The following is a 288,358-nucleotide window of genomic DNA, read 5'->3' as shown; positions in this document are numbered from 1 at the left end:
CATTTGCAATATTTTGCTTTTGGTTAACTTCTGTCTCTTTTTTGGTCTATTTTCTCTGTTCCAAAAGTAAACTCTCATGTCTTTATGCTGGTGCTGGTCTGTTTTTGATCCTTTGCTATCACAGATGGTCTGGTGGAGATGCCTTTGGGGCTGAACGAGGGGAAGTAGAGATGAAGATAGCAGCGAGAAGGAGTAACAGGGATAAGATAGAGTGGAAGGTTGGAGAAGGGTATGGCAGAAAGCTATACTCACAGTGGGTCTTCAGGACCACTTCTTACTTTCAATTTCACTCAGTAGCCATGTGTCAGGCACCGGTACTTCATCCAGAGAACTCTCATCGAGCTCCGTCATCGGTTAGAGCCACAAGTGGAGCCACAAACCAAGACATGGACATCATAGTCTGTGGCTGTCAAGATCAAATTTAACCCAAAAGACCACTCCAAGCTACAGTAGTGATGTTGGTGACTGATCAGAATTTGCTGTATTTAGCTGCATCAGGTAGGTAACAAGGCTCTCTATGCCAGGAAGAACACTTACATTACATTCCTCTTTGATAGAATGAAGACAGATGAGAGTACAATTGGCTACACCTGACCAAAGCCTTTCCTCAACCTGCCATGGACTCCACCTACATTGTCATATGTGCTCCCCATCACCAGGCTGCCATTTTTCTCAATAGACAGGAATTCCACTTATTCAGTGTAAAACCTGCCTGTAATCACAGGTAGTGCATCGTGCAGTTCCGAGCCCAACTTCCTCAAAGCGCCAAAGGTTCATTCATTCTGTCGCCGTCCCCTGTGCTGCCTTTATGTGAAACAGACCTTTCGGTTCCAGGCTGGCTGGTGTTTGGTAGCCTTCCCTCTTGTAAGAAGGTGGCTTGTGTCGTGGCGGTCAACTCCATAAACCTCGCCTGGTGTGGCTCAAATGCCCCACTCTAGCATGGCAGGCCCCGCTGCAATTGCTGCAGAAAAAGACAGCAGGCTGAGAAGGTACAGGATTCGCTGGCCTTTGTTTTCCCTGGGCCCTCTTCTTGACCAGCTGAGCTTTCAATTTTGCCTTGTCTCTTCCAATGCCCCTCCAAACAATCAGCCTCCAGAGGTCACAGCCATTGGCAACTATCCCTTAGTTGGTTCTGTCAAACTAGCTACTTGGGGCCAAAAGTCAATCCTTCAGGATGTGGCTCATGAGTTCTGACAGGAATCCAGACATGACTGCATGGTTTACAACTAGAAATATGGACTGCTTCAGTATCTGAGGAGTCGCAAATGATGCTGAACATTGTGCAATAATCCGCAAACATCCCCACTTCTGACCTTACATTGGAGGGAAGGTCATTGATGATGCAGCTGGAGATGGTTGGGCCTAGGACTCTATCCTGAGGAACTCCTGCAGCAATGTCCCGGGACTGAGGTAATTGACATCCAACAACTACAACCATCTTCTTTTGTGCCAGGTATGGCTCCAATGAGTGGAGAGTTTTCTTCCTGATTCCCATTTACTTTAATTTCACTAGGGCTCATTGATTCCACAGTCACTCTCACTTCACCTCTTGAGTTCATCTCTTTTGCCTATTAGAGTAGACTGATGGGGCTGGTAATTAGCTTGGTTGAATTTGTCCTGTTTTTTTGTGGACAGGACATACCTGGGCAATTTTCCACATTTCCGGGTAGATATCAGTGGTTGTGGCTGTACTGGAACAGCTTGGGCTAGGCGTGCAATAAGTTCTGGAGCACAAGTCTTCAGTACTATTACCAGAATATTATCAGGGCCCATAGCCATTACACTATCCAATGCCTTCGGATGTTTCTTGATATCATGTGGAGTGAATCAAATTGGCAGAAGACTGGCATCTGTGATGCCGGGGATCTCAGGAGGAGGCCGTGATGGATCATCCACTCAGCACTTCTAGCTGAAGATAGTAGCAAATGCTTCAGCCTTATCTTATGCACTGATTGCTGGGCTCCCCCATCATTGAGGATAGGGATATTTGTGGAGCTTCCTCCTCCAGTGAGTTGCTACCACCATTCACAACTGGATGTGGCAATACTGCAGAGCTTAGATCTGGTCTGTTAGTTGTGGGATCACTTAGTTCTGTCTATCTCATTTTGCTCCTGCTGTTTGGCAGGCAGGTGGGTGGGAATTAGGTGGAGGGGTGGGTGCGGTACATGGTAACCAGCAGAAGGTTTCCTTGCCCATAATTGACTGATGCTATGAGACTTCATGGTGCCCAAAGTTGATGTTGAGGTCTTCCAGGACAACTCCTTCTCGACTATTTACCATTGCTCTGCCAACTCTGGTGGGTCTGTGCTGTCAGTGGGACAGGACATAGCCATAGTGATGGTGGTGTCTGGGTCATTGTCTGTAACATACGATTCACTGGGGAGAATTTTCTCCTTGTCTGGAGGGCCGGTCAGGAGCAGGCGTAGGCAGGCGTGGATCCAATCACCGCCCGTGATCAGCTCTGTGCCGCCATTTTAAGTGGTCAGGCCAATTAAGTTGGCCCAGTGTGACACACGCCCAGTGCAGGGGGTAAGACGGAGAGTTGGAGCCTGCGCTCTTTTGCGCACGCACATGTAAGAACGCAACAATCTGAGGCACGGAGCTGCCTCAGAGAGATTAAATTCAGATTGAAAGGTTTTAATAAAGACAGATAAAAATTATTTAGACATGTCCACTCGTGTGACAGTGTCACATGAGCTGGGACATTTTTATGAATTGTGGAAAAAATATTTATTTACTTATTAAAAGGTTTAGGAAACCTCATCCCGCTCATGGATCAGGTTTCCTAAAAAAGGCAAAGGCCGCTTGGGCTCTTCAACTGCCCGCCAACCTTAAGGTTGGATGGACAGTATTGATAATTGCTGTGATTGGTTTCTTAATGGCCTTAACAGGCCTTTGACAGCACCGCGGGCATGCAGCTGCCTCCGTGCACACAGCCATCTCCAATGCGTGCCCACCGCACAAAAGATCTGAATGATACACGGTGACGTCAGGCGTCATTTTACATACCCGCTCCTGCATGCCGACATGCAAATTCTCCCCATTGACTATGAGTATGTCTGTGGGACAACTCTCCCAATTTTGGCACAAGGCTCCATTTATTAGCAGGTGGTCCATCAGGCATCATTCATTTTAGACTTTGTAGCAGTGTTGATACAACTAAGTGGCTTGCTAGGCCACTTAAGAGTCAACCACATTGCTGTGGGTCTGGAGTCACATCTAGGCCAGACCAGGTAAGGAAGGCAGATCTTCTTGCCTAAAAGGGAATTAGTGAATGACAATCAGCAATGGTTTGTGTTCACCATTAACTCAGCTTTTAACTCCAGATTTATTAATCAATTTAAATTCCACCTGCTTCCATGGCAGGATTTGAACCCATGCCCCTAGATCATTAGGCTGGGTTATGGATTACTAGCCTAGCAACATTATCACTACACCACCATATCCTCATACCACCTAACAGCCTAAGCCTGAATATTGATCGGGTGGAACTGCTTATGGACATGGACTGAGGAATCGTGAATGGTGCTGAACATTGTGCAATCATCAGTGAACCCCACTTCAGACCTTACGATGGAGGGAAGGTCATTGATGAAGCAACTGAAGGTGAAAATGAAGATTACTTGACCAGAACTATTTACACCAATACCAATTCTTTACTCCAAAAACTCACCTCATTATTTGTTTAACAGTTAATTTGTTGAATTAATAATCACCTTTGTGAAAACCCTCAGCCCCTGTCTTGTGTGATCACTTCCTTATCCTAATCTCCCTATAAATGCCAGAATAGATTTGTGGTGCTTGTAGCTTTAAGACCACCCTGACTGATTAAGGGTCATGTGGTCAGAACAGCCAATCAACACAGAGCACAGGAATCCCAAAAGGGGGTGGAGTTTTCCTAGCCTGGGGTGTGTACTGTAGCCTTGCTAGATACAGGCAGCTAATCCACAGCTCTATAAATAAAGTTTGTTGTTCAACTAATTAAGGCTTTATTTAGTGTGTAATGTACCTTTAAGAATAATGCTTGTTAGGAAAGATTATATGCTCTGTCGTAACCAATAGGAGAGTAGTGCAGTCTACCTTAGCAGACAGTGTAGTGATAGAGTTGGGGTTGAAAGCACATGTGTAGTTGCTGCTGAGTATATTCTAAATAAACTTAATGGGCAGAATTTTCCCGTTGCCATGCAGGGGTCAGGCCCCGCACGCTGACGTGTAAAATGACACACGGTGACATTGGGCGAGCACCCCGATGTCACCGCGTGCCATCGCAATATTTCGGTGGGCGGGTGCACGATGATCTCTGATACGTGCCTGCCATTAATTAATGGGCCACTTAAGGTCCTTGAGGCACCAATCGATGGCATATTTTTGGCCCCCCCCCCACCCCGCAATCTTCGGGCCAGTGCATGGGTGCAACGATCAGGTGAGCCGGATGCATTTGTATACACCTCATCCACGGGTGGATTAAGAGAGCTCAGTGGGGTCGCGAATGTGCTCAGTCAGATGTTTATTTTTGAAAGTTACTGATACTTGCCTGTGTGAGCAGAAACACTTCAAAACTCATACCAGATGCTTAGACAGAACTCAACCTTCAGGTCAGCACTCGACAGTGAAGAAACTTTTTGGGGCCTGCAGCTTTCAGGAAGCCTTCCATTAGCCTGGGAATGGGAGTTGTGCTCTCCACTGGAGGCACCTCCTCTGATGAGGAAGGGAGGGCCAGAAGGGAGAGGAGGCCAGGAGTCCACATTCAGCGGAGCCACCTTTGGGAGGAGGGGCATAGGTACAAGGGACGTAGGGTCAACAGGAAGCCCAAGGCTGAAGGGGCCACAGAAGGCACCACTATCCTGCTGCCAGGCTATATGGGTGGCGAGGCAGCTACCTCAATAAATTTGAGGTGCAGTGCCGAAGGAGGCTCCATCTCTCAAGGGAGACAGTCAAATCTATCTGTCAGATGATAGGCCCCGAGACCTCCACTAACTGTGTGGGCGGACACCCCATGCCAGTGGCTTTAAAGGTCATAGCTGCCCTCATCTTCTATTCCTCTGGCTCTTTCCAGGGCTCAGTGAGTGATCTTTGTAGTGTCTCCCAATCAGCTGTCCACACTTGTGTCAAGCAGGTAACAGATGCTCTAGTCAAGTATGCATTGATGTTCATCCACTACTGCTGGGACCAGGCCAGCCAGAGAGAGCCAGAGGCTTTGCGGCCATTGCTGGCTTCCCCCGTGTCCAGGGTGCAATAGACTGTACACATGTGGCCATCAAGGCGCCAGCAGGTGAGCCCGATGCCTTCGTCAACAGGAAGAGCTTCCACTCCATGAACATGCAGATAGTGTGTGATCAGAGAATGCCAATTCTATAAGTCTGTGCAAGGTACCCAGCCAGCTCCCACGATGCCTACATCCTCAGACAGTCCCAGGTGCCAGGGGTCTTCAGTGCTCCAGCCTGGCTGGATGGATGGCTGCCTGATGAAAAGGGCTATTCCCTCAGAAGTTGGCTCATGATGCCTCTCCGCCATCCAAGAACAGGGCCTAAGCAGCAGTAGAATAGGAGCCATGCCTCCACAAGGGCTGTGGTGGAGAGAACCATCGGTCTTCTCAAGATGTGCTTCCGATTCCTGAACCGTTCAGAGGGAGTACTCCAATACCCCCCAGATTGTGTGTCGCTGATAGTAATTGCATGCTGCGCTCTCCACAATCTTTCGCTGGAAAGGGGTGATGCAGTGGATGAAGAAGACGTGGGCGCAGTTGCTCCGGCTGCACACGAATCCAGCGGTGAGTCTGAGGATGAGCACGCACAGAGAAATATTGAGGGGGTTGATGCTGACCTGGGCATACTCCAGAGAGGCAGGGACACCCGGGAGGCTTTAATACAATGAACCTTCAGCTAGCACACAGATGGACCTCCAACAAAAGCCTGTGCTGCAGGCTCCATACTTGATACCTGAGTGCTAAATCTGCCTGGATAGGAACATTAACTAAGGGCCTTGTGAATAAAGCTCAATGTGACACAATTCACTCATAACATCATGTTACCATCCATCTGCAGAGGAAAAGAGTCACTCTCAGCCATGAACATGTCTAAATTTAATGATATAACAAAATGAACTTAGGAAACAAAATGACAAAGGTGTTAAACAGCAAACCAACTAATCATGACCTCATTGCGGGGCAACACAAAAGCACCAGTGAGAAATCCATGGTGTGCCTAAGGTGCCTTAAATTTATGCCTTCGGGTGCTATGTCTAGGTGGTGCTGTCCCCTCGCTGGCACTGGCATCTGAGACAGCCTGATCACTGTGCTGTCCTGATAGCCTCAATGACCTTGGTGGCCTTCCTTTGGCCCATGGAGCCTGTGTTGGCCCTGCCTGGGAGGGAGCTGCCAGCTCCACAGCTGGCATCTCCCGAGTCATTGCAGCCTCATCGGTTGCAATGGTCACTGGCAAAGAGGCGGAGGAACTGCTGCCCTCATCTGGAGCGCCCTGAGAGGAGCCCACAGAGACATCAGGCAGCTGCTGCGCCGACATAAGGTCACTTCGGACCTCCATGCTCATTGAAGATGAATGGGCACCAAGCTGGGAAACTTGGTGCCCAGGCCATCTCCCACAGTGGCACTGACCAACTGATGTCAATGCCGATGTGAGGACTTGCTGGCCCGCGCACATCCCTTGGAAGCCCTGATTGGTCTCCTGGAGGAACTTCTCCACAAGAGTCGTCATTGTCTCCATGGGGAAAGCATGGCATTAGGCCATGAGGCTCATTGCATCGGCAATGGTCCGCATGGACTCCTCCACCACGGACACCAAGCATAGCATAGCCTCATGTATCTCCGCCAAATCCTCCCACACACCCTGCTGGACTTTCAGCATTTGCAGCCTCATGGACGACTCTAGAGGTACATCATCAGCCACTGACTGAGCACGTGCCTGTTCCCCTGCAGGCACCATGGGCACTCTCTGTCTTTGCCAATTCCTCCAGTGACTGTGAAGTGCCCTCACCGCTGTACCTTGCTGATTTTCTAATTCCCACCGAGGTGCTAGTATCTGTCATAGTGCCTGCCTGGAAGAGATGGTTTGACGCTGGTGGGTCAAAGACGTCAGGGCCCTCAGGTGTAAGAGGTGGGGCCCTCTGCTTCCTCCTACTGGCCCTGCTCCACTGATGCTGAAAGGAAAAAAAAGGACGTTTGATTAGTTACAGTGCAGACAATGTCAATGTGCACCCCTGTCCCCCGGATCATGATGCGCTTATCCTTCCATAATCAATGGTCAAGCCATGATGCACACTTCAACCAGTGAACATTCAGCAGTGCCATGGCTACTGGGACACTAATAGTGACCTCAGTGCTGAGCAAACATATTTGCCCATGGCACCCCAGCCTCACCGACACCAGTGGACCTGGGCTATGGCGCCTCTCCAGATCGAGGGCCTCCTGCTTGAACCTAGAAATAATGGCCAACAGGGCTGGCCCTCCACCAGTCCTCAACAACTCGGTGGCATTATGAGCATTCTTCATCTGGAAATAAAAGAAGAGCGTTGATTAGTGCAACCTCTACCTGGAATCTCTTCGACGACGTCCCACCCCAACCAGAGTGGGACATTGCAGGGCTCCAGCGCCTCCTCACCCCACAGCTGCCACACACTCTCACGAAGATGCCAGGCCTGTCCCCTCTTCTTGGCCAAATGCTGCCTATGTCACATTTGGCACCACATGGTCTAACCTTGCAAAGCAAGGGGGCACAAGCACGTGGAACGCAAAGGGAAACAGATGGGTTGGTGCCCTGCCACCTGGAAGCTCCCCTCCCAGCATGTCAGCACTCTGACTTTGACATGTTTTGGAGTTCCAGCACTGTGCCTAGGTGCAGATCCTTCAGGTTGGCCCTAAAACAATAATGTGGGTGTCATTGTATCACATGCTGTAGGTGCAGAACCCATCTCATCACCACGCTCTCAGGGTGACCTAGGCATGGGCAATATCTGCTGGCCCACCCAGCGAAGGACACATACTGTCAATTGTCAATGATTCAAAGCTGTCACTACATTCAGAGGTGGGGGGAGGGGCCAGAGGTTGTTGTCGGGGGTGCGGCCAGGGGGGAAAGCCTACCTGCTGGGTTCACTGAATAATGGCAACATGGTTCTCACCCTATCCAAAGTGTAAAAGGTTGTTAAATAGTTTGCAGCACTGGATCCAGGTACTCACTACCTCCGCCACCTCCTCCCAGGGAGGTTTGGTCATGTGGGGTGGGCCTCCTCCTCCCATCCCTCAGAACGAGGACCTCCCGTTGTGCTGCCACCTCCTTGAGGAGGGCAGCAGGGCAATCACCTGAGAAACGAGGGGCACACTGGCCTGCTCCCCTGCCCTACCATCCTACCTGGCCAGCTCACCAGCAGCGCTCTGGGGAGTCCTTCTGCTGACCATGTTTGACAGTCTTTGCAAGACTGCAGGATCACAGTTAAACATGCTGCCAGGTCGCCATTGGACCCAGTGGTCATAGTAGTCCCGCTGCCGCCCATCCACTCCCGCTGTCCTCAGGAGCAGCATTTCATGCTGGGCAGGCCTCTCTCACTCGGCCCACCCAACGGGCAGAAAATTCTGCCCAATGTTTCCACTTACAAAGTTGTCTGCAGATCTGTTACTAACAGTATGACTCAGCCACCCTTCATCAAACTGGCAGTGAGGATAAAACAGGATTAAACAAAAGAAATCAAGTTAAAAAGAAATCGGCACTGTACCTCGCCCAGTGATTGTAATTAGCAAGCTCTGTTAGGATTGAAGAAGTTAGCCCCTCTCAAATTGCCACAATTTGGGAAAATTGATCCCTTTGAACCAGCCATAGTTGATTGGTGTCCATAGATAGAATGCCTCATGTTCTTTTTTCAAGTAAATGAGAAGACAGGGTAAGAGAAGAGGTGAGCAGTCTTCTTGATTACTTTTGGGAGCAAAACCTATAGTTGATTTGAAGTTTGATGGCACCCACTGCCCCAGATTCAATGAATTTTGATGAAGTGGTGGACCTCTTGAAGGGGCATTTTCAACTGAAGCCCTCAGTCATAATGCAGACGTTCAGGTTTAATTCACGAACTGGAGCCCTGAGTAAGACAATTGCATGCTAAGTGGCAAATCTGAATCAGCTAATTGTGAGTTTGGTACAACTCTGAACCATATGCTCAGAGATCATTTAGTCTGTGGTGTGAAAGAGGACACTATTCAGAAAAGATTACAGTCTGAAGTGAATCTGGATTTCAAGAAGGCACTAGAGACAGTGTCTGCCATGGAAAGTGCAGTAAGAGATTCACAAGTAATACAGCGTGTGCAAAATGGCACTGTCCTCCACATCAGGCAGGAAAACCTCAGTGAAGGTGACACAAAAAAGTGAGAATCCGCCAAAAAGCAGGAAGCAGCTCCCGCTAGCTGAAGAATAAAGAAAAATAACTTAGCAGTGAAATCAAGGAATAATTTTAATAGAGGTGGAAACAATCAGTCTTTTAGTGATTGGCAGTTTAAAAAAATCAAATGATAATATTGTCACAGAAAAATACATATACTGAGGCAGCGCAAGGAAAGATTCAAGCTTGTAAACAAAAGAAGAAGCCCAAGGAAACCTACAATGTCAAAGGGCCCGAAACAATAAATTCTGACATTTACTCGTTGTTTAATCTGAAAGTTGGAAAGACTGAAGCAATATTTGTCACGGTGAAAGTAAATGGCAAACCTGTTAAAATGGAAGTCGAGAAGGGAGCTTCCACTACAGTAACTGGAGAACATACTTACAGATATTATGGTGAACATCAATTAAGTTTAGAACAAACAGCTGCCAAACTAAAAACGTATATGGGTGAAGACATTAAAGTAAAAGGCAGAAGCAGAGTAAGTGTCAATTATGAAAGCCAATTGGCACAGCCAACCCCTTGATGGTGGTAGCAGATAAAGGGCCAAGCCTCCTAGGGCAAAATTGGTTCAAGGAGATTAAGTTAGAATGGTCTGAAATTTTCCCGTTGAGAGCAAGTGGGCTGTCAGAGCTATTTAGAAAGTACATCACCATCTTCAAAGATGGACTGGGGAAAATTGAGGGCCTGCAGGCCAAGATTTATGTGGATCCAGAAACAGTGCCTCACTTCATGAAGGCGAGACTGGTGCCATATGACCTGAGAGAAAGAGTTGACACTGAACGGTATACAACCTGCTCAGTTCTTAGAATTGGCAGCACCCTTAGTCCCTGTTCTTAAACCCAACCAAAGCATCTGAATCTTTGAGGACTACAAACTGATGGTTAGTAAAGTAACCAAGCTGCATAGACACACCATTCCAAAATTGAAGACCTGCCAGGAGGAACAATGTAACTCATATCAAGTACAAACCCATTTCCATCTGTTTCAGATGAAGTTACATTGTTTCATAGTTTGTCATTGTGAGATTTGAACTCTTGATCTTGGGGTTACAAACCCAGTACCATAACCACTTGGCTATGTACACAAAGCTTGACATAAATCATGTTTATCAACAACTAGAATTAGATAATGCCTCCTGGGAATTTGTCACAATTAATACCCACAAAGGGTTGTACCAATAGACATGATTGCCTTTTGGTGTCTCCTCAGCTTGTGCCATCTTTCAGAGAACAATGGAAAGTTTACTGCAGGGACTATCCCAGGTTGTAGTCTATTTATTTGGCAAACTTAGAAGAAGTTCTTAAAACATTTCTTGCAAGCTGGAGTGCATCTAAAAATAGTAAAGTGCACGTTCCAAGCGAGGGACGTAATCTATTTGTGTCGCCGGGTAGATTCACAGGGACTCCACCTGTTGAGAAAATAAGAGCTACGCACCTGCACCAAGGAACGCCTCAGAGCTCAAACCATTCCTAGGAATGATCAATTATTATGGGTGGTTCTTACCCAATTTATCTACAGTGCTACCCCCCGCATCCCCCTGCATTCTCTACTCAAAAAGATTCAACGCTGGCCCTGAGAGGTGCCCCAGAAAGAAGCTTTCATAAAGGTGAAGCAATTGTTGCCCTTGTCCAATCTATAAGTGCATTATAGATGAAAGAATTGGTGCTGACATGTGACTCATCTCCCTATGGAGTGGGAGCAGTGCTCTCTCATTGGGCGGACTACGGCCTGGAATGATCAATAGGTTATGTATCAAGGACGCTCACCACAGTGGAAAAGGGATACCACAGACAGAAAAAGAAGGCCTGTCCATCATCTTTGGTGTCAGGAAATTTCACCAGTAGGTACATGGCCACCATTTTACAATCATTTCAGACCACAAAGCACTACTAGGTTTGTTTATTGAGGAAAAGGCTATACCACCCATAGCCTCAGCAAGAATTCAATGATGTCCTTAATTCTGGCAGTATATGAATACACTTTCGCACTTAGGCCTGGCATCCAGATTGCAAATTCCAACGCCTTTAGTTGTTTGCCTTTACAAGAAAATGATGAACATGTTCCAGGTCCACAGGAACTTGTTTTACTGTTAAATTTCTTGGATTCCTTACCGGTATGTGCTCGGCAGATCAGAGACTGCACAAGTCAGGACCCAGTCTTATCTCAAGTATGAGAACAAGTGACAGCTGCATTACACCCATGGGAGTGGCCAAGTATTCCCTGGGTGAAGTTACACATTGACTACGTTGGACCTTTCCTGGGAACAATGTTTCTGCTCATTATCGATGCCCATTCAAAATGGTTGGACGTATATGAGGTGAAGTCACCAATGCTGGCTGCTACAATTGAGAAACTATGTCAGAGTTTTGTCATTCATGGACTACCAGAAGTAGTCATTTCCAATAATGGCACGGCATTTACAAGTGCTGAGTTTCAACAGATATCAGCCTCAACGGTATCACCCAAAAAAAACTGCACCATAATACCCTTCCTCAAATGGACTGGCTGAAAAAACAGTTCAAATGTTCAAGACAGGCATGAAAAAGCTAACTGGTGATCCCTTGGCAACCAAGCCAGCACACTTTCTTTTTCATTACAGGACTACCCCTCATACAACAACAGGCCTGCGGAGTTATTGTTGAAACGCCGTCTCAGGACGGGATTGAGCTTAATAATGCCGAATTTAGAGAAAAAGGTGGAAAGGAATCAGGGAAGTCAGGAAACCAGACATGACTGGCATAGTCACAAGAGGAAAATTACCATAGGAGAGCCAATATAGGTGAAAAGATTCGGGGAAGAGCCAAAGTGGTTATTGTGTGAAATAAGTGCAATGACTGGGCCATTATCTTACCACTTGGAGGTGGAAGACTGGATCATCGTAAGCATGTCGACCATTTAATGAAGAGAGAGATAAGTCATCAAGATATGGTTCCACCAGTGACCATGACCGGATATACGTTTCCTGTTGAGGATGCTCATCCAGGACTGACCTGTCTGGTTCCTGTAACAGTTGAGGATACAGAACTGCAAGTGTCCACCAAAGCACCTGATGTTCAGGCAACTCTGGAAAAGGAGGTTCCTGACAAAGAATCTGAAGTTGTGGAGCTGTGATGTTCCACACGTACCAGGAAACCACCTGAAAGACTGAACTTGTAAATTCCTTATCCAGTGTGAATATTTTGTTGTCTTGAAAAGCATGTACTTGTAAATATAATATGTATAGCAGAGTTAAAGGGGGAGGAATGTAATAATTATGGTTTTATTTAGTGTGTAATGTACATTTAAGAATAATACTTGTTAGGAGAGGTCACCTGATCTGTAGTAACCAATAGGAGATTAGTGCAGGCTACCTCAGCAGGCAGTGTAGTGATAGAGTTGAAGTTGAAAGCACATGTGTAGTTGCTGTAAATAAACTTAATGTTTCCACTTAGAAAGTTGTCTGCAGATCAATTCTATTACTAACAGTACAACTCAGCCAGCCTACAACACAGATCAAGAAGGAAGGACTGTCAATAATCTTAGGAGTTAGAAAATTCCACCAGTACTTAGATGGCTGGCAATTTACTATCATCTCTGATCATAAACCGCTTTTGGGCCTTTTCAAAGAAGAAAAGGCTATCCCGCTGATAGCCTCAGCAAGAATTCAGCGATTGGTATTAATTCTGTCCATCTACGAATACACTTTCAAGCACCAACCTGGGATACACATGGCGAATGCAGATGCTCTTAGATGCCTACCCTTGCTAGAAAGCATCGTGTGTGTCCTGTACCCCAAGAACTCATCCTTGCATTGAATTTCTTAGACACATTGCCCATCTGCGCAAAGCAGACCAATCGAGATCCGCTTTTGTCCAAAGTGAGAGGCCAGATACTTACAGGATGGTGAAAAAAGCCAATGTCCAAGGAAATGAAACCATTTTTTACCCACAAACACTACGGTGTCAGGATGGCACCGTACTCTGGGGAACAAGAGCAGTCATTCCTGTTTCAGGCAGAGAATTGCCCCTAACCGAATTACACAACACTCATCCTGGCATTTCTAAGATGAAAATGCTCACCAGGAGTTACATGTGGTGGCCTGGTATAGATGCAGATATTGAGAAGCTAGGCAAGCACTGTCAACAGTGCCAACTGCAGCAAAAGTTGCCAGCCGCAGACCCACTACACCCTTGGGAATGGCCTGGCCGACCATGGGTGTGGATCCATATAGACTATGTGGGTCCATTCCTAAGCACAATGTCTTTGCTCTTAATCAACGCACACTCCAAATGGATGGAGATTTTTGAGGTGAAATCACCTACGGTGCACGCTGCCAATGAAAGGTTACACCATTCCTTTTCGACTCACGGATTGCCCAAAGTCATTGCATCAGACAATGGAGCCAGATTTACAAGTGCTGAATTTCAGAACTTCACCAATCTAAACAGCATGAAACACATCCAGACTGTGCCTTACCATCCAGCATCAAACAGACTCACCAAGGAGACGTCCAAACTTTGAAATCAGGACAAAAAAAATTGTTGGGAGGAACCTTGGAAACCAAAACCTCACGTTTCCTTCTTAGCTACCTCATGACTCCACGTGCAATAATGGGAGTTCCACCAGCAGAACTGCTTATGAAGAGCCTTCTCAGAATGAGATTGAACCTCGTATTTCCAAATATGCTAGCAAGGGTAGAGAAAAACCAAGTAATCAGAACACAAGCCACGATTTGCATAGTAGAGCCCAGAAATTTATAGTCGATGAAGCCGTTTGTATAAGAAACTTTGGTAGTGGTCCAAGTTGGATCCCTAGAATTATTGTCTGTGAGACCGGACCCCTTTCATACCAAGTAGACATGGAAGGGTGGATCATTCATCAACACGTGGATCACCCGAGGAGTAGGGAGACGCTTCCACAGTCAGTGTTGCCATCAAGGAATGTTATCAAACCTGTAAGCACCGAAGTACCTGATCGACCTGTTATAGACATAACTGATGTCTCCATTGAATCAAATAGTGATGAACTGCCTGTGCCAAAAGAAATACCCGATATCGCAGTTCCTGTTCATGTCAGTCCTATAGGAGACCCTCAGGCTATAGAATTATGCTGCTCTATCCGGAACAGAAAACCCTCTCAACGACTTCATTTGTAATTGCTGGGCCTATGTATATAAATGTATAATATGAATTCATGACAAAGTGCCAATGTGATTATTTATAAGATTTTTGATATTGTTTTCTATTCACCTGTATAAAGTAATTTGTGTAAGTAATGTAACACAAAGAATTATAGTGGGAGGGATGTGGTGATTGTTGCTTTAAGGTCAGCCTCACCAAGGGTCACGTGATCAGAACAGCCAATCAATACTGAGCACCGTGAATCTCATAAGGGGGTGGAGTTTTCCTAGCCTGGGATGTGTATTGTCACCTTGCTAGGAGCAGCCAGCAAATGCAGCAGCTCTGTAAGTAAAGTTTGCTGTTCAACTAAAGAAGCCTCTCAGTAGTACATCTCCACAAGCCCAGCTGGGCCAAATGGCCAGTTTCTGTGCTGTCAGCTCTGCATAATTCAATATAAGTCTCAGGAGTGAGACTTGAACCCACAATCTTATGACTCAGTGGTGAGGTCCCCACCACTAAGCATGGCTGATGCCTTATTGAAACTTGTTGCATATATTAAATAAAGCTCGACACAGTGAAAATAAACTGTAGCCATCAGCATGCATAATGGTAGTTAAACCACAACAGCTTTAAAATAGTTAAGCATAAGATTAGACTGTAAGGAATAAAAGTGGCACTGAGCAATTGAGAACTACAATGCAGACATAGTCTTCCCGTAAATTATATTAAAGTGTGACTCATTCTCATTAGTTCCAGTCTGCATTTCCAGCTGGCAAGTTGTTATTCCTAAAGCAATCATCTAGATCACTGAACGCAATATGCAGAATTCATCATTGACCTGCTGCAATGCGGTACACAGTCCAGCAGGGTCACTGAAGAGGAAAAGTGGATTGTTAGATCCTAAAGCCAGTTACCAGTAGTGTCAATTAATTGAAGTGGGGATTGAAACCCCTTAACGGAAGGCACAAAGGTAGATGTTAAGTTATTTGACAGTATAAAAAAAGCAAAGCAAAAAAAATAAAAACTGCCTGCAACCCATTCTGAATTCTTTTGAGAGCAGAAACTGAGCCCTTTAACTCTACTTCCAATGTGGCCCGATACAACAAGGCTAAACATCCATTTGATATGGTACTTCAGTGGCAATCAATATTCCCTCTAATTTTTCTACATTGTGTGCGGCCCATTTATTGTCCTGTGTGGGACATTCTGGATTAAGGCACAATCTTGCACCCATGCAGTTTACAGAGTACTTTGGCACTAATGCGGTGTTACTGATGGAAAATGGAGCATGTTATCACAAATGAAGACAATTTGTCCTCAATAAAAATGTTGGTTGGAGTCAGACTGAATGTTAACATTTTAAAAGCCTCAAACCCAATACAAACCTGCTTCCAGTCCGCCCACTTCCTTGTTTAATGATGGCTGGGTTGGGGGTGCTAGGTTTGTGGGCAAACAATCTGCTCCCAGGAGATTTTCTGGCCATTTAAATAGTTCAAGTAGGTCAAGCTTTGCCAAATGCTCCAGCAGCCTTGCTGCCATTTGTACCTTAAACCTATTCAAAATTTTTCTCTGCCTTGTCTTCCCTGTGATCAATGATGTGCACTGATGTATACATTGGTGACTAAATGTCTTCCAGTTTCCCCTGCAGCCAAAGCCAGAAGGTGAAGAATGATTGTGTCCCCTGAATATTAATCATCCCACTTGTCACTGATGTCTACTGAAGACGATGAAAATCAGATGCAGAAGAAGATAAATCACAAATTTACATTTTACCATTCTAGTTTGATGCATTTGTGAAAAACATTGGGTGTTTCTCATGATGAGCGATGCAATTAATAGAGCAATTATTAATCAGTTTTAAGGCCTCCCGAACCATGCCTTATTAGTGCAACCCTTCAGGAAGATTTCACAACTGTTTTTTTTTTCTTTTTGTGCTAGAGATTGTCATTTCTGCAAGCTTGAGAAAGAAGACCTAGGAGCAGAATGGTCACCAAGAGTGAGACCTGTGCAAAGGGTGAGGCTTTGAGTGGGGAAGTAAGTGAAGGTGAGGCCTGAGAATGAAGCAGTTATAGAGAGTGAAGTTGTGAGAAGACCAGCCATTGAGAGTTAGGGCTGGGAGCAGAGTGCTCACTGAGAGTGGAGCCTGCGAGCAGAGTGGCCACTGAGAATGAGGCCTGGGGGCAGAGAGGTCAGAGAGAATGAGGCCTGGGAGCAGAGTGGTCAGAGTGAGTCCTAACAACTGAGAGGTCACCGAGAGCGAGGCATGGGAGCAGAATGGTCAGAGAGAGTGAGGCCTGGGAGTAGAGAGGTCACTGAGAGTGAGGCCGGGGAGCTGAGAAGTCACTGAGAGTGAAGCCTAGGAGTAGAGCAGTCAGCAAGAGTGAGAAGTGAGAGCAGAGCAGTCACCGAGAGCGAGGCCTGGGAGCAGAGTTGTCACTGAGAGTGATGGCTGAGAGCAGAGCAGTCAGGGAGGGCGAGGATGTGAACAGAAAGGGCGAGACTGTGAATTGAGAGGACGAGACTGTGAATGGAGAGGGCGAGACTGTGGACGGAGAGGGCGAGGCTGTGAATGGAGAGGGTGAGACTGTGGACGGAGAGGGTGAGACTGTGGACGGAGAGGGCGAGACTGTGAATGGAGAGGGCGAGACTGTGAATGGAGAGGGCGAGGCTGTGAATGGAGAGGGCGAGGCTGTGAATGGAGAGGGCGAGGCTGTGAATGGAGAGGGTGAGATGGAATATAGAGGGTGAGACTGTGAATGGAGAGGGCGAGTCTGTGAACGGAGAGGGCGAGTCTGTGAACGGAGAGGGCGAGGCTGTGAACGGAGAGGGCGAGGCTGTGAACGGAGAGGGCGAGACTGTGGACGGAGAGGGTGAGACTGTGAACGGAGAGGGCGAGTCTGTGAACGGAGAGGGTGAGGCTGTGAACGGAGAGGGCGAGACTGTGGACGGAGAGGGCGAGACTGTGGACGGAGAGGGCGAGACTGTGGACGGAGAGGGCGAGACTGTGGACGGAGAGGGCGAGGCTGTGAACGGAGAGGGCGAGGCTGTGAACAGAGAGGGCGAGGCTGTGGACGGAGAGGGCGAGGCTGTGGACGGAGAGGGCGAGGCTGTGAACGGAGAGGGCGAGGCTGTGAACGGAGAGGGCGAGGCTGTGAACGGAGAGGGCGAGGCTGTGAACGGAGAGGGCGAGGCTGTGAACGGAGAGGGCGAGGCTGTGAACGGAGAGGGCGAGGCTGTGAACGGAGAGGGTGAGACTGAACAGAGAGGGCGAGGCTGTGAACGGAGAGGGCGAGACTGTGAACAGAGAGGGCGAGACTGAATGGAGACGGCGAGACTGTGAACAGAGAGAGCGGGAATGTGAACAGAGAGGGTGAGGCTGTGAACAGAGAGGGTGAGGGAGAGGGCGAGGCTGTGAACAGAGAGAGCGAGACTGAACAGAGAGGACGAGAATGTGAACGGAGAGGACGAGAATGTGAACGGAGAGGACGAGAATGTGAACAGAGAGGACGAGAATGTGAACAGAGAGGGTGAGGCTGTGAACAGAGAGGGTGAGGCTGTGAACAGAGAGGGTGAGGCTGTGAACAGAGAGGGCGAGGCTGTGAACAGAGAGAGCGAGACTGAACAGAGAGGGTGAGACTGTGAATGGAGAGGATGAGACCGTGAACAGAGAGGATGAGACCGTGAACAGAGAGGATGAGACCGTGAACAGAGAGGATGAGACCGTGAACAGAGAGGGTGAGACCGTGAACAGAGAGGGCGAGACCGTGAACAGAGAGGGCGTGACTGTGAACAGAGAGGGCGAGGCTTTGAACAGAGAGGGCGAGGGAGAGGGCGAGACTGTGAACAGAGAGGGCGAGACTGTGATCAGAAAGGGCGAGACTGTGAACAGAGAGGGCGAGACTGTGAACAGAGAGGGCGAGGCTTTGAACAGAGAGGGCGAGGCTTTGAACAGAGAGGGCGAGGGAGAGGGCGAGACTGTGAACGGAGAGGACGAGACTGTGAACGGAGAGGACGTGACTGTGAACGGAGAGGACGAGACTGTGAACGGAGAGGACGCGACTGTGAACGGGGAGGACGCGACTGTGAACGGGGAGGACGAGACTGTGAACGGAGAGGGCGAGACTGTGAACGGAGAGGGCGAGACTGTGAACGGAGAGGGCGAGACGGTGAACGGAGAGGGCGAGACTGTGAACGGAGAGGGCGAGACTGTGAACGGTGAGGGCGAGACTGTGAACGGAGAGGGTGAGACTGTGAACAGAGAGAGCGAGACTGTGAACAGAGAGGGCAAGGGAGAGGGCGAGACTGTGAACGGAGAGGACGAGACTGTGAACAGAGAGAGTCAGACTGTAAACAGAGAGGGCGAGACTGTGAACAAAGAGGGTGAGACTGTGAACAGAGAGAGTGAGACTGTGAACAGAGAGGGCAAGGGAGAGGGCGAGACTGTGAACGGAGAGGATGAGACTGTGAACAGAGAGAGCGAGACTGTGAACAGAGAGGGCAAGGGAGAGGGCGAGACTGTGAACAGAGAGGGCGAGACTGTGAACGGAGAGGACGAGACTGTGAACAGAGAGGACAAGACTGTGAACAAAGAGGGTGAGACTGTGAACAGAGAGAGCGAGACTGAACAGAGAGGGCAAGGGTGAGGGCTAGACTGTGAACGGAGAGGACGAGACTGTGAACAGAGAGAGTCAGACTGTAAACAGAGAGGGCGAGACTGTGAATGGAAAGGACAAGATTGTGAACAAAGAGGTTGAGACTGTGAACAGAGAGAGCGAGACTGTGAACAGAGAGGGCAAGGGAGAGGGCGAGACTGTGAACGGAGAGGACGAGACTGTGAATAGAGAGGACGAGACTGTGAATAGAGAGGACGAGACTGTGAATAGAGAGGGCGAGACTGTGAACAGAAAGGACAAGACTGTGAACAGAGAGGACAAGACTGTGAACAAAGAGCATGAGGCTGTGAATGGAAAGGGTGAGGCTGTGAATGGAGAGGGTGAGAGAGAGGAAGAGACTGTGACTAGAGAGGGTGAAGCTGTGAACAGAGTGAGGCTGTGAACAGAGAGGGTGAGACTGTGAACAGAGAGGACGAAGCTGTGAATGGAGAGGGCGAGACTCTGAGCAGAGCAGTTAGAGAGGGAGAGAGTGAGACTTGGGAGTGAAGTGATGTCACAGCACAAGGTAGGCATTTAATTTAAATTAATCAACTATAAAGTCAGACTAGATCTATTCATTAGCATAAAACTAAATCCAATATGATCATTTATCATTTAATTACAAGCAGTGTTCAATTAATTAATTAATCAGAACAAAAACAAAAATGCTTGGAAAAACTCAGCAGGTCTGGCAGCATCTGCGGAGAGGAACTCAGTTGACGTTTCAAGTCCGCATGACTCATCAACAGAACTAAGGAAAAATAGAAAAGGGGTGAAATATAAGCTGGTTTAAGGTGGGGAGGATGTGGGACAAGAACAGCTGGATAGAGGGCCAGTGATAGGTGGAGATAACCAAAAGATGTCACAGACAAAAGGACAAAGAGGTGTTGAAGGTGGTGATATTATCTAAAGGAATGTGCTTATTAAGGGTAGAAAGCAGGACAAGCAAGGTGTAGATAGCCCTAGTGGGGGTGGAGTGGGGTGAAGGAATCGAAAAAGGCTAAAAGGTAGAGATAAAACAATGGATGGAAATACATTTAAAAATAATGGAAATAGGTGGGAAAAGAAAAATCTATATAAATTATTGGAAAAAACAAAAAGGAGGGGGAAAATCAGAAAGGGGGTGGGGATGGAGGAGAGAGTTCATAATCTAAAATTGTTGAACTCAATATTCAGTCCAAAAGGCTGGAAAATGCCTAGTCAGAAGATGAGGTGCTGTTCCTCCAGTTTGCGCTGAGCAGAGAGAGTGAAGCCTCAAAGCAAACTGGAGCAACAGCACCTCATCTATTGACTAGGCACTTTACAGCCTTCCGGACTGAATATTGAGCTCAACAATTTTAGATCATGAACTCTCTCCTCCATCCCTACCCCCTTTCAGAATTTCCCCCTCCTTTTTGTTTTTTCCAATATATCACCACCTTCAACACCACTTTGTCCTTTTGTCTGTGACATCTTTTGGTTATCTCCACCTATCACTGGCCCTCTATCCAGCTGTTCTTGTCCCACCCCCACCCCCCACCCCCCCACCTTAAACCAGCTTATATTTCACCCCTTTTCTATTTTTCCTTAGTTCTGTTGAAGAGTCATCCAGACTCGAAATGTTAACTGTGTTCCTCTCCACAGATGCTGTCAGACCTGCTGAGTTTTTCCAAGTATTTTTGTTTTTGTTTTAGATTTCCAGTATCCGCAGTTTTTTGCTTTTAAATTAATTAATCAGACCTAGGAGTTAAAGTGAGAATTAAATAACAAGGGATAGTAACACTAATAGACTCAGAATTTTTAGTAAATCAAAATCTGAGGTATATAAATAATAAGAGTTAAGTAAAACATTTCAGGTGACACATTATAAGAGAATATGTGATCAGCAGAATGGAATCAGCTGATTGGTGAGTATGGTGAGTCTTAATTCATTAAAGTCTTAGTTTATTTCTATTAAGTCGGTAAATAGTCTAATGAAGAGCGTGACAGGGCAGCTCAATCTTGCTTGATGTACATCCTCTTCCACGTGGGAATTGTAGGACATTTCTCATGTCCTGGACAACCCACATGTGCAGGAAGTGATGTCAGCTGCAGTAACTCGAGCTCTAGGTTTCGGAACTTAATTAGCAGTTGGCATCACTGTGATAAATCAGTGAAGCAAAGAGCTTTGTGGATAGCAGGTCTATAGCTGTGGTCACCCCTCAGCTTAAGGTCATGCAGGCAGACAAGGAATGGGCAACCACCAGGCAGTCAAGGAGGACAAGGCAAGTAGTGCAGGAACTCCCAGTGTATATATTGCACCAGTATTTAGTTCGGAATACTGCTGAGTGTGGTGGTTCCTCTTGGGAGTGCAACCAGAGCCAAGTCCACAGCAGCACAGGTGACTCAATCAGAAAAAGGGTGGGGCGGGTTGGGGGTGTGGGGGAACGCAGGAGAAAGATTGGGAAAGCAATAGTAAAAAGAGGTTCAATAGTTAGAGGAACAGTTAAGCATTTCTGCTGCCGCAGATGGAAATCCAATATGTGGTGTTGCCAGGGTCAAAGAAGTCACTGAGCAGCTGCAGAGCACCCTGAGGAGGAAGGGTGAACAGCCAATGCTCATGGTCCATTTCAGTATCACTGATAGGTAGAAAGAGGGAGGAGGCCCTGCAGGCATATTTGAAGGAGCTATGAAGGGAACTTGCAAGCCGGATCTCAAAGGTATCAATTTCTTATTCCCAGTGACACGTGCTAGTGAGTATAGAAATAGGAGGGTAGTACAGGTGAATGTGTGGCTGAAGAGATGGTGCCAGAGGGAGAGCTTTAGATTTCTGGGACATATGAAATCGTTCTTGAGGAGAGGGACCTTTCTAGGCTGGGCGAATTGCATCTAAACAGAGCCAGGATTTCTTTCCTTGCAGACAGTTTGCCAGTGCTGTTGTGGAGGGTTTAAAATAAATTGCAGGGCTGTGAGAACCAGGGGGTAACATTAGAGAGGAAAAAAATGTACAAGAATTAGAAGAAACAGATAGCAGTAGAGTAAAAGAAAGATCAGTGTAGGAGGGAATGCAATAAGTTCTAAGTTACATTTACAGTGCAAATGTATGAGTGCATGGATTGTGATAAGGTGGGTGCGCTGCAGGAGCAGATAGTCAAATGGGGATATGATGCCATGGCAATAACAGAGACCTGGCCCAAAAAAAGGACAGGACTGGGTACTAAATATTCCTGGATACAAGATGTTTCGGAAAGATAGGGAAGAAAAGAAAGGAGGAAGGGTGGCAATATTGCTTAAGGAGAACATTGCAGTGCTGGAGAGAGAGAGGGCGTACTATAGGGGTAAAGGACACAATCTATTTGGTTGGAATTAAGGAACAATTGAGATGCCTTTACATTACTGGGTGTATTCTATAGGCCACCAACTCTTAGGAAAGATACAAAGGAACAAATCTATAAGGAAATTATAGAGAGGTGCTAAAACTATAAAGTAGTTATAATGGGGAATTTTAATTAACCTAACATGGACTGGGATAGTAACAGTGTAAAGGGAAGAGAGGGGGAAGAGTTTCTGAGGTGTGTTCAGGAGACTTTTCTAGCTCAGTATGTTTTTGGCCAAACAAGGCTGGAGCCTGGTTCTAGGGAATGAGGGGGTTAAATGGATCAAATGTCAGCAGAGGAACTGACATTTTTGGAGACAATGTTAAAAGCACCATAAGCTTTAGCTGGCTATGGAAAAGGATAAGGAACAATCCAGAGTAAAAGTACTTTAAGGAGAAACAAATTCAATGGGTGAGAACAGATCTGGCCTGTAAAGGTAAATGCGAGTCAAAGATTAGCAGGCAAAACTGTAACAGAATAATGGGCTGCTTTTAAAGAGGAGATAATCTGGGTACAGTCAAGGCACATTCCTATGGGGGAAAATCTGGGGGCCCTCTCTCTGGCCTGTTGCTCCATTTGAAATCAGATTTCTCCCCTCTGTCACGATTCCACCTGCTGCTATAGCATGAGTGCATCTCCGTTTAAGAGCAGAAGGTTGTCTTTAAGATGTACAGGCTAGCTATACATTGTGCTAGCCATGTGCCCTCCTGGGCCTTTCTGAGCATGCAGCCACTCAGCAGCGCATTTTGCACTGGGCTGAAATGAGCAAGCAGCATGAGGTTTATGTGCCAGCTGAACCAATTTAAACAGGTGCTGCGTAATAGTGTATCTTGATCCCTGTACCTGCTAATGGGTCTAATTGACTTTTTAGTCATAGGCTTTTATAGCACAGGCTTTTGATCACAGAAGTGAGGAGTGTAAGAGAAGAGATTGCCGCAATAAAAAGGCAATATGTTGCTACTGAACATTCATTAAATGTTTCTATAGAATAAAGTCCTGGCTAAGGAAAACCAATAATAAAATGTAACAGTATGGTATAAAAGACACGAGGCCCCACATCCTTATTTGGCAATCAGTTCAAAGAACTGGGGACAATAAAATACCCAGTAGTGCAGCATCCAACAGGAAATAGAAGTAGCATAAAAAAATTATAATATTTGTCTCAGTTGGAACTTTGCTTTGCTGACAAAATCAAGTATATGATTATGTTTGGAAAGCCATTCTTGCCATTTATCCTTGAACTTCCTGGCACACATGCATTTAGAAGTGGGGGCTAAAAGTGTGTTTCACTCTTGATAGCCAGTTGCTGAAGGAAAAAAACAAGGTCAGTCTTTACTAGGGTTAAATTTATTCACTGAAGGAAACATTACAGGTATATATATCCTGACCTCACTCTACTCCGTTGTCAGTATAAATATCTCTTCATATGTACTCAAGTAACCATCCAATCAATACCCCCCATCTTTATGTAACTTATTCTCATTTCAAAACGTTCATGATTTGACTTTTTATTCCATATACTATACATTGTCCATTCTATCTATTGAGGTTAAAAGAGTTAATTTTCAGACTGTCTTTACTGTCTTGAACTTTATGAATCTGTTAAAGGGTAAGGAAGGAAATATCCAACTGCATATACCTGAAAGCCAACGCTCAGTGATAACTGCACCCATCATTGAACTAGGTGGACTGTGCAATCATCAAAATTGCCTTGGAGTACAGCCAACTTGTTTGAGACAGATATTGCATTACTGGGTCCGGCATGAAAGGATGACTTGTTACAAACAAAAAATTGCCAAGAGTGTTATGCTTGAGGCATTTTGACAACAAAGAAACTTATTTGCCTCACGCCAAGGAGAACAGTTATGAATTCATTGCTGGGAAGCTAAAAGATAAGGGTTTTAGCCTTATTGTAATTTTTGATTAAGAGCATCAAGTGTAATTAAGTTAATTCAGAAGCTGGATACACTCGACCCAAACCTGAAGTGAGGGATTCTACAAGTTTTGGAAAAACATAATTTTTGCTCCTTCCAAGCCGAAAGTATCAAAGAGAGTAAGATAGGGGCAGGAAGTTGCAAAGTCAGGAGTTTCCATGTCTCTGGCCCTCTGAGGAATTCGATGCACCATTGCTGGTGATACAACTGTAAGATTAGGCGCACCAAGATGTCAAAGCGTGCATGAGGACTGGACATGAAAGTTGAGAGCAGATGGCCCTAAACGTGCCCATAGATGCCCAAGCACCTGCCACTGACAATTAGATCATGGAAAATCCCTCTGATCCCAGACCATACTGGAATCAGCAGTGGGGATTCCCAAAAGGCATGTACTTGACAATATTGCTGACAACACAAGCACAGAAATCTTAAAAAAACAAGAGGGAATTTTGACACACCAGGGCATGTGGGAGAGGGTGTTAAATTCTTCTAAGTTGGAAACCCACCAAAACCTAGCTATGAGCATCCTACTAAAACCTCTCTCTCTCTCTCTCCACCCCCCACACACACACCTTAAACCAGCTTATATTTCAACTCTTTCTTGGACTCGAACTCAAGTTCTGTCGAAGGGTCATGAGGACTCGAAACGTCAACTCTTTTCTTCTCCGCCGATGCTGCCAGACCTGCTGAGTTTTTCCAGGTAATTCTGTTTTTGTTTTTTATGAGCATCCTACTCCTAGTTTAACTGAGATGGATTGAGGTTCAGAGGCTAGTAACCCAGTCATAAGGTGGGTCAATAATTGCATTATTTAAGTAAGGCTGTGCACCTCACATTTTAGCCATTTGGATTTAATGGATGCGGCCGAGCTTCCCAGGACTCAGGAAATCCAACAGTTAAAATGAGGCAAGAAGTACCAGATCCTACACATAAGTGCCTTTCCAGCACTGCTAATCGGCCAGGAGGAGCAGGAGTTCTTCACTCCTATCCCTAGCTGCATTTTGTTTCCTTCTCCATGACACCATTAACCAAACACCTCCCCTGCAATCCAGTCAGTAAACTTGCCCTCCAATCAACGGACCTTTCCCTGCTCTCTGATCTCTTTGTTACAATCTGATGACTCCACCCAGCCCTGTGAACTCTCCGTCCCCCCACTGTGGTCCCAAGCTGTAACCCTGTACAGCTGTCATTTACACCCAGCATACTAATCTCTTAGTTTGGCTGGCTGGTTGTGCAGCAAAATGTAAAATAAATCAAATGAGATCTTGCCATTAAATTCAGCTGGACTGTCATCTTTTTCAGATTTCCAGGCTCCCTCACCATTGCCAATCACTTCCTATGCCTTCTTGCCTCCCTGTAAATTGTAGGGTTAAATGGGCCTATTCTGTTCAGTCAGGTACGTAACATTTGCAGCATACTGGAGTTGTGTTGCACCTGCTATAAGATCAGTGCTCCCAAATTTCCATGACCTGAGCACACTTTAGGCGCTAGTATCTGGGGCAGAGAGAAGAACTGACTGGCATCTGGGAAATTTGAGCATTCGCCAAGTCTAACAAGATTGAAAGTCATCCCTGAAAGCTACAGTAAAAGAATTTGGAAGGAAGTTCACAAGAGTTGTACTCAGGGATAGGAAGATATGAACTAATTGGTTTCCTGGATATTAATAACTTCCCTTTGTCCACTTCAGCTATATAAATAAACACCACAACTGCATACATAAATCTTTATGCGAACTATGAATGCCTTCAAATTCTCAGTGCAAAGAAATTAAGGCAAGTACTATAATTATCTCAGCATGTGGCCCGCAATCACTTTCTCAGAAATAAAAAAAATGGTACTTGTGTTTTCCTGTCTGAACCTACCTCAGAAAATGTTTAAAGTTCATGATCTAACTTGTTTTTGACAACATCTGAAATGAAACAAACTCATAATTATTGCTATAATAGGAATAAAGATAACACTGAGATCATAGTACCAGTGAAATTCAAAATTTCAGCTGGTGAGTAAAAAAGAATTGGTCGCCAGCTGGATTTTTGATTTTGTTGAACAATTTTATTGTTGAGTTTTCAAAAAATGTTGGCATCTTAAAATTCAAAGCTGCAGATTTCTATTTTGCTCTGTTTAACAAATAGGAAATTTAACAGGTTAGCTTAAATTTGCAAACAAGAATATGTGGCACTGAAGAGTGACACATGAACTGTGATAAATATGTATGTGTCTGTACTAATTTATTAAAATAATCAAAGGGTCATAGAGCCAGTTGCATGACAATAAGGCAAGCAGGACAAGTGAGTCTTTGTTTCAGAAGCTGATCCATTTTCCAGGAACTGTTCATCTACTGTTGAGAGTGGGAATTATGCACACGTACATTTCTGGGACAAAGTGCGTGATGGTCTAACTAGCTAAGAATAAATAAAAGATGATTTTTGCTCACACCTGGAATAGGCATTAGGACCTTTGCATATGCAAATAATGTCTATTTGATATCCCATTCTGTAAGATTAGTTTTCCCTCAAGCCGCAGCAGTTGCAATGTAAGAAGTGAAATTGATGGTTGAGATTTGCAAAAGCTATTGAACCCAGGGGGAGCTGAAATACAGAATGCTGCTTGCTGTAGGCACATGTCCAGAAACTGACTGAAGCTTACCACCATGCATTGTGAAGATCAAAGGCCTTTCAAACCAATGTAACCTGTTAAAAACTGTTTTCGTCACAGATGAACAAAGTCACTGGTCTGTGGTGGAAAATAACACTTTTGAGGCTGTGGAATGCTTAGCAAGAGGCCAGGGTTGTAAAATCAGGTTGAAACCAGTAAACAGGCATACTCTAAAACTGTGCTTTACTTTGATGTGAAGTTAGATCTTTGGTGAAATTCCAAGTACTCAAATAAATGGAGTCAAAATGCCTGTTTAGCTAACAAGTGTTTCAAAAGCTGCAGAAACTGACACAAAGTGGTATTAATCGGTGATGTCTTCTTTTGAAATGCAGAGAAACTAACTCCATAACAAACCATGGTTTTTATATATATATATATATAATATTTATATATATATACTTTATCAAATAAACTCGGGGTGGAACTTTCCATTCTGGTGACTAAGTGCTGTGGCAGGTGAGACAGTCGACATCATTCCCACGGGGCGGCAGAGAAGATTTTTGCGCTTGATTTTCCGTTTTTAAGCTCGTTAATTATGCATCAATGAGGAATTTATCGAATCTTGTGGCAGGGCGGGCAGGGATTCGGCCACCCTGCTGTTACTTCATGGGGCACAAGGCCCTGATGCCATATTTAAATGGCATGTGCACAGACATTCAACCACAGTAGGCCAGGTGAGAGCTGAAGCCTACATTACCATGTCTAACAGATACAGCAAACCCTTGGCTATGTTGTTAGGAACATAGGACTTAGGAGCAAGAGTGGGCCATTCAATCCTTTGAGCCTGCTCTGCCATTCAATAAGATCATGGCTGATCTGGTTGTGGCTCAACTTCACTTTGCCATCTGCCCCCCATAAGCCTTGACTCCCTTATCTATCAAAAATCTGTCTAATTCAACCTTGAATAAATTCAATGACCCAGCCTTCACTGCTTTCTAGCAAAGAGAATTCCACATGCTAATAACCCTTTGAGAGAAAAAAAATCACCTCATCTCCATCTTAAATGGTAGATCTCTTATTCTTAAACTGTGTCCCCTGATTCCAGTTTTTCCCACAAGTGGAAACATCCTCCCTAACAAATCTCCTCAGGATCTTTTATGTCTCACTGAGGTCACCTTTCATCCTTCTAAACTCCAATGGGTATAGGCCCAACTTGTTTAACCTTTCTCCATAAGGTAAGCCCCTCATCCCAGGAATGAGTCAAATGAACCTTCTTTGAACTGCTTCTAATGCAATTATATCTCTTTTCAAATAAGGAGACCAAAATTGTACACTGTATTCCAGATGTGGTCTCACAAGCTGCAATAAAACTTCCCTACTTTTATATTCCATTCCCCTTGCAATAAATGCCAACATTCCATTTGCCTTCCTAATCACTTGCTGTACCTGCAGTCAAGCTTCATGTGGTTCATGTACCAGAACACCCAGATGTCTCTGTACAACCAAGTTCTGCAATCTCTCTCCATTTAAATAGTAAAGAGGTTTTCTATTCTTCCTGCCAAAGTGGACAAGCTCCCATTACCCCATATTATACTCCATCTGCCAAATTTTTGCCCACTCACAAAACCTATCCATAGTCTTTGCAGATTCTCCACCTCCTCATGACAGGTTATTTTCCTACCTACCTATCTTGCTGTAGTCGGCAAATTTAGCTACCAAACATTCGGTCACTTCCTCCAAATCATTGATGTAGATTGTAAATAGTTGAGGCCCCAGCACTGACCCCAGTGGCCCTGTGATTCAGTGAGGCCTCCCAGGGGATTCTCCATTCAGGAAAGATGAGAGGCCCTCTTTCCAACGGATGAAAGGAGAAGATCCTCTCACCTGACCGTACTGGTCTAGGAGGAGGTTGCCAGCAAGGTCAGCACCCGTGGCACCGATAAAAGGACCGTCCTGCAGTGCAGGAAATGAATGAATGATACACTCTGCCAGGGTGAATGAAACTTCTGCTTACTCCAAACAGGGTCTCAAAAGGGCCAGCAGGTAGTCTAAGGATTAGAGTCCAGAGAGATGTCACACACTACCAACAGATGGATCATTAGCAGTGAATATCTACCAACCACTTTAAGCTCACCACCACATGTAAAATCATGCACAAATGGCACTTTACTCACTTGTCGGGGAAGGCTTAGCACATACAGCAGGCATACATGCTTCTGAAATGTTCTTTCATCTGTAATGCTCACCGTCAATCCATCTGTCTTTATGTAGTACAAGATTGCCCACAATTGCTGGGAGAGAGCCAAGACCAGAGAGGGGGACCCCAGAGCTTAGGACACTCTCCTCCCGTGAGGAGCAAGCAGCAGATCTGGCTGGAGAGGATAGAGTTCACTCCTGCGTGGAAGATGACATTGGCCTCCCCCCAGCAAGCCTATGATGGTCTGTCCAGTATACATCAGACACGTGGACAATGACTGTGATGATCTATACAGTTGGAGCTTGTCTAGTCAATCACTAATTACCTCTTCTCTCTATTCCAGCCACCATCAAGAAAAGGCAGAGGAAGAGTTCCAACAAACACCTCAGCCCCAGCCCCAGAGCATCTCAGATGAGGAGGCAGAGGAAGAATCTGATGAAGATCCATCACTGCATTTGCCTTCACCCTCCAATAGCACAGCAACTCACACCTCAACGGATCCTTGTTCTAGAGTAGGCTCGGGATCACAACCTGGTGATCACCTCATGGACTCATGATGACAGCAGGTGGAGGCAGTGACAGCTGAGGCCTCTGACACTCAGAGGACAGCTGGAGACCAGGCCCCTGCAGTGTCCGAGTCCAATGACAAGCCTCTGCATTTGGCCCTGAGATCAATGTTGGAGAGGCAAAGACAAGCAAGGGAACAAAAGGAGAGTTGTCAGAGGCTGTCACCAGACTGGATGAGTCTGCCCTTGTTCTGTCAGATGTCGTGGCTCTGGCATGTGACTGCATAGAAGTCTCCATGAGAAGGGTGACAGCCATCTTGGAGACCCAGGTCCAAAAGCTTCTGCCAGATTTGCACGCGGACCTGCACTCCATCGCTCTAGCCATGAGTGCATTCCAGCAGTGGCGAGGTGAGAAGGGGACAGGGCATCTTGACCTCCGTCCAGGTGCCCCTTTTTCTCAAGGAGTCAAGGAGCAGTCCATGGGAACCCAAAGGGAGGCAAAGGGCTAGCCAAACTTCCCAAGGGCATCCACCCAGGACACGTCAAAGGTGCACTGCCACTCCAAATCCCCTTTGCCTCTGACCCCATCAACCCCAGCAGGTCAAGCCAAGCAAGATGCACCTGCCCCGGAGAAGGAAACTCTTAGCAGGCCAGGGCCCTCAAGGCCTCAGTCCTCCAGAGGATGCCAATTAAAGTCATCTCTGGCAACAGGGCATAGCAGTCAGCAGAATATTTCCACCTCTGCTGCAGATGTTCGGCCTGCACCTAGACATAGCGGTAGAGTTAGAAAAATTAAGAAGTTTTGAATGCACAATGTTAGCATGGGTTCGTTCATTGTACACAATCAGCACTATTGTAAATATATTTCACATATATCCCTCTCCAAGTCTCATGTATTGAATGACTAATCAATGTGATGTAGGGTCCCACGTTTATTTAAGGGTACAAAATGAACCCCTCCCCAAATTATCTCCCATCTTGTTCCTCAGTTTCATTAAGTCTTACTGAAACTCATCACAGTGAATCGACTTTAGTTCCACATCAGCAACACAAGCAAAGGCATTTCCTGTATGAAAATGATGGACAGACAAGACTTGCATCTTAGCCAGACATTATGTGACCTCATGAGAATTGTTCATCAGGGTTAATGATTATCCTGATGAAGTTGCACTGAAGTCACTTATAAGTATTTGTTGCGACCAACATTGGAGGCCAGAATTTTCCCGTTTGCATGTGGGGGCAGGCGTTCCAATGTCACCGTGTGCCATCGCGATATTTAGATGGGACGGCGCGTGATGTTCTCGGATGTGTGTCTGCCATTAATTAATTAGTTATTTAAGAACCTTGAGGCAGCAATTGACTGCTATTTTTCGGGGCCCGTGCAATCTTCAGGTTGTCGCATGGGCGCAACAAGCAGGCGGGTAGGAGACATTTGTATAAACTTCATCCACAGGCGGGATGAGAGGGGTGAGTGGGATCACGAATGGTATCTATTAGATACTTAATTGTGAAAGTTACTATACTTACTTGTGTGAGCAGGAATACTTCAAAACTCATACCAGATGCTTGGGCAGGGGTAACAGCCTTCAGATCAGGACTCGACAATAAAGATCAATTTTGGGGCCTGCAGCTTTCAGGAAGCCTTCCCTTAGCCTGGGAATGGGAGTTGTGCTATCCACTGGAGGCACATCCTCTGAAGAGGAGAGGGCCAGAAGGGGGAGGAGGCCAGGAGTCCACATTCAGCCTCCAGGGGAGCCACCTTTGAGAGGAGAGGCATAGGCATAAGGGCCACAGGGCCAACAGGAAGTCCAAGGCAGAAGGGGCCACAGAAGACACCACTATGCTGCTGCCAGGGTATACAGGCGGTGAAGCAGCTACCTCAATATGTCTGAGGTGCAGTGCCAAAGGAGGCTCCGTCTCTCAAGGGAGACAGTCACCTCCATCTGTCAGATGATAGGCCCTGAGATCTGTGTCAACTGTGTGGGTGGACATCCCATGCCAATGGCGCTAAAGGTCACAGCTGCCCTCAACTTCTATGCCTCCTTCCCGTTCCAGCGCTTGGTGCGTGATCTCTGCGGAGCCTCCCAGTCAGCTGTTCACACTTGTGTCAAACAGGTTACAGATGCTCTCTTCAGGCATGCATTAACCTTCATCCACTACCGCTAGGACGAGGCCAGCCAGACACAGTGAGTCAGAGGCTTTGCGGCCATTGCTGACTTCCCTCGCGACCAGGGTGCAATAGACTGTACACATGTGGCCATCAAGGCGCCAGCAGGTGAGCCTGGTGCCTTTGTCAACAGGAAGGGCTTCCACTCCATGAATGTGCAGATAGTGTCTGATCACAGGATGCTGATTCTGCAAATCTGTGCAAGGTACCCAGGCAGCTCCCATGATGCTGACATCCTCAGATACTCCCAGGTGCCGGGGCTCATCAGTGCTCCAGCCCGGCTTGATGGATGGCTGCTGGGTGACAATGGCTATCCCCTCAGAAGGTGGCTCATGATGCCTCTCTGCCATCCAAGAACAGAAGCTGAGCAGCAGTTCAATAGGAGCCACGCCTCCACAAGGGCTGTGGTGGAGGGAACCATCAGTCACCTTAAGATGCACTTCCAATGCCTGGATTGTTCAGGGGTGCACTCCAGTACCCCTCAGATCGTGTGTAACTGATAGTGGTTGCATGCTGCGCTCTCCACTATCTGGCACTGGAAAGGGGAAACGCAGTGGAGGGAGAAGATGTAGACGCAGTTGCTCCAGATACACACGATAAATCCAGCAGTGAGTCCGAGCATGAGCCTGCACAGGGGAATGCTGAGGGGGTAGACGCTGACCCGGGCATACTCCAGGGAGGCAGGGACACCCGGGAGGCTTTAATCCAATGAAACGTCTGCTAGCCCACCACAGATGGACCTTCAAAACATGCCAGAGCTGCAGGTTCCGCAGTGAGTGCTAAATTTGCTTGGATAGGAACATTAATTAAGACCTTTGTCAATAAAGCTCAATGACAAACAACTCACTCATAACATTATGGGTTCCCATCCACCTGCAGAAGTAAGGAATCACCCTGAGACATTGTTACATATCAAGGTTTAATGAGATTACAAAAGTAACTTCAGAAACCAACAAAACAAGGTGTTGCACATCACACCAAGTCTTAAATGAATTAATATGGGACAACATAAAAGCACCAGTGAGAAATCTGCGGTGTGCCTAATGTGCCTTAAATTTATGCTTACGGGTGCTACGTTTAGGTGCTGTCCCCTCACTGGCACTGGATCTGAGACAGCCAGCTCACTGTGCTGTCCTGCTGGTCTTGATGACCTTGGTGGGCGTCCTCTGGCCCCTGGAGCCTATGCTGGCCCCACCTGGGAGGGAGTGGCCAGTTCCACAGCTGGCTTCTCCCCAGTTGTCACAGCCTCATGTCACTGGAAGAGGGGCGGATGGACTGCTGCCCTCATCCGGAGCGCCCTGAAAGGAGCCCGCAGAGACACCAGGCAGCTGCTGCGCCAACATGAGGTCGCTTCAGACCTCCCTGCTCACCGTAGATGGATGGGCACCAAGCTGGGAAACTTGGTGCCCAGGCCATCTCCCACACTGGCACTGACCAGCTGAGGTCAATGCCGCTGTGAGGGCTTGCAGGGCTGAGCACAACCACAGGAAGCCCTGATCTCCTGGAGGAGCCTTTCCAGGAGAGTTGCCACTCTCTCCATGAAGGAAGCATGGCGCTAGGCCATGAAGCTCACTGCATTGATGATGCTCCATGTGGACTCCTCCAGCACAGGCTCCATGCCATACAGAGCCGCATGTATCTCCGCCAGATCCTCCCGCATACCCTGCTGCACTCCCAGTATTTGCCGCCTCACCAACGACTCCAGAAGCACATCATCAGCCACTGACCAAGCATGTACCTGGTCCTCAGCAGTCTTCCGACTGCCGGCACCTTGGGCACTCTCTGACTCTGCCCGCACCTCAAATAAGTGTGAAGTGCCCTTACCGCCATGCCCCAAGACACTAGCTGAAGATCTAATTCCCACCGAGATTTTGGTACCTGCGCTAGTGCCTGCCAGGTGCCACCTGTATGGATGGTGTGACACTGGTGAGCCGATTTGTCCTGTCCCCTCAGGCATCAGAGGTGGCTCCTCTGCCTCCTCCTCCCGGTCCTGCTCTGCTGATGTTAAAAGGAAGAAAAAGGACATTTGATTAGGTAAAGTAGAGACAATGTCAATGTGCATGCCGCTCCCCCTGTTTATTTTGCGCTCATCCTTCCATAATCAATGGTCAACCCATGTTGCATACTTCAATCACTGAGCATTCAGCAGTGCCATGGCTGCTGGGATACACATGGTGACCTCAGTGCTCAGCAAACATACCTCCCCGTGGCATCCCAGCCTCACCGCCACCAGTGGAACTGCGTGCAAGGCGCCTCTCCAGATCCATGGCCAGCTGTTCAAAAGGAGTCAAGATGGCCAACTAGACCTAGCTTCCACCAGTCCACATCCGCTCAGTGGAATTGTGTGCAGTCTTCTCCTGGAAAGGAGAGAAGAGCATTGATTAGTCCAGCCTGTACCTGGATTCCCATCGCATCCCTGCCAACCCAGCCAGACTAGGACATTGCAGGACTCCAGTTATTCATCACCCCGCAGCTGCCGCACACTCACCCAAAGAAGCCAGGGCTGACCCACCACCTCCCCTCACCATTGCCCAAATGCTGCCTCCACCACATGTGGCACTACAAGGTGTTACCTTGCTAAGAAGGAGGCACAAGCGCGTGGAGCGCAAAAGCCAGCAGATGAATTGGTGCCCTGCCAACAGGAAGCTCCCCTTCCAGCATGCTGGCACCCTGACTTTGACATGCTTCCCAGTTCCAGCACAGCCTGGGTGCAGATCCTTGAGTTTCACCCCACTCTATACTCTGGGTGTCAGTGTCACACATGCTGTGGATGCAGAACCCATCTTAGCTCAATCCTCTCAGGGTGAATGAGGCATGGGTAATATCTGCTGGCCCACCTAGCGAGGGATACATAACATGAATGATTCAATGCTGTAACTGTGCTCAGAATTGCTGGGGATACGGGGCAGGGTGGTTGGGGGGAAGGGGTGATGGCTGCATTAAGTGACCTCAACCAACATGGTATTCATCCTTCCCGAGTGCAGGAGGTCATTGAATTTTTTTCGGCACGGGACCCATGTGCATCGCACCTCATCATGGCAGCTCACACTCTCGGCCACCTCCTCCCACGCACGTTTCATCAGGTAGGGAGGCCTCCGCCTCCTGTCCTTCGGAAGCAGGAGTTCCCACCATGCTGCCACCTCCTCCAGGAGCGCAGCTAGGCACTCATCTGAGAACTGAGGGACACACTGCCCCACTGCCCTACCTCTGGCCTGGTCTGCCCTACTGGCCTACCCTCTGGACGTACATGCTCAACAAAAGCCCTCTGGTGAGCCCTTCTACCGGCCATTGGAAGCAGCCTTGCAAAGGCTGCCAGGCCTTCACTTAATCAGGCCGTTGGGTCACCATTAGACCCGGTGGTCTGTGCATGCCTGCAGCCGCCTGCACACTCCTGCTATCCTCGGAAGTCGAGAAGTTCACGGCCCACCCGCGTAACATGGTGGCGCGGACCCGATTGCGGACAGCAGTTGGGTCCGTGCCCGCCTGCGCCTGCTCCCTCTCGGGCCGCCCGACATGGGGAAAATTCTCCCTGGAGTCTTTTCACCCAATTGCACATTGCAATGGTGTTATTTTTGTGACTGCGAGGTTTTGATTAAAGTTGTATTCATCACCGAGCACTTAGTCTTTCATGCTTCCCTGTAATGTAATTTTGTCTCCATGTTTAAGGCCGAATGCTGTTCCTTTATTAGTTCACACTCTCCCCATGTTTGACACTGAGTGATGGAAGTTGGTTCCACTCGGTGACATTTGAAATGTCTGCTAGAGGGGAATGAGTGTGTAATGTCAGAGGGGTGTGCTCCTCCTGATCCACTTAGCTGTGAGGATCATTGTTTGTGTCTTAGCAGCTGCCTATTGGTGCTTCGCAGAATCCCACTGAGGTCACAGAAGGCAAATCAATTTGTTAATCATGGCATGACTGTTCATTGATTGACTTAGGGTTCCTAGAAATGATTGGCCTTTGTGAGGTGAACAATGCCGAGATCTTTAACGGTATGGAAGTGATGCTCCAGCACATCTCCTGATTGGTGCTCGTCAGTGTCAATGAAGGGAGTAAGTTATGTTTGATCGCTGTGTCGAAACTGACTGGGCCACGTCTCTTCCAGGTTTTAAGGTGATGCAGGACATAAACTTAACGCGTTTCCGTCAAATATAGGATAATGAATGTTTGTCAATAATCACGTTGTTTCTGCTGAACCACTCTCTGTGAGGACAATACTAACATAACTCCCAGCTTTGGGTTCACGCTGTTGTGTTACAGATTAACTGGTCCTAATGTCTGAAGGCATAATGAGTCTCAGTATCAAGATGCAGACTCTGCATTAATCATGCGTGAGACCTGGTGCTTGGAGAGCTGGTGCTGTTTGGATGTACCTCCCTCCAGAAGACGCCCACAAAGTCAACAGGGCATAGCAGTCAGCAGACTGCCTCCATCTCTGATGTGGATGTCAGGTCTACACCTAGATGTAGAGATAGAGTTAAGAAAATTAAGAAGTTTTGAATGCACAATGGTGGCATGGTTGTTCATTCACTATATATAATCTGCACTGTTAGGAATATATTTCGTAGTTATCCATGTCCAAGTCTCAGGTGTTGAATGGCCAATCAATGTGATGGTTGTGAAACTCGAATACTTACTTTGGATTTCTGGAACTACAGTTCTCTGTGGGCCTTGGGAATTCTGCACATGCGCTGGCCGGGAACTAGCCGCACATGCTCAGTTTGAATCTTTTCCCATTTTCGTGTCTTCTGCCCATTCACTGGCCGCACATGCTCAGTTCATTGGTTTCATGCATGTGCCAGCTAGGAAAGGCATGTGTTGTTCATGGAATTCCTTGTCTTCAGGCTGGGAAACGGTCCTGCACACAAGCACAGAAGAAAAAGAAGCAGAAAAGCGTAACAGCGCAAAAACTGCATGTCAGGTGTCCTGAAGAGGAGCACCATTGCAGAGAAGGTGCCCCAGGGCGCAGGGAGGGGAGCAGGGAGACGGCCCCAAACCAAGAAGAAGGTCCCAAATAATGGAGTGAGACAGAGAAAGGTGCTGGAAGACAGTCCCAGGTAAGGGACAAGGACAGAGATCAGGAACAGATCCTGTTAAGTAAAGCTGAAAAAAAGGAACAGAGAAATAGACTCTGAATTAAAGACAGAGCCGCAGACCTGAAGCAAAGTGAGCTCGACAGACACTCAACAGACATCAACACACTTTATTTAACACTCAAGAAGATCGGGCGCGCGCCTGCCCACCAAACTAAAAATTCTACCGCAGGTTTATCTCTGGGATCTGACTTGTCCAGTATTAACATCATCTGGGATTGAAATGGCGATGCTAGGTCCCATGTTCATTGAAGGGTACAGAATTAAGTCTCACTCAATCTTATCACAGTGAATCGCATTTAGTTCCGGATACATGAACAAAGGTACCTCCTATATGAATTGATGACCGGACAATACACATGTAACGCTTGCATCGCAGGCACACATTATGTAATGGCATGAGAATAATTCATCGAGGTTAATGATTATCCTGATGATATCACACTGAAATCTGCAGTTTATGGATGTTATAAGTATTTGTTGTGACCAACATTGGACTTTTTTCACCCTAGTGCACTTTGCAATGGTGTTTATTTTATTACTGTGAGGTTTGGACAAAGGAGTATTTATTGTTGAGCACCATAGACTTTCATGCCTCCTTGCAGTGTTATTTTGTCTCTGCATTTAAGGCTGAATGTTATTCCTTTATTAGTTTGCACTTTCCCCATGCTTGACACTGAGCGATGGAAGTTGGTTCCACCCAGTGACATTTGAAATGTCTGCTAGGAGGGAAATGAGTGTGTGATGTCAGAGAAGTGTGCTCCTCCTGATCAACCTGTCCACGTAGCTGAGAGGATCTTACCTAGCTCTTGAGTGTCTGCCTAACATTGCTTCACATAATCCCTCTGTGAAGTTACAAATCACCAGTCCAAATGAATTCATTGCATGACTGTTCTCTCATTGATGTAGAGAAAAGATTGGACTTTGTGAGATGGATGATGTCAAAGACAGTAATGGTATAAATGCTAAACACCACCACATCTCCTGAGTGCTCAACAGTATCTTTGCAGGGAATAAATTATCATTGACTGTTGTGTCAAAACTGACTGGGCCACAATACAATGCAGTACCTAAACTTGGTATGCTTCTGAGGAATGCAGGATAATGTGTGTTTGTCAATAATCACATGATGGTCCTGCTGAACCACTCTCAGTGGGGACAATACTAACATAACTCCCAGCTTTGGATTCATGCTGTTGCATTACAGATTAATTGGTCCTAATGTCCAAAGGCACAGTATAGTATCAAGATGCAGCCTCTGCACTAATCATGCATGACAGCTGGCACTTGGAGAGATGGTGCTGCCTGAATGTCGCTCCCTCTTGAAATGTTCAAGTGCTAACCATAGACAAATGTTTTTCATCTTACAGCTGCCTTGCTAAACTGCTGTCATACTGGCATGAGCGCATCCATGTGTACATGGTGTTTCAGCCTCTTGAAGGCTGCCATGGCCACTGACTTATTGGTGCCAAGGTTGAAAGGATTGCACTATGTGCTGTTGTTTGAGGATGTGCACTTGTGGAGTGCTAAGCACGTTCCACTGTGGCCACATGGTTCCTAGGCTACTGCACCTTCCAAGGATGACTCCAACATTAGGGTTGAAGGTGACTTATACTTCATCTGTGTTAAATGAAATTGGTGACCTTTTGTGCCATGTTGAAGATAACAATGAAGGTCTTGTGGTGAACCCCTGCATCAAAACCTGAAGAGAACTGCTTGTCTTCAACTTATTCTTCCTGGGATCTTGTAGCTTTGAGGCTGTCACAGGCATGCCTGCTGCATCATGCCTATGCAATGGCATCTGCATGTGGCTCATCTGAATCCTCAGCCTCTTCAGATTCATTCCCTTCAACATTCCCTTGATCAAGGAGACATTTAGCTGCTCTATGTTCCCCTGTGGCAACACATCCCATCTTTGCAATGCTAGGCTGTGTAGGGCACAGCAAATAATGATGATTGGGACTTGCTCTGTGGTGACTATTGGAGAGTCCCACCTGGTCCAAATATCTGAATACATCTTGAAGAGACTATTTGTCTGTTCTATTTAGGACCTTGTGGCTGATGTGTAGCATTGTATCTCTCCTCAGATGCACTCTGTGGATGACAAATCATGTCTTCAGGGGGAACCCCTTATCATCGAGAAGCCAACCCTCTAAACGTGGAGCTCTTTCAAATATCCCTGGCACCTGTGAGTGACTTAAAATATAAGAGTTGTGAAAGCTCCCTTGGAACCTAGCACAAACATGCTGGGTCTGCTTTCTGTGATCACAAATTAGCTAAACTTTCAGAGAGTGATATACTTTTCTATTAAAAAATCTCAGAGGCTGCTGCCAGTGACCTCTCAAAGCCTCAAATGTACAGTCAATAGCACCCTGCACTAATGGAAAGCTTGCGATCACAGCGCGTCCCACAGCTCTGGCAACCTGGCTTGTTTCATCCATGTGGAACTGCACGTAATAGTGAGCTTTATTGAAAAAGGCATCTGTTACCTCCCTTATGCATTTATGTGTCACTGATTGTGAGATGCCGCAAAGGTCACCAGTGGAGCCGTGGAAGGACCAGTTGGCAAAAAAGTTGAGCGTGGCAATGACCTTCAGTGCAACCAGCATTGGATACCTTCCAAGTCTGCATGGCATCAGTTCCTTACAGAAACTGTGGCAAATATGAGCTACTACATCCTTAGACAAGTGAAGGCATCTGCAGCATTGTCTTTTGCTCATCCCCATGTATGAGCTGCGTCTTCTGTAGACTCTTGGTCATGCCAAATGCCTTTGTGGATTTGCTCCTTCCTCATCAGTATCTGCGTCTTCCTAGGGCCCCGCTGGCTCTTGTTCTCCAAAGCAATGGCATTCCCTGAGCTGTGCCAATTGATGATGGTGCCCCCTTCTCTTCATGCTAATCAAAGCTTTCAAGAAGGCAGCATTGCCTGCAGCCTACAGCCTCCACTCCGCCTTGTTTCTGTGAGTGAATACAATTGAGCAATTTATGTTAGTTCCTGTTGAATTGTCTCCCTCCATATATGAGGCAGGATTCCAGCCCTTGACTTTCCCTTAACCTGCACATCGCAGACCAAGGGCACCCCTTGCAAGATGACATCTTCCTGGAGGATAACACATGGCTGAGCTTTCCCCTCAGACATGACTGCGCATTAAAAATGAGGGTCTTCATTAGGGTCAAACAAAAGCCCCAAGTTTTAGGATACACAGTCAGCCTTGTGTTGCTGTCCTCCAGTGGCTTTGACAATGATTATGGATATCCAATCCTTGCACTCAGGTCCTCACTGCAAGCATGGTGTCTTGAATAGCATGACCAGTGCACTGGGAACACGGAGGCCATGAGCTTACAGATTGCGTTGGAGTGCAATTCTGCTGCTGCTGATGGCCCACAGAATCTCATGGATGCCCAATCTTGAGTTGTTAGATCTGTTCAAAATCTATCCCATCTAGCACGGTGGTAGTGCCACATAATACGACGGAAGGTATCCTCAAAGTGAAGGCGGGACTTCGCCTCCATAATAACTGTGCGGTGTTCACTCCTACTGATACTGTCATGAACAAATGCATCTGCAGCAGGCAGGTTGGTGAGGATGAGTTCAAGTATATTTTTCCCACTTGTTGGTTCCCTCACCATCTGCCGCAGACCCAGTCTAGCAGCTATGTCATTTAGGACTCAATGCCATGAGCCTTCATGGGGTCTGGAGTCAATGTTGAGGACTCCCAGAGCAACTCCTCCTGACTGTACACCACTGTACCTCCACCTCTGGGCCTGCCCAGTGGGACAGACATACCCAGGGATGGTGATGGTGGAGCCTGGGGCCGGTCTGTAAGGTATGATTCCGGGAGGATGACTATGTCAGGCTGTTGCTTAACTAGTCTATGAGACAGTTCTCCCAATTTTGGCAGTATCCCCCAGATGTAATAAGGAGGACTTTGTAGGGTTGACAGGGCTGCAATGGTCAGTGTCAGTGCCAGTATGCCAGGTGGTCCATCCAGCTTTATTCCTTTTTTGTGACTTTGTAGCAGTTTGTTACAACTGAGTGGCTTGTTAGGCCATTTCATATGGCATGTAAGAGTCAACCACATTACTCTGGATCTGGGGTCACATGTAGAACAGGCCAGTTAAGGATGACAGATTTCCTTCCCTAAACCAGATGAGTGAACAATCAGCAATGGTCATCATTAGACTTTAAATTCCAGATTTTTATTGAATTCAAATTTCACCATCTGCCATGACAGGATTTGAACCCACAACCCCAGAGCATTACCCTGGGTCTCTGGATTACTAGTCCAGTGACAATACCTCTACGCCATCACATCTCCACTTCAATATGCCCCTGACATGGTGGCCTCAGCCCCAGGACAGTCTCTTCAAAATGTGCCCAAAAGCATGACCTCAGCGTCCGGACAGTTGCTTCAATATGGCCCGGACATTGTAGCCTCAGCCCCAGTGCAACCTCTTCAATATGCCTCTGTAGCAACTGAACGTATAGACTCTCCTATTGTCTATCAGGGGTCGCATCATATTCTTGGTGGGTCTGACCAATGAGCCCTAAGTGCAGGTAACCTGGGGCCAGGGCTTCCTCTTTATGATCCTGCTCAAGCATGTAGCATCTCAAATGTTCTCTACAATAAAGTTTAAGTGCTTCTTGTTGAAACCTGTCCAGTGTGTCAAGTCATTACATTTGACAATGAGGGTAAAATAGCTCCAATGCTGCACCTCGCCTTGTTAACATGAGTACATTGAATTTTAAGAGAAAAGAAAAGAAACCAGCCATGCCACTCTTCGAATTATCTGTAAGGTATGATTCCGTGCCACAGGATCGATCCTTACGATGTGACTATGGAAGACTGCAGTCAGTATGTAGAGCACATTAGTTTTTTATTTCGTAATGAGCAAAATTACCTCAGAGGAAAAGCAGAAAGCCCTCCTTTTGAGTGAATGTGGTAGCAAGACAGCATGGCCTCAGCCTCCGTACAGCCTCTTCAATATGTCTCCGACAGTGAGGCCTCAGCTCCAGCACAGTGTCTTCAATATGCTTCTGTAGTAAGTGAAGGTATAGCCTCTCCTATTGTCTATCAGGGGTCACGTCATGTTCTTGGTGGTTCCAACCCTCAGCGAAGATAATCTGCAGCCTGACAGCCCCAAGTGCGTCAAATTCTAAATCCTTTAATGAATTAGAGAACCTTGTGAAAACACATTTCCAGCTGAAGCCATCCCTAATAATGCAGAGGTTTAAGTTTAATTCCAGAGTTAGGGCCCCAGGAGAGTTCATCACAACCAACATAGTGAAGTTGAAGCAGTTCTCAGAAAACTAAATGATATGCTGTGGGAGCAATTAGCTGTGGAGTTCACGACGACACCATTCAACGCTGTTTACACGCAGAAGTCGACTTCGATTTGAAGTACACCCTGGAAATAGCACTAGCCATGCAAAGTGCTGCGAGGGACTCGAAGGCTTTACAACACATAAACATGGCTCTGTTCTTCATGTGGAGCAGGAACCTTGTGTCAGGCATGGCACAAAAACCAGAGACACAGCAACGAAGTGAGAGGCAATGTCCACTGTTAGAAACACGAAAAGGCCAAATAGAAACACTTCAGCAGCGACTCCAAAGTTACTTTATTAAAGATGTGAGGGTGACCACATACTGGACACTTGTAGATTCAAGGAGCAGAATGCCATTACTGCCATAAGAGAGGCCAGGTAATAAGGCAATGCAGGGTGAAGTTGAAACAACCCATAAAGCAGCAAATCAACATGACTGATTTAAAGAATACAGCATAACCTGAAGCTGCCGACACCAATGTTTATTCCCTGTATAATGTCACCACTGTAAAAACTGAACCTATCACTGTCACAATCCAAGTGAGTGGGAAACCACTACTAATGGAGGTAGATATGAGAGCCTCAACCACAGTGGTGAGCGAGCACACATTTAAATACATAAATGAAGGTATCCAGCCACTGAATCTGGAGTGGACAACCACTAAATTGAAGACATACACTGGAGAATTTAGACAGGTAAAGGGCAATGCCACAGCACCAGTGCCTTATAGACAACATACAGCCCAGCTTCCAGTGATAATAGTGACAGGAGAAGGACCTAGTCCTCTGGGCTGAGTTTGGTTACAAAAAATCAAGCTTGGTCTGAAATATTTCACTTGAGAACAGAAGGAGTTCCTGAACTGTTAAGGAAATATGGCAGTGTATTTCGAGATGAATTAAGGAATTTAAAAGGCTTGCAAGCAAAAATATATGTGGATTCTCAGTCAACACTCCGTTTTTTAAAGCCAGGCCTGTGGCTTATGCATTAAAGGAGAAGGTGGATGCTGAACTGTGTCAGTTAGAAAAGCTGGGCATCATCCAACCTGTCCAATTCTAGGAATGGGCAGCACCCATAGTTCCAGTGGTTCACTCTGACCAAACTGCATGCATTTGTAGGGACTATAAATTGACCGTGAACAAGGCAGCCAAACGAGATAAGTATTCTTTTCTGAGGATAGATGACTTATACGCAAAGCTAGCTGGAAACAAATCATATACAAAACTGGACAAGAGGCAATTGCTGGATTGCATGTCTAGGGAATGTGTGACTATCAACACACACAAGGGTCTCTATCAGTATTCTCACCTACCATTTGGAGTATCGTCTGCATGTGCAATCTTCCAAAGGACAATGGAGAGTCTTTTGCAAGGACTTCCCTGAGTAGTAGTATACCTAGATGATGTTCTGATCACAGGGTCAACTGAGACCAAACACTTGGCCAATGTTGAAGAGGTGCTAAGAATATTCTTGGAAGTTAGTGTACGATTAAAGAAAGAGAAAAGTACATTCCAAGCATGAGAAGTTACTTACCTGGGTCACAGGGCGGATGCCATGGGTTTGCATCCAGTAGAAGAGAAAGTTAGGACAATCAAGGATATGCCCTCACCGTCCAATGTAACTGAACTTAAGTTTTTCTGGGTACAATCAACTATTATAGCCATTTCCTGCCAAACATATCAACTGTGTTAGCACTATTACACTTGTTAAAAAAGAATCACCATTGGTCGTGGAATTCACAACAACAAGAAGCCTTTGTGAAAATTAAGAAGCTATTACATTCATCATGTTTATTGGTACACTACGACCCATTGAAAGAATTGGTATTAACATGTGATGCTTCTCCTTATGGCATAGGAGCTGTGTTATCACACAGAATGGAAGATGGATCAAAAAGGCCAATTGTCTATGTCTCCAGAATCCTCTCTGCAGCTGAGAAGGGTTATTCCCAACTAGAGAAGGAAGGTTTATCGGTGGTATTCAGAATGAAGAAATTCCACCAGTATCTGCATGGCCGACATTTCACCATAGTGTCGGACCATAAACCATTAATGGGTTTATTCAGTGAGGATAAGGCCATTCCACCAATAGCATCAGCAAGAATTCAATGTTGAGCTCTGATATTAGCTGCATATGAGCATACTTTTATGCACTGTCCTGGCTTACATATAGCAAATGCGAACACACTCAGTCATCTCCCATTACCAGATAGCATTGTACATGCTCCAGTGCCACAAGAAGTTGTGTTTGTTCTGAATTTCTTGGATTCCTCACCTGTGTGTGTGAAGCAAATTAGAAATTGGATGAACAGAGATCCAATTTTGTTGAAAGTCAGAGACCTTGTTTTGCAAGGGTGGTGAAATTCACCTGTGCCTGAAGAGATGAGTGCATTCCATGCCCAAAAAACAAAATTGTCAAGATGGAATCTGGTTGTGAGGGTCAAGAGTTGTCATCCCTTCACAAGGAAGAGAACCACTCTTGACAGAGATTCACAGTGCACATCCAGGCATATCAGAGATGAAAATGCTTGTGCGAAGCTATGTCTGGTGCCCAGGCATAGGCAGTGACATTGAAAGCTTGGTCGAGTACCATCTCCATTTTCAGCAACAACAGAAGTTGCCTGTTTCAGCTCCATTGCATCGTTGGGAGTGGGCTGGTCGACTCTGGGTTAGACTACATGTTGATTTTGGGTGACCATTCTTGGGTACCATGTTTTTATTGATCGTCAATGCGCATTCTAAATGGATGGACGTGTACAAAGTCAGACCACCAATATTGAGTGTAACTATCGAAAAACTGTGTCATTGTTTTAGCATACATGGCCTACCAGAAATCATCATTTCTGATAATGGAACAGTCTTTACCAGTACAGAGTTTCAGAGATTCATGAATTTAAATGGAATCAGACATATTAAAACAGCCCCATACCATCCCTCATCAAATGGTTTAGCTGAGAGAGCTATGCAAACTTTCAAACCTGGAATGAAGAGGTTATCAGAAGATGCTCTGGTAACTCGACTTTCCCACTTTCTTCTCAATTATCGTACAATGCCTCATGCGCTGACGGGTTCAACACCGTCTGAATTATTGATGAAATGCTGCCTACGTACACGTACATGGTGTTTCCAAACTTAGAGGGCAAGGTAGAGAGGAATCAGGGTAATCAAAAATTGACTCACAATATTCATAGCAAAGCTTGCAGATTCACTGTAGGAGATACAACATTCATGCAGAATTTCGGAAGTGGACTTTGTTGGGTTCCTGGAACCATTATCTCAGCAACTGGTCCCTTATCCTTCCAGGTGGAAGTGGAAGACAGAATTGTTCTAAAACACATGGAACATCTTCAGGATAGAGAGACATTCCAAAAATCGACTATTCCGTCTGTGATTAACATCAAACCATTAATCCCTGAGGTGACAGATTGACCTAGAAGAGACATGCCTCTGTAGAGTTACCAAATCCTGAGCTGCCACTTTCTAATAATGTATCTTGTGCTGTAGTTCCTGATCATGTCGATCCTATGGAAGAACCTCAAGTAGTAGAGCTATGCTGCTCTAACCGAATAAGGAAAGTACCTCAGAGACTTAATGTTTAATCACTTGAAGTTGTATATATGTATATGTTGTTGGATATTCAAATGTTCTCTGCAACCAGAAACTGTATAAAACCAAAGGGGGAAGAAATGTCGTAACTGAAAGTATAGCCTCGCCTACTGTCTTCCAGAGGTTATGTTATGTTCTTGGAGGGTCCGATCAATAAGCCCTAAGAATGGGTTATACAGGGTTATTAATGGCTTCCTGTTGAAGATCCTGTTCAAGCATGTAGCTTCTGAAAATCTCTTTGTAATAAAGTTTATCTATTTCTTGTTGAAACCTGTCCAGTACATAAAGTCATTACAGCCTCCTATGCAAATGAATGAAAATGTGGTTCCAATATAGGCCAGTGGGAAACCCGACCCATCTTTAACCTGCCGTCAAAGTCAGGGACCAAAATTCCAAACTAATTCTCCACCAGCAGGAAACTGACTTTTTCAATCATACCAGATTTAGTGCCTCTGATGCCACAATTCCTGCCACTGGAGGGAGCAGAAAAATCTGCCCTCTGTCTTTAATTCTTCAAGCCACAACTTGTAAACAGCAATTCAGACATCTGCAGTATCCATAATTGATGGAAAATTAGTGAAGGAAGCTTTAAATAGATGTACAAAACAAGACAGTGTCTCTAACATCGGAGTTTGAACAAAGAATTAGACACCTCATTGGACAAATGTAGCTTAATGTGGTTTTTGATACAAACATTCTGCCACTTTGAAAAGAAAGATATAAAAATCATTACAGATTGATTTGGTGTTTTAGCCAGGCAATTTGATCAGCTGCTGAGGAGTATGATTGACAGGAAATGACCACCTGTTTGGTGATCATATGTATAATTCCTTGTAATGTATTTTTGACTAAAGCATGTATAGCTAACGGGTGTATTGTATTGTTTGATGGTATTCCACCAAACCTAGTAAAGATGTTCATGTTTATTTTGGGCTTTGAATGTTGTCTCATTATTTCTCATGTCCGAACAGCGGAATAACCTATCAGGGCTGGAAGATTACGTCTTACAGCATTCAGGAAAAACAAACCTTACGATCACTTGCAACAATAAGAAAACTAACTTGCCTCAACGTGGGGCAAGGAGCAGCAGAGAAGCACCCACTGAGCCAATATTAAAGGTGCTACTCCCAAACCTCCTCTCTTACCTCCACCCCCTCTGGCCTGACTCCAGATCCCTGGCCATGACTTTGCCTCTGCTGCCAACCTTACCCTGATCCAGAACTCCACAATCACTGGCAATGTCCTGAACACATGTAGCTTGTCATTCATCCAGTTTTGTACCAGAAAGTCTGGCTTTCAGGGCATCTGCTTCCATGCCAGCACTGGATGCCCCTATGTCCATTATTTTGAATAGATATACATTTTCTTTGTGCTTGTTGTTATCACTGACTGAAGGGTGTGTTGTACTTGGGACTACTGTATGTTTGAAAGTTTGGAGCGCTGAGGAGGGAGTAAGTTTTTAATGGTTTCCTGTTGGTTTAGACTTGGGACAGGATTTTCTGACCCTGCCAGCGGCAGGCATCATCATGGATGGGACGGGAAAATTTGGAGAGCAGCCAAAAACTTTTAGCCACTCTACAAACGTTCCTGCCCCATCCATGACAATGGCTTCCACTGGCAGAACCAGAAAATCCCTGCCTTAGATTTAGAAGACTGCCCATGTCTAGAAATGCATGAGACAGACATAGCACGTGCTTACGATCTGTTTCCCATAGCTTATTTTTCCTGGAACAGGTCACTAGCATGAAGCCAGAGGCGATAGCTCAAGGGACACCACAATGCATCAAGCATAGCTGACAAAGAGTCCTTCCCACTCTTACCACCTGCCACAGGTGTTTGTTGGAAGGATTTGTAGATTGATAATCAAGCTGTTCGGTTTCATTGTGGATGCACCTTCTGTGGCCATCAGGTCCTGGATTAGGACCCAAACCCGGAGCTTCTGGCTCAGAGGCAGAGATGTTTCCCACTGTGTCACAAGACCAGCCTATTTGTTTAGAGAGGCATTAATTTCCTGCAAGCTACTGCATAATGAAATTTGGATCATGAAATGTCCAGTTAGCTGGTGAATAACAACTTAAAACCATTAACCTGTTTAAACTTATGCTTTAAGGGATTTTGGAGCTCATGCTGGAAGGAGCTAAACTTGTTACATAAACTGCGACAATTTCTTACAAGCGTGGTCTCTTTGGGTGCTTTCAAAATGGTTCTACTTGTTGCAATGACCATTATCCTTCTCCTTTTGCATTGGATCTAAGGCTCATAGAACTGTCAAATTTCCTCCTAGACCAGCTCCTCTTCTAGTTATTGACAACATGCACATGTAAAATCAAAAAAAGCCAAACTCACCTTTGACGGAGGTAAGACGGAACGAGACTCATACAGCAAATCAGAGACCTGATTTCCTAGATGTCACCTCGGTTAAGTGTCTTGAAAAGATTGCATTAATTGGCTTTAAGCTTGTAACCATTTTGTGTGTGCATATGCATGGGGATTGGTGGCCGACTGGAGAGTGTCCGCTATTCTTAACCTCCGTCCATAGCTGCCCTAGACACATGTCTCCATCCCGATGCTGACACAGGTCCCAATTCCTGACCCCACCTAGGCCCTGACCACCAACCATGCCCCCATCCTAATTCTTGGCCAAAGTCTTGATTTGTGACACTGCTCTGATCCCCAACCCAGGCCCTTCTTCCTGATTATTGAATATCAGACCCTCAACCTGCAACACAATGCTCCCACCAACTAAGCCACTGGGCCCACTTACCTGAGGATGTTGTGTAGCTAGTAGCAGCCCGATTGTTCACTAGTATTCACTGCCAGGAGCTAATGCCACATTTGCTCCATTTTAATGTGGTCTGAAGCTCAATATCCGGGCAACTTCAGTTTTCAACATTCTGTCAAAGGTAATGGACTCAGTGTCCCTTGTGCGCAGCCCAAATTTCTGAGCTCATGGGCTGAAATTTTTGCTGAATGGGCGGGCTGGCGCCTGACCCTCTCGAGCGGAAAATGACACGCGATGACATCAGGCGAATGTCCCGACGTCATCGCGCACTCGTGTGATATTTCAGTCGGCAGGCGGGTGCCAGAGTCAGCAGTGCATCTGCTGACAATTAAAAGGCCTATTAAGGCCATTACCAATGTAATTACATGTTATTTTCCACTGCCCATCTACACTCACAGTTGAGGGCTTGGCCTAAATAGCCAATTGGTTATGGTACTGGGCTTGTAATCCCAAGATCAAGAGTTCAAATCTCACAATGGCAAACTATGAAACAATGTAACTTCATCTGAATAGGAACAGATGGAAATGTGTTTGTACTCAAAAGAGTTACACTCACAGTTGAGGGCTTGGCCTAAATAGCCAAGTGGTTATGGTACTGGGCTTGTAATCCCAAGATCAAGAGTTCAAATCTCACAATGGCAAACTATGAAACAATGTAACTTCATCTGAATAGGAACAGATGGAAATGTGTTTGTACTCAAAAGAGTTACACTCACAGTTGCGGGCTTGGCCTAAATAGCCAAGTGGTTATGGTACTGGGCTTGTAATCCCAAGATCAAGAGTTCAGATCTCACAATGGCAAACTATGAAACAATGTAACTTCATCTGAATAGGAACAGATGGAAATGTGTTTGTACTCAAAAGAGTTACACTCACAGTTGAGGGCTTGGCCTAAATAGCCAAGTGGTTATGGTACTGGGCTTGTAATCCCAAGATCAAGAGTTCAAATCTCAATGGCAAACTATGAAACAATGTAACTTCATCTGAAAAACAGATGGAAACATGTTTGTACTCAAAGGAGTTACACTCACAGTTGACGGGCAGGTGAAAAGGCCAAGCGGCCTTTGCATTTTTTACGAAACCTCATTCACAGCCAGGATGAGGTTTCCAACAGCAAATAAAAATAGAATTAAAATGTTAAAATTTACTTAATTACATGCCTTTGCTCATGAAGGGACATGTTTTATAACATTTTAGAAACCTTTATTTTTTATTTTGAAAAATGTTCATCTCCCTGAGTCAGCTCTGTGCCACAGGAAGATTTTCAAGTGTACACTCGCATGCAAGTGTGAAATTCGCTTTCGCCCCCCCCCCCCCCCCACGCCCCCCCACCCCCCCCCCCCCCCACCCCAAACAGGCAGCACTGAGCACTGCTGCTCATGTTTCACGCTGGGTCAACCTTAAATTGCCTGCCAGTGTGCAATCGTAGTCCAACCCTGATCACGGGCGGCAGTCGACTTCCAGACCACCTATGCCCGCCCCCACTGAGCCCCTTCGATGAGAGAAAGATCCTCCCCCATGTCTCAGTAATTTCCTTTCCTTGGTCCCAGTAACTATCACCATGAATATCACATCTGAAAAACAGTTAATAAAATGTTGTCTTGGACTTTAACACCTTTCCAAACTTGTTTACTTTGCTAATCTCTTTTAAAAATTTGTTTAAATTGCAATGGTTGATGGCATCATTAGAGAAGCCATTTGGGATATGCAATGGGTTTTGAGAGAATGAGATAACTAAATTAAATTACACACTTGAATGGTAAGTAGATAGCACGGTAGTCAGTTGTTTACGTGCTGTTCCCTTACACTGACTGGTTAATTAGCTCCTTGCAGTCACTTTTTGCAATAATAGAGTCCTTACTACTTAAAGTGTTATCAGCATTCAATTAAATATTCTAAGGAAATTGTTAAAGTCAGAATCAAAATTGCATTAAAATTTGTCAGAATTCTTATTATTCATTAAGCTAAGAGATACCGAAGGCCATCTAGCCTTATTTAGGGGCCATGTATAGTTTTGCACCAAGTGAGTTGCTATTTCAAACATGTCTCCAGAGGCAAGTGCCAAACAAAGACAATTGCTTCTCCACAGGGAGAAAGGAAATGTTGAAGCATCAGTTACTTGGGTTGTATCAACATTGGTCTGTGAACAGATCTCCAGTCCACTTTCTGCATCAGGGAAGAGATTTTACAAAAGAGCAAGGGGGAAATTATGGTATATATTTTACGGAAATAGGCAATTTATGCGTAACAAGATCCCACAGCAGAAATGTGGTAATGACCAGGTAATCTCTCTTTTTAGTAACATCAGCTGAGTGATAAATATTATCCAGGAAACTGGGGAAATCTTCTCTACCTTTTTCCAAATGGTGCCATGAGATCTGTGAAAAGCTTTTGTAAGCTTGAAAATCATCATAGAATAAAATAATAATACATTTGAAGCAGAAATTGGTGAACAGCAGTCTGGATTTAGACCTGGAGTAGGAACAAGAGAATGAATATTTAACCTAAGAATAATCTTCGATAAGTATCTAGAAGTAAGCAAGAGCATTTACATATGCCTCTTAAACTTTGAGAAAGCGTTTGACCGTGGCTATCATCAAAAGCTAATAGACATGTTGCGGTAATGTGACATTGACAGTGAAGATGTGAGATTTATCCAAAACCCATATTGGGACCAAATAGCAAACATCAGCTAGAAAAGGGACAATTAGACAAGAAAGGAATATGAGAATGCTGTGTACCATTGCCAAAATTATTCAATATGTGCACAGAAAAAATATTCAGGGTGTCAGTGGCACTTCCAGGGATACAAGCTTGAGGTAAAAATGTAAAAAACATGGGGTATGCTCAGGCCATAGCGCTACTTGTACAATTAGAAGAGGCCCTATATAATATAGTAGATCAGGTAAAATCTAGCTATCCCCTTGACATTTAATTGCATTACCATTGTTAAATTTCCCTCTATCAATATCCTGGGGGTTACCATTGACCAGAAACTGAACTGGACCAGCTATATAAATACTGTGGCTACAAGGGCAGGTCAGAGGCTGGGAATTCTGTGGTGAGTAACTCACCTCTTGACTCCTCAAATCTGTCCACCATCTACAAGGCACGAATCAGGAATGTGATGGAACACTCTGCACTTGACTGGATGAGTGCGGTCCAACAACACTAAAGATGCTCAGCACCATTCAGGACAAAGCAGCCTATTTAATCAGCACCCCATGCACCATCTTAAACAATTGCTCCTTCCACTGCTGATACAAAGTGGCAGCAGTGTTTACCATCTATAAGATGCACTGCAGCAACTCACCAAAGCTTTTTTGACAGTACCTCCCAATCCCAACTATAAGGACAAGGGCAGCGGATACGTGGGAACACCACCACCTGCAAGTTCCCCTCCAAGTCACTCACCATCCTGACTTGGAAATATATCACCATTCCTTCACTGTTGCAGGGTTAAATCCTGGAACTCCCTTCCTAACACCACATGGGCTGCAGCAGTTCAAGAAGGCAGCTCACCACCACCTTATCAAGGGCAATTAGGGATGGGAAACAAATCTTAGGCTGGCCAGTGATGCCCACATTCCACAAAACAATTTTAAAAATGTAATGCCAAAGCCAGAAGGAGGACTGAGACAGCCATATGTAATTCCATGAAGATAAAGGAAATGTTAACAACAAGAAAACTCAAGCTTGCAACAGGGAGAAAACTTCATATGAAGCTACCTTCTATCCACTTTCCTGTATGCCTCAGAAACCTGGACAATAAATAAAGATCTGTGGAAGAAAATAGAGGCCTTTGAAATGTGGATGCTAAGACATATGCTTAAAATTCCTTGTACAGAGCATAAGACACATGAAGAGGTGTTTGAATTGCAAGAGCCAGAGCTAAAAAGTGATATCCAGAAAAGAAAATATCAGTATTTTGGCCATTTCATCAGTGCTGAAAAGCTACAGGGATCTCTTCCAGCGAGCAAAGTGGAGGGCAGCAGACAGAGGACTCAACCTAAGTGCAGTTGGATGTCGGGCTTCACAGAGTGTTTTCAGAGGAGATGCATTGGATGTAGGAGGATGACACAAGACAGATGAGTATGACACCTTAACGGCAGATCTCCTTGTAGTAGCAGCGAGGACAGGAAAATCTTTTACAACCACTTGAGATGGCAGGTGGGGCCTTGGTTAACATTTCACCTGAAAGACAGTGCCTCAGTACTGCACTGAAGCGTCAGCCTGGATTTTGTGCTCAATCGAATTAATGGGTCTTATAGCCCACAAATCTCTGACTCAGAGGTGAGCCATTGCTGACTATATTCTCAGGGGCTTTGATCTCACATTAACCTATGCAAGTTGCCTAACACTGGTTTTAAGTGCTTGCCAGGGGCAGCTGAAAAATCAGCCTCTCCGCTATGAAGTCAGACCAAATTCCCTTGGTGCCTGAGGAACAGCACCATGAAAGTTGAGTTCCTTTATCTCTGAAGTTGTCTCTGAAAGGGAGTTTTAAGTACTAAGTTGTTTTATCTAGAGTGAGCAGATATTTTTTTTTGCTCAAAACATAGCCCATACTTTAAGAGGATTGTTATGTGGTGAGATGCTGCATGTGAACAATACTTCAATATTCAATTAAAGTCTAGCACATTCTTATTAGAAGCACATGGTAATAAATCAAAATGACAGTGATGTGTTGATACACTTCTGATTCGTGAACATGTTTAATTCAGGCATTATCTGGAGAGCCTAAAAAGCCTTAGACATTGCAATTCGAACAAAGTAAATCACCGGAGCTGTGAACATGGATAATTTATCTTCCTCCCTTTTGAAGCTGCTGTTATTTCAGAGGCGTTTGATTCCTTGAGCAATTTTGCAATGCTTTGGCAGTGTTAAGTTTGACTGCATCTTGGAATAATTATTACTCTTTAACGCTGAAATTTATCATTAAATTGTATCTCAATTGTTTTTTCCAAATTCTTAATTATAAAATGAGTGGGTTCATAAAAATTCTGGTCAGTAATTAAATGAATTCATGTTAAGAAAGCACTTCAGAGTTATTTAATGCAGATAATTGCTTAAAAATAATAAAATCCTACTCTTGTTGTGCAAGGCTTCAGGTATTGTCACTCCTGGTAGATTTAAACCTGACAATAATCAATTGTGTCATGATAAATCCATAGGTATTTGCAGAAGTAGACCATCCAGCCCATTCCCATTTTCTATCCTGTAGCATTTTAAGTGTCTGTTCAAGTACTTCTAAAATGCAATGAGAATTTATGGGCAGAATTTTATTCCTCCTGCCCCTCCTGCCAGTGGGATTCTGTATTCCTGCTGAAGTCAATGGACTTTTGAACGACTCGCTGCATTTTATGGCCCTACCCTGCTGCGACAAGGCCGAAGATTCGGCCCCATCCCTCACGCACCCTTTCAGGCAGCACCACCCTCCAGGTGAAACAAATTCTCCTCATCTCTTTTCTCATCGTTCCATCAATTACTTTAAATTCCTGATTATTGACCGCTCTGCTAAGGGAAACAGAATCGACAGGAAGGACCTATCTAACCCTCTCAAAATTTTGTGCACCTCAATTTAATCTCTCCTCGGCCTCCTCTAATCCAAAGAAAACAATCATAGTTTGTCCAGTCTTTCCTCATTGCTAAAATTCTCCATTCCTGGCAACATGCTTGCAAATCTCCTCTGTATCCTCTCCAGTGTGAACATAATGTAGTGGCCAGAAATGTGTGCAGTATTCCAGCTGTGATCTAACTAGTATCTTATACAGTTATGGCATAACCTCCCGAATCGTATATTCTATGCCTTAGCTAATAAAAGAAATTATTCTGCATGCTTTTTTAACCATCTTATCTACCTGTCCTGCTACCTTCAGGGATCTATGGACATGACCTTCAAGGTACCTCTTCTACACTTCCCAATATCCTGCCATCTACTGTGTATTTTTTGCCTTGTTTCTGAAGGTTACAAAATTCCCACATTTTTCATATCATCAACAAGGATATGACTTTTGGACTTCTATGGCAGAGGACTCAACTACTGAGTTAAGTGTGGAACCCTGCAAACAGGAGGCTAGGCCCATGAAGGCCTGGGACTGGACTAGCCCAAGCTTGTTGAGTGCAATGTGGATTGTTGCCTGAAATCAGACAAGAAGAGACAGAATATGCATTCTTCCTTTTAAAACAAGCAACCCAGAAAAAAACTTCATCTTCCACAAAACTAAAGCCCATCAAAATCTTGTATAAATAATCGCTACTAACTACTAAGGCAGGAAGGCAGCAATCAATGCACTTATGCGAACCTATCAATACTCCACATATACAATGGCTTTCAGTTCAAGACTAGTTATGGGGACAGGAAGACAACAATAAACATCATGTGAGCCCATTAAAACCAACAAGACAACAATCACCTGAAGAAGCCCACCAAAATCAGACAAACAGCTAACCTTGATTTAGCTACAGATAAGAAATTCAAAAAACAGTGTAACTGGGCCACCAGTTACGAAGGGGAGGAGGGTGAGCAGTTTTGGAACAGTTGAAGCAGAGTTTAAGCTGGAAGCTGAGCCAAGCGGAGGAAGGAGATCTGGAGATTTGCAGGCCCACATCACGGCGAGGGGCACGGGGTAGCAGGCTCAACCGAAGACAACAAGGCTGCAACCGTAGCCCTCCACGAAGATCAACCACCTACAACTGTGCCCTCCACCCAACTGAAGAACCTTTGCAGATTCCACAGACCAGGACCACGTGGGAACGGCAGGCCCCAGAGGACACAAAGAGCGTACCTCAAAACTGCAACCAGATTATCTGGCTGGATTTCGAACTGTCAAGGAGCCCTGGTTGGTGAGCATGATCCCTGACCTCTCCTAGTTCAACTTAGTTAGGTTTTGGGGGTGGGACAAGGGTAAGGGGATTAGTAGCGTGATTTTCCCTCATTATGCCATGTATTCTCCATTCTTAACTAAGTGTACTTTGTAGGTCTGTATAATCTCAGTGTAATCCTAATGTTATCAGCTCATTTGTGATTACAATAAACCAAGTTATTTTTTTCTTGCACCAAAACCAGTTATCTGTTGCACTTTGCCACAACCCCCAAATAATTCCAAGGTCTAGAACACAGGGAGTGGGAGTGATTTGAACCGCTCAAAAGTCAGAGGTGAAGCTGACACACACACCACCCCCTACAAAATGGTGCCCGCAGCAGGACCTTGGCAAAAGGAATGTGATGCAGTGGACATTGATTTGGAAGAGAGAACTGTAATGGAAGAGAGGATTTCAAATTATGTGTTCAGTAAGGTGAATATGGAAAAAAAAATGGGTCACTAACTTGTTAAAGACTGGGCACCCGGTAGATGCTACAACTAAGTGGACAGAAGGGAAGGATCATAATTCTGGTGGAATTCCTGGGCCTGACAATACGCGCTGGGGAAAGGGCCATAGGTAAAGCTAGACGGGAAGCAATACAGGAGTTACCAGTCCCCAACACAGTCACGGGAGTGAGATCACTTCTAGGGCTAACCGGGTACTGCAGAAGCTTCATTAAGGATTATGCGGCCACAGTAGCCCCTCTGCTTCAACTCCTGCATAAGGGGGTGGAGTGGGTTTGGGATGAGGAGTGCCAGGCAGCATTTGTCAGGCTCAAGAAAGATCTGCAGACCGCACCAGCTCTAGGGGCCATAGATGGAGGGAAAGAGTTCTTCCTGGAGGTAGCAGCCAGCGGAGACAGCGTGAGTGCTGTGCTGCTCCAAGAGCAGCATGGCAAGCTGAGACCGGTGGTCTACTCCTCCAGGATACTCACAGCTGTGGAGAAGTGCTACTCCAATTGTGAAAGGCACCTTTTGGCCACACATTGGGCTGTGAAAAGGTCGCTGATCTTCACAGGCACCTCTCCCATCACCCTCCTCACCCATCACATGGCCACCCAGATGCTCCTGGACGGGAGAATCAAGGATGGGACAGTGAGCAGTGCCCGCATTGCTCGCTGGACCCTGCTTCTCTCACAGATGGACATAAAAGTAAAAGGGCTATGCGAGCCAAAGCTCATAACAACCTGGTATATCCTGGAACAGCCCACCGGCGTTCCATAGAAGGGGCTTGGGAAGTAGATATAGGTTTATGGGCCGGGATACACCCCACAGGCCGTGAAATCTATGTGGATGGCTCCAGCACAGTATCTGCTGGTGAGCAAAGCACAGGGTGTGAAGTTTATGACCCAGCAGCAAACCTTGCCCTGGCAATTAAGCTCCCCAGCACCATGAGCGACCTGCAGGCTGAACTGTCCGCAGTAGTGTACGTGGTAACACATCCTGAGATCTTCCCTACCCCATACACGATTTGCTCAGACAGCATGTTCACATGCAATTCGTGTACAGAGTACCTGGCCATCTGATCCTGCTGCGGACACACCTCTGCTGACGGGAGACCTCTCACAGTGAAACCCTTGCTGGAGAAAATCTTAGCAGCAGTGGGGGAGGAAGGGGAGGTTTTCATCCATAAGGTGAAAGCCCATTCCTCCGCAGAACCCCTGAGTGAGGGCAACCGGCAAGCCCACGTGCTAGCTAAGGAGGGTGCCCGCATAGGCATCTTCTGGGACCCAAATGGGTCCCGTCCTATAGCAGCAGTCACGGGTAGGAATGGGACAGGGGGAGTGAAGGGGTAGCTTTAGCCACGGACCTTAAGACGGTCCAAACCCAAGACCCCGTCCTCAAGGCAATCCTCAGTGCAGTGGCAGAAGGGAAAAGGGTAGAGGGCCCTTACAGCACAGCAGCCCTCTCTGTAAAGGGAGGCATGCTGTTTAAGGGAGAGCAATGGGTAGTACCGCAGTAGCACAGGAGGGAATTCCTTCAGCTGGCCCATGAGGGTCCAGGAGCGGGGCATCCCGGGTCTGAGACCACCTGGCAGCGGGTGGAACAGGCAGGATGGTGGCCAGGACTCAGGGAAGATGTTCGCGAGTTCTGTGCCAGCTGTCTGGTGTGTGCTGCTAACAACCCTGACCCGCACAAAAAGAAGGTACCTATGGGACACATCAGGAGGGTAGAGGGACCATGGCAGTTGATCTAGGTTGACTACATCGGGCCCCTACCCACTGCCCAGGGGGGCTATAAGCACTGCCTATTCCTGGTGGATGTGTTCACAAAGTGGGTAGAAGCCTTCCCCTGCCGAACAGCCACAGCTCTGAGTACAGCCAAGATCCTGGTCAGGGAGGTGTTCTCACGATGGGGGCTACCACAGTACATGGAGTCCGACCAAGGGAGCCACTTTACCGGGCAGGTCATGCAGAATACCCTTATGGTACTAGGCATAGAGGGGAAATGGCACGATACACGCAACGCACAGTCCTCAGGAATTGTTGAGAGGATGAACAGAACCTTGAAAGAAAGGCTGAGGAAAGAGATGGTAGACTCACCTAGAAAGTGGGTAGAAGTCTTACCGTTGGTCCTAATGGGGATCTGAGCCAGCCAGTCAAAAAGCACGGTGTATTCCCCACATAAGCTCATGACTGGTAGGGTTATGCGGACCCCCACCCATGTGCCAGCCCCAGTGCTCATGGAGGGTCAGCTCAGAGAGGTGAACCAGGACAGCTTTGTCAGGAATCTGTTTGAACACCTTAAACAGGTTCAGTGGCAGGCTGCTAGCAACATGGAAAAACAGCATCGGAGTAACCGACTGCTGCTAGAACCCCATAAGCACCACGAGTGGGAGATAGGGGATCAGGTTATGGTTAGGAATTTTGCTCGGGTAGGCAGTCTAGAACCATCATACATGGGGCCCTACAGCATTGTAGATAAGGCAAGTCCCATGGTATACACCATAAAGCTGCCTTGACGCACCAAATGGTTCCACATTAACCAATGTAAGTTGTTTAAATCCGAGAGAAGGGAACAGCCAGTTGGGGCAAGGTGTGAGGATAAAAATCCTCAGCCTGCAGCAGGAGCAAACTCACAGACTGCACAAGCAGGTGCAGTGGCTTGTTTTAAGGGAAGGGCCATCCCACCCAGCGTTTGGGACACTTCCCCGCTCATCTGGGACTCAGACGAGATGGGACCTGAGGGCAGAGAGTTACCTGCCCCTGACACAGGTTGAGAAGAGGTACAGCCTGAGGATAGAAATCCCCAGCCAGCGGCAGTGTAGATTCCACAGATCGGACAAGAGGGGACAGTGGCTCGGGTTGAAGACCCACCAGCCAGAAAACCCCCACCAGCCAGAGTCCCTAGAAGGTCCCCGCTATCGCCACGGCCAAAGAAACTGTGGTCACCGGCTCCTCAGTTTAAAAGGGCAGCCCCTCAAGTCAGGGATCGATCTGAGGACAGAGGTCCCCAGCCAGCAGCTGCAGGCTGCGAGGGACCAAAGGTACAGGACAGGGCGGCCACACCGAAGGGAGTAGTGTGCTGCAGCCCGGACAGGGATTAACCTGGCCGCCCGGGGACGGGAGGTGGATGTACATAGCTTCTGTTATTTAATTTTGAGATTGTTAAGTTTGGGTGTTTTTGTTAAATTTTAAATAAGGTGGTTGGTAGTTTAAGTATTATTGTTTAAGAGTGTTTATATTGAGTCGAGGTCGCAAGACTCGACTATGCTTTACCCAAGCCAGCGAATCTGTTTGGGACTTGGCTATATGCTCTTATGTCTCCCTACAGAAAGGATTTCGATAGGATGGGGGGCATACTCATACTCGCCCTGATAGGAATGGCCACTGGGAGGTGAGGTGACGTGGAGGACTCCCACATTTTTGGGTGCTCAGGGGAGAGAGCACCGGTTGTGACTGCGAGGGGTAGCAAAGGTAACGTGGAAGAGATCACTACCTATTCCCATGTGGGAAGATGGCCGGGGTGGCTGGGATCTAACTCCACCCGATACTCCAGTCAGACCGGGTTCCCCTATGGGGAGGCCTCCCTCCCCTGCCCCAGCATATAGGTTGTGGCCACACGGGTCGGGGTCACTGAAGGGAAATGCGTGTGCCTGACCTGCAGAGGACAGATTCCCCTGGGAAGCTGGTGGTGGCTCAGGAAGCTGAGCAGAGACACGGGGGACGGTACAGCTGACTGGGAGCGACTGGGGAACGACACCCATTGGACCATTACCGAGAACCATGGCGGGGTGAGCGTGTGCTGGGACAAGTGGTGGAAATCGGAACAGGGAATCTATGTCTGCATGTGGGGATCGCGGAAGACCTGCCCCACGGGCGTATCCATTATCTTTTCTGCAGCATGGCTGGACAAGGGGAAGGGGGTGGAATGGGATTCCCACCTACACACTTGCATAACCCCATCCTCTCCAGCCTCAGTTAAGGCCACTGAACTCATGGCATGCGCCCAAAAGCCCCCGCCCACAGCCCCGACAGTAAGGACACATATGGAGAAGTGCCCTCCCACCACCAAGGGACCAGGGAATGGGCTGGTACTAGTGCCGACCGAAAAGGTGCTATACCAGGGGGTACACTGCACGGTAGCTTCCATGATTCTAAACCTCACAGAGGTACACTTACCTGAGTGGTGCCCCAGAGCAGCTATACCAGGCCCTGTTAAGAGAAATGTTCAGGAAATTCTACGAGTTCGATTTTGCCAATGTAGACAAAACAGAACAGTACACTCCCCACACTGAGTACTTTCGCAATGCGGGGAGACAAAGAAGGGGAACCTGGAATGATGTTTTCACAGCATATAATACAGGCTCTTCTGTGATAAACAGTCTGGATGACATAGAATTGCAGACACAAATAAACGGTTTAAAAACACAATTACAAAAAATCTTAACAGAGGAGAACACAGTGATAGGCTCAGAGCTACACGAGGACCAGGCCATAATAGTCCATTTAAAGGAGATTATTGCTGAGTTGGAAAGGCACACCAAAACAGTGAATGCACTCATTGGAGAGGATAGGAATGGATCAGACCAGGCTGCACAGAATGAGGTGTGCGTGCTGTACGGGGCATGGTTGCTGGGCGAGGGCCGCAGCAAACTGGAGGATTTAAAGCAAGGTTTAGACCCCTCCTAGATCAGCAACAAGCACCTTGCAGCCTTCCATCCATTTGAGAATTCACTAAGCCCGTGTTTGTTCCGCCTAGCCTCTGAAGCCTACCCTGTCCCAGTAAATTGTGGGCTCTCCAACCACACCATCATGGGTATAGTAGTGAGGATACCGATCATAGGTGAGACAGCCCGACCTGCACTGGTATATAGGGTGGAGAACATTGGAGCCATTCAAAGGGGTGCACACATCCGTTTCTCAGCGTTCCCACCTTAAGTCATGAAGTGGGAGCACATGATGACAGGTCCAGACCTCTCTGAGTGCCGGACCTGGGGTGCACACGTAATACCGTGTCCCCAGCACTTGAACACCTATTCCAGACCACAGTGCAGGTTTAAAACTGCTGGTGTATGGTCTATAAACTGTATTATGGAGGTAATGGCACAAGGCCATGTTCCCCCACAGGTAGCATATATAGGGGGTGGGACATATTGTGTCACCACAAGTGCGCCCCAATACCATCTTGGACAGTACATCCGGTGTCCGGTAAGTGACAGCTTTTACTTTAAACCCAAGGCAGAAGTTCAAGTGGCCCAGGAACAGATTGTCCCCATTCCTGATCCCTCCACTGTTCACCTCACTGTTAGGGAAAACATTACCAACCTGCAGAGCTCTGTCACACATTTCAGTTACAACATTCCCCCTCTACCAGAACATCTTACTAAACTACTAAAAGCTGTAGAATTACCACAAAAATATTTCTATACTTTGGAACAGAAAACACACGAGATAGAAGGAAAGATTCAAGGCATCACAGTCCCACCCTGGTGGGACATTTTCAAAGACATAGAGGTCCCTTCATGGGTCAGAATGGCTTCCCACATCCTCGTGGTTTGCCAGCTGGGAATAGTGTTGTACCTGTTGTGCTCTCAGTGCAAGGGAAAAGGCAAAATCCTAGAATTGCAAAACAAAAGGACCTGGAAGAAGCATTATGCTAAGGTGGAGAGAGGTACACCTGTTTAACCTTTCATATATACAATTTTTTGTGTTCCTGAATAAAGATTTTTTTTTTGTGTTTGGTTATTTTTAAGAAAATCTTTTACGTGTTGTTTTCTTTTAATAAAGATGTACGTGCACCAAGTGGGGTGTTGGACCACCTAAATGTTCGGATGTATGTAAATAACTGTATTTTGCCTATGCATGCTTACGTACACCACATTTTAAAGAATGGGGAATGTATGTGTCATGAGATCTTAGATAGGTAATTACAGGGGAACATTGACTATGGATGGTCGGGAATTTTGCTTTTTTTCCAGTATGATACTTGAAGCAAGGTTTAAGTATCATGGGGGGATGCGGAAGGGTTCTCAAAATTCCCACATTTTTCATATCATCAACAAGGGTATGACTTTTTGACTTCTATGGCAGAGGACCCAACTACTGAGTTAAGTATAGAACCCTGCAGACAGGAGGCTAGGCCCATGAAGGCATGGGACTGGACATGCCTGGGCTTGTTGAGTGCAGTTTGGATTGTAGCCTGTAACCAGACAACGAGAGGAGACAGAATATGCATTCTTCCCTTTAAAACAAACAACCCAGAGAAAGACTTCATCTTACACAAAACTAAAGCCCGTCAAAATCTTGCATAAATCATGGCTACTCACTACTAAGGCAGGAAGGCAGCAATCAATGCACCTATGCGAACCTATCAATACTCCACATATACAATGGCTTTCAGTTCAAGACTAGTTACGGGGGCAGGAAGACAACGATAAACATCATGTGAGTCCATTAAAAACAACAAGACAACAATCACCTGAAGGAACCCACCAAAAGCAGACAAAGAACTAACCTTGATTTGGATTCAGATAAGAAATTCGAAAAACAGTATAACTGGGCCACCAGTTATGAAGGAGAGGAGGGTGAGCAGTTTTGGGGACGTTGAAGCAGAGTTTAAGCAGGGAGGTAGCTGAGCCAAGTGGAGGGAGGAGATCTGGAAGTTTGCAGGCCTGCAGGCCACATCACGGCGAGGGGCACGGGGTGGCAGGCTCAACTGAAGACAACAAGGCCGCAACCACAGCCCTCCACGAAGATCAACCACCTACAACCGTGCCCTCCACCCAACTGAAGAACCTTTGCAGATTCCACAGACCAGGACCACGTGGGGACGGCAGGCCCCAGAGGACACAAAGAGCATACCCCAAAACTGCAACCGGCTTACCTGGCTGGATTTTGGACTATCAAGGAGCCCTGGTTGGTGAGCATGACCCCTGACCTATCCTAGTTCAATTTAGTTAGGTTTTGGGGGTGGGACAAGGGTAATGTGATTAGTAGCGTGATTTTCCCTCATTATGCCGTGTACCTCATTCTTAACTAAGTGTACTTTGTAGGTCCGTATAACCTCAGTGTAATCCTAATGTTATAAATTAATTTGTGATTTCAATATACCCAGTTTTTTTTTCTTGCACCAAAACCAGTTGTCTGCTGCAGTTTGTCACAACCCCCAAATAAGTCCAAGGTCTAGAACCCAAGGAGTGGGAGCAATTCGGATCGCTCAGAAGTCAGAGGTGAAGATGACACACACCACCACCCCCTACGTTTCCCCTCTACAAATACACTACCTCCCATTTCTCCAGATTGAATTCCATTTGTCACTTTTCTCTTCACTTGACCATTTCATTGATCTCTCCCTGCAGACTACAGCTTTCTTCCTCACTATCACTACATAACCAATTTTTGTATTAGCTGCAAAGATTTTAATTTTGGTCCCTACATTTAAGTCTAAGTCATTGATGTACGCTAGGAAATGGAAGGGACCTAATACTGAGCCTATGGAATCTGACATGGAAACCGTCTTCCAGTCACTAAAATTCCCGTTAATGATTACCATTTGCTTCCTGCCACTGAGCTAATTTTGGATCCAACTTGCCACTTTTACTTGGACCCCACAGGATCTTACTTTTCTGACCAGTCTGCCATGTTTTACCTTGTCAAAAGCCTTGCGAAGATCCATATAGAGTGCATCAGATACATCCCTCTCAATGATTCTCCTTATTACCTCAAAAAATTCAATCAAGTTAGTCAGACATAACCACCCTTTAACTAATCTATTCTGATTGCCTGACTATCCTTTGTTAACCAATGCCTTTCTAAAAGATGATTAATACTGCCCTTCAGAATTTTTTCTAATAATTTGCCCATCAGCAAAGCTGAATGGCCTGGTTATCCCATTTCTCCCATTTAAACAATAGCACAATGTTCATAGTTGTCCAGGATCACATCTGCGCAAGAGACTGTAATATTTTTGACTGACTTAATCATAAATTTAAACAAAATTTGTGGTTGAGACTTGAAAAAGCCATTCTATCCAGGGGAGCATTGATAGTTTAACAGAAAGCTGTACTGTATTGCAGGGTGTAACAACTACAGAATGGTTCCATCCATCATTGTTTACAATTTTGCCCTTGGCAGGGATGCTCGGTGGGGGTGGGTGGGGGCAGTCGGGAAGCCAACTGCCGCCCACAATCGACATCGCACCGTGATTTCACACTGGCGGGTTATTTAAGGCCCGCCCAGTATGAAAGGTGAGCTAAGCACTGCCTGTGATGGGAGGTGGGGGGTGGGGGGTGTTGGTGGTGGTGGGTGGGGGTGTGCGGGGTGGCGCAGGGGGTGGGAGTGCGTGCAGGGCGAGCAGGTACTTTGCGCTTGCGTGTGAGTGAGCGCTTCATAATCTCCCTGAGGCACGGAGCTGCCCCAGGGAGATGGAGAGATATGATATTTTTAAAAATAATTTAAAAAGGCAATGAAACATGTCCCCTCATGTGACTCTGTTTACAAAGGCAGTGGGCTATAACACTTAAAAGCTACCAATAAACAATTATGAATTGCTTTCTTGTCAAAAAGAAGTTTTATACAAGACCTGGAGACATTGGGCAAAAATTTTCGCTTGGCGGGTAGACGCGTCCCCGACCCACCCGAGTGTAAAATAATGTGCGTTGATGTCAGCCGAGCGTGCCGATGTCAACTCGCAGTCACGGATTTAGTTTGGTTGGCGGGCGCGCACTGGAGTCGCCAGCTTCCTGACCACCCCTGCCCACCCCCACCGAGCACCCCCACCAAGGGCAAAATTCTCCCCATGGGTGGAATCTCCTGTTCTCAGCAAGTGTCTTGCTTGCCTGAAAATGCAGCAAGACACCCCAGCTGACTCTGAGGATGAAGGCCTGCTGTATCTTCTGCCCATCAGTTAGTTAATGGACAGTGCTGGCCTTTCCGCCAGACTGAGGACCCCAGGAGACAACGTTCCGCCCTCCAAGAGCTGCTGGCCAGTCAGAGACCAGCAACTCTTGCGCTCGGCAGCACCATAGAGAAGGCCGTGACTGCTGCCAGGACAACAGCCCCCAGAGTCCCTGGCTCGTGGAATGACCCAGGAAAAGGTAAATGTTGCCGAGAATGGTCTCATGGTGTGGAGGTTGTGGGGAGAGGGCAGCCTTGGGTCAGCAGCCAGGGCAAGGGGTCAGCAGCCACCCACAGCCCCATGTTCATGTTCTCCATCATACAAGATTAATGAAGATTGAGGGCCACCCCGCCCAAGCTGATAAGCAGCCTGCACAGCTTTATCAGTCATACAAGCCACGTGGTGCTTTCCCATCTGCACTGGAAGTAAGTTCTGGGCGGGAAGGCTCATGGTCGACCTTCCTGTCCCATCTCCACTTAAGTCCCTTAAGTGTCCAATTAATGACCACTTAAGGACCTTTCCCCACCTCCACTGCAAAAAGCCTCTGAAACATTTTGGCAATTTGCTTATCCATCCAGCTTTAGTTATGGAATCTTTGCTGGAGGATGCTGTACTTTTTTTTCATTCATGGCATGTAGGCATCACTGGCTAGGCCAGCATTTATTGTCCATCCCTAATGGCCCTCGAAAGGTGGTAGTGAGGTGCTGTCTTGAAATGCTGCAGTCAATCTGGTGTGGATGCATCCACAGAGCTGTTAGGGTTGCTGACTGTCAGAATTCTGGTTAGGGTTATTTTGTTTGTGTTGCTTCTTAGACTGTGTTCCACTCACAATAGGACTGTTCGGTGTTTCTGCCTGTGGCATTGTTCTGATTTAGCATCTGTTTTGTTGCACTGTCAGGCCATTTGATGCTTATAATTGATACAATCTTGGTTCTAGGCAATTCCTGCAGGATTCCAGGTGCCATCAGTTGCATGTTGTACTTGAAATTTTTGTTTGATGTTCAGGTTGGGTAATTCATTACCCACATGCCAGTCATGGGCATCTTTCATCTCCTCCTGTTTTTCAAGTAATGCTTCATGTGCTCCTATGAGTATCAACAAGTGATTTCTGGGGAGCTTTTTCCACACTTGTCTACCAAATTGCAATTCCACATTGGTTCTGCACAAAGTTAGCAAGTACAAAATGGACATATGTATTCAGTTCAACAGTATCATGTAGCCTGTTGGCTGATGAACTGCATTGCAGACTTAGGTAATCTTCTCCCAGTGTAAACACAGGGTTTCTGATGATGCTCCTTGTAGTCTGTGGTCTTCATCATTGTATTGATGACATCATGGATAGTGACCAAGGACAGGTCCTTACATACCCGTAGGCCTGTGATCACTGGATCCCTTGGTGTCCACAATATAAAACACCTGGGGTGACCAAGGTAAGTTTTTGTAGTGACATTTGAGTGTAATGGATCCCAGGGATGTTAAATTTGTACAAGCCCTCTCAAAGTTTGAGGAAAGAGTTGTAGAGGCATTCTTTATTTCATGTGTAAAGACAGCTAAGCAAATGAAGTGGCCAAAAGAAATCTAGACATTGCTCTTACAGAGTAGGTTGGTGGCCAGATATCCTGAGGTTTATGCTTCACTTTCAGAAGAGATATCTGTGGATTATGATACAATAGAAAAGGCTATTCTTAGTGCATATGAGTTGGTCCCTGAGGCATTTAGGCAGCAATTTCAAAACATAAGGAAAAGGCCTGGGCAGACCTAGATTGAATTTGAGAGGGTAAAGCAAAGTATTTTTGACTGCTGGATATGGGTATTAAAGGAAAAAACAATAAATGAGGCTCTGAGGGAAATAGTTCTCCTGGAAGAATTTAAAAACTCATTTCGTCTAGTAGTTAGAACCCATGTTGAAGACCAGAAGCTTAAAACAGCTAGACAGGCAGCAGAGATGGCTGATGATTATGAGCTGGTCCATAAATCCAAACCCTTTTTCTGTCATTAACACATACTCAAGAAGGATAGCAGTGGGGAGATGAAAGGATGGCAAATAGACAGGGAAGAGAAGGGACAGCTGGGAATAACCTAGAAACTTCTACTCAGGCCAGAAAGGAAGTAATATTCCAAGGCTTACGTGTTTCATTGTAACAAGGTGGGATATGCTTGTGCCAATTGCTGGAAGTTGCATGGGAAATCCATGGGACTTATTGGGGTACATAAGGGTGATTCAGGGAAAGGAACCTGACTGAATGTACAATAGATCATGTTATAGCATTAACTGCAGACCGAGTGTGAACACTGCAGTGAGTTCAGGAGAGGTGAATGAGATACATGAGAGTTGTAAATAACTCTTAATGAGAGGAAAAGTAATCCCTCGTGCCTCAAATGGGACAGCTAAACCTATAATCATATTATTGTGACCACCACACAGTTGTTCTGGAGGCCAAATCCTGCCTTCACATTGAGGACACCCTCCATCATGTTGTGGGGCACTACCACCATGCTAAATGGGATAGATTTCAAATGGATCTAGCAACTCAAGACTGGGCATTGTTGAGACGCTGTGGGCCATCAGCAGCAACAGAACTGTGCTCAAACACAATCTGTAACCTCATGGCCCGGCATATCCCCCACTCTACTATTATCATCAAGCCAAGGGATCAACCCTGGTTCAATGAAGAGTGCAGGTGGGCATGTCAGGAGCAGCATCAGGCATATCTAAAAATGAAGTGTAAACCTGGTGAAGCTATAACACAGGATTATTTGCAAGCCAAACAGCATAAGCAACAAGTGATAGACAGAGCTAAGTGATCCCACAACCAACAAATCAGATCTAAGCTCTGCAGTCCTATCACATCCAGTCATGAATAGTGGTGGACAATTAAACAACTCACTGCTGGAGGAGGCTCCACAAACATCCCGATCCTCAATGATGGAGGAGCCCTGCACGTCAATGCAAAAGATAAAGCTGAAGCATTCGCAACAATATTAATCCAGAAGTGCCGAGTGGATGATCCATCTTGGCCTCCTTTGGCTGTCCCCAGCATCACAGATGCCAGTCTTCAGCTAATTTGAATCACTCCATGTGATATCAAGAAACAGCTGAAGGCACTGGATACTACAAAGGCTGTGGGCCCTGACATTCTGGCAATAGGACTGAAGACTTGTGCTCCAGAACCTGCCATGCTTCTAGCCAAGCTGTTACAGTACAGCTACAACACTAGCATCTACCCAGCTAGGTGGAAAATTGCCCAGGTATGTCCTGTACAAAAAAAGCAGGACAAATCCAACCCGGCCAATTACCATCCCATTAGTCTACTCTTGATCATCAGCAAAGTAATGAAAGGGGTCATCAACAGTGCCATCAAGTGGCACTTGCTTAGCAATAACCTGCTCACTGACGTTCAGTTTGGGTTCCACCAGGAGCACTCAGCTCCTAAATTCATTACAGCCTTGGTTTAAACATGGACAAAAGAGCTGAACTCCAGAGGTGAGTGAGAGTGACTGCTCTTGACATCAAGGCCACATTTGACAAGTTTAGCATCAAGGAGCTTTAGCAAAACTGGAGTCAACGGGAATCAGGTGGAAAACTCTCCACTGGTTGGAGTCATACCTAGCACAAAGGGAGATGGTTGTTGTTGTTGGAGGCCAATCATCTCAGCTCCAGGATATTACTGCGGGAGTTCCTCAGGGTAGTTTCCTCGGCCCAACCATCTTCAGTTGCTTCATCAATGACCTTCCTTCCATTGTGAGGTCAGAAGTGGGGATGTTCGCTATTGATTGCACGATGTTCAGCACCATTCACGACTCCTGAGACACTAAAGCAGTCCATGCCCAAATTCAGCAAGACCTGTACAATATTCAGCTTGCGCTGACAAGTGGCAAATAACATTCGTGCCACACAAGTGCTAGGCAATGACCATCTCCAACAAGAGTGGATTCAACCATCGGCCCTTAATGTTCAATGGCATGACCATCACTGAATCCCCAGCTATCAACTTCCTGTGGTTACCATTGACCAGAAACTGAACTGAACCAACCATATAAATACTGTGCCTCCAAGAGCAGATTAGAGGCTAGGAATAGTGCATCAAATAACTCATCTCCTGACTCACCAAAGCTTGTCCACCATTGACAAGGCACAAGTCAGGGGTGTGATGTAATACTCCCCAGTGGCCTGGATGAGTGCAGCTCCCACAACACTGAAGAAACTGGACACCATCCAGTTCAAAGCAGTCCATTTGATTGGCACCACATCCACAAACATTCACTCCCTCCACCGCCGACGCACAGTAGCAGCAGTGTGTACCATCTACAAGATGCAATGCAGGAATTCGCCAAGGCTTCTTCAACAGCACCTTCCAAATCCACGGCCACTACCATCTAGAAGGACAAGGGCAGCAGATAGATGGGAATACCACCATTTGAAAGTTCCTTTCCAAGTCACTCACCATCCTGACTTGGAAATATATCACTGTCCCTTCACTGCCACTGGGTCAAAATCCTGGAACTCCCTTCCTAATAGCACTGTGGGTGTACCCACACCACATGGACTGCAGCGGTTCAAGAAGGCAGCCACCACCACTTTCTCAAGGGTGACTAGGGATGGGCAATAAATACTGGCTCAGCCAGTGAAGCCCACATCCCATGAATGAATAAAAAAAGAAGAGTTACAGGAGCCACTCGAACACTTTTGCTGGGAAAAAGAATAAATTTTCTCCCAGAAAGAACATTACAAGCCAAAGTTTTAATAATTGGCATTGTCGGGTGTATGTACCTGTGTCTTTGTACAGGTACTTGGAGCGTGACCTAATGCCTGCGACACTGATGGTAGGGGTGGTTCAGAAGTTACCCATGGATGGAATTTACTCTTGAGAAATCATTTAACTGGAGTGAAGGTAGTAGCTTCTCCTATAATTACAGAAAACCCAAGTGAGGTGAAAGTGACAGAGCAGTTACAGGAAAAATTTCTGGGATTTTTTCCTTCATTTGTGATGGCCTGAGCAATGGCTAAGATAAGTCCATCATCGAAAGTCAAAATGATACCACAGACAGACATTTGGCTAGCTAAAACTTTCTTGAAAGACATAGGCCGGAGTTTTCCAGTCCCATTTATGTTGGGCATCATGGTGGACGGTGTGGGGAGGGGACAATATGCGAAGAAGGCCAAAAGTCAGTTTCACATGAAAGCACAGTGGGATCATCCGATGGTGTCCGCCATGGTGAAACGCCAATCCCGCTGGAGGCCTGTGTGAATCCGCTTTGCATCCTGCTAACGGGGTGCGAAGTAAGGCCCAACTGGAATTGTGCCCCACGCCAGGTTTACCGTTACGCTGGCGGGAAAACACACTGACTCAGAACAGGTCTGGACACAAGTGATGTGCAGAAGTCAGGATTTACCATTAGGGTCTTGCTCAGATCGCGGATATCCAAGGAGCTGAAGATTCTGGAGCCCTACAGTTTCTGGACCCTGGAGGAACATGTGCATCGCATGCTGGGTTGATTCTCATGGACATGGCTCTGCTGCGAAACAGCTCTCGGAAAGTAGGAGGTCTCCGCTAAACGTCTTGGATCTGCTTCGAAACACTATAGTCTTGGCCATGGGCTGCTACAGATGATCGGCGAAGGGGGTGAAGAGGAAGGTCCAGCTGTGAGTGGGAGAGGAAGAGGTACCAGGGGGAGTGGGGAGGGGTGGTGGAGGGAGTGAGTTTGTGGGGTAGGAAACAAAGGTGTCAAGGGGTGCGGGGTGAGGTTGGGAGAAATGAATGTGTCAACTACGTGAAGTTGGGAGTCGGGGAGGGAGTACGGAGAAGGAAGGTGTAACGGGGAGAATACGGCAAGTGGGGAGGTAGGAGTATGCGGGGAGGGAGGTGTAAAGAAAGTAGTTTGGAGGGAGGAAGATGTTTGGAGGGGGGAAGGAGTTCAGTGAGGAGAAGGAGTCGGGGGAGGAAGGTGTCTGGGGGGGAAGAGGGAGTAAAGAGGGGGTGGCCAGGTGACCATGCAAGGGAGGGGCTTGTGGAGTTAATGATTGTCTCTTGGGGAGTGAACAGAGGGTGGGCATGGTAGGAGGTAATAGTGAGTATGAGAGGGGGCAGGTTGAGCCAGAAGGGTGGGAGGGAGAGGGTGCGATGGCAGTCTTAGAAGGGACAGCGAGGGCGGTTGGCGGGGGCTCAGAGGCAGACATGGACCCTGGGAGTGGGAAGGAGGAGATCGGAGAAGTCACTGTGGATGGGGATGGGACTCTCAGGAAGGTAGGGAATGTGCGCTTTCACCTGGACATCCTGGAAAGAAAAAGGTTCGGGTTGGTCAGTGGGTGGAAGTGGTGGAAGGTGATGGTCTTCACAAGGGCGTGGTGCAGTTTTGTAAAAAGTGCCATACGTGCAGACGTGGGAAAACCACAACATGCAATCAGACCGGTGCCCTTAATTCCTAAACCAGCTTTTGAGGAACCATTTAGCAGGGTGTTAGTAGACTGTGTGGGATCATTACCTAAAATGAAAGCAGGACACCAGTATATCCTTACTATTATGAGTATGACAACTCAATTTCTAGAGGCCATCCCTTTAAGAACAATTACGGTTAAGGTACTAGTAGAGAAGTTAACCCTATTTTTTAACTCGACATGGATTAACAGTGGATTTCCAGTCAGACCAAGTTTCCAACTTTATGTCTCAAATTTTTCAAAACATAGAAACATAGAAACTAGGAGCAGGAGTAGGCCATTCAGCCCTTCGAGCCTGCTCCACCATTCATTATGATCACAGCTGATCATCCAACTCAATAGCCTGCTCCTGCTTTCTTCCCATATACTTTGATCCTTTTTGTCCCAAGAGCTATATCTAACTCCTTCTTGAAAACATACAATGCTTTGGTCTCAACTACTTTCTGTGGTAATGAATTCCACAGGCTCACCACTCTCTGGGTGAAGAAATTTCTCCTCATCTCAGTCCTAAATGGTCTACCCCATATCCTCAGACTGTGGCCCCTGGTTCTGGACTTCCCTACCATCGGGAACATCCTTCCTGCACCTAACCTGTCGAGTCCTGTTAGAATTTTATAGGTTTCTATGAGATCCGCCATCATTTTTCCAAACTCCAGCGAATATAGTCCTAATTGACTCAATCTCTCCTTATGTCAGTCCTGCCATCCCAGGAATCAGTCGGGTAAACATTCGCTGCACTCTCACTATAGCAAGTTCATCCTTCCTCAGATAAGGAGTCCAAAACTGCACACAATATTCCAGGTGTGGTCTCACCAAGGCCCTGTACAATTTCAGCAAGACATCCCTGCTCCTGTACTCGAATCTTCTCGCTATGAATGCCAACATACCATTTGCCTTCTTTACTGCCTGCTGCACCTGCATGCTTACCTTCAGTGACTGGTGTACAAGGACACCCTGGTCTCCTTGCACATTCCCCTCTCTCAATTTATAGTCATTCAGATAATAATCTGCCTTCCTGTTTTGGCTACCAAAATGGATAACCTTACATTTATTCACATTATACCGCATCTGCCATGCATTTGCCCACTCACTCAGCTTGTCCAAATCACACTGAAGCATCTCTGCATCCTCCTCACAGCTCACCCTCCCACCTAGCTTTGTGTCATCTGCAAATTTGGAAATATTACGTTTAATTTCCTCATCTAAATCATTAATATATATTGTTAATAACTGAGGTCCCAGCACCGATCCCTGCAGTACCCCACTAGTCGCTGCCTGCCATTCGGAAAAAGATGCGTTTATTCCTACACTTTGATTCCTGTCTGCCAACCAGTTTTCTATCCATCTCAATGCACTACCCCCAATCCCATGCGCTTTAATTTTACATGCCAATTTCTTATGTGGGACTTTGTCGAAAGCCTACTGAAAGTCTAAATAAACCACATCCACGGGCTCCCCCTCATCAACTCTACTAGTTACATCCTCGAAAAATTCTAGTGATTTTGTCAAGCATGATTTCCCTTTCATAAACCCATGCTGACTCTGTCCCAATCTGCCACTGTTTTCCAAGTGCTCAGTTATTAAATCTTTTATAATGGACTCTAGAATTTTCCCCACTACCGACGTCAGGCTGACTGATCTATAATTCACTGTTTTCTCTCTGCCTCCCTTTTTAAATAGTGGGGTTACATTAGTTACCCTCCAATCTGTAGGAACTGTTCCAGAATCTATAGAATCTTGGAAGTTGACCACCAATGCATCCAATATTTCTAAGGCCACTTCCTTAAGTACTCTGGGATGTAGATTATCAGGCCCCGGGGATTTATCGGCCTTCAATCCCATCAATTTCCCCAACACCATTTCCCTACTAATACTGATTTATTTCAGTTCCTCCCTCTCACTAAACCTTGTGTTCCCCAACATTTCTGGTATGTTATTTGTGTCCTCCTTTGTGAAGACAGAACCAACTGTAAGGGACCTACATATGCCTTCACCAATCTTTTTCTCTTCACATACTTATAGAAACTCTTACAGTCAGTTTTTATGTTCCCTGCAAGCTTACTCTCGTACTCTATTTTCCCCTTCTTAATCAATCCCTTGGTCCTCCTTTGCTGAATTCTAAACTGCTGCCAATCCTCAGGTCTGTTGTTTTTTCTGGCCAATTTGTATGCCACTTCCTTGCATCTTATACTATCTCTAATTTCCCTTGTAAACCATGTTTTGGCCACCTTTCCTGTTTTACTTTTGTGCCAGACAGGAATAAACAATTGTTGCAATTCACCCAGGTGGTGAACTGCAACAACCTAATAAGTAGTTTGGGAATATAACAGCTAAAGTTCACAGCATATCATCCACAGACACACAGAGCTTTAGAGAGGTGCCATCAAACTCTCAAAACAATGATTAAAGCATATTGTCATGAATAATCCTATGATTGGGACAAAGGTTTTTTATTTTCTACCTGCGATTTACCATTTGAATCTATTGGTTTTAGCCCTTTTGGATTAATTTATGAACGTGAGGCAAGAGGCACTGTGAAATTAATCAAAAGAAGGTTTTAGAGCAGAAGGACAAATCCTTTATGCTGGATTATGTGTCCATGTTCCAGGAACAGCCCACGAGAGCCTGCATAGTAGCTCAAGAACATCTTAAAGTTTCTCAAAGAAAGATGAAGGAATGGGCCGATAAGCAATCTGTGATCCATACATTACATCGAGGGAATGAAGTGTTAGTGTTATTGCGTTTACAGGAGGAAAGCTCTGAATGCACGATTCAGTGGTTCATACAAGGTATTTAAGAGGGTTAGTAATGTAAATTATTGAGTAGATGCCCCAGATCATAAGAAAAAATATCGTCTGTGTCATTTGAATATGTTGAAACGATATCATCATTGGAAGGAGGGTAGGAAGGAGTAGGCATATCAAATAGTAAGCACAGTGGAGGGCAGAAGAGACAGTGAGAGTGAGGCAGAAGGAGACTTGGACAGTTCACAAACTGAACCTTCTATTATCAGGTTAGCTAACACTGAAATATTAGAACAGTTAGACATCGTATTTTCATACTTAGAGGAAGGACAATAAGAGGAACTAGCGAGGTTACTTACAGAATTCAAAGGGACAAATCAGGATGTACAACCTTAGTCATACATGATGTGGATGTAGGAGAATCCCCTCCTACAAAACAGCATGCTTATCGCTCAGAGCCAGAGAAAGAGACTCAGGTGAAGGCAGATATCCGGTATATGTTAAAATCACCTCACTGAACCCAGCTAAAGCAGCTGGAGTTCCCCCGTTGTGTTAATGCCTAAACCAGATGGTTTGACTATGGTAGTCATGTAGATGGTAGACTACAGAAAGGTCAATGCAGTAACAAAAGCAGATTCCTACCCAATTCCTCGCTTGGAAGACTGTATTGACAGAGTTGGCAGTGCTATGTTTCATATCAAAATAGATCTGTTAAAGGGGTATTGGCAGGTTCCTTTAACACCCTGAGCTAAAGAAATATCAGCTTTTGTCACACCAGACGGTTTTTTAATGCCGAGTTATGCCAAAAAGGCTAAAAAACATCTCAGCAACTTTTCAGAGGCTAATGAACCAATTGGTGGCTGGTGTTCCTAACTGTATGGTTTATCTTGATGATGTACTGATATAGCTAGAAGTCCTGTTTAAAAACTACAGTCAGCTGATTTGGTATTAAACCTTGTCAAAAGTGAATTCACGAAAGCGCGAGTCACTTATCTAGAGCACATTGTAGGGCAAGGAGAAGTGTTGCCAAGAACAGCAAAAGTGCAGGCATTGGTGGAGTTTCCTGTCCCTAAAACTAAGCAGGAGATCATGGGGTTTTTGGGGACTGAAAATTTGTACCAAATTTCAGTACTATAGCTGCTCCACTGACGAACTTGTTACAAAAGAAAGCCAAGATAATGTGCATGAGAGAGTACCAAACATCTTTTGAAAGGCGGACAGCAATTTTGATCAATGAACCAGTGTCGACTGCTCCAAATTTCACTAAACCCTTCAAAGTAGCAATTGATGCTCTTAACCTGGGGGTAGGTGTAGTCCTATTACAAGAAGAAGAATTGGGCAAAGAATGACCAGTGGGATACTTTTCCAAAAAGCTGAATCGACACCAGAAAAGATATCCTAATGTGGAGTAGGAAATCCTGGGCTTGCTATTAGCTCCTAAACATTTTGACATGTATGTCCACCATGGATACAAGGAAACACTGGTCCACACCGATCATAACCCCTCTGTGGACAAATGTAAAACTCAGAATGCCAGACTATTTCGATGGAGTTTATTATTACAGCCTTATCACTTAAAGATTGTCCACATTGCGGACAATGTAATTGCTGATGCTTTGTCTAGAATTTAACTTTGTCTTAAATGTGTTAAAGGCCAAAATGATACAAACAGTAACTGTATTAGTTTTGTGTAAAAAGGTGAATAAATGAGAGTTTGGGTGTGTCTTAGTATTTTTTGTTTATGTTTTATTACAGTTGTAATGAAATGCATAAAAGCATCATTAATAATTTAGTCACAGAAAATTATTAATCTTCAAGGATTTAGGATATTCTGGAATAATTTGTGTTTAAAAAGACACTGTCCCAGAAAGGATTAATGCAGGTCGCTGACTGGGAAAAGCATCCTTTTACAGGAAAGGTTAATTAAGTTGATAAAAAAACTTTTAACTTCTTGACACGGTTGAACAATGTAAAAAGATGGATAGGGGTTTTTATGGTTGTTATGACTCTGAAAAGAAACATGCCTGGTAGGCTGTGTTTTAGAAGTGGGTTTTGGCATTGCTTTGAGAAGAGAAGGACCAACTATTTAAGAAGGAAGGCAGCTGCCAGTCCGAGCCAGAAGTGAATATAAACTGCCCCTGAGGTAGTCTAAATGCTGGAATCGAGTACCCTCGAGTACTCCCTAAGTCTGCCTGAAAAGCAGTGCTAGAGTCATTGATTGTTTCAAGGATCAGTGCTGAGAGACCAACCGCATAACGTGGAAGCCATTTCAAGAACTCCACCATCTATCCTTTACCTTTGAACTATTGACTTTTAACCTTTGACCAAATTCCTCTATTTCTATTTTATTTTCATTGTGTTTTTGCTGTCAAAACTGCCCTAACAAGCACCCTAAGAACCTTGTATGTTTCAGTAAGGTCACCTCTCATTCTTCTAAACTCCAATAAGTACAAGGCCAACCAATGCAACCTCTCCTCATAAAAATGTCCCTCAATCCTCAGGATCAACCTATTGAACCTTCTCTGGGATGCCTCCAGTGCCAGTATATCTTTCCTTAGATAGGGGGGCCAAACTGTTCACGTATTCTAGGTGTGGTCTAACCAGTGCCTTGTATAGTTTTAGCAAGACTTCCCTATTTTTATAATCCATTCCCTTTGAAATAAAGACCAACGTTCAATTTGCCTTCCCTATTACCTGCTGAACTTGTATGCTAACTTTTTGTGATTCAGGCATGAGGACCCCAAATCCCTCTGTGCTCCAGCTTTCTTCAGTCTTTCTCCATTTAAATAATATTCAGCTCCTCTTCTTCCTGCCGAAGTGCATAATCTCATAGTTTTCCGCATTATTCCATCTGGCAAGTTTTCGCCCACTCACTTAACCCGTCTATATCCCTCTACAGACTCTTTGTGTCATCCTCACCACTTGTCTCCCCACCTATTTTTATGTCATCCGCAAACCTGGCGATAGTATATTCACTTCCCTCATCCAAGTCATTAATATATATTGTATATAATTGTGGCCCAAGCACTGATCCCTGTGCCACTCCACTAGTTACTGGTTGCCATCCTAAAAAAGCCCCCCTTATCCCAACTCTCTGCCTTCTATTAGTTAGTCAATCCTCTATCCATGCTAATATGCTACCCCATCACCATGAGCTTTCATCTTGTTAAGTCGTCTTATGTGTGGTACCTTATCGAACATCTTTTAGAAATCCAAATATATTACATCTACTGGTTCCCCTTTATCTATCCTGCTTGCTACCTCCTCAAAGGGTTCTAATAAATTTGTCAGGCATGATTTCCCCTTCATGAAGCCATGTTGACTCAACTTGATTATGTTATGTATTTCTAAATGCTCCCCTAGTACATCGTTTATAATAGGCTCTAACATTTTCCCAACAATGTTAAGTTAAATGGCCTATAGTTACCTATTTTTTGTCTCCCTTCCTTTTTGAATAAGGGTGTTACTTTGACAGTTTTCCGCTCCTTTGCAATTTCGAGAACTTAATTTCAATGCATTTGCACCTCATCATTTTGCCTACTCGCTGGAATCACCCGCATCTGCGTCTCACACCAACCCCCCTACCCCTCAACTACACCGTGCCCCCCATGTCCAATTTGCTGCCCACTTCTGTGGGAGAACATCTGGACAAGTGTGATGTGCAGATTTTAGGACTTACCGTTCGAGCCTTGCTCACATCATTGTCATCTGAGCAGCAGAAGGTGCTGAAGCCTTACAGCTACTGAAACCTGGAGAAACAAGTGTATCACATGCTGGGTGCATTTTCATGGACATGGCTCTGCTGCGAAGCAGCTCACGGAAGGTGGGAGGCTTCCATTAATGCCTGGGGTCTGCTTCGCAACATCACAGTTTTGGCCATACACTGCCATGAATGTTCAGCGAGGGGAGAGAGGAAAATGCAGCTGTGAGTGGGAGAAGAAGATGTGCCGTGAGGCGGTGGGGGGTGGGGGGGTGAGAGGTTGCGGGGTAGTGTGAGGCGTGCATTGGGGTGGGAGGGGAAGGTCATGATTTGACTGAGAGAGGAAGGTGTACTGAGGAGGGATGAGTTTGGAGTGTGGAGAGAGTCCGGGGCAGCGGGGGGTGAAGCAGTGTTTGGGAGGAGGGAGTAAGGGTGGAGGATGGAGTAAGGGGGGGATGTCCAGTTGAATGTGCAAAGGAGGGGTCTGTGGAGTGAATGACTGCCTCCTGGGTAGCAAACTGAGGGTGGGCATGGTAGGAGGCAATGAGAGGGAGCAGGGTGTGGTGGAATGGTGAGAATGAGGGTGAGAAAGTAGCGGTAGAAGGGACAGCAAGGGTGGTTGGAGGGGATTTGGAGGCAAACACGGACCCTAGGGGTGGGAAGGAGGATTTTGAGGAGGTCAATGTCGATGGGGTTGGAGTTCACAGAAAGGTAGGAAATGCTCATGTTCACCTGGACATCCTGGAAAGAAAAGGGTTCAGGTTGGTAGATGACGTTGGGGAAGTGGGAGTCAACAGTAATGGGGGAAGGACATGCGTGACTGGGGTAGGGGAAATAACGGGGGAGCTGATCAGAAACTTAATGACTACCATGCTGTGCAAATCAAAAGTGGGTGGAGCCTCTTGTTGGACAGGCACAGCTGCTGCATGGGAGTGTGCTCAGTGGGTGGGTGGAGATGCAGCTCAGCTCAGAGGGACAACTGAAAGAGAACCCCAGCGGTCAGCACTGAAAATGCTCGGGACATTGAGATGAGTATGATACATGAAGGCTCCGTGTGAGAGAGTGCTTGCACGAGGCTCTGAATGATCCTGCCACAAACACACTTCTCCCTCCAGAATCACTTGTGGTCCGACTGAGTGCAGCTGAACTGTTAGTCGGGGAGGGATGCAGGGGGAGCACTCATGAAGCCGATAAACGAAGCTGAAATAAAATGTTACACATTATTCAGCGAAAGTGAATAACATTTTCAGATTATAAGGTGACAAAATGTGTCCACCCATGCAACCATTTGTGATCAGAATTCCTTAACTTTTCTAGGTCTACCACTTCTTCTAGGTGCTGCCCTGACATCCACAGCAGGGGTGGAGACAGCCTGTGCAATGGTTGGCCTTGTTGCTTCTGATGACATCAGCATGCATCCTCTGGTGAGCCGGGGCCTTGAGGGCCCTGGCTTGCTTTGGCTGTCCTCCTGTGAGCCAGCTATACTCTCTGCAGTAACAGACGATGAGGCTGAGGGGCTACAGGCAAAGGGGACTCGGAGGGAGCAGACAGCCTCTGAGGCTCTTGAGTGGGGTATCCAACTGCCGCTTCCCCTCCCTTTAGGTGCCTGAGGGCCCCGGCCTGACTCCTTGAGGGGAAGGAGAACCAGGAGGGACTTTGAGGTGCACAGTTTCCCTCTTGCCTCACTGCTGCAGGAACTCATCGAAAACTACCATGATGAAGTGTAGGTCTGCAAGCATCTCTGCGTTCTGCTGGACCATGGTTTCCTTGGCATCCACCATCCTTCCCATGGAGACCTCCATAACTGTACATGGGGGCACCACATTATCAGAGAGCTGGCAGATGTGCTCCTCCGACTCACATGCCACTCTGTTGAGGGCTTCCAGCAGCTCCATGTGATGTTCCCCAACCTTCTGCTGACTCTCCACGATGAGTTGGAAGACCGAATCCAGAGGCTCATCATCTGACTCGGACCTCACAAATGCCTCTTTCCCAGCAGTTCTCCAAGTGCCAGGGAGCTCGGCTGAACCTGCCTCCTCCTGCCTCCTCCTGCTGCAGACATGTGTCCGTGTGGTGACCACCAGATTATGAACCTGAGCCTGCTCTAGATCTATGTCCCACCGAGGTGTGTGTCTCTGCGCTGGTGGGGGGTGTGTGGGCAAACACTGTGATGGGTCTTCCAGGTTGCTTATTTTCAACTCTTCAATGGAGAAGGTGTCCTCTTGGCTGGAGGTGAGTTCCTGGATGGAGCTAAGGGACTGGTTGGCCGAGTGCGTCGGCTGCTTAGCAGAGTCCCTTGAACCAAAGTAGACAAAATTAGTGCATGGCAGCAGACTCAAAAGCGGGAGAGAGAGCACTCTTGATTGCATTAAGAGAGGGATGATATGGTGCAGGATCCTCGTATGGGTGGCCGACCTCATCGTTGCCTCAGGCACAATCCACGTGCTCACTCAATGTGATGTCAAACTCCTTAAAATGAATGAGTGGTCCATTGTGGGCCATGGGCCATGGGCCGCCCCACCACCAACCCCCCACGCCTGGGCCCTCTTCCTGCTGTTGTCAGCCATATTGTATGTTCATAAGCTTTGCCTTTCTATTTGACAAGACTGGTTTTATAATAAACTAATACATTTGTTGTTTATTGAAAGAAGCCTGGTTCAAGTCTCTTTTATTCTTGGTACCAATGGGGAAGGTAAACAATTGGCCACTTTGGTGAGTAAACTAAACTTTTAAGCTAATGGTACAACCTGTGGAGTAGTGGGGCTAGATCAACTGCGCACTCCTCCCATCCCAGTCATAACAATATCTACCTTGTAATTTACCCATGCCACTTCACACTGTATGGTCTGTGATGCCACTTATTATGTTCTTCCCTCTGTTTCCCTGGTATTTGTCACTTTGCTTCCAAAGGATGCTGCTGCTGCTGGTTCTCTCGCATTGGATAAATCAACTATTCTGCTCCAGATAGGTTAAAACTACAATATGAATTCAGGGTCAGATTATTTTCAAAGATATACTGTATAAATTACGGAAACCTAAACCATGTTCCGTTACTCAATGTTGTGTTGAGCACGCTATTTTGAACCCCTTTATTTTCAGTGTTGCAAGATTATGTTTAAAATCAACCTCACCCTTTTAAAATCGATTAGAATGGAATTCATTTACCAGGGTAGGCAGGTTTGGTTTGAAGCTTTGATGTATTGCTGTTTGACAACATGACCTTTATGCACTCCAGACTTCTGTTTAAATTTAAAACTTTCATTCCTTCATAAAAATAGATTTTTTGTGACAGAACTGAAAGTTAACTGTTTTCTTATCCTCTTTAATAAGCTGTATGCAGCCAAAGTTGCTTTTCGATGAGCTTTATGTATTCCCTGCTATATTTAACTAATCAGGCATCCTTCTTATGAAATCTAATGCTTTCACATAATTTCACTGCAGTAATCCACAGAATTCAGCTCTAGATTGTAGAATCTATTTCAGTTATATCAAATATTTTTCATCATTCACTGGAAATTTGAGTATTGGTCAATTTTGCAGACAATATTTGATAGCTGGGATTAGCTCTATTAAATTGAGCCATTGCATCTGGCAGACTAGATGTATACTTGGTGAGGAATTGCAATATATAAGTGACCAGAAATAATGTGCTATGAAGTCCAAATTTAGACCTCAGCTTGCTTTTACTTGACTTAGTTTGGGATTTGTAAATGTGGCAGCTTTGCTCTTGGAATGTTTATACTAGTTCCTTAAATGCAGAAGCTTGGAATCACATTAAATTTAATATGATGCATCAGATTTGAACCAATCTGAATATAAATGGCCATTTTTCTAAAATGATTTCACTGATAGGAACTCATCAAAATCTATATTAAGTTCTGTAAGTACTTCAGTGCATAATTCATTGACAGAAAGGCTGGAGAAATTTCCTGTTTTGCCTCAATTGAGTCATAAATAGTACTATGTAATTAGCACACAAAGCTTCACTGGTATTTTTGACTTTGCATGCTACTTATACATTCACAGAATTCAAGTTTTTCCTTTAATGTACATGCACATATTCATAGCAAGCATATAAATGTGATTAATTTATCCAATTTGTACTGGAGCTTGAAAGGAAAGGAAAGTCTAAGGGGAGTGCATTCTGTTCAAAGTACCCAATTACCACTAGTTGGATTAATGGCAAGTCTTATAACACTATGGGCAGAATCTTCCACTCCCAACCGATATAGTTTTAGTGCAGCAGCCCCAGGTAATTTATGTGGGCTGCAATTAATATTTCTTTTAAAATCTAGTGCCAGTACCCAGCTCTTATTTTTTATTGCATGATCCCTGTAATTTTTTTTTTGTATGACGCACACACACACGCTACTTATCTAAGAACAAAATGTACATGATATCATGTACATCTTGCTGCACAGTCAACACCCAGACAGCTTAGCTGGAACGTCGGCTGTAACATCAATTTGTTTGCTTCAAAGCATAAGGAACTTGGGAAATACACTAGAGGTTAAGCTTTCATGAGGTCAATGATTGTGTTAAGTACCGGCCATTTTTTAGGCACTAATCAACATCCTAAAAGTCGAAAATTTGCTCCTAGATGCACACACACTTTTGATATGACATACATCAGACACCTTCTTGGAACGGAGTTTTTGTGCATGCTCGCAATGACTGCTGGCAACATGCAGAGTAGACAAATCATGACATGAAACATTGATTTGAATCCAGCACTGCTATTTTCAAAAGCCACACTCCAGCCAATACACTTTCTTAACTTCCCACAGCTGAGCTTATGTCCAATGGCATGAAGGATTCAAAGCTACTCAAAGGGATTATAAACTTCTTACAGATTAGTTCTTTGATTTTTTTTATGGCTATCTGTACAATTCACCTGGTTTTGGGTGTTTACCTATACCTGTCAAAGTTTCCATAGTTTACAAGCCGTGACCTGGCTAGTGATAAAGTCATTTTTGGTTGTTTAAAGTCTTGTGCTGAAGTAAGTTGCTTCCAGACATGGTGGGGCCTGATAGGTCATCTTTTTGGAGTTAAGAAAGAGAGAAAGAAGAGCGGCCACATAGAGCAGGACAAACTACTGGAAGAAGGAGGAGTAGAAGGGTGAGAAGAACTCTCAACAGGAGGTCATATCCAGGAAGGGTCTTTAGGGAGCAATTCTTTTACCTCAACTTTATCAAGGACCAATGCATGAGATGCCTTTGCCTCATCAATTAAGAAATCTGCCAACTGTAGCCTCAAAGCAATATTGCCGGTGGCTATCAAGGTGACCATGGCTCCTTCCAGGTCGCTGCTGGATATGAAAGCAACCTCTCACATGCTTCATAATGGAGGTCACTGATGCTCTCTATACACAGAGAGATAGCTTCATTCGCATTCTCCTTTGCTAGAGACAAGTAGGCAGAGCAAACACAAGGGATTTGCTCAGATTGTAGGCTCCCCCATCATGCAGGGTGCTGTTGACTGCATATATATAGTGCTCCATGCATCTCATCTGAATTCATAAGCATCTTCATGAACTGAAAAAGATTCCGCTCCCTCAATGTACAGCTGATGTGCAAGGACAGACATTGCTTCATGCGGGCAAATGCTTGGTATCTTAGCAGTAGTCATGATTCTTTCATTTTGCGGCAATCATCTGTACCAACTGCATTTGACCATGATGGCAAACTAAAGGCTGGCTACTGGGCAACATGCTTTATCCATTCATAACAAGGCTTATGATTCCATTCCAGAACCCATGCAAATATGCAGAGCAGGCCTACAACGAGAGACTTGCTACCACAAGAAATATTATGGAGTATTCCATTGGCATCCTCAAGCGATGACTCTGCTACTTGGACCACTCTGGAGGAGCCCTGCAGTATTTAGATAAGTGGGTACCAAGATTTGTAGTAGGATGCAGCATGCATCACATTTTGGTCATTATGTGGGAACAGCCCTTTCCACCATCTATCAGGTGAGAAGCTTTGAGCAGGAGGGGGAGATAAAACAGAATGTGGTGGAACAGGAAGAGGAAGGGAACATACAATGTCGACAGCTTGTTTCTGTTCAAATAATTAACAAGCAATACCAGTAACCTCAATTACACTTACTCCCTTCATCTATAGTCCCGTAGTCCCAGCATTTCCTCTGTCGTATCATCCTTTCTCCAACAACAAAAATGTAAAAGCCATTAGAAAATTAGCATTCCAGTCCAAAATTATAAATGGAATCATGAAATAGTAAATAGGAAAATATAAAGTACCCACCCTCCTGTATTCTCTTAGTGTCTATCCCCCATGTTTCTTTGCCTTTCCTATTGCTCCTGTGTAGAGCTTGCCCAGTGGCTGCAGTATGGCTAGTGAAAGGCTGCTGACCTTCAAGTGAGGAGACAACAGATGACCTTGGAGGGTGACCTTGAGCAGCTCTGTGAGTTGGGGGCCCAGCTTCAGCTTGAACCATTTCACCTTGTGCAACCACAAACGCATGCCTGAAACCTGAACCCTGGACTGAATTTTACTGGGTTTGTGGGATGGTGGGGAGGTATACTGCTTATTCTCCCCAGATGAAAAGGCGGTGCCGAACTGACTGACTTCAATGAGGTGTGGCTACCCCTTAGTGAAAGGAAGTCCCGCCCTTGACAGCTGCTGGCTACTCTGATTGATTGAGCAGTCCCAGCAGCATCAGAGCTCAGTAGGTGGTGCTGCTGGAATCAAGCAGACCCCAGGTTGAAGAGTGATGGTGACCAGAAAGCGGTAAGTCTGAGGCTTTTAGTGGTGAAAACGGTCTGGCACTTAGGGAGAGGCATGAAGAGGGTGGGGTGTTCTGTTTTGGTGGCCAGGCGGGGAGGCACAAAGTGGAGGTAACATCTGATGAACATAGGACGTACTGCCCCCCCTTCCATTCCCACCTTTTAACCAGTTATGTTAAAAAAATGGGGTTCTCATTCTCCTCCATCTGCCACTGCCCAGTTAAGGGGCCACTTAAGGGCCTCAATTGGCCTAAGGGGGACAGCCTAGCGGGCACCTTAACCACCTCCCTGTATTATAGGGACTGTGTCAGGGGTGGGCGGGAAGGTGGTGGGCTAACCGCCCAACATATTTTACATGTTCCCCTGCTGAAAACACACCCAGTGGGGGTCCATTAAATCCAGCCCTCTGTGTCTCTCTCCACAGATGCTGCCAGAGCTGCTGAATATTTCCAGTTTATTTATTTATTTATAGAACAAATGCCTGTTGCAGAAATGCTGGGGAGCCATAATATGATTCTTGCTCCTGAACAAAGCAGCTTTGAACTATACTAACTGATTGATGCAAGTGCTTTTGAGATGAGATATGAAAGTTACTGTTCACAGGAAAAAGTTGTGCTGCATTCAACAAAACTGCAATCAGTTCACATCAGGAATAGTCTGACACTCCCAATATACTTTTAACTCATTCCTTCGTCAAAAAAAAATTATTGTCTTTGACAGAGCAAACTGTATATTCCTGTTGTGCCATTGTTATCAGAATGGCTAATAAAAAGCTCAGGTGGAATTGTGCTGTTTATACTCAATTTTCTTTTTCAGTAGGCTTATTCGCATAATTTCAGGTATAGGTATGGACAGAATAAAAGAACAGGCTTTACTAAGACAAAAAATAATCTGTGTAAGTCAAATTAAAGGATTTAGGATAATTGAAGAGAAGGTGTCACAAGAAGGTCAAGCTATCCTTGACTTTCAATAATACCAACATTGCCAAGTTTCCCCAGTGTCTTGGGGGACATTAATAGCCAAAAGTTTAACTGTACTAAACCTATCGACGCTCTGGCTACAACATCAGAGCAGAAGTTGAGTACTCTGCAGCAAGTGGCTGATCTCCTGACCTCAATACATCTCCACCACCTACAAGGCACAAGTCAGAAGGGTGATGGGAACAAGCTATCCAGGAAGATTGTAGAAGCAGCAATACTCAGTAAGTTGAATGTCATTTGATTGTTGTCACCGCCATTAGGTTCAGACTTCACTAGCTTCACAACCAGCTCACTGCTGCTACACTGGGTACAATCAAAATGCACTGGGACAACTCACCAAGTTTACTTTTACAGCGCCCCAGCCCTAAAACCTCTAGAGAAGAACAAGAGAAACAGTGTCAAGGGAACACGACCAAAATATCTTCCAAGCCACATACCTTCCTGACTTGGATGTGTGTCACTATTCCTTCATAATTATTGGCTCAAAACCATGGAATTCCATACCTAACACCATGTGGAAGCATGGTGATTTAAGAAACAACCCTCCACTATCTTCGCAAGGCAATGAGAGGTAGGCAATAAATATGGGGCAGAATTTTGCCCTTGTTGGGTGGGTTCAGGGGGCTGGACGAGGCCGATCAGGAGGCTGACCACCGCCCGCGATTGGGGCTGGACTGAAACTTCACACTGGCGGGCCAATTAAGGCCTGCCCAGCATGAAACGTAAGTGATAGCACTCAGCGCTGCTTGTGTTGTGGGGGGAGGGGAGGGTGAGCGGGGTGAGCATGAACCTCACGCATGTGCATGAGTACGTGCTTGAAAATCTCCCTGAGAGCTGCCTCAGGGAGGTGAAGAGTTTTCAAAAAAAAATTGACAAATGTTACAAAACATGTCCCCTCATGTGAATCTGTCACATGAGTAGGGAAAAGTTGTAAATGAAATTAAAAACATTTTATTTCATTTTTATTGGATGTTGGAAACCTCATCCCGCCCATGGATCAGGTTTCCAAAAAAAGTGCAAAGGCCCCATGGCCTTTTTGCTTGCCTGCTGGACAGGTGGGAAAAAATTATTTCAAGTACATTGTTAATGCCCTTAACAGGCCTTTTAATTGTCGGCGGGCAGGCTACCAATTCCCGCACGCAACCGCCGACCAATATATTGCACGACTGCACATTGATGTCAGGATGCTTGCCGGAAGTCAACGCTCTTCATTTTATGCTCGAACGGGACGGGCACAGGCCCGCCCGCCAAGGTAAAAGTTCTGCCCATGACATTCTCAACATTAGCTGCACCTCAAGTGTAGATTTTTAAGGAACAAGCAGCAGAACAAATTCTGCCATCAAATCTGCCAGCTCAGCTTCCTTTGAGAAAATGAATCAGAAACTGCACTAATTATCTGTCAAAGTGAGATATTTCAACCTCTGTTTTCCAGACATGTCAGATAAGGTGGTTACAGAAAGCTATTGCATCTAGTAGTGATTTTCAGGGAATGAAAAATAATATAATAATTTGCATCAATTGGCACAGGGAATTAGGAGAGCTTAAGTGCTAACAGAAAATTTTAAAAATGAAAATATTTCCCAGATATCCAAGCTTCGCTTTATATTGCAGTATCATTTCCAAGGGCTTCTGGATGTTCACCACCACTCAGCAACCATCAGCACATTTGGAATTCTTAATGTCCAGAAATACAGAAGCTGGTATGCAGGCCTTTCACATACCAAAAATACATATTGCAGTGGTGTACCCATTTGAAGTAGGTGCTTCTAATGTTTCAGAAAACACAAAGTCCACCAGGATGTAAATCTGGCAGGCAAATCTCATGTGGCCCTAACTTCCGATTAATGTCGGAAAGTACTGGCCTGCAGAAATTAGAAGGAATAAGTGCACACTTACTTAGTGTTGAAAATTGCATTGTCACTTCCATTTGCTTCAGCTGCTTGAGGCCTGCATCGAAAGAATCCTCGCAGCCCCCGGCAAAGTTTAGGCCCAGCATATTCAAGGAGGCCACTGCTCCTTTTTTACAGCACTTGCTGCTGTAAAGCAAGTAAGTTTATCAGTCAGGGGAAGGTAAGTAGACAGGATTTGGGGATTGGGGGTGTCCGGAGGTCAGGGGTGGGGGATTTTCCCGAGGTTGATGGGGGAGCTGGGTGGGTGCCTGGAGGTTTGGGGGGGGGGGGGGTGGCGGTGGAGGGCAGACGTGTGTCTGGAGGTCAGATGGTGGGTGTCCGGAGGTCGTGGGGGGATGGACACATTCGGAGGTCGGGGGAGGGGCGAAGATCTGGTGTCAGGGGGTGGGGGCTGAGGTCGGTGGGGGTGGGGGGGCGGGGGGGTGTTGGGGGGTCGTTGTCGGAGGTCGGGGATGGATGAGGGAGTCCTGTTCATAATAGTTACCCAGGAGGTAGAAGAGGTTTTAATCCCTCTAACTTTTTCTGTGTAACTATTGGTGCAGCCCTGGTGGAACCATCAAAGTTTGTGATTTAAATCACATTTTCGGATGGCTCCCAGCACAGCGTAATTGCCCAGAGGAAATTAGCCTTCTGGGCAATTGCCATGCTAACCCTTGCCTGAGAACTTCCCAGAGGGATTCCCCAGCCCATCTTTGAGGTATTCTCCAAATCCACCACTGGGGAGCGCAGAAGTTACGGGCAATGAAGTTCATTTGGCAACTGCTGTTGATTTTATTAAAGTTCTCTATAATGTGAGTGCCCCAGTTTCACGATGTGTAGTCTATCTTCTTTCCAAATGTTGATTAACAGCTGAAGGAAAGATGAATAATAGTTTCAGCCACTGTGAGCAATTTGGATACAACAGCATTACAACTGAGAAAATCTACTCTACAACGGATGGCTGTGACAATCAGTTAATATTCCAATAACTATTGAAATGATTAATTTGCACTAAATCATTAGTAAATGCTGGATCTTCTTAAAAGTGCATGGAGCTCATGTCCTGCAGAACAACAGCCCAGATTTTCCACAAAATTTAACCGTAACCACAATCATAAGGTTGGAAGGCAGCGAAAAATTTAGATTAATTATCTTTTTAATGGCTTTAATAGGCCTTTTAATTGCCAGCGTGCGCCCGCTGACTGAAATATCATGTAACTGTGCATTGAAGTCGAGATGCTAACCCAATGTCAACCTGTGTCATTTTAAGCTTGAGCCGCTTGGGCGTGCACCCGTCCTCCGAGATAAAAATTCTGCCCAGGATTTCCACTGACTTCCAGCTAGTTACAGCAAAAAAAGCAAAAAAACTCTCCTGGAAAATCACCTGAAGATTTTCATTCAATGTTAGCTGCTCTTTACACAACAGGGCCTGAATAGTTCATCAAGGAGTATTCTTTACTGTACTGTGCTTTCTTCTGGCTGACTCAGTGATATTGTATACTGGAGACGTTTTCCCACAATGCACTTGCCCTCTTTAAGAAATAAATAGTCCTTTGCACAGTTTTCATATTTCTATCAATAAGTCTGAAACTGATCCAAAGTTATTAATAAACTGGCCAAGATAGCAATCCCTCTATTGAATTGTCCGTTAATGTAAGAATAATTGTGTGTTACAGATCACTCTTAGGAGCGGTATCGTCCCCTCCCACCAGTGGCGGGAATCATGGTATCAGGGGCAGAAGGTCTAGAGGGGGTCCAAAAATCAGTTTCCTGACATCGGGAATCAGGTTGGGATCTTGTTCTCCCAAATTTCATGGTGGGTTAATGATGGGCCAACTTTCCCACTGGTGAACATCGGGAACCTATTCTGCATCTTATGACGGCCAGTAGACCTGGATCTTGTAGCCCTATCAAATCTTCCACCTCGTCAGCAGCAATTTACACCGTTCTGTTACACAACTTAACAAACAGGAGGAGGGAGGCTTTCAGGACTTACAGTGGGGGCAAGTGGAATAATGTGAGTGGGAGGCTTTTCACACATGGCTCTCATCATCCTTGTCCAAGAGCAATGTCTCCACATGGTGGCATGTATTAGGGGCAGAAACACCCAGCCAGAATATCCTTCAACTGGAAAGGATGCTGTGCACACGACTATTAAAACAACTAGCGGCAGGAATGAATTTAAGAGACTCCCAAACATTGCAAACTCATGTATATTTACAAGTGCAAAAACTATTTGCAATGATTGTATACTCATGACACCAATGTGCATTCAATATTTCTTCATTTTTCTAGCTTTATCATCTGAGTGCATCCCCATATCCCCAGCAGAGGTGGAGGCAGCCTGCTGACTGCTATGCCCTCTTGTCTTCATTGAATTTGGTGGGCATCCTCTGGAGGTCCGAGGCCTGGTAAGCCCCAATCTGACAAGGGTCTTCTGCTGTGGGGCAGCTGCACCCTCCTTGGCCTGACCGGCTGCAGTTGATGGAGTCACAGGCAAAGGGAGTTTGAAGAAAATTTGAAAATATTACAATTGGTCCCCACATCCAAATCATATATATAGATTGTGAACAACTGTGACCCAAGCACCGATCCCTGCAATACCCCACTAATAACAACCTGCCACCTTGAGAATGACTAGTTTATTCCTATGATCTGCTTTCTGTCCATTAACCAATTCTTAGTCCATATCAGTATGTTACCCCCAATCCCACGTGCTCTGACTTTGTTTACTAACCTCCTGTGTGGGACCTTATCAAAAGCCTTCAGAAAATCCAAATACCACACCCATGGTTCTCCTTTATTCATGCTACAAGAAACATCCAACAGGTTCGTCAAACATGATTTCCCTTTCATAAATCCACGTTGTCTCTGCCCAATTTTACCATTAATTAAGGATATAATGTTGGAATTGTATAAAACACTGGTGACGCCACAATTGGAGTATTGTGACGTAATAGCTCTGGAGAGAGTGCAGAGGAGGTTTACAAAAATGTTGCCAGGGTTAGAAAGGTATAACTACGAGGAGAGATTGGATAGGTTGGGGTTATTTTCCTTAGAACAAAGAAGGCTGAGAGGTGACTTGATTGAGGTGTACAAAATTATAAGGGGAATAGGGTGGACAGGATAAAATTGTTTCCCTTGGTGGAGAATTCTAGAACCAGGGGACATAGATTCAAGATAAGTGGCAGAAGGTGTAAGGGGGACATGAGGAAGAACTTTTTTACGCAGAGGGTAGTGGGTGTCTGGAATTCGCTGCCCAAGTTGGTGGTAGAGGCAGAAACTCTAAACTCTTTTAAAAAGTACCTGGATCTGCACCTTAAATGCTGTAAGCTGCAGGGCTATGAGATGGGTGCAGGAAGGTGGGGTTAGAAGGGGCACCTGGGTGTCCTCAGGCTGGCATGGACAAGATGGGCCGAATGGCCTCCTTCTGTGCTGTAACTTTTCTATGGTTCTGTGGACTTGTCCCTCATTACAGAGACTGTTACAAGAACTTTCCTCCCATTAGCTCCTTGCTTATCTAATATCTTTGGGATGTTTATACTGTCCTCCACCATGAAGACCAGTGCAAAATATTGGTTTAAATTATCTGCCATTTCTCTGTTCCCCGTTATCAATTTTCTAGGCACATCCTCCAAGGGTCCCATGCTCAATCTAGTCACTCTCTTTTTATATATCCGTAGAAGCTCTTTTGCTTGTTATTATTTTTCTTGCCAATTTATATTCATAATCAATTTTCTCCCTCTTTATTAGCTTTTTAGTCATCTGCTACTGGTTCCTAAAAAAATTCCCAATCCTCTGGCCTATCACTAGTTTTTGCCACTTTGTATGCTCTAGTTTTTGATTGGATACTCTCCTTGACCACTTTTGTTAACCACGGGTGGTTCATCCTTCTCATCAAGTCCTTCTTTTTGACTGGGATAAATTTTTGCTGTGTGTTATGAAATATCTGCTTAAATGTCTGCCGCTGCTCATTCACTGACCTTCCCCTTAGTCTATTTTCCCAGGCTGTTTTAGACAACTCTTTCTTCAAATCTCTGTAATTGCCCTTATTTAAGTTGAGGACACTGGTTTGAGACCCGAGTTGCTTGCCCTCAAACTGAATTTGAAATTCTACCATGTTGTGATTGTTATCCCCTAGAGGATCCTTAACAATGATATGTGTTATTAATCCCACCACATTGAACATTACTAGATCTAAGATAGCCTGGGTAGGTTCTGTAACGTATTGCTCTAAGAAACAACCCCTGATGCACTCTAAAAAATTGTATTCCATGTTATCCCTGCCAATCTTATTTGTCCAGTCAATATTCAGATTAAAATCACCCATGAAAGTTGTCTCACCCTTCTTATACACCTCCATTATTTCCCGATTTATATTTTGTCTTACAATGAGGCAACTCATTGGGTACCAATAAATGACTCCCACCCATGACTCCTTCCCCTTGCTATTCCTTATTTCCACCCAAACTGATTCGACATCGTGATCTATTGCACCTGTATCATTACTCACCACCGCACTGATACATTCTTTTATTAACAAAGCTACCCTACCTCCCTTTCCTTTTTGCCTATTTTTCTCGAACATCGAATACCCTTGAATATTGAGTTCCCACTCTTGGTCACCCTGCAACCACTTCTCTGTAAAAGCTATCAAGTCATATTCATTTATTTCTATTTGTGCCGTCAACTCATCTATCTTGTTACAAATGCTTTGTGCATTCAGATAAAGAGCCTTAGGCTTTGACTTTTTACCATTATTACTCATTCTGGTTATAAATTCTGCTGCACTCTTCTGCTTATATTTTCTGCCCCTTCCTGTCACACTTTGATTATTGTTCGTCTCTTCACTACCCTGCACATCTGCTCTCTTGTTTCTTTTTGATTTTTTAAACTTTGCTTCAATTGTAGCCTCCCCAACTAATTAGTTTAAAGTCCTATCTACAACCCTAGCAATATGATTCACCGGGACACTGGTCCCAGCATGGTTCAAATGAAGCCAGTCACAACAGAACAGCTCTTTTCTTCCCCGGTACTAGTGTCAGTGCCCCATGAATCTGAACCTATTTTTCCCACACAAATCTTTGAGCCACACGTTCACCTCCCTAATCTTATTTATTCTATGCCAATTTGCACGTGGCTCAGGTAGTAATCCAGAGATTATTACCTTTATGGCTCTGCTTTTAACTTAGCCCCGAGCTGCACATAGGCCCTCAGCAGGACCTCTTTCCTATTCCTACTTATGCCATTGGTACCTGCATGGACCATGACAACTGGAACCTTCCCCTCCCACTTAAAGTTCCCCCTCAGCCCAGAAGAGATGTCCTTAACCTTGGCAACACGTAGGCAACACGGCCTTCAAAACTCTCTGTCTTTGCTGCAGAGAACAGCATCTATTCCCCCAACTATGCTATCCCCTATTACTACTACATTTCTCTTTTCTTCCCCCACTTGAATGGTGCTCTGTAGCACAATGCTGTGGTCAGTTGTCTCATCTTCCTTGCAGTCTGTTCCCTCATCCACATTGGGAGCAAGAGCCTCGTACCTATTGGACAAGTGCATTGGCTGAGGCTCCTCCAAAGCTAAATTCTGGATCCCCATACCTGCCTCACTCACAGTCACACCCTCCTATCCCTGACCATGGTCCAAATTTGATGTAATTAACCTAAAGGGTGTGACTATCTCCTGAAACACAGTGTCCAGGTAACTCTCCCCCTCCCTGATGTGTCACAGTGTCCGCAGCTCAGACTCCAGCTGATCAACTCTGAACCAAAGTTCCTGGTGCAGCCAACACTTGCTGCAGATGTGGTCACCGTGGATCGCACCGGCGTCCACCAGGTCCCACATACTACAGCTGCAACACATCGCCTGCCCAACCATGTCTATTATATTTAATTAATTCATTTGGACATTAAATATTTTAAAAGTGAATTTCTTAACTGTACTCTTCAGCTGTAATAATGTCTCCTGATTTAAACCACTTGGTCAATCAAAAGAGACACGGAAGAGATACCCACCAATCACTTACCTGTTTTCCCGTGGCATCACACTTCAGCTCTGACAGGTAGAACAGGCTGAAGGGGCTCTCGACCATTGGTTTTTATCTCCTGCTGCTGCAGCCCTTCTCATGCAGGTCGGCTCTCCATGTGCTCAAGCCCCAGGGCCCTCTTCTCACACTCCTCTAGGTGCTGTTGATTGCCTGTCTCAGAGTCCTCCTCTCGCACTCCCCTTCTAAGAGGACACTTGAGTGTACTCAGAAATCTAGGGGGAAAGGAATCTCGGAAGATGAGGTTGAAACCCTATGAGGTATGTCATTGTTGAAGCTGTCCGAATTGGAGTGACTTTTGGAGAGAATTACAAGGTGAGATTTTCAGATGTGGAGATTGGAAACCCTTGTGAGAAAGACAAAGTTTCAGTGAGATTGGTTGGCTCACAATGTGACAGCCAACTGGTGGGTTGTTGAGCAATCCATGGAAAGAGCTTTGGTCACATCTGTCATTTGTTGTGCAGTGTTGTGTGTTTGACCACACCTTACCTGTTAATTCATATGTACCTTATACTTTTCCTGAATATTAGAGGATAAGGTGGATATTATAAATTATTTTATATTTCTCAACTTGTATAGAAAAATTTATTTTTGTTTGTTCCGAACCCATGGAATATTTGTAGCTTTATTCATTTAGTAAGTGCCTTGAATCTCAAACTTTATCTACTTTAAACAAAACGTTGTTAATGTTTCGAGTCTGTATGACTGTTGATCAGAACGAACTCATACGGTCATGTGCAGTCATACGGACTCGAAACGTTAACTCTGTCTTCGTGTCCACAAATGCTGTCAGACCTGCTAAGTTTTTCCAACAATTTTTGTTTTTGTTTCAGATTTCCAGCATCCGCAGTATTTTGCTTTTAAACAAAATGTTATTGGTCCCTAACCGGTTCTCCCCATGACCCAAATTATAAAACACTTATTGGTTTTCTGGTTTAAGTTAGGTATATTAATCCAAAAAAATAGCTTGATTTCTGCTGCTTGAAAAAAGAAGTTGTATTACCCATGCTACTTGTTTCTCTAATCTCCTGATTAATACCATGCCCCACACTACCATAACTGTTGGTGGCCTATAAACAACTCCCACCAATGTTTGCTGCCCCTTGCTGTTTCTTAGGGCAGAATCATCCCAGATTTCCACTAAATCTGTTGTTGCAGCAACAGAAATGAAGAAAAAAGTTTTATCCACTGGCCACAACAGCAGGTTTTTGCGCCATATTGTCCCCTACCCAATGCCTCCCAACTCATTAATTATGCATTCACGGGAAACACTCCTGATCGCTGGCAAGTGGGTTCAGATTTTCTCGCCAAGCTGTGACCTCAGCGTTCCCTTGCTCCAGGCGTCATCTTTAAAGCTCAGTCTACTTCATGTCTATAGAGCAGGGCTGCTCCAGGTGACAGACAGCCCCAAAAGCAAAAAAAAATGGCAGCCCTCAAATTTAATGACGCCTCTCTGGAATGACTGCTTGACACAGTGGAAGGCCGTTGTGATATCTTCTATCCCCGTTCTGGCTGCAGGAGGTCTCCCAGAGTCACCAATCCAGCCTGGGAGGTGGTGGCAGGGCAGTCAGCGCCACTGGGGCACGGAGAAGGACAGCCATCCAGTGCAGGAAGAGGGTGAATGCCAGCATCTGTTCTGCCAGGGTAAGTCAACCACCTCATCACTCCCAACTCACACACTCGCAAACCCATCACACATCCAAAGGGATCTCACACCTCAAGGGACAACACCACTAACTCTCACACACACAGCCTCACATCTCCATCAGGCTCATATCCTCTGGAGTTTGCATCCTCATCCCATCCATGGCTCCGCTCACCACACAAACATTCTACGCAGTGCCATGCAGGAGAAGCTGGCTCAAAGCAGGGAGAGGTCCCAGACTGGGGGTTGAGTGGCCCACATTAGGCCCCTCACTCACTTTGAGCAGTGTGCCTTCATGCTGACAGCTGAGAATGTGGACCATGCCTGCAGGGGCGGTGAGGTCGGCAGCAAACACCCATCTGAGGCTCCTGCACCACAGTATCCAATGCTGAGTTGCTCTCAACACAAAGAGAGTGCTCTCTCTCTCCTGCTTTTGCCTCTGTTGCCACACACTGATTATCTCTACTTTGGTTTTCAGGGAGCTCTGCCAAGCGACAGACACCCTAAGCCAGCCAGTCTCTCAGCTTCATCCATGTCCTCACTTCCAGCCAAGAGGACACCTCCTCCATCGAAGAACAGAAAATAAGCAGCCTGGAAGACCCATCACAGTGCTTATCCACACCCTCCACACACCTTAGTGGGACCTATATTTAGAACAGTCTCGGATGCACAATCTGGTGGACCCCGCATAGAGACGTGTCCAAAGCACAAGCAGTTAGGTTCAGCCAAGCTCCCCGCACTCAGAGGACGCTGGGAAAGAGGCATCTTTGAGGTCCGAGTCAGATGATGAGACTCTGAATTCAGCCTTCCATCTCATCCTGGAGAGTCAGCAGAAGGCGGAGGAACACTGCGCAAAGCTATTGGAAGACCTCAACAGAGTGGTATGTGTGTAGAGGAGTGTGTCTGCCTGCTGTCTGAAGAAGTGGTGCTCACATGTGTGCATATGGAGGTCTCTATGGGGAGGATGGTGGATGCCATGGAGACCCTGGTCCAGCAGAATGTGGAGATTCACCCAACATGGTAACCATGGGTGAGTTCCTACAGTGGCAATGTGAGAGGGAAAAGAGGTGCCTTGATGTCCCCTCAGGAGCTCCTTCCCTCAAGGAATCAGGCCAGGCCCTCGGACACCCAAAAAGGAGGAGGAGTGGCAGGAATATCGGAGGCAGTCCACTCCCTCCAAGTCTCCATTGTCAGATACCCCCTCAACTTCATCCTCTGTCACTGCAGAGGAGACAGCTTTCCCACAGGAGGACAGCAAAAGTAAACCAGGGCCCTCAAGGCATTGTGTCCCCAGGGGACCCTCGTAAAAGTTATCAGAGGCAACAGGGCCGACCATTGCACAGGCTGTCTCCACCCCTGCTGCGGATGTCAGGGCAGCACCTAGAAGAAGTGATAGGCCTAGAAAAGTTAAGAAATTCTTATCGTAAGTGGTTGGACTGGGGAACACAATTTGTCACTTTAAATTCTGAAAGTCTCTTCTCTTTCATTGAATAATGTGTAATGCTGTCTTTCAGCTTCATTGACAGGCTTCATGAGTCCTCCCATTGCAGCCTCCCACCACCCTCACCCCCACTAGCAGCTCAGCTGTACACAGCCGGGCCACAAGTGATTCTGGAGAGAGTAGTGTGTGTGTGTGTGTGTGTGTGTGTGTGTGTGTGTGTGTGTGTGTGTGCGTGTGTGTGTGACAGGGCCTTTTAGAGCCTCATGCAAGCACTCTCCCATGCATGTGGAGTCTTCCTATATCACATTCATCTCACTGTCCTGAGCATTTTCAATGCTGCCTGCTGGGTTTCGCTTTCAGTTGTCCATCTGAGCTGACCTGCATCTCCACTTACCCATTGATCACACTCCCATTAGGCATCTGTGCCTGACCAACACGAGGCTCCGTTCACTTTTGATTTCGAAAACCAGAGCCACAGTCAAATATCTCATCAGCTCCCCCATTCTTTCTTCTGCCCCAGTCACCTATTTCCTGTCCCCTATCACTGTGGACCCCCTGGCATCACCTTCCACCTCCCCACAGTTATCTTGCAACCCAAACCCTTGTCCAGTCCAGGACGTCCAGGTGAATATGCATGTTCTCTACCTTCCTGAGAATCCCACCCCATCCACATTGACCACCCCGACCTCCTCCTTCCCAACTCCAGGGTCCGTCCTGCATCTGTGTCCCTACCAACCATACTCACTGCTCCTTCTACCACTACTGACAGCGCACCCTTCCACTCTATTAACTCCATCTGCCCCCTCTCACACTCACCATTCCCTCCTACCATGCCCACCCTCAGTCCACTCCCCAGCAGGCAGTCATTGACTCAAAGACCCCTCCTTTGCACATCCGACCTTACTCCCTCCTCCCCTCGGATACCTTCTACCCTCTGGACTCCCTCATCCCCCAAGAGACCATCCCCTCTCCAAACTCCCTCCCTTTCACTTTCCTCTCCCCTTACACCCACTTGTTGGATTGTCCCCCATTACACCCTCTTTCCCCCATCCCCCCTCCCCTGCCCCAAACTCATGCCCTGGCACCTTAGTTCCTCCCTTCCAGCCACACCCACCGCCCCATCCCCCCTCAGTACACCTTAATCACCCACTCACAGCTAGATCTTTCTCTCGCCCCACTCTTACTGATCATCTGTAGCAGTCCATGTCCAAGGCCATGATGTTCTGAAGCAGACCTAAAGAATCAGCAGAGGCCTTGCACTTTCTAAGAGCTGCTTTGTGGTGGAGCCATGTACATGAGGATGGACCCAGCACATAATGCACGTGTTCCCCCAGGGTCCGGTAGAGGTAGGGCTCCAGCATCTTCTCCTCCTGTGATCTGAGTAAGGCTCTAACGTTATGTCCTGACTTCTGCATGTCACACCTGTGCATACCTGTTCTGGGCCGGCGTGTATTCCCACTGGCATAATGGTAAATCTGGCATGGGGGGGTACGATTATGTTCGGGCCTTACTTTGCATCCCATTAGTGGGATGCAAATCGGGTTCACACCAGCCTCCAGTGGGATTCATGTTCCGCCATCAGATGATCCTGTTGTGTTTTCACGCTGGTGTGAAATTGATTTTTTCTCTACACGCCTTACTACCTATATCGTTGGTAACCAATGTGGACCACAAACTCTGGATGTTCACCCTTCCTTTGAAGAATGTCCTGCAGCCACTCTGTCACATATTTGGCACCAGGGAGACAACATACCATCCTGGAGTCATGTCCACAGCAGCAGAAATGCCTGTCTGTTCCCCTAACTAACAAATCCCTTATCACTACTACTCTTCCACTACTCTTCCTCCCCTCCTGTGTAACTAAGCCACACATGGTGCCACGAACTTGGATCTGACTGCACTCCTCTGAGGAACCAGTGCCTTTACCAGCATCCAAAATGGAAAACCGATTAACGGGAGAGATCATCTCAGGGGACTCCTGCACTACCTGCCTGGTTCTCTTAAACAGCCTGGCGGTCACTCATTCCCCAAGTATCTGCATGTTCCGAACCTGCGGTGTGACCATCTCCCTAAACGTACTATAAATGTAATTCTCTGCCTCGTGGATGCACCACAGTGACTGCAGCTGCTGCTCAAGTTCACAAACTCAGAGCTCAGGCTTGTGCAGCTGGGGCACTTCCTGCAGATGTGATTGTCTAGGAAAAATTGTGCACCTATGACCTCCCACATGCCACAGGCTGTACATTCCACTCAGCCAAGCTGACCTGCCATACCTTAACTTTACAGAATATTTCACCAACCACCTCCTTCCACTGCACCAAACGTAAGAAAAAGGTGGAAAAAAAGAGCACCTCCTCCCCCTTCACGAAAGTCCTCACTCTCCAAACCCATATATGCTCACTCTGCTTGCAATCTTCACTCTGTTTTTCGAATGACCTAATAGAGGTCTTTAAAATTATGAAGGGGTTTGATAGGGTAGACGTAGAGAAAATGTTTTCAATTGTGGGGATGAAACTAAGAGCCATAAAAATAATATTTTCACCAATAATTATAACAGGGAATTCTGATCAAACTTCTTTACCCAAAAAGTGTCTAGGATGGGGAGTTTGGCACCACAAAGAATAGCTGGGGCAAATAGTATGGATGTATTTAGGGGGAATCTAGATAAACACATGAGGGAGTAGGGAATAGAAGAACATGTTTATAAAGTGAGTTGAAGAAGTTTGGGAGGAAGTTTATGTGGAGCATTAATGCTGGCAAAGATTAATTGGCCTACATAGCCTTTACATGTGCTTTAGGCTCCCCATAATACTATGTAATCAATTAATTAATCAATCAAGCAATTAATTAAACAATTCACCTGCGATTGTCCGAACACAAGAAACTTTCAGAGGTATTCATTGCTATGGGCCAATTTACAATATATGTGACACTGTTGGGGAAATTAAGGCCCATGTTGAATCCCTGGAAGGAGTCTCTGCTATTGACCAAGTGATCCTTTTGGCTGGCACTCCCTTGGATGATGATGCCATCATAGGCCAATGAGAACTGCACCATAAAAGTAGTTGCTCGATTATTGGGTGGCAAGGTCCATGGATCCCTTACTCGAGCCGGAAAAGTAAAAGGTCAGACTCCAAAGGTTGCAAAGCAAGAGAAGAGGAAAAAGAAGACTGGCCGTGCAAAGAGACACATGCAGTACAATCGCCGTTTTGTAAATGTTGTGCCATACTTTGGCAAGAGGAAGGGACGAAATTCCAATTCCTAAATTTTGTTTTTGAGCTTTTCTGGCATCAGAAACCGACTATTTGATTCAATAATGAATTGAGGTCTATGCTTCACTCTCTTATAGGCGTGGCTCATTGTACTGGAACTTTCAGAAATCAAGTAATTGGCTTAGTCATTTAAAATCTTTAATATGACTAATAAAAATACTTAACATTAAAAAAAAATGGCCTGTAGCAATAGAAGAGGAATTACAGAAGATGATAAAGAATCAGAGAGCAGCAGAAAACAAGAGTATAGTCAAACACTCTCATAGCAGAGTTGGAGCACCAGCAAGTTAGGCTAAAATTATTTGTTAATTTGAGCCTACTGCAATATTGAGAGGCACTGGATTATTTTCCTTGTTGAAGAATTCATTACCATAAATCTTCATTCCAAGTTCATCCCAGAGGAACACCAAAATCTTCAAATACAAAAATAAATTATTCAGTTAGCTGTCAAAATGAGAGCACCCTTTTCCTTTATCCATTGTAAATGATTGTCTGTGTTTTGATTTTTAGGCTATCTTTAGTGTATTTTTAAAAATAGGATAGATACCTTATTCTGTAAAAGTTGAAAACATCATATAACAAAAGCTGAGCAAAAGTTGGCTGTATTAGTCAGGATAATTTATTACAGTTTGAGCTTCAGGCAAAGTGTGGTCTGTAAAACAAAATTGGAATGGAAATACTTAATATCTTAAATCTGGCTGCAAAAATGAGAGCACTGAAGTTGATGCGAAATATAATTCAAAACTGATTGAATGTTTAAATTTTCAAGAGGTATTATGCTTAAATTAAGATTATATTTAAATAATATTGTTCTGTTTGTCTACTCTGTCCAGACCTCCATGATTTTCATGATTTTAAATACATCCTAGACTCTTCATGATTTTGAATATCTTTAAATAGCGTAGATAGAAAGAAACTGTTCCCAGGGAGGTTGAAAACCAGTGGACATAGATTTAAAGTGGTTGGCAAAAGGATCAAAAGCAACATGAGGAAAAACTTTTTGTGCAGTGAGTGTGATCTGGAACGCACTGCCTGAAGGGTTGATGGAGACAGATTCAATTTCAAAAGGAATTGGATAAGCACCTTAAGGGAAAGATTTTCAGGGCTACAGGGAAAGGGTGGGGGACATGATTAGGGATCAGCTGAAATACTGCATTCAATTTTTGGGCATCCCATTATACTGAGGCTTAAAGGGTTAAATTGTGAGGACAGGCTGCATAAACTTGGCTTGTGTTCCCTGAAGTGCAGACAGTTGAGGGGTGATATAACTGAGATTAAGTTTATTCCCCTGGAAGTTTCACATGGGCTCTTCAATCTACTGCCGTAACATTGGCAAAAACACTGGCCAAGAAATTCAATCATGTTGCGCCATTTTACATGCACAAAATATGCACTCAAAAGTCCAAAATGCCAGATGGCGCATACAAGCTTATTCAGCTCTGCAAGTGCATTGTTTTAAAAGTTTTATTAGAGTAAAGTCCCAATGAGTTGAATCCCAGCGGATCCACCCACAAATTTGTGTTAACTGGAGCTTTGTGATAGCCAAGGAGGCCCCATTTCCACATGGATGCATCTCTATGTAACCCGATATGCCTACAAACATTGTATTTGTCAAAAACAACAGATTCAAATGCCAAAGGAAAACATAACAGAGTAGCAAATATGTGATAACAACTTTATTCAAATTGTTCACAACTTATAATGGCCTGACCTGGTAAAAGGCCAGGGCTTTGCATTGAAAGTGTTGGGAATTAGTTCCAGATAAACTCTGTAATCTTGCTTTGCTTAGCATGCTGTCTTCGCACATGCACAATACAGTCCACCATGCCGTGAATGCAGTTAGCCAAGTTTTCGTGCTGCAGTGCAAAATCCCGGGGCATCTCTACAGCCTTTGCAGCATAAGAACAAAAGAACATAAGAAATAGGAACAGGAGTAGGCCATTCAGCCCTTCAAGCCTTCTCAGACATTCAGTAAGGCCATGGCTGATCTGCCCAAGCCCTCAACTCCTCTTTCGTGCCAGCTCCACATAGCCCTCAACTCCCCAATATTCCAAAAATCTATCTACCTCCTCATTAAATGCTTTCAGTGATCTAGCCTCCACAACTCTCTGGGGTAGAGAATTCCAGACATTCGCTACCCTCTGAGAGAAGAAATTCCTTCGCAACTCAGTTTTAAATGGGTGCCTAGTGAATCTCTTTTGAACTGCCTCCAATGTCAGTATATCCTTTCTTGAATACAGGGACCAAAATTGTATAGAGTACTCCAGGTGCAGCCTCACCAACACCTGTACAGTTGTAACAAGACTTCCCTATTTATAAACTCCAACCCCGTAGCAATACAGGCCAAAATTCCAATTGTGTTCTTAATTATTTGTTGCACATGCATGCTAAACTTTTGTGTTTCTGTGCTGCACTTTTTTGGAGTCTCTCTCCATTTAAATAATAGTCTGCCTTTTGATTTTTCCTACCGAAGTGCATGACCTCACACTTTCCTACATTAAACTCCACCTGCCAAGTTTTGGCCACTCACTCACCCTGTCTATATTCCCTTGCAGATTCCTTATGTCCTCATCATAAAATGCCCTCCCACCAATTTTTGTATCATCAGCAAATTTGGATACATTTCATTCTTCCCCCTCCTCCAAGTCATTAATATAGATAGTAAATAATTGAGGCCCTAGGACTGATCCTTGTGGCACTCCAGTAGTTACATCTTTCCAACCTGAAAAAGACCTATTAACCTTGACTGTCATCAGGTAGGGAAACAGACGGGCAAGTGGATGGACATTCATCCCACTCTTGGCCTACCCAGGCTTTTTGGTTGAAGAATGTATTGTATCTATAATTACATCATTTATCAGTTCTATCATGCAGCAAATAGTAGCATCCACCTCAGCCTAAGTTTCTATGTTTGTCTCTTGGAATTTCCACGCTGGCTCCCTTAGGCACACGAAAAGTGCCTCATCATCAGTTTGGTTGGTCTCACCTTGCCTCTCCCCAACCTCGACATCTTGTGCATTCATAACCTGTTCAAACCCAGAGTGGTGGAAGCAGTTGGCAATTGTGGTTTCAGACACCACCTTCCGCACCTTCTTTGTCATGAACATGGCTTCCAGAGCAGTTGGATTGTACTCCTGCTTCTTATCAATGGCCTCGATAAACTGTGAGATCAGCTGCCATTGGTAATTGGTTTTCGGGTTCCTCATCACTCCCTGATCCATTGACTGGAGCTTGACTGTGGTGATGGGAGGCAAGAATATCAGCTTGACTCTTTTGAGGCCAGTAATGTCAGGACACATGGGAAATTGTCTGTAATGATGACAGCCTTTCTTTTCTTTCACTGATACATTTGCCCACTTTCCTGATCCATGCCCCAAAAATGCTGGAGGGCATCCTTTTGTTAGCCTTGTCCTGCATCAGTAGCGTCTTGACATTCGCACAGCCTTTTTGGACTTTCTTATCACAAGAGGTGGCAGCTTTTCAGTGGCATCCACTTTTGGCATAGACCATAGCAGTGACACATTCTTTGCTTCACTTTCCACCATTACATGTTTCACCTTTAAAAATCAATGACCGTTCTGGCAATAAGATGATAAAATAGTCTGGCTTCATCCACGTTAACAATGTCTCATGGTGCACACTCGTTCGAGACATGGGCGAGACCATTTTGGAGCCAATTATCTGTCATTGCTGCCTTAAGCACTGCACCCTCACCGCTTACCATGCAGAAGACAATTCCATGCCTTGTACTGAAATCCCCCATACATCCATCGCTGCAGGTGAACTCCAGGTTGTCTAGCTCCTTTGCCAGGGAGGCTCCCTTCCCTTCAGGATTGGACAGGATGGGAATGCTCGCTCCTCGGGCTGCCTTGAACCACGTTAGCAGAGTTTCTTCAATGTGGGGATAGGCGGCTGTTCTCATCCTCCTCATTGCTGGAGAGAATGCCTGTTTGTCCAACCATTCCAAAATGTTCACCTTGTGTTTCAAAACAGTGGACAAACTTGAAGGTGGAATCTCCCACACTTCACACCATTGTTTTCCACTTACTGTATTAATTTCACCTTCTCTCCAATCGACAACACTTTTAACTTTCTCACAGGGTTATCTAGATTCGCAGGCTCTGCATATCCTTTTCACAGGGAGATCTCAATGTAAAATGAAGGCTTAGCCAGTGCTCCATGATTTTGCGCTCTTTCGCAATTCTGGTCTTATTGGTCAGCGAGGTCATATGACAAGCTTAGACAAGTTCAGCTAATCCAGAGCTACCAGTGTGGAATTTTGGCTTATAGCGGGCATCGTTCTATGGGATTTGCTAGTCTGCCAGTGATTTTGGTTGACAACTTCGACAACCGGAATTTTGTGTCATCCAGGTTTGACTCATCGTGAATTCACTGTATAATACAATGCTGGATTTGGGGCAAACATCATTTCTGGGGTTGGCACCACCTGTGGGCCCAGGAACATCCAAGTTAGGATCCTCCCATTTCAAGAGCATCTCACCTGCCAAGCTAAGCAACATTTATAGCACTTTTAAACTCGTCATCAACAACACACTACACATGTACTGCAAATTTCTGAGGCATCGATCTGATAATGGCACATTGAGATCAATGACAAATGCAGGGCCTAATGACTTACCTCTCAGACCAGCCACATGGCACTATAAAAAACTAGAAACAGACTATTACTCACATTGAGGCTGGTGAAAATCCAAGAGGAGCGGGAGACGACACATGTGAATATCATTGCCTGAACACCCGAGCTACAAACTGCTCATTAACTGTGCTGCCAATGTGCCATCTCTGGGGGACACTGCCTTTGGGCCCAAGAACATCCAGTTCAGGATCCTTCAGTTTCAAAAGCATCTCATCAGCCAAGTTAAGCATCAGCATTTCAACCATTGCATTGCAGCCCAAACTAATATTATTAAGGGTTTAAAGTTGTAAGGCACACAATGAATGTCCTGCTGGTGAGGTTGTTTCTACCCCTCTCCTTCAAGACCTAGCTAAAAGTGACTGCCATGATTGGAAATCCCCCTTTTACCAGTGTGGACGCCATGTTAATCGTCAGAACCCTATAGTAATTTAGTTATCTGTGTGTTCTTAGGTGTTATGTACTCCTTTTGGGACAAATAGGTTTTTTCATATTCATTGGATGTGAGCAAGGCTAGCATTTATTGTCCATTCTTAACTTCCCTTGAGATGCTGGTGGTGTGATTCCTTTTTAAATATAATTGAGTGGTTTGCTAGATCATTTCAGAGGGCAGCTAAAGATCAACCACATTGTTGTTGGCCTGGAGTCACGCATGGGCTAGATTGGGAAAGGACAGCAGATTTCCTTCCTTAAGGACTCAATGGGCTGAATGGCCTCCTTCTGTGCTGGAAAGGACTCTGCAAAGATAATGGAGCTTTTTTGATAACTCAGTTTTTTCATTAAAGATTTATTTAATTAATCAAATTTAAATTTCCTGACCTGTGGTGAGATTTGAACCCTAGCACCCAGATCATTAATCCAGACCTCTGAATTACTAACGCTGTAACATAACTACTGTGCTACTGTACCCTTCAAATAGCAAGAACTGGCATGTTAAAATTTGCTTTTTTAATTAATTTACATCACTCTCTGATTAAATATTGATTTATCTTATGTTTTCCTGGTAAGAAAGTGAGGGCCTGGTGGTTGTTTGTGATGGAGAGTTTTCCATTGAGCTTTATTAAATGAATCACATAAGTATAATTGGCTGTGCAGTGTATGCAACATTCAAGTGTCAGGTTTACAGGAGAGCTGTGGAAGATCTTCAATGTATAAGTACAATGGTGCAAAGTCAGCAGTTTGCAACAAGGCTTTTATTTCAACCCTGCAATGTGGCCATTTTCTTTGCATATGAGGCATTCTATCAGTGTGCGCCAAAGGCAATTTTAACAGAGACAGACATTTCATAAATCTGACCTACATCACTCAAAAGACTTGGGGGAGGATTCTTCCCTCATGGGGCAGGCTCGGCGGTGGCAGAGTTGGGAGAGGGGGCAGTCTGGGAGTTGACTGCCACCTGCGATTGCAGCCGGACTGCAATATCAAACTGGTGGGCCCATTAAGGCCCTCCCAGCGTGAAATGCGTGCTGCAGCGCTCAGCGCTGCTTGTGTGTGAAGGTGGGGGGAAGAGAACGAGCGCAAACTTCACGCATGCTTGCTGGAAAATCTCCCTGAGGCAAAAATGTTATAAAACATGTCTCCTCATGTGACTCTGTCCCCATACAGGCAGCGCCGGGCACTGCAATATTGGTTTCATACTGGGCAGGCCCTAATTGGCCCGCTAGCATGAAACTGCGGTCAGGCCCTGATCGCGGGTAGCAGTCTGCCCTGCACGCCCCCAATGATCCCACCCGACGAGGGGAAAATCTTCTCCCAAGTCCTTTGAGTGACATGGGTCAGGTTTATGAAATGCCTGCCTCTGTCACATGAACAGAGACGTGTTAGAAATTAAATTTTAAAAATGTAATTTTATTTTTATTTGCTGTTGGAAACCTCATGCCGCCCGTGGATGAGGTTTCCTAAAAAGTGCCAAGGACGCTTGGCCTTTTCGTCTGCCCACCAACTGTAAGGTTGAAAACATTTCTTTCACTTACATTTTTAATGGCCTTAATAGGCCTTTCAATTGTCAGCAGGCGCGCTGCCGACACGTGCCCACTGACTGAAATATCGTGCGAGTACATGATAATGGTGGAAGTTTTTTTTATTTTCAAACACAACATCTGCCCAACGCCATCGCACGTCATTTTATGCTCAGCTGGGTTGGTTGTGCGCCACCTGACCAGCTAAAAATCCTCCCCTTGTTGTTTTTATAGGTCAGTGCACGCTATCCTATAGGCATGTTCACCTGATTCAGTTAAACAAAAAAGGATGAGAGTACAAGAACCCCTTGCACATGGAGTCTGATGCATGGGTCAACTTAGGTCCTAAGGAGCAGCATATTTGCACAAAGTGAGAGAAAACTGAACATCTGAAGCATAGGACCTCTGTCCTTGAAGAACATTTAGCCACACTCCACAACATCAGAGATGATATTGGGTTTGTGGATCCTATTCTGAATGTGGTCACCCAGGTGGGAGTGGGAGACAGTGCAGGACACAGACATCATGTAATAAAAGTGAGTAATATCTGAAAAAATAGCTGAGGAAAGCAGGAACCACAGAAGTTATTGGAATTACAAAATAGTCAAATAGGGGTAGAAATTGGTATGCGTTGCACTCATTCTTTTGGGTGGGGCAGTCTGCACCCAATCTGGGCCTGCTTTGGTCCCACTGCAAAATTTATGAAACCCATTTTTTAGGTGTCCCAAGTGAAGACCCCAAAAAGGCATTCGCCCCCTTGAATATCAGGGGGTTAACTTGTGTTGAAGAACCTCCTTCTAATATTGGACAGCAATGAGTGGGACTGGCGATGGGTTTCTTCAGCTACTCCCACAACCATCAATGAAAAATAAGTTTCAGGTTTATTTTTCTACAAAACATTTGCAGCCAGGAAGAGGAAGAGTGCTACCCGACTCCACAGGCATCGTAACTGGCCCCTCCTCTAAACACTGCTACAACCTGCTTCCCAGGACATACCTGATAGCTGCTGTTCTGGTACACACAACGGGGAGGGGTTATGTTTTCTTATACATTACTAGAGAGGAACGAACTATGTGATTCAGAATTAGTCTCTGGGGAAGTTACCAACTCAGACATGTCAACTTGTTCTACAAATTTATAATACTGCTACCAACTTCTGAATTCCTTAATAACGTACATATGTGTTAACTAATGCTTTATGCATGGTTGGTGCCCTAATGCTTATTTTTTGGTAAGCACACGGAGAAGAAAAACACAACATGATGCCGGTGGTGGAGGATTATTTTTTTATTTTCAAGCATATCATGCGCCACATGGTGTTAGTTCTGATGGAAGAGACTGGTGAGCAGAAAAGTCCAAAGTTTTAAACATCTAATCAACACAAGTTGTGTGGTATCTAACCGGAGATCGGAGTGCACAGTCTGTGAGTTCAACAGGTAGGGATGGCACATCGAGAGGTTCAGCATTGGGCAGTGCTCAGTGTGGAAAGGCAAGTAGTTGGGACACCGGATGGGTTGATTGCGTGCAAGCGAAAACCAAGTAATGTCATGGAAATTGGGATAAGGTTTCAAAATCAGGAGATGAAGAAAGCTGGAAATGCCTTTGGCGCCATTATTTATTTTGCTGTCAAGATGTCAGGAAAATTTGCCAAATCAGCTCAAGGAAACTGCGTTTACTACACAAAGGCTGGGATTTTCCGGCCCCGCCAGGGCTGGACCCACTGCAGCTGCAGCGGAACCAGAGGATGCAGTGACCCAACCAAACATCCATTGACTTCAGGCAGGACCGGAAGATCCCAGTGGTGGGCAGGGCCAAAAAGCCCCAACCAAAGTTCCTACACACCCTAGGGCCAAGATTGCTTCCAACTTCTTCCACATCTATGGGAATGATTTCTTAGTTGTCACTTAATATTTTTCCAAGTATCCTATCATCTATCAATTTCATGATGCATCAACTAGAACTGGAGCATGCACTCGAAGTGCTATTTTCAGTTTATTTGAAGCACCCAGGAGGGCAACAGATAACAGTCCTTAATTTACTGGTAAATCATGCAGGTTTGTGTGTGAGAATTGGGGAATAGATCACACTACTTCATCTCCACACTGCTGCAGGTCTAATGGTGGAAAGAATGGTTTATGCCGTGAAATCTTTAATTCTGAATTGAAAACAGACCAACAAGGTCCACACATGGCAATGTTATACCTTACGGCAACACCTCTATGTGCAACTATTCCATCACTGGCCGAACTCATATTTTGCAGACCAGTGTGAATGAATCTACGCAGTTTTCATCAATCTATCCTTCCAGAGCCCAGAGATGAATTTTAAAAAAAGGGGAGAATGAAATATGTGAATGGCAGGAATGCAGACGACGAGTTGCCAAGATAAGGCAACAGGTTCAAATTCAGCATCTAGCGAAAGGTATGTGGCAACCAGCTGAAATGATAAGGATCTGTTTGGAGCTGAGGTCATACAAGGTCATCATATCCAATGATGCAACTGTGAGACTGAACAGAGGACAAATCAGGGAAGTACCTAATCCTCAACCACCGTGTAACTCTGTTGCATCTAGGACAAGATCCAAGGCAAAATCCAAAGCAATCTCCGAGTGCGACACTCTCACAGACCACTGTGAGAAAATTCAACAACCTCAAGCCAACCATTTTTTTATTCATTTACAGGATATAAGCATCACTGGCTAGGCCCACGCTACTCCATGATTGGTTATACAAGATCATGTGATCTTCCTTTATACCATCCCTCTTAAAGGTATACTACACATTAGATAAAACCATAGTTATCACACATTCCATTAACCTTTTTGATTACTTGCTGTACCTGCAAACTAACTTTTTGTGACTCATGCACAAGAAAACTTAGATCCTTCTGTACCTTGGAATTCTGCAGTTGTTCTCCATTTAAGTAACACTCCACTTTTTTATTCTTCCTGCCAAAGTGAACAGCTTCACATCTTCCCCCTACCATGGGATATTTCCAGAAGTGCAACCGGCAGTGGTACAGCCACCGGCAAAATGGAGGCAGGTGACCAATTAATTCAATTAAATGACCAATTAACAACATTTTACTGACCTTGGAATGGTTTTACAATGTGGTGAGACAGACACATAAACTGCGATGGTCTCTCAGCAGCTTCCCAGGGGGTGGGGTGGGGGCTATGGTGGCAGAAGCTTCCTATCTGGCCCATGGAGGAGCTCTAGTGTTGTTAGGAATAGAGATAGTTTATGTAAATTATATGTGTATTTGAATGTGTTAGGCGTAAGGTTTTTTCTTTAAGTTTAATTAAAATATTTTCTATTTGTGGGTTAAAAGGTGAAACCTGGGTTCTAGTTTCATTTTTGAGTGGAGACAGCAGATCTAAATCTCTGTTTGTATACCTGCATTTCTAATGAGATTTTTATGACTCTTGAAGGAGAGTTAAAGCAAACAAGAGTAAAAAAAAACTTTGCTGTTGCCTTGCAACAGGGGTCCAGAGAGGGAGGACCTAACCACCCACCCACACACACACACACACACACACACACACACACACACACATAGAGAAACCAAAAGCAGATTGAGTTCAGTTGGTCATTATGCTGTAATGGAGCAGTTTAATTCTCTCTCTAGCTGACATACTGGCAGACTGCTGAAGGAAATATGTCTAAGAATCTTAGATGAATTGCTCTATAGTTAAAGTGACAGAGAATGTCAAGTGAGTCCTGGATCTCAAGTGAGGTACCAAGTGTTTGGCAGTCTACTGGGAGAGGGAAATGCAGAGAGAGTAGATTTCCCAAAAGAACTGAAAGGTCCCAGGGCTGAGTGAGACAGAAAGGAAGGATTCCTAGAAGACCATCTAGTCAAAGGAAGGACAGAAATCTGGAAATGTTCTTAATCTGTGGAAGTGAAAGTAAGGAGCAGAGAGAAAGATCCAAGTGGACAGCTGTGGCTCTTTATTATGAGTATGCGAAGCAGTGGTGTTCTGTTGATATGGCTGAGTCCGTGAGAGAGAGAATGGAAGAAAGCTTGAATGCATGTGGTGACCCAGGGGAGAGGAACATCAGAAGGAGAGTTTGAAAACCGGAGGTAGACTTGTGGAAGGTCTGAGAGAAAGTGTTGCTTGGGAGAAGATTCCAGAGCAAGTTCTTTAAGAATGGAGATTGGAAACCCTCATGAAAGACAGAGTTCAATGAGACTGGTTGGCTCACAGGTTACCTATTGGTTTACATGTACTCTACTTACTGTGTATATCTATAAAGGTATAATTGCGAATGATCGAGTGTTGTAATATAGTTCATCGTTTCTTGTTTAATAAATGTTTTATTCATTTGTTAAAAGTTCATCAACTGACTCTTGTGACTCTGTTTAGTAGCCACTCTCCACATAGCTAAACAAAAAATAAAAGTTAGGATCTATCTAGTGGGGTTCCACCCTGGGATTTAGCTTGTCCAGTAGTGCTGGGATTATAACAGTGTCAATTTTCACCTCCGCGGCTCCAGTGCTGTGGCTTTGACACCTCCAATCACTTGGACCTGCCTGACTGGCCCCGGGACATTCAAAAATGCCTTATCATGGAGGCACCCTCTCCTTCTTTCTGCGTCCTTATCAAAGTCCAACTTCATCATGCTCGGGATTCACTTTTGGTCCTGGCAGCGGGTCTTTACTATTCACAGAATCACAGTGCAGAAGAGGCCTTTTGGCCCATCGAGTCTGCACCAACACATGAGAAACACCTGACCTACCTACCTAATCCCATTTACCAGCACTTGGCCCTAGCCTTGAGCCAGAAGAATTCCAGCCACAAAAGAGAAAACTGACTCCTTCTATGCTGCAAATGTCTGTGATACTATGGAATTGACAAGCAAAAGATCGATTGTCTGTTCAGCCTGCCAAACAACTTATATTTATATAGCACTATTAACATAATGAAGCGTCACTAGGCATTTCACATAAGCATTATAAAACAAATATGACACTGAGCCACATAAGGAGGCCAGATGGCCAGAAGCTTGATTAAAGAGGTAGATTTTAAGGAACGTCATAAAAGAATAAAGCAAGGTAGGGAGGCAAAGAAATGAAGGGATGGAATTCCAGAACTTGGGACCTAGGCATCTGAAGGCATAGCCACCAATGATGGATCAATTAAATTTGGGGATGCATGAGAGCCCAGAATTAAAGGAACACAGATATCTCAGAGGGTTTGGGGGCTAGAAGAGACTACAGAAAAAGGAATGTATGGGGTGATGGATGGGTTTGAAAACAAGGATGAGAATTTTAAAATCAAGGCATTGCTTGACTGGGAGCCAATGTAGGTCGGTGAGCACCGGAGTTAGGGACCTGCTGCGAGATAAGACACGTTTGGATGACCTCAAGCTTACAGAGGATAGAAAGTGGGACACCAGTCAGGACTGTGCTGAATAGTCAAGTCTAGAGATAGCAAAGACATGAATGAGGGTTTCCATAGCAGATGAGCTGAGATGGGTAATGGAGGTAATAAAGCTGTGTAGGGGGAAAATACATGAAGTAGGATCTTAGGAATTATCTTGAGGATAGTTATATTTACAAGAATGTTGCTAGGACTGGAAAATTGCAGCTATGAGGAAAGATTGGATAGTCTAGGGTTGTTTTCTTTAGAACAGAGGAGGCTGAGGGGTGACCTAATTGAGATGTACAAAATTATGAGGGGCCTGGATAGGCTAGACACAAAAGATCTGTTTCCACTAGCTGAGGGGTCAATTACCAGGGGGGATAGATTTAAGGTGCTTGGTAGAAGGATTAGAGGGAACATGAGGGAAAACGTTTTCACGCAGAGGGTGGTGGGCTTCTGGAATTCACTACCTAAATTGGTGGTTGAAGCTGAAACGTTCAACTCATTTAAAAGGTACCTGGATATGCACCTGAAGTGCTGTAACCTTCAAGGCTATGGACCAGGTGCTGGGAAGTGAGATTAAAAATGAGCAGCTAGTTTCTTCTTTTCTCTTTTTTGGCAGGCGCAGACACGGTGGGCTGAATGGCCTTTTTCTGCCCTGTAACTTTTCTATGGTTTTATTATTATGATGGGTTGCCTCCTCTGTCCCCTCACATATCCCCCTCCCTCTATACACATATTTACATAGTTTAGAATTAAGTAAGAATACCTTGAGAACACAATGATAGTTACAGATACTGAAACATTCCTCATTTTGGTGATAACACAACCTCTGAAATCTGGACAAAGAACTTTAGGTTTCAAGTTTTACATGAATTCAAACTTAGATATTTAGAAGCAAAATGATATGTTATTATGACAATTTAGCCACAAACTTGCAAGCATTGTCAAATACTGCATTCACTGATATAATTTATATCCATTCTAAATCCACTGACATATTCACAAATCACCAAAGTTTAATTTTCCTTGTTTATTTATTTGCATACAGTATTATTTTGAGCAGATTGTGTGAGTGCATCTCACTGACCTTACTTCCCTGAAAAAGGCAGTATTTGGCAAGCAGCTATTTTTTGTAATCAAATATACTGTCAAATTTTGAAATGATTGATTGAATATTCAGAGCTGATGCTCATTCAGTGTGGCATCACGTTCTAGGTAAGATGCTAGCTATATAGTTAACCACAGAATAATTTCTGCTCATGCAGCTTACATTTTCAGACATCGTGTTTGTCATTCATGGGATGTGGGTGTCGCTGGCTAGGCCAGCATTTATTGCGCATCCCTAATTGCTCTCGTTCAGAGGACATTTAAGAGTCAACCACATTGAAGTGGGCCTGGGGTCACATGTAAGCCAGACCAGTTAAGGATGGCAGATTTCCTTCCCTAAAGGACATTCGTGAACCAGATGGGTTTTTACAACAATTGACAATGGTTTTATAGTCATCATCAGATTTTTAGTTCCAGATTTTTATTAAATTCAAATTTCATCATCTGCCGTAGTGGGATTCAAACTCAGATCCCCAGCGTGTTACCCTGGGTCTCAGGAATACTAGACCAGCCCAATGACAATTGCCACCACCTCCCCCTAACTAATAAATAATAAAGGCAAAAATATTTGATGCAATCAGTTATAATACAGCAAGTCTTGTCAGCATTTACTGCATGGACAATTTCAACTCTCAGGATTGATTTCAATACACCATGAAATACAATATTGAAGAACAACTATCATCCTTTATAACAGACAAATAATTAACATTAAACTTCACATCTTTTTCTTTTTCTCTCAGCTTTTGAGATACAGCTTTGTCTACAGTTGGCGTTGATAACATCATCTGCCATGTTGGGTTGGAGAAATTATTGAGGTAGTTGAATAAAGAACAAAAGCACCTTGTCAGAGGAAGTGTGAAAGCAGCAACAATTGCTTATTCAACAAAATGTTATTTGCACTGTGCATCGGATCCATTCATAAAAATGCAGGAGGCTTTTGTTACTCATTGACAGTAGTAACCTTACAGTACATATTTCCTCTCCTTCAATCATGGGTGAATTTAAATGCCCTCAAGAAACTGTTGTCCCTTCTTTCATAGAATCATAGAGGTGGATTTCGATTTTGAGAGATAGTGTATTGAATTAGAGTCAATTCCTTTGTTTTTGTGCTGATGCTCCTTTTCTTCATCCTTATACTTGCAGTGTTTGTTTTCAGCCACTGCTTCTAAGTGCACAAGTGCCTTATCTTCATTTTTTCATTCCAATGCACTTCACCTTCAAGGTCATTTTTCTCCACTACCAGATAAACCAATTCTAACTTTGCATGTATTCATTTCTGAGAGTTTAAGTTCATAGTATGTTTGTTTACTCCTGATAATTTGCTTTAATTTAAACTTTAAAAGCCTGTTTAGTCTGCAAGTGTTTTTTTGTCCCTCATTAGCTACAAGCCACTGTTATAGCTTAAGCTGTTTTGCAGTACTTAGAAGACCTAAATCAGAAGGTCATGGGTTCATGTTCCACTTCAGAGACTTCAGTACCAAATCTAGGTTGACATTCTAGGCATTTACTGAGGTATGCTCCTCTGGCTGAGACTCTGCAGCCATCTCTGCCCTCATAAGTAGATGCAAAAGATCCCATGCCAGCATGAAAAGAAGAGCAGAGGAATTCTTTGGGTATGCGGCTCAACATTTATTCATCACATAACATTACTAAAATAGATTATCTGACCATTATCTTATTATTATTTATGGAACCTTGCTGTGTGAATATTGGCTGATTCATTTCATATATTACAACAATGACTTTGGTTCAGAAGTACTTAGTTGTCTGTAAAGTACTTGGGATGTCATGAGGTCATGAAAGTTGCTATATAAATGCAAGTTTTGCTTTCATTCTTTGTGTACGCAGGAAAAAGGTAACATCCATAAGCCGACCACGTCTCTTGTGATGGTAAAATTGTACTGTTACATTTCCATGTTTAGGACTGTGTTCTGGTTTAACAATTACTCCCTAATTGCCTTAACTTGTGAGCAGGAAATCATATAGGATGCCCACCACATTCAGTTAGTTTTATCAAAAGGTCAATCCAAAGAAGGTAAATTTATGCTGAAGTTATTATTTGGTACATTGACTACAAAATTAAAAACAGAAGGGGAACAAGTATTTCAATGGAATCAACAGCACATTTCCTATAACAAATGTGACTTGCCATTTTATGCTAAGTTAGTGAATGACAGAGTGGCTGAGTGTGTGAAAAATTCAAGATAGGCTGTTATCATGGATGGTTCTAGCCTGTAAAATACATGACACCTGCTTACCTCCTTACATTTGGGAGCCACTATTTCCAGAGTAATTTCTCTGAAGCTAGATAAGGGTTTCAGGCTAGGGAGCTACCCCAAGCTAGCAATAGCATTCATTCCTTATGAGATATTTTCCTGTTGCAATAAAAAAACTCATTCGATAAAGTCCTGACATAACAATGAAAAACCAAAGGTACTGTGCAGAAAAATCAAACATCTTTTCTCTCTACAAATGCTGACTGACCTGTTGTCTATTTATGGCATATTCTGGGGTTTTTTTTTATATTGAATTCGACTCTTGTATTTGTCTGTTTTTGTGACAGAATCTGTTCTTTGGGATCTTTCTTGCACACTCCACACACACCACTCACACACATGTACAAAAAAACTCTTTTTACTTAGGGAAATCTTTGAAAATGCAAACAGTGCTTAACATTCTAAAATGGTAAGCTAGGTATGGTAACTGAGGGTATTGCCCCTCCTGCTGGCTATCAGGTGTCATGTGATGTTCTGCTAAGGCTCTAACCGGTGAGCCCTAGTTGTGGGTAATCTGTGGGGGTTGGGGCTTCCTGATGAGAGTGCTGATCAAGCATGTAGCACCTGAAAAACACCCTGTAATAAAGTTTAGCTGTTTCTTGTTGAAACTTGTCTGCTCCGTCATGACATTACATTATGGTTAACAATATATTGATGAACTTGGCGTCACAATTGGTGTCACAAATCATGTCATGTTCTTCGGAGTTTATAAAGTTCAATTGGAAGCAAGGGCTTTTGTTTCTAAGCCTGTCAAGCTCAACCATTTTCATGCAATAACTTTAATCAGAAGTAGTATACAAATCATCAAATATTAATCTCCAGATAAGCCCTAGTTTTCAAATGGTGATAGTTATGGGTCAGAACACCAGGCATGCAGCCTCATTCACCTAGTTTCCTGATTTATGACTTTAGTTGGAGGAAAGAGTCAGAGCTACAGCCAAGGGTAAAATAAAGTCCCACATACAAACATATAAATCAGGTCCAACAGTGAATTTTGCAGATTCAAGTAAAATGTTCCTTGTGCACAGGTCACCTTATTTAACCAGTCTTACTTGGAGTTTCTCAAAAGCAAGGTTGCTGTTTTATCACAAAATGTTAAAATCAAGTTTTTTGGCAGAGAGCATTTTACTAATTGTGTATTCACCACCACTCCTGTCTACATATTTTTTCATTTGTAGACATCTTCAATTTGCTAGGGCAGGCTTTTCAGGAATGTTGTCAATTAGTGTTGCAGCTCAAGTTTCAGTCCACAAAGTTAGGACAATGACAATCCGTTCGTGGTTCCCTTAGTGCCACATGAATTTTACAAGGACCCCACTTCAGGAGGGCATACAACGCTCAGTCTAGTATCATTGAAGACAATATATTTGCTGCTGTTCATATCAAATGCATCCTGTTTGTAGGCCATAAGGTCGAGGGAGCAAGGAGGTGTAGGGGGTGGTGGTGTGTGTTAGCTTCACCTCTGACTTCTGAGCGGTTCAAATCGCTCCCACTCCCTGGGTTCTAGACCTTGGACTTATTTGGGGGCTTGTGACAAAGTGCAGCAGACAACTGGTTTTGCTGCAAGAAAAAAAAACTGGGTTTACTGAAGTCACAAATGAATTTATAACATTAGGATTACACTGAGATTATACAGACCTACAAAGTACACTTAGTTAAGAATGGGGAACACACGGCATAAATGAGGGAAAATCATGCTACTAATCCCCTTACCCTTGTCCCACCCCCGAAACCTAACTAAATTGAACTAGGAGAGGTCAGGGATCATGCTCACCAACCAGGGTTCCTTGACAGTTTGAAATCCAGCCAGGTAAACCGGTTGCAGTTTTGGGGTACGCTCTTTGTGTCCTCTGGGGCCTGCCATCCCCATGTGGTCCTGGTCTGTGGAATCTGCGAAGGTTCTTCACTTGGGTGGAGGGCACTGTTGTGGGTGGTCAGTCTTCGTGGAGGGCTGTGGTTGCGGCCTTGTTGTCTTTGGTTGAGCCTGCCACCCCGTGCCCCTCGCCGTGATGTTGCCTACAGGCCTGCAAACCTCCAGATCTCCTTCCTCCGCTTGGCTCAGCTTCCAGCTTAAACTCTGCTTCAACCGCTCCCAACTGCTCACTGCCCCAAAAAACTGCCCACCCTTCGTAACAGGTGGCCCAGTTATATTGGTTTTTTTTTAAATCTCTTATCTGAAGCCAAATCAAGGTTAGTTCTTTGTCTGATTTGGGATTCATCTGGTGATTGTTGTCTCATTGTTTTTAATGGGCTCGCATGATGTGTTTTGTTGTCTTCCTGCCCCCGTAACTAGTTTTGAACTGAAATCCATTGTATATGTGGAATATTGATAGGTTTGCATAATTGCATTGATTGCTGTCTTCCTGCCTTAGAAGTTTGTAGCGATTATTTATGCAAGATTTTGATGGGCTTTAGTTTCACGTAAGATGAAGTCTTTCTCTGGGTTGATTGTTTTAAAGGAAAGAATGTGTATTCTGTCTCCTCTCATTGTCTGGGTACAGGCAACAATCCACACTGCTCTCAACAAGCCCAGGCATGTCCAGTCCCAGGCCTTCATGGGCCCAGCCTCCTGTCTGCAGTGTTCTACACTTAACTCAGCAGTTGGGTCCTCTGCCATAAAAGTCCAGAAGTTATATCCTTGTTGATGATATGAAAAATGTGGGAATTTTGAGAACCCTTCAGCGGGACTGCAGCTTAGCGGTTAACAAACATATACGACTGGATTATCTTCAGGTGCTTCCAAATTTAATAGAAAGGTCAGGTAGAAGAAATATTGTGGGGAGCACATGGAGGTCACAGGGTTATTATGGTAGAGATAGTGGATTCGGGAGCTCAGGGAGGAGATTTTAGAGAGGGGAGGACATGGGGAATGGCGGGAATTCAGGTCGCAGTATAGTTATTCTGGGTTTGGTGAGCGGTTTTAAAATGTTAGGGGAGATTGACACGGTAGCTTAGAGGGTCTGGGAAGGCACTCCTCCTCTTCCTGTTCCACAAACAGTGTTGGAAATGCAATTAACTGCTCCATCCAGTACTCCTCATTTCTCTGCTGCTGCTGGAAAACCCAGTCAGCCTACGTTAAAGCCGGAACAGAGAAAAAAATTGTAAGCCACAGCCTCATTAAAATATTTAAATAAGGGACCATGTCCTGAGAGCAGGTTATTAACCCAATCCTTGTCCTGTCTCCATTTAGGCAGAAAGCTTTTAACTTCCTACCTCTTCTAAACTCATCCATTTTTTGGGGATTAAAACTACACCCATTGATTGGCTGTGCCACCTTCCTGGTAAACTGTAACTAGCGGAGTGCCACAGGAAGCAGTACTGGGGTCTTAATTATTTATCATCTATACTAGTGACATGGATGAAGATACTGGCTGTATTATAGCCTAATTTGTTGATAATACAAAGATAGGAAAGCAAGTTGTGAGATGGACAAGAGTCTGCAAAGACTGCTATGAATAGGTTAAGTGAGTGTGCAAGTAATTAGCAGATGTAGTAACATGTGGGAAAAAGTGATGGGTTTTTCACTTTGACAAGCAGAATATTGTTTAAATGGAGAGAGACCACAGAATGCTGCAGTAAAGCTGGGTGTCCTCATACATGAATCAGACAAAGTTTGTGTGCAACTACAGCAAGTAATGAGGATGGCAAATGGAATGTTGAGCATTATTGCAAGGGGGATGGAGTATAAAATTAGAGAATTTTTTATGTCTTGGGTCTATGAGTTCACTAGTCAAGTAAACTCAAATTGCATGCCTACTTATATGCTTGCTAATTGATGTTCGCTGTCACCAATATAGAGTGACCGACATAAGAACAAACTGTGATTATTTATTGTAACAGAAGGCAGAGCACTAAATCGGTGCACGCTCCCACCAGCTATAGGCTTGCCTGTTAACCAGTAGCCAGCACTGTACATTGATTGGTCAGTACTGTCACATGGTTAGCCCACTTGCATTCTCTTAAAGGTACATGATACTTTACCACAGAAATCTTGCTATAACTGTACAGCATTGGTGAGATCACACCTGGAGCACTGCATGCAGTTCTGGACTCCTTACTTAAGGGGGGGATATATTTGCATTGGAAGTAGTTCAGAGAAAATTCACTGTGCTGATTCCTGGAATGAAGGTGTTGCCTTTTGAGGAAAGGTTGAGAAGGTTGTGCCTACATTCAGTCGTTTGGAAGAATGAGAGATGATCTTATTGAAATACTTAAGATTCTAATGAGTCTTGACAGGGTGGATGCTGGTTGCCTCTCATGGGGGAACCTAGAGCCAGGGCACAGTTTAAAAATAAGGGATCCCCCATCTAAGCCTGAGATAAGGAAAAAAAATCTTCTCTCAGAGGGTCATTAGTCTTTGAGCAGTGGAGGCTGAGTCATTGAATAATGGCTGTGTAAGACAGATTTTTGTTGACAAGGTAGTCAGAAGCTTTTGGGGGGGGGGGGGGCGGGGGCGGGGGGGTTGGAGGGGATCAGACTGGAGAGTGGAGTTAAGGCCACAATTAGATCAGTTATGATCTTATTGAATGGTGGAGCAGGATTGATGGGCCGAATGGCCTCTCCTGCTTCTATTTCTTATGATCTTTTTATTTATTGCTGGCTTATTTCTAGAAACTTTCAAGGACTGGGACAGCTCTTCCCAAAGCTGTGAAGGTCACAATTAAGTTACGATGCTGTGTAACAGTTGGTGCATCGTTGGAGAAACAGGCCATTATTGTGAAGACACACACATCATTAATTGTCATTTTGATGAACTGCCAGAGCCAATTAAATTGTTTTATCCTAGGAGTTAACAACTTCAGAGGAGAATGGGGAAGACAAAAATTGGCAGGGATTTTTAATGTGAATTATTTTTATGAAATGTTTGGCAAACTTTGTAATGTTTTGATGTAGAAGAGAGCCAGAAGCGACATGTAACTTTTTGATCATTTGTAAATGATAGAGGATGTATTTCAATATTATCTTTTGTCAGTGGGGTAGATACTGGCTCTAGAGATCGAGCATTGAAAATTGGGCTAGAGCTGCCACCAAGATTGCAGGTGGATAGAGGTTGGGAGTCTCAATTGCAAGCATGGTGAATCCTGGGGGGGCAGAGTCTAAATAAATAAATACATTTTGTGGGCCCCAGAGGCAACAAAAATAATTGCTACTTTCCTTTAGAGGGCTTCTCGATTTCCATCGCTTGTGGATCTGGTCACAGCCTACGCTGAACAGGTTCCTTTTTGTTTCTTAGGACATGGATTTATATATTATAAAAATATTACTGTACACTTTGGACAGCCGGACAGAAGGCTGCTTTTCAAAATGCACCGGCCACATTGCCAGTGATAATGGGGCTATAAAGCTCCTGACCCCATTTTGAGGCTTCTAGCACCCTGTTAACTCCAGGCAAAAACACTCAAGAATTGTATTTGCAGCAGAACAAAGAATCCTCAGACTAATTTCCCTTTGAGGAGTGCCACTGTAATGGATATCACCTAACTGAAACTTAGTTAAAATTTATACTTTTCTGGAAGTTAAGGTCATTAACATTATTTTGTTACAGTAATGATCTTCTGCACACCATTTTTTTTATTGCTGCATGCAAAAAATGTGTTCAAACTGTTGTAAAAGTGTTAATTGGACTAAGTAGCAGCTGCTATATACACAGAAACTGGATTTTAATTATTCAGTCCAATCCCTTGCCACACAACAGATTCTGGAACAGGACACAAATAACCTTAAAGCTTGAAAATGTTAACTCACTCAAATTGTTAGGTGCATATGACAACACACTGCCCTTCACAGATTGAATTACCAAACTGTCAGCGGAAATGGCAGCAAAATAGGCTTTCATAAGCTAACCAAATCTCTCTTTACACAGCAAGCACTAATTGCAGTAAACAACACATTTATTCTGCCTCAGTTCTGGTTATGTAATCTCAGAAAGTTCAAATGGTCAGAGGAAGAGGAACACTGAAAGAAAAGGCAGTGAGAGTATATCAAGTCATATTTCACCCACCATAATGAACAAAGTAAATTTTCCACCTCCAAGGTCAATTCATGCAATCCAGGCCAAGACTAGAATTTGTTTCTCTGTATATCTAGAGAAAACAAGACTTGTTTAATGTGTAAGGATTCAGATTTTACAATTTTCCTACATTACAACAATGACTGCACTTCAAAAAGAACACTTCAATGGCTGAAAAGTGCTGTGCAGTGGACTTAAAAAGCACTATATAAATGCAAGTATTTTTTTTCCTTTTTCTGCCTTTATTTATATGTGACCAGCACTCAGGGCAGAATTTTCCATTTGAACTGTCTAGAAATTACATAACCAGAACTGAGGCAGAATAAATGTGTTGTTTACTGCAATTAGTGCTTGCTGTGTAAAGAGAGATTTGGTTAGCTTATGAAAGCCTATTTTGCTGCCATTTCCGCTGACAGTTTGGTAATTCAATCTGTGAAGGGCAGTGTGTTGTCATATGCACCTAACAATTTGAGTGAGTTAACATTTTCAAGGTTTGAGGTTATTTGTGTCCTGTTATTCCTGCTGAGTGGAATTTTGCACCTGATTTTCCACATTTTAGCTCATTAACTATGCATCGATAAGGAGCTCGTCGAATCTTGTGATGGGGCAGGCAGGGATTCGTTCACCCCAACGTTAACTCATGGGGTCAAAGGTCCTGGCGCCATATTTAAATGGCACCTGCATAGACATTCAGTCACTGCAGACCAAATGTGTTGTGAACTTCTGCATTACCATGGTGCCCAAATATGACAAAACCTGGGCAGTAGGGGGATTCTCCTTCAGGCCATCCAGGAAAGGCAGGAGGTACTCTTTCCGAGGGATGGGAGCAGGAGGTCCTCCCACCTGACTGCACCCGCCTGGGAGAAGGTCACCAGGGAGGTCAGTGTCTGTGGCCAACAGAAAAGGACCACCCTGCAGTTCCGGAAATGAATGAATGGTCTGGTGCGCCTCACCAGGGTAAATGAAAGTTATACTCAGTCCAAACTCACCATGTGATAAGAGCATCAGGCAGGTTAAGGGTTAGAGTCCACAGGAACATCACACATGTCCAGCAGATGGGACATCAACACTACATGTCTGCCAGCCACTTTAAGATTATCATCTCATGTAAGATCTTGCACAATGGGCGTCTTAATCCCTTGCAGGGGATGTCTCAGCATACACAGCAGGCATACATGCTTCTGAAATTTTCTTTCACCTATAATGCTCATGGCCAACACATCTGTCTTTATTTTTAAAAATTCATTTACGGGATGTGGGCATCGCTGTCTGGGCCAGCATTTATTGCCCACCCCTAATTGCCCTTGAGAAGGTGGCAATGAGCTGGCTTCTTGAACTGCTGCAGTTCACATGGTGTAGGTACACCCACACTGTTGTTAAGGAGGGAGTTCCAGGATTTTATGCAGAATAAGATGTCACACAACCAATAGGAGAGAGCAAAGGCACTGGTGGGGGGACCCCTGAGTTGAGGACACCCTCCTCCCACGAGGCCCAATTGACAGAGCTGGCTGGCAAGGACAGAGATTGTTCTTGCATGGAAGGCGAGATTGACTTCCCCCAACAAGCCTGTGAGAGCCCATCCAGTATGCATCGCCAACATATGGACAGCGACTATCAGTGACCTATTATGTTGGACCCAGTCTAGTCAATCACTAATTATTTATTCTCTCTATCCCAGCCACCAGCAAGAAAAGGCAGAGGAAGGCAACAAGCAAGTGCCTCAGTCCCAGACCCCAGAGCACATCAGATGAGGAGGAACAGGAAGCATTCGAGGAAGGCCCATCAATACGTTCACCCACAGGCTCTACCAGCACAGATACACACACCTTGGTGGTTCCTAGTTCTAGAGTATGCTAGGGTCACAATGTGCTGATCACTTTATGGACACGTGTCCACGACAGGTGGAGGCAATGGCAGCCAAGGTCTCTGACACTCGAAGAACTGCTGGAAACCAGGCCCCTGCTGAGTCCGAGCCTAATGATGAGCCTTTGCAGTCAGCTCTGAGAGAATTGTTGGTGATGCAGAAACTGGCAGGGGAACATCAGGCACAGTTGTCAGAGAACGTCATTAGACTGGAACAAAGGATGGAGGAGTCCATCCATCTTCTGTTTGATGTTGTGGCTCTGGCATGTAAGTGCATCAAAGTTTCCATCAGAATGGTGGCAGCCATCTTGGAGACCCAGGTCCAGCAGTTTCTGTCAGATTTGCAGTAGGGCCTGCACACTATTGCTCTGGCCATGGGTGCGTTTCATCAGTGGCTAGGCAAGAGGGGGCAGGGCACCTTGATCGTCCTTCCAAGTTTTCCTTCTCCTCAATGAGTCAGGGGGTCCCTCAGGCACCCAAAGGGAAGAGGAGTACCAGCCAAGCAATCCAAAGGTAACCTGCTGCTCCAAATCCCCTCTGCATGTGATCTCATCCACTCCAACAGGTCAGGCGAGGAGGGTGCAAATGCCCTGGAGCAGGAGACACTTGCAAGCCAGGGTCACCCAGGCCTCAGGCTTCCAGAGGACGTGCACAAAGTCATCTCAGATAACAGGGCATAGCAGTCAGCAGACTGCCTCCATCTCTGCTCTGGATGTAAGGGCTACACCTGGATGTAGAGATAGAGTTAAGAAATTTAAGAAGTTTTGAATGCACAATGGTGGCATGTTTGTTCATTCACTATATATAATCTGCACTATTAGGCATATATTTTGTAGTCATCCGTGTCCACGTCTCAGGTGTTGAATGGCCAATCAATGTGATGGTTGCGAAACTTGAATATTTACTTTGGATTTCTGGAACTACAGTTCTCTGTGGGTCTCGGGACTTGTGCACATGCGCTGGCCGGGAACTAGCCGCACATGCTCAGTTTGAATCTTTTCCCGTTTTTGTGTCTTCTGCGCATTTGCCGGCCGCACATGCTCAGTTCATTGGTTTCATGTATGTGCCAGCTAGGAAAGGCATGTGTAGTTCATGGATTTCCTTGTCTTCAGGCTGGGAAACGGTCCTGCACACAAGCACAGAAGAAAAAGAAGCAGAAAAGTGAAACAGCGCAAAAACTGCAGGTCAGGTGACCCAAAGAGGAGCACCATTGCAGAGAAGATGCCCCAGGACGCAGGGAGGGGAGCAGGGAGAAGGCCCCAAACTAAGAAGAAGGTCCCAAATAATGGAGTGGGACAGAGAAAGGTGCTGGAAGACAGTCCCAGGTAAGGGACAAGGACAGAGATCAGGAACAGACCCTGTTAAGTAAAGTTAAAAGAACGGAACAGAGAAATAGACTCCGAATTAAAGGCAGAGCAGCAGACTTGAAGCAAAGTGGGCCCGACAGACACTTGACAGACATTAACACGCTTTATTTAATGCTCAAGCGGATCAGGCATGCGCCTGCCCACCAAACTAAAAATTCTACCTCTGGTTTCTCTCTGGGATCTGACTTGTCCAGTATTAACATCATCTGGGATTGTAATGGTGATGCTAGGTCCCACGTTCATTGAAGGGTACAGAATTAAGTCTCACTCAATCTTATCACAGTGAATTGCAGTGAATCGCATTTAGTTCTATATCAGCTACATGAACAAAGGCACTTCTTATATGAAATGATGGCCGGACAATACACATGTAACGCTTGCATCACAGGCAGACATTATGTAATCGCATGAGAATTGTTCATCAAGTTTAATGATTATCCTGTTGATGTAGCGCTGAAATCCGTAGCTCGTGGATGTTATAAGTACTTGTTGCGACCAACACTTTTATCACACAAGTGCACTTTGAATGGTGTTTGTTTTATTACTGTGAAGTTTGAGCAAAGGAGTATTTATTGTTGAGCACCATAGCCTTTCATACCTCCCTGTAGTGTTATTTTGTCTCTGCATTTAAGGCTGAACGTTATTCCTTTATTAGTTCGCACTGTCCCCATGCTTGACACTGAGCGATGGAAGTTGGTTCCACCCAGTGACATTTGAAATGTCTGCTAGAGGGGAATGAGTGTGTGATGTCAGAGGGGTGTGCTCGTCCTGATCAACCCGTCCACTTAGCTGAGAGGATCTTCCCTTGCTCTTGAGCGGCTGCCTAGCATTGCTTCACAGAACCCCTCTGTGAAGTTACAAATCACCAGTCATTATGAATTCATTGCATGACTGAGCACTCATTAATGTAGGTTTCAGAGAAAGGATTGGACTTTGTGAGATGGATGGTGTCAAAAACTGTAATGGTATAAAGGTGATACACTGGCACATCTCCTGAGTTCTCAACAGTATCGATGAAGGGAATAAATTTTGACACATGTTGTGTCAAAACTGACTGGGCCACAATACAATGCAGTACATAAACTTGACACGCTTCTGAGGAATGCAGGATAATGTGTGTTTGTCAATAATCACATGGTGGTCCTGCTGAATCACTCCCAGTGAGGACAATGCTAACATAACTCCCAGCTTTGGATTCATGCTGTTGTGTAACAGATCAATGCATTCTGATATGTGGTTCCGCTATTTAATAAGGGTTGTAAAGCCAGGGAACTGCAGGCCAGTGCATCTCACATCATTGGTAGGGAAACTATTGGAGAAAATTCTGAAGGAGAGAATCTATCTCCACTTGGAGAGGCAAGATTTGATCAGGGATAGTCAGCATGTCTTTGTCAGAGGGAGGTCATGCCTAACAAATTTGATTGAATTTTTTGAGGAGGTGACCAGGTGTGTAGATGAGGATAGTGCAGTTGATGTAGTTTATATGGATTTCAGCAAAGCCTTTGACAAGGTCCCACATGGGAGACTTATAAAAAAGGAAAATGCACATGGGATACAGGGTAATTTGATAAGCTGGATTCAAAATTGGTTTAGTTGTAGGAGACAGAGGGTGATGACAGAAGGATGCTTTAGTGGTTAGAAGCCAGTGTCCAGTGACATACCACAGGGATCTGTGCTCGGTGCCCTATTATTTGTCATTTATATAAACGGCATAGATGACTATGTGGGGGGTAGGATTAGTAAGTTTGTGATGACAAAGATTGGCAGGATGGTTGAAAGTGAGGTTGAGTGTCTTGGGCTACAGGAAGATATAGACAGGATGGTCAAATGGGCAGATAAGTAGCAGATGGAATTTAACCCTGAAAAGTGTGAGGTGATACACTTTGGAAGGAGTAATTTGACAAGGAAGTATTCACTGAACGGCATGACACTAAGAAGTTCTGAGGAACAAAGGGACCTTGATGTGTGTGTCCATAGATCTCTGAAGGCATAGGGGCATATTAGTGGGGTGGTGAAAAAGGCATATGGGACACTTGCCTTTATCAATCGAGGCATACGTTACAAAAGTAGGGAGGTCATGCTGGAGTTGTATAGAAACTTGGTGAGGCCACAGCTGGAGTACTGTGTGCAGTTCTGGTCGCCATATTATAGGAAGGATGTGATTGCACTGGAGGGGGTGCAGAGGAGCTTCACCAGGATGTTGCCTGGGATGAAACATTTAAGTTATGAAGAGAGGTTGGATAGACTTGGGTTGTTTTTGTTGGAGAAGAGAAGACTGAGGGGTGACCTGATCGAGGTGTACAAGATTATGAGGGCCATGGACAGGGTGGATAGGGAGCAGTTTTTCCCCTTAGTTGAAGGGTCAGTCACAAAGGGACATAAATTCAAGGTGAGGGGCAGGAGTTTTAGGGGGAATGTGAGGAAAAGCTTTTTCACCCAGAGGGTGGTGACGGTCTGGAATGCACTGCCTGGGAGGGTGGTAGAGGCAGGTTGCCCCACATCCTTTAAAAAGTACCTGGATGAGCACTTGGCATGTCATAACATTTAAGGCTATGGGCCAAGTGCTGGTAAATGGGATTAGGTGGGTAGGTCAGGTATTTCTCACGTGTCAGTGCAGACTCAATGGGCCGGAGGGCCTCTTCTGTACTGTGTGATTCTGTAACTCTGTGATATCCATTGGCATCTTGGGGCTCTGTATCAAGATTCAGCCTCTGTACTAATCATGCATGAGAGCTGGCGTTTTAAGAGATGATGCTGTCTGGATGTAGTTCCTTCTTGAGATGGTCAAGCGCTAAGCATTGACAAATGCTTTTTGCCTAAGAGGTGCCTTGCTAAGCTGCTGGCACAATGGCACAAGTGCACCTATGTGTGCAATAGCATTTCAGCCTCTTGAAGGATGCCATGGCCACTGATTGTTGCCGCCATGGTTGAAAGGACTGCACTATATGTTGTTGCTAAGGATGTGCGTGAATGAAGAAATTGTCAAATTCCATGGCAGCTATATGGCCACATGCTACTGCGCCTTCCAAGGATGACCTCATCGTTAAGTTGAAGGTGACCTACATTTCTACAGTGATCATTTTGAGATTGATAACATTTCGTGAGATGTTGAAGATGACGTTGGAGGGGTTGCAGTGTCTTCTGCATCGAAGCCTGAAGAGAACTCTTTGTCTTCAACTTATTCCTCCTTGGATCTTGTAGCTATGAGGCTGTCACAGGCATGCCTGCTGCATCATGCCTATGCAATGACATTCTCATGTGTCTCAGCTGAATCCTCAGCCTCTTCAGATTCATCCTCTTCAACATCCCCTTGACCATGGAGACATTTAGTTGCTTCATGTCCCGCTGTGGCAACACATCCCATCTTTTCAGTGCCAGGTTGTGTAGGGCACAGTAAACAATGATGATGCGGGACATCCTCTAAGGTGCGTATTGGAGAGTACCACCTGACTGGCCCAAACATCTGAATACGCCTTTAAGAGGCCAATAGCCTGCTCTTTTCAGGACCTTCTGGCTGAATATGCAGCATTGTATCTCTCCTGAGGTGCCCCCTGTGGTTATCGAACGGGTACCATTAGCCATGTCTTCTGGGGGTACCCCTTATCACTGAGGAGCCAACCCACTAAGTGCTGAGCTCTCTCAAATATCTCTGACAGCTTGGAGTGACTCAACATGTATGAGCCATGTGAGCTCCTTTGGCACCTAGCACAAACATGCTGAGTCTGCTTTCTGTGATCAAAAATTAACTGAACATTGAAAGGATGAAATTATTTCAATCAAAGAATCTCTCAGGCTTCTGCAGGAGGTCTCAATGACACATATGTGCAGCCAATGGCACTGTGCACTTGTGGAAAACCTGAGATAGCAGTGAATGCCACAGCTCTGGCAACCTGGCTTGTTTCATCCATGTGGAACTGCACATAATGATGAGCTTTATTGAAAAGGGCATCGATCACCTCCCTTACGCATTTGTGTGTCACCGATTGTGAGATTCTGCAAAGGTCACCCATGAAGGCCTGGAATGATCCGCGGTCAAAAAAGTTCAGTGCAGTAAACCTTTAAAGCAACCAGCATGCCCTCCAAGCCCTTGCAGTGTTAGTAACAAATATGTGACAAATATGAGCTCCCACTCCCTAATTAGGTAAAGGAGCCTGCGGCACTGTCTTTCGCTCATCTCTATGTATGAGCTACATCTTCTTTAGACCCTTGGTCACACCAAACATCTTTGTGGATTTAGACCCTACTTATCAGCACCTGGGTCTTCCTGGGGTCCCACTGGCTCTTGTTCCCCATAGCAATGGCATTCCCTGAGCTGTGCCAATCGGCGATGGGTCCTCCTTTTCATTTTAATCAAAGCTTTCAAGAAGGCAATGTTGCCTGTAGCCTGCATTCTCCACTCCCTCTTGTTTCTGTGAATGGATACAATTGAGCAATCTATGTTAGTTCTCGTTGAATAGTCTCTCTCTGTATATGAGACATAAATGCAGTCTCCAGCCCTTTACTTTCTCTTCGTCTGCACATCACACACCAAGGCCACCCCTTGCAAGATGATATTATCCTTGGAGAAGACACATGGCTGAGCTTTCCTCTCAAAAGTGACTGAACCATCAAAACAAGGGGCTTAATTTAGGTCAAAAAACCCAATTCCTAAGATCCACAGGGTCAGTCCTCCAGTGGCCTTGAGAATAACTATGGATACCCAATCCTTACACTTATGACTACAGGCATGGTGCCTTGAATGCCAAGACCAGTGCACTGGGAAAATGGAGGCTTGTAGGCTCTCTGCATCTGCACAGCAGACATGGCCATTAATGTTTTGACCCTACATCCATTCTCACATGCCTCTGTAAGGATCAGATGCCAATTAAGACCATGTACACCACAGCACCTAAACTTAATGGATTCTCACCAGAATGTGCACCATTAGAAAAGGAGCCAAGTTCATTCAGTGTGCATTAGACCATTGAGTCCAGCACTCAGCTGAACCATGCTCTCCATGGTTTGAGCAGGACAGTTATAGGGTGCCCCTTCAATCAGCCAAAACTTGTTGTGCTGAACTCCTTCCACCTGCTTGAGACCCCTCCCTGATTGATTTTTTTTTTCTGGCTTGTTTTTTAAACTGTATCATTGTAAGGTGAGCTCGAAAATGATCCTTGATCTGCTGTCCTTCATCTGGGAGACCAGCTTCCAACCTGCCCCTATCACCCACCTATTCCCTCCCATCATCTTCCATACCCACCACCTCCTAATTTCCCTTCCTCCTATTACTATCCAACCTCCCCCTGCTACCCTTGACCCCAAAATTGTCCATTTTGCTATTCCTGTTCTCCCCTCGAACCCTTTAATATTGATGTCCCCATGCTCTTTGTCAATCTAACCTCTCCCTTTCTTGAGGCCACATGCACCCTGACTTCCTGGGACTTCCCTTAAGACAATCCAGTACACCCTCATGATTTTTCAGCTACTGGCTTACAGGATACAGATGCCTCCACTGACCGTGACTGTCATCTGCCTCACAGTACCGTGACTCCAACTCTCAAGACAAATTTCCTTAGGTGACTGACCTCGCCCTGCACAGCATACTATGCACAACCATCACTGTCCAGAGAGGCCTTCTCCTACCCGAGGCCAGGACCAAGACTTATGTGCCATGCAGAGCCTTCTAACATGGCCCACAGAGCCCCAGGAGTCTCTTTTTCAATATGCCTCAGACAGCGTGGCCTCAACCACAGGACTTCCTTGAACAGACTTATAACTCTTGCTCCAGGACAGTCTTTCACTACTCCACTCTGTTCTTTGATCACCCCCTAGTCCTGCCTCTGTCACCCTCCTCCCCTCCCATATTCCACCCCAATGCCCCAGTCATGCCTCAGTCTCCCCCCTCCCCTTCCTTTTTCCACGCCCATCCTGTCTTGCCTCAGTCTCCCCTTCCCCTCTTGTATTCTATACCCACCACCCCAGTCCTGCCTCCATCTCCCCACACTCCACACCCCTCCCACTCCCCCGAACATATGAATTAGGAGCAGGAGTAGGCCACTCAGCCCCTCAAGCCTGCTCCATCAATCAATAAGATCATGGCCGATCTGATTGCAACTTCAACCCCAGATTCCCGTCTACCCCGATAACCTTTCACCCCCTTGTTAATCAAGAATATTTAAGGACTCTTCTACCACCACCTTTTGAGAAAGAGAGTTCCAAAGACTCTTGAGCCTCCGAGAGAAAAACAATTCTCCTAACCTCTGCCTTAAATGAATGACTCCTTATTTTTATTTATAACTTTTAAACCATGATCCCTACTTCTAGATTCACCAACAAGAGGAAATATCCTCTCCACATCCATCCTGTCAACACCCCTTGGGATCTTAAAGGTTTCAATTAAGTCGCCTCTTACTCTTCTGACTTCCAGTGGGTACAAGCTTAACCTGTCCAACATTTCCTCATAAGGCAACTCGCCCATCCCTGATATTGGTTTAGTAAATTTTCTTCGACCTGCTTCTAATGCATTTACACCTTTCCTTAAATAAGGTGATCAATACTGCACACAGTACTCCAGATGTGGTGTCACCAAAGCCCTGTACAACTGAAGCACAACCTCCCTACTTTTGTATTCAATTCCCCTCACAATAAGCAATAGGTTTTTGCAAAGAACTTTGGAATGGGCCCAAATGGCTATCAGGTGAATTTAGTGCAGTGACAGAACCCCTTTCCTATCACATATTGGTTGAAGGGCAGATAATTTGGAGACAGGTAGATCACCTCAGGAATGGGAACAAATCTACAAGAAAGGATGTGGCAAGCATTCCCATTGGAGTCTGCACCACGTGGAAGGAACTACACTTGGTTTAGAAGTACCGATAGGATCCATTGAACCTGAGAGAGTTGAAGAAACAAACTTACAAGTTCCTACTGGAGAGCCAGGTGGATAGATGACTCCTGAGAGGGGGTCTCGGATAAACCATCCAAAATAGCAGAACTACGACATTCGACACATTTGAAGAGGCCTCCAGAGAGACTGAATTTGTAAATAGTTTATTTATATAAATAACTGTTATATTATAAAGGTTGTAAATTGTACTTTTGAATAAAGGGGGAGGGATGTGGTAATTTGAGGTGCAATACACCTTTAAGATAATGTGAGCAGATTGACCATGTGATTGTATTACCCAATTGCTGTGTAGCATGGGCTACAATGTTAATCAGTAGCTTAGAATAGGGTCTGGTTGGAGGAGCACACGTGTTATTTGTGTTAATAAACAGCATGTGCTTCATCTTACATTGGCCTCTGTGTCTGCAGTACCTTGTTTACCAACTCACTCAACAATAGATAAATGTGCAATCATGTTCATTGAGCAAAGTGACCCGATAGGAGGAACATAACAATAAGCTTTTTTATTCTTCCTGCCAAAATTGAACAATTTCATATTTGCCCACGTTATACTCCATTTGCCAGATCTTTGCCCACTCAGTTAAACTATGTTCTTTTGTAGCCTCCTTATGCCCTCCTGATAATTTTCTTTCACTTCTATCTTTGTGTCATCAACAAACTTAGCAACTATTCCTTCAGTCACTTCATTCAAATCATTAAAATAAATTGTAAGAAGTTGAGGCCCCAGCGCTGATCTCTGTGGCACACCACTCCTGCCAACCAGAAAAAGAGCCATTTATACGAACTCTCTGATTCCTGTTAGCTAGCCAATCTTCTATCCTTGCCAATATGCCAACTCACTTCTTCCTGTTAGCTAGCCAATCTTCTATCCATGCCAATATGCTATCCACTACACAGCTTGAGCTTTTATTTTCCACAATTACATTTGATTTCGCACTTTATCAAATGCATTCTGGAAATTCAAGTGCAATACAATCATGGGTTCCCCTTTCACAGCACATGTGACTCCTTCAAAGAATTCCAATAATTGGTTAAACATGATTTCCCTTTCAAAAACCCAAGTTGACTGTCTGATTGCCTTGAATTTTTCTAAGTGCCCTGCTGTATCATCTTTAATAATAGCTTCTAACATTTTTCCTACGATAGATAGGCAAATTGGCCTGTAGGTTCCTGCTTTCTGTCTCCCTCCCTTTTTGAATAATGGAGTTACATTTGCTATTTTCCAATCAAATTGAATCTTCCCCGAATCTAGAGAATTCTAGGAAAATTAAATCCAATGCATCGACTATCTAACTAGCCACTGCTTTCAAGGTCTTAGGGTGAAGTCCATCAGGGCCCGGGGATTTGTCAGCTCGCAGTCCCAACAGTTTGCTTAATACCATTTCCCTGGTGTTTGTAATTTTCCCAAGTTCCTCCCTCCCTTCCATTTCCTGATTTACAGCTATTTCTGGGATGTTACTTGTGGTCTCTATTGTGAAGGTGGATGCAAAATGCCTGTTTAATTCGTCCGCCATCTCCCTAATTTCCATTATCAATTCCCCAGACGCACTTTATATAGAACCAATGCTTATTTTGTTAACTTTTATTTAAATGTCTATATGTACTCTTATTATCTGTCTTTACATTAATAGCTAGCTTTCTCTCGTTCTCTAATTTTTTCCTGCCTATTAGCTTGAGGGAAGGCAGTGGCATAGTTGTATTGTCACTGGGCTAGTATTCCAGAGCCTCAGAGTAATGCTCTAGGGACCTTGGTTTGAATCCCACGACAGCAGAGGTGAAACTCGAATTCAATAAAAATCTGGAATTAAAAGTCTGATGACGGCCATGAAACCATTGTTGGTTGTTGTAAAAGCTCATCTGATTCACTAATGTCCGTTATGGACAGAAATCTGCTGCCCTTACCTGGTCTGGCCTACATGTGACTCCAGGCTCACAGCATGTGGTTGGCTCCTAATTAGGAATGGGCAATAAAGGCTGTCTTTGGCAGCAACATCCACATCCCATGAACAAACAAAAAAAAAATCCTTTTGTCATTCACCCTCGCTGGTCTTGCCTCGAGTGCCCAGACTTTGCACTCATTGCTCTTAAAGGTAAGGAAGCAGCATCTATATAGCCATTGATGGACTGAAGCTCGCCACATGCTCACCACTTATTTACAGTCAGGAAACAGACAGTTCTAATTATCCACTGGCAGGGCTCTTAATTTGGAGGGGGAGCATAATTTTGCCGAGTTGGCTTTTCAATGATATTTCGTGAGATGCAAATGAATGCAAATGTGCTTCCTGACATAGATCAGCAGGAAACTTGACCCACCCTTAACCCACCATTGAAGTCGGAAGAACAAAATTCCAAAATAATTTCCCGCTGATGGGAAACTGAATTTTTCCATCATGCCAAACTTAGTGCCCCTGCCTACCACAATTCCTGCCACTGGCGGGGGTGGAAATTTCCACCCTCAGTTTCACAAACTTTCAACGTAGGATGTGCATTTTTAAAGTGACAGCAACCTTTCCACTATGTTCTATTGACTGTCCAAAATCTCATAGGATAGTATATCTGAAAGTGGAAAACAAAGTGAGCTGGAAGTGGTGATTTAGGCAATGCTAAGCTTGTCTTGTAAAAGCCTGAAGGTGAAAAGATGAAGGAAAAAACCAAGGAAACAAAGAAGTTGCATGGTTCTGAGAAAGAATCCAGGGCCAGAAATACCTCAGGATGTAAGGATTCATAGGTTGAAGGCTATATGTGTTGCTTCCTCCATTTAATCACATGCATCAAAAGGTAAGAACTCTATCCATGTCCAGTTCATTTTTGGCCAGAAGCACCAAATCATACAGGTTTGTTTTCCTGGTGACTGCCACGTGTGTTTAAGTCAGTCCACTGTACTGGAACTCTAAACCAAAAAAACATGTCTGGCTGGACCCTGGGAGAACATGACTACCCTTAACAGCTAGGTCTGATGATCACTTTTAGATGATCAGCTGGGCATTATTACAGTGAGGCCCATTCTTCCATAAATGAGAAAGGGTGTAAAGGAATGCTGAAGGGCAGAGTGGCTTTCAGTTCTGTGAAAGTTTCAGGATCTTGCTTTCTGACAGATTATGTGTTCTAATGGCATAGAAAAGAAAATGAGGAGAATGTTTAGATGATCCTGGAAGTGATCCCTTCCACCATCTACCTCCCCAGAAGCTCCAGTACCTCCACCTAGAACAGGGGTTTTGGAGGGGGGACAGGAGTTGGAAGGCGTAGTGAATCACCTGTCATCAATTGTTCTTATTCTAGCACTTTGAAGAAGAAGACAAAAAGTGAGGATGGCATTTCGTTGCCATGAATGGCAGGCAGACACTCAGGAGTCAGATAACAAGCTATAATGGGTATGATGGAAGGTGCATGAAGCAAATAAATAAATAGGACGGAATCATCCCAGGTTTGCACTAACTGCGGTAGCGGGCGAGAAAAAGAATGTCTTCCCGCTGGCCACAATGATGGCTTTTCACACCGTATCATCCCAGTCCCAACTCATTTATCAACCATTCCCAGGAAACACACCAGTTCAATGATGGGTGGTTCTCATTTTTCCGCCAAGCCATCACCTTGCTGCTTCCTCATGCTGGGTGCCATATCTAAAGTGCAGCCATGCGCACGCTTCTCAATGTTTCCAGCCCAGGACTGCTGCACAGAAGACATGACCCTGAAAGGCAAGAAGACTGCAGCCCCCCAATTCAGTGACACCTCCCTGGAATGCCTTTTGGACACTGTGGAGACCTGTTATGAGGTCCTCTACATCCCTACTCTGGCCACAAGAGGTCCAGCAATCTCACCACTCTGGTTTGGTAGGCAATGGTAGTGGTGATCAGTGCCAATGCTGCACAGAAGAGTTTGGCCATCCAATGCAGCAAGAGGATGAATGATCTCATCCATGCTTCCAAAGTATGGCAATCATCTCATCACCCTAAACTCACACGTTCAAGCCCATCACACATTCACTAGCATCTCACCTACTGCCAGCTCAAAGGACATTACCACTCACTCTCCTACACATAACCTCATATCTCCACCTGGCCTGAGCTCCTCTGGAGACTGCCTCCTCAGCCCTCACCATCTTGAGGCCACTTGCACAGATCAACATGTGTCCCCATAATTATCCTGGGATACCCTCCTGCACCTGTACTATTCTTGCCCTGCAGCCTCTTCCTTGCCTGAGGCCACTTCCCCCAGTTCCCCAAACAAGACCTTGCTCTGTAGCAGTTGAAAAGCTACCCCAGCCTTATGGCTGATCTGATAGGTAGAGACCTGCCCGTGAGCTCCCCTAAAACTTATGAGGTGTTGTCTGTGTAGCCTAGTGTGGAGACCGCGAGTGTTGCCCAAAGCAAGGTAGGCAAAAAATCTCGAAGTCCCGAGCAAAGTGCAGTTCGCCAAGTGCATGTCGCTTATGTATAGTTATGAAACACGTCGGTGTATAATCACTCTAACGTGCTCGGATGATCCAGTGTAGGGCTGGGGGATGATGATACTGGTGAGCCGGACTTTTAATGATATGGAGATATGTCACAATAAAGTTCCCGATGTCTGGCAGCGGGAAATGCGGCCCTCCATTGATTGGTGGAGTGGACGATTGCAAACATGTTCCATGATGGCATGAAACCGATTTTTGGCCTTCCCAACATCTTGCCCACTCATGCCTGCCATGACGCCCACCATCAATGAGAGCAGATGATTCCTTCCATGGTGTGGAGTCCTCAACATAAGGGAGTGTTATGATGTGGCAGATGATGTGTGCCAGGTGGACCAAATCTGCAAGGGAAACTTGGTTGCGCTATCACAAGAACAAAATTAAAACATTTTTCCAGATTCAGACAAGAGCATGAAGTAGCATGAAGTCTGGATCTGGAAAAATTTATTAATTTGCTTCCAATTTCCACCCCGCCATCATTTTCACATGGTCCATCTGTGACACTTCCCTTCCTTTCCTTGACCTCTCTGTCTCAATTTCTGGTGACAGACTGTCCACCAATATTCATTACAAGCCTACCGACTCCCACAGCTACCTCGACTACAGCTCCTCACACCCCACTTCCTGTAAGGACTCCATCCCATTCTCTCAGTTCCCTCGCCGCCATCGCATCTGTTATGATGATGCCACTTTCCAAAACAGTTCCTCTGACATGTCTTCGTTCTTCCTTAACCAAGGTTTTCCACCCATGGTGGTTGACAAAGCCCTCAACCATGTCCAGGCCACGTCCCGCGCATCCACCTCACACCTTCCTCTCCCTCCCAGAACGATGATAGGGTCCCCCTTGTCCTCACTTATCACCCCAACAGCCTCCGTGTTCAAAGGATCATCCTCTGCCATTTCCGCCAACTCCAGCATGATGCCACCACCAAACACATCTTCCCTTCACCCGCCGCCCCCCCACCCCACAACCTCCCCCTGGCAGCTTTCCACAGGGATCATTCCCTCCAGGACACCCTGGTCCACTCCTCCATCACCCCCTACACCTCAACCCCCTCCCAAGGCACTTTCCCATGCAACTGCAGAAGGTGCAACACCTGCCCCTTTACTTCCCCCCTCCTCATCGTCCAAGGACCCAAACACTCCTTTTAAGTGAAGCAGCGCTTCACTTGCACTTCCCTCAATTTAGTCTACTGCATTCGCTGCTCCCAATGCAGTCTCCTCTAAATTGGAGAGACCAAATGCAGACTGGGTGACCGCTTTGTGGAACACCTTCGGTCTGTTTGCAAGCATGACCCAGACCTTCCTGTCACTTGCCATTTCAACACTCCACCCTGCTCTCATACCCACATGTCCATCCTTGGCCTGCTGTAATCTTCCAGTGAAGCTCAATGCAAACTGGAGGAACAACCCCTCATCTTCCGACTAGGCACTTTACAGCCTTCTGGACTTAACGTTGAGTTCAACAATTTCAGATCATGAACTCTCTCTTCCATTCCCACCCCCTTTCCAATCCTCCTTTTTCCAATAATTTATAATCTTTTTACAAATATATTTTTTTCTTTTCCCTTCTATTTTAAAATTTATTTCGATCAATTGTTTCATCTCCACCTTTAGCCCATTTCGATCCCTTCCCCCCACCCCACTCCCACTAGGGCCATCTGCCACTAGCTTGTCCTGCTTGCTACCCTGAACGTCCCCATTAGCACATCCGTTCGATAATATCACCACCATCAACACTCCTTTGTCTTTTTGTCTATGACAACTTTGGCAGTTTCTTCTTGGCCTCCACCTATCACTGGCCCCCTATTGAGCTCTACCCGTCCCACTCCCCTCTGCCAGCTTATATTTCATCTCATTTCTATATGTCTTAGTTCTGATGAAGGGTTATACAGACTCGAAACGTCAACTGTACCCCTCTCCGTAGATGCTGTCAGGCCTGCTGAGTTTTTCCAGGTATTTTTGTTTTTGTTCTAGATTTCCAGCATCCAGTATTTTGCTTTTTACTTCCTACTCTTGTATTCAATTCCCCTCGCAATAAATGATAACATTTTATTAGCTTTCCTAAGTACTTGCTGCACCTGCATACTAACCTTTTGCGATTCATGCACAAGTACACACAGATCCCTCTGCACCTCAGAGCTCTGCAATCTCTCACCATTTATATAATATGCCTCTTTTTTATCCATGCTGCCAAATTGGACAACCTCACATTTTCCCACCCTATACTCCTCCTCTTTCCAGGTTTTTGCCCACTCAACTAACCTATTGTTTTGTGGGCTCCTTATATCCTCTTTACAACTTAATTTCCTACCTACCTTTGTGTCATTAGCAAATTTAGCAATCATACCCTTGGTCCCTTCACCCAAATCATTTATATAAATTGTGAAGAGTTGAGACCCCAGCACTGATCCCTGTGGAACACCACCCGTTACATCTTGCCAACCAGAAAATTACCCATTTATGCCTAGCCTCTGTTTCTTGTTAGCTAGCCAATCTCCCATCCCCTTACATCATAAGCTTTTATTTTCCGCAATAACCTTTGATGACGCACCCAATCAAATGCCTTCTGAAAATGTAAGTACAGTACATGCACTAAATCTCCTTTATCCATAACATCTATTACTTCTTCAAGAAACTAATAAATCAGTTAAACATGATTTTCCTTTCACAAAATCATATTGGCTCTGTCTGATTACCTTGAATTTATCTAAGTTACCTTCTACAAGATCTTTATTAATATTTTCTAACATTTTCCCTATGACACCTGTTAAGCTAACTGGCCTATAGTTTCCTGCTTTCTGTCTCCTTCCCTTTTTGAAAAAGGAGTTATATTTACTATTTTCAAATCTCAAGGAACGCTCCTCGAATCTAGTGAATTTTGGAAAATTAAAGCCAATGCATCAATTATCTCACTACCACTTCTTTTAAGACCCTAGGATGAAATCTATCAGGACCTCAGGACTTGTCAACCCGCAACTCCAACAATTTACTCAAGAACACTTCCCTGGTGATTGTAATTTTCTCGAGTGCCTCCCTCCCTTCCAATTCCTGATTAACAGCCATTTCTGGGATGTTACTTTTATCCTCTAAAGTGAAGACTGATGTAAAAACCTGTTCAATTCATCTGCCATTTCCTTGTTTTCCATTATTAATTCCACAGACACCCTTTCTATTGGACCAATGCTCACTTTGTTAACTCTTCTTTTTTAAATATCTATAGAAACTCTTATCATCTGTCTTTATATTTCTAGCTAGGTTTATCTTGTACTCTAATTTTTCCCTCCTTATCAACCTTTTAACAATTCTTTGCTGTTTTTTAAATCCTGTCCAATCTTCTGACCTGACACCTATCTTTGCACAATTATATGTTTTTTCTTTAAGTTTGATACTATTTTTAACTTTTTTCAGTTAACCACGGATGATGGGTCCTCTCCTTGGATTTTTTCTTTCTCATTGGAATGTATCCATTCTGTGCATTCTGCAATACTTCCTTAAATGTCTGTCACTGCATCTCTAGTGACCTATACATTAACCTAAATTGCCAGTTCACTTTCACTAGCTTTGCTTTCATGACCTCATAATTGCCCTTAATTAAGTTTAAAAAATTAGTCTTGTGCCCACTCTTCTGTCCCTGAAACTGATTGTAAAATTCAATCATATTATGATTACTTCTTCTTAGGTGCACCTTCACTATGCATTATTGTGAATTCACTATAATTAATCCAACCTCATTGCACAATACCAGGTCTAATATAGCCTTATCCTTGTTTGGCTCTGGAATCTGCTGTTCTAAGAAATTATCCCAAAAACATTCTCTGAATTCGTCATCTACGCTACCTTTGCCTATCTGATTATTTCAGTCCATATGTAGATTAAAATCCCCCATGATAATTCCGACAAGGCCCCACTATTTCTCCTTTGATATGCCTTCTACTGTGGATTACTTTTAGGGAGCCTGTACACCATTCCCACAAGGGACTTCTTGCCTTTATCATTCCTCACCTGTACCCAAAACGCTTCTATATGCTGATTTCCTGAACTTTGGACATTATGTTAATATCTATATAAAAGCAAAAAACTGCAGATGCTGGAAATCCAAAACAAAGACAAAAATATCTGGAAAAACTCAGCAGGTCTGACAGCATCTGCGGAGAGGAATACAGTTAACGTTTCGAGTCCAAATGACTCTTCATCAGAACTAAGGAAAAATAGAAAAGAGGTGAAATATAAGCTGGTTTAAGGCGGGGCGGGGGGGAGGGGGTGGCGGTGGGACAGGTGGAGCTGGATAGAGGGCCAGTGATAGGTGAAGACGTTAACACCTCTTTGTCCTTTTGTCTATGACATCTTTTGGCAATCTCTACCTATCACTGGCCCTCTATCCAGCTCTACTCATCCCACCCCAATCTTAAACCAGCTTATATTTCACCTCTTTTCTATTTTTACTTAGTTCTGATGAGGAGTCATTCAGTCTCGAAAAATTAACTGTATTCCTCTCCACAGATGCTATCAGACCTGCTGAGTTTTTCCAAGTATTTCTGTTTTTGTTATGTTAATACCTATCATGCTAATATCATCATTAATTAACAGAACTGCCCTCCACCTTTTTCTAACTTCCTATCCTTTCTAAAACTCACATACCCTTTGATATTCAGGTCCCAATCCATGCTTCCTGCAGCCATGTCTCTGTATTTGCTATTAGATGGTACTTATTAATCTCCATTTACACCATCAGTTCATCTGTTTAGTTTCAAATGCTATGTGCATTCAGATACAGAGTCTTAGGTTTTGACCCTTTATTATTTTTGTAACCTCTAGCCTTATCTGTTGATTTACTCTTAGACATGTACACTCTGTCCATCCCTGTCATGGTCTGTTTATCATTTCCCATTTTAATAGTTTCCTCTCTTCCCTTGTCTCTACTCTTTTGATATACCACATCTGCCCACATCTGATCCCTTGCCCCCACTATTTAGTTTAAAACCCTCTCAACTTCCTTAGTTGTCTGGATTGCAAGAATGCTGGTCCCAGCATGGTTCAGGTGTAGGACATCCAAATGGTATAGTCCTCAATTTCCCCGGTACTGGTTCCAGTGTCCCACAAACCACAACCCACTTCTCCTGCACCAATCTTTGAGCCACATATTCATCTTTATAATTTTATGTCCCTTTTGCCAATTTGCACTTGGCTCAGGTAATAATCTAGATACTATAACCTTTGAGGTTCTGCTTTTTAATTTAATGCCTAGCTCCTCATACTCTATGCAGAACCTCTTTCCTAGTTCTACCTATGTCATTGGTGCCTACATGGACCATGGCAATTAGATCTTCCTTCTTCAAAGTTCGTCTCCAGCCCTGAGCAGATGTCCTGACCCTTGGCACCAGGCAGGCAACACAGCTGCCTATTTGCTACAGAGAACAGTGCCTATCCCTCTCACTATACTGTCCCCTACTACCATTACATTCTTTTTTGCTCCCCTCACTTGAATGGCTTCCTGTACCACAGTGCCATGGTCAGTTTGCTCATCGACCTTGCAACCCCCATTCTCATCCAAACAAGTTGAGAGAACATCAAACCATTGGGCAATTGCAGAGGCTCGCATTCCTGTACTCCTGCCCTCTGGGTCCCCTTACCTGCCTCACTCGCAGGCACACCCTCCTGTCCCTGACTTCTGAACAAATCAGAAGTCCCTATCCTAATTGGTGTGACTGCCTCCTGGTACAAGGCATCTAGGTAACTTTCCCTCTCCCTGATGTGTCACAGTGTTTGCAGCTCAGCCTCCAGCTGAATAACGCTAGGCCAAAGCTGCTTGAACCGTGAACACTTCCTCTGGATCACACCAGCATCCAGAAGCCATCAAATGCTCCATTTAACTTTTATATATTGCTGAAAAGAGAAACTTGTCACCTAATCTTTTTGTCTTTCACTCATCAGAACAAAAGCAATAATGCAGAATTTCAAATGGCCACAACAAATTATACTCCAGGGAAAAAGGGTGCTGATTGGTTGGTAAATCAACTGTGATTGGCCGAGGCATTGCAGTGGAGCAAACAATGGGGAACTATAGGGTCCCCAATTTATAAGTGCACTCAGGATTATTCAGCAAGTGCTGCCCAATCATGGAATAACATCTAACAGTGGACGTTTCATTTTGAGTTTTTTAAGAGTGGGGTGGCTGAGTACATTCTGTACTCTGCCTATTAGAAACAACCAAAGAAGCATGCTCTTTGATTCTATCAGGCAATCACAGGGATGTATGTTCTACGTGCCTGGCATCACACCAGCATGGAAATTCAAACACAATGTTGGTCAATTGTGTGGTAGGCAGAACGTCTATTTGACTGACGGTATCTTTCTATTAGTGGAAAATACCTCATGTAGCCGCTGCATTGTAGCAGTGTGAAATGGCTTGCTTAACCTGTTGTTCAAATTTTTGAAACCTTCTTCTCAGTAAACCCTTGATCTCTAACAATCAAACCTAGGCTTACTGTCAGGCAGACTCCCAAACAGGTCACATCATCCCTTTCACTTACCCTAAATTTAAAGCTACAATCCTATAGCATGATAATCTTTTAAACCTCACAATTCTAACAATCTCCAGTCTGTTATAGAACACACCTGATTTTTATTCCATTAAAAGCAATGAAAAATGTTGAAGGGAAAGGTTATGAATTCCGATTGCTGATGCCAGACTCTTTAAAATGCAGCTGCTGTTGAATTGCTCACCAGAAAACCAACAAGGTCTCAATCCTGGCTGTATAGCAAGACACCTTTATTACTGGCTAGAATGGAGATGAGTGGATAATTAAAAAACAAAAACAGAATTACCTGGAAAAATTCAGCAGGTCTGGCAGCATCGGCAGAGAAGAAAAGAGTTGATGCTTTGAGTCCTCATGATCCTTCAATGGAACTGAGTGAATCTTAGGAAAGGGGTGAAATATAAGCTGGTTTAAGGTGGGGGGGAGAAAGTCGGGGGGTGGGGGGGGTGGCGTGGTTGTAGGGACAAGCAAGCAGTGTTAGGAGCAGATAATCAAAAGATGTCACAGACAAAAGAACAAAAGAAAACCGAGGTGTTGAAGGTAGTGATATTATCTAAACGAATGTGCTGATTAAGAATGGAGGGAGGGCACTCAAGGTAGTGGGGGTGGGGTGAAAAGGCCAGCAGGGCATAAAAGTTTTAAAACTAATGAAAAGAAAAATCTATATAAATTATTGGAAAACAACAAAAGGAAGGGGGAAGAAACAGAAAGGGCGTGGGGATGGAGGAGGGAGTTCAGGATCTAAAATTGTTGAATTCAATATTCAGTCCGGAAGGCTGTGAAGTGCCTAGTCGGAAGATGAGGTGCCGTTCCTCTAGTTTGCGTTGGGCTTCACTGGAACAATGCAGCAAGCCAAGGACAGACATTTGGGCAAGAGAGCAGGGTGGAGTGTTAAAATGGCAAGCGACAGGGAGGTTTGGGTCATTCTTGTGGACAAACCGCAGGTGTTCTGCAAAGCAGTCGCCCAGTTTACGTTTGGTCTCTCCAATGTGGAGGAGACCGCATTGGGAGCAACGAATGCAGTAGACTAAGTTGGGGGAAATGCAAATGAAATGCTGCTTCACTTGAAAGGAGTGTTTGGGCCCTTGGACGGTGAGGAGAGAGGAAGTGAAGGGGCAGGTGTTGCATCTTTTGCGTGGGCATGGGGAGGTGCCATAGGTGGGGGTTGAGGAGTAGGGGGTGATGGAGGAGTGGACCAGGGTGTCCCAGAGGGAACGATTCCTATGGAATGCCGCCAAGGTGGTGAAGGGAAGATCTGTTTGGTGGTGGCATCATGATGGAGTTGGCGGAAATGGCAGAGGATGATCCTTTGAATGCGGAGGCTGGTGGGGTGATAAGTGAGGACAAGGGGGACCCTATCATGTTTCTGGGAGGGAGGAGAAGGCGTGAGGGCGCATGCGCGGGAGATGGGCCGGACACGGTTGAGGGCCCTGTCAACAAGCTTGGGTGGAAAACCTCAGTTAAGGAAAAAGGAGGACATGTCAGAGGAACTGTTTTTGAATTTGCATCATCAGAACAGATGCGACGGAGGCGAAGGAATTGAGAGAATGGAATGGAGTCCTTACAGGAAGCGGGGTGCAATGAGCTGTAGTTGAGGTAGCTGTGGGAGTCGGTAGGCTTGTATTGGATATTGATGGACAGTCTATCACCAGAGATTGAGACAGAGAGGTCAAGGAAGGGAAGGGAAGTGTCAGAATTGGACCATATGAAAATGATGGGGGTGGTTCCTCATCTTCCCTTCACCCCCCCCGCTCCCCGCCCCCCCACCAGCCCCGACGGCATTCCGTAGGGATAATTCCCTCCGGGACACCTTGGTCCACTCCTCCATCAACCCCTACTCCTCAACCCCCACCTATGGCACCTCCCCATGCCCACGCAAAAGATGCAACACCTGCCCCTTCACTTCCTCTCTCCTCACCATCCAAGGACCCAAACACTCCTTTCAAGTGAAGCAGCATTTCACTTGCATTTCCCCCAACTTAGTCTACTGCATTCGTTGCTCCCAATGTGGTCTCCTCTACATTGGAGAGACCAAACGTAAACTGGGCGACCGCTCTGCAGAACACCTGCGGTCTGTCCACAAGAACGACCCAAACCTCCCTGTCGCTTGCCATTTTAACACTCCACCCTGCTCTCTTGCCCAAATATCTGTCCTTGGCTTGCTGCATTGTTCCAGTGAAGCCCAACTCAAACTGAAGGAACAGCACCTCAATTTCCAACTAGGCACTTTACAGCCTTCCGGACTGAATATTGAATTCAACAACTTTAGATCTTGAACTCCCTCCTCAATCCCCACGCCCTTTCTGTTTCTTCCCCCTTCCTTTTGTTTTTTTCCAATAATTTATATAGATTTTTCTTTTCCCACCTATTTCCATTATTTTTAAATCTTTTATGCCCTGCCAGCCTTTCCACCCCCACCCCCACTAGAGCTGTACCTTGAGTGCCCTACCATCCATTCTTAATTAGCACATTCGTTTAGATAATATCACTACCTTCAACGCCTCTGTGTTCTTTTGTTCTTTTGTCTGTGACATCTTTTGATTATCTGCTCCTATCACTGCTTGCTTGACCCTACAACCACACCACTGCACCCCCCCACCCCACTTCTCTCCTCCCCATCGTAAACCAGCTTTTGTTTCACCCCTTTCCTAAGATTCACTCAGTTCTGTTGAAGGGTCATGAGGACTTGAAATTTCAACTCTTTTCTTCTCCGCTCATGCTGCCAGACCTGCTGAGTTTTTCCAGGTAATTCTGTTTTTGTTTTGGATTTCCAGCATCCACAATTTTTTGCTTTTATCTCTGTGATTGGATAATTCCACTGTTGCTCCCACCTGGAGATCGCACTGCTGTAAATGACTGGGAAATATATTATGCACACAACATGAATTAGGTAACTAACCTTCAAAAAACAGTGGATGCTGGAAATCCAAAACCAAAACAGAATTACCTGGAAAAACTCAGCAGGTCTGGCAGCATCAGCGGAGAAGAAAAGAGTTGACGTTTCGAGTCCTCATGACCCTTCGACAGAACTAGGCGAATCCCAGGAAGGGGTGAAATATAAGCTGGTTTAACGTGGTGGGGGGGGGGGGTGTTGGGTGGGGGCAGAGAAGTGGAGGGGGGTGGTGTGGTTGTAGGCAAAAGCAGTGATAGAAGCAGATCATCAAAAGATGTCACAGACGGCAGAACAAAAGAACACATAGGTGTCGAAGTTGGTGATATTATCTAAACGAATGTGCTAATTAAGAATGGATGGTAGGGCACTCAAGTTATAGCTCTAGTGGGGGTGGGGGGAGCATAAAATATTTAAAAATGTTTTAAAATAATTGAAATAGGTGGGAAAAAGAAAAATCTATATAATTTATTGGAAAAAAACAAAAGGAAGGGGGAAAAAACAGAAAGGGGGTGGGGATGGAGGGGGGAGGTCAAGACCTAAAGTTGTTGAATTCAATATTCAGTCCAGAAGGCTGTAAAGTGCCTAGTCGGAAGATGAGGTGTTGTTCCTCCAGTTTGCGTTGGGCTTCACTGGAACAATGCAGCAAGCCAAGGACAGACATGTGGGCAAGAGAGCAGGGTGGAGTGTTAAAATGGCAAGCGACAGGGAGGTTTGGGTCATTCTTGCGGACAGACCGCAGGTGTTCTGCAAAGCGGTCGCCCAGTTTACGTTTGGTCTCTCCAATGTAGAGGAGACCGCATTGGGAGCAACGAATGCAGTAGACTAATTTGGGGGAAATGCAAGTGAAATGTTGCTTCACTTGAAAGGAGTGTTTGGGCCCTTGGACGGTGAGGAGAGTGGACGTGAAGGGGCAGGTGTTACATCTTTTGCGTGGGCATGGGGTGGTGCCATAGGTGGGGGTTGGGGAGTAGGGGGTGATGGAGGAGTGGACCAGGGTGTCCCAGAGGGAACGATCCCTACGGAATGCCGACAGTGGGGGTGAAGGGAAGATGTGTTTGGTAGTGGCATCATGCTGGAGTTGGCAGAAATGGAGGAGGATAATCCTTTGAATGCGGAGGCTGGTGGGGTGATAAGTGAGGACAAGGGGGACCTTATCATGTTTCTGGGAAGGAGGAGAAGGCGTGAGGGCAGATGCGCGGGAGATGGGCTGGACACGGTTGAGGGCCCTGTCAATGACCGTGGGTGGAAAACCTCAGTTAAGGAAGAAGGAGGACATGTCAGAGGTACTGTTTTTGAAGGTAGCATCATCGGAACAGATGTGACGGAGGCGAAGGAACTGAGAGAATGGAATGGAGTCCTTACAGGAAGCAGGGTGTGAGGAGCTGTAGTCAAGGTAGCTTTGGGAGTCGGTAGGTTTGTAATGGATATTGGTGGACAGTCTATCAGCAGAGATTGAGTCAGCGAGGTCAAGGAAGGGAAGGGAAGTGTCAGAAATGGACCACGTAAAAATGATAGAGGGGTGGAGAATGGAAGCAAAATTAATAAATTTTTCCAAGTCCTGACGAGAGCATGAAGCAGCACTGAATTAATCATTGATGTACCGGAGAAAGAGTTGTGGAAGGGGGCCGGAGTAGGACTGGAACAAGGAATGTTCCACATACCCCATAAAGAGACAGGCATAGCTGGGGCCCATGCGGGTACCCATAGCCACACCTTTTATTTGGAGGAAGTGAGAGGAGTTGAAGGAGAAATTGTTCAGTGTGAGAACATGTTCAGCCAGACGGAGGAGAGTAGTGGTGGATGGGGATTGTTCGGGCCTCTGTTCGAGGAAGAAGCTAAGGGCCCTCAGACCATCCTGGTGGGGAATGGAGGTGTAGAGGGATTGGACGTCCATGGTGAAGAGGAAGCGGTTGGGGCCAGGGAAATGGAAATTGTTGATGTGACATAAGGTGTCGGAGGAATCACGGATGTAGGTGGGGAGGGACTGGACAAGGGGAGAGAGAAGGGAGTCAAGATAACGAGAAATGAATTCTGTAGGGCAGGAGCAAGCTGACACGATCGGTCTACTGGGACAGTTCTGTTTGTGGATTTTGGGTAGGAGGTAGAAGCGGGCCGTCCGAGGTTGGGCGACTATCAGGTTGGAAGCTGTGGGAGGAAGATCGCCAGAGGAGATGAGGTCAGTGACAGTCCTGGAAACAATGGCTTTATGTTCAGTGGTGGGGTCATGGACAAGGGTGGTGCTGTTGTTGTCTGGCGCACTGACCTCTACCTCGCGGAGGCTGAGCATCAACTCGCAGACACTTCCTCCTACTTCTCCCTGGACCATGACCCCACCACTGATTACTTCGGTGCTGCTTCATGCTCTCGTCAGGACTTGGAAAAATTTATTAATTTTGCTTCCAATCTCCACCTCTCCATCATTTTCTTGTGGTCCATCTCTGACACTTCCCTTCCCTTCTTGACCTCGCTGTCTCAATCTCTGGTGATAGACTGTCCACCAATATCCATTACAAACCTACCGACTCCCACAGCTACCTTGACTACAGCTCCTCACACCCCATTTCCTGTAAGTACTCCATCCCATTCTCTCAGTTCCTTCGCCTCCGTCGCATCTGTTCCGATGATGCTAACTTCAAAAACAGTTCCTCTGACATGTCCTCCTTCTTCCTTAACCGAGGTTTTCCACCCAAGGTCGTTCACAGGGCCCTCAACTGTGTCTGGTCCATCTCCCGCGCATCTGCCCTCATGCTTTCTCCTCCCTCCCAGAAACATGATAGGGTCCCCCTTGTCCTCACTTATCACCCCACCAGCCTCCGCATTCAAAGGATCATCCTCTGCCATTTCCGCCAACTCCAGCATGATGCCACCACCAAACAGATCTTCCCTTCACCCCCACTATCGGCATTCCGTAGGGATCGTTCTCTCTGGGACACCCTGGTCCACTCCTCCATCACCCCCTACTCCTCAACCCCCACCTATGGCACCACCCCATGCCCACGCAAAAGATGTAACACCTGCCCCTTCACGTCCACTCTCCTCACCGTCCAAGGGCCCAAACACTCCTTTCAAGTGAAGAAACATTTCACTTGCATTTCCCCCAACTTAGTCTACTGCATTCGTTGCTCCCAATGCGGTCTCCTCTACATTGGAGAGACCAAACGTAAACTGGGCGACCGCTTTGCAGAACACCTGCAGTCTGTCCGCAAGAATGACCCGAACCTCCCTGTCGCTTGCCATTTCAACACTCCACCCTGCTCTCTTGCCCACATGTCTGTCCTTGGCTTGCTGCATTGCTCCAGTGAAGCCCAACGCAAACTGGAGGAACAACACCTCATCTTCCGACTAGGCACTTTACAGCCTTCTGGACTGAATATTGAATTCAACAACTTTAGGTCTTGACCTCCCCTCTCCATCTCCACCCCCTTTCTGTTTCCTCCCCCTTCCTTTTGTTTTTTTCCAATAAATTATATAGATTTTTCTTTTTCCCACCTATTTCCATTATTTTAAAATATTTTTAAATCTTTTATGTTCCCCCCACCCCCACTAGAGCTATACCTTGAGTGCCCTACCATCCATTCTTAATTAGCACATTCGTTTAGGTAATATCACCAACTTCGACACCTATGTGTCCTTTTGTTCTTCTGTCTGTGACATCTTTTGATGTTCTACTTCTATCACTGCTTTTGCCTACAGCCACACCATGCCCCTCAACTTCTCTCCCCCCACCCAACACCACCCCCCACCCCCACCACCTTAAACCAGCTTATATTTCACGCTTTCCTGGGATTCGCCTAGTTCTGTCGAAGGGTCTTGAGGACTCGAAACGTCAACTCTTTTCTTCTCCGCCGATGCTGCCAGACCTGCTGAGTTTTTCCAGGTAATTCTGTAACTAACCTTCACTCATTGCATATGCTAAAGGATTCATCATGCTTTTATGAGCAGAACTTGCTGTTATTTTGTTCATGGGTTATGTTTGCTATTTCAGTTCTTGGGGCACTTTTTAAATAAACCCAGCCCATCGTGTCTGCACAGGCTCTCGAAATGAACATTATGACCAAGTGCCGTTGCCCTGCCTTTTACCCCTGCACATTGTTTCTATTCAGATAATCATCTAATACCCTCTTGAATGCCTTGATTGAACCTACCACCACCACACTCCCAGGCAGTACACTCTAGACCTGAACCACTCGCTATGTGAAAAAGTTCTTTCTCACATCACATTTGCTTCTTTAGCAAATCACTTTAAATGTGTGCCCTTACATTCTTGATCCTTTTACGAGTGGGAACAGCTTCTCCCTATTTACTCTGTCCATCCCCCTAGTGATGTTGAACATCTCTAAATCTCTTCTTAGTCTTCTTCTCTCCAAGTAAAATTGTCCAAACCTCTCCAATCTATCTTCGTAACTGAAGTTTATCATTCCTGGAACCATTCTTATAAACATCTCCTGCAGTCTCTCCAATGTGTTCACATCCTTCTTATAATGTGGCACCCAGAACTGTACACAGCACTCCAGCTGAGGTCTAATGAGTGTCTTATAGAAATTCAACATAACCTCCTTCCTCTTGTACTGTATTGTACCTTATTAACAAAGCCCACAATACTATATGCTTTATTAACTGCTCTCTCCACCTGACCCGCCACCTTCAATGATCTATGCACATATACACCCAAGTCTTTCTGCTCCTGCACCCACTTCAAAATTTCACACCTTATTTTGTATTGTCTGTCCATGTTCTTCCTACCAAAATGCATCACCTCACACTCCTCCGCACTGAACTTCATCTATCACCTGACTGCCCACTCCACCAACCTGTCTATGTTCTTTTGAAGATCTACACTATCCTCCTCACAGTTTACAACACTCCCAAGCTTCGTATCATCCGCAAGCTTTGAAATTGTCCCCTGCACATCAAGATCTAGAACATTAATATATCTCAGGAAAAGCAAGGGTCCCAATACCAACCCCTGGGGGAGTCCACTTCAAACCTTCCTCCAGCCCGAAAAATATCCATTGACCATTACTCTCTGTTTCCTATTTTTCAGCCAATTTTGTATCCACATTGCTACTGCCCCTTTTATTCCATGAGCAATAACTTTTCTCACAAGTCTGTTGTGTGGCACTGTATCAAATGCCTTTTGAAAGTTCATGTATACCACATCAACAGCATTACCCTCATCGACCTTTTCTGTTACCTCTTCAAAAAACTCCAGCAAGTTAGTTAAACACAATTTCCCCTTTAGAAGTCCATGCTGGCTCTTCCTTATCAACCCATATTTTTATATGTGACCACTAATTCTATTGTGAATAATTGTTTCTAGAATGTTGCTCACCATTGAAGTTAAACTGACTAGCCTGTAATTGCTGGGCTTATGCTTACAATGTTTTTTGAACAAGGGTGTAATGTTTGCATTCTCCAATCCTCTGGCACCTTCCATGAATCTAGGGAAGACTGAAAAATTATGGCCAGTGCCCCTGCAATGCCTACTCTCACTTCCTTCAATATCCTTGGATGCATCTTGTCCAGTACTGACAGTCTATTCAACACTTCCTCCTTATCAATTTTGAGCCCTTCTAGTGACAGAGTTTCCTTGTCTGTCACCATGGCCTGGGTAGCATCTACCTCCTTGGTAAAGGCGGATGCAAAGTATTCATCTAACACCGCAGCCATGGCCCCTTCATCCATGTGTAAATTCCACTCCTCCTTTTACCAGCGTTTTACTATTTATATGTCTATAGAAGACTTTGGGGTTCCTCTTTATGTTGACTGCCAGTCTTTTCTCATGATCCCTCTTCACTTCTCTAATATGCTTTTTCACCACCCCTCTGAACCTTCTGTATTCCTCTTGGTTCTCAATTGTGTTTTCTACCTGACACCTGTCTTGAGCACACTTTTTCCTCTTTATCTTAATTTCTATCTCCTTTTTGATCCAGGGAGCTCTGGATTTATTTGTCCTACCTTTCCCTTTTGATGGAATATACCTTGACTGTGTCCGAGCCAATTCTTTTTTAAAGGTAGCCCATTGTTCAGCTACGGTTTTTCCTGCCAATCCTTTACTCCAGTCTATCTGGCTCAGCTCTGTTCTTGCCCCATTGAAGTTGGCTCTTGTCCAATTAATTATTCTTACTCTAGATTGCCTTTCATCCTTTTCTATCATCATCCTAAAATGTACAATACAATGATCACTGTCTCATAAATGTTCCCTCGCTGACACTTGATCCACTTGGCCCACCTCATTTCCAAGAACCAGGTCCAACATTGTGTCTTTTCTTATTGGATTGGATTTCTACAGCAGTAGAAAATTCTCCTGAACATAACCTAGGAACTTTTGCCCTTTATACTACCACTGTCCCAGTCTACATTCAGGTAATTAAAGTCCCCCATTATAACTACACTATAATGTTTGTATTTCTCTTCAATTTCCCTGCAAATTCATCTTCTATGTCCTTCTCACTAGCTGGCGGTCTATAGACTACACTGAGCAATGTAATTGCACCCTTTTTGTTCCTTAGATCTAGCCAAATTGATTCTGTCCTTGAACCCTCTGGGACATCCCCTTTCTCTAACATTACAAAGCTCTACTTAACCAATGTCGCCACCCATCCTCCTTTACTGCCTTTCCTATCATTTCTGAACACCTTGTACCCAGGAATATTTAACACTCAGTTCTGCACTTCCTTGAGCCAGGTCTCTGTTTTCGTCACAACATCATATTTCCACATGGCAATCTGCATCTGTAACTCCCCAATCTTATTTATTATGCTCTGTGCATTCACATACATACATAGTAACACTGATTTAGATTTTGTTACTTTTTCTCTCACCCTCACTCCACCTATTAACTTATTATTCTCTATTCTCATGTTATCTGTCTCTCCCAGTATTTTGCACACCCTGGTATTCCTCTCTAATATTGTCTCCTGGTTCCCACAACCCTGTTGAGTTAGTTTAAAGCCCTCCTAACAGCATTAGCAATAGACTTTGCTTGCTGCAAGATCCACCCTGAGTCCTCCCTGAAATCCAGGCCTGCCTACATCTCATTGGCTGACACAATGATGTCAATAAACACTCTGCCCAATCAGAGGCACTGACAATGTTCTGTGATAGCCCTTAAGAGCTTGAAAAACTTGCTGGGGTCAGCAATCGTCAAGTTGGGCAAGAAGAGATCCTACATATCATACTTCCATCAGTGATGTTTCTGAAGTGGAAATTCAAGACTGTGGCATATTGCACCTTCATTTCAGTTTCACTAAGCCTGTACAATAAGCTCCTGCTTTAAGCTTCCTTATTCAGTTTTGTTATCCAATAGTGTTGTGGATATAATATTGCTGGTGTGCGCATTTAACCTTGTGACTTTCCTTTTAGCATCATTTGGAGCCGGGGCCAACAGAGCATGCGTGACACAATTGGCACCAATTTGTACTGGCCCCTCCCACTCCCTGAAACTCTTTCCCACTGGCCGAGAGGTTCTTCCCCTGACCGAGACACTCTACCGTTCCCTTAGAGTCTCTCCCACACCCAAGACTCCCTCCTACTCGCTGAGACCCCCTCCCACTTGCCACTTTCTGCCTGACCCTCCCACTTGCTGCTCCCCTGCCTGACACTTCTGCTCACCAATTCCCAGCCAGATTCTTCCACTTATCACTTTCCTGCCCAACTCTTCTGCTCATCTCTTCCCTGCCTGAGTCTCCCACTCGCCACTTCCCTACCTGACTTCAGTGCCTGGCTCTCCCATTTTCTGCTTCCCTGCCCGAACCTCCCATGTGCAGCTCCTTTATTTCCTCACTCCTCTTCTTCTTCTCACCACCCCATCCTGAAACCCCACTCACAATGAAGGTTCAGGAGAGGAAGCAGTGATGGGGAAAGTCTGGGTCAGTGAAGTGGTGAGTCAGAGAGCTTAGCAAGGAAATGCTGAGGGAGAGTTGGCGAGTGGGAGAGAGAGTCAGAAAGAGAGAAAGTCGGTGTGAGAGAGAGTCAGTGTGAAGAAAGAGAGAGCCGTAAAGAGAGAGAGCTTTGGCGAGGGAGAGAGGGAAATTTGGCCTACAGGAGAGGTGGCGAGTGGGAGTTAAGTGGAGAGAGTTAGCATAGAGTATTGCTTTGATATTTTTAAATGTATTATATTTTACAAGCTATTTCATTTACGAATTTGGAATTTAGGAATATAATGCCTTTAAATCTATAGAGTAGAATGAGCCGCAACTTACAAGTAGCATCAGAAGGAGATCAGCCAATGGAATTAATAAATGCCCTCTTAACTTCACTAGAAATTTGTGCTGATCCTTCTAATCCCAGGAGGTGCCTGGGACTTACATCGAAGGAATCCTCGCAGGCCCCAGTGAAGTGTAAGACTGTTGAAGCCACTGAGCCCCAATGATGCAAAACAACCTGGGGATGCCCCATGAGGGAAGCCCCAGACAGTACAGGTCTTTAAATAGCAAGGTGAGGTCCTGAGGAACCTCCACAAATTTAAAGGCATTTTACAGCTTTTTTAAAATTAGTTTTTTGCCATTTCTTTTAAACATTTAATGCTATTGTTATTGCCTACTTCTAAGTGTAATTATTTTGTATTTCTTTTAATGATTGAATATAATTGTTAATCATTATTTATAAGTGATTATTATTAGTTATTAGTTTTATTAGTTTTTCATATTTATTTTAAATTTGAAATGTTACTATATGACTTTAAGTTTCATATGCTGAAAAGTGCTCATATTTTCACATGTGGAAGATGACAATGCAGGAGATTGTGGTGAGAAAGAGAAGTCAAAACTTTCCTGATGAGGAATTGAATATCCTGTCAAATGAGGTTGAAGGAAGGCACGTCTACATGTTAGGATGAGGAAAGTCAAAGCCACCAAGGAAGCTTCAGTGTAATGTTTGGAAACAGGTCTCAGCAGCACTGAATGCAAACAGCAATGTGCCTAGGTCAGTGGATCAGAGCCATAAGAAACTTCATGATTTAATGAGTTCTGCCAGGGTATTTATATATCTACATACATGAACTAATTTATGAAACTTAAAATCCTAGTTTGTGAGTCTAAAAATTCAGAAAGGTCACAAAGGTTGTTTTGTTTGCTAAGTTTCTGAGGTGTCAAAAATGCAGTTGCCTTGGAGATGGCTCTGACTTTGTCATAAGTGTTATCATGGAACAAAAAGTACCCCCCAGGGTACAAGTTCTTAGCTGTCTCCAGAAGTCCTAAAGTGTGTCACAGGACAGGGCAGCCAGGTTTTTCAAAAATTTTCATGTCTTTCTTTAGACAAAGTTGGCCCATTATGCCCTGGAGTGCTCATTGACTGCAGTGGTACTGCCGTACATTAAGGACCTAACAGAACAGGAGGACCATGCATGGATGCTAATTGGTGTCTCCAACCCCATTATAAACACATGTACCAGATGAGGGGATGAGTGAAGGTGATGTAAAAAAAGCTGAGTGCTCACACTGTCAAGATGGCAGTTAATTTGTAACGAAATATAATTGTGTTTTTTTTACTCAGAGGCTTGGAATCCTGTGACAAGTAACCCACCTCCTGACCTTCCAAAGCCTGTCCACCATCTGAAAGACACAAGTCAAGAGTGTGATGTAATATTCTCCACTTGCCTGGATGAGTGCAGCTCCAACAACACTTAAAAAGTTTGACACTGTCCAGGACAAAGCAGCCCACTTGATTGGCTCCCCTTCCACAAACATTCACTCCCTCCACCACAGACGCACAGTGGCAGCAGCGTGTACCATCTACAAGATGCACTGCAGGAACTCACCAAGGCTCCTTAGACAGTGCCTTCCAAACCCATGACCTCTACCACCTAGAAGGGCAAGGGCAGCAGAAACATGGGAACACCACGACCTGGAAGTTCCCCTCCAAGCCACTCACCATCCTGACTTTGAAATATATCGCCGTTCCTTCACTGTCTCTGGTTGAAAATCCTTGAACTCACTCCCTAACAGCACTGTGGGTGTACCTACAACACATGGACTGCAGCGGTTCAGGAAGGCCACTCACCTCTTCCTTTTCAAAGGCAGTTAGGGATGGGCAATAAATACTGGCCAAGCCAGCAATGCCCACATGCCATGAATGATTAATAAAATACCCTCACAGATGCAATGGACACATCAGATGCCAATGTAGGTGAGTTTGCTGCAGCAGAAGAAATACCTGAAAGGGATCAGGATAAAACATAGATGAGCACATGGCAGCAATGCAGCATTATAGCTGCGGCAGAGGAAGGAGAGGTCTGTCAGGAGGGTGAGAATTCTGACTTTGAAGGTGGCACCGATGAAAATCCAGTGGTAATGGTGCTTCAGGTGATGATTATGCATGTTGTATCAGAGGAAGGGCATTCAGAACATTTATGAGGTAAGGAGCCTGCAGCATCAGCAGCAGAAGCTCCCCTATCTCCACAACCACATGGGCAACTTTGTGGCCCGTGCAGGTGATGAGGAAGATGCTGAATTTCTTCTTGACCACTTGTATCAGGATCTGTCACAAGGGGCCAAAAGCTTGTGAAGCCTATTCACAGCTACATTACCAAGCCTTAATTGATGTCAAGACAAATGTTAGCCAGCATCTACAAAGATTAACTAAGGTTCATACTCAGCATATGCAGATTTTTCAGGAGCACACTGAGCTTATGAGACAATGAGTTTCTTTGTGAGATTCTTGCTAAAATTGTAACACCTACAACTGCACCTTCTAGCCAGCAGCTGCCCAGCATAGAGGCATGTTTTGCTGGGCATGTTACTGTGCCTGCACTTCCTGGCCAGCAGCCGCCCAGTGTGGAGAGATCTGCTGCTGGGCATGCATTTGGGACACAGAAGGTTATGTCACGGGGAAGGCGGTGATGCAGAAGGCATTAGGTCCCTCCCCTTTCCTTCCAACACTGCCTCATCTACCTCATTCTCCCCCATTTTTTCATGGGTGATATTTTGTTTGTATTTTCATTGCTTTGTGTTCCTTATTTATCGCTCTTTTGACCATTGACTTGGCTGCACACTGTGTTTTGTTACATTTGACTGATTTTTGGTTTGTGCTGTTTATTAGTATATTTATGCCTTTAGTTTAAAATACTCTATTCTACTTCAGATTTGTTGTTTATTTGAGTTATTTTATTCAGTTATAGTTATCTTATCATTAAGTATTCATTGTTTTTGATGCTGTAATAACACATTTGCAATTTTATGAAAAATACTTATTCACAAAAATAATGAAAGACACACAAAATCCTAAAATATTTGAGAATACAACAACCTTTTACTTAAACAGCTGCACTTTGAAATATTGAATAATAAATACCTCAAGTTTTTCACATTTTTTCAATTAAATTAAATCAATTGTTTTAACTTTAACACAACGGTTGTCTTGTCTTATTTTGGAAGGAAGGGAGGGAGGGAGGAAGGGAAGAATTGTCCATCCTTCCAGTCAATGTCCGGTAAATGTTGATGCTGTAATAACCATTTAACTAATGATAAAAGTAGGGAAAATCCCAAATATTCTATAAGTATATCAATGGGAAGAGGATAACCAGGGAAAGAGTAGGGCCCATTAGGGACCAATGGGGCAATCTATGGGTGGAGCCAGAGGACATCGAGAGAGTGTTTAAAAAATACTTCACATCTGTCTTCACCCAAGAGAATGAGGATGAAGATATGGAACTCAGGGAGACTGCGAGGTTTTTCAGCAAATTGATACAGGGAGCGACAAGGTATTGGAGGTGTTGGCAGGCTTAAAAGTGGACAAATTTCCAGGTCCGGATGATATGTGTCCCAGACTGCTGAGGGAGGCAAGGCTGGAGATTGCAGGGGCTCTGACCCAAATTTTTAATTCCTCTCTGCCCACAGGGGAGGTGCCAGAGGACTGGACAAATGCTAATGTGGTTCCGCTATTTAATAAGGGTTGTAGAGATAAGCAAGGGAACTACAGGCCAGTGAATCTCATGTCAGTGGTAGGGAAACTATTGAAGAAAATTCTGAAGGAGAGAATCTATCTCCACTTGGAGAAACAAGGTTTGATCAGGGATAGTCAGCATAGCTTTGTCAGAGGGAAGTCATGCCTAACAAATTTGATTGAATTTTTTGAGGAGGTGACCAGGTGTGTAGATGAGGGTAGTGCAGTTGATGTAGTTTATATGGATTTCAGCAAAGCCTCTGACAAAGTCCCACATGGGAGACTTATAAGAAGACAAATGCACATGGGATACAGGGTAATTTGATAAGTTGGATTCAAAATTGACTTACTTGTAGGAGACAGAGGGTGATGACAGAAGGATGCTTTAGTGACTGGAAACCAGTGCCAAGTGGCGTACCACAGTGATCTGTGCTAGGTCCCCTATTATTCGTCATTTATATAAACAACATAGATGACTATGTAAGAGGTAGGATAAGTAAGTTTGCGGATGACACAAAGATTGGGCGGGTGGTTAACAATGAGGTTGAGTGTCTTGGGCTACAGGTAGATATAGTCGGGATGGTCAAATGGGCAGAGAAGTGACAGATGGAATTTAACCCTGAAAAGTGTGGGGTGATACACTTTGGAAGGAGTAATTTGATGAGGAAGTATTCAATGAACGGCATGACACTAGGGAGCTCTGAGGAACAAAGGGACCTTGGCGTGTGTGTCCGTAGGTCTCTGAAGGTGGAGGGGCATTTTAGTGGGGTGGTGAAAAGTGCATATGGGACATTTGCCTTTATCAATCGAGGCATACGTTATAAAAGTAGGGAGGTCATGTTGGAGTTGTATAGAACCTTGGTGAGGCCACAGCTGGAGTACTGTGTGCAGTTCTGGTTGCCACATTATAGGAAGGATGTGATTGCACTGGAGGGGGTGCAAAGGAGATTCACTTGGATGTTGCCTGGGATGAAACATTTAAGTTATGAAGAGAGGTTGGATAGACTTGGGTTATTTTCGTTGGAGCAGAGAAGACTGAGGGGCGACCTGATCGAGGTGTACAAGATTATGAGGGGCATGATCAGGGTGGATAGGGAGCAGCTGTTCTCCTTAGTTGAAGGGTCAGTCTCAAGGGGACATAAGTTCAAGGTGAGGGGCAGCAGGTTTACCCAGAGGGTGGTGACGGTCTGGAATGCACTGCCTGGGTGGGTGGTGGAGGTGGGTTGCCTCACATCCTTTAATAAGTACCTGGATGAGCACTTGGCACATCCTAACATTCAAGGCTATGGGCCAAGTGCTGGTAAATGGAATTAGGTAGGTAGGTCAGCTGTTTCCCACGTGTCAGTGTAGACTCGATGGGCTGAAGGGCCGCTTCTGCACTGTGTGATTCTGTGATTCTGTGAATTTCCAAAAGCAGTAGTGACCAGATGATCTCCATCTGCCCTGGTCGTGGCTGGAGCCTGGGCCACCTCACATGCTCCAGGAGGCATGTCTGCATCTCCACATTGTGCTCCTTCAGCTCCTCCATTTCTGGTGCTAAATCATCTTCAGGGTGAATGGTCAGTCCTTGCTGGAGGGAAAAGTTGTACAACGTACAACATAACACTGCAGTCCTCAAGACTTGCACAGGTGAGTATTATAAAGTGCCCCCTGATCTGTCCAGGCAACAGAAGCATGACGTTAAAAGTCCTTTTGTCCTTTCCACCACCTACACATAGCTGCATGTGCATATTGGTATCAGACCTGTGCTCCAATTTCAGTCCCCCGAAATGGTTTCATAAACCACATTTTCAATGGTTCTCCTTTATCACCCAGTAGCCATGTTCTCCATGGGCACCCTTTATCACCCAGTAACCACCCTGTAATTCCTGGTGATATAGTCATGGACGAATGCAGCCTTGAGTTCACCAGGACGGATGAGTCATGGGCACCCTGATTGAGGATCTTCATTTGGGCATCACACATGATCATCACATTTAATGAATGGAATCCCTACCTGTTGATGAAGGAAAGAGCCTCATCTATTGGCACCTTCAATGGAATGTGCATCCCATCGACAGCCCCAATAACTTGCAGGAAGCCAGTAATCTTGTAGAAAGCAAGAGGCCTCTCCTTCATACTCACAGGGGATATGTAAAAAACTAATAAACTCTGAAGCCCCATGAAAAATTGCTTCAGTTACCTGGTGAATGTAAGCCCTCACAGCATTCTGTGAAATGTTACACATGTCATCAATGCCATGTTGAAAGACCAACATGCAAAGAAATTCAGCACTGTTGTGAGTTTCATTTCCACTGTTAAGGCAGTGCAGCATTTTGAGTTTGGCTTCAGGGCTCCCTTCAACATTTCACAGAGATACCATCACTTCCTTGTTGAAGCATGGTTTGCTGACACACAGCTCCCTGACATCATTTCATATGGCATCCTTTGCCTGCACACTCTCAGGGGTGGGTAATTGATCTTCTTGCTCAACAAGCGGACATGTTGCCTGACTCTCCTCTGATGGTTGCTGCACCTACTTCAAGCCCTCAACGTAATTAGCGCATTTCCAGTAAGCAAAGCAGAAAATGTTAGGTGTCAGGGGTTGAACATGACCAAGGGCAGAATTTAGCCCTTGTCGGGTGGCCTCGGCGGGGAAGTCGACCGCTGCCCATGATTGAGGTCGGAAGGTGATTTCATGTTGGTGGACCAATTAAGGCCCACCTAGCGTGAAAAGTGCTCTGCGCTGTCTGTCTGACAGTTTCACATGAGGGGACATGTCCAAACAATTTTGTTTCCTTTATTAAAGTTTTTTAAACTTAAACTACTCTCCCTGAGGCAGCTCTGTGCCTCAGGGAGATTTCTGCACTCTTTCGCGCGCATGCGTGAAAGAGCGCAGGGCCCGACTCAGGCAAACCACCCCCCTGCCCACACAGGTACCGCTTAGCGCTTCCAGGCACGCATCATGCTGGGCGGGCCTTAATTGGCCCGCCCACGTTAAATGGCGGCACTCAGCCAATCGCAGGCGGCTGCACACCTTCTCCCGCACAACCTCCCCAACGAGGAGAAAATTCTCCCCATAGACGCATCCCACTATTACTTTATTTTGCAATAAATTCCAATAACATTGTGAGAATTATATCTTCTTGACCTGAGTGAAAACTATTTTTTTTATGTTTCATAGATGTCCAAATTATATGTAATGTTCAGAAAGTGTAAGAAAGGTAGAAATTTTAATCCTTTGACAACTTTTTCATGCATTCCTGCTGTTCGTTCTTTTAAGAAGTGTTTTTGTATGTACCAAGGTGATTTTAACATTTAAAAGTCTCTGTAATAAGCTTCAACTAAGTTCTTTTGTGAAATATGTACTCAGGGTGCATTGTGATGCAACATGGAGGAGAATGGCTGTGCGCCGCCATTTTACGTGGGTGGGCCAGTTAAAGCCCATTCGGCATGACGTGCAACTGGAAGTGCTCAGTGCTACCTGTGCAGGCGGGGGGAGGAGAGAGAGTCGGGGTCTGCGCCTTTTCACATGTGCGTGAGAAAGAGCGCAGAAACCTCCCTGTGTCTCAGGGAGATTAAGCTCAGTGCCAAATATGTAAAAAATAAAAAAAATAATATTATTCAGGCATGCCCCCTCATATGACAGTGTCACATGAGCTGGGACATGTTTATGAATTTTAATAAAAAATTTTTATTTAATTTATAAACCCTTCATGAAACCTCATCCCTCCCGTGGATGAGGTTCCATGAGAATTGCGAAGGCCACCTAAGCCCTTCGCCTGCCTGCCAACCTTAAGGTTGGACGGGCAGCCCTGACAATTTCTTTAATTAGGTTAACAGGCCTTTGACAGTTCGGCGGGCGCGCATAGAAGATCAGAATAACGCCCGGTGATATTGGGACACAAGCCCAACATTACCGCACGTCATTTTAGAAAAAAATCTATCTGTTTTACTGTTGCCTTAATGAAAATGTTACTGGGAGTTAGATTGGATTGATTAGGGGATTTAGAAGTCATCATAGTTGTAATTTGATCTAGGTATGTATTTAAAATCATTTCTCTTTTTAATAAATGTTTAATCTAGTTTTATAAAAACCTATAAGACCTGATGGTCTTATTATTACTGAATGCAAAGGCACACATCTCGAAATTTATACAAATCGAAAATTAGTTGTGACAGTTGTTTCATGTTTCCCTCTAGGATTTGAGCAGCTCAGCATTAACCATCGGCTGTGTGATAATACTCACCTAAAGAATCTCTCTGAAATGTCTGCTGCCTCTCACTGCCTTTAGACCAAGGATAAAAGAGTGTAAAGAAAACCATGTAAATACTTGCGAATCCTCAGGGCATCCAACGGAAGTTTGCACTGACATATCAATTAAAATTGAAGACCTTTAAAATATCGTACACAACTGGGCAGTGCAAAATCCCAGTTAGGAAGTAGTTTGAACTTAACTCAAATTTACTGCACATGCACGCGCGTTGGGAGTTCAGCAGGTTCCTGATGCACATCCTCCCGGGTATGCTATCGGATTGACAGTGAGTAAATTGGGAGTTAAGGCCGTTATTTTAATATGCTTTTCTGACAGGAAAGGTCTTACAAGACCTAACTACAGTTTTTACTTTGTTTGTAATGGGAAAATCTAATTTGCTCAAAGTCGCTTCACTTAAAGTTGCACTTTTCAGGAATACAACTACAACTTTAAGCTGAGATTTATTAATATAAACCTGCAGGGCTGATTTTGCATGGTTCTGCTGTTAACAAGGAGCATTGTTGCTACAGGATGTACTGTGTAAGATTGATGTATGTGATTCTGCACTCAATTCTCATCTATGGATTGAAACTTTGCACCCATAGAAGCTTCTATTTCTACAGCACAAAAAGGTGTCATTTAGCCCATAGTGTCTGTGTTGGCTCTTTGAGGCAGTCATCCAATTCTTCCCATTTCCATGCTTTTTCCCCCCGGTCCTGCCTTTTTTTCCTTTTCATGTATTTATTTCATTCCCTTTTGAAATAAGAACAAAAAACAAAGAAAAGTACTGCACAGGAACAAGCCCTTCAGCCCTCCAAGCCTGTGCCAATAACGTTGCCCGTCAACTAAAACATTGTGCACTTCCGGGGGTCCGTATCCCTCTATTCCCATCCGATTCATGTATTTGTCAAGCTGCCTCTCAAACACCACTATCGTACCTGCTTCTACCACCTCCTCTGGCAGCGAATTCCAGACACTCACTACCCTCTGCGTAAAAAACTTGCCCCGCACATCTCCTTTATAGTTTTCTCCTCTCACCTTAAATCTATATCCCCTAGTAAATGACTCTTCCACGCTGGGAAAAAGCTTCCCTAACTACTCTGTCCATGTCACTCATAATTTTGTAAACTTCTATCAAGTCGCCCCTCAATCTCTGTCACTCTAGTGAGAACAATCTGAGTTTCTCCAGCCTCTCCTCATAGCTAATAACCTCCAAACCAGGCAGCATCCTGGTAAACCTCCTCTGCACCCTCTCCAATGCCTCCATATCCTTCTGGTAATGTGGTGACCAGAATTGCACGCAATATTCCAAGTGTGGCCTAACCAAGGTTCTATACAGCTGCAGCATGACTTCCTAGCTTTTATAGTCAATACCCCTGCCAATGAAGGCAAGCATGCCATATGCCTTCCTGACTACTTTATCCATCTGCATTGTCACTTTCAGTGACCTGTGGACCTGTACACCCAGATCCCTCTGCCCATTGATGCACTTAAGGGTTCTGCCATTTACTGTATAATTCCTGCCTGTTTTAGACCTTCCAAAATGCATTACCTCACATTTGTCCGGATTAAACTCTATCTGCCATTTCTCTGCCCAAGTCTCCAACCGATCTATATCCCGCTGTATCCTTTGACAATCCTCTTCACTATCTGCAACTCCTCCAACCTTAGTGTCATCTGCAAACTTACTAATTAGCCCAGTTACATTTTCCTCCAAATCATTTATATATACTACAAACAGCAAAGGTCCCAGCACTGATCCCTGCGGAACTCCACTAGTCACAGCTCTCCATTCAGAAAAGCACCCTTCCACTGCTACCCTCTGTCTTCTATGACCAAGCCAATTCTATATCCATCCTGCCAGCTTACCTCTGATCCCGTGCGACTTTACCTCTGTACCAGTCTGCCATGAGGGACCTTGTCAAAGGCCTTACTGAAATCCATGTATATAACATCCACTGCCCTTCCATCGTCAATCATCTTTGTCACTTCCTTGAAAAACTCGATCAAGTTAGTGAGACACGACCTCCCCTTCACAAAACCATGCTGCTTCTCACTAATATGCCCATTTGCTTCCAAATGGTAGTAAATCCTGTCACGAAGAATCTTCTCCAATAATTTCCCTACCATTGACGAGAGGCTCACTGGCCTGTAATTTCTTGGATTATCCCTGCTACCCTTCTTAAGCAATGGTGCAACATTGGCCATTCTCCAGTCCTCTGGGACCTTACCCGTAGCCAGTGAGGATACAAAGATTTCTGTCAAGGCCCCAGCAATCTCCTCCCTTGCTTCCCTCAGTACTCTGGGGTAGATCCCATCTGGCCCTGAGGACTTATCCACCTTAATATTGTTCAAGAAGCCTAACACCTCCTCTTTTTTTATCTCAGTATGATCCAGGCTATCTACACACTCTTCCCTAGACAAATCGACTGCTAAGTCCTTCTCTTTGGTGAATACTGATGAAAAGTATTCATTTAGTATCTCTCCCATTTCTTCTGGCTCCACACACGGATTCCCACCTCTGTCCCTGATTGGGCCTACCCTTTCCCTGGCTACCCGCTTGCTTTTTACATATGTATAAAAGGCCTTGGGATTTTCCTTAATCCTGGTTGCCAGTAACTTTTCATGACCCCTTTTAGCCCTCCTGACTCCTAACTTAAGTTTCTTCCTACTATCTTTCCATTCTCCACGGGCTTCATCTGTTCCCAGCCTTCTAGCCCTTACAAATGCTTCCCTTTTTCTTTTTGACTAATCTCACAATATCTTTCATTATCCAAGGTTCCTGAAACTTGCCATGCTTATCCTTCATCCTAGCAGCAACATGCTGGTCCTGAATTCTTATCAACTGACGTTTGAAAGCCCCCCACATGTCAGTTGTTGATTTACCCTCAAACATCCGGCTCCAGTTTAGATTCCTCAGTTCCTGCCTAATATTGTTATAATTAGCCTTTCCCCAATTAAGCACTTTAATCCGAGGACTCTTGTTATCCTTATCCACCAGTACCTTGAAACTTACTGAATTATGGTCACTTTCAGGCAGTCCATTCATGGTCTGGCCTTTGGCAGCAACACATGATTTGGGAGGAGTCAGTAAAGACAGAGAACCTTAGTAGCCCTTTATATGTGACCTGGGGCAGGAATTTCCACTCAGCGTATAGGCGTGCACCCGACATGCCTGAGCGAGAAATAACATGCAATGACGTTGGACGAACATCCCAAAATGATCGTGCACTCATGCAATGTTTCAGTCAGTGGGCGTGTGTGAGAGTCGGCAGTGTGCCCACCGATAATTAAGGCGATAAATCAATTAATTAACTTATATTTTTTGTTGCCCATGCAACGTTACGGGTGGGCAAATTGGCCAAGCAGCCTTTGGATTTTTGAGGAAATCTCACCCAAGGGTGGGATGAGGTTTCTGTAATTCAACTAAAAAAATACAAAGTTGGGGGCAGAATTTTTCAAACCTACATGCTAAGGTGAGTGAGTCCACTGTGTGGACCTTTTTTCTGGAATTTTAAAAACTTTATTTATTGGTTTAAAATATCTAGCTCTCTGATCAGCTCTCTGTCATCAGGGAGCTTTCATTGCGCACTAGCCTACACCTGCACTGACTTCAGCGCTTGCCTTCCTCCTGCCCCAACCCCGGTAGCGCTGAGCTTCTCAGCACAGCTTTCATGCTGGCTGGCCGTCAATTGGCCAGTCAGCATGAAATCACGATTGGAGGCTGATCGCGGGCAGTGGGCCATTTCCAGGCCTCCCCCGGGTCCGCCCGCCATGCCTGCCCAATGACCCAAAGCTCGAAAACCCTGACTGAAGAAAAGAGGCATGAAGAGGATCCATTATCCTCAATCCCTGGGTAGACTAATCCAGGTGAGAGATGGTGGATTCTCACAGTTATATATTAAGCTGACTATTACAGTCAGCAGCAAATGAATAATGCTATCTGTACTTTACAATTAGAATTGTTCATTGACTTTTTATTGGGCTTTTGCACTGGCAGTTCCAATTTGTCAACAGTTGACGAAGTACAGCATCCTTTATAGAGCATCTGGGACCTGTGTGTACAGGGCAAGCAGCTAATCAGATTGAAGAATCATAAGAGCATAAGAAACAGGAGCAGGAGAAGACTGTTGAGTCTGCTCCCCATTCAATATGATCATGGATGATCTTGGGCCTCAACTCCATTTTCCCGCCCACTTCCCGTATTCTTTGACAGAACAAAAATCGATCTATCCCAGTCTTAAATAAGTGCAATGATGGCACATCCACAACCCTCTGGAGTAGATAATTCCGAAGATTCACAACCCTCTGAGTGAAGGAATTTCTCGTCATCTCAGCCCTAAATGGTTGGCCCCTTACTCTGAAGCTATGGGCAGAACTTAACTCCTCACAGGCTGGTGCACACCCAACCCATTTGGGCGTAAAATAACGCGAGAAGACATCGGGTAAGCGAGCGACCCACACGCGTCATCCCACACGCCTGCAATCTTCAGGGCCACAGGCACATGCAGGAGTCGGAACCATGGACATCATCAACTAGGAGGCCACTTAAGGCCATTAAAAACCCAATTGAGCCCAATTTTACATTGCCTGTATGATTTTGTGCTTGTCGCAAGGACAAAACGGGCAGCCCACATTTTGCAAAATCTCATCTAAGGGTGGGATAAAAAGGGTCAGCAGCATTGCCAGTGTGAGTAGTGAGGAGTTCAGGAGATTGTTTGCTGCTGGTGGCTTATTTGAACTTTATAGCTTCATCTGTTCTGAACTTCATCCTTAGCATTTCTAGGCTTCACTTCAGGACTCATTGGTGTCTCCAAGGCTCCCGAAGGATTTTGACTGTGTGTACCCTTCCAGGCATCTGACAGCCTTCCATGATCCTGGTAATAGGGATTGTGTCTCCACAAGTGGCACCTCTTCTGAGGGGGAAGAGAGGGGCAGAAGGTAGAGGGGGTCACGTGTCCCAATACAGTTTCCATGGGAAGGATCTGAGGGAGGAGAGGCGTGGGTACAAGGGGGGCAGGGCCAGCAGGTAGTCCAAGGTGGAAGGGGCCACAGAAGATGCCATTACCCTGCTGCTAGGGTTTACAGGTGGCGATGAAACTACCTTAATATGTCCGAGCTGCAATGCCGAAGGAGGCTGCACCTCTCCAGGGAGACCATGACCTCCATTTGTCAGGTGATTGGGCCTGAGATCAGCTCTGACTGTGTGGGCGGACACCCCATGCCAGTGGCTCTGAAGGCCACAGTGGCCCTCAACTTTTATGCCTCCGGCTCTTTCCTGTGGTCAGTGGGGGATCTTTGTGGAGTCTCCCAATCAGCTTACCACAATTGCGTCAAACTGGTGACAGAAGCTTTGTGCAGGCGTGTAATGATATTCATTTCTGTACAGATGTAGCCAGCCAGGTAGAGCAAACCAGAGGCTTTGTAGCGAATGGTGGTTTCCCACTTCCAGGGTGCAATTGACTGCATACATTTGGCCATCAAGGTGCCAGCAGGTCAGCCTTGTGCCTTCATCAAAAGGAAGGGCTTCCACTCAATGAATGTCCATCTAGTGTGTGACCACAGGATGCAGATTCTGCAAGTCTGTGCAAAATACCCTGGCAGCTTCCATGCACTTATATCCTGAGACACTTACAGATGTCGAGGCGATAGCCCGACTGGATGGCTGGCCGTTGGATGACAAGGGCTAACCGTTGAAAAGGTGGCTTATGATACCTCTCCACCACCCAAGAACAGAGGCAGAGAAGTGTTATAATAAGACTCATGCCTCCACAAGGGCGGTGATGGAGAGGTCTTCTGAAGATGTACTTCTGATGCCTGGACTGTTCAGGAGGAGTACTACAAAACCCCCCAGAGTGGGTGTCACTGATATGTTTATGTTTACTGATCTGGGAATTAACACCAGAGAAGGTTGCATGCTGCACTGTGCACAATCTGACACTGGCAAGGGAGAACCCTTTGGAGGAAGAGGATCTTGAGGCAGCTCCACAGGCCACAGATAATGAATCCAGTAGTGAGTCAGAAGAGGATCCTGGTGAAAAGAACACTGAGGATGTGGAGGCAGACCTCAATAATCTCCAGGGAGGCAGGGGCACCAGGGACGCCTTGATCCAATGCTCCTTCAGCTAGGCTGCCAAAGATCTGCTTCCACCATATTCCAGGGCTACCACCTCCATCCCGGATGTCTGAAATGACCCATTCATTTGAACCCCAAATCCACTCAGTGACTGTGCAATAAAGTTTAGAGCCACTTACATCCAGCATTACATACTGGCGTATTCTGTGAAGCATACTCAGGCCATTAGGACAAAAAAAAATATCTCATTTTGACAATCCAAAAAAGTTAACATCACCTTCTCTGGTGTTAATTCCCACACCAGTAAACATAAACAAAACATTACACAGTAGAAGATCAATCCTGACCAGTCCCTCTTGTGCTTATGTTGCCTTAAACATATCCACCCCCCCAACCCCACCTCGCTGGCACTGGCATTGGAGACAGACTGCTGACCCTGCTGTCTTGTTGGCCTTGGTGATTTTGGCAATCAGCCTCTGGCCAGTGGAACCTGTGCTGGCTCCGTCTAAGAGGGAGTGGCCAGTGCCATGGCTGGCATCTCCCCAGTCGCCACAGCCTCATCAGATGCCACGATCTCTGGCAGACGGACAGAGGAACTGCTGCTGTCATCCAGAGCATCCTGAGAGGAGCCCACAGAGTCGATAAGCAGGTTGTGAGCCAACTTAACATTAATCTGAACCTTCCTGCTCACCATTGATGGATGGGCACCTAGCTGGGATACTGAGTGCCTCAGCCATCTCCCACACTGGTACTGACCACCTGAAGTTATTGCCTGTGTGAGGGCTTGCAGGTCTGAGTGTAACCCCAGGAACCCCTGATTCTTTTCCTGTAGCTGCCTCTCCATGAGAGCCACCACTCTCTCAATGGAGGAGGCTGCGTTCTCAGCCATGAGGGTCAACGTAGTTCTCATGCCCTGCATGTACTCATCCACAACAGAGACCATGGCACACAGACCCTCATGGATCTCCACCAGATCGTCTTGCACATCCTGCTGGACATCTAACATCTGCCATTAAATGGGTGAATCCAGAGGCTCATCATCTGCCTTTGACTCAGCATCGTCCTGGTCTCCAGCAGTACTCTGACTGCCGACACCCTGGGCACTCTCTGCCTCCGCCTGCTCCTCAAGCAAGTGTGGTGTGTTCACCACTGTGCTCCCATATTCTAACCGACGATCTAATGCCCACTGAAGTGCTGGTTTCTGGGCTGGTGCCTGGTTCAGAAAGCGGGTGTGAAGCCTGACAGTCCTCTGGTACCAGGGGTGGCTCTTTGGGGCCCTGTGATTGGGTGCATGGTGGCAAATCTAAGGGAGAACAATAACACGTCATTAGTTTAAGTCAGCACACTGTCACTGTGCCTGCCAGGCACCCTGGTGAGACAATGGAGATCTGCATCATGGTGCCGTTATCTTTCAATGATTAATGGAGACTCCAGTTTTGAGGCTCCCATCAATGATGAGACTATTCAAGAATATTTGCACCATCTGAAACTCTCACCCCTGTGCACTGCACTCTTACCTTTGGCTGATAACCCAGTATCTCTGCAGCTGGCTCAACAAGGTGCTTGTCACCACTCCTTCTCCAAGGTGTCCTACTCAAATCTGGATAGGATTAGGAGGTTTAGGGGGCCTCCGCCTGTCGGCGACCTTTTTATGTTGTTATGGGCCATCTTCTCCTGAATTTTACATTTGGCGGGTACGCCCGTGACTACTTGGGAAACAGGGTGCCGCCCGCGATTGGCCCCCGACCGCGATTTCATGCTGGCTGGCCAATTAAAGCTCTTAATTGCCCTCGTCACAATTCTGTTTAGCTCAGCCTTAAATATGTCCAATTATCCAGCCTCCATTGCTCACTCAGTAAAAGAGTTCAAAAGACTAACAACTCCCTGAGAAATGAAATTCCTCCTCATCTCCATCGTAAATAGGAGACTCCTTACTTTTAAACTGTGTTCCCTAATTCTAGATTCCCCCACAAGAGAAAACATCTTCTCAGCATCTTTCCTGTTAAGCCCCATTAGAATCTTAAGTGATTCAATAGGATCACCTCTCGTTCTTCTAAACTTCACTGAGTATAGACCCAACCTGCTCAACTTTCCCTTGTAAGACAAATACCTCAAACCAGGAATCAGCCTAGTGAATTTTCTCTGACCTGCTTCCAGTGCAAACACGTCCCTCCTTAAGTAAGGAGACCAAAACTGAAGGCAGTACTCTATGTGCTTTCTCACCAATGCCCTGCACAGTTGTCCTCCCTACTCTTATACTTCAATTCCGTTGCAATAAAGGCCAACATTCTGTTTGCCTTCTTAATGACTTGCTGTAACTGCATGCTGACTTCTTGTGATTCATGGGCACCCAGGTTCCTCTGTACTACAGAATTCTGTAAGTTTCTCTCCATTTAAATAATACGCTGCTTTTCTGTTCTTCCTGCCAAAGTGGACAACCTCACAGTTCCTGCATTATACCCCATCTGCCCAATTTTTATCTACTCACTTACCTATCCATATCCCTTTACAAACTCTTGTATGCTCCTCACAACTTGCTTTCCTACCTATCTTCGTATCAGCAAATTAGGCTACAATACAGTCGGTCCTTTCATCCAAATCCTTAATATAGATGCAAATAGTTGAGGCCCAGCACTGATCCCTGCAGCATTACACTAGTTACAGTTTGCCAACTTGAAAATGCCCCATTTATCCTGACCCATTGTTTCCTGTTAATTATCCAGTCTTCTATCCATTATAATATATCATCCCAACTCCATATGCTCTGATCTTGTGTCTTAACCTTTATCTGACACCTTATCGAATGCCTTTAGGAAATCCAAATAGACTACATATACTGGTTCCCCTTTAACTACCCTGTTTGTTTTCTCCTCAAAGAACTCTAATAAATTTGTTAAAAACAATTTTCCTTTCACAAAACCATGTTGACTGAATGTTAACCATGTTAACATTTTCTATATGTCCTGCTACTAACTCTTTAATAATAGATTCTAGTAATTTCCCAATGACAGATATTAGGCTAACTGGCCAATAGTTTTCTGCTTTCTATCTTCCTCCTTTCTTGAACATAAGCATTACATTTGTGATTTTCCAATCCATGGGAGTGTTTCCGGAGTCTAGAGAATTTTGGAAGATTACAACTAATGCATCCACTATCCCTGCAGCCCTGCATTCCAGAAATCAGAATTTAGGGAGAGAGATAGAAAATTAGCAAGCAGGGCTTCAAATGTAGTAATCCCTGGATTACTCCCAGTGTCATGTGCCAGTGACTACAGAAAAAGGAGGATAAGGCAGATGAATGCATGGCTGGAAAGATGGTGCAGGAGGGAGGGCTTTAGATTCCTGGGACACTGGGACTGGTTCTGGAGGAGATGGCACCTGTACTGGCCGGACAGGTTGCACCTGAACGGAGTGAGGACTGAATTCCTTGCAGAGCATTTTGCCAGTGCTGTAGGGAGGGCTTTAAACTAACTTAGCAGGGGTGTGGGAACCAAGAGAAAATATTAGAGAAGAATACCAGGTTGTGTAAAATAATGGGAGGGGCAGATAACACCAGTATAGAGAATAGTAAGCTAATAGGTGAAGTCGGGGTGAGGGAGAAAGTAAAAAAATCTAAATCAGGGTTACGATGCATGTATGTGAAGGCAGAGAGTATAGTAAATAAGATTGGGGAGTTACAGTCACAGATTGCCATGTGGAAATGTGATGTTGTGGTGATAACAAAGACCTGGCTCAAGGAAAGACAGGACTGGGTGTTAAATATTCCTGGGTACAAGGTGTTCAGAAAGAATAGGGAAGGAAGTAAAGGAGGAGGAGTAGCAGTATTTGTTGAGGGGAGTATTTCAGAACTGGAGAGAGGATGTCCCAGAGGATTCAAGGAGAGACTCAATTTGGTTAGAGCTAAGGAACAAAAAGGCTGCAATTACATTGCTCAGTGTAGTCTATAGACCACCAACTAGTGAGAAAGATGTAGAAGAACAAATCTGTAGGTAAATTACAGAGAGATGCATGCATTATACAATAGTTATAACGGGGTGCTTTAATTACCCAAATGTAGACTGGTACAATATTACTGTAAAGGTTGGAGAATTCCTAGATTGTGTTCAGGAGAGTTTTCTATAGCAGCATGTGTCCAAAAAAACAAGAAAAGACACATTATTGGATCTGGTTTTTGGAAATGAGATGGGCCAAGTAGATCAAGTGTCAGTGGGGGAACATTTACAGGACAGCGATCATTGTATTGTACATTTTGGGGTGATGGTGGAAAGGACGATAGGCAATCCAGAGTAAGAATAATTAACTGGACAAGAGCCGACCATGATGAGGCAAGAACAGAGCTGGCCCAGGTAGACTGGAAGAAAAAATTGGTGGGAAAAACTGTAGCTGAACAATGGGCTACCTTCATAAAATAATTGATTCGGGCACAGTCAAGGGATATTCCATCAAAAAGGAAAGATAGGGCAAATAAATCCAGAGCTCCCTGGATGAAAAAGGAGATAGAAATTAAGATAAAAAAAGACAAAGTGTACTTATGACAGGTGTCAGGTAGAAAATACAATTGAGAACCAAGAGGAATACAGAAGGTTTAGGGGGAGGGGAAAAAGCATATTAGAGAAGTGAAGAGGGTTTATGAGAAAAGACTGGCAGCCAAAATAAAGGGTAATCGCAATGTCTTCTATAGACATATAAATAATAAAAGGGTGGTAAAAGAAGGAGTAGGGCTGATTAGGGACCAAAAAAGGAATTTACAGATGGATGAAGGGGGCAATGACTAAGGTATTAAATGAATACTTTGCATCCGTCTTTACCAAAGAGGTAGATGCTACCCAGGCCATGGGGGCGGACGAGGAAACTCTGTCACTAGAAGGGATCAAAATTGATAAGGACTAAGTGTTGAATAGACTGTCAGTACTTAAAGTTGACAAGGCACCAGGACTGGACGAGATGCATCCAGAGATATTGAAGAAAGTGAGAGTAGAAATTGCAAGGGCACTGGCTATAATGTTTCATTCTTCCCTAGACTCAGGGGAGGTGCCAGAGGGCTGGAGGATTGCAAATACTACACCTTTGTTCAAAAAAGGATGTCAGGATAAGCCCAGCAATTATAGATCTGTCAGTTTAACTTAAGTGATGGGCAGGATTCTAGAAACAATTGTTCACAATAGAATTAATGGTCACATATAAAAATATGGGTTGATAAGGAAGAGCCAGCATGGATTTCTAAAGGGGAAATTGTGTTTAACTAACTTGCTGGAGTTTTTTGAAGAGGTAACAGAAAAGGTCAATGAGGGTAATGCTGTTGATGTGGTGTACATGAACTTTCAAAAGGCATTTGATACAGTGCCTCACAACAGACTTGTGAGAAAAGTTATTGCTCATGGAATAAAAGGGACAGTAGCAATGTGGATACAAAATTGGCTGAAAAATAGGAAGCAGAGAGTAATGGTCAATGGATATTTTTCGGGCTGGAGGAAGGTTTGCAGTGGAGTTCCTCAGGGGTCGGTATTGGGACCCTTGATGTAAACTGCGAGGAGGACAGTGTAGAACTTCAAAAGGACATAGACAAGTTGGTGGAGTGAGCAGACAGGTGGCACATGAGGTTCAATGTAGATAAGTGTGAGGTGATGCATTTTGGTTGGAAGAACATGAACAGAAAATATAAAATAAGGGGTGAAATTTTGTAGGGGATGCAAGAGCAGAAAGGTGTTTATATGCATAGATCATTAAAGGTGACAGGACAGGTGGTGATCGCAGGTAATACAGCATGTAGTATCCTGGGCTTTGTTAATAGTGGCATAGAGTACAAGGGCAAGGAGATTATGCTGAACTTATAAAGATACTTGTTAGCCCTCAGCTGGAGCACTGTGTACAGTTCTAGGTGTCACATTATAGGAAGGATGTGAACACACTGGAGAGCGTACAAAAGAGGTTTGCAAGGATGGTTCCGCAGATGAGAAACTTCAGTTACTAAGATAGTTTGGAGAGGTCGGGACTGTTCTCCTTGGAGAGAAGAAGGCAAGAGGAGATTTGATAGAGATGTTCAAAATCACTAGGGGGCTGGGCAGAGTAGATAGGGAGAAGCTGTTCCTGCAAGTAAAAGTATCAAGAATGAGATGGCACAGATTTAAAGTGATTTGCAAAAGATACAAATGTTACGTGAGAAAAAAAAAAATTACACAATATGTGGTTAGGGTCTGGAATGCACTGCCTGCAAGTGTGGCTGAGGCAGGTTCAATCAAGGCATTCAAGAGGACAGTAGATGAATTTTTGAATAGAAACAATGTGCAGGGGTACGGAGAAAAGGCAGGGTGATGGCATTGGGTCACAATGCTCCTTTGGAGAGCTGGTGCATACACAATTGGCTGAATGGCCTCTCTCTGTGCTGTAAATATTCTGTAATTCTGTGATTCAGCCACTTCTTTTAAGGCCCTAGGATGCAGGTCATCAGGCCCAGTTGACTGGTCAGCTTTAAGTCCCATGGATATTCCCATTACGTTTTCTCCAGTGATAGTAATTGTTATAAGTCCCTCTCTCCATTTTGCCTCTTGATTTCCAACTATTCTTGGGATGCTTTTTGTGTCTTTGACTGTGAAGATGGATACAGAATACTAGCCTCTGCCATTCTGAATGTCACCTCTTCAAAGCTGGGAATGGAGTCAGTGAATTGAATTAAGTTTAATTTTCTTTTAATTGTTATTTTTATAGTTTGCTGTGCACTGCAAAAAGTCACAAAATTTACAAAAACGTTTGTTATCAGGTATTTAAATTAATATTTTTGTTGAATCAGTGGAATTTGTTTAGTGTCTCATTGCAGTTGAAACTGTAGAGACATCACAGGAATGGTGTTATTTAACCTTAAATCTTTGCCCTTAAATCTTTTTTTGTGTGTTTTTTCTTTGATTTATAATTGTTATGGTGTGGTAAGGCTCCTACCAGGAGTCAGTCTTGCATACCTAATGAGCCCTGACCCAAGGCAGTAGGGCAGGGTCACAGTGGCATCACAGTGGTGAGTGATGGTTCTGCCCTGACCCTTCTCCAATGGCCACCTGGCCCTGGAAATTGGTTCACCCACTTTGGGCATCAGGCAATTGTTCAACATAGTGATGAGAAAGAGGGCAAACAGGGAAACAACCCATATTCAAACACCTCAGTCAATATCAGAGGAGTGGAAAATTGGTGAGGGCAATTTCAAGGGGTGATGTCAACACCCAGCTATATCTAGTACCTTTACTCACTTTCTTGTGCCAGCCTTACGGTGTCAGCAGTGGCTCAGTACCCTTGCCTCTGAGTCGGGATGTTATATGTTCAAGTTCCACTCCAAGTTCCAGACTTGAGCACAGAATTTGGGCTGACACCCCATTATATTGTATCCAGTATTGAGGGAGTGCTGCACTGTCATTGGTGTTTTGCTTCAAATGAGACATAAAATATCCCATGGCACTGTTTTAAAGAAGAGCATACAAACATATGAACATGAAATAGGAGCAGAAGTAGGCCACTTGGCTCTTCAAGTCTGCACCGCCATTCAATAATCTGACTGTAACCACCCAACTATGCCTGATAACTTTTCACCCCCTTGTTATCGAGAATCTCTGCCTTGAAAATATTCAGAGATTCTACTTCCACTGCCTTTTGAAGAAAATATTGAAAATAGGAGCAGGAGTAGGTTATTTGGCCAATTGTGCCTACTATGCAACTCAGCATGATCATGGTTAATCCTCCATCTCAACAACATACCCCCGCACTCTCCCCATTCCCCATTGATGCCTTTAGAATACGGAAACCTATCTATTTCCTTCTTAAATATATTCAGGGACTTGACCTCCACACCCTTCTGTCGTAGAGAATTCCATAAGTTCACCACCCGCTGAGTGAAGATGTTTCTCCTCATCTCAGTCCTAAACGGCTTACCCTGTATTTTGAGATTGTGCTCCCTTGTTCTAGATCACCATCCAGAGGAAACATTTTCTCTGCATCCAATCTGTCCAGCCCTCTCTGAATTTTATACATTTTAATGACATCTCCTCTCATTCTTTTAAACTCTAGTCATTATAGACCTAGTCGACCCAATTTCTCCTCATACAACAATCCTGCCATCCCAGGAATCAGTCTGGTGAGCCTTTGCTGCAATCTCTCTATGGCAAGTATATTCTTTCTTAGGTTAGGAGACCAAAACTGCATACAATACTTCAGGTGTGGTCTCACCAAGGCCCTGTATATCTGCACGAAGACATACCTGCTCCTGTACTCAAGTCCTCTCGCAATAAAGGCCAACATACCGTTTGCCTCCTTAACTGCTTGCTGCAGCTGCATGCTTGCTTTCAGTGATTGGTGTAGAAAGACACCCAGGTCCCTTTGTACATCAACATTTCCCAATCATGATTTAACTAATACTCTGCCATTCTGTTTTTCCTGCCAAAGTGGACTACTTCACACTTATCCACATTATACTGCATCTGCCATGTATTTGCCCACACTGTCAACCTGTCTAAATCACCTTGAAGTCTCTTATCACCCTCCGCATTGCTTACATTCCCACCAAGCTTTGTGTCATCAGAAAACTTGGAAATATTTTATTTGTTTCCCTCATCCAAATCATTGATATACATTGTGAATATCTGGGGCCCAAGCAGTGATCCCTGCAGTACCCCACTAGTCACCACCTGCCACTCTGAAGACGACCCATTTATTCCTACTCTCTGTTTCCTGTCTGCTAACCAATTCTCAATCCCTGCCAATATATTACCCCCATTCCCATGTGCTTTAATTTTAAACACAAACCTCTTATGTGGGACTTTATCAAAAGCTTTCTGAAAATCCAAATACACCACATCCACTGATTCTCCCTTATCTGTTCTGCTAGTTATGTCCTCAAAAAACTCCAGTAGGTTTGTCAAACATGACTTTCCTTTCATAAGTCCACATTAGTTATAGTTGATGGGCAATATGATCGGCACAGGCTTGGAGGGCCGAAGGGCCTGTTCCTGTGCTGTACTTTTCTTTGTTCTTTATTAATGGGGCTTATCTAATCCCATTGATATTTTCCAAGTGTCCTGTTATCACATCCTTTATATTAGACTCTAGCATTTTCCCTACTCCTGATGTTAGGTTAACCGGTCTATAATTTGCTGTTTTCTCCCTCCCTCCTTTTTTAAAAAAAGGGGAGTTACATTTGCCATTCTCCAATCTGTCAGGACTGTTCCAGAATGTACAGGATGCTTCCATGGCCATCTCCTTTAGTACCCAGGGATGTATATTATCAGGGCTTATGGATTTATCATCTTTCAGTCCCATTAATTTCTCCAGTGCTACTATTTTAGTAATACTAATTGCCTTCAATTCTTCCTTCTCGCTATAACCTTGGTTCCCTTGCATTTCTGGGAAGTTATTTGTACCTTTCTCTGTGAAGACAGAAATAAAGTAGTTGTTTCATTGCTCTGCCATTTCCTTGATCTCTATTATAAATTCTCCCATTTCGGACTGTAAGGGATCTACATTTGCCTTCACTAATCTTTTTCTTTTTACATATTCATAGAATATTTTACAGTCTGCTTTTTTTTCCCTTGCTCTCATAGGACGGAATTGTCCCAGATTTGCATTAAGTAGGTACCGAGCAATGTAAAACAATGTTTTACCTGCTGGCCACAATGGCAGCTCCTCACGTCTTATTGTCCCAAACCTGCTATGTTAATTATACATTCCAGGGAAACACGCCATTTCAACAGCAGGCAGGCTCCGATTCGCCCACCACACCGTCATCTCGCCATTTCAGCATTCCAGGCGCCACATTTAATGTGCAACTGCACAGAAACCTCTTGATGCTTCCAGCCTAGAACTGATGCACAGAGGACAGGATGGCCCCAAAAGGCAAAATGACTGCAGCCCCAAGGTATTGTTACCCGTCCCTCAAGTGCCTTTCGGATGCTGTGGAGGCTCGCTATGATGTCCTCTACCCCCAGTCTGGCAACAGGAGGTGCTTCAACATTACCACTCCAGCTTGGTAGGCGATGGCAGTGGTGATCAGTGCCAATGCTGCACAGAAGAGGTTGGCCATCCAATGCAGATAGAGGACGAATGATCTCATCCGTGCCACCAGGGCGTGGCAGCCATTTCATCACTCTAAACTCACACACTCAAGCCCATTACACATTCACTGGCATCTCACTCACTACCAGCTCAAGGGACATCACTCACTCTTTCACACACACCCTCACTTCTCTATCTGGTCTCATTTCCTCTGTAAACTGTCTCCTCAGCCCTCATCATCTTGAGGCCACTTGCACAGATCAACATGCCCCCAAACAAACCTTGGGATACCCGCCCTTCCTCAGTACAGCTCTCACCCTTCAGCCTCTTCCCTTGCCTGAGGTCACTTCTCCCCTTTCCCCAAGCAGGCCCTAGCCCTGCAGATGTACAAAGCCACCCCCAATCTTATAGCTGGTCTGGCAGGTAGAGACCTGCCCATGAGCCCCCCTAAAAGGGTTGTGGTGCTGTCTGCGAAGCCTGGCACTGATGGCTACAAGTGCTGCCCGAAGCACGATAGGCAAACAAACCTCAAAGCCCTGAGTGAAATGCAGCTTGCCAGGTGCATGTCACTCATGTTCAGTTGTGAAACAGGTTGGCCTGCAATCACACTGACCTGAGTGGATGATCCAATGTGGGGGGATGAGTCCGGTGAGCTGGGCTTATAATGATATCCAGATGTATTACAATGAGGTTCCCGATGTCCGATGGTAGGAAACACAACCCGCCATTGATAGGCTGAGCGGACAATCGAAAACTGGTTCCGAGACGTTGTGAAACCGATTTTTAACCATCTCACCATATTATCCACTCACGCTGCCAAGCACACCCGATGCCAGTGGGCACAGACAGTTCTACCCATACTCTATTTTTCTTCTCTTAATTAATGTCTTGGTCCTTCTTTGCTGAATTCTAAACTGCTCCCAATCCTCAGGCTTGCTACTTTTTCCAACAACTTTATAGCATTGCTCTTTGGATCTAAACTATCTTTAATTTCTTTTGTTAGCCATGGTTAGGCCATTTTTCCTGTTGTGTTTTTGCACCAGAAAGAACTGTTGCAATGCACACATTTGATCCTCAAATATTAGCCATTGCCTATCCACCATCATGCCTTTTAATGAATTTCCCCAATCTACCTTAGCCAACTCACGCTTCATACCTTCATAGTTTCCTTTGTTTAGATTTTAGACACTAGATTCGGATTGGACTACTGCAGTTTCCATCTAATGAAGAATTCTATCATGTTATGGTCACAGTTCCCTAAAGGCCCTGCGCAACAGGGTTATTAATTAGCCCCTTCGCATTGCAAAATTCCAAATCTAGGATAGCCTGTTCCCTAGTCAGTTCCTCGGCATACTAGTCTAAAAAACCACCTCGTACACACTCCGGGAATTCATCTGCCACAGTATTATTGCTAATTTGGTTTGCCCAGTTTATATGTAGATTAAAGTCATCCATGATTACTGTAGCACCCTTGTTACATGCATCTCTAATTTCCTGTTTAATGCCCTATCACTACTGTTTGGAGACCTATAGAAACTTCCACTAATGTTTTCCACCCCTTGTTGCTTCTTAGCTCCACCCAGTCTGATTCTATCCTCTCTCACTATCGCACTGATTTCATCCTTAACTAACAACTCCATCCTACCTCCTTTTCCTTTTTGCCTACCCTTCCTAAATATTGAGTACCCTTGGATAGTCAGTTCCCAGCCTTGGTCACCCTGCACCTATGTCTCCATAATTGCAATCATATCGTACATGTTTACATCTTTGTGCGCAGTTAATTTGTCTACCTTATTGTGAATGCTCTGAGTATTCAGATACAGTGCTTTTAGACTTGTCTTTTTAACATTTTCACACATTTTGTTTCTGCTATGGCCCTATTTGCTGCTAGCCCTTGTTTCCTCTGCCTTCCACTTTTGCTTTGTACTTTTCTGTCTTTCATTTCTACCTTTGTTTCCCTCTCTTGTGTCTCACTCAGGCTCCCCTCCCTCTGCCAGTCTAGTTCAAACCCTTCCCCATATCCCTGCGAGGATATTGGTCCTGGTCCTGCTGCGTTGCAGCCCGTCCAGCTTGTACTGGTCCCATCTTCCCCATAATCAATCCCAATGCCTCAGGAATCTAAATCCCTCCCTCCTAGACCATTTCTGCAGCCTCACATTCATCTGGCCTATCCTCCCATTCCTGATCTCGCTAGCTCATGTCACTGGGAGTAATCCTGAGATTACTACCTTTGAGGTCCAGCTTTTTAATTTATTTCCTAGTTCCCTATATTCTGTATTCAGGACCTCATCCCCCTTTTCACCTATGTCATTGGTATAAATATGGACCATGACGCCTGGCTGTTCACCGTTTCCCTTCAGAATGTCCTGCAGCCGATCAATGATACCCTTGACCCTGGCACCAGGGAGGCAACATACCATCCTGGTATCGTGGATTTCGAGTAGCTGCAGATGGGAACACTTCCTTCACATACGGTCGCCTTGGACACTGGAAGTGTCCCTGACATCCTATATTGCACAGGAGGAGTATTCCATTTGGCTGAGCTGCCCTGCCATGACTTATCTTTAAAACACTCCTTTCACTTTTACTTCCTCTAGTTTAGAGAATATTATGGACAGAAGAAATACTCAGCAGGTTCTACTTATCAAGACCACCACTCTTCTAACTGAGGGATGGTAGAAAATGAAAGGATTCCTCCTTCTCTCTTCCCTGAACTCCCTCTCTCACCAAACTCCAACTTAAGCACTATAATGCAGCCCAAAGCAGCACTCCAGGGCAGACAAAACAGCACTGTAGATGGCTTGCTTTTATGCTGTCTGAACCTAGTTTCTGTAAATGAGTTTAAGCCAGTTAACTAACTAACTAGCTACAGCCGCAAGAAGAGCCTGCATAACCCCTGTTTTAAAGCTGGACTAAATCTCACCTTCTCCCTACCCAAACAGCAGGTTTTAGTAGGTTGTTAAATTAAAGAAAGATTCAACTTTAGATAGAAATTAACCTTCAAAAACCCGTCCCTCACCAGAGTCCAATTTAAGCACTCAAATTCAGCCAAAAGCAGCACTACAATGGAAGAGTGCTTCAAAGGTTCATGGCCCTTTGAGAGAAAAATTTTCTCCTCACCTCTGTCTTAAATGAGCAAGCCCTTATTTTTAAACCATGACCCTTAGTTCCAGATTATTGCACAAGAGGAAACATCATCTTCACATCCACTCCTCAAGGCCCCTCAGGATCATAAAGATTTTGATCAAGTCACTTCTTACTTTTCTAAACTCCAATGGATGCAAGCCTAACCTGTCCAACCTTTCATCATAAGACACCCGCCAATTCCTGGTATTAGCCTAGTACACTTTCTCTGAACTGCTTCGAATGCATTTACATCTTTCCTTAAATATAAAGAACAATACTGTTTATAGTACTCTAGATGTAGTCTCACCAGTGCCCTGTACAACTGAAGCATAACCTCCCAACTTTTGTGTTCAGTCTCCCTCACAATAAACAATAACGTTCTATTAGCTTTCCTAATTACTTGCTGTACCTGCACACTAGCCTTTTGTGATTCATGCAGCAGGACACTCAGATCCTTCTGAAGCTCAGAGTTACAACTTCTCACCGTTTAGATAATAAGCTTCTTTTTCATTCTTCCTGCCAAAATAGACAATTTCACATTCGTCTACATGATACTCCATTTCTAAACCTTTGCCGACTCATTTAACCTATTTATGTCACTTTGTAGCCTCCTTACATCCCCTTTGCAAGTTACTTTCCCACCTATCTTTGTGTCATCAGAAAATTTAGCAAACATACCATTTGTCCCTTCATCCAAATCATTTATATAAATTGTAAAGAGTTGAGGCCCTAGCACTGATCCCTGTGGCACACCACTTGTTAAATCCACCAACAAGAAAATGACCCATTTGTGGCTATCCTGTTTCCTGTCAGCTAGCCAATTTTCTATCCATGCCAATATGTTACCCTCTACACCATGAGCTTTTACTTTCCGCAATAACCTTTGATGTGGCACCTTATTAAATGCCTTCTGAAAATGTAAGTACAGTACATCCACCGGTTCCCCTTTATCCACAGCACTTGTGACTTCTACAAAGAGCTCCAATAAATTGGTTAAACATGATTTCCCTGTCACAAAACCATGTTGACTCTGCCTGATTGCCTTAAATTTTTCTAAGTGCACTGCTATAACATCTTTAATAATAGCTTCTAACATTTTCCCTATGACAGTTGTGGATCTAAATGGCCTGGAGTTTCCTGCTTTCTGCCTCCCTCCATTTTAACAAAGGAGTTATATTTGCTATTTTCCAATCTAATGAAACTTTCCCTGAATCTGTCGCCCCCATTGTCCTGGCCAATATTTATACCTCACCTAGCATCTGGTCATTATCAATTTGCTGTTTATGAGACCTTGCTGTGCTTACATTGGCTGGCACTTTTTCTACATTACTACAGAGACTGCATTTCAAAAGTGGCTGTAAAGTGCATTGGAATGTTCTGAAGTTGTGAATATACATCTACATCCTCTTCATTTTCTTCGTCCACATCTCGAAATTTGCCCTCACCAACTCCTTACACAGTCTCTCAGCCAAAGCATAGTTATTAGATACAGTGAATGGCAGAAAACTGCGCAAGTTGGTTCATATGCCTGTAAAGGAACTTGCCCAATTTCTCTCCAAGAAATTCACCCATAAATGACTGAGGTGCGTTGACCCCTGCATGTCTTCTCCTTAACCCTAACGTTGAGGCTAATCGAGGTGGTAGTTCTGCCTTGTTGCCGACCATCGCACATAAATCAATGGGCCTGAAAAATGTAACCGGATACAGTGCAGCTCATTTCAGGAGAACCACTACACCAGGTTACTTAGCAGTGAATAATCAGAAGGTTGTTGAAGTATAAACTAAGTACAAGAAAGTTTAGCACTTACACAACCAATTAAGGAATCCAGCTGATTTAATTGATTTGTTTCATGAGAACAAAAAATAATGAATTCCAGCAACTTGGAGATTGTGCCTGTGGGAAATAATATTGAAGCTCACACTTCAAGGGCCCGAATTGTAATCTCCAAGAAACTAATTCTGTCTTTTTTTACTGCACAGGCATTGATTTAACGCTAGATGAACCGAGATCACATGATTTATCTAAAATGATTGTAGCAAAAGCAAAATACTGCAAAGGCTAGAAATCTAAAGCAAAAACCAAAAATTCTAAAAAACACACTGAGCAGGTCAAGCAGTTTCTGTGGAGAGAAAAGGAGTTAATGCTTCAGGATGATTTTTCAGTTTGGACCTGGAACATTGAACGGAATCATCCCAGGTTTGCGCTAAGTGTGGTAGTGGGCAGGAAAAAGAATGTTTTACCCGTTGGCTGCAATGGTAGCTTTTCATGCCGTGTCGTTCCAATCCCGCCTCATTAAGTATGCATTCCCAGGAAACACACCATATCGATGGTGGGCAGGCTCTCATGTGCCCGCCAAGCCATCACCTCAACACTTCATCACGCCAGGAACCATATTTAAAGTGCAGCTGCGTGCAGACCTCTCAGGGCCTCCAGCCCACGACTGCTGCAAAGAAGACATGGTCCCAAAAGGCAAGAAGGCTGCAGAGCTCTGGTTTAATGGTGTGACTGTCAAGCACCTTTTCGACGCAGTGGAGGCCCGCCATGATATCCTCTACCCCCTGGTCTGGCCGCAGGATGGGCAGCAACATCACTAATCCAGCTTGGGAGGCGGTGGCAGTGGTGGTCAGCGCCAACCCACTGCAAAACAGCTTTGGCACAGCTTCCCAGTGCCGAAAAGGATAAATTATCTCCTCCGTTCTGCCAGGGTAAGTCACTCTCATTGTCACTCTCAATTCACACACTCAGAAATTCATCACAGATCCACAGGGATCTCACTCACTGCCAGTTCAAGGGACATCAGTATTCACTCTCACACACACCTTCATTGTCCTCATATCATCCATGGGACCACTCACCTCCCACACATAGCAGGCATTCTTATCAGCTGGCCTGGCAGGCATCCTGCTTACATTTTCCCTATCTCTATTCATGCAGGACAAGCTGGCACACAACAAGAGGGAGAGGCTGCAGACTGGTGGAGGAATGCCTGAAATAAAGATCCTCACGGACTTTGAAAACAGGGTCATCCAGCTGGCCGGCGACGATCTGGATCGTTCCTGTACTGATGGTGAGGTCGACAGCGCTCTACCAAGTGAGGATCCAACAGTGCAATATCCATCAGACAACCATGAGTGATTTGTCCTCTTTCACAGGCCACTGCCATCCACTAATTATATCTCCTTGGTTTCACAGGCACATCTGGGAACAGCCAATGGAGTACATGACCAAGGGTTTCCAATCAAGCCCCGAAGAAACCTCTGAAGAGGAACCTGAATGCACCTTCATTGAAGACCCATCACAGCGCTCACTCACATCCTCCACCCACGCAGAGACACACACCTCAGTGTGACCTAGCTTTACAGTAGACTCGGGATCATAATCTGGTGAGCACATTGCACTGTGATCCACAGCAGGCGGCAGCAGGGAATTCCCAGGTCTCCGGCACTTGGAGGAGCACTAGAGGCCAGAAATCTGCTGAGTCTGAGTCAGTTGACGAGTCACTAGACTCGGTCATGTCACAGTTGCCGGAGCTGCAAAGGCAAGCTCAAGAACATCAGGAAGGAATGTCCGCTGCACCCCTCAGATTGCAAGGCACAAAGGAGGAGTCCATCCGCTTTCAGGCTGAGGTGATAACTCTGGCATGCCAATGCACTGAGTTCAACACTGGTATGATGGCTGCTGCCATGGAGACCTTAGTCCAGGACTCTGGTCCTTCGCAGCTGCATGGACTGAACTCCATCGCTGATGTCATAGTTGGTCTCCAAGTGTCAACGTGAGTGTGGTGCAGGGCTGCTCGATCTCACTTTAGCTGCCCCTTCTCCTCAAGGAGTCAACCAGGGGCCCACTGGCACCCATAGGGAGAAGGAACAGCAGGTGCACACCCCAGGACCTTCCACCCAGGTGACCTTGGGAGTGTCCGGCCCATCCGAATCCCCTCTTTCTGTGGCCCAACAACTCCAGCTCCACAGGCCAAGGAGGTTGCCACACAGCAGGAGTCAGACTTCCACAGAGGCTATGTAAAGATCTATGGAGTGCCCTCACTGCATGTCATCATTGTCCTCCTAGAATTGAAAGCCTTTTAGGGTCTCCGCTGTGTCTCCTTGACAGGATACTTATCACAGAGGGTATGTGCGCTGCTCTAAGCCAGACTGGAGTCAAACGTTCACAGATGGAATATGAGGATCTATGGTGTCTCCTCACTGCATGGTATCATCATCCTCTACAAATCCAACAGCTATGAGGGTGTCTCCAGCATGCTTTCCTCATCTGGCAAGTGCGAGGGCCTCATCGCCGTCATCGTCGCTTGCAATGTCCCCCTCCCCCGCATTCCCATCCACATTGTCCTCATGGGAGGAAACCTCCAGCTCCTGAATCTCCTCCTCAGCCAGCTCCTCTCCTTATTGCAGCACCAGGTTGTAAAGGACGCAACAACGATGCTTGACACCCTCTGTGGACTATATTACAGGGCTCCACCAGACTGGTCCAGACACCAGAATCACATTTTCAGCATCGCCAATGGTTTGCTCCACCAAGTTGCGAGTTGCAGCATAAGCCTCATTATACCTTCTCTCTGCTGCAGTCTGAGGCCGCCACATGGGTGTCATCAGCCATGTCCTCCGTGGGTAGCCCTTGTCCCAAGGATCCAACCCTGGAGCCTCTGTGGGCCCTGGAAGATGTCAGGGATCTGTGACCGACTGAGAATGTAGGAATCATGCAAACTCCCTGGAAACCGTGCACAGACTTACAGGATGTGTTTCTGGTGGCTGTACATTAGCTGCACATTCAGTGAATGGAAGCCCTTGCCGTTGATGTAGTTGACTACTTGTTGTGAAGGAGATCAGAGCGCCACGTGAGTGAGTCGATGGCACCCTGCACCTGTGCAAAACCTAAGATCTGGGCGAATCCAATCGCTCTTGCATCCTGGCTGTCCCAGTCCCGGGTGAAATGCATAAAGTTGCGTACCCTCACAAAGATGTCTTCCGCACATTCATGGATGCATTTGTGTGTGGAGCCTTGCGATATCTCAAAGAGGTCACCTATGGAGCCCTGAAGGGAACCACTGGCATAAACATTGAGTGCCACAATCACTTTCATGGCCATGGGCAGTGGATGCCATCCATTTCCCTGTGGCTCCAAACCCTGCAGATGTGACTGACCAGTTCCCTTAATATGCACAGTCTTTGGCAACACTGGTGCTCGGTCATCTGCAGGAATGAAAGGCGGTTTCTATAGACCCTGGGTCTAGCTAGGCGCCGACCAGCGACCTCTCTCAGTGGCTCTTGGGCAGCGTGTCTGGGATCTCCAGCCGTCCCTTTTCCAGAGGGTGCTGCTCCTCCCCCTGCACAGCCAGATGCCTCCATCACTCTCATCTCCTTCATCTCCACTCTCAGTACATCATGAGGCATACAGCTAGGTTACCAGACTCCATGCTCCTGATGCACTCCTCCTTCAGGAGAAAAGAGAGAGACGCGTGGGTTAGCTTGAGTGTTCTAAGAACATCTCATGGTTAAATCTGAAGGCCTCTTAACACATCCCAGAGAGTGCTGGTCACCACTTGGATGGCCAATTTTTATCACGCTGCATGGCTGCCTGAAAACGCACTCACCCCGCCCTGCACCACCTGACAGATTGGTGGCAGCTTTGCCCACTGGGCTGCATGCTGTGCTCTCAGCCCAGGTGCAGGCATTCTCCTAACCCACACTGCAAGGCTGCGCTGTTAGCTTGAACTGTGGAGGAGACTGGTCCAAACCGGGATGGTGACATTGCAAGGGGCTGTGAGCGACTCCATCAATGACTGTTCCAAGACCAGCTTTAGCAAGGAGATTGTACAATGTGCCAGTCGTCCAACTGTTCTGCAGTCTACTAAAACTCTCATTAGTTTGCAGCCTGTGCCTCAGGGGTGAAAAACTTTGGAGCACCTGGATGCAATTTCATGCCTCTGCATTGCTTGAGTGGACAGACATGCTCAACGCTTGACTCCAATCATATCAATGTGGCTGCATCTGAACTGTCTCAGCTGCAGAGGAATGGTCACTTTACAAAAGTTTTCTCCAATGCGTTGCCGCTTCCCTCCCCCTCACCCGCATGTGTTTGTGCACCACTGTCAACCACAATGCAGCCCTTTCCCCCACCACATGCCTCAACCTTGAGGTCCAACAGGTGTCCCTCGTGAGCTCTTCGCAATGTTACTGTGCACTCACCTCCGAGTTCCCCACCAAGTGCAGCCCGCCAAGCGCACTCCTTATATATGCTGTTGTGAAACACGTCAGTGTGCAATCACGCCGAGGTGGGCGGATGATCCAGCATGGGGGATGATTCCGGCAGACTGGGCTTACAATGATATGCAGATAATACAATGTGGTTCCCAATGTCCGACGGTGGGAAACGCGGCCCACTATTGATGGGCAGAGCGGACGACTGCAATCTGGTTTAAGGACTTCGTGAAAACGATTTTTGACCTTCTCAACATATTGTTCGCTCCTGCCTCCGAACACATAGATCATGAGGGGGCATGGGAATTTTCACCCTTTAACACTGTCTCTGTCTGCGTGGGTGGTACCTGTGTTTAGAGTTTTCCAGCATTTTCAGTTTTGAAAAAGAATCTGCAGCACAGAAACAGGCCATTTGTCCCCATTGACCTATGACGATGCTCATGTTCCATGTGAGCCTCCTCCAATCCCTCTTCATCTAATCCTACTAACATGTCCATTTATTCCTTTCTCCATTAAGTACACATCCAACCTTCCCATAAATGCATCTAGGCTATTCACTTCAACTATTTCTTGTAGCAGTGTTTCACATTCTTTACCAAGCTTGGGTAAAGATCTCCTGAATTCCCAAGTGAAATTATTAGTGACTATTTTATATTTATGCCCTCTAGTTTCAGACTCTCTTACAGCAGGAAAAGCCTTCCCTACACCTAACCTACAAAAACCCTTCCATAACCTTCAATACCTTTATCAGATCACCCCTCAGTCTTCCTTTTTTTAGCAAGAAGACACTCAGCTTCTTCAGTCTTTTTTAATAAGCATATCCTCTCAGTCCTGGTGTCATCCTTGTGAATTTTCCTTGCACCTTCTCAAGTGCCGCTATATCCTTTTGAAAATATGGAGGGCAGAACTGTTCACAGTGTCCCAAGTGTGGTCTAACAAGGTTTGACATAAGTTTAACATAATACACTGCTTTTCAATTCTATCGCTCTGGAAATGTACCTCAGTGCTTGGTTTTCTTTTCTATAGCCTTATTTTAACCTATGCTGCTATTTTTAATGATTTATGTACCTGTACCCCTTGGGCCTTTTGCCTCCCTACCCAATTTAGACTCTTATGACCCAAGAGTTATGCGATCTTCCTATTTTTATACCAAAATTTACCATCTCACACTTAGCTATATTGAAATTTGTCATTGTCCCACCTATTGGAAAGTTTATTAATGTCTTCTCTTACTTTGGCACATTCTCTTCAGCATTAATTTATGGTGGAGGTAGTGGAATAGTGGTATTTTCACTGGATTAGTATTCCATAAGACCCAGGATAACTTTCTGTGGGACCTGGGCTCAAATCCCACCATTGCAGTTGGTGTAATGGAATTCAATAAAAATCTGGAATTAGAAGCCTGATGATGATATTCACAAAAACCCACCTGGTTCACTTATGCCCTACAAGGAAGGAGATATGCTGGCCTAAATGTGACTCCTGACCCACAGCAATATGATTGACTCTTAAATGCCCTCTGAACAGGGCAGTTAGGAGTGAATGATAAATGCTGGCCTAGCCAGTGACACCCACACCCCATGAACAAATAAAAAAAATCCCAAATTTATGTTGACTACAAATTTTGAAATTGTGCATCTCATTCCTGATTCCAATTTGTAAATGTATGTGGTGAATATCAGTGGACCCAGGGCCTACTTTTAGCCAGTCTGGCTGGCTACCCTTAAGTTATTCTCCCTGTTTCCTGCTTTGTAGGCAGCCTGCTACTCATTTTTCTAATTGTCCCCTGACTCCACATGTTTTGGCCTGAGTCATGAGTTTGCTTCCTTTTCGAAGATCTTTTGAAAATCCAAATATATTGCATCTACGACATTCCCCTTTTGACTTTTTCTCTAAATTCTTCAAAGAATTCAGTAAGGTTAACAAGACATGACCTTCCTTTTGAAATCTGTGCAGATGACTATCTCTTATATTTTCAGTTTCTAGGGACTGAATTTTACATTCTGAGGTTAGGCATGTGCCCGACGGGAATGCACGCGAAATCGTGCGAAACAACATTGGGCATGCGTCCCAATGTCATCGTGGACACAAGCAATATTGAGCTTGAGGGGCACGCGCAAGGGTCTGAGCCATGCCTGCCGACAATTAAAGGGCCAATTAAGGCCATTAGAAAGCCTATTGTCCACCATTTTACATTGCCTGTGCAATTTTGTGCTCATCACATGGGCAAAATGGACAGGTGGGAAGCCCACTTTTAATGAATTGTCATCCAAGGGTGGGATAAAAAGAGTCCAGAGCATTGCCATTGTGAGCAATGAGGAGTTTCAGATATAGTTTGCTGCTGGTTGCTTAGTGAATGTTGAAAGCTTTATCTCTGATTTGAACTTCAGGCTTTGCATTGCTAACCTTCATTTCAGGACTCTTTGGTGTCTCCAAGGCCCCTGGAGGATTTATGCCATGTGGACCCTTCCTGAAACCAGACACTCTTTACGTGCAGGGTAAGCTGGCACACAACAAGAGGGAGAGCCCTCAGACTGGTGAAGGAATGCCTAAAATCAAGGTCTTCATGGACTTAAAAAACAGAACCATTCAGCTGGCCGGCCACGATCTGGACTGGCCCTGTGCTGGCGGCGAGCTCAACAAGTGAGGGTCCAGCAGTGCAACATCCATCAGATAACCATGCTGTGAGTGATGTGTCCTCTTTCACAGGCCACTGCCATGCACTAATTATCTCCCCTTGCTTTCGCAGGCACATCTGGAAAACATCCAAAAAAGTCCGTGACCTAGGGCCTCCAATCAAGGCCCAAAGGAAGCTCAGAAGAGCAATCCGCTGAAGACCTCCCTGAAGACAGTTCTCACCCATACCCTCTGCCAGCTCAGAGGCACACACCACAGTAGGAAGTAGCTTTAGAGTAGCCTTGGGATCACAATCTTGTGAGCACATCGCACTGTCTGATCCACAGCAGGCGGTGGCAGGGACTTCCCAGGTACCCAGCACTCAGAGGACTGCTGGAGGCCAGAAATTTGCTGAGTCTGAGTCAGATGAAAAGCCTCTGGGCTCAATCATGTCACAGTTTTCTGGAGCTGCAAAGACAAGCTCGGGAACATCAGGAAGGGATGTCCGCTGCACTCTTCAGAGTGCAAGGTATGATGGAGGACTCCTTCCGCCTTCAGGTGGAGGTGATAGCACCAGAATGCCAAAGCACCTGGTTCAACATTGGTAGGATGACAGCCGCTATGGAGACCTTGGCTCAGGGCATTGCTCCTGTGCTGCTGCGCAGGCTGAACTCCATTGCTGATGCCATAGCGGGGTGTGGGGCAGCCCAATCTCACTCCAGCTACCGCTTTTCCTCAAGGAGTCAGCCAGGGGCCCTCGGGCACCCATAGAAAGGGGGATCAGCAGGTGCAACCCCTGGGGCTTTGCATTCAGGTGTCTCTGGGGGTGTCCAGCCCATCCCAATCCCCTCTTCCTGTGACCTCAGCAGTTCGAGTTTCACAGGCATACAGCAGGACCCTAAAAGCAAACCGGGCCATCTAGGTCTCAGCCCTCCAGGGGACGCCAAGGTCATCACAGGTGGGGCATAGCAGTCAGCAGGCTGACTCCACCTCCGCTGTGGATGTCCGGGGAGCTCCAAGACATAGCGGCAAGGTTAGGAAAGTTAAAATGTAGTTAAACAGCCTGGCTACGGGTGTTAATCATTTGCACATAATGTTCACTATTGTAAATAAACTCCTAAGAATGTCTCCCTACCTATGGCTTCTTATTCTGACAAGCAGTGTTCGTGTCACTCAGATGTGAAACCTTGGTCTCTGCACAAGATAAAGGCAGATGTCTCAGTCCAGGGCCCCTGCCCTGTGCTTTGTGCAGCCTTCAGACCAAAGTGATGGTCTGGCTTCACACTTACTGGACATATTAGTGATGTCTGTGCCTCGATGGTGCTTGTCATTGTTGCCAGAATGTCTTAGCCAGCTTTCAGACAGTTTCTGTCATTTCCCCTGTGACCAGTGATGCTGTGCTCCTGAAGGGGTCAGGTGCTGAATGCTGGCAAAGGATCTGGGCCCGAATATTTTTCTTGAGGGGCGCGCACGATTGGCGGGCCCAGGGGCGATCAGGAATCAGACCCCCGATCGTGATGGGCCCACGATTTCACATTAGCTGGCCAATTAAGTCCTGCCCAGTTTCACATGTCTTCCCAATGGCCGGGAAGGGCGGAAGCGGCAGGGGCCTGTCGGGCACCAGGCCCAATGGCAACCTTCTGGGCGGTTTAGAATCGCCAGAGGCAGCTCTCTGCCAGGGGAGAACCATATTCCGCTGTCTGGAGACTGGAGCAATGGCCTCAACAGCAGCAGGAGATATCAGGTGGGAGGGCAGGCCCGGTGGGCACTTGACCTCCCCCATTTTTCAGACGTCTGCCTCACGTGGAGGAGATCGGTGTCAGGCAGGAAACCTTCATTCCCAGGGATGGCAGGACATGATGCCACCTCATCAAACCAAAAAAGCTTGGGAGGGGGTGGCAGCCGAGGTCAGCAGTCACGATGTTGTGAGGCACATGTGGGTGCAGTGCCACAAAAGTTTCAATGACCTGCTATGCTCAGCAAGGGTGAGTACCGTGATGGCATGGATTAATGTGGAGAAGTGTTAAGTGCTGGCCATCCCTCCTCAGGGTTGTTAGAGCCTGAATACCAACTGTCAATGATGCCAGAGCTGGCCAGTGGGGTGAGCCCTGACCGCTTGGATTGAGTGCCTTGCAGCTCGAGGGTCATGACCCGGATGTGCCCTGCAAGGTGTTCCTCAGGCGGAGTTGGCCAGGCTGCAATGGCACTGCAGGCAGAGAGTGGACTAATCAATGCTCCTCTGTCCTTTCAGGAGAAGAGGAGCCATAACAACTTCGAGAGGTCACGGATAGGTGGAGGCCCCCCCAATCCTCCCAATCGTGATGAGGTTTGAAATGAAAGCTTTGAAGCTGGAGAGCTGCCACCCTCCTCGGTCAGCCGGCTGTGGAGAGGCAAGGGTTTCTGATGAAGGTAAGAATGCAGTGCACAGAGTTGAGAGTTTTGGATCAAGTAAACATTCTTGTGTAGCATCTTCACTGATGGGAGCTCAAAACTGAAATGCCCATTGATCATTAAAAGACAACAGCACCAAGACGCAGATCTCCATTGTCTCACCAGGGTGCCTGGCATGCACAATGACAGTGTGATGACTTAAACTAATGACGCATCATTGTTCTCCCTTAGATTCACCACTTGTATGCAGGACCTTGAAGAGCCACCCTTGATGCCAGAAGACCACCGTGCTTCAGTTGCACCTGCATCATTCCCACTCTCTGAACCAGGCACCAGTGCAAATACCAGCACCTTGGTGGGTGTTAGATCTTTGGCTAGAATGTCAGTGCTCATTGCTCAGGGCCCTTCACACTCGCTTGAGGTGCAGGTGGAGGCAGAGAGTGGCCAGGGCACTGACAGTCAGAGGACAGCTGGAGACAAGGACGATGCTGAGTCAAAGGCAGATGATGAGCCTCTGGAATCGTCCATTAGGTGGAAGATGCTGGATTTCCAGCTGGATGTGCGGGAGGATCTGGTGGAGATCAATGACGGTAGGGGTGCCATGGTCTCTGTTGTGGAGGAGTCCATGCGGAGCATAAGCACTGCGTTGACCCTCGTGGCCAAGCGCACTGCATTATCACAGAGGGTATTCATGCTACCATAAGTCAGACTGGAGTCAAACATTCATAGATGCAATGTGAGGATCTATAGTGTCTCCCCACTGCATGTCGTCATCATCCTCCACAAGTCTAGCAGCAATGGAGGCCTCCCAAGTGCGCCTGCCTCTTCTGGTCCTCATCGCCATAATTGTCGACTTCGATGACCTCCTCACCCTCATCACCATTGACGTCTTCCTCATCAGAGGAGACCTCCAGCTCCTCCATCTCCTCCTCAGCCAGCTCCTCTCCCCGTTGCAGCACCAGGTTGTAAAAGGCGCAGCAGACAACGATGATACATAGTATCCTTTGTGGAATATATTGCAGGGCTCCACCAGATCGGTCCAGGTACTGGAACCTCATTTTCAGCATCCCGATGGTTTGCTCCATCAAGTTGTGAGCTGCAGCATGAGCCTCATTATACCTTCACTCTGTTGCAGTCTGAGGCCGCCATCATCAGCCATATCCTCTGTGGGAATTCCCTGTCCCCGAGGAGCCATCCCTGCAGCCTCTGTGGACTCTGGAAGAAGTCAGGGTTTCTATAACCGACTGAGAATGTAGGGGTCACGGGCACTCCCTGGAAACTATGCACAGACCCGCAGGATGCGTTTGTGGTGGTCGGACACCAGCTGCGCATTCAGTGAATGGAAGCCCTTGCATTTGACATAGTTGACAGCATGTTGCAACAGAGGGTGACAGTGGGGAGTTAATAATAGAAAATAAGGAAATGGCAGAAGGAATGAACACATAGTTTGCTTATGTGTTCACTGTAGAGGATACAAAAAAACATTCCAGTAATATCTGCAAATCAGGAGGTGAGTGGGAGAAAGGATGAAATTGAAATCACTAGGGAAGTGAGCAAATTGATGAAGCTGCAGACTAGCAGGTCCCCGGGTTCCAATGGACTACATCCTAGGGTCGTAAAAGAGGTGACTAATGAGATAGTCGATGTGCTGGTGTTAATTTTCCAAAATTCACTAGATTCTGGAAAGGTTCCATCAGATTGGAAAGTAGCAAATATAACCCCTCTTTCATGGAGGGAGGGAGGCAGAAAACAAGAAACTATAGGCTGGTTAGCTTGACACCTGTTGTGGGGAAGTTATTAGAAACAATCATTAAGGAGGTTATGGTGGGCACTTAGAAGAACTCAAGGCAATCGGAAAGAGTCAGAATGGATTTGTGAAAAGAAAATCATGTTTACCAATTTATTGGAATTTTTTGAAGGAGTAACATACACGGTGGATAAAGGGGAGCCTGTCGACATCCTGTACTTGGATTTCAAGAAGGCATTTGATAAAATGCCACATCAAAGATTATTATGGAAAATAAAAGCGCATGGTGTAAGGGGTGACACATTAGCATGGATAGATGTTTGGCTGGCTGGCAGAAAGCAGAGAGTATGCATAAGTGGACTTTTTCAGATTGGCAGGATTTGACGAGTGGAGTCCCACAGGGGTCTGTACTGGAGCCTCAACTTTTTACGATTTACATCAATGACTTAGATTAGGGGAGTGAAGACATAGCAGCTAAATTTGCAGATGACACAAAGATAGGTAGGAAAGTATGTTGTGAAGAAGATACAAGGAGATTGCAGATAGATATAGATAGGTTGAGTGAGTGGGCAAAGATCTGGCAAATGGAGTTTAATGTCTGAAAATGTCAAGTTGTTCACTTTGGCAGGAAGAACAAAAAAGCAGTGTATAACTTAAATGGGGAACGGCTGCATAATACTGAAGTGCAGAGGGATCTAGGTGTTCTAGTACATGAGTCACAAAAAGTTAGTATGCAGGTACAGCAAGAAATTAATGGAACGCTATCGTTTATTAGGGGAGGGATTTGACATAAAAGTAGGGATATTTTGGGCATCTTTTGGGTTATCTCCAGCCAACTCTGGCCCTCTATCCAGCTTGTCTTGTCCCACCCACCCCTCCCCCCCAACCCCCTCGCCCCACCTTAATCTAGTTTATATTTCACCTCTCTTCTATTTTTACTTAGTTCTGTGAAAGGGTCATTCGGACTCAAAACGTTAACTGTGTTCCTCGCCGCAGATGCTGCCAGACCTGCTGAGTTTTTCCAGGTATTTTGTTCTTGTTTTTGTTTTGGATTTCCAGCATCCAGTGTTTTGCTTTCATAAAAGTAGGGATGTTATGCTTCAGTTATACAGGGCATTGTTGAGACTGCACCTCGAACACTGTGTGCATTTTTGTCTCCTTATTTAAGGAAGGATGTAAACGCATTGGAGGCGGTTCAAAGGAGGTTTATTGGATTGAAACCTGAAATGAGTGGGCTGTCTTATGAGGAAAGGTTGGACAGACTGGGCTTGTTTCCAGTGGAGTTTAGAAGGGTGAAGGGTGATTTGATTGAAGTACACGAGATCCTGAATGGCCTTAGCAAGGTGGATGTCGTAAGGATGTTTCCTCTTGTGGGTGAGTCCAGAACAAGGGGGAGCCGTCTTAAAATTAGGGGTTGGCCTTTTAGGGCAGAGATGAAGAGAATTTTTTTCTCTCAGAGGGTTGTGCAACTTTGTAATTCTCTGCCTCAGAAGGTGCTGGAGACCATATGACCGTAAGACATAGGAGCAGAAATTAGGCCATTCAGCCCATCGAGTCTGCTCCGCCATTCAATCATGGCTGATAAGTTTCTCAACCCCATTCTCCCGCCTACCCCCCGTAACCTTTGATCCCCTTACCAATCAAGAACCTATCTATCTCGGTCTTAAATACACTCAATGACCTGGCCTCCACAGCCTTCTGTGGCAATGAATTCCATAGATTCACCACTCTCTGGCTAAAGAAGTTTCTGTTCTAAAAGGTCTTCACTTTACCCTGACGCTGTGCTTTCGGGTCCTAGTCTCTCCTACTAATGGAAACATCTTCCCCACGTCCTCTCTATCCAGGCCTTTCAGTATTCTGTAAGTTTCAATCAGATCCCCCCTCATCCTTCTAAACTCCATCGAGTATAGATCTAGAGTCCTCAAACGTTCCTCATATGTTAAGCCTTTCATTTCTGGGATCATTCTTGTGAACCTCCTCTGGACCAGCACATCATTGCTGAGATACAAGGACGAAAATTGTTCACAATATTCTAAATGTGGTCTGACCAGAGCCTTATAAAGCCTCAGCAGCACATCCCTGCTTTTATATTCTAGTCCTCTCAAAATAAATGGCAACATTGCATTTGCCTTCCTAACTACCGACTCAATCTGGAAGTTAACCTTAAGAGAATCCTGGACTAGGACTCCCAAGCCCCTTTGCACTCCAGATTTCTGAATTCTCTCCCCATTTAGAAAATAGTCTATGCCTCTACTCTTCCTACCAAAGTACATGACCTCACACTTCCCCGTGTTGTATTCCATCTGCCACTTCTTTGCCCATTCTCCTGACCTGTCCAAATCCTTCTGCAGCCTCCCCGCCTCCTCAATACTGGCTGTCCCTCCACCTATCTTTGTATCATCTGCAAACTTAGCCAGGATGCCCTCAGTTCCTTCATCTAGATCATTAATGTATAAAGTGAAAAGTTGTGGTCCCAACACGGACCCCTGCGGAACTCCACTAGTCACCGGCCGCCATCCTGAGAAGGACCCCTTTATCCCCACTCTCTGCCTCCTGCCAGACAGCCAATCTTCTATCCATGCTAGTATCTTGCCTCTAACACCATGGGCTCTTATCTTACTGAGCAGCCTCCTGTGTGGCACCTTGCCAAAGGCCTTCTGGAAGTCCAACATCCATTGGCTCTCCTTTGTCTAACCTACTCATTACCTCCTCAAAGAATTCTAACAGATTTGTCAGGCATGACCTCCCCTTGATGAAACCATGCTGACTTTGCCCGATTTACCATGCACTTCCAAGTATTCTGAAATCTCATCCTTAATAATGGACTCTAAAATCATACCAATGACCGAGGTCAGGCTAATCGGCCTATAATTTCCCATCTTTTGCCCCACTCTCTTCTTAAACAGGGGGGTTACATTAATGATTTTCCAGTCCTCTGGGACCCTCCCTGACTCCAGTGATTCCTGAAAGATCACCACTAACGCCTCCACTATCTTTTCAGCTATCTCCTTCAGAACTCTGGGATGTAATCCATCTGGTCCAGGTGATTTATCCACCTTCAGACCTTTCAGTTTTCCTAGCACTTTCTCCTTGGTAATGGCCAACATACTCACCTCTGTCCCCCCGACTCTCTTGAACTTTGGGGATGTCACTTGTGTTTTCCACTGTGAAGACTGACGCAAAGTACTTATTCAGTTCCTCCGCCATTTCTTTGTTCCCCACTACTACTTCTCCAGCGTCATTTTCCAGTGGCCCAATGTCCACTTTTGCCTCTCTCTTACCCTTTATATATCTAAAAAAAAAACTCTTGCAATCTTCTTTTATATTACTGGCTAGTTAACCCTCATATTTAATCTTCTCCCTCCTTATTTCTTTTTTAGTTGTCCTCTGTTGGTCTTTGTAGGCTTCCCAATCCCCTGGTTTCCCACTGCTCTTCACCGCATTGTATGCTTTCTCTTTAGCTTTTATGTTGTTCCTGACTTCCCTTGTCAGCCATGGTTGCCTTGTCCTCCCTTTAGTATGCCTCTTCTTCCTAGGGATGAATTTTTGCTGCATGTCCCAAATTAGTCCCAGAAACTCCTGCCATTTCTGTTCCACAGTCTTTCCTGCTCGGCTCATCTCACAGTCAACTCTGGCCAGCTCCTCCCTCATGCCTCTGTAGTTGCCTTTATTCAACTGTAATACCGTTACATCTTATTCCAGCTTTTTCCTCTCAAATTGCAGGGTAAATTCTATCATATTATGGTCACTTCCTCCTAAGGGTTCCTTCACCTTAAGCTCCCTTATCAAATCTGCCTCATTGCACATCACTAAATTTAGAATTGCCTGTTCCCTAGTGGGCTCCACCACAAGCTGCTCCAAAAAGCCATCTTGTTCTTGGGATCCTCTACCAGTCTACCAGCATATTGAAATCCCCCATGATCACTATAACCTTGCCTTTCTTACACACCTTTTCTATCTCCTAGTGTATCATGTGCCCCACATCCTGACTACTGTTCGGAGGCCTGTACATAACTCCCATTATGGTTTTTTTACCTTTGCGGTTCCTCAACTCTACCCTCACAGATTCTACATCATCTGACCCTACATCATTTCTTGCTATCGATTTAACTTCATTTCTTACTAACAAAGCAACTCCACCCCTCTGCCAACCTGCCTATCTTTTTAATAGGATGTATATCCTTGATATTTATCTCCCAGTCCTGATCCCCTTGCAGCCATGTGTCTGTAATGCCCACCACATCATACCTGCCAATTTCAATCTGCGCCACAAGCTTATTTACCTTGCTTCATGTACTGCGTGCATTCAGATACAACACCTTCAGTCCTGTATTTCCCGTCCCCTTTCTCATTGTCGTCCCTTTATCTGATGTGCTTGAAGTTAGATTCCTAGCCCTTTCCAAACACTCTGTCCTATTTTGTGTTCTGGAGACTTTAATAGCCTCTCCTGGGGTCTCCTTTCTTTTCAGTTTTTTCATAATTTTCCATGACGTTGAATCCACACCGCACCCCCCTCCCCACACACACACACACACGCTAATCTGCTGCTTTGTTTCCCATTACTCACACTTCTAGGAGGTTTACCCTTCCCTCCCACCCACTTTCTCGGTTTTCGCTAGAACATTGGTCTGAGATCGGTTCAGGTGGAAACCGTCCCTATGTTACAGATCCCTCTTGTTCCAATACTGATGCCAGTGCCCCACGAAATGGAACCCCTCTTTCCTGCACCTCTCCTTTAGCCATGTGTTTACTTCCCTTATTCTCGCGTCTCTATGCTAAGTTGCACATGGCTCGGGTAGTAATCCAGAGATTATAACCCTTGAGGCAGGGTCATTGAATATTTTTAAGGCAGAGGTAGACAGATTCCTTGGAGAGAAAGAGTTAATGTTTCAGGTCCGTATGACTCTTCTTCAGAGCTAAAGAGAAGTACAAATGTGCTGAAATATATACTGTTTAAGGAGGGTGGAATAGATGAAGTTGGATAGATGTTCAGCGTTGGAAAGGAGAGATTTCCAAAGATGTTGTAAACAAAAGGTCAAAGGGGTGTTGATGGTGGTGATACTGGCTAAAGAAGGTGCTAATTTTGACATTAAGAGTAGAAAGCAAAATGAGCAAGTGACAGATGGCCCTAGTGGGTGTAGGGTGAGAGGAGGGGACGGTGATGAGAAAAAAGATCAAAAATAGGCTAAAAGATGGGGATAAAACAATAAATAAAAACAGAAATAATTTAAAAAAAATAATAATAAAAGTAAGAGGAAAGCAAAATTAAATAAACAAAAATAAAACATTTTTAAATAAAAATTAATATTAACAAAAGGGGATCAAAAAGGGGTGAGGATGGAGGAGAGAGCTCATGGTCTGAAGTTGTTGAACTCAATGTTGAGTCAGGAAGGCTGTAAAGTGTCTAATTGGAAGATAAGGTTCTGTTCCTCCAGTTTGCATTGAGCTTCACTGGAACATGGCCTAAGGCCAAGGACAGACATGTGGGCATGAGAGCAGAAAAGTGTGTTGAAATGGCAAGCGACAGGAAGGTCTGGGTCATGCTTGCGGACAGACCGAAGGTATTCCGCAAAGCGGTCACCCCGTCTGCGTTTGGTCTCTCCAATGTAGAGGAGACCAAATTGGGAGCAGCAAATGCAGTAGAGCAAATTGTGGGAAGTGCAAGTGAAGCACTGCTTCACTTTAAAGGAATGCTTGAGCCCCTGGATGGTGAGGAAGAGGGAAGTAAAGGGGCAGGTGTTGCACCTTCTGCGATTGCATGGGAAGGTGCCTTGGGAGGGGGTTGAGGTGTTGAGGGTGATGGAGGAGTGGACCAGGGTCCTCCATTACCCCCAATAAGTCAACCCCCTCCCACGGCACCTCCATCACCCCCAATCCATTACCCATTCTTGGAGCTCAGCCAAGTATTCATGACAAGGTCACCAGGAAACACAGATTCTGGTCATTCATTCGGTCCACTTTGTATACAGTTGCCTCTCAATATGAATGCTTGACTGAGCTCCAAGAATGGCTAATGGATTCAGCTCTTTAGGCAATGTTGACATGATTTTCAGAGATGTGATTGCTTTGTTCGATTGATGCTGTTATTACCTTGTAATAACTTGGGGGGGTGAAGTTTCACTGTGAAGGCGGGTATCTCAAGTCAGGTGTGGCCACAATAGCAGGCGAGCGCCAAGGTGGTTTGTTTATGAGGCTCACCTTAGTTCTCTGGTACTTCATCCCAGTTATTTAAAAAGCTGTTAGGCCCGCCACCCCTCACTTCTCATACCCCTCAGGCCTACTCCCCATGCCCCCTTTGTTTCCCTCTAAGCTCCCTCCATGTCAACTCATACCTTCAACCCACCTGAGTCTCTGGACTCAGCCTGACTCTGCAAAATATCCAACACCTGATCTTCCTTTGAAGAGATTTTTTTCAATGTTTATCTGTCTATTTACACAAGATTAAGAAGTGTGAAGTTAATAAAAGTGTTTTGCCATTGATACATGAATGATTGTAATTGATTGACAACTTTTAAGAGGTTGTAACATGAACAGCATTTTCTCAAAGTTAACGTTCTGTTGAAGAGTCATACAGATTCGAAACGTTAACTGTGTTCCTCTCCACAGATGCTGTTAGACCTGCTGAGCTTTTCCAGGTATTTTTGTTTTTGTTTTGGATTTCCAGCATCCACAGCTTTTTGCTTTTATCTTAGAATTTTTTTCAAAGGTCGTTTTCAAAGCCTCTTTGCTTGTGTTGTCAGTTCCTGGAGTATTCCAAAGACTTGCAGGATGCAGGCAGGGTATGAAAAGGGCATGAGGGATATGATGGGGCATGGAGAGGGCATGGGTGATATGAGGGGCATGGTACAGACATGGGGGATGGGTGAGGTGGTGAGGGATGAGGGCTTGCGGGCTCAACAGTCATGGTTCCAACTCGCCACTATCCCAGTAAATGGAGCAAGTCCTTTCAGCCTGCCGGTTTTGCTATCTGCCCACCCCTGATACCATCTCAGGCCTAATTCTAGAGGTGGTGGGCCCAACCCCATCCCACCCTCACCTCCCTGGAATGAAAACAGGGTTTCCTTACTGGAGACAGGTTTGCGGAGTTGAGAACTTCCCGCTTCCCATCTCCTTCACAAAAATCCAGCCCTGTGGTCAGTCATCCATGAGCATTTTCACCTTGAGGGAAAAGAGATCAAATCTGTTCATCCTTTCCTGACTCCAGAAACACAAGGTAATTCTTATCATCTTTGTAAATCTTTTTGTGACCTCACCAATGCCTCTATATCCTTTCAATATTATGACACCCAGAACTGTACACAGTAATCCAAGTATGGTCTGAACAAGGTTGAATTCAAATTATCATAACTTCTTTGAGTAAAGATGCTTATATCCCCCAACACTTGAATAAAATCCCAAGGATATTATTATGGCTCTTAGTCTTTGCTGTGTACTCAGACATTTCTTGACATCACCTTAAGCAAATCCAAATGGCTGATGACTGACATCTGCACCAATGCCCACCATATGTCTCCTGGTGTTACGTTAATTTATTGTTTTACAAGAATTAACACTCCATGGATTAAGATAAATCTGGGCTGCATCAGCTTTGGAACAAATTACTGGACATTGGTAGCAGTGCTAACAATCTGTCGTTACATTCATTGCAAAGTATTCTGACTGGAAATACAAGAAAATATTTATGGAAAAAACAGCAAAGATTTACCATTTATATCAACAATATTGTTGCTGCATGACTATCAGGGCCATTGTCTTCTTTACCTGAACTGTTAACATTTCCTTTTCTTTGAAAATGCTGCCTGACCTGCTGAATGATTCCAGAATTTTCTGTTGTAGTTTCAGATTACCAGCATTTGAAGTTTCTTTTTTGCTTTTCTGACAATTTGCACGTGTCAGCCAACAATCACAGGGACTCTGACAGAACGCCACCAGTGAGTCTGTATTCAATCGCTATTAACATATTAAGCTCCTTTTTGTTTGAAATAAACTATCCAAATATGACTAATTGCACAAGCATGGACCATCAACACCTGGAACTCGCTGCCCGCGACATTGATGGAAGTAGACATGGTGAAGAATTTCAAAAGGAAACTGGGTGGGCACTTGAAAGATATTAACTTGTGGAGCAATGAGAATAGAGCCAGAGGCTGGGAAATAGGGCTGACTGGATTGCTGAACAGAGAGCCGGCTTGGATTCGAGGGGCTGAATGGCCTCCTCCTGCGCTGTAAATTCTCTTTGGCTCTATGGATAGACAAAAAAACGATGGTCATTTTCTGGGCCAATCCAGTTTTTAATCCCGTGTACCCTTCCTAGTAAAATAAATGCATCTTTAAAAACCCAACAGATAAAACTGCTCCATTTTGCCACACACGGCACATATCTGGTGCTAGTGCAAGCAGAAAGCAGGGCAGCAAAAGCAGGATACCATAAATGGTGGAAATTGATATAAAACCAGAAAATCCTGGAAATACTCAGCATGTGTGCAGAGAAAAACAAAGTTAATATTCCAGATCCAAACTGGAAAAAGTGAGAGATATAATAGGTTTTAAGCAAGTGTAGAAACAAGGAAATGTGGTGTGGGCAGCAGTGAAAAGAACAACAAGGAAAGCCTGTGATTGGTGCAAGGCAGAAGAGATTAAATGACAAAATGGATTTTGGTGCAAGGCAAAATGAGATGGTAATGGGACAAGTAAAGAAACGGAAGATGGGTGCAGGGGACACATACATAGCAACAGAAGAATCAGCTGCTGCCCCAAAAATGGGATGATCAAAAATAGTTGAGCTCAATGTTGAGTCCGGAAGGCTGTAGGGTGCTGAGTTGAAAGATGAGGTGACCTTCATCAGAATAGTGCAGGACCTGGGCCCATGAGATGGGGGTGCAGACAGTCCCTAGTGGGGGTTGGGTGGTGGGGGTGGGGGGTGGGGGGGGCGGCACAGGCTCCATGCTTTAAATTGAGTTTCTAGTCATCCAGACTGAGCATCCAGAGCCACAGACCAGCTTTTAAAAATTGGAACCGGCAAGTTCTGATCTGTATAAAGCCCATATGTCAATATCGGTGAATATCTCGCTGAGTCGCTTCTCTGCTGCTTCCGACGACATTTTTTCTGGAAAGCCCACCAGAAAACGAATCTGCCTGAAGGTCAACAGCAGTGCAGCAACCGTCAGGAGAGTGCTCTTGCTTGAAAAATGGTAAGTGAAATCCCTGCGGTTTTAGAACCACAACTGGATGCTGTGTGTGTGTGGGTGTGGGTGGGATTGTGGGGGGGCAGGGGTGGGAATTGGAAGGGCCTGGGTGGAGGTTGTGGGGGGAGGGAGGTTGGAGGGGGAGGATGGAGGCGACGTTGAGGGAGGGGGGGTGTTGGGGGGAAGGTTGGATGGAAGGTTTGAGTGCAGTTTGGGGGAGGTTAGAAGGAGGGTTGGAGGAGGATGGAGGTGGGTTGGGGGGACGTTAGCTACAGACTTGAATCATTTTGTAAGTGTAGTGATTTCTTTGTAGCCACTTTCCTAACATCAGTTGATTGCTCTGTGATTAATTATCCTGAGAGAATCAGCATTGGGCCTCCAATTTCACCAGTGTTGTTTTTTAATTCCTTCATGGGATGTTGGTGTCACTGGCTAGGCCAGCATTTTTTGCCCATCCTTAATTGCCCTTGAGAAGGTGGTGGTGAATTGTCTCCTTGAACCACGGCAATCTATGTGGTGTAGGCACACTCACAGTGCTGTTTAGGATTTTGACCCAGAGACAGCAAAGGAATGGTGATATGTTTCCAAGTCAGATGGTGAGTGGCTTGGAGGGGAACTTCCAGGTGGTGGTGTTCCCATCCATCTGCTGATCTTATCCTTATAGATGGTAGTGGTCATGGGTTTGGAAGGTGCTGTCTAAGGAGCCTTTGTGAATTCCTGCAGTGCATCTTGTAGATGGTGCACACTGCTGCTACTGTGCATCGATGGAGGAGGGAATGAATGTTTGTGCATGTGGTGCCAATGAAGTGGGCTGCTTTGTCCTGGATGGTGTCGAGCTTCTTGAGTATTGCTGGAGCTGCACTCATCCAGACAAGTGGAGAGCATTCCATCACACTCCTTGACTTGTGCCTTTCTGGTGGTGGACAGGCTTTGGGGATCAGGAGGTGAGTTACTTGCCACAGGATTCCTAGCCTCTGACCTGCTCTTGTAGCCACAGTATTTAAATGGATAGTCCAGTTCAGTTTCTGGTCAGTGTTAACCCCCAGTATTTTGATAGTGGGGGATTCAGCAATGATAATGCCATTGAGCGTCAAGGGGCGATGGTTAGATTCCCTCTTGTTGGAGATGGTCCTTGCCTGGCACTTGCTTGGTGTGGTGTGAATGTTCCTTGCCACTTGTCAGCTCAAGCCTGGATATTGTCCAGGTCTTGTTGCATTTGGACATGGACTGATTCAGTATCAAATGAGTCATGAATAGTGCTGAACATTGTGCAATCATCAGCAAATATCCCCACTTCTGATCTTATGATGGAAGGAAGGTTATTGATGAAGCAGCTGAAGATCATTGGGCCTGGGACAATACCCTGAGGCACTCCTGTAGCAATATCCTGAAACTGAGATTATTGACCTCCAACAACCACAGCCATCTTCCTTTCTGCTAGGTATGACTGAGGAAGATGGTTGTGGTTGCTGGACATCAATCATTGTTATAGTAAAAAAAAACAGAATTACCTGGAAAAACTCAGCAAGTCTGGCAGCATCGGTGGAGAAGAAAAGAGTTAACGTTTCGAGTCCTCATGACCCTTCAACAGAATTAGGTGAATCCCAGGAAGGGGTGAAATATAAGCTGTTTTAAGGTGGTGGGTGGGGGGGTGGGGGGGGGGGGGGGGTGGGGGCATGGGGGTGGGGGTTGGGTGGGGGGAGAGAAGTGGAGGGGGGTGGTGTAGTTGTAGGCAAAAGCAGTGATAGAAGCAGATCATCAAAAGATGTCACAGACAGCAGAACAAAAGAACACATAGGTGTCGAAGTTGATGATATTATCTAAACGAATGTGCTAGTTAAGAATGGATGGTAGGGCACTCAAGGTGTAGCTCTAGTGGGGGTGGGGGGAGCATAAAAGATTTAAAAATATTTTAAAATAATGGAAATAGGTGGGAAAAAGAAACATCTATATAATTTATTGGAAAAAAACAAAAGGAAGGGGGAAGAAACAGAAAGGGGGTGGGGATGGAGGAGGGAGGTCAAGACCTACCTAAAGTTGTTGAATTCAATATTCAGTCCGGCAGGCTGTAAAGTGCCTAGTCGGAAGATGAGGTGTTGTTCCTCCAGTTTGCGTTGGGCTTCACTGGAACAATGCAGCAAGCCAAGGACAGACATGTGGGCAAGAGAGCAGGGTGGAGTGTTGAAATGGCAAGCGACAGGGAGGTTTGGGTCATTCTTGTGGACAGACCGCAGGTGTTCTGCAAAGCGGTCACCCAGTTTACGTTTGGTCTGTCCAATGTAGAGGAGACCACATTGGGAGCAACGAATGCAGTAGACTAAGTTGGGGGAAATGCAAGTGAAATGTTGCTTCTCTGCCTATTGTGTGCAGGTGTTATGAAAGAAAAACAAAACCTACATTTATACAGCACTTTTCATGATGTCCCAAATAGATTCACATCCAATTAAGTACTTTTGAGTTGTAGTCACTGGTATAATGCAGGCAATGTTATCAAAAAGCAGAGCAGCCTTGATGGGCCAAATGACCTACTCTTGCTCATTATATGTCATTCTGGGATGGATGAGATAAACTGGGCTAGATCGTTTTGTCATCCAGAATTATTTTGCAAATATAGGATGGAATCACGACTGGAGTTCTGTTTATTTTGTTGCTAATGAAATTTTACTTTGTGCAGGATTTGTGGGGTGAGATTGTGGGACAGAAGTGTGAAATGGGCTCATAGTGAATCAGTAACCTCTTTTGTTCTGTACATTATTCTCAAGAGTCTTTCCATTGACTTCAATCTTGTCTTTTTGTCTACTTACCTATTAACCCGCTCCAACTTGGTGCTTTTATTAGTTTTTTTGGGTATTGAAATATTGTGATAAAGCTGTGTTACATAATAGATATTGAAAATATATTGTGAGAAGCAGCAATCAGCAGTCTTCAGACTTGCTGAATAAGAAAATGCAGATACAATTGTGAAACATTTAGTCTTTGTTCCCTGGCCCCTTAAAAGTTGTGTTGCACAGAGACACCTGAGGGCTCCAACACTTCTCACTGACAGTGAAGATCTATGTTGTTCAATCATTCTACTTTGTTACCCAGGAGCCATAGGATATGATGATAATATAGAACCCAATTACATTACATGTATGAAATAATTATATTGAATAATATCATTCACCCAGGCAGAAGAAAGCCTTGTTCTTCTTCTGCAGAATGGAAAGGGCCTTGTACAGTTTATCTGGTTTGCAAATATGGAATCTTTCCCCCAAATATGAAGTTACTGTTACCATGTCCATAGGGTACAAAGTGCAGAACATGTTAATGAGGGCTGAAGCGGTCACCAAAATCAGTGTTATCATCTACACAGCTTTATAAATAACTAATGCGATATTTTCCTGTACAATTAACAATATTGCACAATGCTGTTAAGTAACATTTGTACTCTCTGATTTGTTTAATAGTCTCTGTTGGTTGTGAACTGTCTTGTTCAGCCTCAGACTGTAGCCAGGGAGAGGGCTGGTTTAGGTGTCCAAGGAGTGGACATTGGCTTCAGTCTTTCCAATGTTTAGTTGGAGGAAATTTTTGCTCATGTCATATTGGATGTCCAGTAAGCATAATTAATGTATGTTTGAACACTAGCACTCTATTTTGAATGTTGTCAAGAGGCAGCAGGTGATCGCAAATAGAAGGGGCCAAGGATAGATCCTTGGTGAATCACCAGAGGTAGACGCAGTTCTAATTCCAAGGTGTTATATCATTGTTGCTCTTGATATTAGTGACCCAAACTATATATATATCGGGTGATATTTGCAACCAGATGCTAACAATGGCTTCATCATTTTACTAGGACCTTTCTGTGATTGTTTGATGAATTGATTGGGTGAAAAATACCATGAATGATTGAGGAGGAGGGTTAAAGTTGAGGGGAGGAATGAGGGACCTGTAAACAGGAGAAGCACCGGGACCCCTTATTCCCTGTGTAGGAGTCCAAGGACAGAGACGTCATATGGCAGTGCAACAAAGAATTAAAGTGAATGATGACTGGATGCTCAGAGTCACACTTGCAGACTGAAAGGGGATGGTCTACAAAGCAATCATTGAACCTAGAATTTAGGAAATAGCATTTGCAGCAGGCTGTTTGGCCCTTCAAACCTGCTCCACCATTCAACAAGATCATGGCTGATCTTCTACCTCAACTCCACCTTTCTGCATTATTCCCATGTCCCTTATCTCACTTAGTTCCCAAAAATCTATTGACCTCTGTCCTCAATATAATCAACAAGTGAGCATCCACCTGTCTTTGCATTTGCTCTCCTCAGTGTAGAGGAGACTGCATTGTGAGCAGTGAATGAAGTCCAAGCAAATCACTGTTTCTCTTGAATGGAGTAATTGGGGCCCTGAATGTCAGCAATGGAGGAGATAAAGGGGCAGCTGCTGCATCTCCTGTGCCTTCATGGGAAGAAGACATGGGAAGTGGGGTGGGGAAGATGGGGAGGGGTTTGGTGTTGGGGATGATTGAGGAGTGGATCAGGGTATTGTAGAACAAACAATCCTTTGGAAGGCTGTAGTCAGGATTGTGGAGGGGATTATCTGCTTGATGGTGACATCAAACTAGAGGTTGTGGAAATGGCGGAGATTGATCCGTTGAATGTGGAGGACGATGGAGTGGAAGGTGAGGACAAGGGAATCCCTATAGCTCTAGGAGGAGAGGATATGAGCATAAGAAATAGGAAGGCTATGGTCGAGGGCCCTGTCAACCATCATCTACGAATATTCTGGTTTGAGGAGCAAGGAAGACATATTGAAATCAATGGCAAGGAGGTGCAGCATCAGAACAAATGCATTGTAGATGGAAATAGAGCTTTGACTAGCTCTGGTGATTCACCTTGGATCTGTGCTTGGCCTCTCCTATTTGCAATCATTTGCTACCTCTTGACAGCACCCAAAATCTATTATAATCCAACATCCAGAGTGTTAGTGTTCAAACAAACATTAATTGCACTTATTGGAAATCCAGTGCTAGATATGCATAAATTTCCTCCAATTAAACATTGGAAAGATTGAAGCCAATGCCTGTTCCTTGGACACTTAATCTATCCTTGTCCCTGGCTACTGTCTGAGGCTGAACTGGACTGTTCGCAACCTTGATGTCACAGTTGACCCCATAATGCACTTCTGACCACATACCATACATTACTAAGACCGCATTTTTCCACCTCTGTAACATTACCAGACTTCACTCCTGCCTCAGTTCATCTACTGATTAAATCTTCATGCATGTCTTTGTTGCCCGTAGATTTAATTATTCCTGGTTGGCCTCTTACATTCTACAATCTGTAAACTTGAAACCTTACAAAACTCTGCTGCCTGTATCTTTACTTGCACTGAGCCCCATTCACCTATCATGCCTGTACTCGCTTAACTACACTGGTTCGCGGTTAAATGATGCCTCAATTTTAAAATTCTTACCCTTGTTTTCAAGTCCCTCTATGGCCTTGCCCCTCCCTATATCTATAAAGTAACGCCTCCATCCCCATAACCTTCTCAGGTATCTGCATTCACCTAACTCTTTGGCATCCTTGATTTTAATTGCTTCACAATTGCTGGCGTACCTTCAGCTGCCTGATCCCTAAGCTCTGGAGTTCCCTCCTAACCCTCCCCACTTTTCTACCTATATTTTGTTCTTTAAGACTGCCCAAATATCACCTTATGTTGCTCAATGTCAAATTTTGTTTTATAATATTCCTGTGAAGCATCTTGCGATGTTTTATTACAGTAAAGGCATTGTGTAAGTGTAGATTGTTGTTGTTGAAGCTGCGAGTGAAGGGCTGCCATAAGTTGGTCATATAAGTTGGTCTCAGCATTTTAACTGAGTCAAAAGACATATCAAGATTATTAGGCTCCAATGGAAACATCTCAACAACATCTCACTTAGGAACCATCTCAAAGATTGAGCAGGTGGGGAAGTAGTATGTTAGCTGAAGCAAATGATAGCTTCAGTGTTAAAAGTAACTGTAGAGAGGGTGAATTATTTTCTTGGCATCTTTTGGTGAATGCTGTAAAGTACATGCAACGTGACTATATTGAGTTCTGAGCTAATTTCTTCTCAAGCTTTCAACTGCTTGGAATTGAATGGGGGCAGGGAAAACATTTACTTCTGTTTTATGGAGGAAATGGCCAGAAGTGTCTAAAATTAGACTTCAGGAAGGGGTAGTGAGAGTAGGAAAGGTAATAAGCATCAGGGACTATGGTGAAATCAGGGATAATTAGAAAAATTTCAAAGCTAAAGGCATCTGAATGCATGAAGCAGTCACAACAAATTAGATGAATGAATAATACAGATAGAAATTAATAGGCTTGATCTAATAGCCATTAAAGAGACATTGTTGCAAAGTGACTAAGGTTGGGAACTAAATATTCCAGGAAGCATAACTTTTAGAAGAGATAAACAAAACAGAAAAGGAGGAAGGGTAGCCTTGATAATACAGGATAAGATTAAGATAGCAGAGAGAAAGGATATTAGGTCAGAAAATTAAAAAGTCGGATCAGTTTGGGTGGAGTTAAGCAACAGAAAAGGGAAGAAAAAATGAGGTTGTTACATAAAATTAGGAATCATTCTATTTTGGGTAATATATTGGCATGGATTGACGATTAGTTAATGGACAGGAAATAGAAAGTGGAAATAAATGGGACTTGGGCCTGAGCTAGTTAAAGTCTATATTAATGACTTAGATGAAGGACTGAATGTAACATATCAAAGTTTGTTGAAGATAAAGTTATATTTATGAAATAAAGACAGAGCAACTCTACTGACCAGAAAATTAATCATTGATTCTTACTGTAATAGTATTGCAAAAACATTGATTTTTGTGCTTGAGATATCAAAGAAATTTCAATTTTGTGACAAAGTTGGTTTATCATCTGTGTTGCCAATCAGGATTCTAAAATATTCAACTTAAAGACAATATGCATTCCTCAGGCATTGGCAGGACTTGATGATGAACGCATGTCCTGATCAGCCCGACTTTGCGTGCACTCTTATGTATGTAATTATCATCAAGTAAAACCTTTGAACATTCTGGACTCTCACTAGCATCAATGAAAGTAAGGTTAGAAGAGATTAGAGTTGTTTTATGTGCCACAGGTCAAAGTAGTTCAAAATGTTAGCAATCAAGTTTGCATGAAACATCACAATGAGGACTGTGACTTTACTGTGGCTGCCAATCATAGGTCAGTAGGTACAGTATTGATTTGTAACCAGAAACAGCTTGTCTAATAAAATAAAAAGGGAAAATACATCAGATCTTCTGATGAAGGGCCATCGACCTGAAATGTTGGCTGCTTCTCTCTTTACAGATTTACCAGTACTGCTGAGTACTTCCAGCATTTTCTGTATTTTTTTCAGATTTCCTGGATTTGAATTATCTTGCTTCAGTACCTTGCTTCTATTGCTTGGCTTACAATCAGAGCAAGGTCTCGGAGTGCAAGCTGATAGCTAATAACTTTGGATGAATGTAATAGCCCAATATGGCATGAGTTAATCAGAGTAGCAACAGGAATACGGCAGCCGACCTGATTAATTCTCAGAAGGAACCAGCTAGTTTAATACTGCTGTGTTTTGTTCCTTTTATATTATAGGCTAACTGAACATATTGTGGTGGTGGTGTGTTACAGATCACTTCGGGAGTACGAGTTACTGTGGCAACATGCACATTAACATACATGTTGTAGTCTGGAGCTATGGATAGTGATGGTAGAGGCTCTAAATTTCTTTCCATCACATTGCTGGCCAGTAATCTTTCATGCTTTTATCACCTGCCATTGTCTGGTGTTGGAAGAATTTACAGGTTGATAGTCAATCTGTTTGGCCATGTTATGAATGCACTTTCCTTGGCTATCAAGATCTGGGAGTAGGATTCAAACCCAGAGTTTCTGACTCAGGGGCAGGGATGGGTAGCATAAATGAGGAGTTTATAGAATGTTTTGGGGATAGTTTCTAAGAACAGCACATCTGGAGCCAACCAAAGAGCAGGCTACACTAGACCTGGTATTGTGCAATGAGATAGGATTAATTGACAACCTCATAGCAAAGGCACCCCTAGGTGGCAGCAATCATAATATGATTGAATATTACATTCAGTTTGAGGGAGCAAAGAGTGGGCCCAAAAATACTATTTTAAACTTAAATCAGGGCAATTTATGAAGGCAGGAGAGCAGAATGAACTGGCAAATGAGTTTAATGGATGGGTCCATAGAGATGTAGACTTTTAAAGGGATATTTCAGAATACACAGAATAGATACATTCTAATCAGAAAGGAAATTCCCAAGGGAAGAACCCACCATCTGTGGTTAACTAAAAACGTTAAAGGCCGTATCAAACTTAAAGAAAATGCACATCGTTGCACAAAAATGAGTGGCAGGTCAGAAAATTAGAATATAAAGAATAGGAAAGAATGACAAAAATAATAATGAGGGGGGAATTTGGAGTACGAGAGAAAGCTAGCTAGAAATAAAGATGGATAGTAAGAGTTTCTACAGATATTTAACTAAGAAAGGAATTTTTTAAAAGTGTACATTGATCCTATAAAAAGCATGTCTGGGGAATTAGTAATGGAAAATGAGGAGGTAGTAGATGAATTGAACAGGTATTTTGCTTGGGTGTTTACTATAGAGGATACAAGTAGCACCCCAGAAATAGCTGTAGATCAGGAAATGAAAATGAGGGAGGAACCCAGGAAAATTACAATCACCAGGGATGTAGTACTGAGCAAATTGTTGGAGCTGCAGGCTGACAAATCCCTGGGCCTTGATAGACTTCATCCTAGGGCCTTGAAAGAAGTGGCTAGTGAGATAGTTGATGCATTGATTTTAATTTTCCAAAACTCCCTGGATTCGGGGAGGTTCCAATAGATTGGAAAGTGGCAAATGTAACTCCTTTATTCAAAATATTGGAGAGGGGCTGGGGTAGTGGGGAGACAAGACGCAGGAAACTATAGCAAAAAATAAAAAAATACCTGGAAAAACTCAGCAGGTCTGGCAGCATCAGCGGAGAAGAGTACAGTTGAGATTTCGAGTCCTCATGACCCTTCAACAGAACTAATTAAAAATAGGAGAGGGGTGAAATATAAGATTTGGGGTGGGGGGTGGGGGGGCAGGGGTGGAGAGAGAAGGGAGGGGATGGTTGTTGGGACAAACAAGCAGTGGTAGGAGGAGATAACCAAAATATGTCACAGACAAAAGAACAAAGAGGTGTTGAAGGTGGTGATATTATCTAAAAGAATGTGCTAATTAAGAATGGATAGCAGGACAAGCAAGGTACAGATAGTTCTAGTGGAGGTGGGGTGAAATAAGACTAAAAGGGCATAAAAGGTATAGATAAATGATCGGTGGAATACATTAAAAATAATGGAAATAGGTGGGAAAAGAAAAAACCTATATAAATTATTGGAAAAAACAACAAGGAAGAGGGGGAAGAAATGGAAAGGGGGTGGGGATGGAAGAGGGAGTTCAAGATCTAAAATTGTTGAACTCAATATTCAGTCCAGAAGGCTGTAAAATGCCTAGTCGGAAGATGAGGTGCTGTTCCTCCAGTTTGCTTCACTGGAACAATGCAACAAGCCAAGGACAGACATGTGGGCAAGAGAGCAGGGTGGAGTATTAAAATGGCAAGTGACAGGGAGATCTGGGTAATGCTTGCGGACAGACCAAAGGTGTTCTGCAAAGCGGTCACCCAGTCTGCGTTTGGTCTCTCCAATGGAGAGGAAACCGCATTGGGAGCAACAAATGCAGTAGACTAAGTGGAAAGAAATGCAAGTGAAATGCTGCTTCGCTTGAAAGGAGTGTTTGGGCCCTTGGACGGTGAGGAGAAAGGAAGTGAAGGGGCAGGTGTTGCATATCTTGCGTTTGCGTGGGGATGTGCCTTAGGAGGGGGTTGAGGAGTATGGGGTAAAGGAGGAGTAGACCAGGGTGTCACGGAGGGAACGATCCCTATGGAATGCCACCGGGGTGGGGTGAAGGGAAGATGTGTTTGGTGGTGGCATCATGCTGGAGTTGGCGGAAATGGCGGAGGATGATCCTTTGAATGTGGAGGCTGGTGGGGTGATAAGTGAGGACAAGGGGGACCCTATCATGTTTCTGGGAGGGAGGAGAAGGCGTGAGGGTGGATGCGCGGGAGATGGGCTGGACACAGTTGAGGGCCCTGTCAACTACTGTGGGTGGAAAACCTCGGTTAAGGAAGAAGGAGGACATGTCAGAGGAATTGTTTTTGAAGGTAGCTTCATCAGAACAGATGTGATGGAGGCGAAGGAATTGAGAGAATGGGATGGAGTCCTTACAGGAAGTGGGTTGTGAGGAGCTGTAGTTGAGGTAGCTGTGGGAGTCGGTAGGCTTGTAATGAATATTGGTGGACAGTCTATCAGCAGAAATTGAGACAGAGAGGTCAAGGAAGGGAAGGGAAGTGTCAGAGATGGACCATATGAAAATGATGGAGGGGTGGAGATTGGAAGCAAAATTAATAAATTTTTCCAGGTCCCGACGAGAACATGAAGCAGCACCAAAGTAATCATCGATGTACCGGAGAAAGAGTTGTGGGAGGGGGCCGGAGTAGGACTGGAACAAGGAATGTTCCACATACCCCATAAAGAGACAGGCATAGCTGGGGCCCATGTGGGTACCCATAGCCACACCTTTTATTTGGAGGAAGTGAGAGGAGTTAAAGGAGAAATTGTTCAGTGTGAGAACAAGTTCAGCCAGACGGAGGAGAGTAGTGGTGGATGGGGTTTGTTCGGGCCTCTGTTTGAGGAAGAAGCTGAGAGCCCTCAGATCATCCTGGTGGGGGATGGAGGTGTAGAGGGACTGGACATCCATGGTGAAGAGGAGGCGGTTGGGGCCAGGGAACTGGAAATTGTTGATGTGACGTAAGATGTCAGAGGAATCACAGATGTAGGTGGGAAGGGACTGGACAGGGGGAGAGAGAAGGGAGTCAAGATAGCAAGATAGGAAACTATAGGCCAGTTATCTATAGGCCACAAGGAAAATGTTAGAAGCTATAATTAAAGATGTTATAGCAGGACACCTGGGGGAAATCAAGGTAATCAGGCAAAGCCAACATGGTTTTATGAAAGGGAAATCACATTTAACCAATTTATTGGTGTTCTTTGAAAGAGTCATATGTGTGGTGGGTAAAGGGGAACTGGGTTCTGTACCTAGATTTCCACAAGGCATTTGATAAGGTGCCACATCAAAGTTTATTGAGGAAAATAAAACTCATGATGTAGAGGGTAACATATTGCCATGGATAGAAGATTGACTAGCTAACAGGAAACACAGGGTAGCCATAAATGGGTCTTTTTCTGACTTGCATGATATAATGAGTGGTGTACCACGGTGATCAGTGCTGGGGCCTCAACTTTTTAACAATTTATATAAATGACTTGGATGAAGGGACTGAAGGTATGGTTGCTAAATTTGCTGATGACAAAAAGATAGGTAGGAAAATAAATTGTGAAGAGGGCATAAGGAGGCTACAAAGCTTAAGTGAGTGGGCAAAAATCTGGCAAATGGATTATAATGTGGACGAATGTAAAATTGTCCTTCTTGGCAGGAAGAATGAAAAAGAAGCATATTATCTAAATGGTGAGAGATTGCAGAGCTCTGAGATTCAGAGGGCTCTGTGTGTCCTAGTGCATGAATCACAAAAGGCTAGTATGCAGGTACAACATGTAATTACAACAGCTAATAGAATGCTATCAATTATTGTTAGGGGAATTGATTACAAATATAGGGAGGTTATGCTTCAGTTAGACAGTGCACTGTTGAGACCACATCTGGAGTACTGCGTATATTATTGTTCCCCTTAATTAAGGAAGGATGCATTAGAAGCAGTTCAGAGAAGGTTTACAAGACTAATACCAGAACTGGGCGGGTTACCTTATGAGGAAAGGTTGGAAAGGTTTACTCTTGTATCCACTAGAACTTAGAAGAGTAAGAGGCGATTTGATTAAAACCTTTAATATCCTGAGGCTTCTTGACAGAGTAGATATGAAGACGATGTTTCCTCTTATGGGAAAATCTAGAACTAAGGGTCACAGTTTAAAAATAAGGGGTCACTCATTTAAGACAGAGATGAGGAAACATTTTTTCTCTCGGAAGGTTGTGAGTACTTAAAAATCTCTTCCTCAAAAGGCAATGGGCATAAAGTCGTTGAATATTTTTAAGGCAGAGCTAGATAGATTTTTGATACAGGAGTGAAAGGTACTCAGGGGAAGGCAGGTGTGTGGAGTGAAGGTTACAATCAGTGCAGCCGTGACCTTGTTGAATGGCAGAGCAGGCTTGAGGGCCAAGTGGCCTACTCCTGCTCCTGATTCATATGTTTGTATGTTCGTATGTTACCCACTGTGCCACAAGACATCCTGAACATGCTGTAGTTGTATGAATTTTAATTTTTCACCTGAGAAGTATGATAATATAGTATTAAGCTACAACATTTTGAAATAGTTATTCAATGTCTAGATCGTTAATTGTGGTTTATCAGATGGTCTTGCATGGAAAAGGAATAAGGAAGAAAAATCAGGGAACAGGTGAGAAAGCTCATAGATGCTCTTTGCCATAGTGCTGAGGTGTAGAGGCCAGTAGATCTAGAATTGACAGAAAGCTTCCAAGGATGCATGGTTGACAGAGATAGAAAAGGATGTGATGTCTGGAAAGGTAGTTGACATTTACTGGTGGCAATTCCAAGGATGCCATAGTGTTAATTTAGCAAAATTATTTTGCTGGAATTGTTGAAGTCCATTGTAAATAAAGATTACATTGGTAATGTGTGTCCAGTCACATATGATTCAAAAGGCCTGAATCCAAACCACATGTAGAAACACAGTGCATGATTGGCTAAATACACAGAGATCTAATCTCAGCCATTACATTTTAAATGAATTCCAAGTGTGAGAAAGAGTCTCCATATTATCAAGATATTTAAATATGTTCTGTTTGGTTTATATGAACCCTCTGAACATTTTAAAACTGGGTCCCCTTGAAGTGATGTGAGGTGGTCTCACTGAAGGGTATCTTAAACCTTTTTTTGAGTTGTGATGACTACTTCAAAGCAAAAGCAAGCTGGTAGTATGATAGGACAGAATTTTCTGCTTGCCGGGCGGGTGGGCCCGACCCAATCTCCGGCGGGCGGGGAGCCAATCCCTGCTGGAGAAGCGGGCCCCGCCGCCATTTTATGTGACATCCAGCGGGAAGCGCTATGCACTTCCTGTGCGGGTGGGAGGGATTCCCCAAAAGCGAGAGTGTACTCTTTCATGCATGCAGACGAAAGAGCGCACATATCCCTGAGGCTGAGTGCTGCCTCAGGAAGATCGCTGACACGTTTGTAAATATGAAAATTAGAAAAAAAGAAATTCCCTAACCTGTCCCACATGAGATGGGACATGTTCATAATTTACATTATAAGTTTATTAAACTTTGTAAAATCCTACATGAAACTGCATCCCGCCGGTGGATGAGGTTTCATGTTTGTTCTATTGCCCGCCAGGGCTCCTGGCCTGCCCACCAACCTTAAGGTTGGACAGGCAGGTCCTTTAATTGTTTAAATTATCCTGTCAATGGCCTCAACTGGCCAATGATAGGTCAGCGGGCGCACAGCTGATTTTGCTGTGATCCCACCCCATTTAAGTTTTCAGGAAGGTGGGGGTTCTCCCCGACGTCATCCCACTTCATTTTACGAGCAGGCCCTGCCCACTGCTCGCTGATGGCAAAATTCTGCCCATAGTAACCAAAGAGGCAATTTGTTAATTGAGGTGTAATTTTATTTATTTGTGCTCCCACATAAAGCTTTCCCTGCTGGGAATGCACATTGGGAATTTGGGTGGAAAATTGTAGGTATCATGTACGGACTTTGGGTACATGTGCAGACAGCAGGCGAAGCTCGAATCTGAGAGAGCAAATTCATCAAATCATACAAGAGCAAAATGCTGCAGATGCTGGAAACCTGAAATAAATACTCAAAATGCTGAAAATACTCAGCTGCTCTGACAGCAGCTGTGCAGAAAGAAGGCGAGTTAACATTTCAGGTCAATGACCTTTCATCAGAACTGAGTAAGTTAGAGATGCAATAGGTTTTAAGCAAATAAAGAGACAGAGTAAGTGTAGTGGGGAAGAACAAAAGAGAAGGCCTATGATAGAGTGCAAGGCGAAAGAGAATAGGTGCTGAATTTTCCTGGCTGCGCCAAGGCAGAATTGGAGGCAGAGGGGCCAACGGCATTGGGCTAACTCTCTGATGCATTCCTGTCTCCAGGAGCATGCCCCAGGGGTCAGGAGGAAGGAAGAACACTCCAAAATGGTGGGCAGCCAATTATGCCACATAAAGGTCTAAGTAGGGGCTATTTTCCAATGCAGATGGAATGTTCTGACTCTCAGAGTGCCTCCTGCCACCTGCGATATGTGGAGCCTGGATGCTGTCTTTAAAAGTAGAGCCATCCAGCTGGCTGGTGATGATTCAGATTGGTCCTGTGCTGCTCTACCAAGTGAGGATCCAGCAGTGCAGCATTCATCAGACAACTATGCTGTGAGTGATGTGTCCTGTTCCACAGGCCACTGCCATACACTAATTATTTCTCCTTTCTTTCACAGGCACATCTGGGAAGCTGCCAAGAAAGTCCATGAAGCAGAGCCTCTATTCAAGCTGCGAAGAAACCTCCGAAGAGGAACCTGAAGGCAGCCTCACTGAAGTCCCGTCACAGCGCTCACTCACACCCTCCACCTGTGCAGATGGTAGAGTGCAAACCTTGATGAGACCTAGCTTTATAGTAGCCTCGGGATCGCAATCTGGTGAACACGTCTCACATTCTGATCCACAGCAGGCTGCAGCAGGGACTTCCAAGGTCTCTAGCACTTGGAGAACTGCTAAAGGCCAGAAATCTGCTGAGTCTGAGTCAGATGACGAGCCCCTGGATTCAGTCATAGCTCAGTTGTCTGACCCATCCAAAACCCCTCTTCCTGTAACCACAGCAGCTCCAGCTCCACAGGCCGAGGAAGGTGCCACTGCCACACAACAGGGCTCCGCAAGAGGATGCCCATTAAAGTGATCACAGGCAGGGTGTAGAAGTCAGCAGGCTGCCTTCACCTCCATTTTGGATGTCCAGGGACAACCAAGACGTAGCAGCAGGTTTAGAAACGTTAAGAAGATGTAATTGAATAGCCTGGATATTGCTGTTAATTACTTGTACATAATGTTCACTATTGTATATAAACTCCCAACAATGTCTCCCTGCCAATGGCTCCTTCTTCTGATGTTCATGTCACCCAAATATGAAACCTTGTTACCTGCACAAGATAAAGGCAGGTGTCTCAGTCCAGGGCTTCTTCCCTGTGCTTTGTGCAGCCTTCAGACCAAAGTGATTGTCCGCCCTCACACTTCCTGGACATATTACTGATGTCTGCACCTCGATGGTGCTGGTCATTGCTGCCAGGATGTCATGGGCAGCTGTCACAGAGTTCTCTGTGTGCTCTCAGCACCCTTGAGGTGAGCTGGCCCCCATCTCTTCAGCATCTGTGATCAGTGACACTGCTCCTGAAGGGCTCAAGTGCCAAAGGCTGACGAAGAATTAGGGGCTTTTAAACTTTAATTTAAACTTTCATGGCTGTATCTCCATGATATGACACCAATCACAGAACACAAATGAGCTATGCTTGGCCAGACTGGAGTCAGACATTCACAGAGACTATGGGTATGAAGATCTATGGAGTGTCCTTACTGCATGTCATCATCTTCTTCCTGCAATCGAGTGATAATTAGGGCCTCCGCTGCATCTCTATGACAGGAGCATTCTCACAGAGGGTATGTGCGCTGGCATAAGCCAGGCTGGATTCAAACATTCATAGATGCAAAGTGTGGATCTTATGGTGTCTCCTCACTGCATGTAGTCACCATCCTCTACAATTCTAGCAGCAATGAGGGTCTTCTCAGCACATCTGCCTCAGTTGGCCAGTGCGACTGCATCATCACTGTCCCCATCGCCTTTGAGGATCTCCTCAACATCATCCCTGTCGACACCTTCCTCATCAAAGGCGAATTGCAGCTCCTGTATATCCTCCTCAGCCAGCTCATCTCCCCATTGCAGCGCCAGTTTGTGAAGGGCACAGCAGGCACTGAGGATGCATGACACCCTCTGTAGGCTATATTGCAGGGCTCCACCAGACATGTCCAGGCACCGGAACTGCATCTTCAGCATCTCGATGGTCTGCTCCACCAAGTTGCGAGCTGCAGCATGAGCCTCATTACAGCATCGCTCTGCTGCAGTCTGAGGCCGCCGCATGGGTGTCATCAGCCACAGCCTCTGCAGGTAGCCCCTGTCCCTGATGATATATCCCTGCAGCCTCTGCGGACTCTGGAAGACTTCAGGCATCTGTGACCAACAGAGAATGTAGGAGTCATGGACACTTCCTGGGAACTGTGTGCAGACCTGCAGGATGCATTTGTGGTGTTCTCACACTAGCTGAACATTCAGCGAATAGAAGCCCCTGTGACTGGCATAGTTGGCCCCTTGTTGCGACAGAGACTTGAGCACCACATGAGTGCAGTCGATGGCACCCTGTGCCTGTGGGAAACTCGAGTTCTGGGAGAATCCAACCGCTCTTGCATCCTGGTTTTCCTGGTTCCGGGCAAAATGCACAAAGTTGTTGCCCTCGCGAAGATGGCATCCGTGACCTCATGGATGCGTTTGTGGGCGGAGGCTTGTCATATCCCACAGAGGTCACCTGTGGAGCCCTGAAAGGAGCCACTGGCATAAAAATTGGGTGTGCAGTCACTTTCATGGCCATGGGCACTGGATGCCCTGTATGTTTCTGTGGCTCCAAATTCTGCAGTAGCTGGCAGAAGTGGCCAACCAGTTCCCTAGACATGCGCAGTCTTCAGTGACACTGGTTCTCAGCCTTCTGCAGGAATGAAAAGCAGTGTCTATAGACCCAGGGTCTAGCTAGGCACCAACCAGTGATGGCTCGCTGTGGCTCCTCAGTGGCTTGTGCGGGAGCCCAAGTCGCCCCTTCTTCCTGAGGGTGCTGCTTCTCCCTATGCTCAGCCAGGCGCCTCCATCGGTCTCTTCTCTGTCGTCTCCACGCTCTGTACGCCACAAGGCATACAAGTAGTTCACCAGGCTCCATGCTCCTGATGTACTCCCCATGCAGCAAGAAAGAGAGAGATGCATGGGTTATCTTGGGTGTCAGAAGAACCTGTCCTGGTCAAGTCTGAAGGCCCCTTAAGGTTCCCCAGAGAGTGCTGGCAACCACTTTGATGACCAGAGTTTAGTGCACTGCATGGCTGCCTGAAATCCCATCTACCTCCGCCCCACTCCACCTGACTGGTGGCACTTTTGCATATTGGACTGCATGCTGTGCTCTCAGCTCAAGGTGTGGTCATTCTCCTAGCCTGCACTGCAAGGCTGCACTATTAGTTTGAACCATGGGGGAGACTGGTCCAAATTGGGATGATGACATTGCAAGGGGCTGTGAGAGCCTCCAACAGTGACTGCTTCATGGCCAGCTTTAGCAAGGAGATTGTACAATGTGTCCAGTCGTCCAACTGTTCTGCTGACCCCTAAAACACTTATTAGTTTGCAGTCTATGCTCGAAGGGTGAAAAGCTCTGGAGCACCTGGTCACACATTCACGCCTCTGCATTGGCTGAGTGGGCAGATAATCTATAGACCCGACTCCAAGCATGTCAATGTGGCTGCACCTGGACTGTCTCAGCTGCAGAGGAATGATCACTTTTTATATGGTTTCCCTAACGTGTAGCCGCTTCCCTCCCCTCCACTCCACACGTGCTTGTGCACCAGCTTCAACCGCAGGGCAGCCCTTGCCACCCCCCCAAACCACCTCAACTATAGGGCAGTCCTTGCACCGCCCCCAACAAAGCTACCTTAACTATAGGGCAACACTTGCCCCCGCAAAGCGCCTCAACCTTGAAGCACAACAGGTGACCCTCGCAAGCACGGCGCAACATAACTGCCTCCAATGTCCCCGCCAGGTGGACGCCTTATATATGCTGTTGTGAAATATGTCAGCGTGATGGGTGGACGATCCAGCATTGGCGGATGAATCTTGCAAGCTGGCCTTATAGTGATATGCAGATGTATTACAATGAGGTTCCTGACGTCCGATGGCGAGAAACGTGGCCCGCCTTTGATGGGCAGAGCAGACGATTGAAAACTGCTTTCACAATTTTGTGAAACCAATTCTGGCCTTCTTGCCATATTGCTGGTTCACGCCACCAAACATGTCCAACACCAGTGGCCTGGAAAATTCCACCCAGTATAGGAGCCAAGGACAGAGAGCTCAGTGTAATAACAAGGTGGAGAATGAAAATTACAGATGAGCTGAGGGATATTCAAAATATAGTTGGATGTCATTATGGCATTATGGGAGTAGTTAGGGTACTAAAGAGATAAACTCCAATGGGCCAGATGGCCTTTTCGACTCAATGTTTCTTACACGTTTATCTGCCAGCAATAATTGAATCAGCTTGTTTTCCAGATGAGAAGTTAATCACTTTACATTAGGATGTGTTGTTCGCAATGGGAACAATGTCACTTCTGATAAAATGGAAGAAGACAAAATCTTAGGTGGGTTAAGCCTCCTCCCCTAAGCAACCATTGCTGCAATAAGATAAATATCCAGGTATTCTGACCTCATATTTGCATCATCTGAATTCAACAGATATCCTGCATAAGAAAAAGTCCTGTCATGGTGATTACTTCAAATTTAAAAAGTTATACTTTGCAAATTGTCATGGCTCCCAATGCTTCTCAATAATTGCTGCCTACCTTAAAAAACACCAGAAATGAGTTGTGGTACAGTGTCTGAACATGGAGCATGTTGAAGAGGTTGCCTAACCCTATTTCTACCACGCAATAACAGAGTGGTCTTAATGTATACTATGAACATAAAACATGTTTAATGTCTATAATTACACATAACAAATTGAAGCTTTGCTAAGCATGATTGCTTTATCACTGGCTATGAAAGCAACAGGACTAGAACTGAACAAGAATAAAGAAGTTTTCTGCACTGACTTTGAACCTAAGCTACATTTGATATTTATTTAAAGGAGAAATAAAACAGCAACTCCTAACTGAATTAGCCAGTAAGGGCTGGACTTTGAGTTCACAATGTGTTCAGAGCAAGGGTCTGGTCATACGCTGTGGACTCATAAATCAGTGCAGTGCATCAGTCAGTGTCTTTTTAAACCAGCCACAGCATTACCATATAATTTATGGATCCTGCAGGAGGTAATCCAGGCTGCCGATGATGATGACGACTCCTCAGAGTGGTCACTCCCTCTGAGGGTGCACTATCACAGGACTCACATAGACCATATACCAGTTCAGATATTCACACTTCAGATGGACCAATAAAACATTTAGCTGGGTTTTCACTTGGTGACTCACACATCACAAATAAACAAGGGCAGATGATAGAGAAAGGAACAGCAATGGAGAGTCTGCATCAGAGGCCACAGGATGGTCCAAGTTTTGTTCAGCCAGATGCAGGAGCTATAACTCAGGGGCCATTGACAAACAGGGTGGGTAGGAGTGATCACCGCACATACCTTGTGGAGACAAAGTCCTGTCTACACATTGAGGGTACCCTCCATCGTGTTGTGTGGCACTACCGTCGTGCTAAATGGGATAGGTTTCAAACAGATTTAGCAACTCAAACCTAGGCATCCATGAGGCACTGTGGACCATCAGCAGCAGCAGAATTGTATTCAACCACAACCTGTAACCTCATGGCTCAGCATACCTTGCACTCTACCATTAACATCAAGCCAGGAGATCAACCCTGGTTCAATAACGAGTGCAGGAGGGCATGCCAGGCATAGCATCAGGCATACCAAAAAATTAGGTGTCGGCCTGGTGAAGCTATAACACAGGACTACTTGCATACCAAACAGTGAAAGAAGCATATGATAGATAGAGCTAAGCAATCCCACAACCAACGGATCAGATCTAAGCTCTGCAGACCTGCCACATCCAGTCGTGAATGGTGGTGGACAATTAAACAACTCACTGGAGGAGGAGGCTCCAGAAATATCCTCATGCTCAATGATGGAGGAGCCCAGACCCTCAGTGCAAAAGATAGGGCTGAAGCATTTGCTACAATCTTTAGCCAGAAGTACCGAATGGATGATCCATCTTGGCCTCCTCTGGAGGCCCCTTGCATCACAGATGCCAGTCTTCAGTCAATTCAATTCACTCCACGTAATATCATGAAATGGCCGAAGGCACTGCATAGTGCAAAGACTATGGGCCCTGACAATATTCCAGCAATAGTACTGAAGACATGTGCACCAAAACTTGCCGCACCCCTAGCCAAGCTGTTACACTACAGCTACAACATTGGCATCTACCAGGCAATGTGAGAAATTGCCCAGGTGTCACAGTGGCAGCAGTGTGCACCATCTGCAAGGTGCACTGTAGCAACTCACTAAGGCTCCTTCGACTGCACCTTCCAAACCTGTAACCTCTACCACCTAGAAGGGCAGGAATGCCACCAACTGCAAGCTCCCCTCCAAGCCACTCACCACCCTGACTTGAGCTATATCATCGTTCCTTCACTGTTGCTGTCTCAAAATCCTGGAATTCCCTCCCTAACAACGCTGCGGTTGTACCTACACCGTATGAGCTGCAGTGGTTCAAGAAGGTGGTGGTTAGCCGGAGCTCATCACCACCTTCTCAAGGGCAATTAAGAGACTGGGCAATAAATGCTGGCCTAGCCAGTGACACATACATCTCATGAAAAACTAAATATAAAAAGAATTCTTTTGGAGCTGCAGCAGAGGAAATGCAATGTATTGGCATATGTTTCAGCTGGGCTATGCATGTTTGCAGAAAGATTTGACAAGTCCATCTCAAGCACAGTTGGCATGATGTTGTAGGTTTTTGTGATAATGCGGAATGTCCATGGAAAGAGTGGCCATCTGCATAGGGCATTAAATGGGGAAGACTGCATGCAGGCCTTCAATGTCTTTCACACTACCTGCAGCAAAGTGATCGCCAGCTCATTGCTGGCAGGGAAGCATTGTTGAACTATGAGAGGAAAGGTGGTGCAAGGGAATAGAATGGGGACTCACTTGAAGTGTTCAATCACATTCACTGTCCCCATAAACCACACACCACCTGTTGCCTCATGCCCTGATGGCCGAGTCTGCCCCTACACATATGTAGGTGCAGCAGTTTGTGTCAGAGCCCTCACAGGGTTCAAAAAACAGGAAACATTGGTTAAGAGCATCTCGGCAGTCAGAACAGCCTACCTCTACTCTGCTGAAACCACAATGGCTGCACCATGTAGAAGTTTCAGGAAAAGGAAGAGCAAAGATTTGTAATTGTAACAAAGGTGCAAATGCACAGGTGTGTTGCACATAATTGGAATGTTACGTTTCTGTTTTATATGTGAGACACAAAAACATTGTTTTTTTGCATCACTTTTCCATCTTGCTCATTCTTTGATGTTGGGTGACAAGGCCTTTTCAATTCTGTGATGATGAATGGGAAAATTTGAATTGTTGTCTAACACTGGGGGCAGGGGCAGGTATAATAGGGATGCAGGCCTCCTTTTTAGTGGCATTGGAGGGGGTGAGGTTGCCAAAAGTGGCTATGGTATGTCTTTGTACACCGTTTTGGGTGTATTGGAACATAAGTGAACTTTGCAATAATGAGGGATTCCAGGCAGCAATGTGCACCACCTCCTCCTCCCCTCCCACTCCTCCATCTCCTCCTAACCTTCCTTCTGTCCTTAGCATCATTTGAGGAAAAGAAAAAGAAAAACTTGCATTGATGTAGTCTCTTTAACAACATCAGGACATCCTGAAGTGTTTTATAGCCAATGAGCTACTTTTGAAGTGTAGTCGCCGTTGTGATGTAGGAAATGTGGCAGCCAATTTCCACACAGCAAATGGCCACAAACAGCAGATAATGGCCAGATAATCTACTTTTGTGATGTTGATTGCAGGATAAACATGGATCAGGACACCAGGGATAACTCCCCTGCCATTTTTCAAAATAGTGCCCTACTCCACCTGAGAGGGCAGACCAGGCCTCGTTTCAAATGCCATCTGAAAGACAGCAGATTTAATATTGCAGTACTCCCTCAGTACTGGACTGGAGTGCTAGCTTTGAAAGCTTCACTCAGGTCCTGCAGTGAAACTTTAACTTAAACCTTGTGACTAAGAGGCAAAAGTGCTGCCTACTGAGCCACAGCTGAAGACCTTCTGTGTTTTGTTCCCCCTGGACATCCAAAACTCACTGCTGCACAATATTGTGCAGAGCATAGCCTACCACATCCATTCTGGAAACCCTGGCTAGCGCGTACTGAAGGGCTTCTGCAGTTCTATCCAGATATTTGAAGGGCATCTTCAGCCGGCCGATACAGGAAAAAAAGGACTTTCATTTATATAACACATTACACAGCCACAGGGCATCACAAAGTGCTTTCCAGCCAATGTAGTGTAGTCACTATTGTAATATACTGAGATGAGTAGAAATTTCTTCACCCAGAGAGTGGTGAGCCAGTGGAATTCGTTACCACAGAAAGCAGTTGAGGCCAAAAACATTGTATGTTTTCAAGAAGGAGTTAGATATGGCTCTTGGGGTGAAAGGGATCAAAGAATATGGGGAGAAAGAGGGAGCAGGCTATTGAGTTGGATGATCAGCCATGATCATAATGAATGACAGAGCAGGCTTGAAGGGCCAAATGGCCTACTTCTGCTCCTATTTTCTATGTTCCTATGTGGCCGTCAATCTTTGCACAACAATCTTCCACAAACAGCAACGTGGTGATGACCAGTTCATTTGGCTTTTGTGATATCGGTTGAGGGTTAAATATGGGCCAGGCCACCTGGGATAACTCCCTTGCAAGCCCTCAAAATCATGCGATGGGAGCTTTTACATCCACCTGAGAGGGTAGGTGGAGTCTCAATTTAACATCTCACCTGATAAACAGCACCTCAGTTAGTGCAGTGCTCCCTCAGTGCTGCATTGGAATCAGCTTTTTGATTTTTGTGCTCAAAACAAACCCCCTAGCATGAGCCTTGAACTTACAACTTTCTGACTCAGAAAGCACAAGTGCTGACCCACAGCTGAAGCACAATGGCTTGCTCAATGTGATATCCGGCAGTTATATGGCATTAATGACTTCTCATCCCTTGGGTTTCTGAGAGCTATGTTTTAAGTGGGAATCCCTTGTCTCTCAAACAGGTGGTAACTATGCTTTCAGATGCAAAGAGGTCAGGGAGGGTGGACTGATGCAGAACTAAAGCATCATGGCAGCTGCCTGAGAATCTTGTGCACACTTGTATAAAGCTCTCTTTGCTGCTGCACAGCAGCCACACATTGACGAAGTGGAAGTTTTTGCAGTTGACAAACGCTCCTGGTTGATCTATGGGTGTCTTAATTGCCACATGTGTGCAGCCAAGCTCACCCTGCACATGTGGGAAACCAGCTCGAGTCACAAATTCATCACAGGCGAAGTTTGCACAATGTCTGCCAGCTGTGATTCCGTTGGTAGCACACTAACCTCTGATTCAAAAAGTTGTGGGTTCAAGTCTGATTTCAGGACTTAAACACAACACTCTAGGCTGTGTTGTGACTGTAGCTAAGCAAGCCAAATCCCATAGGGAAGCCTGTCTTACTGTTCCAAATGTTTATTGTTTTGTATTTTGATAATGTGTGGACAACTACTGATCCCAGAAGCATAGAATCCCAGTAACACTTACATGATTTTAAAATTAAAAGATTTATTAACAAGAAGAAAACAATTAAATGCACTAAAGTAAAGCTACACAATTGAAAAAGTCCAACAAAACATTTCCAAATTAAACATATTTGCTCAGAACGCACAAGTAAACTACTTGGTAACAGCTCCCTTTTGGATTTTTTATGCTGTAATGTTACCCAAGGCAAAAACTGCTGTTACTTTAATTAAGTATACCTCATGGCTGCTCACCCTCTTCCACTCTGCTGTGGAAATCTTGAAAGAAGTTTAGAAACAAACTGCTTTCTGAAAATAAAGACTTTTCTGGCTTGAAACTGGATGGCTGATTCAAATTCATAACTTTCCTCAGCACTGACCTCAGGACATCTCCCCCACACAGCCACCTCAACTCAACTAAACATCTTTCCTCAAATATCATTTTTTCTTTTTCATCCCATTGTCCTCAGCACCTCTTTAAACTCAACTGTCCAAAAAATAAAAATCTTTCATGTCTTCCTATTGCTTCCACTTCTGGGTCAAATAAAATTTAATAACATTCCCTTGTTTACTTATGAAATCTTATTACTTATGAGTACTGAGGGGTTGCTGCACTGTCAGAAATGCCATTTTTTCAGATGAGAATTTAATCCAAGCCCCATTTACATTCTTAGGTAGATGTAAAAGATCCCATTGCAGTATTTTTCAGAACAGCAACGTCTTGGCCAATATTCATCCCTCCTCCAACACCACAAAAAAGATTACCTGGTCATTATCATATTGCTGTTTGTGAGATCTTGCTGTGTTCAGATTGGTTGCCGTGTTTGCTGCATTACAACAGTGAATACATTTCAAAAGTACTTCATTGGTTGCAAAGTACTTTGGGACACATGGTGGTTGTGAAAAGTGCTGAATAAATGCAAGTCTTTCTTTATGCAATTGTCCTCACAAACAAGCCATCATCCACCAATCTTATGCATTTGTGTCGCCAATTGCAAACTTCTGCAAGTGTCTTTGGCAGAGATCCTGAAGAGACCAAAAGGTTGAGGGCAATGGTGACTTTGTCAGCCATTGATAAAGCATGGCTACCGGTCCAGTTGGCAGCAGGTCTTGTTCCAGCAGGAGCAAATGATAGCCACCATCCTACACGATACCCTGAACCTCCTTGGGCATTGATGGTTCAACATGTCAAAGAAGCTTATCCTGGAAGCCCACTGCGCTGGGGGTGGCCTCAAGTGAGCTGCACCTTTCTCTCCTGTGAAGCTACAGGCTGGTGAGCAGCATGATGTTGAAGCTGTAGTTACTGTTGCTCTTGACACTGCTACTACTACTGGTGCAGGTCCTGGGTGCAGGGGCTGCCACTGGTCATCTTGATCCACATCTCAAATCCAATGAAATGCAGTATAAGCAGCACCCATGCTGATCTGATAAATGAAAGCTCCAAAGTGCAGATGAGATGCCCAAACCTCCAAAGTGCTGGTTGTTGCATTTCCTTCCAAACTTCAAGTACAAACTCACCAATCACTCAAGTAGGACTGGTACCATATTTTGAGTTACTTATTCAAGGATCACAGTAGTACATACGCATTGCTAGAGAGCTGTTATTAGTACATATTGCTTGGTCAACTAACACATTCCAGGGTGTTGCAGAATTGGGCATCCCCCGAGTTGTCATCAATTTCTGCATAATGTCGCTCCAGTCGGTGTAACCATCTTATGCGACCTTGGCTCTTGACAGACCTTAGCTATTTCAGCTGGAAACTAGGTTCCCTCTGTCGGATGTAGAACCCAAACTTTATCTCCTATAGTCAAAATGGCAATTCTTCACCTGCACATAGGTCATGCTTGTCCTCCATCCTCCCCTGTTTCTTGAGGAGCTCATCTCGTACAAGTGGAAGCTTGGATAGGTGATGGCTTGGATGAGTCATTCGGACTTGCCCCCAAACATAAATTCAGCTTATATGTTTGAATATAAACATATAAGCTGAACTTATATGTTCTCTTGTACTCAGTGGTGTTGCCCTTAGATGTAACATTGCAATCTGGAAATCCTGCTCTGTTTGCTGGCACATAATAATCAAGGACATGCCAATACGAGCCATTTGTTTGCTAGGCCTAATGGTGTGAGGATAATGTGATGATGACGTAATGTGATTAATGCCCCATTTCACACACATGTCCTGAAATGGCTTTCCCGTAAATGAAGACCATTGCCTGAGGCAATTTCTTGTGGTGTCCTAAATAAACTGAAAATGGCACTCAGCGTACTGGCACAAGTGCACTCAATGTATCATGCAGATGTTGAATTCTCGGAAACTTGGAAAAATAATCTACCCCTAGTAGCAAATTATTACCATGAACACTAGGTAGGTCTGTAGCAATTCTAGTCCACAGTTGTGATGGAATTTTGTGAGATATCAATGGCTCCTTGTTCTGACTAGGCCAGTGTTCCTGACATGCCTCACACATCCTCACAGTGTTGTCACTGCTGATCCTGGAAAGTACATGGTTTCTCTCACCAGACGCCTAGTGGGCTCAGTGCCAATGTGAGCTTGATGCAATTGCACCAAAATGTCTGATGGGAGTGACTTAAGCATTAGAATCTGCCTTACCTTGAATATTACACCTCAGGATTTTTCTAATTCACCTCACTAAACCCAAACTGGGCTTAAGGTTTCCTGGACTTCTGTAATGCATCAGGCCAAAATTTGATTATGGTTTTCCATGGTGCCTGGAGTACTGGGTCTTTGGATGTCTCTTCTTACAATTGTTGATCTGGTAATTTGAGGTGTAATACACTTTTAAGAGACTGTGGGCAGATTGACCACATGACTGTAAGACCCAATAGCTGTGTAGTGCAGGCTACCAGGTTAATGTTAGTCTAGAGTAGTGTCTGGCTGGAGAAGCACACATCATGTTAGCGTTCTGTTGTTTGTGTAAATAAATAGCATGTTCTTCATTTCATATTGGTCTCTGAGTTTGCACTATATTGTAATCAACTAGCCTGCGGACAGATACGCGTGTAATTGGTTCATGAGCAAAGCAACCCCATAGTAAAACATAACAACTGGTGACGAGATAAAACACAACCAGTCGACAGCACCAAGGAAAGCCATGAAAACTCAACTGTAGTGAATCAGGCCATGCCCTGCAAGCTGATTGTAAGTACATTACAATTGTAAACCCTTACCATAGTTGTCGAAGTTATCTCTGTCCAGTATGCCACAATTTGGCCACATCAAACCGTTTGACCAGACCACTGATGACAGGTCACGTAATATTGAACGCCTCATTTTTTCTTTTTTGGCTGACGACATATTGAGAGAGGGGAAGATGACAGTGATCCTCTTATCGACATGTGGCAGTAAAACATACGGCTTAATTTGTGGTCTATCAGCATCCAACACCCCAGATTTCAAGACCTTTGATGAGTTGGTGAATCTGGTGAAAGGCCACTTGCAACCGAAATCCTCGGTAACAATGCAGCGTTTTAAATTCAAATCGAGGTGTCGCACTGCTGGAGAGACAGTCACTTGCTATGTGGCAGCCTTAAAAAAACTGACAGAGCACTGAGAGTTTGGAACGTCGACTACTGACATGTTAAGAGACCGATTGGTGTATGGGATTAACGAAGACGCCATTCAAAAAAGGTTGCTGTCAGAGACAAAGTTGGATTCCAGCAAAGTGCTGGAGTTGGCGCTCGCAATGGAAAGTGGACTCAGAAGAAATCAAGGGAGCACAAAATGGCGCCGTTCTTCATGTCGGGAGAGAGACACCAGCTAGAAATGATGCAGAAGTGAAGGAATCTGCAGAAAGGCAGGAAACAGCTGCCATTAACAGACTAGGAAAAAGCAATGAGTTAATGGATAAAAACCCACATTCATAATAGCAGAATTGGAACCAGCCAGCCTACAAATGAATGACCATTTAAAAGAACCGAATGTTTCAACTTCCACCGCAATGGACACATTATGCAAAATTGTGAAGAAAGGTGGAGGCCAAAGTTCAAGCAAAAAGGCAGAAGTCATGAAATCTATAAAACGGAGGAGCCAGAATAACCAAAGTCAGATATTTACTCACTGCACAATTTAAAAATGGGTAAATCAGAGCCAATCTAAGTGACAGTAGAAGTCAACAGAAAACCCATTTGAATGGAGGTGGATTCAGGTGCATTCACGGCAGTCATAAGGGAACAGAGGTTTAAGTATCTGAATGGAGGAAACCGCTCACTATACCTGGAAAACTCAGATGCCAGACTAAAGACATATACTGGCAAAAAAAATGAGTAAAAAGGTATATGCAATGTTCCAGTACAATAAAGAAACCAGTCTGCTAACCTACCCCTCATTATGGTAGCAGGGGAAGGTCCAACTCTACTTGGTTGGAACTGGCTTAAGGAAATAGAATTGGAGTGGACCGAGATTTTTCAACTCCGAATGAAAGATCTGCAAGAATTATTACAGAAATATGCCTCTTTGTTCAGGGAAGGGCTCGGGAAGATTCAAGGGCTGTAAACTAAAATCCATGTGGATCCTGAAGCAACTCCCAGATATTTGAAGGCGAGGTCAGTCCCCATGCCTTACGAAGAAAAGTGGATATTGAATTGGACAGGCTGGAAAGGTTGGGGATCTTACAACCTGTACAATTTTCCGAATGGGCAGCACACATAGTTCCAGTACTAAAGTCTGACCAGAGTGTGTGAATATGCAGGGACTACAAGTTGACCATGAACAAAGTAGCCAGACTTGACAGGTATCCTATACCGAAAATTGATGAATTATACTCCAAGCTGGCAGGGGAAACCGCATAATTGAAACTCAACATGAGCCACACTTACCCAGCAAATTGAGCTAGAAAAGGCCTCTCGAGATTTGTGACTATCAACACAGATAGGGGGTTATACCAGTATACCAGTTACCTTTTGGAGTCTCAGCAGCTTGTACGATTTTCAACAGACTATGGAAAATCTGCTTCAAAGTTTACTCCATGAGGTGGTTGTCCTGGTAACAGGACTAACTGATGAAGAGCACCAAGGTAACCTGGAAGAGGTATTGAAGCGTTTCTCACCAGCCGTAGTATGCTTGATAGGGAAAAATGTTTCTTCCAAGCAAAGGAAGTGCTTTAGTTGGGTCATAGGTTCAACTTGCAGGGCCTTTGCCCAGTAGAAGACAAGGTGAGAATATTCGTGAGGCGCCAGCACCTAAAAATACTGCAGAACTCAAGTCCTTCTTGGGAATGGTTAACTACTACGGTTGTTTTCTCCCAAATTTGTTGACAGCACTGGCTCCATTACATGGGTTACTCAAGAAAAACCACAGGTGGACATGGCAAACGCCACAACAACAGGTTTTTATGACAGTAAAGCAGTTACTACATTCATCGGCCCTGTTGGTACATTTCAGCCCAAAGAAAAATTAATTTTAACCTGCGATGCATCCCCTTACAGAGTAGGGGCAATACTCTCCCATCGGACAGCTGATGGCCCCGAACGGCCCATTGGCAATGTCTCAAAAACACGCAATGTGGAAGAATGAATATTCTCACAAATAGAGAAAGAAGGTTTATCCATTGTATTTGGCGTTAAGAAATTCCATCAATACAACCATGGTCACCACTTCACCATCGTATTGGACCACATGCCATTACTAGGTTTTTTTTGGGAAGATAATACCGCCAATTATCTCGGCACACATCCAAAGGTGGGCACTGATTTTAGCTTCTTACAAATACACTTTTATCCACCGGCCGGGAAACCAGGTTGCCAATGCTGACGCGCTTAGCCGATTACCTCTAAAGGACAGAAATGTGAACGTCCCCATCCCTCAAGAACTTGCCTTGTTATTAAACTTTCTGGATTCATCACCAGCGAATGCCAAACAGATCAGAGAATGGACAAAACACATCATTTTGTCTCACATCAGGGAACAAGTCTTGCAGGGATAGCCTAATGAGCCAAAGTCAGACGAAATGAAGCCCTATTTTAACAGGAAATATGAGCTCACCTGCCATGATGGCATCTTGCTGTGGGGAGCGAGAGTCATTGTGCCTCCCAGAGGAAGACAACCATTATTGATAGAATTGCATTGTGCTTACCCCGGCATTTCTAGAATGAAAATGTTGGCGCGCAGCTACTTATGGTGGCCAGGGATGGACACTGACATCAAAAACATAGTCAAGAGATGCATTCAGTGCCAACAGGTGCAGAAATTGCCTCCTTCTGCTCCACTGCCTCCCCCCGGGAATGGCCAGTAAGGCCATGGGTCCACCTCCACATTGAGTACGTGGGACCTTTTTTGGGCACAATGTTCCTCTTACTCCAAATAGATGGATGCATATGAGACGAGGTCATGCACTTCTGCCACCACCATAGACAGATTGCATCAGACTTTCGCGATACATGGTTTATCAGAGATAATAGTGTCTGATAATGGAATGGCATTCACCAGCGGGGAATTCCAAAGATGTACAAGTCTCAATAGCATAACACATGTCAAGACCTCGCCAGACCACCCTGCATCCAATGGGTTGGCTGAGAGGGCAGTCCAGACCTTCAAGGCTGGAATGAAAAGACTAGATGGGGACTCAATGAAATTATCAAATTTCCTACTCAGCTATGGGACTACACCACATGCGACCACCAGTATTGCCCCCCCATCGAGTTATTAATGAAGAGACATCTCAGGACATGGTTAAGCATCATAAGGCCAAAATAGGGGGGAGGTTAGAGAGAAGTCAGGAGACCCTGAAAAACGAACACGATTACCACAGCCATGAAATAAGCTTCACTATAGGAGAAGCTGTTTTTGCAAAGAACTTTGGAGATGGACCTAAATGGCTATCAGGTGAAGTCAGTGCAGCGACAGGACACCTGCCCTACCATATATCGGTTGAATGTCAGATAATCAGGAGACATGTAGATCACCTCAGGAAATGGGAAACAGATCCACGTGAAAAGGTGAGCCAAATATTCCCATTGGAATCTACACCACAGGTAGAAGGGACTCCTCTTGCTTTGGAAGTACCTATGGGGCCTGTTGAGCTTGAGAGAGTTGAAGAGGCAAACTTACAGGTTCTTACTGGGGAGCCTAGTGGACAGATAACACCTGAGAGGGAGGTCTCAGGTAAACCATCCAAGGTCATAGAACTATGACGGTCAACATGTTTGAAAAAGCCTCCTGAGAGAGACAGAATTTGTAAATAGTTCATTTTTGTAAATAGTTAATATATTGTAAAATGTACTTTCAGGTAAAGGGGGAGGATTTGGTAATCTGAGGTGTAATACACCTTTAAGAGAATGTGAGCAGATTGACCACGTGACTGTAAGACAATAGCTGTGTAGCACGGGCTACCAGGTCAATGTTAGTCTAGAGTAGGGTCTGGCTGGAGAAGCACACTTCATATTAGTGCTCTGTTGTTTGTGTAAATAAATAGTATGTGCTTCATTTCATATTGGTCTCTGCGACTGCTGTATTTTGTAATTGACTCACCTGCCGACAGATAAGCGTGCAATCATTTCACGAGCAAAGCGACCCCATGGTAAAACAGTTGACATTTGTGTTGCCCAAAAACTCATCAAATCGACTTGTTACTTCTCTTAGGTCTAGGCATATAATTCAACTTCTAACTTCTCCAGTAACCCTTTTAGCACCAAATGGCTTCCCTACAGTTGTTTAGGCCACTACACATCCCCCCTTTTGTCCTAAAAGGCCAATCCACCACCCTTAGCCAAGTTCTTTGTATCCTAGTCACCGGGTTTCATCCTCAGTGGAATCCTGATTCCAGTTGTCTATTCCCTCCCTCTCCTCAGGAATCAGGATTCCACTGAGGATGAAGCCTGGCAACTAGGATTGCCCTTTTAGGACAAAAGGCGGGAAGTGTGGTGGCCTAGACAACTATAGGGAAGCCATTTAGTGCTAAAAAGGGTTAATAGAGAAGTTAGAAGTTGAATTATATGCCTAGACCTAAAAGAGAAATACTGCAACCTTGAGAAAAAATACCATCTTGTCTGACCACAGTTGTAGGATGAGCCCTGAGACATTCCATTTTGTTCGTTCTCAGACCAAATGTAATCGGAATTGTGATAAGCATTTATGTAAGCGCCACATCTGTTGTGCTGGGAACGAATATTTACTACTATATGGATTGGTCAGTTAACTTAAGCAAATAAGCAGATAGGTTTGTGCAAAATTTACTGATTGGCTGTAAAAATGCTTTTAACAGGTCTGTGTATATTCTGCTATGAGATGGTACAATAACTTTACCATGGGGTCACTTTGCTCGTGAGGAAGGGGAAGAAAAGGGGCAGGTGTTGCACCTTCTGTGATTGCATGGGAAGGTGCCATGGGAGGGGCTTGAGGAGTAGGGGGTGATGGAAGAGTGGAGCAGGGTGTCCCGGAGGGAACGGTCCCCATGGAATGCTGACAGGGGGCGGTGAAGGGAAGATGTGGTGGTATCATGCTGGAATTAGCAGAAATGGCAGAGGATGATCCTTTGAATGCGGAGGCTGGTGGGGTGATAAGTGAGGACAAGGGGGACCCTATCATGGTTCTGGGAGGGAGAGGAAGGTGTGAGGGCAGATGCACGGGAGATGGGCCGGACATGGTTGAGGGCCCTGTCAACCAGCGTGGTTGGAAAACCTTGGTTAAGGAAGAAGGAGGACATGTCAGAGGAACTGTTTTGGAAAGTGGCATCATCGGAACAGATGCGACGGAGGCAAAGGAACTGAGAGAATGGGATGGAGTCCTTACAGGAAGCAGGGTGTGAGGAGCTGTGGTCGGGGTAGCTGTGGGAGTTGGTAGGCTTGTAATGGATATTGGTGGACAGTCTATCACCAGAAATTGAGACAGAGAGGTCAATAAAGGGAAGGGAAGTGTCAGTGATGGACCATGTGAAAATGATGGATGGGTGGAAATCAGAAGCAAAATTAATACATTTTTCCAGGTCCAGACAAGAGCATGAAGCAGCACTGAAGCAGTCATCGATGCAAGTGGCGGAGGATGATCCTCTGAATGCGGAGGCTGGTGGGGTAATAAGTGTGGACGAGGGGGACCCTATCGTGGTTCTGGGAGGGTGAGGAAGGTGTGAGGGCGGATGCACAGGAGATGGGCCGGAGACGGTTAGGGCCCTGTCAACCACCATGGGTGGAAAACCTTGGTTAAGAAAGAAGGAAGACATGTCAGAGGAACTGTTTTGGAAAGTGGCATCATCAGAACAGATGCGACGGAGGTGAAGGCACTGAGAGAATGGGATACTTGCCTTTATTAGTCAAGGCATTGAATACAAGAGCAAGGAGGGTATGATGGAGCTTCTGACTATAAAAGCTTAGTTAGGCCACATCTGTGTGCAGTACTGGTCACCATACCATAGGAAGGATGTGATTGCACTAGAGAGGGTGCAGAGGAGATTCACCAGGCAGTTGTCTGGGCTGGAGCGTTTCAGCCATGAAGAGAGATTGGGTCCGAGCAGAGAAGGCTGAGGAGCGGCCTGATTGAGGTATACAAAATTATGATGGGCATAGATAGGGTAGATAGGAAGCAACTTTCCCTTTAGTGGAGGAGTCAATACCAGGAGGTATAGATTTAAAGTAAGGGGCAGAAGGTTTAGAGGGGATTTGAGGAACTATTTTTTCACCCAGAGGGTGGGGGAGTATCTGGAACTCACTGCCTGGAAGGATGGTAGAGGCGGGAATTATTTAGATGACTATTTGAAATGCCACAGCATACAAGGCTCTGGGCCAAGTGCTGGAAAATACAATTAGAGTAGATAGGGGCTTGATGACTGGCATGGACATGATGGGCTGAAAGGTCCCTTTCCATGCTGTAAACTCTATGACACTATGACATTATGTTGAACCATCAACCTCTGAAGTGTGTGATTGACCTAGCACAAACATTCCAGATGTTTCAGAGGAGTTGCCAAATCCTGAACTGCCGAGTTCCAATGATGTGTCCCCTGATGCAGCTCAGATCCTGTCGAGCCTGTTCAGGGGCCTCCAGTGGTAGAGCTATGCCACTTGAGCCTTATATGAAGAGAATCACAAAGACTTGCTTTATAATCACTTGAAATTGTATATGTGTTTGTTTGATATTCAAATGTGTTTTGTAAAGAGTAATAGTAAAAAACTAAAGTGGGAGGGAATGTGGTCCCTCCCTCCAGTCAATCACAGGTCATGTGATGTACTGCGGGGACTTCGACCAGTGAGCTCTTGGTGCGGGCAATCTCGGGGGCGGGATCTCTCGGATGAGGGATCAGGTCCAGTTACATGCACTCCTAGATGTCTCCGTAATAAAGTTTTACTGTTTCATTAAAAACTCTGTCTGCTCCATGAAGTCATCACGTTTTTTGTACATGATTTGGACTTCATCACAGGAGGATAGCGTTGAGATGTTGCTGACAGCACATATGTAGGTTTGGGAACCAGTAATGAGGATTGTAAAGAATATAGACAGATTAGTTGAATGGGAAACACAGATTTACTTGAATGTGGAGAAAAACTTTTAGAGTTTTGGATTAAAATATCTTATGACTATTTCGACAGAATTTTTGAGAATGGGCAGAACTGTCAGTACTGATTCCATGACAAAGCTATTTTAAGAGTTGAAATGGAAAACTTTGTAATCATAATGCCCTGCAGAGCCAGTTTGACTCATCTTGTACTTATGACGGGGAATTTATGGGATCCTACCATGCTACCATATACTCATGGGGAATATCATAATAAATGAACTTCAAATTTTGCCTGAGTCATTGTCATTCTGAAACATCAATGAGAGATAAGACTAATCTAAGTTTATAAAAAACAGGAGGCAGTTAGTTTGTATAAGTCACAGAACCGAGTCACCAAACCACATAATGTGTACAGGAGACAGTTATTGCAATATCCAATTACTGCTCTAGTACCCTCGACTGTAATGCCATTTTCTTCATTGCATTATTGAATCATTTAAAAGTCTGGAAGATGGTTCCATACCTAAATCTTTTATGATCTTTATTTCTCTGAAGCCTAATCAGGCCAATTAAGTTTAATGAAGACAATTTGACGATATAGTGGCAAAATGAGGCAATACAAATGAAGGGCAGAATCGTTTGACAAAAAAGCAGTGATGCTGAGGGATTTTCTGTTGTTGCACTTTGGAACATTAAGAAAGCCCCAGTACACACACACCTGAAACTTTCCAAATATCTGCAACTCGAGGAACTTCGGATCTGAGTCGAGGAGCTGGAATCCGAGCTGCAGACATTGTGCCACATCAGGGAGGGGAAAGTTACCTGGACACCCCTCAGGGCTCAAGAGGAACTTGGAGTGGGAGGGGATGTAGTATTCGGAACAAAATAAATGAATTAATGACACAAGTAGAGGTTAATGGGTATGACCTTATAGCCATTATGGAGACGTGGTTACAAGGAGGTCAAAGCTGGGAACTAAATGTTCAGGGGTATGTGACTTTTCGAAAGGACAGGCAGGAAGGAAAGGGTGGCGGGATAGCTTTGTTAGTACAAGATGGAATAAGTACAATAGCAAGAAAGGATCCTGGATCGGAAGGTGTAGAATCCATATGGGTGGAGGTAAGAAACAACAAGGGGAAGAAGACATGGGTGGGAGTAGTCTATAGGCCCCCTGATAGTAGCTATACTGTAGGACAGAGAATAAATCAGGAGATAATGAGGGCATGTAAAATGGCAGTACATTAATCATCGGTGACTTTAATCTTCATGTAGGTTGGGAAAATCAAATTGCCAGATGTAGACACGATCAAAAATTCATGAGGTGTATTTGGGGCAGTTTCTTAGAATAATATGTTGTGAATCCAACCTGGGATCAGGATATTTTGGATCTGGTAATGTGTAAAGAGGCAGGTTTAATAAATGACCTCAGAGTAAAGGATCCTCTAGGAAACAATGACCACAATATGGTAGAATTTAGCATTCAGTTTGATAGTGAGAAAGTTGTGTCGGAAACAACTGTGCTAAACTTAAATAAGAGTAACTACAATGGAATGAGGGCAGAGTTGGGTGCAGTGGACTGGGAAAGTAGTTCAGCAGAAAATACTGTTGATGAACAATGGCAGATATTTAAAAGAATAGTTCATGACTCTCAACAAAGACATTTCCCAGTGAGGAAGAAGGATTCAAGGAAGGGGATAAGCCAACCATGGTTAACCCAGTAAGTTAAGGAGAGTATCAAATTGAAAGATAAAAACATATTATGCGAAAAACATTAATGGTAAACCAGAGGATTGGGAAAGTTTTAAAAAATAACAAAAAGATGACCAAAAAGATAATAAAGAGGGAGAAAATAAACTTTGAGGGTAAACTAGCAAGTAATAAAAAAACACAGGCAGTAAGAGCTTCCTTAAATATATGAAAATGAAGAGAGAGGCCAAAGTGAACATAGGCCCCTTAGAGAATGAGGCTGGGGTAATAATAATAATGGGGACCAGGAAATGGCAGAGGGGTTGAATAAATACTTTGTTTCAGTCTTCATGGTAGAATAGCACTCCAAAAATACTAAATAATCAAGGGGCAAAAGGTGGGGAGAAAATAAATATAAAACTATCACTAGAGAAAAAGTACTAAGGAAACTAATGGGGCTAAAGTCTGATAAGTCCCCTGGACCTGATGGGTTGTATCCTCGGGTATTAAAGGAAGTAGCTACAGGGATAGTGGATGCACTGGTAGTAATCTTCCAAGAATCCTTAGAATCTGGAAAAGTCCTGGAGGTTTGGTGAACAGCTGAAGAGGAGATGTTACACTCTCCAATCCCATAAAGATCACACGAGACTCAGGCTTCCTTTTAACCAGTTTTATTCAAGCATATGCAAGGGAGCTGCAATCATTCCTAAGAATGAAGACCCAGTACCCTGATTGATTACATTTCACTACTTTTGTACTTTTCCTTATCATAACATATTTGAATAATCCAATCGGTAACCAACATAACGGTTCCATACTAACTCTATCATATTGAGTACATAGACATGTGATTTTGCTAACCAATTATTCTAAAGGATGTATACATAATTGTATTATCCAATCAAAATTAAAACACATACACAAAGATCTTGGTTCTTATAACTCAAGACTGTTTCTGTTCATTGTTCATCCTTCCATATCTAAGCTAAAACCATCTGTCCCTTCCCTTTCTGAAAGAGGAGTACACTTAATCTAATTTATGTCATACTTTTGTCTCCAGTCTGACTCTCAAGGCTGTGCAATGTTCATCTGGTAATTTTCAACTCTTAATATGTTTAGCAGCCATGTCTGCCTGGGCATTTTAGGGTTTTTTCAGTAAATCCTTACTGTATTCTCTTTTAGCATTTTTAATTTCCCCCTAACAACGGCCAATGTAACATCCTTATTCAAAAAGGGAGGGAGACAAAAACGGGTAACTATAGGCCAGTTAGCTTAATATCTGTCATTGGGAAAATGTTGGGGTCTATTATAAAGGATGTAATAGCAGAACATTTAGAAATACATAATCTAATCAAGCAGAGTCAGCATGGCTTCATGAAGGGGAAATCATGCCTGACAAATTTCTTGGAATTCTTTGAGGAGGTAACAAGCAGGTTAGATAAAGGGGAACCAGTAGATATTATATATTTGGATTTCCAAAAGGCACTCGATAAGGTACCACACAGAAGGCTACTTAATGAGATAAGAGTCCATGGTGTTGGGGGCAATATATTAGCATGGATAGAGGATTGGCTAACTAATACAAGACAAAGAGTTGGGATAAGGGGGGCATTTTCAAGGTGGCAGCCTGTAACTAGTGGCGTGCCACAGGGATCAGTACTGGGGCTCAATTATTTACAATATATGTCAATGACTTAGGTGAAGGAAGTGAATGTACTATTGCCAAGTTTGCGGATGATATAAAAATAGAAGGGAAGACAAGTGGTGTGGATGACACAAGGAGTTTACAGAGGGATATAGACAGGTTAAGTGAGTGGGCAAAAACTTAGCAGATGGAATATAATGTGGGAAAGTGTGGGGTTATGCACTTTGGCAGGAAGAGTTGAGGGGCTGAATATTATTTAAATGGAGAAAGACTGCAGAAGGCTGCAGCACAGAGAGATTTGGGATTCCTTGTGCATGAATCCCAAAAAGCTAACATACAAGTTCAACAGGTAACAGGGAAGATAAATTGAATGTTGGTTTTTATTTCAAAGTGAATGAAGTACAAAAATAGAGAAGTTTTGCTAAAACTATACAAGGAGTTAGTTAGACCACGCCTAGAATACTGTGAACAATTTTGGTCACCTTATCTAAGCAAAGATGTACTGGCATTGGAGGCAGTCCAGAGAAGGATCCCGGGGATGGAGGGGTTCTCTTATGAGGAGAGTTTGAGTAGGTTAGGCCTTTACTCATTGGAGTTTAGAGGAAAGAGAGGTGACCTTATTGAAACATAGAAAATTCTTAGGGGACTTGACAAGGTTGATGCTGAGAGGTTGTTTTCTCTTGTGGGACAGTCCAGGACCAGAGGGCATAATCTCAGAGTAAGGTGTCGCCCATTTAAAACAGAGATGAGGAGGAATTTCTTTTCAGAGGGTAGTCAGAATTCTTTACTGCAGAGGGCTGTAGAGGCTGGGTCATTAATACATTCATGGCTGAGATAGATCTTTAATCAAGGGAATCAACGATTATGGGGAAAAGGCAAGAAAGTGGAGTTGAGGATTATCAGATTAGCCATGATCTCACTGAATGGTGGAGTAGACTCGATGGGCTGAATGGCTTACTTCTGCTCCTACGTCTTATGGTCTTATGGTCTTGTGGAAAGCTTTAAATTTTAATGGGTGGAAATATGCAGCCCAAGTCCCACTGTGAATGTCGCCGACACTGTCTTTAGTATCGAAAACTTGGGCTTGGTGCTGAGAACTTGTTTGATGGACGTGTTAGTTTCTGTATCTTATGAAGAAGGACTATAGCCTTACTCAGGTAGTTACTCAAAATGAGTTTATTTACATTATGTACAATATATGCAAGGTGGGCTACTGAGTAGGCACATTTCTCCTGAGTGCTGCCTGTCTGCACATGACAGCTGATGTCACAGATACATCACAGTCTACATCACTGGTTAGCATTTCTAATCTATTAACCCATTACACTACAGAACTTCCATGAAGGTTTACTGTGGTATTCTTTTGCTGTTAACTTTAGGCATATGATAGTGATTGATTGTGGGAGCTATTAGAGAAAAGGCTTAAAGAGCAGTCGCTTTACATCCCACAACACTACTCACCCTCCTCCCAGCACCACCTTGACAATGCTAACCCCACCCCACCAATTCTCTCCCTTTTCCTGCATCCTGACAATTCTCTCTCCCTACCCCTGCACCCTCAACAATGCACTCCCTCTCCCTGCACCCCCAAAGTTCACCTCGTCTCCTGCACCCCAACAATTCTTTCCCTCCCCCACCTCCGCAACAACTCTCTCCTTTCCCCCGCAATACTCACCCCCTCCCCTGCATCTCAACAATGCTCACCCTCTCTCAGCAACCGACAGCTCCATGTACACCTTGGAGATCAAATCAGCTGCCAAATGTGTAACCAACAATGGACTCTAGCCGAGATCAGTCTTCACACTAGCTTTCTTCAATATGTATACCAGTGATCTTCCCCTGGCAAATTCACAGCTCTTGAGCCTACGCTGGTGACTTGGCCCGAGCTTTCCAGGTTAAAAACTTTGAGGAAATTGAGAAATCACTAACTAAAAATGTTTGTTCTTTGGAAGCCTACTTCAGGAAATGGAGACACCAAACACTGCCAAGGCTGTTGTTTCAGCCTTGTACCTGAACAACTCCAAGGCCAGGGAAGAACTTTATGTCCAGTTCTGTGGTTGACCACTCATTCATGACACAACACAAAAATGCCTTAAGATTATTCTTGACCATACATTGACTGGCAATATCTCCAGGCTTCCAAAGCTAAGTTCAAGAGGGGAGAGGTTCTCATATGGAAACTCCTGGATACTAGCTGTAGCAGCAGAGGCAAAACACTACGCATTGCTTCACTCACCCTCGTCAACCTAACAGCAGGATACTGATGTTCGACTTGGCTCAGAAGCTGCCACACAAAAGTGGCAGATATCCACCTCTGGGAAAACATGAGGATTATTTCTGGGATGCTGAGACAAACACATTTCCAGTGGCTTCCTGTTTTAGCACATATTAAGCCTCCTGATGTGTGGGGGGAAAACACCCTCCTCAAAAAGCACCACCAGCTTTTGTTAGCTGACAGCTAATAAAACACTCCCACCGACACAAGGCCTCCAAAAAACCCCACATACTTGGCTGGAATCCTAAATTTCCTGTTGGAACACTCTGTGCCCTATAAACTGATGACAGCTTCACCGCTCATAGGCAGACCTCCTGGTTAATGGCAGACATCACTGACTGCAACCTGAATCTGACAGCACCAAGTGGTGCTGTCCCAGGTTTCAACCTTCAACAGAAAATCTGGACCCCTTAGCCACTTGAGGACAGACCAGGGGAGATGCAGCCACTTGATCCACAAGTGGAAGAGGAAGAACAGTTCAAATTGTGACTGTGGCCATTCAAGTCAGACCATCGCCCAAATACTGAACTTGCACCTTGAGGAATCCATGTCTGATGGCATCATGACCAGTCACACTGTGTCATCTGAATTTGCTAGTCTAGACATTAAACTGTGACTGCTTCCCCAGCCATAAGAATAATAAAAATCCCTTAAGTGTCAGTGTAACTCAGTCATATTTTGTTTCTGTATTGGGAGGTTGTTGCTCTCTCTGTTTAACCCCACTTTTGGAAAATTTTGCCCCAGCACTTTTCTCTGCAAGCATTGTAATGCAGCATGGTTCCATTTGTTTCTTCCCTGACCATTGCCTTTGATAATTTTTTAATTCTTTCTTGAGATGTGGATGTCACTGGCTAGGCCAGCATGTATTGCCCATTCCTAAATGAACTTGAGAAGGTGGTGGTGAGCTGCCTCCCTGAACCGCTGCAGTCCATGTGGTGTAGGTACATCCATTGTACTGTTAGGGAGGGAGCTCCATGATTTTGATTCAGTGACAGTGAAGGAACGGGCAATTTATTTCCAAGTCAGGATGATGAGTGACTTGGAGGGGAACTTCCAGGTGGTGGTAATTCCATGCATCTGCTGCCCTTGTCCATCTAGGTGGTAGAGGTCACGGGTGTGGAAGGTGCTGTCAAAGGAGCTTTGGTGAGTTGTTGCATCGCATCTTGTGGAGTGTACAGACTGTTGCCACTGTGCGCCATTGGTGTAAGGTTTGAATGTTTAAGATGGTGGATGGGGTGTCAATCAAATGATCTGCGCGGTGCCAATCTTCTTCAGTGTTTTTGGAGCTGCACTTGTTGACTTGTGCCTTGTAGATGGTGGAAGAGATTTGGGGAATCTTTGCGGAATTCCCAGCCTCTGACCTGCTCTTGCAGTCACAGTATTTATATGGCTAGTCCGGTTCAGTTTCTGGTCAATGGTAACCCACAGGATATTGATAGTGGGGGATTCAGCAATGTTAATGTCATTGGGTGTCAAGAGGAGATGGTTGGATTCTCACTTGTTGGAGATGGTCATTGCCTGGCATGTGTGTGGCACGAATGTAGCTTGCCATTTATCAGCACAAGCCTGAATGTTGTCCAGGTCTTGCTGCATAAATACCTTTTCCATAGAGATAGTGATTTATATGTAGTTCCTCCAACCTAGGATACTTAATTGACCACTAATAGTGATTCTAGGACTGTTTGCCCAAATGTTCAGAGAGGAAATGAAAATGGAATCAGAGGTGCAAAGAGCAAGTATGAAAAGAGATTGGCAGTTCACATAAATAGGAATCCAAAGGTCTTCTAAAAGCATTTAACTAGTAAGAAGGTAGTAAAATGATCAATTAGTGGGGCCAAAACAGAAGGACAGAATACATGGCTGAAGTACTAAAGGAAAACTTTGCATCTGTTTTTATCAAGGATGAAGATGCTGCCAAAGTCATAATGAAAGAAAAGATAGGTGAGGTAGGTGGATGGGCTAAAAATTGATGATGAAGACGAGATCTTCGAATGACTGGCTGTAATTAAATTTGATAAGTCACCAGCACCAGAAAGGAAGCATCCAAGGATATTGAGAAAAGTAAAGGTGGAAATGGGAAAAGTACTGGCCACAATCTTCATAGCAGCAAGATTGAGAACCAGAGGACACCCATTTAAGATGATTAGCAGAAGAACCAACAGCGACATCAGGAAAACCTTATGTTACACAGTGAGTGTTTAGGGTCTGGGATGCACTATCTCAGAATGTGGTGGAGGCAAATTCAACTGTGACTTTCAAAAGGGAATTGGTTAAGCGCCTGAAGAGAAAAAAAAAATTGCATTGTTATGGGGAAATCATGGGAGGGTCAGAGCAGCTGAGTTGCTTTTGCAGAGAGCTGCCATGTATATAACAGGCCAAATGGCCTCCTTCTGAGCTGAAACCAGTCTGATTCTATGATGAAACCATTGTTCTGTTTTCACTTGTCTGTCATCCATCTCATCACTGTAACTCTGCCATTTTGACACCAACATTTAAATATTTATTGAGTTCTTTTGCATATAGTGTATTTATTTTATTATTTGTGAAGTATTAAAGGTATATTTTCTTTTCTACACAGCTCCATAATAACAACCGGCATAACCATAACAAGGCACCTTTAGCATAGTAAAATGTCCCAACATGTCTAAAATTCCCTAACAAAGCTTAACTCAAACTTGAGAACTTACTTTTCTTCCTTCTTCAGCTTTCTGGCCTTAGAAAGCTCAGGCCTTGTCTGTCATATCAAACTATAGCCACACTACTTTCCACTTTAGTGCTGCTTTAAGCTTACATTTCTCTAAAGCCTTTTCATATCCTAATTGCGATGACTTTTTACATAACGCTTTTCACTTCAATTTTAAACCTCTTTACAAGTTTGCTACCAACCACTTCTCTCTAAAAGCAGACAGCGACATTTTTGACACTTACCTTTTCTCTGCTGACACTTTGTATTGGCTAGTTGTATTTAAGAGTCCTCCAGCTCCCTCAAGATCTGCAAAGTATATTAAGCACTATACATCTTTTGCTGAAGATATTTGTATTCTTGTATTTCAGAGTTCCATGGTTACCTTTAGTTGAAAAAAGAAACAATGCTCAACTTATGAGGAAGTTGACAGGTGTCTCAGCAAGATAATCCTCAACGTCCAACTTCATTGAAATTCAAGTTCTGGAACGGACAACAGATTGTGAAGTTGTTGTTATAACTAAAAGTCATTGATTGATATTCAAGACAACAAAAGATAACAATGTTAATAAATATAAAAATAACATAATTACACTTACCATTTGCAACGTATGCTTGATTCATCTTGCACTATAGACCACAGCAACTTGTAAAAACAAATGAATGCTAAAATTTAGCCCATTGATAGAAACTTGTTATTTATGACATTAATGGTGAGTGAAAGAATTCCTTGTTAATTAGAATGATGATTCATAATGACACGCCAAATCAAGGTGTTAACACTTTCTTAAAGCAAAATTGAAATATACAAATCAGCATAGAAATACTAGCCCAAGACTTAGTGCAATGAAGGGGAAATTCCATCCTAAGTGCAGCAACGGGTGTGAAAAATGGCATTCCACCCCAACCCCACCCCCCCCAACCCCCGAGTCACAATGATCCACTTCCCGCCACATTAATATGCACACACAGGAAATATGCCGGATTGCGGGGGACCGGCCTCTGATTCACCCATGAGCCATGAACTCATCGCTTCCTCATTCCTGGCACCATATTTAAAGGTCACCCATGCATAGCTTTGTCAGTTCAGTCCAGAACCACGACAGATGAGCGAGATGGCCCCAAATGGAAAGAAGACAGCAGTGCCTAAATTCAGTGATGTCTCCCTGGAAAGACTGCTGGATGCAGTCGAGGCCCGCCGTGATGCCCTCTATCCGTGATGGCTGGAGGAAGTCCACCAACCTCACCACACTGGCTTGGCAGGCGGTGGCAGCAGCAGCACAGAAGAGGCTAGTCAGTCTGTGCAGAAAACGGATGAATGACCTCACCCTTGCCGCCAGGGTAAGTCAACGATCTCATCATTCTCAACTCACAAGCTCACCAGCCCATCACACATTCACTGCCATCTCACATGCTGCCAGCTCAAGGGACATCACCCCTCACTCACACACACCTTCACATATCCATCTGGCCTCATATTGTCTGCAGTTCATGTCCTAATCCCATCCATGGCTGCAGTCACCACCCACACATGACAGACATTCTCATCATCTGCCTGGCATACATCCTGCTCACACTTTCCATCTGTCTTTATGCAGGAAAAGCTCGCACACAATCAAAGGGAGGGGCCCAAGACTGGGAGTGGAGTAGACGAAATCAAGGTCCTCACTCCCTACAAGAATTGAGCCACCGAGCTGGCCAGAGACAACGTGGACTGTGCCTGCATGGACAGTGAAGTGGGTGGTGCACATCCAAGTGGGGATCCTGCACCAGCTCATCCCTCAAACACCATACTGTGAGTGCATTGTCCTGTTTTCGAGTTGCCTGCCATGCACTAATTATCTCTCCTCTTTTTCATAGGCAGTTCTGGGCTTCCACAAGCCAGGCCCTCAGCACCAGCCTCAACGACACCTCGGATGAGGAACCAGATGAGAGCATCATAGAACACCCGTCACAGGGCTCACCCACATCCTCCAGCATCACAGAGACACACACCTCCGTGGGACCTAGTTCTAGAGCAAGCTCAGGGTGACGATCTGGTGAGCACAGTACATAACTTGGTCCCAGCAGGTGCTGGCAGTGTGATTCAAGGCTGTCAGCATTCAGGGGGCTGTTGGAGGTCATGAATCTGCAGATCCCGAGTCAGATAACGAACCTCCAGGCTTGGTCCTAAATCAGTTAGTGGAGCTGCAGCAGCAATCATGGGAACATCAAGAAGGGATGTCAGCTGCATTCCTCAGATTGTAGTGGATGATGGAGGAGATCATCTGTGTTCAGTCTAAGGTGACAGCCCTGGCATGCCATGGAGACTTTGTCCAGGACATCCGTCCTGCACTGCTTAGGGAGCAGCACTCCATCACTGCAGCCATTGGTGGCATCCGTCAGTGGCTATGCCAGAGGGGGATGGGGCACGTAGATATCATCCCAGTTGCCCCTTCTCCTGAATGAGTCAGCCTAGGGCCCTCAGGCACCCATAAGAAGGAGGACCAGCAGCTGGACTCCCCCAGGGCCATCCATCCAGGTGACTCCACGACTCTCCAAGTGATCCCAATCCCCTCTTCCTGTAACCCCATCACCTCCAGCTGCACAAGCGGATGAGGGTGCACCTGAGTCCTACAGCAGGACACCCAACACAGGCCAGAGCCCTCCAGGTCTCAGCTCTCCAGAGGATGCCCGCCAAAGTCATTACAGACAACAGGACACGGCAGTCAGCAGCAACAAAAACAAAAAATGCTGGAGAAACTCAGCAGGTCTGACAGTATCTGTGGAGAAAAAGGCCGGGTTAACATTTCGAGTCCGTATGACTCTTTTTCAGAACTAAAGGGAATAGAAATGTGGCAAAATATATACTGTTTAAGTGGGCGTGGAACAGGTAAAGCTGGATAGAAGGCCAGTGACAGGTGGAGGCAAAAGAGATTGCAAAAGATGTCATAAACAAAAGGTCATGGGGTGTTAATAATGGTGGTTCTGGCTAAAGGAGGTGCAAATGATGACATTAAGAGTGGAAAGCAGAATGTGATAATGGCAGGACCAGGGTAAGCACTCTGGAAAGTGACAGCTGGTCCTCGCGGGGGTGGGGTGAGTGGTGGGAAAAAGGTTGAAAGTAGGCTAAAAGCTGGGGATAAAACAATGAATAAAAATAGTAATAAATTTAAATTATAATAATAATGAAAATAAGTGGAAAAAATAAAATAAATAAAAGTTTAAAAATAAAAATGAATATAGAAAAAAAGGGGGATCAAAAAGGGGTGGGGATGGAGGAGAGAGTTCATGGTCTAAAATTGTTGAACTCAATGTTAAGTCCGGAAGGCTGCAAAGCACCTAATCAGAAGATGAGGTGTTGTTCCTCCAGTTTGCGTTGAGCTTCACTGGAACAATGCAGCAGGTCAAGGACGAACATGTGGGCATGAGAGCAGGGTGGTGTGTTGAAATGGGAAGTGACAAGAAGATCTGGCTCATGCTTGTGGACGGTCCGAAGGTGTTCTGGAAAGCGGTCACCCAGTCTGCATTTTGTCTCTCCAATGTAGAGGAGACCCCATTGGGAGCAGCAAATGCAGTAGACCAAATTGAGGGAAGTACAAGTGAAGCACTGCTTCACTTGAAAGTAGTATCTGGGGCCTTGGACAGTGAGGAAGGGGAAGAAAAGGGGCAGGTGTTGCACCTTCTGCAATTGCATGGGAAGGTGCCGTGGGAGGGGATTGAGGTGTTGGGGGTGATGGAGGAGTGAACCAGGGTGTCCCAGAGGGAACGGTCCCTACGGAATGCCAACTGGGGTTGTGGTGGGGTGGGGGGGTGGGTGGTGGTGGTGTGTGAAGGGATGATGTGCTTGGTGGTGGCAACATGCTGGAGTTGGTGGAAATGGCAGAGGATGATCCTTTGAATGCGGAGGCTGGTGGGATGAAAAGTGAGGACAAGGGGGACCCTATCATGGTTCTGGGAGGGCGAGGAAGTTGTGAGGGCAGAGGCATGAGAGATGGGTCGGACATGGTTGAGGGCCCTGTCAATCACTGTGGGTGGGAAACCTTGGCTAAGGAAGAAGGAAGACATGTCAAAAGCACTGTTTTAGAAAGTGGCATCACTGGAACAGGTACGGCAGAGACGAAGGAACTGAGAGAATGGGATCGATTCCTTACAGGAAGCGGGGTGTGAAGAACTGTAGTTGAAGTACCTGTGGCAGTCAGCAGGCTGCCTCCACTTCCGCTATGGATGTTGCGGAAGCATGCAGATGTATCGGTAGGGTTAGGAAAGTTAAAAAAATTTAGGAGAACAACGCTGGCACGGGTGTTCACAACATGTATATAATGTTCACAAATGTCAATAGAATCACACCCATTTCACACCTCCTCTTGCGTATGCCTCCTTTTTATGATGAGCTGTGTTACTGTCAATTAGGTGTGACATCACAGTCCCTCCCCTTACCTTTTGCAGATGTTGCTATCCTTGGCTTCTCATCCATGTTGTGTGCTTCCATATCACCACAGTGTCTGCCCCTTTTTCAGATCATTCTTGACATCAGTGATGCCTCGACCTTAATGTTAAGTGTGCTTGTGGAACGAACCTCATTCACATGCTTTGCAGGGTCATGTTCTGTTTATTCTTGGGCTGTATAAGATTGAGGCAGAGGTGTTCTCCTGTCTGCATTCTTGAAAAATGAAGGTGAAATATCCAAGGAGAGATGTGTTTACGTATGGACAAGGGTCATATATCGTGCAACTCTCTGTCATTCAGCAGGATTTTCATGCTATGAGCCCATGCTTAGAGCTCTTGTGTGCTCCTGTCTGCCAACCACATTTCCAACTTTCTGAGTGTAAATCTGCTAAGCTGACCAATAAGTGGGAGCATCTTGCCACCTCAAGGTGCCGAAGCTCTTCCCCCCTCAGTTACATTACTGCCCTGGCACTCGAACATACGACCTTTCTCAACCTGTAATTGTCTGGATTGGGGCCACAAGGTTCTTGTCGCAATGTCGGGATGCAGCGCTGTGCGTCCCATCACCGAAACACTCACTGAGACGAGTGATGCTAATTGCAAATGGTGATTTCTGGTGGCCAACAGAGCCTTTGAGCATGCTCTGGAAGCGCACATTGTAGCTTTAGACAATGTTGAGGGGAGCAATGGGATAGGAGCAAGGATGTACTGAAGCTGAAGCTGCTCTTTATTAACAATGGCTCATGACCTGGAGGGCTACATGGTGTCTGAGAATTTTGGAGTTTAAAAGGGCCAGGTCTGGTCACGAGGGCACAATGTCTGTCAGAAAGAGGAGGCACTTCAATGTCTGGCACACAAGTGGTTGAACATCGCCATCCTCAGGTGGTCCACATGCATAGTAAGGTGAGGGTAAAAGCAGACCAGCATCCCTAACTGAGAGTGCCAAATGTTATTGTGATAGAGAAGAAAGTGACACAGAGGATTGAGTCATCTCAGAAAAGATACACACCTGTGGAACATCCTTGTCTGCCTTGCCCCAAGTGTCATCTATCAGTTTCATCATTGACGTTACACAGAAAGCGTTGTCCCATTGCTGGAGATGGATTTCCTTGATGAACTTTGTCACACTGAAGGCAGGCAGCAAAACCTATGACTGCTACCATCTAGAAGGCCAGCAGATACATGGGAACACCACCACCTGGAAGTTCCCTTCCAAACCACACACCATCCTGGCTTGGAAATATATTGCCATTCCTTCACTGTCGCTGGGTCAAAATCCTGGAACTCCCTTCCTAACAGCACTGTGGGTGTACCTACACTACATGTACTGCAACGGTTTAAGAAGGCAGCTTACTGCCACCTTCTCAAGGGCAATTAGGGATGGGCAATAAATACTGGCCTAGCCAGCAATGCCCGCATCCCATGAATGAATAAACAAAAAAATGAAGATCCCTGATTTCAATGAGCTTAGATGACAAAGGAAGAAACAATCAACTTCTTGTCATGAAGAGAAGAAGAGATGATTTCCCAATGATATTTCGGGAGGACTATCTACCTGCTATAGGCAGTGGTAAGAGATCCACACTTCTCTCTGTGCAAGGTTGCTTCATAATGGGCAATGGGAAGAATTGTTACATGAGAATATAGAGACAAAACAACCCTGCCTTCTGTAAAGAGGGGAATTTCCTCTAAACAATCAGCGCAGGAACAAGGTTGCTACACAGGATTCTGCAGCTTCAGTGATATTAAAGATTCTGCAGCCTCTATGCTGACCTCCAGCACTGAAGGGAAGAAGTCTTTCAACTGATGTATGGGTGACAATTGACCCTTGGTACTGGGAAGGTACCAGCTCTTTAGCTGTGTGATCATCTATGGACTCTAAACTGGACTCTGGCAAAGCATTACCTCTGGAAGATTCTTCCTGGATAACAGAAAAGAAAATAGGCAATACATTGTTGATTTAGTGGAACTAGGATCTGAAAGCTGCTCAGCTACTAAAAACACTACTGACTCTTAAAAAAAAACAACAGAGACTTTATGTGGTGCATCTATCAATTGGAAAGATGAATCATTCTCTAGGACCTCCATCTCCAAGTGATCACGCAGTGCTGTAATGGATTCTTCCTCATCACTCTTTAGAAAGACCCAATTCAGGTCCAGCAGGACTTCATGGGGTTGGTCACCATCTGCTGCAGTGCCTTCTGTATCTGCCACCTTTGGCCTTACTCTATGAAGAACTGAGGGATTCATAACTTCAATCTCTGCCCCAGGTCTATTGGATAGTGTCTCTGCTTATTGTATAAACTTCCTCAACTTCTGAAGGCTGAATTTCCACTGCTTCCAGATAAAAGGATGCATGAAGGACAGTGAGTCATTCAAATGATGAACATCATCTGTTTTATCTAGGGTTCTTTGAACATGCCAGCAACCCCAGTCAATAAGGATGTGTATTGATTATGAAGTACATAGAGAGAATCAATGATCTGGCAGCCCCTGCAGCTAAGAGGAACAATAATCCTGCTTTTGATTGGGACTTCATGTCTGATGGATGGAGGGTCAATTGTTGAAGCCAGTTGAGCTTCAATATGTTAACAACAGCTCCAGTATCAATTTTAAAAGTAAAATCAAAGCCTTGAACTTGGACTGCAATTGACCAATTGTCTGGATTAGAACTATCAACTTCGCCTAGGAACTTGGAATTTTCAGCTTTTTCTTGACTTTCCATTTCTTGGATGGAACCTGCTTCATAAATACTTTCTGGTCCTCAACTACAAATAAAATTGTTGGATATGCAGAAACACTTGAAGTGCCCAATTTTGCTACACTAGCAGCATTCCACGCCCCCTGCTTAGGCAGTATTGGCATCCAAGCTGGGTTTTCATGCCACAACGCAAGATTCTCAAAATGCGTGAAACCCATTATACATCCACACAGCCCTCACTCACTGTCAGTTCAAGGGATATTGCCATTCATTCACTCACACACATCATCATTGTCCTCATCCCGTCCATGGCACCACTCACCACTTACACATGCCAGGCGTAATTATCATCTGGCCTGGCTGGCATCCTGCTTACACTTTCTCCATCTCTAATCATGCAGGAGAAGCTGGCACACAACAAGAGGGAGAGGTTGCAGACTGGTGGAGGACCACCTGAAATCAAGGTCCTCATGCACTTTGAAAACAGAGCCATCCAGCTGGCTGGTGACGATCTGGACCAGTCCTGACGGTGAGGTCGGCGGTGATCTACCAAGTGAGGGTCCAGCAGTGCAATCTCCATCAGACAACCATGCTGTAAGTGATTGTCCCTGTGTCACAGGCCACTGCCATGCACTAATTATCGCCCCTTAGTTTTGCAAGCATATCTGTGAAACAACCGACAGAGTTCACGACCCAGGGCCCCCAATCAACGCCCAAAGAAACTTCTGAAGAGCAACCTGAAGGCATCCCTCTTGAAGTCCTGTCACAGCACTCACCCACACCCTCCACCAGTGCAGGGACACACACCTGAGTGGGACCCAGCTTTAGAGATCCTAGCCCCAGGATCACAATCTGGTGAGCACATCACACTTTCTGATCCACAGCAGGCAGCAGAATGGACTTCCCAGGTATCTGACGCTCAGAGGACTGCTGCAGTCCAGAAATTTGCTAAGTCCAAGTCAGGTGACGAGCCTCATGACTCGATCATGTCACAGTTGCTGGACCTGCAAAGGCAAGCAAGGGAACGTTTGTCCGCTGCACTCCTCAGATTGTAAGGCACGATGGAGAAGTCCATCCGCCTTCAGGCTGAGGTGATAGCACTGATATGCTAATGCACTGAGTTTAATACTGATAGGATGGCGGCCACCACGGAGACCTTGGCTCAGGACGACACTTCTGCATGGCTGCGCAGGCTGAGCTCCATTGCTGATGCCATAGCTGGCCTGCAACAGTGTGTACACAAGAGGGGTGCGGGGCAGCTTGATCTCACTACAGCTACCCCTTCCACTCAAAGGGTCAGTCAGGGGCTCTTGGGCAGCCATAGGGAGGAGGATTAGCACATCCTGGGGCCATCTACCCTGGTGACTCCAGGAGTGTCCAGCCAATCTGGATCCCCGCTTCCTGTGACCTCAGCAGCTGCAGTTCCACAGGCTAAGGTCTCCGAAAGCAGGTTGGGGCCCTTCAGGTCTAGGCCCTCCAGAGGACGCTCATCAAGGTCATCACAGATAGGGTGTAGCAGTCAGCAGGCTGCCCCCACCTCCACTATGGATGTTCAGGGAGCACCAAGACATAGCAGCAAAGTTAGAAAGTTAAGAAGGTGTAACTCTTTTGAGTACAAACCAAATAAACAAACTTAACAAATCAGGGGCCAAACTAAAAGGCAGCCCCTTAAAGGGAAACTGCCAAAAACAAGAGACAAAATTTAAAGGAAACATACGAACATTAAACCAAAATGTGATTAAAGGGGTCAACAAAGTGGTTCAATAAACTACCCTGGTCCCTGTGGTGCTGACCGAGCATAGAACGCCTCGATGTTGTCGGTAGACACCGCATGCTCCATCTCCAGGGATACCTGGTCATGAACATAGCCGCAGAAGAGGGGAATAGACTTGGGCCGGATGACCTCCTCGATCGCCTGCTGCCTGGACCTGTTAATGGCCAACTTGGCCAGGCTCAGGAGCAGGTTCACGAGGAGGTCCTCCTCCCCCCCATCCCCCTCTGCACTGGGTGTCCATACATCAGGAGTGTGGGACTGAAGTGCAAACAAAACATCAGTAAAGGGTTTTTCAAGTAACTAAAAAGGGGGTGCAGCCTACAACAGCCTATATAAGCATGGTTGGAGGGTAATGTTTTGCAGGTGGCAGAGATTGGAGGTTGGAGTGGGGAGCGGAGGAAGAGATGATAACCGTCAGGGAAGAAGGGAGGCCCTGGGAGTCCTTATCATTGACTCCAGATTCCATATACTCTGTGCATTCGTATACATGCAGTGTAACTCTGAATTAGACGTCATTACTTACTCCCTTACTCCAACTATATCTATTAACTTACTATTCTGTATTTTAGTGCTATCTTCCTCTCCCAGCATTCAGTGCACCCTGATATTACTTTCTAATATTCTCTCCTGGTTCCCACACCCCTGCTGAATTAGTTTAAATCCTCCCCAACAGCACTAGCAAATCGACCCACAAGGAACTCAGTCCCGGCTCTGTTCACATGCAACCCATCCAGCTTGTACAGGTGCCATCTGTCCCAGAGCCTGTCCAAGAATCTAAACCCCTCCCCACTACACCATTTTCCAGCCACGAATTAATCTGTCTTATCTTCCTATTTCTGTACTCACTTGCATGTGGCACTGGGAATAATCTGGAGATTACTACTTTAGAGATCCTTCTTGCTAATTTTCTACCTAGCTCCCTAAATTCCGATTGCAAGACCATACCCCCCCTTCCTACCTATGTCGTTAGTACCAATGTGGACCATGACCTCCAGCAGTTTGCCCTCGCTCACAAGAATGTCCTGTAGCCATTCTGTGAAATCATTGACCCTGGCACCGGGGAGGCAACAAACCATCCTGGAGTCACGTAGATGGCCACAGAAATTCCTGTCTGCACCCCTAACTAAATAATCCCCTATCAGTACTGCATTTCCACCCTTCTTCCTCTCCTCCTGTACAGCTTGGCCACCCATGGTATCATGGGCTTGGCTCTTGCTGCACTCCTCCAAGGATCCATTGCCCTCACTGATATCCAGAATGGAAAACCAGTTTGTGAGCGGGACCTCTGGGGACTCCTGCATGACCTGCCTGTTTCTCTTAGACTGTCTGACAGTCACTCATTCTCTGTCTGCCTGCTTACCTCTAACTTGCAATGGTGGTGCACAACTAAATAACTAACCAGAGGAGGAGGCTGCACAAATATCCCCATCCTCAATGACGGGGGAGCCTTGCATATCAGTGCAAAAGACAAGGTTGAAGCATCTTCAGCCAGAAGGTGATCCATTTCAGCCTCATCCTGTGGTCCCCAGCATCACAGATGCCAGTCTTCAGCCAACTCCATTGACTCCATATGATATCAAGAAGCAGCTGAGCACACTGGATACTGCAAAGGCTATGGGCTCTGACAACATTTCAGCAGTAGTGCTGTTGACTTGTGCTCCAGAACGAGCCGCACAGCTAGTCAAATTGCTCCAGGACAGCTGCAACACTGGTATCTACCCAGCAATATAGAAAATTGCCCAGGTATGTCCTATACGCAAAAAAGCAGGACAAATCCAACCTGGCCAATTACCGTCCCATCAGTCTATTCTCGATCATCAGCAAAGTGATGGAAGATTTTGTTGACTGTGCGATCCTGCTACATTTATTTGGCAACAAAACTGTTCACCAATGCTGAGTTTGGGTTCTACCAGGGTCACAAGGCTCCTGACCTCATTACAGCCTTGGCCAAAACATGGACAAAAGAACTGAACTCCAGAGGTGAGGTGAGAGTGACAGCCCTTGGCATCAAGGCAGCATTTGACTCAATGAGGCATCAGGTTGCCCCAGAAAAATTGAACCCAGTGGGCCGTAAATTCCAACTAGCATTAGAAAGAGATGACCCGCAGGAATTAGAAGAACAAATTGTATACTTACCTACCCTTGAAAATTCCGCTGACCTTTCTGTTGGCTGGAGCTGCTTGGGCCTGCATTCAAAGACTCCTCGCAAGCCCCAGCGAAGTGTAGCTCTGGCAGATTCAAGGAGGCCACGCTCCCTTTTTTAAGGCACTAGCAACTGTAAAGCAAGTAGGTTTAAAGGACCAGTGACATTGACAGGCCAGTAAGAAGGTAAGTGCCTAAGGTAAGATTCTGGGACTCATTTCCTAACAGCACTGTCGGCGTACCTACACAATATGGACTGTAGCGCTTCAAGAAAGCGGCACATCACCACCTTCTCAAGGGAATTAGGGATGGACAATAAATACTGGCCCAGCCAGCAGCACTCACAACCCACGGAAGAATGTGAACAAAAGATCCGAACGGTTGGGGAGCGAGATCAGAAGGATTGGCAGGAGGGAGATCAGAAATATGGGAAGGGTAGAGAGAGATTGGAAGGATTTGAAGGCAAATACCTATGGGATACAGGGTAATTTTGATAAGGTGGATTCAAAATTGGCTTAGTTGTAGGAGACAGAGGGTGATGACAGAAGAATGCTTTAGTGACTGGAAGCCAGTGTCCAGTGGCGTACCGCAGGGATCTGTGCTGGGTCCTCTATATAAACAACATAAATGACTATGTGGGGGGTAGGATTAGTAAGTTTTCAGATGACACAAAGATTGGCCAGGTGGTTAACAGTGAGGTTGAGTGTCTTGGGCTACAGGAAGATGTAGACGGAATGGTAAAATGGGCAGAAAAGTAGTAGATGGAAATTAACCCTGGAAAGTGTGAGGTGATACACTTTGGAAGGAATAATTTGACAAGGAAGTATTCATTGCCAAAGGCATGACACTAGGAAGTTCTGAGGAACAAAGGGACCTTGACTTGTGTGTCCATAGATCTCTGAAGGCAGAGGGGCATGTTAGTGGGGTGGCGAGAAAGGCATATGGGACACTTGCCTTTATCAATTGAGGCATAGATTACAGAAGTAGGGAGGTCATGTTGGAGTTGTATAGAACCTTGGTGAGGCCGCAGCTGGAGTACTGTGTGCAGTTCTGGTCGCCACATTATAGGAAGGGTGTGATTGCATTGGAGGGGGTGCAGAAGAGATTCACAAAGAGGTTGCCTGGGATGAAACATTTAAGTTATGAAGAGAGGTTGGATAGACTTGGGTTGTTTTTGTTGGAGCAGAGAAGGCTGAGGGGCGACCTGATCGAGGTGTACAAGATTATGAGGGGCATGGACAGGGTGGATAGGGAACAGCTGTTCCCCTTAGTTGAAGGGTCAGTCACGAGGGGACATAAGTTTCAAGGTGAGGGGCAGGAGGTTTAGGGGGAATGTGAAGAAAAGCTTTTTTACCCAGAGGGTGGTGACGGTCTGGAATGTGCTGCCTGGGAGGATGGTGGAGGCGGGTTACCTCACATCCTTTAAAAAGTACCTAGATGAGCACTTGGCACGTCATAACATTCAAGGCTATGGGCCAAGTGCTGGTAAATGGTATTAGGTAGGTAGGTCAGGTGTTTCTCATGTGTCGGTGCAGACTCGATCGGCCAAAGGGCCTCTTCTGCACTGTGTGATTCTGTGATTTGGAGGGGGGGTCAGGATTGAAGGACCTAGATGGGGAGCAAAAAGAAGCAAGTTTGCAAGCCTGGGAGAAGATTGGATGCCTCTGGGCTGATCAAAAGGATCGGGAGGGGAGTTTGCAGGGAACTGGAAAATTATAAGTTGTATCTGGTAGGTAAGACAAACCTCAGCCAGCCAGGCTTAAATTTAAAATGGATTAAATCTGAGGTATGCAACCTCAATATAATATTTAAATGATCAAGCCACCTCCTGGGAGCAGGTTAGTTGCCCACCCCACCCTCCAGGTTTGAGTTGAATTACGTGCAACAAGAGATGTTTAACATTTTAACATCCATCTGCTTTGGAGGTTTGAATATGCAGAGTCAGTTATAGCTGCTATCCCAAATCGTTCTTTCCTATCCATACTGAATGTTTCATTTATAGGGCCATTGCTACAAGAAAGTAGGAACTTATAATTTTGCGATTTCAATCACTAAGCCACAATTTGCAATGCTGGGACAACCCTTTGGAGATTCATGGTCAACATTTCGCACACTAAAACATTAGCAAATGGACTGCTGTATTTCCCTACCTCCAATTGAAAATTTAAATGATGTGTCATCCAAAGATAACTTCTTCCTATTCTAATGCACCATTTCCGCCCCCCACACCCACCTTCCCGTGGAAACTAGGTGCAGTGCAATGTTGGTACAGTTGGAGTGGGATGGCCTCCCCATTTCCCACTTTCGGCTGAGCATAAAGGACAACCAGCTTCGGAAGCTTAGGCCGGAATTTTATTGTCCCATCACAGTGGGAATGGAGCAGGGAAATGCATTGACCCATTCTAAGCTCCATTGACTTCAGCAGGGCCGTAAAATCCCTCTGGCATGAAATGCTGCCCTTAGAATGCCACCTGGTCATGATTTTTACTTTTAGTAACAAGTGTAGACTTTGCAAAAAGTTCAACAACAGCCAATTCATGTTACTTCAGATGAAATATTCTCTGCGCGTTTCACCCTTACCGGAGGAGAGATCATCATCTCATTTACAGTTAGAGTAATTGTGTTAAACTCAGAAAAGCAAGATGTCTCCTTGGATTTCCAGCTCTCTTTTGGATGATGAAAATGTAGTTTGAAATCTTGTTAATCCAATAAAAACCACAGAGTATTTACTTTTTAGCCAGTGGACACTTTTGTACAAACTGGAGATGTAGTCACAATTAAAAATAGAGTAAATTGCCAGTCTCAGCGGGGTAGAGTAATCCTTGCTTGCCCTGTACTACTGAGATTGAGATTTCAAAACTTGCAATAGGTGCCCGACATCAGTGAGAGCTAATTGTATTAATATTAGCTTCTTCCCTTGCAGATGCTAAAAGTCACAATTCAGGCAAGCTGCTTATAAAGTCTGAATGTCAAGTAAGGTCCCAACTGTTCCAGGCAGGAACATTTACAATTTATTGAGAACCATGAAGCAAAAATGCTATTATCTTATATGATTGAAGAATATAAGGACTAAAGCTACAAGATTTTATTCATTCAAAAAAACAAGGGTTAAATAATTTAGAATCCATCATTCTGTACGAAAACTCATTTTTTGGAAGTATAAAGGAGCAATAAGTTAAAAAAGAGGTAAAGGCTTGGGGTGTTACTTCCCTAACTCTTTCTTTAAAAAAGATTTGGGAGAGAATTTTCTCCCTGTCAGATGGGCTGGTCGGGTGCGGGCACAAAGCCGATCGCTGCCTGCAATCGGCTGCACGCCATTTTACGTGGGTGGGCCAATTAAGGCCAGTGTGACGCATGCGCCCGAAAGAGCGCAGAAATCCCCCTGAGGCAGCTCCGTGCCTCAGGGAAATTAAGTTCAGTTATGAAGATAGAAAAAATAAAAAAACAAAATTACTCAGACATGTCCCCTCATGTGACAGTGTCACATGAGCTGGGACATGTTTCTGAATTTTCATCAAAAATTTTATTTAATTAATCAGTCCTTCATGAAACCTCATCCCACCCGTGGCTGAGGTTTCATGAAAAATGCAACGGCTGTCTGGGATCTTTGCCTGCCTGCCAACCTTAGGGTTGGACGGACAGTCCTGATAACTACTCTAATTAGTTTATTAATGGCCTAAACAGGCCTTTGACAGTTTGGCAGGCACGCAGCCGACTCTGGTGCGGGCCCGCCAAATGGAAGATCAGAATGACGAGCGGTGACATCAGAACGCACATCCGACGTCACCATGTGTTATTTTAAGCCTCGGCATGCAGGCCCCACACCCACACGCCGAACAGAAGATTCTGCCCTTGCTATTTCTTCTCTTGAACTAGGTCACTTTTGTACAGTGTTATCACTTTATTGGAGATTCAGCATTTCCAGTTCCTACACCTTTCTAGAACTTCTCTGATAATAAATGCGACAAGGGTGGCCACATACCTCCCAGAGCTGCTTCAGTGATGTTGATGAGAGCCAGCATTTCAGACACTGTAGAGGTCAACATTCATTCAGAGCTGCCCGAGGACAGAAAATTCACTATTGGTTGTCTATTGGTTTATCTGATGTCAGGTGACTCTCGGCTAATTGAAAGTATTAACTTCAATCACAATCAATGAAGATGCTATATCATGCAAATGAGTTGCCTTTCTAACCTTTACAGTGGGCTTGAGGAAGAAGCAGGAAGCCAACAAGCCAGGTCTCTGTCAAGTCAAAATTTCTGTATAATTTCTTTATTCAGAATTTTACACAAAAAGAGCTACCTCCAGTCTTTTCCTGTCACATTTATTATCTATTTCAGTCTCTGACAATGGCCTGGATTTTGCTGTAAAAGTAATGGGTTAGGTTATCAGTACTGATTGCCAGTAATGAGTAAATCAAGCAGAAACTTCTGATGGCCAGACATATGCAGTTAGAATTCAGAAATCAGGAAGTTGGCGTCCAAGTTGCCCTGCTCTTCCAGGAGCTTCACTATACCAGTAGCTCACCCAGGGGATTGTCTTTGAAACAAGTGGAAGGCGTGAAGTTACTATACTTAGCCACTGGATACTAACTAAATTTACCAAAAAAAAATGTTACGCTGGTTAATTCTGATGTAAGTGTTTTTTCAACAGTGCGGTTTCTCTTTATTAATGTTAAACAATTCATGTATTACTTAATTACTGTACTGAAAGTAACATTTTTACAAGTGTAGACCCGCATTCCTTCAGATTTTGATTATTGTTGGATATTTAAAAAATAAAAAGGATAAAAAAACATTTTTCTGTCTTTTATTTCTCTCTGCCTCCAATGGTTTCCTGCTGACCACAAAATAGGGGCCAGTGAAAATCCAATACCTGTGTTTGACTATTGCTTGCACAAATTGCTTTGTAGTAGAAACATTGATACTTTATTGCACTTCAGATGAAATGCATTGGACTTATATAACAAAGGCCTTTCATACTCTTGGCCCTCAGTTTTGAGCACTCCCAGATCTGGTATTGCATGGCTGAGATGAAGTGTAAAGCACCCTCAACTCTATCCCAACCAAGCTGTCAAGGACAGCTGTTGCACCGACATGCATAGTTCATTTCACAATAGTTACTGAAAAACGACATGGACGCTTGAAACAATCCCCATACCCCTTTGATAATCAAGTTAAAACTTCAGGACACTTATCTAATATCATGTCTTCATTGTTTGTCCTTAGCCTGCTATCCATTCCACCTTTTCCCACAACACAGAAACATCATAGACTATTTGATAATCCCAGTCCATGTATATCCAAGGGTAGAACTTTCCCCATGTCGGGCGGGCCATGCAGGAGCGGGCACAGGCGGGCGTGGACCCAGTCGTTGCCCATGATTGGGTCCGCCCAGCCATTTTACGCAGGCGGGCCAATTAAGGCCCGCCCAGTGTATTTCATGACTCCCGTGGATAGTGGGAGTGGGTGGGCGGCAGCGGGCGTGCACAGAACAGCGGGTCCAATGGCGACATGGAGGCCTGTTTAAAGGAAGGCCTGGCAGCCTTTGCAAGGCTGCTCACAATGGCTGGGAGAAAAGCACGTCAGAGGGGTAATCTGCATGACTCAAGTCCAGAGGGTAGGCCATCAGGGCAGTGTGCCCCTTGTTTCTCCGACTAGTGCCTAGCTGCCCTACTTGGAGGAGGTGGCAGCGTGGCGGGAGGTCCTTCTTCCAAGGGATGGGGTCAGAGGCCTCCCCACCTGATCAAATGTGCATGGGAGCAGGTGGCCAAGATGTGGTGCAGCGCACATCAGTCCAGTGCCGCAAAAGATTCAACAACCTCCTGCACTCAGGAAGGGTGACTACCATGTTGGCTGAGGTCACTTAATGCAGCCATCACCCTTTCCCCACAGCGCCCCCACCCCCCGCCCCCCCCCGGCAATCCTGAGCACAGTAACGGCATTGAATCACTCAAGTCATGTATCCCTCACTGGGTGAGACAGCAGATATTTCCCATGCCCAGTTCACCCTGAGAGGTTGAGCTAGGATGTGTTTTGCATCCGCAGCATGTGTGACATTGAATGGGGTTGAAAGTCAATTGCCTGCACCTCAGCGCAGTGCTGGAACTGGGAAGCATGTCAAAGTCAGGGTGCTAACATGCTGGGAGGGGAGCTTCCAGTTGGTGGGGCACCAACCCATCTGCTTGTCTTTGCGGTCCATGTGCTAGTGCCTCCTTGCTTGGCAAAGTGACACCTTGTGGTGCCACATGTGAAGGAGGCAGCATTTGGGCAATGGGGGTATCAGCCCTGGCTTGTTTGGGTGAGTGTGCAGCAGTTGTGGGGTGATGAAGAACTGAAGTCCTTCAATGCCCCAGTCTGGCTGGGTTGGCATGGATGCGATGGGAATCCAGGTGCAGGCTGGACTAATCAATAGTCTTCTCTCATTTTCAGGAGAAGACTGTGCACAATTCCACTGAGCGGATGCGGACTGGCACAGGCCAGGCACAGTTGGCGATCCTAACAGCTTACAAGCAGCAGGCCATGGATCTGGGGAGGCACCATGCGCCCAGGCCCATTGGTGGTAGTGAGGCTGGGGTGCCACCGGGAGGTATGCTTGGCCATCACTCAGGTCACCATGTGTGTCCCAGAAGCCTTGGCACTGCTGAATGCTCAGTGATTGAAGTTAGCAACATGGGTTGACCATTGATTGTGGAAGGATGAGCGCATAGTGATCCAGGGGAGCGGCATGCACATTGACACTGTTTGCAATGTAACTAATTAAATATCCTTTTTTTCCCTTTCAACATCACTGGAGCAGGGCCGGGAGGAGGAGGCAGAGGGCCCACTTCTCACCCCTGAAGCCCCAGAGCAAATCCAATCACTAGCATCACACTATCTCAGCCAGGCAGGCGCCAGGCAGATACAAGCACCTTGGTGGGAATTAGATCTTCGGCTTGTGTCCTGGGGCACGGCGGTGAGGGCACTTCACACTCGCTTGTGTGTGGGTAGAGACAGAGGGTGCCTAGGGCGCCGGCAATTGGAGGACTGCTGTGGACCAGGTACATGCTCGGTCACTGGCTGATGATGCGCCTTTGGGGTTGTCTGTGAGGCAGCGAATGCTGGAAATGCAAGGTGTGCGGGATGATCTGGCGGAGATACATGAGGCAATGCCTATGCGTGGCATGGCACCCGTGCTTGAGGAGTCCACGTGGAGAATCATCTATGTAATGGGCCTCATGGCCGAGTGCTATGGTTCCTCCATAGAAAGAGAGGTGACTCTCATGGAGAGGTTCCTCCAGGAGAACAATCAGGGCTTCCTGGGGTTGTGCTCGGACCTGCAAGTACTCACAGCGGCATTGATCTCAGCTGGTCAGTGCCAGTGTGGGAGATGATTTGGGCACCAAGTATCCCAGCTTGGAGCCCATCCATCTACAGTGAGCAGAGAGGTCCAAAGCGACCTCATGTCAGCGCAGCAGCTGCCTGGCTCCTCTCAGGGCGCTCCGGATGAAGGCAGCAGCTCGTCTGCCCCTCTGCCAGTGACCATGGCATCTGATGAGGCTGCGGTGACTGGGAACAAGACAGCTGTGGAACTGGCTGCTCCCTCCCAAGCGGGGCCATCAAATGCTCCACAGGCCAGAGGACGTCCGCCAAGGTCATCGAGGCCAACAGGACAGCACAGTGAACAGGCTGTCTCGGAAGCCATTGCCAGAGAGGGGACAGCAGCACCTAGACATAGCACCCATAAGCGTAAATTTAAGGCACCTTAGGTGCACCACTGCTTTTATGTTGGCCATTAGTAGTTTCTGGAAGACTCGGTGTGATGTCCAACAACTTTTTTTTTGCTTTATGAAGTTACATTTGTTCCCTCAATAAATTTTGACATGTTGCCATGTCTCAGGGTGATCCCTTACTTCTGCAAGTGGATGGGAAACTATGATGTTATGAGTGAGTTCTTTGACATTGAGCTTTATTGACAAGGGCCTTAGTTAATGTTAACCTCAAGGCAGATTTAGCACTCAGGTATTGAGTGTGGAGCCTGCAGCCCTGGCGTGTATTGAAGGTCCATTTGTGGTGTGCTAGCTGAAGGTTCTTTGGATTAAAGCCTCCCGGGTGTCCCTGCCTCCCTGGAGTATGCTAGGGTCAGCGTCTACCCCCTCAGCATTCTCCTGTGTGTGCTCATCCTCGGACTCACTGCTAGTATCATGGTGTGCATTTGGAGCAACTGCATCTATGTCTTCCTCGCCCACTGTGTCCCCCAATTCCAGTGCCAGATTGTGGAGAGCGCAGCATGCAACCACTATCAGCGACAAACGGTCTGGGGGTATTGGAGTGCACCCTTGAGCGGTCCAGGCATCAGAAGTGCATCTTGAGAAGACCGATGACTCTCTCTCCAACAGCCCTTGTGGAGGCATGGCTCCTACTGTACCGATGCTCAGTTTCTGTTTTGGATGGCGGAGAGGCGTCATGAGCCACCTTCTGAGAGGATAGCCCTTGTCACCCAACAGCCTTCCATCCAGCCAGGTTAGAGCACTGAAGAGCCCGGGTACCTGGGAGTGTCTGAGGATGTAAGCTTCATGGGAGCTGCCTGGGTACCTTGCACAGACTTGCAGAATCTGTATCCTGTGATCACACACTATCTGCACGTTCATGGAGTGGAAGCCCTTCCTGTTGACGAAGGCACCGGGTTCACCCAGTGGTGTCTTGATGACCACATATATACAGTCTATTGCACCCTGCATGTGGGGGAAGCCAGAAATCACTGCAAAGCCTCTGGCTCACTCTGTCTGGCTAGCCTCGTCCCAGCAGTAGTGGATGAAACTCAATGCACCTCTGAATAGAGCATCTGACACCTGCTTGACACAAGTGTGGACAGCTGACTGGTACGCTCCGCAGAGATCACCCACCAACCCCTGGAAGAAGCCAGAGACATAGACGTTGAGGGCAGCTGTGACTTTTAGAGCCACTGGCTTGGGGTGGACACCCACACAGTTTGCAGGGATCTCAGGGCCAATCATCTGACAGATGGAGATGACTGTCTCCGTTGAGAGATGGAGCCTTCTTCAGCACTGCACCTCAGGCATATTGAGGTAGCTGCTTCGCCGCCTGTAAACCCTGGCAGCAGGATATTGGCATCTTCTGGGGCCCCTTCTGCCTTGGAATTCCTGTTGGCCCTGCGCCCCTTGTGCCTGCACCTCTCCTCCCAAAGGTGGCTCTCCTGGAGCCTGAATTTGGACTCCTGGCCTCCTCTTCTTTCTGGCCCTCTCTTCCTCAGAGGAGGAGGTGCCTCCAGTGGAGAGCACAACTCCCATTCCCTGGCTAAGGGAAAGCTTCCTGAAAGCTGAAGGCCCCAAAAATGATCTTTGCTATAGAATCCTGAACAAGGCTTTTACTCCTGTCCAAGCAGCTGGTATGAGTTTTGAAGTCTTCCTGCTCAGACAGGCAAGTATCAGTAACTTTCACACTTAAATACTTGAAAGATCACGTCCGCGACCACACTCACCCCTCTTATCCCGCCCATGGATGACGTTTATACAAATGTTTCCGACCCGCCTGCCCGTTGTGCCCATGTGACATCCTGAAGATTGCACGGGCTGTGAAAAATCATATTCAATTGCCACCTCAAGGGCCTTAACTGGCCTGTTAATTAATAGCGGGCGCACATTCGAACTCATAGCGCACCTGCCTTCTGAAATATTGTGATGGCGCGCGGTGATGTTGGGACACACACCCGACATCACCGTGCATCAGTTTACACATCAGCGTGCGGACTCCGCCCCTGGATGCCAACGGGAAAAATCTGCCCCATATGACTACAAATCCCAGTCTTGTCCAAGTCCAACTCTCTGAGGCTGAAACTCAACAACCCTTTTCACTAAGTAAACATACAACTGTATAAACTTGTTCCATTTTCTCAAATTAACATAGTTTGGCACACAGTCATCACTACATCTATTTTTGCTGCCTTGCAGTTGATACTCAACACCACTGGGACTCCACCAATGACAAGTCAGCTCAATAGCTGTCACCTATCAAAGTGATTTTTTTTTTGCTGATTGTCAGCTCTGTTCTGATCCCTTAGTAACCGAATGTTCTGCAGATTTATTCTCAAGTTTCTCTTTATTGTGTTTTTGTCATGTGAGCAAAGGAGCCCTGGCATGCCCCAGATATGAGAACTCGCCTTGATTTGCTTTGAAATCTGATAATTACTTTTAGATCATTACCTGAAGCCTTTTTACTCTAATTCACAAGGAGCAAAAATATAGATAATATTATTTCATAAGGCTATGATGCAAATAATATGTCAATATGTATTTATGCATATGAAGCATTACTTTGGCATATTTTGACTGAATGAGTATAATACCCGAAATGCTAAGTTTCCACCTTCATATTGGCTCTTTGATTTCACAAGAATAACGAGATTGCACCATACATAAATGAAAAAGCAACCAATCAAAAAAATTGTGAGACAATTCATTTTCTTTCATGTGAAAAACTTGTATTGGCTTGAAGTAGACAGCATTCTCCTAATTGTTTCCAGTTTCTTGTTATTTGAGCCTTGTGATCTTTGTCACATTTTTGCAACTGGACTGAATTTTCACTTTGTAGGTGGGAAACAGGGATAATTCTGGATCCTAAACCCTGTTCCCGTGGAAACAGTCATTCCTTGGAATTTTGGCTGAGTCGCCCCCATATTTGGCATGGATGGGTTCCTTGTCCAATGGCAAGTGGGCTCTTGAAGCTGGAGGACCAATCCGAGGTCTTCTAGATCCTCTCAGCCACTTCCTAACAAATTTATTTGAAAAGTAGAGAAGCAGCCAGGCCACCATTGTGGGGTGGGGCCAAACCAACATCCCGTTGGCTTGGGAAACCAGCATACCAGCAGGTTACTGTATTTTCAGGCCCTGTCCATGCGCCTCTGTTCTCGGCTGGGCCCGAAAATCTTAGCTGATGATTGCATTCTCAGTCTTAGCAGGAATGGTGGGCGGGGGGGTGCGGGGGGACTCAGGCTTTTGGCACTGATGTCTCCTCAGTTCCAGCGTCCCTCTGATTCCCTTTCTATCTTGGTCTATAAAGAGAGGGAGATAAAGGAACCAGCCCATTTACACATAGTGCAAGATTTTCCACTTGGCGTGCGGGCACGCGCCCGACATGCCCAAGCATGAAATAGCGCGCGATCATGTCGGGCGAGCATCCCGACGTCATCGCACACTCATGCGATATTTCAGTTGGCAGGCGCGCGTAAGAGTCGGCAGCGTTAATTGGCCAGCCAGCGTTAATTGGCCAGCCAGCGTGAAATTGTGGTCAGGGGCCGATTGCGGCGGACCACTTCCCAGCCGCTCCCAGGCCCACCTGCCGTACCTGCCTGCGATCTCAAAATCCTGCTCATAGAAACCATTCCGCCACCTGTTCAAACAACCCTCACAGCATTTCAGATGAATCGTGAAATTTGTGAGCATTTATTCAAAAAAGGGGGAAGCTTGTCAATGGCTTGATCCTGCCTTTGGGTTTGGGGTTATACTGAATCACTGGAAGAATAAACCAACAATTCAGAAATGAGGAACAAAATTGCTGAGTAATTCAACCAAATGGGATGAATTGCTGTTGTGCATGATAAAGCTTCACACAGTCTAGCAAAATATAAAAAAAAATTAGAACACGTCTGCCCTACTTCTGAAACATAGCCAGCCCCTTCTGTATCTGCAGACAACAAGTTCTTGGAGCGGTAAGAAGATGAGGAATCTGGCACTAAATCTCCATCAAGGTGGGGAGGAGAGAGGCTGTGGGAGACTTACAGCCAGAATTTTCCAAGGCCATTGGTTGGTGGGCTGAACAGGGTGTGAAACTCTCGGAAATTGCTGTCGGGTCACGATGCTGACATGATCACGCCCTCTTTCCCTTTTCTCGCAGGAGGAATTGAAGGGCAGTGGGGAGCCCCTTTGAATCTGTCAGGTAAGTGATCAAGAAGTGGTGGTGGGCGTTAAGGAGCCAATTATGAGCAACTTTAACATTGAATCCTGGATTTCACATTATTGAACCTGTTTCCTGACCTGACCACAGCAGGAAGATGTCTCCAGTGAAACTGACAAGCTGCAATTGCTTTGACCAGTTAGACTGAAGATCTTCAGCCATGGCCATTGAGAGATTGTTATTCAAAGCACTTCTTCTCCACAAGATTCCATGGTTAAAACAGAAGAACTTTTACTATTTAAGAGTCTAACAAAGCAAACACTCAGTATTATCTTAGGTAACCACCTATATTCTAAAACTCAAAATCAACATAAGTTAAATATGAATTAACAGGCAAATTGTGATCAATTATAAACTATAATTAATGTCAGATACCACTAAGACAGATCTTACAAATTGGCTCTACAGTCCACTCAGAATATGTGTCATCAATCTCAGTCACAAAATCCTTCAAAACTCTGTTTTCCTTATGAAGAATTTCAGCTCCTCTGCTTCTAGAATGTAGCCTGATCCCCCGCAGATAGCAGTGTATAACCAGCCCGACTTCCACAGGCACGGTCTTCACCAAGAATTGCACATGTCTGCAAAACCTCCTCAACTCTGATTATGACAGTCTGGATGGTGCAGATCCACCAATGTTACCTTCAGGTAACAGGAGCAACTGTAGCAACTATATCTGCTTATTCTCAGCTTCTGGATCTGGCCTCTGTCTTTTTCAGCCTGCCTGTACTGCATCACTGGATTCCTCATCATCCACTGAGCTCTAAGGGCTCTCAGTGTCCCTTCTATATGATTTCAACCAGGTTCAGTCTCCCCAGAAGTTTTAGTTCCCCACCTCAGTTTCCTTAAAAAATGGGAGGGTCAGTTTTCTTTCTCAGTTTCCCTCTTTGGTTTCCCTTTTCAATTTGGCTCTGTCTCAAAATACAAACTCTGAAACTATCGATTCCATCATGCTAGCAATTCACTCAGCATCTGCTGCGCTTCCCTGTTGCCAGCTTTCATCAAGGCAGACAAGCAGTCTGTGCAGCTCCACCTTCCATCCTGCTGCACAGTGAACACATGAATGGCGACAGCACCAACAGTAGCAAGTAGCAGCAGCACCAGCTGCCTCCTCCTCAACTGCATGCCTCTCCACAGAGCAGTGGGGATGGACACAGTGGTTCAATTGGAATGAGGCAAAGCTCCCAACACCAGACCTATGGGCAAGACATTCAATCTCCTGATATGCCTGAGCACCAGTGCCTCAGGAGGCTCAGGGTGTCACAGTAGGTCACTGCTGAAATCTGCCAATTGTGTACCTGTCACCACCAGTCCCCACCATGTATAATACATCCCCTCCCACCTCTAGGTCTCTACCTCTTGCCAAGTTATGTGTTCTTTTCTCTTGCAAGGAGAGACAGCAGAGATGTGTAAGTGGTCATTGTGGGAATAGCAGGGAGGGAAATCATTTATAGAGAGTGACTATGTGTAAGGGCAATAGGCTGAGGTTGAGTGTGAGTTTTGGCTGTTCAAGTGCAACTGTAAGGAGGGAAAGGAATATGTGAAACGTCAAGATATGCTGTTCTGAGATGTGCTGTGTTGGACTTGGCACCTGAAAGTTATGCCATTCACTTTTCCTATCTTCATGAAGTCATGGATCCCCTTGATGCACTGTCTTCAGGTTAGAGGAATTGTATTTCTGCTGTTGACTTCCTCAGCCACTTACATTCATGCCCGCTTGGTTGGAGAGGCTGCCCTCATCCTCTTGTCCTTGGGAGAGCTCATCTCACCACAGGCCATCAGACCCAACATCAGGATCTGCAGGTGACAGTCAGAGAGCCAGGAATCCACTGTACCAAGTCTCGTCTCCATTCCAGTTCTTGGACATACCTCAAAAATCCAATTGCTGCTGAGATTTTCCAACTCATGTGACAAGAGCAGCAGATAGATGGGAACACCACCATCTGGATGTTCCCCTCCAAGTCACTCGACATCCTGACTTGGAAATATATCACCGTTCCTTAACAAAAACAAAAACAGAATTACCTGGAAAAACTCAGCAGGTCTGGCAGCATTGGCGGAGAAGAAAAGAGTTGACGTTTCGAGTCCTCATGAGCCCTCGACAGAACTTGAGTTCGAGTCCAAGAATGAGTTGAAATATAAGCTGGTTTAAGGTGTGTGTGTTGGGGGCGGAGAGAGAGAGAGAGAGAGAGAGAAGTGGAGGGGGGGTGTGGTTGTAGGGACAAACAAGCAGTGATAGAAGCAGATCATCAAAAGATGTCAACAACAATAGAACAAAAGAACACATAGGTGTTAAAGTTAAAGTTGGTGATATTATCTAAACAAAGGTGCTAATTAAGAATGGATGCCAGGGCACTCAAGGTATAGCTCTAGTTGGGGTGGGGAGAGCATAAAAGATTTTTAAAATTTTTTTAAAATAATGGAAATAGGTGGGAAAAGGAAAATCTATATAATTTATTGGAAAAAAAAAGGAAGGGGGAAACAGAAAGGGGGTGGGGATGGGGGAGGGAGCTCATGACCTAAAGTTGTTGAATTCAATATTCAGTCTGAAAGGCTGTAAAGTGCTTAGTCGGAAGATGAGGTGTTGTTCCTCCAGTTTGCGCTGGGCTTCACTGGAACAATGCAGCAAGCCAAGGACAGACATGTGGGCAAGAGAACAGGGTGGAGTGTTAAAATGGCAAGCGACAGGGAGGTTTGGGTCATTCTTGCGGAAGACCGCAGGTGTTCTGCAAAGCGGTCGCCCAATTTACGTTTGGTCTCTCCAATGTAGAGGAGACCACATTGGGAGCAACGAATGCAGTAGACTAAGTTGGGGGAAATGCAAGTGAAATGCTGCTTCACTTGAAAGGAGTGTTTGGGTCCTTGGACGGTGAGGAGAGAGGAAGTGAAGGGGCAGGTGTTGCATCTTTTGCGTGGGCATGGGGAGGTGCCATAGGAGGGGGTTGAGGAGTAGGGGGTGATGGAGGAGTGGACCAGGGTGTCCCGGAGGAAGCGATCCCTACGGAATGCCGATAGGGGGGGTGAAGGGAAGATGTGTTTGGTGGTGGCATCATGCTGGAGTTGGCGGAAATGGCGGAGGATGATCCTTTGAATGCGGAGGCTGGTGGGGTGATAAGTGAGGACAAGGGGGACCCTATCATGTTTCTGGGAGGGAGGAGAAGGCGTGAGGGCGGATGCGCGGGAGATGGGCTGGACACGGTTGAGGGCCCTGTCAACAACCGTGGGTGGAAAACCTCGGTTAAGGAAGAAGGAGGACATGTCAGAGGAACTGTTTTTGAAGGTAGCATCATCGGAACAGATGCGACGGAGGCGAAGGAACTGAGAGAATGGGATGGAGTTCTTACAGGAAGCGGGGTGTGAGGAACTGTAGTCGAGATAGCTGTGGGAGTCGGTGGGTTTGTAATGGATATTGGTGGACAGTCTATCACCAGAGATTGAGACAGAGAGGTCAAGGAAGGGAAGGGAATTGTCAGAGATGGACCACGTGAAAATGATGGAGGGGTGGAGATTGGAAGCAAAATTAATAAATTTTAACCATTCCTTCACTATTGCTGGGTCAAAATCCTGGAACTCCCTCCCTTACAGCACTGTAGGTGTACCTACCTGACGTGGACTGCAACGGTTCAAGAAGGCAGCTCACTATCACCTTCTCAAGGGCAATTAGTGATGGGCAATAAATGTTGGCCTAGCCAGTGAAGTCCAAATCCTGTGAATGAATAATTTTTTTAAATGATTATTTATATTAGAAACCCTTCCTTTGGCAGAATCAGTGCATCATCCCATCTGCCCTCCCTAATTGAGCAACATTATGTAAGCGTCATTAGCATATCTGAATAAGGAAACAGACAGATCAGGACATGAATTATCTGCATGGGGGTCAGATTTGGACAAAGAGTGAGATACTGTGATACAACTGTATACAACAATCACAACTGGGTGTAGCAGATGGCCTTCTGATGTGATGTAAACTCCGTGAGGCTCTGGGAGGAATGTTAACATTCCAGAAATTGGTGGGTTTGTGTCAAGCGGGAAGTAAAATTGTAAAATATCTCAAACCTGAGCCAAGCTCGTCCACTTCCAAAATTTACAGAGATGGTAAGCGTAACAGAGAACCAAGCCGCTCCCAGGAGGTGGCGGATCACCCACTTAAATTAATTCACAATGCTGCATGCCTCAGATTTGTTTCTCTGTTCCATCTTCAATGTTAGTCTGCTAAGTTTCCTGGTCCTCAGGAAACCTGGCAGCTTAGGGAAGGAGACAACTGCTGCATGGAACAGATAAGTATTTTTCCATCACTGCTTGTGGACTAGGAGGAGTGAAAAGCTTCCAGTCAACCCCTCCCCACCAAGTCAACCATTTAACCTGCTCAGCGATTGGAGTCCCCCGCCTGCCCCCGCACCCCCCATCACCAACACCCTTCCCCGTGATCATCAACCCACAGCCCATGATCACCAACCCTCCCTCAAACCTCTTCTTTTCTTTCTCCAACTCCCATCTCGCCCTTCAATCCCTCTCTCTGACCCTCCAAACCATGCTGTCCCTACAACTGAAGCCCCTCAACCCCCACCCACCCACCACCCCCCAGGCCCCTTATTTCAACTTCATGCAGCATCAGCTTAACTGCTCCTGGGCTGCAGCCTATGCTGCAGCATTCTCTGCTCAACAGCACGACGGGAGCACCTTCACCACACGGACTGCAGTGGCTCAAGGAGGAAGCTCATCGCCACCTTCTGAAGGACAATTATAGATGCACAATAAATACTGGCCTAGCCAGTGATGCCCAAGTTCCATGAATGAATGAAGAAAATATGTCAATCAGCCTGGTTTCCAGGTGGGGAACATTTTGAAAAATACACGTTCCTATGAGGTGAAAATACCATAACTTCCAGGAGAAACCCAGAAGCTAGAACTCCTTCCCAGCAATGTGGAAATCCTCTTCCAGTACATCTTGAGGGCTACGATTTAATCTGAGTATATTTCATCCAGCAGAAGGTAGGATTTTTGCTAATATTGCTATTGAGCGTTAATCACATTATGATAACAGTCACTCTGATAATTTGGTTTAACATTTTATTTTGATTTTATTAAACCTTCATGTATATTATTAATTCTGACTGGTTTTCTTGAATATTCTCCAAGTATCTTCCTAATATAGAAGATATTTGATTTAATATCTTTTAAAATGGTGTACAATTAGAAAGTTAATTCAATTGCTGTGGATGAACCAGTCATTTTTAAAATTACAATTGTAGAAGTTAAGAGAGCTCGCGAAAACATGTACTTTTACAACAGCTTGAACAAAAATGTGAACTAAATTAGATACAGAATATAATTTATATATAGCTTTCTTCAGGAGACAGAGCAAGTGGAGGAAAAATCTATCCATTAACATTTGACAGTTGAATGACTATAAGACTTTACACTGTTTATCTTAGAAATGTCAAAGAATGGTTCCAATGAAATACTGCAGTTCTGTCACTACCATGTCTAGTGATTTGACAAAAAAATAGTGATTGCATTAGAACTCAATAAGAATAATTTTAACCAAATTATATGATTTAATCAGTTTCAAGTCCTTGTCAAAATCATAGAATTCTATGGCACAGAAGGAGACCAGCCAGCCCACTCCACATGTGTTGGTTCTCAGGGAGATATCCACTTATCCTTCTGCTCTTGCTGATTCCCCATAAGTTTTATATGTTCATTTTTCAATTACTTATCAACCTTCCTGTAAGAACAATTGCTGCCCTTGTTTCCCCCGCTATTTCTGGTAAAACAATTCATATCCGAGCAACCCTTTATACAAAGAAAGAATTCGCCTAACCTCCTTGTTCTTGTTGATGATCATGCCCTCTAGTTGCTGACTCACCAACCACTAGAAACAGCCTTCATAATTTTGTGTAAGTTTTGTAGACCTCTATGAGGTCTACTCGTAACCGTGCTTTGTTCCAATGAACAGTTTTTTTCCCTAGTTTCTCCTCATTCCTAAAGCTTCTCACCTTTTAGTGGGTCAATTCTGCACTCTTTCCATGGCTCAACATCGAAAGTAAAATGCCAATGCAGAGCAAGGCAAAATAGTCTAACTATCAATTATTTGTACAGGTTTATTATTACTTCTTCGCTTGTGTATTTTTTGCCCTTATCTATAAAACTGAGGATACCAATTTTTTTAATAGATTTTCCAGCTTACTGTGCACCTACATAACAATTCTTGATAATACTTGTTACGTGCAATGATTTGTAATAATGGAAAACAGTGATCAACTTAATAATAATAAGCAATTTAATTAGCCTTTTAAAAATAGGGCATGAATGTTGCTGAAAATAGAAATATGTTGCCGAAGATTTTTGACTTGCAGTCATCAAGACAATTGCAAGAATGCCAATCTTCAAGCACTGGCAACAATTTATAATGCAGGAGAAAAAGGTGCTGATTGGTTGGCAGGTTGACTCTGATTGGCAGAGACATTGCCATGGAGAAAGCAATAGGGATTTATCGGCTCCCGAATCTCTCCAGGTAATTCTAAAAAGGTGCAAGGCTTGAACATATTCTATTTGTTTGCAGAGAATGGGTCCCTGCATAATAATGTATATCATTTCTGGCAAGTGTAAATGAGCCACGTTAGGAGCTCAGCTGGTTATCTTAAAATGGCTGTTAGTGTAGTTATTAGCACGCTCAAGATTGTTCAGAAAGTGCTGCACAATTGTGTAACCACATCTAACAGTAGATATTTTGTTTTGGGCTTTGTAAGAAGGGGCTGGTTGTGTACAGTCTTCTCCCTACCACAACAGCCAAAGAAGCATGATATTTAATTTGATCAGCCAATCGATGGGGTGTGAAATAAGTCTGTCAGTTTGTTGCCTTTATGCCTGATGTACCTGTTATGAATACCACTGCATTTACTGCGGGATAAATAATTCATACTGGAAACAAAGACACCAGCTTGAAGCATGTCTCTCCCTTTCATTATTTGCTACTGATGCATTTCTCTCTTGTTTTAGGATATTTGAAAATTCTTCCAAAAAATGGATTTGCCAAAAACCGTCTCTCCTGCCAGCTCCTGTTTTCTCAACTCCCAAATGGCCAATGTTCCAGGCGAGGACAAAGAAAATGCTTCAAAGGTACTCTGAAGCTCTCCTTGAAGTGCTGCAGCATTGACATTAATGACTGGGAGGAGTTGTTACCAATCATTTAGAGTGGCAACAACCATCAAGCTAAATCATGCTTCGAGTCACAATGTCTTAATGATGCAGCATAGCAGCGGCAAAGAAGGAAAGAAAAGGAAGCAAGCCCTGCACTCCGGATCCAACTACATGAAATATCCTGCCCTATATGCCCAAAGATCTGTGGGTCAAGAATCGCTCAAGAATTGTTCAGTCATAAGAAGACCCATGGCAGAAACTTGTGACACTGAGCATACATCAACCTCTAATTGAGGGTGAGCTGATGACAACGGCTGAGCTTATAAAAGCAATTTGTGCACTCGATCACTTACCAAAATAAGATTCAGATGGTTAGTTTGCAAAACAGAAGTTGTTCTTATACGGATTAAACATTGAATGATTTGTTAGCTTATCTTGGTAATAAAAAATGCCTCTTGATGGAAAACCCTTTGATCCCAAGCTGTCTGTGAAGCTGGGTTAATGGACGAGAGACACATTTACATAAAATGAGATCAAGTATAAATGTTGAATGTAGACATTGTACCTACAACAAGTGTGAGTCCCTTGTACAGTAAAGGAGACAAAAATATATATTTTATGGTAAGGCAAACAATTCAGGAAAGGGAGAAAGGTTTCAGGAAAGGGTGTGGGAAGAAAAAACAAATTAACAATGTACTTTCATCTTAACCAAATATTATAAATCACCATGGACAGAAAGAACAAAGTCTATAAATGTAAGTAAAATGTTTGGAAAGGAGACAAAAAGAAAGTTTAAATAAGAATAATCAAGTGGTAAGTAAAAATATTATAAGTAATTTTAGATATAATTTATCTGATGTGTGCAAATTTCAAGGTGTAAACATTTTAATCTTATGTTAGTTGTGACTTTTTGTTGAAGTAGATTTTCTGTATATCAGAAGTAAGCAAACCATTGGCATGTTTGGCTCTCAAGATTGCAGATAGGATCAGTAACTGCAGTCCAAGCACCTGGCTACGTGTGAGCAATGTGACAAGAGATCCACTCATGTATGTATATAAAGAAGCTAAGTATAACTAGCTAACTGTGGTGGCTCATTGATCTGTCAGCTTGTTCAGTTCATTTCCTTCATATTGAGTATCATATTGTTATATTATACATAAAAAACTAATTGTTTTATGAATGTACATCTGGCGTGCCACATTAACTAATGCACTGCTGTCAGGTGCCGAGCAACAATGTAGTTCACCAGCTATATGGAGAGCAGCAAGAAATACACTCGATGAAGCTCCAGCATTTTGAGTGTAAAAGTGTGATTACTTCGAACTTATGGGAACCAGAACATATAACATGGTGGCAGCAGGTATCTGTGAGTATGACCTAAACATTTTAAATGGATTTAAAATTGAATTAGATTAACCATTTTAAACGGATTTAAAATTGAATTAGATTAAGAAAAATCAATCCAAATCAGTGCCAGTGAGAGAAAACAAAACTGAGTGAATTGTGCAAAAAAGAAATGGCCACTGCTACAGCAATGAATCCACAGTTCCAGCCCATAATGAATTGGGAAGCTAATGACATCATAGAGGCATTTGAAAAGCTGAAACAAAAGTGAAGATTTACATTCAATGGCTGTCTAAAAGGCACTAGTGAAGAGGAAAGGGTCAGCTACATCCTTTTGTGGGCAGGAGAAAAAGAGCTAAATTTGTTTAATAGCTGCGAGATGCGCAAGGATGACAGTAAAAGCCTGGACAATTTTTTTGAAAAATTCAGCAAACACCTTCAGCCAAAGTCAAATCATCAGATCCACTGATATGAATTTCAAAGTCTGAGGTAGGAACTAGATGAGCATGTTGACAATTTCTCCACCAGGTTGAAAAATGCAGCCATAAAATATCAATGCATGGAAACAAATGAAAGTCTGCTAGATCAACTCATTTGGGGCTCTTCACACCCTGGTGCACAAAAATATTTGATTGGAAAGAGCAAGTTCACACTCTCTCAGGCTAAGGACACAATAGGCATAGGAACCATACAGCTGCATGAAATGGCTAGATGCAATAGTTCCCATAAAAAAGAAATTCACATAACTATTCAGAACAGGAAGAGTCTGCCCATGCCCACAAATCTGAAACTAAGCTTGATACCGGAGGACAGAGTAACATTACCCCACTCAGACTATACCAGTATATCTTGCTTGAAAATTTGAAAAAAATGGTTATCCAAGGAAAGATACTCTGAAACAGAACGCCATGATAATGGCATACAGGGGAACTGAGGTTTGACAGCTAGGAGCAACCCAAATCAGAGGAACACACAAAGGAAAATATGTAAACTGCACATTCTATGTTACAGAAACAGATGGTCCTGCGATACTGGGGTTGAGCAGTTGCGAAGAGTTACAGTTCATCTCAGTAAACCATGAGATGAAGCAGGCAACAGTGAAGGTTGAACGCAGTAGACCCATTGAAAATTGTCCTCGATCACTAGCAAGAAAGTGATAACCAGAGCCACAGGGCCTACAGATTGTGTAAATTTCATTGTAATGAAAAATAACATGCAAAGCCAAATGAATGAGTTTTAGGGCAGAATCGTCCCAGATTTGCATTAAATGTGGTAGTGTCATGGAGTTATACAGAAAAGAAACAGGCCCTTCAGTCCATCATGTCCATGCAGAAATCAAACACCTATCTATTCTAACCCAATTTTCCAGCACTTGGCACATAGCCCTGTATGCTATGGCATTTCAAGTGCTTATCTAAATACTTCTCAAATGTTGTGAGTGTTCCTGCCTCTACCACCCCCGCAGGCAGTGTGTTTTAGATTCCAACCACCTTCTGGGTGAAAAATGTTTTCCTCAAATCCCCTCTAAATCCCCTGCCCCTTACCTTAAATCGATACTCCCTGGTTACTGACACCTCTGCTAAGGGGAAAGGTTTCTTCCTATCTACCCTATCTATGCCCCTCATAACTTTGTATACCTCTATCAGGTTCCCCTTCAGTCTTCTCAGATCTAAGGATAACAACCCGAGCCTATCCAGTCTCTTTTCATAGCTGAAACTCTCCAGCCCAGGCAACATCCTGGTGAATCTCCTCTGCACCCTCTCCAGTGTAATCACATCCTTCTTACAGTGTGGTGACCAGAACTGCACACAGTACTCCAGCTGTGGCCTAACTAACATTTTATACAGTTCCAGCATAACCTCCCTGCTCTTATATTCTATACCACAGCTAATAAAGGCAAGCATTCCATATGCCTTCTTAACCACCATCTTAACCACCATCTTAACCACTATCTATGCTGCTGCCTTCATGGATCTATGGACATGTACACCAAGGTCCGTCTGATCATTTGTACTTCCTAGGGTCCTACCATTCATTATGTATCCTCTTGCCATGTTAATCCTCCCAAAATGCGTCACCTTACACTTCTCAGGATTAAATTCCATTTGCCATTGCTCTGCCCACCTTACCAGCCCATCTATATTGTTCTGTAATCTAAGACTTTCCTCCTCACTATTTACGACACCACCAACTTTTGTGTCACCTGCGAACTTACTAATCATACCTCCTATATTCACGTCTGAGTCATTAATATACACGACAAACAGCAAGGGTTCCAGCACCAATCCTTGCGGTGCACCACTGATCACAGGCTTTCAATCGCAAAAACAACATTCGACCATCACCCTCTGCCTCCTGCCACTAAGCCAATTTTGAATCCAATTTGCCAAATTGCCCTGGATCCCATGGGCTCTTACCTTCTTGACCATTCTCCCATGTGGGGCCTTGTCAAAAGCCTTATTGAAGTCCATGTAGACCACATCAACTGCACGAGAGTCATAGAGTTATACAGAAACAGGCCCTTCAGCCCATCATGTCTGTGCCACCCACCAAGCACCTATCTATTCTAATCCCATTTTCCAGCACTTGGCCCATAGCCCTGTATGCTATGGCATTTCAAGCGCTCATCTAAATACTTCTTAAATGTTCTTAATTTATTTTAATTCAGTTTAATTCTTAAACTACCCAGATCTACACAACTAGTTACCTCCTTGAAAAATTCAATCATGTTGACTATCCCTGATTAATCCCTGCCTCTCCAAGTGGTGATTAATCCTGTCCTTCAGAAATGTTTTCCAATAGCTTCCCTACCACTGATGTTAGACTCACTGGCCTGTAATTAACTGGTTTATCCCTACTACCTTTCTTCAATAATGGTACCACATTCGCTGTTGTCCAGTCCCCTGGCACCTCTCCTGTGGCCAAGGAGGACTTGAAAATTAGTGTCATAGCCCCTGCAATCTCCTCCCTTGCCTCACATAGCAGCTTGGGGTGCATCTCATCTGAGCCTGGGTATTAATCCACTTTTAAGCCCGCTAAAACCACTAATACCTCCTCCCTTTCAATATTAATTTATTCAAGGAGATCACAATCCCCCTCCTTGATTTCTACACCTACATCGTCCTTCTCCATAGTGAACATGGATGAAAAGTAATCATTCAAAGCCTCACTTACGTCCTCTGGATCCACACATAGATTGCCACTTTGGTCCCTAATGGATCCTACTCTTTCTCTGGTTATCCTCTTGCCCTTAATATATTTATAAAATGCCTTGGGATTTTCCTTTATCTTGCCCACCAGTGTTTTTTCATGCCTCCTAATTACTTTTTTAAGTACCCCCCACCACCCCCCTCCTCCCCCCATGCTTTCTATACTGCTCTAGGGCTTCTGCTGTTTTCAGCCCTGTGTACCTGCCATAAGCCTTCTGTTTTTTTTTCCCTTAACCAATCCTCTCTATCCCTTGACATCCAAGGTTCCCTGGACTTGTTGGTCCTGGTGACCACATGTGCAGGAAGTGGCACCGGCTTGAGCAACGGGTTTCGGAGCTTGAGGTTGAGCTGGAGACACAGTGGTACGTCCACAGGGCTGAGGGTCATGTGGATAGCACGTTTTTAGATGTGGTCACTCCTCAGCTTAAGGAAGTGCAGTCAGAGAGGGAATGGGTGACCACCAGTCAGAAGAAGGGAGGCAGGCAGGTAGTCAGGAAGGCTCCAGAGTGCATCTCAGTCAAGAACCATTTTTGTGTGTTCACCCTTCCCCTTCAGAATGCCCTGTAGCCATTCTGTGACATCCTTGACCCTGGAACCAGGGGGGCAACTCCATCCTGGAGTCACGTCTATGGCCGCAGCAGTGCCTGTCTGCACCCCTCACTAATGAGTCCCCTACCACTATTGGTCTTGCACTCTTACTCCTCCCCTCTTTTGCAGCTGAAGCACCCACAGTGCTGTGAACTTGGCTATGGCTGCACTCTCCAGAGGAACCTTCACACTCACCATTTTCCAACACATTGAAAGGGAGGAGGTATTAGCGGTTTTAGTGGGCTTAAAAGTGGATAAATCCCCAGGCCCAGATGAGATGTACCCCATGTGAGGCAAGGGAGGAGACTGCAGGAGATGTGACACTAATTTTTAAATCCTCTCTGGCCACAGAAGAGGTTCCAGAGGACAGCGAATGTGGTACCATTATTGAAGAAGAATAGTAGGGATAAACCAGGTAATTACAGGCCAGTGAGTCAAACATCAGTGGTAGGGAAACTATTGGAAAACATTCTGAAGGAAGGGACTAATCTCCACTTGGAGAGGCAGGGATTAATCAGGGATAGTCAGCATGGCTTTGTCAGGAGGAGATCATGTCTAACAAATTTGATTGAATTTTTCGAGGAGTTGATTAGCTGTGTAGATGAGGGTAGTGTAGTCTCTGGACTTCACTAAGGCTTTTGACAAGGTCCCGCATAGGAGAATTGTCAAGAAGGTAAGAGCCCATGGGATCCAGGGCAATTTGGCAAATTGGATCCAAAATTAGCTTAGTGGCAGGGGTCAGAGGGTGATGGTTGAAGGTTGTTTTTGCAATTGGAAGCCTGTGACAAGTGATGTACCACAGGGATCGGTGCTGGGACCCTTGCTGTTTGTAGTGTATATTAAGGATTTAGACGTGAATATAGGAGGTTTGATCAGTAAGTTCACAGATGACAGGTGGTGTCGTAAATAGTGAGGAGGAAAGCCTTAGACTACAGGACGATATAGATGAGATTGTAAGTTGGGCAGAGCAGTGGCAAATGGAATTTAATCCTGAGAAATGTGAGGTAATGCATTTTGGGAGAGGGTGCAGAGGAGATTCACCAAGATGCTGCCTGGTCTGGGACATTTCAGTATGAAGAGAGACTGGATAGGCTAGGGTTGCTTTCCTTAGAGCAGAGAAAGCTGAAGGGAGACCTGATAGAGGTATATAAAATTATGAGGGGCATAGATAGGGTAGATAGGAAGAAATTTTCCTCTTAGCAGAGATGTCAATAACCAGGGGGCATAGATTTAAGGTAAGGGGAAGGAGGATTAGAGGGGATTTGAGGGAAAAAATCTTTCACCCAGAGGGTGGTTGGAATCTAGAACACACTGCCTGAGGAGGTGGTAGAGGCAGGAACCCTCACAACATTTAAGTATTATTTAGATGAGCACTTGAAACACTATAGCACACTGGGCTACGGGCCAAGTGCTGGAAAATGGGATTAGAATAGATAGGTACTTGATGACCGGCACAGCCACAATGGGCCAAAGGGTCTGTTTCCGTGCCGTGTAACTCTATGAACCTATGACTCATTACACCGTCATGCTGCTGCAGTCTGAGGCTGCCACATGAGTGTCACCAGCCATGGCCTCTGTGGGTAGCCCTAGTCTCCGAGGAGCCAACCCTACAGCTTCTGTAGATCCTGGAAGACTCCAGGGATCTGTGACCGACTCAGGATGTAGGTGTTGTGCACACTCCCTGGAAACCATGCACACACCTCAAGGAAGCGTTTCTGGTGGTTGCACACCAGCTGCTCATTCAGCGAGTGGAACCCCTTGCAGTTGATGCAGTTCACCACGTTTGTGATGGAGATCTGAGTGCCACGTGAGTACAGTTCATCACACCCAGCACCTGTGGGAAACCTGAGATCTGGGCAAATCCAATCGCTCTTGCATCCTGGCTGTCCTGAGTGAAATGTACAAAGCTGTGTGCCCTTGCAAAGGTGGCATTTGTGACCTCATGGACGCATTTTTGGTTGGAGGCTTGTGGCATCCCACAGAGTTCACCTGTGGCTCCCTGAAAGGAGCCACTGGCATTGAAATTGAGCACTGCTGTCACTTTTACGGCCACTGGCAGTGGATGCTCACCATGTCCCTGTTGTGCCAAATCCTGCAGTATCTGGCATGCGTAAGCCTTCAGTGACACTAGGTCACAGTCTGCAGTAATGAAAGGCGTCGTCTATAAACCCTGGGTGTCACTAGGCTCCAACCAACCACAGCTGTTCAGCAGCGTGTGCGGGAGCCCCAGCCACCCCTTCTTCCTGAGGGCGCTGCTCCTCCCTCTGCGCAGGAGACTCAGTCACTCTCTCCTCTGCCGTCTTCGCTCTCTGTAGGCCATCAGGCATACAGCTAGTTCACCTGAGAAGATGGTGGAAGCTGGATCGTTGAATATCTTTCAGGCAGAAGATATAGATTTTTGTTAGTAAGGGAATCAAAGGTTATCAGGGGTAGATGGGAAAGTGGAATTAGAAGCACAAACAGATTAACCATGATCTTATTGAATGGCGGAGCAGGCTCAAGGGACCAAATGGCCTAACTTTTGCTCCTATTTCATATGTTCATATGTTCATACTGTCTTTGAAAAAAGATATGTATCATTCATCTGGATCCCCGAGAATTTTAAATGTCTCTACCATTAACAATTAAAAGAAGGATGTGGGGCCCTTTCTCTTAGCAGATGAGCAGACTCCTCTTGCCCAGCCTGGGTTATGAAATGTAGATGGTCTTTGTATAGCTCTCTTTGACTTTGGTCTGTGCAGCCCACGGAGGTTTGTTAGTGGCTTTTCAAGGATAAGGACATGTGAGTTTCCCCAATACTGCCAGGTAGCTTCTTTTGTTCAGGGTCACAGACAGGCATTGGCCAGAATTTTACACCATTGGAGCAGGTGCACGGCAGTCCTGAATTCACGTGATATTGCACGAGACGATGTCATTGTGCTGTCACACGATATTATGGTTGGCAGGCAGGTGCAAGAGTCAGAAGTGCACCCACCAACAATTAAAGGGGCATTTAAGGTCACTAAAAAGGCAGCTGTCCAGAAATATATGTGGCCCGTGCAGTTTGACACTCAGCCCACAGGCCACTTGAAATTCAATCAAGGGCGAGAAAAAAGGTGACCAGAACAGTGGCAATTTGAGTAGGTAGGAGTTTAGGTGTGAGTTTGTTGGAGGTGGTTTCACACAGTTCATTGCATTTTCTGCGTTTTCTGGAGGACTCTTTGGCTTCCTCAGAGACTTTCTGCCAAGTGCATCCTTTAGTAAACTATCCTGTGCCATTTGTATTTCAGCAAGTGGGGATTGTCTACTCAGCTGGAGAGACTTCCTCCAAAGAGGAGGAGAGGGCCAGAAGGGAGAAGAGGCCTATCCAGAGAGCAACCTGTGGGAAGAGAGGCACAGCCAGATGGGGTGAAGAGCCAGCAGGAAGTGCAAGGTGGAAGGGTTGGCAGAAGACACGGTTATCCTGCAGCCATAGTCTACAGGCAGTATGCCAGCTACCCGGACATGTCTGAGAACCAGTGCCAAAGGCGGCTCCATCTCTGTAGAGAGACTATGACCTCAATTTGCCAGATGATTGGCCCAGCGATCATCTCAAACTTTGTAGGTGGCACCCTATGCCAGTGACTCTTGAGGTGACAGTGACTCCAAAATTTTTCACCTCTGGTTCTTTCCAAGGATCAGTGTGAGATCTATGTGGTGTTTCCCAATCTGCTGCCCACAGCTGTGTCAAGCTGGTCACTGACGCTCTGTTCAGGCAGGTGATAAGCTTCATTCCTTTCCGGACTGATGAAGCCAGCCAGGCTGAGTGAGCCAGAGGCTTTGCTGCAATTGCTGGATTCCCCTACATCTAGTTTGCCACAAATTGCACTCCTGTGGCTATAAAGGTGCCAGTGGGTGAGCCTGGTGCCTTAGCCAACAAAAAGGGCTTCTACTCCATGAATGTCCAGATTGTTTGCAACCACAAGACACAAATATTTCAGGCCTGCGTCAGATACCCTGGCAGCTGCCTTGATGCGTACATCCTGTGACACCCCCAGGGTCTTCGCTGCAGCTTGATTGGCTGGTGGGCTCCAGGGTGACCAAGGCTATCCCCCAAGAAGGTGGTTCATGATGCCACTCTGACACCCAGGAAAGAAGCGGAGGAGAGGTAAAATAGAAGTCATGGCTCTTCAAGGGCGGTAATTGAGAGGACCATTGGTCCGCTCAAGATGAGGTTCAGCTGCCTGGACCAATCAGGGGGAGACTGCAATTTCCTCCAGAGCGGGTCTCACTTATTGTTGTTGTGTGCTGCGTACTGCACAATCTGGCACTGTCAAGGGTGACCCAATGGAGGATGAAGACAGTGAGGCAGCTCCACAGGCCACAGAGGGCTACTCAAGTGATGAGCCTGAGGAGCAGCCGGAGATAGCCCAGGGTGAGGACTTGGATTCAGAAGTGACAAATCTGCTGGGATGCAGGAAAACCAGGGAGGCCTTGATTCTCCACTCTTTCAGCTAGGCATCCAAGGCATGGCTTGAAAATGAGGGCAAGGGTGACGCACCTTTCTGATCAATCCCGATGAAGCCATCCTGTCACCCTTGTCTCTAATAATAACCTCTGAAATAAAGTTTGCAGCCCTTCCCGTCTGACACGAGCCACTCTCATGCTCATCGCCTATGAAAAACATGAAGCACAATCAGGCCATGACACATAATGAGATCTATATATGGTGGACCGTTAACACAGTTTGTTCATAGTAGACATATGAACTAAAGTTAAATAACCCGTGACAAACCCGCTTGTGTTTACAGTGCCTTAAACTTCTGCTTGCAAGTGCTGCATCTTGATGACCCTCCATGCCCACACTGACAGCGGCATTGGAGGAAGCCTGCTGACTGTGATGTCCTGTCAGCACTGATAACCTTTGGCCAGTGGAGCCTGTGCAGGCACCATCTGGGAGGGAGCATCCAATGCAGTGGCTGGGCACTCCTCAGTTGTTGCAGCCTTATCAATTATGATGGGCACTGGCAGAGGGGCAGAGGAGCTGCTGCCTTCATCCAGAGTGCCAGAGAATTCCTCAAAGATATAACATGCAGCTCATCCACCAAACTGAGTTAGGGTTGAACCTCCATGCTCACCATTAATGGACAGGAACCTAGCATAGTAACTGGACCCCTCATCCATCTCTCACACTGGCAGAGACCTGCTGAGGTCACTGCAGTGTGCAGGCTTGCAGGTAAGAGTGCAGGCCCAGAAACCCTTGATTCTGTTCCTGGAGCTGCCTCTCCTCTCAATGGAGGAGACTGTGTGCTCGAGCTGTGGGTCAGTGCAGTGCTCATGCTCCACATGGTCTCCCCCAAAACAGAGGCCTTGGCACACAGACCCTTAGGGATTTCTGCCAGAATTCCCGTGCAGCCTGCTGGACATCTAGCATCTGCCACCTGATGGACACTTCTAGAGGCTCATCATCTCGCAAAATTCAGGCCATAGATTCAGCCATTTTAGGTCTTTGTCCAGTTTGAAATTTTTAGAGATAACAATGAACATATCTCTATATATTTTATAAATAAAAAATACAGGGTGAGGTCTTAGTCTCTCACAACAATATCGTGAAGAAATAAGCTATAACAAACTCTTAAGGTGTACATTTTATGAATAAAAGTCGATGGCTATTCTTTAGCTTAGAGATTATATTAAAAACATGATTGGAAGAGTTATATTGATATATAGAGGCATTTTTCAAAAAGAAATAGGAATTTTACATTGTTATATCATTCATAAAGAGTTAGGAACTAATTGTTATATGAATGTCCATCCAGGGTGCTATATTTACTGCTGCACTGCAGTCAGTTGTTGAGCAAAAATGGATCAGCCCACCAGCCACATGGAGAGCAGCAAGACGTAAGCTCCAGCATTTTGAGTCTAAAAGTGTGATTATTTCAAACTTATGGGAGCCAGAAGACATAACAGAGACCCTTGTGTCCGCCATCAGGCATTCCCTCAAAATAGTGGTGGCCACATGCACGACATGTTAGAGTCATATTTGATTTTTTTTAACTTCCCCCACTCTCTCTCCCAATCCTCTCCTACCCATTGTGTGAGGGTTAATATCTAGACCTTGGAGTCCATTTAAACCCAGCCAGCTGGTAGGAAAATTATTAATATAAATTATCACACTAATAATTTCAAAAATGTCACCTTGTGGATTATTCTCAATTTTTGTGATATTTTAGTCATTCTTTGTTCTGTGATGCATTTCCTTTTAGAAAACTATTTTTCTTGTCCATTAAATAAAGGCAAGACAAACCTTAGAGTTGGAACAATTTTTAAGCAGCTTCTGTTCTAGCTTTGCGGCTTTTAACTTAATGTTTCACATTTATTGAATAAAGCTTATATGTCCAAAGAAAATGTTCATATTGTTACTTTTGTGCAAACATATTTTGTAAGGGTTTCAAAAGCATTTTTGGTTGCTTACATGTCATTCAATACTTTAGTAATCAAGATTTGCTGTCTATGGTTTTCTAATTTTGGATGGAGCTTTCTGAGCAATAGCACATCAATAAGTGTGAGATGGGACTTTTGAGTGTGCCTGCGATCATATAGCTGTATAATCAATTACAGTCGTCAAGTCATAATACCCATTTAGCAGCCCTGGCTGTGACTGGAGTTTTAAAACAATTTTTGATAATTGAGGAGTCTGATCTGCCCATGTTCCAGTCACCCTAAGTGTCACATAAGATGAAGTAATCTTCTGCAGTACTCTGAGCATGTATTTTGTAAGGAAAGAGTAGAGTCTGTTGCCTGTAAATGTTAACTCAAAATTAAAACAGACATGTGCTTTCTCCATTGCTTTAAGTGATTGGGGATCCAGAGCAGAGACTAAAAATATTATCAGCAGTCAAGAATGTTTTTGCACTATTACCTTTTCATTGAATCAAAATGATTCTGAATAATCACCAGTATAAACTAGAAGCAACATTCAGGAAAGTATCACCATCACTAATGTGTCAGCTTGGCCCAGTGGCAGTTGTACTTCAGAGTCAGCAGATTGTGGGTTAAAAAATTATTCCTACAGTTAATGACACAATCAGGATGTCTCTGCAGTGAAGGAACGCTGTATTACTGGATATCCTGTCTTTCAACTTATATGTCAAACCTAAGCCTGTCTGCCTGTTTCGACAGATATCAAAGCCTGAATCGCGCTTGTTCAAAGAACAGCAGGGAGTTCTACTTGGGATCAAATTCCCATGTGGCTCTCCCAATTTCCTGTCTTAACTTTGGCAGCAACCCCAGAGAAACAGTAATGCCTGAACTTTACTGAAGTTAGAGTGGGAAATCAGGAGAACCCACATAGAAATTCTATCGGTGTCCTGAACAATACTCATCACTAAATCACACCCACCAAAACAGATTAACTGGTCATTCATTTCACACTGTGGAATAAATTGGCTGCTGCACTCTCTATAAAAAATGATAATTAGACTTCAGATGTAAGCCACTGACTATTGTACTAAGGATTTTCAATAGGTTCCAAGAATTAATGTTTAATCTTCTAGATACTGCTGCCAGCAACTCAGAAAAAATATCATTAGGGCATTAGAACACCTTTTGTCATTGTCTTCAAACAGTATTGGAGATGGAGGGAAAAAGGAAGAATGGAGGAACGATCCATTCGGATAACAAAGAGCTTTTCCGCCTTGTTGGATTAAGAAGACCATGTGCCCTGTGGACAGGCATATTGAGCGACCAATGGCACAAGCGTTGGAGCTGGGTAATTGGAGACAGGAGGTCATATGGTGATGCCTCCAGGAATACATCCAACCAGAAATGATGATATTACTTTTGGGTTATCTAGAAGGGCAATATGCAAATGCAACACCGTTTCCTTCTTTGTTTAGAAAACCCTGAGGTGGACAAATCCATGAGGAGGTCTTATACAAGTTTGAGTTCAGTGTAGCCTGAACTCAACTGAAGTACATAATACCGATTAAAACAGGAAGGCAGCTATCA

Source organism: Carcharodon carcharias, chromosome 1, assembly GCF_017639515.1.
Source record: "Carcharodon carcharias isolate sCarCar2 chromosome 1, sCarCar2.pri, whole genome shotgun sequence".
NCBI lineage: Eukaryota > Metazoa > Chordata > Chondrichthyes > Lamniformes > Lamnidae > Carcharodon > Carcharodon carcharias.
The sequence above is the reverse complement of the archived record's forward strand: the minus strand, read 5'-3'. Positions refer to the sequence as shown.